Source organism: Cuculus canorus, chromosome 2, assembly GCF_017976375.1.
Source record: "Cuculus canorus isolate bCucCan1 chromosome 2, bCucCan1.pri, whole genome shotgun sequence".
NCBI classification, from domain to species: Eukaryota; Metazoa; Chordata; class Aves; order Cuculiformes; family Cuculidae; genus Cuculus; species Cuculus canorus.
Genome location: NC_071402.1, coordinates 95580997 through 95793737, shown reverse-complemented (window position 1 = coordinate 95793737; position 212741 = coordinate 95580997). Strand labels below are relative to the sequence as shown.

The 212741-nt window shown below is 40.1% G+C and overlaps 4 protein-coding genes across 10 annotated transcripts; 3 read left to right on the top strand and 1 right to left on the bottom strand.

Annotated features, from left to right (window-relative positions):
* Positions 1-12745: 12745 nt before the first annotated feature.
* Positions 12746-129940, top strand: KIF13A (kinesin family member 13A). 4 transcript variants are annotated; one of them, XM_054058092.1, is made up of 40 exons: positions 12746-13237; positions 13978-14068; positions 57598-57610; positions 64645-64705; positions 73042-73134; positions 73665-73845; positions 74826-74913; positions 76181-76315; positions 76844-76956; positions 82267-82378; positions 82789-83001; positions 84480-84590; positions 85689-85823; positions 87010-87140; positions 88872-88958; positions 89063-89229; positions 94318-94528; positions 100618-100780; positions 101445-101585; positions 103299-103448; positions 103951-104115; positions 104760-104933; positions 105467-105618; positions 105729-105861; positions 105986-106132; positions 107055-107093; positions 108380-108479; positions 108571-108697; positions 109651-109706; positions 110971-111095; positions 112115-112291; positions 113573-113665; positions 114501-114653; positions 115077-115154; positions 115697-115744; positions 116160-116271; positions 117204-117355; positions 117896-118000; positions 125270-126377; positions 127180-129940. In XM_054058092.1, exons 1-40 carry the CDS (start codon positions 13183-13185, stop codon positions 127464-127466), a joined length of 5982 nt encoding a protein of 1993 aa, XP_053914067.1. In that variant the 5' UTR covers positions 12746-13182; the 3' UTR covers positions 127467-129940. The 4 variants fall into 4 exon arrangements, with proteins under 4 accessions (XP_053914067.1, XP_053914064.1, XP_053914065.1 ...); XM_054058089.1 differs by lacking the exon at positions 117896-118000 and having other exon boundaries at positions 12748-13237; positions 127180-129938; XM_054058090.1 differs by lacking the exons at positions 107055-107093; positions 117896-118000 and having other exon boundaries at positions 12748-13237; positions 127180-129938.
* Positions 129941-134821: 4881 nt separating this feature from the next.
* Positions 134822-150569, top strand: SIRT5 (sirtuin 5). The gene is made up of 9 exons (XM_054060393.1): positions 134822-134934; positions 136188-136326; positions 140572-140705; positions 142227-142452; positions 143993-144080; positions 145012-145065; positions 146481-146604; positions 148122-148237; positions 150432-150569. Exons 2-9 carry the CDS (start codon positions 136206-136208, stop codon positions 150505-150507), a joined length of 939 nt encoding a protein of 312 aa, XP_053916368.1. The 5' UTR covers positions 134822-134934; positions 136188-136205; the 3' UTR covers positions 150508-150569.
* Positions 150570-151000: 431 nt separating this feature from the next.
* NOL7 (nucleolar protein 7) lies at positions 151001-157304 on the top strand. Its single transcript, XM_054057511.1, has 8 exons — positions 151001-151189; positions 152205-152265; positions 152343-152401; positions 153015-153046; positions 154460-154547; positions 155810-155931; positions 156016-156093; positions 156733-157304. The coding sequence occupies exons 1-8, from the start codon at positions 151047-151049 to the stop codon at positions 156804-156806; spliced, it is 657 nt and encodes a 218-aa protein (XP_053913486.1). The 5' UTR covers positions 151001-151046; the 3' UTR covers positions 156807-157304.
* Positions 157305-157472: 168 nt separating this feature from the next.
* Positions 157473-198367, bottom strand: RANBP9 (RAN binding protein 9). Of its 4 annotated transcripts, none has more exons than XM_054057510.1 (14): positions 197929-198367; positions 189095-189206; positions 177592-177644; positions 175488-175655; positions 172342-172364; positions 170172-170356; positions 169273-169385; positions 167889-167997; positions 166269-166459; positions 164335-164482; positions 162475-162548; positions 159640-159788; positions 158850-158961; positions 157473-158460 (listed from the first exon to the last, which is right to left on the bottom strand). In XM_054057510.1, the coding sequence occupies exons 1-14, from the start codon at positions 198224-198226 to the stop codon at positions 158330-158332; spliced, it is 1866 nt and encodes a 621-aa protein (XP_053913485.1). In that variant the 5' UTR covers positions 198227-198367; the 3' UTR covers positions 157473-158329. The 4 variants fall into 4 exon arrangements, with proteins under 4 accessions (XP_053913485.1, XP_053913483.1, XP_053913484.1 ...); XM_054057508.1 differs by having other exon boundaries at positions 162427-162548; positions 197929-198366; XM_054057509.1 differs by having other exon boundaries at positions 159640-159791; positions 197929-198366.
* Positions 198368-212741: the final 14374 nt, after the last annotated feature.

The window sequence follows — 212741 nt, the reverse complement described above, 5'->3', positions numbered from 1 at the left end:
CTGTATTGAAAGTAAGAAACAAAGAACAAAATAGTCTTTCACTATTGCAGACTAAGGAGAGAGCGTGACAAGAAATATACGGTTATTAAAGACATGCGTTATAAGAAAACTACCAAAGAGTCAGACAGATTAAGTAATAAAAATTCATAAAAATCTTCATATGAAAAAGATGTGCCTGGCTCCCTTAGTTGTCATTGTCCTTAATTAGGTAGGAAATAGCGCTCTTCAGTGAGTTCTGCACCAGCTTCCACTCAACTTACAGCATGATATTATGGAGCCAGAGTTATCTCAGGCATGTGTGTTAGTCTTTTTCTATTCTTATTGTTCCTTAAAGTGACTTGTTTGAGTTGAGTCTTGCTCTGTCATAAACAGTTTATCTGTGCAGTCATGAGTAGTACAAATGGAATTGTCCACATAAATAAATGCTGCAGAACTGGGCTTGAAGTCAGGGAGATTCAAACTGCTGCAGAGGTTTGCCCTGGAGTAGTCTTTACAGCAGCCTTTATTATGACAATTTCTGGGAATGCTGCTTTAGTTTCTTTATGTGCCAAAAGCCCTGTGCATCTTTAGAATATACTATAAATAATTATGACTTTCCACATCAGAAACCTTTTGTGAAACAAATGTAGTGTAGCAGTTTCGCTTGTCTTATTTATTCCTTCATAACGTACTGAACCCCTGCCTGGCTCCTACCAGCCCATCAGGCTAAGTGGATTGGTACCATATCTCCCTTTTCAGACACACAATTGCTGAGTAACTGGTGATCTGGGGCAAGACTCACTCTGGACTGGCATCAGAGCAGACCTTGTACCTGAACTGCTCTTGTAGATCCTGAAAAGGAGGTTATTGGTCATGGCCAACAGATTATTAAGGTTACGGTGTTTTTGCTGTGGTACAGATCACACTGAAGGCTCTAGGTCCCAGAAAGTCTACGTGAAAGGATTTCTAAGGTTGCAGGGTAATGAACCGCTTTTTATTTCATTTCAGCTGGAGAAATGCTGGCTTTTAAAGACCAGGTAAAAAGTGCACTGTTTTTTCCCTCGTACAGCAAAGTGAAACTGAAGTTGCCCCATGCCCAGGATTAGAGCTATGGGTCTGTTTATCATTTATTCTGTGATATTCATAAAGCTGTTCAGTATTTGAGTGGTGATATTACTAAAATGCAGTATTATTATTCTCATATTTCCACTGTGTTGGTGTTACTGAGATAAAAACCAAGCATTAGAAGAACTGTATCTCACAGGCAGAAGTAAATCTTGTCTTTATTGAATCCCTTTCATTGGAGAAATAAAAGCCATACAACTGAATTATTTTCAAACGTCTGTATCGAGTGATGGACTTAACCCTCTAATTTATTTCGAACTTAAATCTCAAGTCAATTTTCTTGATGGAAAACCTAAATTTTTGATTTCTGAAATTCAACCACGTTGTTCCTATTTGTGCCTTTTGCACAGCCCTCACCCATTCTTCTCAGCTGGGTGTTTCATCCATTCCAGAACTGTATTTCTTGTTAGCTCTTGTTCAGTCAAACTGCGTGATCTATACGTGTATTCACACTATATTGATTTCAGAAGAAAGATTCAGTCCCCCCGAGGTTCTGTCTGTGTTTTCATTTTGCTGTTTCTTCTCTAGAACAGCCTTTGATCTTTATTGTCAGATTAAAGGGATGAAACCTCAGTTTGTAATAATATAAATGGTGGGAAAGGACTTAAGTCCTCCAAGGAGACCTCATAGTGACCTTCCATTACCTGAAGGGACTACAAAAGAGCTGTGGAGGGAGTTTTTACAAAGGCATGTAGTGGTAGGACCAGGGGCAATGTGTATAAACTGGTGAGGGGCAGATTTAGACTAGACATAGGGACGAATTTCTTCACTATGAGGGTGGTGAGGCACTGGCCCAGGTTGCTCAGGGAAGCTCTGGGATTTCCCCTCCCTAGAAACATTCAAGGTCAGGTTGGATGGGGCCTTGGGTAGCCTGGTCTGGTGGGAGGTGTCCCGGCCCATGGCAGGGGGATTGGAACTAGGTGATCTTTAAGGTCCATTCCAACTCAAATCATTCTATGATTCTATGACTCTAAGTCATTCAGGGAATGCATTTGGGAGGCAGGTGTGCAAGCTTTACTACAGGAGAGAAAAGGGTGAAGGACTGTACAATTTAAATTGTGCATAGACTAACAGTTCTAGGAACACTTCTGCCCTGGCTCTCCCTGTGCAGCTCCATTTGTAATAGTGACTGTGGGAGAAACTAAATCAGAAGTCACTAGCATGCAAGCTACTGCCTTTTTTGTGGCTCTCTGCAATAGCAGTAGACTGGTCCCAGTGATCCGGAGGTCCTCTTATACTGGATTTTGTGGATGGCTCCTGTAACTAGTCTGACTTGCCCTGTCAGATGCTGGTGCAGACAAACTACAAGAAGCTTGGACGCCTGTATAGGTTGTCTGTTCCTCTAATTTTTCACTTGTAAAGAGCAAGTCTTTTTGCCATGGATCAAAGAGGATGAAATATGAAGTGACACGACAACAAAGAACAACAAAGAACACCCAGTGGTTGCGGTATTTGACAGTCTTCAGTCTAAAAATGAGAGTATAATCTGTTGCTGATAATTTTGTGTTGATGATTATATTTGGTATGTTTTCTTCAGGCTGGGAAGAACTGGGAGGGGGAGTGATTGGGTGTTTTGTTTTCTAAATAAAAGATCACGAGTCTTGTTATGCACCTTAATTAGCACCTTCAGCACTGGTTTCGACCTTATACAGGTGGAATATGATGGAACCTGTTGAATTTAATGTGAATCTTCCTGTTGACTTCAACAGAGAGTAGAACGGATCCAAGATCTGTGCTGAGCTAACTTCTCTATGTTTTGACAAACACAATTCCACCTTGTCTCTCAAGGCTTTGCCTCACTCAGCTTCCTTCCACACTGACCTCCTTACACATACTGTTCTCCTTTCTAACCTATTTCATGCAATAGCTTCTTTTCTTCTCCTCACTTTAGAAAGATAACGCATATTTGGCCAGAGCATGTATTTGCAGGCATCACTAAGAAGTAATTGCGTAAGGAGAAATTTTGGCTTGGCCAGCATGGTAACTAGCTCAGCTTACTTAGTAAGCAAGCTTGGTGGATGCACTCCTCCCTCCCCACCCTCCTCCTCCTAGGGGCAGTGCAGGTTCCAAATCTCACACAGGGGCTTGAACTCAGCAAAGTTCAGTTTCTTTCTCAAAGCAGAAAGTGAACCAAGGGGACACTGACTGAGTGCAAAAGGGTTAATAGGTACACTGCTCTTCTGTTCCAAGAGGCTGCTGCCACTAATCAGGCTGCTTGTATTTACAGCTTTCCCATTCATCCCTAGGTAGCAAAAAGCTGGCCTCTGAACCCCGAGTGTGACTGCATGTTAGGCAGACTCCGTTTAGTATCCAACTGCTAACTGAAGAGACCTACAGAGTGCAGACTCATTTTTTCTGCCTGTGGCAAAGCACACACCAGTGCTTAGCAAATGCATAATAATTAGTGATGCTCCAGTGTTTGTGAGCTGAACAGTGCTCGTGAGCTGTCTCCCTGCTCACAAGTGCCCTTAGTCTCAATTTGGGATTCATAGTCACAAGAGAATTGCAGGGATGTGCTGGAGTGATGCTTGCATACCAGACATTCCTTATTATAAAGATGAAGAGGGGTGAAAGCTTTCTGTGCAAGGGGAATAATGGGAGGGTTGCCCTTTCCTTCAGTTTGCTGGGGCCTGCCTACTGATTTAAATTGTAAATAACATTACAAACCAGCTATGATAGCTTCTTATTTCTTAGGAGAAGCACCTGATTCCTTCTAATATATACCAGAAAAGGTGGGGGGAAATTATAAATCTCTACTAATTTAATATCAATCCCTTTTCATAACTTGGTAGCTGTAGTAACCACAGGTCAGTTCCTTTGGGACCCTGTGATCCTACTTTTTTAATGGTATAAAATTTTTCCTTTTCTTTCCCTTTTCACTACTATAGACTATTATTATTATCATCATCATGTTATTTAAAGACTGTAGAGTGGCATGTGCCTGGTAGGGTCAGCAGGACAAGTTCCCTGCTATCAGGTCATCGCATAACAATTAAGCTCACACTTCAAATTAGATAGTCCTTTAGTTTTCTCTGTAAGAGGCCATACATTACTCTAGAGGTAGAAGTCATCTCATTTCCAGCCTGTGTGTGTGCTTCAAGACAGAATTACAACCACAGAAGTGCTAAGTCTGGCAGGGACATTAGGAGGTCACCTGGTCCAGCCCCCTGCTCAAGCAGGGCAACCTAGAGCAGGTTTTGCAGGACAATGTCCAGATACCTTTTGAGCATCTAGAAGGATAAAGGCTCCACCATCTCCATGGGCAACCTGTGCCAGCACTTGGCCACTCTCACAGTGAAAAAGTACTTTATGATGTTTAGAGGGAACCTCCTGTGTTTCAATTCTTTTCCCCTTTGCCTCTGGTCCTGTCACTGGCCACCACTGAAAAGAGCCAGACTCTGCCTTCTTTACGCCCTACCTGCAGGTATTTATACACATTAGATCCTGACTCTGCCTTCTTTATGCCCTACATGCAGGTATTTATACACATTAATAAGATTCCCCCTTGAGCCTTCTTCAGGCTGGACAGTCCCAGGTCTCTCAGCCTCTCCTCATAGGAGAGATGCTCCAGCCCCTTAATCATCTTTGTGGTCTTGCACTGGTCTCATTCCAGTAAATCCATGCCTTTCATCTACTGTGGAACCCAGAACTGGACACAGTATACCAGGTATGGCTTCACCACTGCTACACAGAGGGGAAGGATCACCTCCCTTGACCTGCTGGCAGCTGTCCTAATGCAGCCCAGAGTAAAAGGGCTGCATGAAAGACAGTTTACGCTAATGTGATTTTGTGCTAGTGTTTTCCGTGAACTTGAGTGGCACCATGCTTTCAACTGGCCTGAAAGGAAGCATAAACAACCATATCCCTTCTCAGTCTTCATTTTGCTAGACTAAACAAACTGAGCTTTTCTAGTCTGCTCTTGTTTGATGATATTCACCACTCTGCAATCCTCCCAGTAAACTTTTTGTGGGTCTGTCTCAGTTTGAATGCCACTTCCCTAAATGTTGTACTGAATTTTCCAGGTGGAGTCTCAGCAATGCTTTTTACAATATCATCCGTACCTTCTCATTCACTGTTGGAAATAACTCAAGCAATAGCAGCCCCAGCTACATCTGCTTTTATTATGATACCACTTGGTTGTGAATCCACACCGAATACACAACCTTGCTTTTCCCAGTATAAACCAATTTAAGAAGGTATTTGAGTCAGTAGTGGAGTGTTTCCTGAGGTGAAAAAGGGACGGCATACAGGTAATTAACATCAATAGGAACAATAACGTAAATAAATACATCAGTGTATCATTTCTTTCCTTGACAGCTAAGGAATGTGAGCTACATAGCACACAACTTGCTGTTGAAGAAGAACAAAACTATTGCCTGTATCTGAGGTTAGGATTGCAGGAATGTTAAATTCCCTGCCAGAAACCAAATCCCTCCCGAGATGACAGAAAAGTTCACTTTGGATTCAGTAAAAACTTCAGACAGATTTATGGAATGCAGGGAAATCTATCTGAGGAATATAAAGAATTATTCATGCTTCTTCCCCTCCACAAGCCTGCTTTGCGTCCTATCAGTTTCCTGGCTATAGCTGCACTAGTCTGCTTCTAAGCTCATTTATTTCTATTAATATGACTTCTCATCTGTAGGTAGCAATGCCATTAAAATTCCCAGTGTAAATTGAAGTTGTTTCTTGCTGCTAAGTGACAGGAAATGGGCAACAAAGGTCATTATCCCCTATTCTTCAGTGAGTGGAGCAAAGGGATTATCCTTTACAGAATGGTCATGTAGTTAAATGTAGTGAAAACTGAGGAGCTCCTCTCGCAGAGGGGTTGTTCTCATCCAGTGTGTGGCTTATCAGGCTGAAATTTCTAATTACTATTGCAATATTGTATCAGAGGCAGGGAGAAAACATGGGATCTGATTAGTGAAATTGCATTTGATACTCTTCCCCTACAGCAAGGAATGTTTCAGTTGGATAGAGATGCAATTGCACCTGCCTCAGGGACATTTGCTGTGATTGTCCACCTCTGATCCCAGAGTGCCATCTACTCTTAGGCACCCAGGGTGGGCGTGGAGGCAGAGATAGGGTCCTGGCAGAGGTGAGGACCCCATCCAGGTAAAGCCAAACAAGTCATTCAAAACATATGTAAATTAGCCCCTAAGAGCAGATTCAGACTATTCAGGGCTGTAAGAGCCTGTGAGCCAGCTCTGTTCACAGCTGAGGTAGTTTTAAACTGCAGTGCCTGTTAAAAGCAATATACTACACAGGAACCATAGCTGTCAACAACCTCCCGTTGCTTTGAGCAGCATCTCTCAGGCAGGATAATGTTTAGGTGTGTATTTTCTGCATTTATTCCTAACACTGGCAATTAAAACTACTTATTTTCTTCCCGAGTGTCAGAAAAGCATCTGTCACCACAGCCCCTTTCTGAGCCCAAAGTGTTGCCATAAACATGCTTGACATAGAGGGCAATTTTTATGCCTCCTGCACAGCTTTAGAGACAGTCAAAACAGATCTCTGATAAGACAGAGGTGGGAAACATCCAGCTTGACTAATGTCCCGCTTGAATTTGGGAAAAATAGGACATGGAAAAGCAGCCTGGAAACCTGGTTTTACCAGTGGGTAAAATCTTACTCTCATGTACTGTGTTGTAAATTCAATGTACATGTCCTGTGGGATTGCTCACAAAGCCTAGTGATGTGTGCAAGGCAGATACTTGGTTCCCAGTGTACAGTTATGGGCAGCTACTTGCTTCCCTAGGTGCTCTCTAAGTGCGTTTTATTCAATGAAGTTTACGTGTTTGTGTGCATAACAGGGCATGCATTTGTGTCCTGTCACAAATATAAAGTTGTATTTTATCCCACCCCTCCGATATGAAAAATTTCTTCCTTCAACAATGTCCAGGCCTCCTTCCTTTATGCTAAATGCTATTTTTTTAAGAAATGCAAATTATTAACCATTCTCGTTTTTCACCATCATCACTGGAATATTTATCAATTATTTTGTTAGAGCTACAATTTCTTTGTATGTTTTTTTCCTAACGTAAGTGTAATCTATTAGATTATTAACCTTAAAAATATCTGTTGATTTCATTATACAGTATTTGTTCATTTTACCTCTTTCTCTCAGACTGAATGGTGATGTAATGTGTTTGGCTTGAAAAGATAGTTTTGTTTTCTCTATTAATTACAAAAAATGCTCAGTAAAAATTTGGAAACCCAAAGAAAACTTTTATATTGGTCAATCTTATAAAATACATACCTTGGGTTAAATTTTGTAGTTAAAAAAACCCTCCATTGTAAGCATCATCAGGACTTTGGGTGCTGTAAAATCAAACACTTTGTCTTTCTTTTCACGCTTTCAACACTGAAAGAAAAACACTGCTTTGCTTCCCATGCTCTCACTGCTGCCAGCTCCTCCTTTTTTCTGGCTCCTGTGACGCGAAATGAAGTTAGATGTGCAGATGACACCATGCACCAATCAGGCACAGCAAGATACGAGCAGGAGACACTGCTGACAAGATGGATATTCTTGGCAAGCACTGTGACATTTCTGCTCGCCCTTTGCCAAAGAAAGGTCAGTGGAACACTCTGCCCTACTGGCAGGGCTTCAGGCATCAACTCTGTGCACAGCATTGCTCCCCTGCTTCCGTGTCATGAAGCAGAGAAATTGGTCCTCCTGCCTCAGAATACATGGGAAGACGTGGGCATGCCTTCATGTCAAATCACATTATCTGTGTTATGCCTTGGGAAGATGAAGAGCAATTGGAACCTCCCACAAGACTAACATAAGGAGTGATCTCTTCTTTATGCTCTTGGCTGAACTATGGGTCAACAGACAAACGTATAGAAATGCTGAAAGGGAAGAAACAAAGATGAAACCGATGGAAAGCAAGAGACAGAAAAAGGTTCAGTCCTGGCCCTAGTGAAACTGCAAAATTCCTGTTAACTGCAGTGGTGCAATACCAGAATGCAACAGGGAGTAGAGAAAGCGCGGACAGGAAAAGGAAATCAGGGAAGGATGGCTTCAGATTATTTTGTTCCCATGTTCACATCACTTTTCCCCTCACCCTCCACCAGCCTCCACTTTCTCTGGCTCTTATCCTTGTGTATTGCCGAAGCAGTAAGCTGTCACTTCTCATCTGGCATCTCCTATCCATCCACCCATCAGCATGTTTGGGATAGCAGACAGCTAATTCTGACTGGTGAACAACCCATCAGTATCCCTTGCCAGTTCCCATGGGCATGTAAACTGATGATGCTAACACATGCTGGCATGTGAGAGATACTCAGGCATGATTGCTACTGGTAGCAAAGACAGAGACATAAAGGTTTCCATATGGCAGCTATGTTCAATGGGGAGATACAATGCCAGAAGAGAAACATCTCATTGTCCAGAATTGCACTCACTTACTGTGAATATTGCTCTTTGGGCTACCTAACGATCTCACGGGTCCCCTATAACATAACTCTCTTCCTATTCTGCCATAATGCCAAAGGTTTAAGGGAGACTAGAATTATATTCAGTTACATGCATGTTGCCTAATAGAGGTTGTCAGGTCATGGTGCAGATGTCACCAAAAGTCCTTCCCCAAGAGGACAGAAAAACTTGGTGCAACCAACATCTCATTCTTGGCAGTTATTTTTCAGGGTATGCTGATGTGAATGAAACAGCAAAAATCCTTTTCCCAGTTACCTGACACTAGGAGAAATCATATTTCACAAGAAAAGGAAAGCTACTGTCTATATTAAACAACTAGGTCACATCTTCCTTTTCAAATGCTCTTGCGTGGCTGGCTTTCTGTACCTGAAAATGGTGGAATATAATTCACAATCCTATTCCAGGCTTTAGTGAAAAATCTCTTCCCAAGACTCATCCCACAGCCAAAACCATAGTCAATCTCATAAAGACTCCCTTTAGTTTCTATTCAGCTAATATTATTTTTTTATTATATTTAATCATTCCATGATGTAGTTTTTCCACGAAGAGTTGGAGAATCGAGATGGAAGGGAATACTTTTCCTTCCATCTGTTGGCTGTCTTGTCTTTCCCAACACTGTCCAAGTTTCACTGAACAACTCCCTTTCTGCACAGCCATTTCAGACTTCATGCCTTATCTTGAGCCAGCACTTACTTTGATCTGAGTTCTTACTGTCTACAGTCATAAGTAGGATGTCCCATTTCAACATAGTTTCTTTTCTTTACTGGTTGAGCCACATGCTTATGATACATTTCATAATGAACCTCATTCCTTAGGCCTACTTCCACAGGCAAGAAATCCACGTGTGCCAGGTTCTGCTGCTGTCATTCTCCAGATGCCCATCTCCATTTGGTAATGTTTCTCTTTTGCCGCGCTAATTACGTCTCTCATTTCCTTTCAATATTCCTGCAAGCCATGGCCATTTGGGGCAGCTCAGTCTCCTACAGAGATGCTCCTCTCAGCCACCTTTCCAGGTGATGTGCTGGCAGATGGGTGGTTGGTCTTCTCAGCACTATCCATTATTTTCACCTCTGTTTGAAAGGTCTGCTCTTCCTCAGAAGAGCTATCAATTCATCATTTGTTGTTTAGTCCATCCTCCCTATGGTGGTTAAGCCCCAGAGTAGACAGAATAATCGCATTTGGGTCTAAGCCTGTCTTTTCTGTAAAGAAAATGTTATAGACATCACTATTTTGGGCCTGCGATTCCTGACAGTTAGATGCATCGATGATAAAGATTGTTTCTTTGGAAGACATTTTACTGAAGCTAAGGAAACATTTCTGGAGAGAAAACAAAGTTTTAACAGGACCCTTCAAAAAGACAGCTATCTTGAAATCATAGAATCATAGAATGGTTTGGGTTGGAAGGAACCTTAAAGATCATCCAGCTCCAATCTCCCTGTCATGAGCAGGGACACCTTCTCCTAGATCAAGATGCTCATAACCAGACTGGCCTTGCTGGGAATGGGACAACCACAATTTCTCTGGGCAACCCTCACAGTAAAAAGTTTCTTCCTAATATCTAATCTAAATCTCTTCTCTTTCAGCTTAAAACTGTTTCCTCTCATCCTGCCACTGCACGCCCTGATAAAGAGCTCCTCCCAGCTTTCCTGGAGGCCCTCTTTCAGTACTGGAAGGGTGCTCTAAGGTCTCCCCAGAGCCTCGCCTCCTCTCCCTCTCTCCCTCTCTCTCCTCTCTCCTCTCCTCTCCTCTCCTCTCCTCTCCTCCCCGCTCCTCTCCTCTCCTCTCCTCTCCTCTCCTCTCCTCTCCTCTCCTCTCCTCCCAACTCTCTCAGCCTGTCCCCACAGGGAAGGTGTCCAGCCCCTTGATCAATTTTATGCCTCCTCTGGACTCACTCTAATAGATCCATGTCCTTCCTGTGCTGAGGACTCCAGAACTGAACGCAGTAGTCCAGGTGAAGTCTCACAAGAGCAGAGTAGAGGGGCAGAATCACATCCCTCAATCTGCTGGTCACATGTCTTTTGATGCGGGATGGCATTCTGGGCTGCAAGCGCACATTGCCAGCTCATGTTGAGCCTCTAATCCACCTGCACTCCTAAGCCCTTCTCTTCAGGGCTGCTCTCAATCCATACACCTCCCAAACAGTATTTGTTCTTGGGATTGCCCCAACATGAGTGCAGGACCTTGCACTTGGCTTTGCTAAACACACACGGATCACTGAGGTCATGCGTGCTAGTACCAGGACTGCACCAGGCAAGTCAATATTTACTAAAGGAGTATTGCACATCATTTGCCAGAAGTAATCCCCTGGAGCCATGATGTTTTATCCAGGACAGTTTGTGAGTTTTTCTCTCTTGAGAGTCTGGAGAGCAGCCCTGTGGAAAGAGATCTGGGGTTTCTGGTCGATGGCAAGTTTGCAACAGCAACAGCTGCTGCTGTTGTCCAAGAGGGACAGCAGTGTCCTGAGGTGCATCAAGCACAGCATCACCAGCTGGCTGAGGGAGGTGATTGTCCTGCTCTATACCACACTGGTGCAGCTTCACTTGAGTACTGTGTGAAGTTTTGGGTACCACAGTATGAAAAGGACATCAAGATGCTTGAAAGCATCCAGAGGAGGTCACAAAGGGTTTAGAGGGGGAGACGAATGAAGAGCAGCTAAAGTCACTTGGTCTGTTCAGCCTGGAGGAGACCTCATCACAGATCACTGCTTCCTCACAAGGGGAGAAGGAGGAGCAGGCGCTGATCTCTTCTCTCTGGTGACCAACGATAAGACTGGATAGGACCCGAGGGAATGGCAGGACGATCATAGAATCATAAGGTTGGAAAAGACCTCTTGTATCATCGAGTGCAACCCATTCCCACCTGCCACTAAACATGTCCTTGAACACTGCGTCTACCTGTCTTTCAAATACCTCCAGGGATGGTGACTCAACCACCTCCCTGGGCAGCCTCTGCCAGGGCCCGATGGTCCTTTCTGCAAAAAACTTTTTCCTGACATCCAGTCTGAACCTCCCCTGGCATAGCTTGAGGCCATTCCCCCTTGTCCTGTCCACTGTCACTTGGGAGAAGAAGCCAACACCCTCCCCTCTACAACCTCCTTTAAGGTAGTTGTAGAGAGCAATGAGGTCTCCCCTCAGTCTCCTCTTCTCAAGGCTAAACAGCCCCAGTAAGACTTGTTCTCGTAAGACTTGTTCTCCAGCCCCTTCACCAGCTTAGTTGCTCTTCTCTGAACACACTCCAGAGCCTCAACATCCTTCTTGTAGCGAGTGGGCCCAGAACTGAACACAGTATTCGAGGTGTGGTCTCACCAGTGCCGAGTACAGGGGCAGAATCACTTCCCTATTCCTGCTGGTCACACCGTTTCTGATACAAGCCAAGATGTCATTGGCCTTCTTGGCCACCTGGGCACACTGCTGGCTCATGTTCAGTCCGCTGTCAACCAACATCTCCAGGTCCTTCTCCTCCAGGCAGCTTTCCAGGCACTCTTCCCCCAGACTGTAGCGCTGCACGGGGTTGTTGTGCCCCAAGTGCAGGACCCGGCATTTGGCCTCGTTAAACCTCTTGTGCCAGGTTGGATATTAAGGAAAGGTTCTTCACCCAGAGGGTAGTGGATCACTGGAACAGATCCCCAGGGAAGCAGTCATAGCACCAAGCCTGACAATATTCCAGAAGCATTTGGATAACGCCCTCGGGCACATTGTGTGAATGTTGGGGTTGTTCTATGCAGGGACAGGAATTGGATACAATGACCCTTGTGGGTCCCTCCCAGCTCAGGACATTCTATGACTCTTTGCCAAAAGGCAAATTGGGTACCTGGTTGGGTGAGCTGGTGGCTCTGTGATGGCAGTGTGCATTGGTGCAAACCATGTCGGTGGCCCTCGAGAGGAGCCCTCGGGCGCTGCTGCAGCCCCAGCCTCCCGCAACACCATTGCACCTCCAGCACGAGGAACCTCGCCCTTTCCGCGCACGCGCGGTCGGGCCGGCGCCACATCCTTGCGCTCCCCCCACCCGCGAGGCCGTGCGCGTGCGCACTCGGAGGAGCGGCGAGGTGGGTGGAGCTCAAGACCCCCCACCCCTCCCCGCCGTGTCGAAGGCGCTCGGGTTTCTCCGTCGCTTTCCGACGGAGGCGCCGCGGCTCTGCCCCGCCCCCTTCGGGCTGGGCTGGGCGCCGCGAATCCCAGCGGGAAGGCGTGGAATATGGTGATGGAGATTGACAGGGTGGTGGCAGTAGCAACAGGAGCAGGAGTAGAAGCAGCAACAGCAGGAGTTGTGGGAGCAACAGCAGGGGAGCAGCTGGAGTTGGAGCAGGAGTAGCAGGAGAAGAAGCAGCAACAGCAGGAGCAGCAGAAGGAGTAGTGGGAGCAAGAGCAGGAGCAACAGCAACAACAGCAGTAGGAGCGACAAGACCACCACCAGCAGCGTTTATGCAAAGGAAGCCACCGCCCTCCAGCGCCGCTGCGAACCGCGGCTGAGCCGGGGCTGCGCCTCCCTCGCCCTCCCCGACCCTCCTCCTTCCCCGCTTCCCCTCCTCCTTCCCCTCCTCCTTCTCCTCCCTCCCTCCCTCCCCGCCCGCCCCGGCATGGACGCCGCCGCGGGGCCGTGTCGCTGAGCGGGGCCGCTCCCGGCGCGGGGCAGGGCAGGATGTCGGGCACCAAGGTGAAAGTCGCCGTCCGGGTGCGGCCGATGAACAGGAGAGGTAAACGCCAGGGAGAGGTTAGGGCGCTTGGGAGCGGGCGGCGTGTCCCCCTTGCGTCTCCCTCCGCGGATGGAGGGAGGAGAAAGCCCCCCTCTCCGCCGCCGCATCCCTGCCATCCGCGGGGAAGGGGAGCCACTGCCTGGGGGGCGAGGAGGAGGGGAGGGAGTGCCTTCACCCCGGGTGCAGCCCCCCCCTCCTGGGTGCAAACCCCCCTTTGCCGCGGGTGCAGACCCCCCCAACTTTTTCCCGGGTGCAGCCTCCCTCTTTGCCCCGGGTGTACGCCCCCCCCCCTTTGAGCCCCCCTTTTGATCTCCCCCTTTTTTCCCTCCCTTTATCCTCCCTCCGCTCTACCTCCCCTTTGCCCCGGGTGCATCCCCCTCTTCCCCCCCTTTGCCCCGGGTGCAGCCCCCCGCTTTCTCCCCCTTTGCCTCATTTGCCGCGGGTACATCCTCCCTCCTTCCTTCCCTTTTGTCCCATTTACCCCGGGTACATTCCCCCCCCCCCCCCTTCCTCCCCCTTTGCTCCATTTACCCCGTGTTCAGCCTCCCCCTTCCTTCTCCTTTCCCCCCCTTTGCTCCAGGTGCAGCCTCCCCCTTCCTCCCCCTTTTGCTCCCTCCTCGCCCCTGCTTTGCCCCTCCTTTGCTCCGTGTGCATCCCGCCCCCTTCCTCCCCCTTTTGCCCCCTTTGCCCCGGGTGCAGCCCCCTCCCCGGGTACAGACCCCTGCCATGTCGCCTTGCAGAGCTGGACCTGAATACCAAGTGCATCGTGGAGATGGAAGGGAACCAGACCGTGCTTCACCCTCCGCCTTCCAACACCAAGCAGGGAGAAAGGTGAAAAAAACCCCCTAGAACCGTAGAATAGCTCGGGTTGGAAAAGACTTGTAAAAATCATCTAGTTCAACCTTTTGCAGTGAGCAGGGACATCTTCAAGAGATCATAAATCCCTAGCAGCTATGCCCCAGGTAAAAATCCAGCCCTGGTTCCCCTGCCTCGCCCACGCAAATGCTTTGTTAGGAGAGCACTGGGGTCCTGAAGTCCTTGTTCAGGGGCAGCGCCAGCCAGGGGTTGCTGCCTTTGGGCTTGCATCCCTGGGAAAGTGAGCACCAGACCTTCCTCTCCTGGAGGTATCCAGATTAGGATGTTGGCCTCCCAGGTTTAAAAGCTGATTCTTCATTAACTGCTCAAAAAAATAAGCTGTTGATTAGGTAAGGACGTAAACTGACTATGTGTGCTGTCCTCGGACATTTCCATTGAGCCAGGTTGCTAAAAATGTGATGTAACCTGCAGGAGAATGAGAATATGATTTGATGGTAGTGATTTTATTTTTTTATAATGTTTGTTTACTAATTTTCTATGTATTTACATTGGAAAAGGCTGTAATTGCTAGATCCTTTATTAATTCAGTGTTGTTCTGTGAAGTAGCCTATGAGAATATGCTAAAATAATGTTGAAATCTGGCGTTTAGTTGTGATGCCCTGGTAAAGAATACCCTTGGATATAATCCAAAATACCAATGCACTAGACTGTAAAAATAGATCAGAACAGGAAAAGATTTCTTTCCTTTGAGGGAGCGTGGGGAAAGACAGGGAGGTGCAAGGGGAGTAGCTATGTTGTGTGCTTATCTGCTCAGTTACCTGTTGACTGCTCAAGTTGATTTGTTGGATGTATTTCATGACAAGGAGTGTGAAATCATTTGCATAGTTACAGAGATATTAATCAACATGTTCCTACTCAAGGTTTTGTTAAGAATATATTTGCTTGAGTTCATAGTTATTATGAAGAAATGTAGTGCGAAAATACGGGATTTTTTCAAAGGCAGTATGTCACACTTTTATAGTTTTCCCCCAGAAGAGGTTGAGACCTTTTATATTTTTACATGTCCAAGATGTGATGGTGCTTCTCATGTTAATTCAAATACTGGAATATAGCTGGAATCACACCAGTTTAATTTAAACCCAGCTTGCATTTTCTTTAGAAACACGGTTGTAAACATGCTAGACTGGATCTTGAAAGATCTGTGCTTGTTTCCTACCCCTTTCATAGATCTTTGTGTGGTCTTCCACAAGTCACGCTGCCTCTGTGGGTCTTAGCATCCCATCTGTAAAATGGAAATCTTGTTTTTCTTGAGACTATTGTATTTTAGAAAGTATTGGGATTTTTTCCTCCAGTTTATTGAAGCGTGTGTATGGTCTCCGTCACAACACTCCTATAGTAAGAATAATGCTAACTCTGCGAAGTGAGTGGATTTGACAAGTGTAAAACATGAAATACAGGGTTTACAGAGCAAGAACAGAATTAACATTTTAAAATAATTATTTCAATAGACTAAAGAGCTTAAGGGTCAGATGGTTTAATAAAGAGCCTGTAATGTGTATTTTGCTTGCTGTGCACATTGGCCTGCAGGTATTCAGTGAGACTGTGCAGTGACTCTGTCTTGCAAGAGCTTGTGTTCATCTGGCTTTAATACCTGAAAAATACATACTTCTTGCATGGTTGGAGTTGGCTTCTGGTTTTGCACCAGGAGCTGTACAGGTGAGCTGTGACACTTGTGTGTGACTTTAAAGTTGGCAGGTGATAGCTGTTGTCCTTGCAGCCCCATGTGAGGCAGTAATCTGGCCAGTTGTTAGATGCATGACTTAAGTGTTTGAAGCAACTGTGAGATGTGAGTGGATTGGAAATACCAGCGAGGAATTTTGATTAGAAGTTACTCACGCTAGTGTAGATAGATTTTGGGTACTTTCTAAATGGCAGATGTTGTGTGTAACCTGTTGAGGTGCCTAATAGACTTTCTGGTGCGTTGTGAAGATCCTTATGCTTTTTTCAGTGCTAAACTGTCAATTTCTATTTTGTTACTCAAAATAAATAGCTTAATTTCTCATGATGAAGAACAGATTCTGTTCTTCTATGGGTACTCGCCATAAAATGTCTGTATAAACTGGCTCTGAATTGCTGAGTAGTTGCTGCTTGTACTTGGATTGATGCCTTGGCAGGGTTGGAGATGTCCAATGGATTTTTGGTTTTCTTTGTGCAGCTTGTTTTTATATAGCTCAACTGGATTTTTCTTTCAGAGCAACCGTGTAATTTCAAAAATTATTTCATTTGTTGGGGTGATTAATTGGTCTTTCTCTATTGTATTGCATTATTGTAATGTTCTGTTTAGTCTTACCTTTCTCTTTTTACATTTTATCTTTTTATATGGAAATTTCTCTTTTCTAGCTGAATGGAAGTACAAGCTTGTACTGCACTTTGGAATAAGAATAAGTAGCCTTCTAAAGCAAACTTGGTTTCTAGGGCTGCTTTTCTTAATTGAGCTAAGGCCAAGAGACTATAGGGTGTTGCGAGGTGGAATTCAGGACCAGGCTTTTTATTTGCTTTATTCTCTCAGTTATAATTTTAAAGGAATTGATAGATTTTTTTAAAGTGAAGTTGGGTAACTCTTCAATAATTATAATACTACAAAATCTGGTCTTGGAAGAACATCCAAGGTTAGGAAAATCTAATTTTACCAACTTTGCCAGTTCTGTATGGAGTTTTCAAATTACATCTAAGTTCAGATGCATGTAGTTAATCAGTCTCTAGGTTTTATTAAGGGTATTTCTGAAGCATTTTAGATGATCTAATAACGATAGTTTTACTAGTGGTAAGGAGGGGAAAAAAAAAAAAAAAGCCTAAAATCTCTGGCAGTGCTCTCATTTGTCCAATTTCCACTATTGTGTTAGAGGAAAAGCAGTTATTTATCACCATAAATTGGAGCAGGGTTCTAATTCTAAGTAATAGACCACACAGCGTATTCGCCTTAACAAATACAGCTACAAAATAGTAATTGTTATTAAATATGAGTGTTCTGTCTTTTTATAAGCAGCAGGCCTGCTGTTCCCCACAGGCACACAAGGTCTAGTGTTATAAACTAATGAAGGAGGAAAACCAGAACGTAGTAAAACTGAACAGTCTGAGCCTGAAAGGCACAGGAATATCTTTATTGACTGAAATAATAGGAGGCAAAGTTCAGAATGGAATGGTTTTCATTAGCTGGTATGGTGTATAATCTCTTGTGCTGGGCGAAGTTTTTGTAACTTCATTGTTGCACTTCATACCTTTAACCCTTGTTTTACTGTTATTAGTAGCAGTAGTTCCCTTTATATCTGCATAACTATGCTTGTGTGTCATTTTAGTTACCTCTCCTCTCTCTCATCCATTACCTCTCAAACCCAATATAAATTTCACTTTTTTTTTTCCCTGAGAAATCTTTCTAGCAATGCTCTGATTTTTCCCTGTCTTCACCTGGGAATCTGAATTTCCTTTCTCAAAGCACACTCTTCCTGAAAAAAAAAGACTTGTAGTCTTTTAGAGATGGGTATTATATTTCAAAGAAATTGATATTATGTATACATCCTGCTGTCTTGCTATAAATGTTTATGTTTAGATGTTGGCAATAAGGTGCAATTTTAAAAGGTAACTATGAGATAATTAGGGTATGGAGCTACAGACAATCTTCCAAAATATTTGAGTAGTGTTTTACAATGGAAGTTTCCTAAACCTAGAGAAAGGTGTGCATTAGGGATGTTATTTTTTTATTAGGACAAATTAGGTTTTGTGGGCTTCCTCCTCTGCTTTTGAGTGTTAAAATATGTTTTCCTCCAGCCTTTCCTTTCAGTTACACTTCTCAGTGCGTAGGATTTGAAAAGTTTTATTTTAATTCCCTGACAACAATTTTTCTTGACACGAGTTTTCCTTTAGTAAGCAAAATATTTGTCTTAACAGAAATAAACAAGGAACTATGGAGACAGCAGCACTGAAATACTATTACAGCTGTAGTTTTGACTGCAACAAAAAATCACTTATTGAGCAATTTGTAGCGTTAAAGCACAGTAGCCTTGTGCAAACTTTGCCTTATTTAAAAATTTTGGAGCAGAAACTAAGCAAGAAATCATCAGTATGTGGAGCTGAACTTAGAATTACCGCTTTACTCTGAAAGTGTCTTTCTTGCCCGGCTTAACTCATTCTGAAAAGCATTTTATGACTTGCTCTGTCCTCTTCCACCCTTGTTTTGATAACATAGAAATGGCACCAAGGCCCAACTCTGTAGTTAAAACACTTCTTATAGCTCTAAGTTACTGAAGATTCCAGAATATATGGGGGCTTATTTGAGTAGGTTTAAGGACTTTAATAAAATAAATATCTAGGAACAGATGTGTGTCTGTCTGGTTTTTGTAGGTCATGATACTTTCAAAGATTAATAAATATCTGAAGCACAGATTTCATCCTTAGACAGCTTGTCCTAAAACTTGTGCTTCTAGAAAACAGCTGTTGTTTCCCCTGCTTTGCAGAAAACATGATTTTGGATGGTCTTTAGTCCTTCCTGTGGTAGTACTTTGATATGTTGCTCTGAATAGCCTCAGAGGTGAGGGAAGAGCACAGTTGTAGGGAGAGGGTGTGGTCACCCTTCTGGTAATGGTCACTTTCAGACTTTTGGAAGCTGAAATAGGATAGCTGCTAATTATTTCCATATCTGAAGGAGTGGTCAATGAGATCGTGTCTTTGATGCTTATACTTCAAATTATCACCTGTCTGAGGTAGATCATAAAATAATAGCAGGCAGCAACTTTCATCTTTGTCTGCAGGAAACTGTAAAAGTAATCCAACTTTGACCTCTTCTGTTAACTTTCCTGTTAGACATCAGTGTTCAGGATATGAACTGTTAGCTTTGAACTGCTGCAGAAGAGGTGTATTCACATTATGGAATATGTGGTTGGGAAATGGCACTTGTGAGCTATTTTTGCACTGCTTTAGTTCATTCATGCACTAAATGTGACACTCGATGCAGTTCCTTGAAATCACTTTTCTTAAATTCCATGTAATTTGAAACAAAATGAAACGTGTAGTATTTTGGATTACAGGTTTGTGGCATGGCTCTCGGTTCTTCCTAAGGTAGTCTGCACTGCGAATGCATGGAACGACCATTATTTTACCATGTTTATAAGATCCAGACAGCCGTTGGGAACTTGTGCTTTGGTCTGTAAATGGCATTGCTAGAGGAAACTACTGTAGGAGGCTGTTGGAGTTGTGGGTAAGCAGCTAGTAGTATAGCGAGGTATATACTTAGCTGGCAGTATTTCAGAACAAAAATAAATAAAGTGTTCGAAGAGAAGGAAAACTGTGCTTGGTATTACCATGTTTAGGCAATCATTGCCTTGTGGCCATTGTCTGCTTTTGGGCTACTGAGTGATATTTTCAAGTATTTCTGAGTAGAACATAGTAAAATGAGGTTCAACTTTGAACTCGTCCATTTTTTCTGCTTTGTGATGTTAGAAATGCCCACACTGTGGAACATGAATAGGTTTGTTAAAAAGATTGGTAGGCCTTTAGACATGCTTAGCTTCTGTGTTTAGAAGAGGCAGGTATGTATGCACTTGCCTGTGACTGCAACCAGAGGTGTTTTTTGAGATCTGGATGACTAGTCTATATACCTTGAATAAATGAATTATGAATTTAAAACATGTATAGCACTTTTTAAATGGATTTTTTTTTTCCTTTTCTTTAAGGCGATCAGGACGAAAGGAAAAGTTTTGTTTGCAGCTCCTTTACCCCCTTAGTTATAGTTAGTAGAGACAATTTTATTGTGTTGAAAACAAGATTATCTTTGCTTTGTTGTCATCTGGTAGGTTCATTAGCTGCAAGTATGGTAAGATTTCAGACGTCTAATTAGATCCACTGTATATTAATAGTTGAAAAATTTAAAGTTAAATGGTACTTGTAAACATTGTAGTGACCCAGGTGTGGGCTAAATTCAAAGTACTTAAGGAAGTGCTGAAGAAAACTGTGTGCTGCACCACCTGAGCTCAGAGAGGCACAGCGCACACCAGCTGCCCCGCTGTGCAGGGCTGTGTATCACCCAGAGCTGGGGTGCAAATCTGGGTACAAAGTTTTGGGGGTAAAGCATATCCCTTCTTGATGTCAGGCCTGTAATACCTGGCATCTGTTGCTCAGGGAATCAGCGCAGTGGTACCTCTAGTAATAAGATTAGAGCTAAATCTTCAGATTGACAAATGTACTTGTAGCTGTTGTGTTTGAGACATTATCAGATTGGAAGTCCTTCCTTCCTCTGCACCCAGGTGCATACTGAGTAGCAGTAGTGGGAGCTGCCTGTGGCTGTGTGGCTGGTGTCTCTTGCATGGACAGACTGCCCTTAGTGGCGGGAAAGCTGTGTCTTTACTTAATTGGTCCACCCTGGACATGATTTTGAATCTATTAATGGAAACAATTACTGCCTACTGTAGCGAAATGCCAGCTGCTGCAGCAGTTCTGTGCAGATGATGTTGCTCAACTGAATAACTCCTCCGATTGCTTGGTTCCTTGTATTTTGTGAGGATGTCTGTTACTGATGGCAGAGTGTGGAGAAGGCTCTTAAAGGAACTATGAAAATATTGGCTGGAGACAGTGAGTTTTATGTCTTCGGTAAGTGCAGCCGGTAAAGAAAAGTCCCCTGCTGTGCAATGATGTGCACCACAGGACTTGGTATCGAGTTAACTTGAGATTCAGAGCACCAAGTTAACTAGAACAGTCATGCTGTTGCCTGGAAGGGATGTTGCTGTTCGTCTCTTTGAGAGGCAGTAGAAGGACTATAAGCTTGTTGAGTCAGTACCTGACTTTGTATGTTGATGTGAAATCTGTCATCGCTTTGAGGTCTGCTGGAGCGTCAGTTGCTTGTGTATGTCTTTTTAAATTCTTCTGTGGCGTGCGATGGGAGCTGAGGGAGGAGCTTGGTAAGTTGTTAACAACAAGCAGATCGAAAATTTGCTGTTTGAGGGTCAAGCAGAAAAACACATTGCTGATGGGAGTTGAAAATCGATGACACGAGCTCAAGATATCCATGTTGGTGATGAGCAGGAGTAACACAAGCTGTTTTCAATTCTGTGGGAGGGTGTCTATGTCATTTCTCCTTTTGGGGAAAATGGAATGAATGGCTTTCTAGTGCTCTTGTGCTTGGTTAGAGTTAATTAACGTCTGTAGCTCTGGCTTTTATTTTTGCAAGTTGACTTTTAATCTAAAAATAATAATTAAAAAAACCGCAGTCATCAAAACATCTAATGAAATTCATAACCATATCTTGAACTAATGCATTCCTTAGTCATCTGCTGCATTTGGCATTTTGTTATATCTCAAATAGACATCCTCAAGCATGTACGTGTTTACCAAATACACCTACATCTTCCTTGGATAATGTGGAGTTCGTGACTTGTATGGTGTGACTTTTCACTAGGAGATAATCTGAATGTTCTGTCTCATTTCACATGCATCATAATTCACGTACCCTAATGAAGTCACTAGTGATTTATTATCTTATAGTGACTTATTTGCTATTTCAGGAGGCCTCCAGGGAAGCTGGGGTGGGGCTCTTTATAAGGGAGTGCTGTAACAGGATGAGGGGGAACAGTTTTAAGCTGAAAGAGGGGAGATCTAGAATAGATATAGGGAAGAAGGTTTTTACTGTGAGAGTGGTGAGGCACTGGCACAGGCTGCCCAGAAAGGTTGTGGATGCCCTGTCCCTGGAGGTGTTCAAGGCCAGGTTGGATGAGGCTTTGAGCAACCTGATCCAGTGGGAGGTGTCCCTGCCCATGGCACAGGGTTGGAACTGGATGATCTTTAAGATCTCTTCCAGCCCAAACCAGTCTATGAATGTGGGACAAAGATTTATACCACAACTACTCTTCTGACAGATTAATAGGCACCAAAATATACTCATGGCTTAATGGTACAGCTCTTATTTTGAGGCATATCAGTCAGCACAGTGGTAGGAAGGTATATCTGTAGGATTGCTACGTACTTGTATTAGTGCATGGTAACTAGCACAGTTGGTGATGGTTAAGATCGTCAGAGGCTCACTGTGTGCTAGCAACAGGGTCTGTACTTACAGCCTATATTCTAGATGCAGGCGTACACCAAGCCAGTGCTGCTGCCTTTTCATGTTGAGTAACAGCAGAGATAGCAAGCTAGTACCATCTTCTTTTTGCAGGGTATGCATATTCCAGGAATTTTAAGAATTTCATACATATGAATCAAAGCAGCTGCTGTGGTTGGAATGACATGCTTATCTCTGCACGTGTTTATGAAGATACTGTTCAATATGTTTAAGAAAGTGACCAGGATGCATTGTTAGCTGTAACTTTCTGTAAAGTAATTTGAAACTTGCTTTTAAAAACATATTGCTAAAACTGTCAACATTTAAATAGTTTTTTTTTCATTAGGTGATATTTTAGACTTGCAAATAAAATGAAAAACTGTATGTGATATCATATTCATTGAGCTTACATTTTCATAGTTTATTCTACAGTCTCTTTTTAAACATAAATGTCAATCCCGTGTAAGTAGTGTTCAGAAGCCTCCAGGCGAGATTGAATTTTCTCTAGTGTAAGGCTTCAAAATTCTAAATCTGTATCTTGAGCTACTGGTATAATTTTTCTAAAATACAAGTATGTGGAGCTGTCTGTTTTGCTTAATGTTTCTTACATGATGACAAGGAACAGCAGATCTTAGATAAGAAACTGAAGTACTTCTTCCCACATGGTTTCCGCTTTTTGTCTGACTTTGATTAAAATCATGTGCAGTGTAGCTGAGAAGGCCTTTCACAAATTTGATTCTTTCAGAGTTGAAGGAAAAAGGATTGAGGGTGAATGGAAGGGGCAGTTTTATCTGCAAAAGGAATGGATTTGTACGGTGACCAGCACTGGCTCCAATGTTGTTTTTAACACTTCGAAATTCTTATTTTGTTGAATTTTTATTTGAAATAAATTTTTACTTTGTGATTCGAAAGCCAAGGGTTATTTTACAGTAGGTGAGCTTTTGCTAAAGCTAAGTCAACAGAGCATTCCAGTAGAGGCACAGAGCTGGTGGAAGTTTTCTACTGGCAAAACTGCTTTATGACCCTGAATGAGCAGCATTCTGGTCTGCTTTGGAAAGTTTCTTTGTCAGCATCTGTTGACATGAGTTTTTTTGTGATGGAAGTCTGCAGTGCTTCAGACTTGTTTTGGCTCAGTAGTGCCACCTCCCTGAGTGATGCAAGTCCAAAGCATTTAGATGCTTTCTGATATTTTTTTTCTTCCTGTCATTAACATGTTGTCGTTGCCTATTTTGAGATGTTTCTAAATTTCCTTTAGACTTAATGTGTTTTGAGATAATTTTATCTAACAAGATAAGGCTGAAAAAGAAATTGGCCACTTGGCAAAAGAAAGAAATGCTTATATATCCTCTGAATGCTCAGCAAGATGTAATTGAGTTTGAGTATGTCTTTCAAAGAGAACTTTACATGTATTTGAACTTTGCAGGGAGTTAAGAGCAGAAAACATACTAAGCCTTCCTGTGCTTTTCTTTTGTACTGTACTGGGGTAAAAAAGACACTTCTGAAGGTCTCGTTAGAAGTGTATCATAGAACACCATCCAGCACTTGGGTTTTTCTGTTTTGGAGCTTTTTACTGTGACCACAGTGAATACGCTATTCTGAAACAAACTTCAGAAAACAAACTGGTATTTTCCATTCTGCTCATTACATTAAAAAAGAAGACAATTTTGAATAGTTCTCCTTCTTTTTCTGGTGTTAACCAAGTCCTTCTACCTGCCTTCTTGATTGGATTGCCCTTGAGAAATGCTGCCTCAGTGCCTGCAGAGAAACTGACACACAATGAAACATGAAGGGTGGCTCATTAATGGATTTGCTGCTGACATGGTAGAATACAGGGAAAGGACACTTGGGGGACCAGGACTGGAAGGATAAGTAAAGTCAGAAGAGGTATGGAAATGGATGCCCAACAGCATGATGAAACTCCTTAAAGTTACTTGTTGGAGGAAGACAAAGAAACAACAAAACTCAACAGCATCCATTAAGCTTTTTTCCATCCTACTGATGTATGAGAAACTGGCATTTTCCGGGGTGGTGCAACAGTTTTCATGTGTGTTCTGGTTGTGATCCAAGTTAAAACAAAAAGAAAAATCACTTCTTGTAAACAGACCATTGAACACTGGACAGCTTGTCTGTAGTTTCCTTGTCAAGAGCTTCCAAGTCTTTACTGTACTTACTACTTGAGGTGTTTATAACATTGCAGCGAAGTTCATGTCATATTCCTAATTTTCATTAGGAAAATAACATGTATTTTTTAACATGGAATATTTACTGTTTATTACATTAAACAGCTGTTGTGATTGAGAATCTGTGTAAATTGGCTGTGAAATAATCCACTTGGAAACATTTCAGTGTCTATCAAAAGGACAGTCAAAGTCTGTATGAAGATGCAACACTTAAGTGTTCTTCTAAGGTTGCTTTCAATGGAATGGTATATTGATTTTTTAAAATAAATTTAGTAAGATGTTCTGTCACTTTTAATATCCCAGTTCCATGGGTGGATTATCTCTTACTGTCAGAAGTAACTGTGTACCAAAGCAGGGAGTGTCTGACTTTCGTACAGTGAAAGCTGGAAGTTGGCTCTTGTCGATTCTGTTTTTCAAGCGCTCAGTGGGCTGTAGTGGATGAGTACTGAACCTAGACAGACATCAGTCTAATCTTTCCTCTGTTGCTTAACTACTCTTTGGGGTAGGCTGTATCCTCTCAAGTAGTTTTTGAAGTTTCGGTTTTGAAGATGTGAATGTAGCAATGGGAAAGTTGTTGGTTTTTTTTATCGGGAATACTACTGGTGTGCAGGCTTTGTGCCCTAGTGTAATCTGTCTTTACTGCAATCTACACTCACAGACAGAGTAGATATCTTTGCATGTGCTTCAAGGAATGTGGTGTACTCCTATTTGAAATTTCAGAATGGCATCTTATAACTTGGTGCTAGTTTAAACTCAGAACTGCCGATCTGCAGCATTGGGATGACTGGGTGCCTTTAATATTTTGCAGTGCTCATGTGTTTTCTGAGTTATGGTTCTTCTGGTACGTGGTCTGGTCATATAATTGGTTACTATCTTAGAATTTCTTAAGGAAGAAATTAATAGCTTGTGTGCGACACAGATCAAATAGACTTTGAAAATACTCTTGTACTTGCATGACTAAGGTATAAAATAAGTTTCGCAAAAATCTCTCTTAAGTCGACTTGATGTTAATGTGTCATCCTCTGTCAAGAAGGGTGTTGTAGAATGACTTTTGGAGGATTTCGCAGTTCAAATGTTTCAGTGGTTAGTTTTTCTCAAGGCATTTTTTGTCATTGTTCAGGAAAAGACAGGTGAGTGACTCACCCAAGTGACCTCTTGCCTGCTTGACTTTGTGGTTAAAAAGGGAAAGTAAATGCTAGGTCTTTTTCTGTGACTTTGGAATGAGATCTTATAAAGTGGAATTGCAGAATTGAATTTTGAGGGCAGAGTTTTTTTATCAGCAGTGTATAGAAATGGGAGAAAATAGAAATATTAATGGTCATATGCAGTTATGTAGGAAAAGAAAAAATGAGTTAGCTCATTTTCAAGAACCATCTAGGAATGATAGAGAGTCTGACAGTCTTTTGACAGGTAGCTGTCATGAGCAATGTGAGAGTTTGATAAGCTCAAAGTCAGTGTTTGATTAGACTAGGAAGCTTGCACATTTTTTCTAAGTAATAGTGGAAAATCTTTGTACATGAACTACTTTTAATGAAATAATTTACATCCAAAATAGAATACAAATTATAGTTTCCCTGTAGAACTTTTGCTGTGAATGGAAGGAACAAAGGGTGCTATGCGGGTTTTGTTGTTTTTCTCTTAAAGTTCTAGATTGGTTAAGTAATGATTCCTTTAAAAATCATGTTACTTTTCTGTTGTTGTTATTTCCTGTAGCTGTTTCTGCGTGTGAGACAGGTTACTTCTTCTCCCTACTGTTAATCTAAGACCAATTGAAATGGGATGCTTGCTTTAGCTGCAGGTTCTCTTGTAGCAGATTCTTCTACTCATGCTCTTTTAAGTTCGCAGATGTAGTAGGTGAAAATAAATTTAACTGGTCTGAAGTTACTAATGAAACAACGTGACTTTTAGCTATTTTTGGAGTAGAATGGCTGTTTAAACAAAAAGGGAACAGTTGACTCTATATTACATTGAAAATTGTTGAGAACTGAGTGCTGCTGCTGACTTTTATTTAAATTTTAGTGATGATGGTCAAAGTGGGAAAGCTACACTGAAAAATTAATGTGATAAACGTTTTGAATTATTTTGAACTTAATTTTGTATTTGTCAAACCTGAGTTTTGTTTGCGGTGTTGCTGCTCACCCACTTTGCTCACTTCACATTCTAATCCTAATATTACTAACCAAAAAATGCTGACCTCAGTGGTATTCGCTTTCTTGGATCACTGATTAACACACTGTTTATCAGAGTTATGAACCTGCATAGCCTTTCATACAAATTTTCATGCTGTTTCAGACTGATCTACTTGCTCTGAGTCTTTCTTCTTCCTTACTATTACTTCTCATTATCTTCAAAGGATTTTTGTCAGCTTTTTGAGAAACCACGTGTAACTCTACTTTATTTCTTCTGGCTTGTTTTGTGTAATTCTATTCGCTATGTAGGCAGATCTCTAGGTAGATCATTTAGGCGGTGGGTTATTTATGGCAGAGATAATTAGCTGAGTTGCAGCTCCTGAAACAGAAGAATTACGTCTCGATGTCGTGGAAGTTGAGCTGATAAGCTTGGCAGGTCCTCACCTTCTCCAGTGCAGTCGGACCAGAAGTCGCAATGCTGGACTCCTACAGCCCGCTGGCACAGTGCGAATACTGGGTGTCCAGCAAGGCTTCTCCATTAGCTTGTGCTGTCCTTGCTGTACCTGTTGTTTGTGGCTGTCCTTGGGAACATAAAAATGGGAGTAGGTGTCAGTGATGGAGTAATGGCAGGGATGAGAGAGGGCAAAACCAGTAGGTGAGTGTGACCATTTCCCTAGCTCAGATGCTGTGCAGGATGAGCACATCTTCAGGTAAAGAGGCCAAGCAGATGGGGTCTCCTAAAACACAGTGTCGGGGCTGGCTCCAAAGAGATAACAAATTGACTCCACAATGTTGATTTGGTGCTTGGGAGTGTCTGCAGCATACTCTTGAGTGTATGCTCTTTTATCTGGGATTTTCCGTTGTCAAGAATGTTTCAGCCTACACTCATGGTGAGTAGTAGTGCTGACTGCAGATCACAACACAGATGGTACTTAATGGGACTATAAGGCTGTGTCATTTTAGCTTGAATGTTAAGTACTTCATTACATATTAGAAGTAGTTGAAATACTTTATTGAAAGCGAGATAGTACTCCCAGTTTGATTTAAATATACCTGTTTACCTTACTGCTGGAGCTGAATATTAAATTTAAAGCCATGGGTATTTGCAGTACGAGGAAAAGCATTCATCAGGAAAGAATACATTTTTCACTATTCTCTCTTTGAAATATTCTCTCTTTGAAAGAGTCCTTTCATTGTGTGACTACAGTACAGAATCACTTGTGCACGCTTACTGTCCCAGTGCAGAAACCTGGATCTCCCTTCTTAACTGCCTCTGAATGGATGCCAGCACGGGTCACAGACTGTACAGCAATCTCTGCGTTAGCTGCAGCCAAGGTTGACTTACCGGGATGCAGGCTTTTTAAACATACACTGCTAATCTTTATACCAAACTCCATGAATTCTGTGCAAGCATATCCATGGATAAAATTTATGCCTTCCTCTCTTCTTCTCCAATTTAACTATCTTTGACCACTGCTAATCTTTATACCAAACTCCCTGAATTCTGTGCAAGCCTATCCATGGATAAAATGTATGCCTTCCTCTGTTCTTTTCCAATTTAACAATCTTTGTCCTTCGTCATTGTCCTGACCTTCTACCTGCATTGTCCTATGCTCTTTAAAGGTAGTGTGTTATCTCCAGAAATGATAAAGAATATTTATTTTAGAATAAAGAGATTGAGTGTTGTTAGCAGCTCCTGGTAACACTTTGGTGCTTATTCTAAATTGGAAGCCTTCATTACATTTAATCATCTGCAGTTGGTGTGGTAGCATGTGTGTTGCTTGTGCCTCAGCTCCTTTGTCTGCTTTCTGTGTCTCACTACCCTGAGTAATTTAACTTGTACTACTCACTGACAGTGGTTGGGATTTTTTTAATCCTGTTATCAACTACTTTGTATTTACGTTTCTGTGTGCTAATTGATAAATATCTCCCCTGCTCTGAAACTTGTCAGGGCTGGCAGCTTGGTTTCATTGTAAGATGACCTATATGTTTTCTAATTCAGAGTTTGGTTGGGGGTGTTTTTTCTGCTGCAATAAGACAAATCGTATAAGGGAATAACTTACCTTTTTTTCACAATGCAACTGTGTAGCCTGCTGCTTTTTGAATGGGTGCTAAAACACTCAGCTTAGACCCTAGTGAATTTCTGCGGGGTGACACAGACTCATGTTCTCAGACTCTCTCTCCCTTAACTTGGATTTCTCCTTTGCTCAATGTGTCCACGCTGGGGCTTTGTGCTCATTTAGTACCTAATCAGATGCTCTCCTCCACCTGAAAGTGTCCATGCACCTTTTCTGTTTTTAGACGTTGACTTGTCACTTCACCACGTTTTGCTTTGTTTTGTGCCTGAGCTAGTAAAAGCCTGGCTGGGGTCAGTGTCTGCCTTTTGTCTACACAATAAACCTGCACATGGATAGAATTGTCACAGGTAGTGGCAGTGGGAAGATGTTTCAAAATATCTTCTACCTTTTGGTATAATACAGAGTGGAACACCACTGTGTTAAGCAAATGTTCGTAAAATGATTTGTGGTTGTAAGCCTGGATCTGCAGTCTGATATCATAGCTCAAAAAACATTTTGAGGGGATATTATTGTTGGCTGCAAGCCAAGGAGGGGAAGAAAATTCAGGGAGGACTTGAGCAATGAAAAAATTTTCAAGATAGGATTACTGTGTCTTGAAAATATTTGATCTGTAGGTAGACTTTGGGGCATTCGAGTAAAATTCCCCTGAGAAATATCGCCTGTTGTTTGAACATGTGTTTTTAAATGTGAAAGTATATCTGGGGAGAAACAAATTGTTTAAGGAAACCACTATTGTCTGACAGCAATGCACTGTGCAGGCTGCTAGTCTGAGTTCAGGATATCTCCACTTGTGTATCTTGTAAAGATTCCTGTGTGATGTCTGCCAACAATAAATGTAAGAGTCACATAGCCTAAGAAGTCAGTTTGGGAAGGCAATTATGATGATTAGCAATCTTTGACTAAACCGTCTCAAGGTTTTGGTAGCAAAGTTGCTTAGTTTGTCAGTATGGCCTTTAAACTATGAGAAGATCTGAAAAGATGTGAAATCAAATTTTTGTTAATAATTATAGCTCTCTGGAACTTCAGGGGCTAGATTTTTAATCTCCTTATTTCCTGTTGTCAGTTAATTGTCCATCGTTGTGTCTCTTGGAGCTTAAAATCAGTTGTTGTGTTGGAAAGGTGTAGACCTGTCAAGCTTTCCTATACTGGCTTTGAGTATGAGAATAGTAGTTTTGCTACCCAAGTCAGCATAAGACTGCCAACTCCCTGGGCAAGTTCTGTGGAGAGAGAAGCTGTTGATCTCAGTTTTCAGAGCAAAATTATCTTAAAGCTGATCTGCTGTGTGTCTGTTTCAAGCGCATTACTGTGCTTTTATGTGGAGCAATACATGGAATAAATTTATGAGTGAAGGTTTGATGAAGCCTGTGAAAGGCGTTATAGAAGTAGTTGGGCTGGGCATGCTTGTGTGAAAATGCTGGGGTTTTGGGGAATGGGACAGGCTTGAGTTGAAAATTAAAATAGATTTTTGATGCTTTTCTTGAAGTCACATTTTGAACTGGTTTTAGTATCAAATGCTTAAATTACTTAAATACTTCTTTTCAGGGTTGTTAAGTTTGCAGGTCAAAATTGAAAAAGAAGAATCCAGATATTTTTAGTAAACGAATGTAATACTATGTTAGAGATCTCTGTAGGTTGTACACAAGTTTTGATGTCAAAAGATTGTGAAAACAAGGCATTCTTTTCTTTTCTTTTTTTTTTTTTAAGTAATACCTCCTATTTTCTGCCACTTTTCTACAACTGCATTTTCTGAGCACTCAAAGGCAGGTGAAGAATAATCAGTTCTGAGCATGTTCTTGCTGTTAGAAGGATATTTTTTGTCATGTTCCCTGTTTCCTTGGACAAAGCATTCCAGCTGTCTTTATCCAGTAAAGATACCATCAATTACAAGTAATTAATGGGGCAAATCAGATTATGATCTGTGGGTTTTCTTTTTGAAAGCTAAGATGATTAAAATGTCTATTATAGTCTAATAATGCTGCATATGGCAGATCAGACCTTAATTTCTGTTTCTGAGGAGGAAAAACATGCTGTGGATGCTTTTTCATGTTGAACATTAGAGCTAAGAAGATCAAGATGTGGATGAGTGCTGAAATTCAACAAAAAATCTGTTCAAAATTTTCGTCATCGTTTATGCCTTATACACTGGAATGTCTTTCACATGACCTTGAAATAAAAAATATGGCATTTTGAAGGGTTTAAAATAATTTGTCTAATTTAGGGGGAATAGATAACAGCTAATTTTAGTTATATAACTGTAGCTTTATAGTTTACACATGACTGGAAGGGAGCCTGGGCCTCCAAGCTATTTTGTGCATCATTTCTAAACCAAAATTCTAAAGCTGCCAGAAGGAAAAAGTAGCAAAAATGTAACAGAAAAAAAGCAATCAAAAGCAACAATTTCACATACGTGATTAGAGGTGTCTTAGGTGTCTGTGGGCCAGACTAACTTCGCTACCGTGTAATTACTGTTTGCAGCTTCTGTGGCTTGGTTTACTGTTGGCAGCTTCATCATGTCTGAGCTTATTAAAAGGATTGAGATACGGACAATTAATAGCTGTTTACAGTCATTACTGTACAATGTATACTACATTATGCGGAGATAATATCTGTGAAGGTAATATTTTTTGAAGGCTGTTTATGCACTGAGCACTAGTTTTGCGCAGCGTTAAATCTTTATATTTGTCTTAAGGGAGTCTTCTTCCTCCTCACTTATTTCTGTTGACCAGTTTTAGATATCCATAGGTAATGTAGCTTCTTATTTTAATAAGATGATTGTGATAGTTCCCCAAATCACGATACAGAGATTTAATATTAGAGTCTATTATATTGGAGTTCTCTGTTGTTAAAATCCCAGCTTTCCTCTTTTATCACATTTTGTGTTGATGTTTTATTGAAATCTGTTGTAGCTGACACAGCGACTTTAGATCAAAGCTTTTTCTTTCTTTCTGGGGTTATTGTGTATCCGTTTTGGGAGTGTGGTCATTTAGGTTGAGCATTGAGAAATCTATTGAGAAAGATGGTAAGCTTGATTAGTCCTCTGGTAGTGGTGTTGCCTTCTTTCAGTTTCCATACCTACAAAGTAAAGTGCACAACTGCTTTTCAGACTGCACTGCACCGATGTTGGTAAGGCATGTAGAAAGACCCATCAATCACATAAGTTTCAACTGACATTTCTTTGTGGTGTTAGCAGGAATATTTTAGCTGGGGGAGGTGCATTTTTACAAGGCATTGCAATGGATTGCCGTGTGAGAGGTCAGTCCTTAATAACTATGCAGATTTGTCAGAGGTTGATGTAGTAGCTTTGAATTAAATGTTTGAGATAACTGAAGTTATAAGATGAAGTGGCTCTCTAGTGTATTTATCAACTTAGGTTCTTAAACCTAACCACAAAATTTCCCTGTATTTAACTTTACTCCGTAATTGTCAGTGTATTAATAACTAGTAAAAACATTCTGATTTCATAATAGAAAAAGGAAAACCTTTGAAAATAGAGAAGAATCAATACTTACTTAACTTTCATTTAATAAAAAGCTCACAATCTGACCCTTGATTTTGGTTTGTGACATATATTCAAAAGTTGAAAGGTATTTATTGGTGGTAAACACATGGTTAGTGTATTTACCACTTTCCTAAAAGTTTTCATGTTCATAATGTATAGTCCAGTTGTCTCTGTGCAGTATTAACCTTACAAGTTGGTTGTAAGTGGGAGCAAGATGCTGACAAATCTATCTTAATGCATGAGATATGGGTAACTAAATAGAAATGCATGCAGAAAAGTAAATGACAACATTAATTTATTAGCAAAACTTTACCTGTTCCCTCTGTATTTTACCTTTCTCCGTATTAGTTAGTCCATGTGAAGGTGCACTGCTATTGGAGTTCATGAGAGGTCGATTCCTTTGTCATGGTAGCTAGATCTCTCTTGGGCAACTTCTCACTTTTAGCTTCCTAAAATGAAACACTGCACAACTTACTGAGGGTTTCAAACTTTTTCTGCAGAGAAGTGATTGAAACTGTAGACAGATAACTTAGGCTGGATGAACCACTGACCTTGAACTCAAGAGTGTGATCAGGTAACAACTGCTCATCAGCTGAAGTGATGATAGACATACCGTACCCTGAGAGTTAATTTCAGTGTTAAGTAGCTCTCCTCTTAAAGAGGTGCTTTGTAGCTTTTAAATTAATTTTCTTTCAACTGTGATACTTACAGAATGTTTTAATTAAAAAAAAGTATTTTAGTTTTGCTAATGGTAAATTAATAACTTCACTGATATAGTATACTGGGAACAGAAGGTTTCTTGATATACCAATGGCTAAAAGTTCAAGGCCAGTGAAGGAGGAGCAGAAGTGCATGGTTACTCAATTACTGGAAGTGCTAAAGAAAAGACAGAATGTTGCTGCAAGCTTGAGGAAACAAGATAGGTCTTTCCTTTTGCCTCTGACCATCTCTCTCTTCTCCTTTTTCTGAATTGTATGATGAGTGAGACAGGTCAGCCTCCTTTCTGAAATGTTGGTGGCTTTGACTTTCTGCTGACTTGGACAAAGCTGGGATGGTGGTTGCCATCTTCTGGATTTCTGCTGTCACAGAAAATGTCTTTTGTCTTCGAAGTGTCTACGGAAAACTACACGTCTAACCTTTTCTTTCTTTAATATTGTGTCTCAGGGTGCTGGTGGGGTGGGTATTGTCAAATCAAGAGGAAGATAGAACGAAAGAATGAACAATTTCATCTGAGTCACAGAATGGGATTTCCTGGGTTTGAGAAGTATGTGGTGACACATTTTGATAATCAAATATAAGATGATTAGTTAACCTTTTTTCTTTGTGTCTATCAGCTAGGACCACCTCTTTTTTTAATACTGGCTTTTTCTTTGGAGTTTGTCTGGCCTGTGTACTTGGACTCAGCAGTTTACTGAATGCTAAGAATCTGAAATTACTTGGAAATATGGAAAATTGAGGTCTTGTGCAGGCAGAAGAATGTTAACTGCCCTGAGACAAGTACTGCTTTGGACAGGAGCTGTAGAAGGACAAAAGAGCATTATGGATTATGAACTGTGTCAAGAGGGTTTGTTACAAAATATGCAGATGAGGAAGAAGAGTTGTTTAGTTTTTGGGTGAGCGTAATAGAGTCAAGAGCTGGTGGCAGTTCACAAGAGAATTTCTACTGCACATGTGCATTTAATAAAAAAGGGAAATTACCAAAAATTTGAACATGGTCAATTAAACGTTTCAAGTTGTTTCCTTGGGTTTGGTGCTTAGTGATGCCTGCGGTAACACGGCTGTGACTTCAAGGAGAACGGAGGATGGAGAGCCCAATAAAGGTGTGGCTAAATTTCATTTTTAGTATCTCCCAGATCATAGCCCCAGAAAATCCTGCAATTTGCAAGCAGGTGAACGTAAAATTCCCTGGTGTGTGTTTAAGATTAAAGATTGATTGAGTGTTCTCCAGTATTTAGTCTCATCTCTTTAAAATACAAAAGGACATGTAAAATCTTCATCAGTATTCAGTTAAATATTGTATGAGAGATACAAAATCCTGTTTCCTGAGCTCTTCCTTCAGAGCTGCTCCTTCTCTGACTGCCTCTAGAAGCATTAGGGATGCCTCCGATTTTAGACATTTAGTTCAGTTTGTATACAAGAAACAGTATATTGTCTTGACAGTAGCAGCTTTTAATTTTGTGAGTAATTTTAGCCCACATGATAGAAATGTGTGTGTGTGTGGGGGGGGAAAGTGATGCTTTTTGAGATTGTTGTTAAAAACAGGGGCCGAGTAAATACAGAGTTGTCTAAATGGTGAAAAGGTTCATGGAGATGCTAAGTCGGCTTTCTGAGGTAAGCAGAAACTTTGCTATGAAAGGCTACTGTTAAAGACCTTGACTTTTGTTATTGCCAGCTGAATAAGCAGCTCAAAGCAGCTAACAGAATTTTATATTAGCCTTATACCAGCTGGAATCAGCACAGATGGCAGTAATAGCTTCCATCACTGGGCAAAGATAGAATGCTGTTCTGTTGTAAACATGAAGGAGAGCTTCACAGAAATCCAAAGTAACATGTTTGCTGCTTTTTATTAAGACACGTTGAGTATCTGTAAAACCAAGTCCAGGAACAAACAATGTTAAATTTCTGTGAACTTCATTATTATGAACAATCTTGATGTTAAGAAAAGCACATTTTTAATGAATAACAAACTTATCTCAAGAAGATAGAGTGAAATGTTTGTAAAGAGATGAGGTGTAATGGATCAGATGGTGTGTATTTAAGTTAGAATCATCCATGTCTTTGATCTGGAGGAAAAAATGGATACCACATTTTTGTAAAACTTCTTTCTTCAGCTCATGGCAGAGATGGAGAATGGAAGCAACATCTCACATAGGGACTGCAGGAGGTGCAAATAGAATTGTCTGTGTTTAGCATTGGAAGAAAAAAATCCTCTAACCCAAACTGAAGCTTAGATGAGGTGATTTAATTGGAATTGGGTCAGAAGGCACTGGTTTCTGTTGGGAAGGGTGAACTTATTCCTTATCACAGTTTTCTGAGATTATGGAAGTAGTTTGCAGTAATGAAGAATAGGTGGCTTTTAAAAGTTTTACATGAATTGGTTTGCAAAAAATAAAAATTAAAAAAAAAATCCTGAGGGTAACTTGTCTGTTTTGGTTGCACTGAATGCAAAACCATTTGAAAAGTGTTCTCTGAATAAATGCATCTGTTTGTTGTTTTTTTGAAGTTTATTCCATTTTGGTTTTTTCTCTTGTCTCTAAGACATGAGAAAGTAGATTATATTAGTCATGCTTTTATGCTTTTTCTAAGTTTTAGGGGTTTGTATTCTAAATTTTGTGTCTTTGTCCTACTTAGCACCTGAGTATTTTTTTAGCATTGTTTTTTGATCCACAGCGATCCCATCAATTCAAATAACTTTCTGTCCATGGTGGTGGGACAGCTAAGCAGAAAAGATCCTTTCCCATTATCTTTGAAAAGTGAGAAATGGAGAGAATGATAAAGGTTTATGAAATTAGACTAGCAGTGTAGTGGGCTAGCATAGCAACAGTAGTAACTCATTAAAAACGAAACTCTCCAGACATAACCGGTTTTCAGGTTTGGCATGGAGAAGAAGAAACCAGTAAATAATTGCTTTAACTGTGAAGCTCTTTGCAGGATGTGGGTAAAGGAAGCAGTTGAGCAAGACTAGGAATGCAAAGATGGGCTTTTTCACTGTTCCAAATGAAAAGAATCACCAAGCTTTTCCTCGCTGTAGAGCAGCATTCAAAAGCTTTAGCACCTCAAACAACCCTACGGGTAAAATGGGGTGAGCATTGAATTCTAGCTCATAGAATCTTAAAATAGTTTGGGTTGGAAGGGACCTTAAAGACCATCCAGTTCCAACCCCCTCAGCCATGGACAGGGACACGTCCCAGTAGACCAGGATGAACACCACCAGGGATGGGACATCCACAACTTCCTTGGGCAACCTGTGCCAGTGCCTCACCACTCACGCTCTAATCACATTCCTCCTTATGTCTAGTCTAAATCTGCCCCTCTTCAGTTTATACCCATTGCCCCTGGTCCTATCACTACAAGCCTTTGTGAACAGCCCCTCCCCAGCGTTCCTGTAGCCCCTTCAGGTACTGGAAGGTCACTTTAAGATCTCCTCGGAGCCTTCTCTTCTCCAGGCTAAACAACCACAACTCTCTCAGCCTGTCCTCATATGGGAGGTTGCTCCAGCCCTCTGATCATCTTTGTAGCCCTCCTCTGGGCCCGTTCCAATTCTTCCATATACTTCTTATGCTGAGGATTCCAGAACTGGTCACAATACTCCAGATGACATCTCACAAGAGAGGAATAGAGAGGCAATAGTAGTTCCCATAAGGTTTGGGTGACATCTTGGAAGAGTATTTCTAAGAATGAGGTGTTTGAGACTTCTTCAGTTCTGCCACTTGTTATTCTAGAGTTGCTGTTGGCAATGAAAGAAAGGCAAAGGTAGGCTGGGTGCAGGTGTGTCTGCTGCTGTTGGGTGGCAGGGACTCGGTCTAATGTTGCCACGTTGTGCCTCACTTCCGGAGGAGATTTAGTGTGAACAGTTTAAATTCTAACTTTGGTTTTATGTTCCACGTTGTGCCAGGTTTAGTACCATGATAAGGTATGTGAGAACAGTAGTCTTTCAGGGAAGTCTGGGGTATATGTTGCTGTGGCTTCCTGGGGGACAACGCAGATCTGACCATGAAAGTGCAGTGGGGACTCACAGATTGCCAAAGCTTGTCAGTGTATAGAGAATGCTTTTTTTTTCCTGTTGATTTTTCTCCTTCATATGTGAGATGTGTTTCTGCAGGAGAGTTGCTGTGGGATGATGGTAAACCTCTAAAAAGCTATTATGAAACAGCTCTTCAAATGGACCATATAATTCATTTTTTTGAAAATGAGCTTAGAGAGATTTTAAGTTTGTAAAAGAAATACTTTTAAGCTGTTCAGTTACTTGGAAACAACTACTTTACCCAGATCTTGCTGTATTCTTTTCCTTGCTACTGTTTCCCCAAATTTAAACATAATTCCATTACGTTTAATGGAGGTTTCCATAACCTCTTTTGCAATGGTTTGCTTATATGCTTCTCTGAAAGCTTAGCTAGAAGCCAGCTACTCATGTTGCAATAGCAATAGGTTTAGTTCAGATGTACTGGGCCGCTCTCTGGCATTGGATGGGTTTTATTCATCCTTTGGAAAATTAGTGACCTAGATACCAAGAGTTCTCTTACTTGTCTGTTGTAGTTATTGATTCCCAAACATGAAATTGATAAAATGAGACTTCAAATTAAAGTTCATGCTGATTTGGGACCTGATATGGCACATGACATTTCGTCCCTTTTTGGCAGCCCTGTGGTTTTGTAGATGTGTGTCTGTCTGCAATGGAAGACTGTATGAAAGGGTAAAAGCAGAAATAATGCTGTGTTTCCATGCTAGTTGCAGTATTCAGAACTTAGATATTTTACTGAAGCTATCTGTTGTTTGTTTCTCTACCTTTTAAACAGAGAAATTAGCAATATTTTTTTCTGGCCTTTAATTAGCATAATAAATAAACTTTAGTTGCATCACTTGTTTATACACTCGGGGCTTTTTTTAACATGGCTTTGCTCCATTTCCACAGAGTTTCCCTTTTAGTGCTCTTCAGCGTTGTTATGTTTGACCTGAAGTATGAAGCTCTCATGGGAGCAAAAGGTCTGGAGGATTGTTCAAGGACTGATTTGCTTTTGAAGCAGGATTCCTAGTTAGCTTTCATGCCAGTAGTTAAACGATGCCAGTAAGGAAACAATTGCTTTACTGATAATGATTCCTTCAAATGCTTGTTTGGGACTGTTCCTTCAGGAGGGAGGGCGCATGTTTGGATGAAGATTATTACAGTTCACCTTACATTGTTTTTCTGAGGAAAATGTTTTGGGAACATACTAATAATCTGGAAGGTTTTACTACAGTATAAGAAAGAAAAGCTCCTCTCCTGTACCTCACTTATTTAGATAATGCTGAGTGTGCAGTTTTCATGTTGTTTGTGCTGTGGGTTTGTCATTAATATGTAGCATATATGCATAACATGCCCCAGGACACCAACACACAAGTCTGTTAACCCATGGCATTTTGAGCTCTCTGTTTTGAAAGATCGCAGACGCCTTGTGAAACCCCCAAAGGTGATTTGTCTATTGATATGGGACTAAGTATATCTGTGGATAAATTCAGACTTGCGTTTCTCCTGTTTAAGTACCTAAGTTTCTCATATTTCTGACAGTGTCTGGTTTGCACATGCACCTGACTTGATCTAAGGTTATTAGGTAGACCTTATCCTTTCTGCTCTGGATTCTTAAAGCATTATGTCTTTAAGTGCTTGGAAAGTCTGGTAGCCAGATATTGAAGGAATCATGAGTCTAGCCAGACAGTAGATTATCATTCATGTTATTGCAACTGTAAGTGCTGTGTTACAGCAGCTTTTTCTGCTTTGTTTTTATGCATTATATATTTTCCCTATGGAGCAGACCAGGTGATTTACACATCCTTTTCAGATACTTTTGGGAAAAACGTTCTCTGACTTTCTATTTCTTTAATGTTGATCTAAAGTCAGATCTCATTATGTAAAACTCTATATTGTTTCATATAGAAGAGGACAGATCCAGTTGCTTCTTTGGCCTAAACCGATTTATGCTGAATTTCCCATCAAGATCACTGGCAGATTACGGAGCTCTCCTGTGCACACCCTTATCTTCTGTTCATCACATCTGACTGGACTGTTGCTCTGGAAACCGTTGTAATGTCACAAGTGACTTCATTATGATTAAATGAGGAGGAAAAAAATAGAACAAAAGAGCACATTCCTGTTTCAACATGCAACTTGGAAACTGAAACTGTCTCATGTACATTCTCTGTACTTCAGAGTGTTCTTTAGTAACAAGACACAGCTCTGTCCTGCTAGTCAGGAATAAAATCTATAATTTGAAACTGCTATTATTTGTTTACTGTAAATAGAATCTGTAATCGACTGATGTAGATACAAGGATAGCTGTTTTATACTCTATTAAAAGCTGTGCCTGGATCTGTCAAAAAATAACCAATTACTGTTTACACTTATCTTTGTCCTCACAGAGACTTAATAAGTTGTCCTAAACACTAAGAATGCTCTAGTTTCCAATTATATCTGGGATTATTTTCTTTTAATGTTAGTAGTAATAATTTAATAGTAATAATTATTTTCTATTTCTGTAGTGTCTGTATAATATTTGAGTTTCTGAAGCGGATAGATAACTGCAACTAAACAGAAGATTATAAAAATGTGCCAGGATGCTGCAAAATTATTTGGCGTTGGCTCAACATTGTTACTGATCTCAAGGGATTTGTCTTTCATGGTTATGTTGGTTTTTTTCTCAGTTCACACTTAGTACCTTGTCTGGTAAATTTCAATCTTTAGTGCTGCATGGTAAACAAATAAAACTTATTAATGACTAAAAAAGTGGAATTCAGGGTTATGGTTTCATAGACCTGCCTCCCTTGTCTTTTTTTCCCCTCCTTAACTCTTCAGAAACTGCTTGCTGAGGGTTACCTTATGTCTAGTTTTCTAAACATCAAACTTTTGCGCCTCTACAGATTGCGTTTAGAAATGTATAATGGTTGCAAGTCAGATCAGTGATTCTTACTTGGAGTTGAGAGGGAGGAGAACACCTTGGAGATAAGTAGCTCTGCAGGGTCACCACCACTCCCTGGCACAACGGTTCATCTGCAGTGCGGATTGGATGTCCAGCTAGCTGACCCTGACAGTTTCTGTGGTCCTCAGCCATGGGTCTGGGTCACTTATGGGTTTCTGTAGTCTTCTGCTGGTCATATGTTGGTGCTTTGCTGGCAATCTCTCCAGAACTAGTTTCTGAGCTATGGCAGTCTACCCTTGCTCTAGGCCTTAACAATAAGTGGGGCTGCCCACTGCTCGCCGAGGGGTGTGCATTCATCTATGTCGTCACTCGGAGCACTCCTAGCTATGCCTGTTTCTGTGTAGAGATGAGATCAGAAATAGATTTGCAGAAGTTTTAAAAAGGCCTGGAAAACATGTTTCCATTAAAATTTTAAAGATAATGACAACAGCTGAGGGACATGCATACAAAGAGAACTGATTGCAGTCATGTTGTTCCCAGGAATAGATTGATAGGTGCCATTCCAAATTAAGATAATGATTTGGGACATGTGTCTAAACCTAAGTTTTTTCCCCTCCTCCTTCACTCATCCAGCTTACTTTCTTATTGTTACTGGTTTGCTTTGGTCAATGATGTAGTTAGCGTGTGGGATAGTGTAACAGAGCAGCTGAAGTATAGAAACTAAGTGGGGTGAGGCATGCTCCAGAGACACAAGTAGTTTTATTTTTTTTTTGGCTATATCCATATAAATTGCTAAAATCAGTAGTTGTAGCCATTGATAAGCTTTGAAGTCATTAAGACTTTCAAGTAAATTGAAATTTTCTGCCCTAACAGTGTCTGATGCCTTCCTATTTTGGCAAAGCAATATGAGTAAGCTTATCCTGAGTAACACATGAATTATCTTTTCCATTATCTCTCAGGAAGTTCTGATTGTTTTTGAGACCTTGCGTGCTACTGATCTGCTACCTGAGGAATGCGTCCACTCCCTCTATTGTATACGTATGCAGTGCAACTCTTAATATGAATCTGTTGCTCAGTTGTTTTTTCTGGAAAAATAATTAACAGTATCAAAACAGAGTCTTTTCTTGTATGAAGCAATAATTTTCTCTGAATGTATGTTTTCATAACCTGTATAGCTAGATGTAGATGAGCATGTTATCTCTAAGAGTCTTTGCATAATAACCTGTGTCCTATTGCTTTTGTTGCTGGAATCCCAAGTTAATTTCTGATTCATAAATTCTGATAACAATATGATGACAGCCACTTATGCTGTTTTTGAAGAAGCTTTGAAGTAGGACTTCGTTATCAAGGAAAGTATCATGAATATATGTATTCCTGGATAAATCAAATACTGACAACACTCGCAAACAAAGTGTACCTTTCAATCAAAACACCACCAGAGTTGTCCTGTGAATTACCGTGAGTATGATAAATCATATATGGTGTGTAAAACAGCTATTTAATTGACAAAATTCAGACAGACCTGTTTTCACCGCATGCTGTTACAGAACGTATTTAAGTTGATATTTTTAGCAGACCCATGCTGTACCAAGGCACTGTAGTTATGAGAGGCCAGTTCTTTCTGGGTTGCTATTTTTAGGCTCGCCTGGAATGCTCACATGATGATATTGTTTGTAATCTCGCGTATTTATATTGCCAGCGATGCTATGGCAAAGAGCTTCTCAGTATTTCCATTATACAATTCTATTTCCAAGCCTTATGCCTAGTGTTTTAACATAAGTGTGGCTTCGAGATCGAGGATGTACCTCCTCTGCAAGTGGAAAACATGCTGTCTTCATATTTTTGAAAGAGCTATGTGATTGTAATGACTTATGTATTTCATTATCACGTTGCTACAACAAATGTTAAAACACATGGAAGTTAAAACAGAATCTGAAAAATATCCGTGGAAAATTGGTCAAAGAATAGACAGAGCACTGAAACTGAAGTGTTGCAGTTTGTATGTGAGGTCACTCCAGTACAGTGGAGTTCAATCCAAAATGTCCAAGGTGCGAATGGTTTTGAGCTGGGTTAGTGAGACCCTGTTGAAAATACAGGCCAAAATTTATGTTGGCAATATGTCAGCTATTTGTTTCAAAGAGTCTTTAGTTTTATTAGCTTAGATTCCCTCCAGTTCATCAGCGCAGTGATTTTAAAAAAAACAACAAACAACTTTGAGGAGGAGCAGAAAATGATCGAGCTGGCAGTAAAAGAGTAACACTCGTGTAGTTGTAATAAAACATGTCAAGGCAAAGAGGTGAAAACTAGATTTTTTTCTATATCAACTGCTTAATAGAATTTTCTGTCTGTCTTCTATGTATCCTGTTATTTTCTTGCTGTCCTTTCTAAATTGCTTGAATTACTTGCTGTTCATTTCAGGATATTGAACTTTGGCTGGTTAAGTGTGATAAGGCTTCCTGGTGTTTGTCTTGTGAAGTATTCAGGGCTGAATTTTCAGTCCTATATACTACTGAACTTGAGTTTTATTCTCTAATATCATTTCACCAGTTTAATTTATAACCCAACAAGGGGGCTAGAAGCACCTATGTATAGCATAGGGTACTTTTGTGCATTTAAACATAGATTTCACAGGCAGATGAACCTGGTTCTTTTCTCAAAATTTAAACTAAACTTAAAATCTTATCAGTCAGCTTTTAGATCTCAAGTACTTACTTTCTGTTTTAAAACATTTGTCTTTATTGCCAAGTTAATCTCGGTAACAAACTATGGAAGGGAGGAGTTGAATGTTTTTGTGGAATCTCCTGTTGTTTCTTTTAGTTGATTTTATAAAAACTCCAAAAGCAGCTTCAGAAGTTTTCCCAAACTAAAAAAAAAATAAAAAATAAAGGCACACTTTTACTAGTAATATTCTTTCTAAGTTCTCAGTTACTCAAGAGATGTCTTTTCTCACTGGTTATGTGTAGAATCTCACCTATGATATTCTTAGAACGGTGTATTGTCACAACACTGAACAAATTGTCTTAGGACAACAGTAGAGGTGATATTTGAAAAAAGGAATTTATTTATAATGATGCCCAGGCTTTTACACTTGCTGTTATGAAGATTTCTCCCAACTATGGATGTTCAGAGCAGCATCTACGTGCTCCATTCCCATTTGCTTAGCATCACTACTACTGTGATGGCATTGCTTGTCAGTGCAGAATTTGAAGTAACTATTTTATTGTTGCTTTTCACATCCCTTCTTTGAACAAAGGGAAAGGTAGTCCTCAGAAGTAGCACATCTGGGGGATGCAGAGAAGGCGGTAGCTATGCTTGTACAGAACACGAGTCCACAGCGCTGTCACTGTGGAGTGTTGTGTCGACACTTAAGTCGAGGGGCTGTTGATGCATCTGTGGCTCTTCATATCTTCAGCTGAAGATGCAGAGGACCTTCCCCCCCACTAGTGCTTGTGCTGCTCCAATGGGTTCCCTTGAGGTAAAAGTTTGATGTGATACTCATGTGGAGATAACAAGCACTATCCATTTCTGCCTTCTACCATTATGATACATGGAGAAATGATCACTCATTGTCATTTTCTTCTTCTAGGGAAAAAAACTGTTCTGTTCTGCTTGCCCTCCTACTCTCCCCTTCCCCTACTCCCACCTGCCTAAAAGGTTGAGGAATTTATTCATTATGCTTGAAATAAAGAATTAATTAATTTTAGAAGGAGATTTGAGTGTGGAAACCCCACTATCAGGACAAAGTCAGGAGAAGATCTGATGAGACGCTTTGGTGTAGAAGGGATTCTTCCCATCCCCCCTGAGGGAAGTAGAATTGTACTGATGATTTTTCAGTTTGACAAACTGGGATTGGATTTAATTTAATGTATGCAATGTTATCTTTCAGAAATTTTTTTGAATAAGAGAGGATTTAGAAAATTTCTAATGCTTCCTGCAGTGCTCTACAAAACCCATCTCTATTCGTAAGAGCCCAAGAATCAAAGGTTACTGTTCTCCTGGTAACTGAAGCACTTACCCTAAATATCTTGACACAGATTAGTCCAAAAAAGTGCCATTTGGAAAAGCTAGGTTGCTGTTAAAAGCTTATCATTTTTATGTATCTGTATTTTGTGCAGTTAATTTATTTTTAGCTTAGCTTGACAGTAATTTTTATACAAGTGATATATAAGTAAAGTAAATGTTATATTGAGCTTCTAGAGTTTTGGTTTTATCTGTTGGGGGCAGGTTCCACTGCCTAAGAAGAGGGAGTTTAGATTAGGAAAGACACATTACATGTGAAATAACTATTTTTCTGTTGAATGGTTAGCTACAAGCGTTGCACAGAGAAGTGGGTGCGTATGTGTTCAGCAAGACACACAGAGAACATGCATTCTTGTGGGACTAGGACAATGTACATTGAGTAGAAACAGACTTGGAATGCCAAAATGTAGCTGCTCACTGCTTAGTATAGTCACGTACATGGAAAGCTGTATCTGTATTTCTAGGAAGCTTTTGTTTTACATTTATCTTGACCCTTGTATTTGGAAAGTGGGGCATAGAAAAGCTAAGATGCCTGTAAAATTTTCCATTGGAACCTATGGAGAAGACAACCAAGAATAAAGCAAGTATTTTTAGTCCTTTAGGTTGTGAAGCAAAAATGTTGTCTGTAGTCTTGATTTTTTTTTTCCTGGAGTATTATTTCTTAGATGCAACTTTTGAATTGGATGATGCCACAAATCTGCAATGCATTTAAAAAAAAAAACAAAAACCAACAACAAAAAACCACAATAAAGCAAAAAGCCCCAAACCTGAATGTTGCTTCATGTCCAGAGTTTAGATTTTACTGGTGAGTGCTAAGGTACAAGGATATTTTTGCTGTATTTTGCGACTCGGTCCTATTATTCTTATTTTGGACTTCTCTATTGACTTTTTTTCAAATTGTTGCATTTTTCAGTCTGCAACTTTTTATTGTGAAGCAATACTAAATAGTGTGTTAGTAATGGCATCATCGTTTCAGATAACTGGAGAAACCTGATTAAGGAGTTCTGCATCAAGGAGTTAACTTCTCGACACTGTTAATTTAGTTTAAAAAAATTAGTGTCTAGCAAAAGTGTTGATAGTATTTTTAAGAGTCAGACTTTATTATTTTCTACAGTGCTCTTCAGCAATTCCTACGTGAGTGGTGTTGGCTCGATAGTTTAGCTAAGATATCACATGTGATTTTGTTCCACTTGGAATTTTTCTGTGAGTTTCCTTGGCCTCTTTGTAAAAAGCCTTCTGAAAGATTCAATAATTTTACAGTTTCCAATGAGTTCTTTTAAGCTGACAAGGCACTGATATTTGTGCTTCAAGTGTTTGAGAGGACAAGAAGCCAGTCATGACCAACAGGCTGTGAATTTTGCTTTCTCTTGGCTATTAAAAATCACAAACTCAGTAGAGATGAGCTGTGTTTCCAACTAAAATCTTCTCCCACTTCTGCACATCTTGTGTAGAATCCTGAAGAGGTCTCTGCTTGGTCTGGTATTTCTTCTTTCATAAATGAACTGGAGAAGGGTAAATACTGATATGACAGAATGTGGTGGCAGCACTATGCTGCTGCTGTTAGAAAGTTGTGGGAGGACCTTCAGATGGGTGACAGTTGAGTAATAAAAGGGTACGTGTAGCTCACCGTGAAACGCAAAGGTCTTCTGAGCTTAGTGGTGGTTTCTAGATTGTTCTCAACAGAATCGTCTTGGAGTTGGGCCCATTCAAGGAAGACATCACCTTAGTGCTTAGCAAATGTGTGAAAACTGGCAAGGGACTGTTAAAACCAACTGGGGAAGCATGTTGGGAATGAGGGAGGAAGCTTTGTGTCTCTGCAGCTGCAAGGTGATCTTGACTGCTGTGTTTTATTCTGGCCCTCTTGTCTCAAAAAGGTGTGGAAGAAGTGGAAAATTGCTATAAGGGTGGTGAGCCTCTTACATGAGGAACCAATAAATAAGTGAGAAGTCTTTGGTCTAGAAGAAGGTAGCCGAGGAGAGGAAAGGGGTGGTTTAGAGATCTGTGCATTCAGGAAGAGCGGGAGGAATGATAATCTTGCAGAAACTGCGGGACTACAAATTGTCAGGAGGTGGGTTCAGAACAAATGCATAAATTTGCCCAAAATTAAACCCTGGATGTTGTCACAGGTTGGTGTGAATTTTAGAAGTCTGTGTGATTAAAAAAATGGTTAGGTGAGTTAATACAGAAGAAAAATCATCATCATCATGTTAAGCTCACTTATACCAGTTAATTCCATCTAAACTTTCTCATTGCCCATGGCTGGTGAGACCATCAGTGCACTGCAGCTGTGCTGGGCTGTTGCTGAGTTTTCTGCTGTGTTTTTCAGGTGGCTTCATTGAAGAGTCTGATGGGTGTCAGAGGCAGGGGCTGCCCTGTTTGTGGTATGGCAGTGACCTAGCAGTGGTGTTCACCTCTCTCTCCCTGGGTTTGTTTTCTTTGTTGCATGTTGATGTTTACTGTGCACATTCCCTGCTGGTACAGCTGGTTTCTGTTTCTGTAAACTAAATCAGTGAAGATAATTTGTAAAATAATGGGAAAGCAAACTAACATTCTCCCTGAGAGACTGACCTGCCTCAACCCATGTTTATCTGTCAGAGGCACAGCTGAACGTGACAGGCTGTGGCATGGAGCTGGGAACAAGAACCTGGAGAAAAGCAGAAACTTCTTAAACTGACTTTGCTTCTTAAATTATAGTGAGTTATTTTCAAGGCAACTATTGCAAGTATTTTAGTCTGAAGATCATTCATTCTGCCTCAGACCTGCAACAGAGCTACACACTTGAAACTCTACTTGTTTTTTCCTCCTCCCCTATCCCCTGCAGAAACAAGTGTTTCACCTGCAGCCTAGTTACAGATACAAATCTCTGATTTCAAAGTTTTCCTTTCTCTGTTTCTAAGATGTTCTCAGAATTTGCTAGCTGAAGTAGTTCTTCAGCTTTCAAAAATTAAGTGATTTCTATGGTTCTTGTCTCCTTCCTTCTGATCTCCAACACAAACTGAAATTTGTCGTAGTTCATCCTTTTGCAATCCACAGAAGACATAGGCAGAGGGTTTTCGATAGTAATGTATAGGAATATAGCAAAGACTAGAGCGAGTTAGCCGTTCTATACAACAACATTTTTGTTTCTACGAATGTACATATTTTCCAAACTGTTTAAATGCAAATATTACTTCATAAGCAATGCAGTATGAGTACAACATAGGAACAATGTGATTCTTAAAGATGCTTCATAGAACATCTTTTGGAATATTCTCTACTTTTCAGATTCGCAATGTTTTAAGAAATGAGTTCAAACTGATAAGAAGGCTAAGGAACTGCAGAATCTACTCAAAAGTGCACTTAGAGCTAGGAAGGAAGCATAACACATGAGAGCATATGTAGAAAGCTGAGTTGAAGTGTTGAGTTACTGGACAATATACTGGTACAAGAATAAATAAATCAGATTAAATTTCTTCAGTACCAGATATTGGGAAAGCTTTCTGGACAGCAGGAGAGTGAATACCCTTCCAGGAGGCTAACCAACATAACTGACTTCGAATTGTTCAGATTCAATCTCGAAAGACTTTGTGGTGGTGTTGCCTGTGACAGTTGCAGACTACATGACCTGGAGATCTGTACTCTGTGTTTGTTTGCCTCATTTAGCCACTTAATGTTTATTGGGAAATATGATCTCACTTTTCAAATGTAAGAATAGACATAACTAACTTTTTGTTTCTGTCTTTTTGGGAAATACTGAAAATCCATTTCAGTTCTTAGGTGATTCTTTGATTGCATTAATGACTCGTGCACCATAATATTGTGATCTCTGTCTAGACATTCTTGAAAGCCATCAACATCTGTGGAGTCTGAGATGACTTCTGTTCTCTTATGTTATCTTGTAGTGCTCCCTAAAACTGCCTTCTTGCCATTCTTGTGATCCCGTGATTCATATGTCCACACTTACTCTTTGAAATCAACATTTCTGATATTGAGAACTGCTTGTAATCCTTTACCTGGAATTTGACTTTTGACTTATACTGTAGCATAGCTGTTTGTTTTCAGACAAACTGCAGTTTTTATGGGATGTAGGCCAAATTTTTTGTGTGTTGTAAAAATCAAGTCTATTGTAAAAAAAATAAAATAAAATTAAGTTTGAATTATATGCTACAATTGCTTGTGTTTAGCTGGGAACTCATTCCCCACTGAGGCACTTCAAAGCCACATATGTCTTCCGCTAACTTTATAGACAGTCTCTATGTAAAGTCATCAGTAAATCAGGTTTGTCTTGTTTAACCATTTATGGTATTTGTGGCTTGCACATGCTAACATTTTTCTTGAAGAATTATTCTAATTCTGGCTCTTATGCAGTTTTCTTTCAGAGTTTCTCTTTAAGTATTCCATGTGTACTGGAGATGTATGGAACTGTTACTTTCTTAGAAATGACTGTGAACATTTGCTTAGAACTATGGAAAACAGATTAAATTAAACCCACTTTATCTGTCAGAGCAAACCAAAAATTGCTACTGTGATGTCAAAATATTGCTGTCCAGGCTCATTGACTGAAAATCAGTAAATGAAACCTGGATGCCAGTCCTTGCCTGATAATGTCACTTGATGGGCACAATGAATAGTATTTTTCACAGCAAACTGACTATGTTTTTGGAGACATGAAGAAATTTCAGGCATGACATCCGGGTGTGGAACCTCACTGAAGATTGCTGGGCTGACACAAATTTTACATTTTGAGTTGAAAATTTCTTTCAATGAAACTGATATATATGGGTTGTTGTGGGGAGCGCATCATCTAAGGAGTTCAGAGATGTTTTTTATTGACTTTTTTTTTTTAAATCAATACAAGTCTGGAATGGTAGTAATGGTTGGAAATTCCTAATCAGAAACTTGCAGATCAGCTCTTACATTAATGTTCGTGCTACTGCTCTGTAGCATGAACACAATATCTTTAAAAAATTAATTTTAATATTTTTCACAGAAGGGTTGAAACTGGCAGAGACCTCTGGAGGTCATCTGATCCAACCTACCTGCTTAAGCATGACCATCTAGAAGTGGATGCCCCTGTGTCCAGACAGCTTCTGAATATCTCCAAGGAAGAGTCCACAGTCTCCCTGAGCAGCCTGTGCTGGTGCTCAGTCACTCTCACAGGGAAAAAAGCACTTCCTGATGTTCAAAGTGAACCTCTTGTGTTTCAGTTTGTGCCCGTTGACTCTGCTCCTGTCACTGGGCATCACAGGAAAGAGCATTGCTCCATCCTTTTTGCAGCCCTCCTTCAGACATTTATACTCCTTGATGAGATTCCCCTTGAGCTTTTTTTTCCCCAGGCTGGGCAGTCCCAGCTCTCTCAGGCTGTCCTCACAGGAGAAGTGTTCTGGTTCCTAATTTTTTACTTTCTAAATTGTTATTTTTTTTTTTCGGGATTCAATTATTCATCAGCATATAAAGCCAGGCTTCCTTAAGAACGTGAATTCAATCATTTAGGATTAAGTTAGATCTAGAAAAAGAATTTGCTTAATATTGCATATATCATTTGGATCTTTTAATCTATGATCTGTTATGGTAGTATATTCCAGTTGTAAGATGATCCTTTTTTTTAGCCCTGTGAAGATGTTAGACTCTTATTGTTGCTACAGATCTAAATATTTCCTATTTTTTTGTACATAAGTGGTGTGTATTTCATTTTTCAATCCGAGAAAATTTAGGGAGCTCTCTTCTTTTTCCACAGTACTAGTTACAGTGATTGCATGGAAGTCTGGAGTGTTTGGTGAGCCTCTCATTTATGTCTTACAATATGGCATGTGCCAAGGAGGTGGTTGTCGTTACTACCAAGTGCATGTTATGTAAATAATGTAATGTCTGCTAGAGAAGTTTTGCCTGTTAGCTTTACTATTAGAAAAGGAGATGTCCATGGCTCAAAGTAATGTAAGATTTATACAAATTGTCAAATTTCATGGCTCACTGAGAAAATTGTTAAACTGTTGGTCTCACTTCTTGTGTTGTATAGGATGTGTTCTCTGACAAGGTATTCAGCCCAGTAACTCGTTCATCCCTCTGGTGTGTACCAGAAAGGCATCTAACCTCTGTGTGAAGACCTTGGATGGAAAACATGAGTGTCCTTACAGTTGCCACCCTTCTGTGCTGGGAATTGCCTATTCTCAGATCTTAGAAATTAGTTCAGGTTGAGCCTTTCCCTACTAAATTCGGTAACTGGATAGATGTTGTCTTTTCTTGGTGAAGACCATTTGCTGCCTTGGCAGTTGCTTTCTTTGTTAACTGATCAAGTTGAAGCACACATGATAACGAACTCTTCTAGCCTTTGGGTAACTTTTGTGGTTCATTTCATAACCTGCTAGGTTACTAGAGCTAACTAGATAACTGCCTACGCTTTGTGGAGGTCAGTTGACAGATCTCTTGGGTATCTCCCTTGAATGAATGCTATACAAGAATAAAGTCTCCTGAGTGGTTTTAGGTGTTGATCCTACAACAACTGAGGAGACCTTATTATTTTTTTCTGTTTATGCAGAGTTGATTTGAATTTACATTCTTGGTGTGTTGTTCCACACAGTAGATTTTCTACCACAGGAATCATCGTAATCTTTCTCTGCGTAGTGTCCACTGTTTGGCAAATGGTAGCAATTGCTAACACTGTCTGTTAAAGAAAATAAGGTCGTCTCAGAGTCACCCAAGCAGCAGGTGCTGCAGCCAGGTCAGATAGAATTTCTTCTGCAAAATCTTTTCAGTGAAATGATGGAAATTGCTGTGCTAATGTGTATCGCCATGAAACCTGGAGAAAGTTTTAATTTTGAATACAAAATAATGGATAGTATTTTCTTTCTGATCAGTTAATTTAACATTCATGTCACTAAAAATGCATGCTAAGATGAAATGAAAATAATAATTTTGCTGAATCTCAGGCCATTTTTTCATACTGCAGTTACGTTTAAGGAATGCTAACACACATTTATAGAGCTGTGTGGAGGGATGAAGTGTTATATACCTGATTATCATCTCACTTGGAATCTCATTAGTAACATAAAGCAGATGAAATTTGAATCATAATTTGAAAGATAATTTTCCCTGTTGTGGTAAAAGAGCGTAAGTAAGACTTGGTGGTTCTTATGTTGTCCAGCCTGAACACGTGGTCAGGACTGTTGCATGCGCATCTTCGGAAATTTCTCAACTATATCTTTGTCTTGACTGAATAAGAAAGAATACTTATCTCCCATCAAAAAGAGTGATTTTTTGGGGGGCGATTTGGTTGTTTTTCCATTTACTGGTGAAAGTAAGATGTAAAAACCAAGGTTCAGATCCAGTTATTCAGTTAACACATACGGTTTAGTTCTTCCAATATGTAGTTTTCACACTGACTAGACATCTTCTGTCTTGATCCTCATCAACAAAGCTGCTAATCTGCATAGTGAATTGTAATGCTCGAGTTTTGAGCGAACTTGCAAAGTAAAATTCAAGAGAAAAGGAGTCCGAGAGGAGACTTTATCACTGTCTACAACTACCTGAATGGAGGTTGTAGGAAGGTGGGTGTTCGTTTCTTCTCCCAAGTAACAAGTAATAGGATGAGAGGAAATTGCCTCAAGTTGTGCCAGGGGGGTTCAGATTAGATATTAGGAAAAATTTCTTCAGTGAAAGAGTTATCAGGCACTGGCAGAGGCTGCCCAGAGAAGTGGTTGAGTCACCATCCTTGGAGGTATTTGAAAGATGGGTGGATGAGGTCCTCAGAGATAGTGTTTAGTAGTGGAGAGGTATGGTTGGAATCGATGATCTCAAAGGTCTTTTCCTGCCAGGATGATTCTGTGATTCAATTTATGAAATGCTACATTTATCACATTTTCTTCACAGCTTTTGCAGGTGATCTGTCTTGTAATAAATGCTGTACGTAGTGAATAAAATACCAGTATCATTTTCAAACAGCTTTGAGCACCACCTGCACGTGTGGTATATCTTCACTGCAGCCTAGTGTTTTCATGGTTCTTATAGGCAGCATTTCAGAAGGAAATTCTATGGAGCAGTAGTGAAGAGGAGTGTTTTCCACTGACAGTTGGAGACTTATGAGGTAGTTAAGAGCTGTGAGTAGCTGATTCAAGTGACTGGTTGAGCGGGTGAGAGAGTTGCAAAAGACTTCGTGCACAGAGTTGAAATGCCAGTTAATGCTTCGGGTGTTTTTTCTCCTGGAGAGTGCTAGTGATAAATATAACAATAAGAACAATGGATGCCTAGTAAATGCGTGGTAATTTTATTAACACTTATAGCATGTGTTTCTACATGCTTTCCAGAAATATGTTTTGTTTTCCCTGACAGTAGTTTCGTTACATTCAGGCTGAGAATCATTCACTTGTGACTAGCCTTCAAAGCGAACACATCTTGGGGTTTGAGATGGTATTCTTTTTCCCTCTCCCTCTTTTCCTCATCCCTCTGAACCTGATTAGTAAAAATCTCCTCGTTTGGATTCTTTCTTGTTCAGTTTTATTGAAAAGGAAAGCAAAAGAATCAGTTTTCAAAGTGTTAGGATTAGTTGGTGAGTATCTACCGCTCATAGGAATCATTAGATAGAATTGCGTTCCTTTGCCGTTTTGTTACACGGCTAGTTGGATGTTAATAAGAACAAGCTTAATATACTTATTTATTGCAGCTATGGTGTTCTTTGGATAGGTGTAGCAGATTTTTACTGCAATAATTAGGGTCTTGGATAAGCTTTGAATGAGTGGTTTAAGACTTTTGGAAGATAGGTTATTTAACATGGTAGATTCTGGACAGTGGTTGTTTAATGTGGTGGATTCTTCTCAGCAGTAAGGATTGAGTTAGAGCTCTCTTATCACAGAGCAGAATTATGATTTTAGTCAGTTGTTGCCTTTTCAGTAAAATTAAACAAATTAACTGAAATGGCTTTCTTTTTTTTTAAGCTTGGTTTGAATGACAGGGTAGACTGATTTTTTTATTATTATTATTTATTTTTTTCCATAGTGAACTTTCTAGCAAAGTGATTAATCTTTTTTCCACATGGATGGTGAGTTCTCCTAAGCCAGTGACTGTTAGTGAAGTGGCGTGTTGTTGCATGCAGGACAGATATCAGCCCTTTTTCAGGGTGTCAGCAGAAGTTGGTTTTATGTGAACACCAAGGCTTCTGTGTAAAGATTAAAAGCACTTGGAACTTCATGTCAACAAGTTGCTGGCATTGGAATAATAATAATGCCTTGGGCAGTAAAAATAGTCAGAACTTGGAGTGAAGGTAAGTTAGAGACTAGTGGTGTTCTAGGGCAGTTTTCACTTTGTTTTCCGTCTTGTAAATGTCAGAATATAATGCCTTTTCACTTATTTTAATGAGCTTGTATTGGTTTGATAACCTGTGATGACTTTTTAATTTTTTTGTTTGGTTCTTTATCATTGCTGTAGTGGATGAACTTAAGTTCTTGAAATAGAATCTTGTTATGGTGAAATATTTAGTCATTTTCTAGAGGTTTTTGTGTCATGGAAGTCACTCTGCTACTGTAATGTCTGTTTTGTTTAACTTGCACTTGCAGTAGTTGTCATTCTGATTTCAGTGTCTGACTCTTCTCTCTTGGCATGTGATAGGTTTGCACTGAGTAGCACAGCTTCTTGATACTATATTCCCATAAAGCATGAGAGAGCAACATATTTTTACAGTATCCATCTGTTTCTGGTGGTGTTCCTGATTATGATCAGCTACTAAGTTATTATGCAGGCACTTGCTCAAATTACTTTGTTGTTAAAATGTTTTTCTTTTGCCATCTTTCAAAGGATTATTTTTTTCTATAGAACATATTCTGCTGGGTAAAAGGATGAAACAAATGCAGGGGGTGTGCTGCCCACCTTATGCAAGACTATAAAGTAACTAATTATCTATATTTGTATACAGATGTGCACTCATACAGTACATAAATGAACTCTTCTAGGAATCCTAGTATTGAATTGTGATGCCAGCTTCATTAGTCAGCCCTACAGGAGGTGCCCCAGCCAAGGACAGTGGTGGGACACCATTCCCTTTCGGGGCATTGCCCCTACCGTTTCTTTTGATCGTCTGCATTTAGAAATGGCCAAATAAATGTCCTTTTCCTGTGTTCTTTCTGGGGAAAATGGTGCACTGCCAGTAGTTTGCAGGACATGATCATCTGAAACTGTCACTGTGGTGGACTGCGATCTTTTTCTGGATAGGTGCTTTTGTTGAGTAGCACAGTGCCCATCAATAATTTATAGGCATGCTATTTAAGATGCTTGGTATCAAGCCTGCAAGTAACAGCCTGCAGTGATAAGCAATGAGACAAAGAAAGGGTCCTAGAGCTGCGTGATCTTACTGTGAAGGATAGGAGTAACATCATCTCTTTGCTTCTACATAATTTACATTGTTTGCAGTTAGGAGTGCTTAACGTCAGCTTTCTTTGTTGTAGCCACTCTGAAAGCCTTATATACATGGATTAAAAAAGCAGTACAGTTATTTCCATGGAGTAAAGCCGGATGCACTCATTATGAAGGTTCTGCCACTGGTTGTTCTCTTGCACTCTGCCTTTTGAGTAGGCAAATACATACTGATGGCAATATCCTCAGCCTGAGTTGTAAGGTAGCCTGATTAAAAAAACCCCACAAAATAATTCCCCCCCCCCCAATTACTACAATATTTGTTTTAAACAGCTGGTTTTTAGATTCCAGAGATGCTGGACCGGTGATGAGAGAAGAGATCATGCTGAAATCAAAAAGGGGAAGAGTGCAAAACTACATCCTTGTATATGCGTAAAAGCATAACAAGTTTGATAACCCATTCTTACTTGGTGTAACTGGGAATAGGTTGTAGAATTGTACAAAGAACTCCTTCATTTTCTAGTACTGCAGAATTCTAAAAAAGAATAAATTGCACATGGAAACCAAATCTTGGAAACTGTGGCTGTCAAATGCTATTAATGAGAGCTCAAAAATAAAAGTAAAAAAATATTTTTATCAGGATTATTTTTTGAATTTGCTTATCTCTTTATGCTTATAGAGGAAAGAAAGAAGACTTTTTTTCAACTCAACATGTAAAAATTGTGAAGACTTCTTTCCCTTTTCTAGTATATTAGTAGTTGCTTATAATAATACGTTTGAACACTGATCCTGATGAGTACCTCAGTGTCTATGTGGCCATTACATGTAAACGCTTAACTGTATATTTGGGAAAACAGCAAGTACCATGAATTTGCTGTGGCTGCATGTGTGATAAGAGCAAAAAGGTGTTTCAGACTCAATGTTTTAAATGATGACTTCTAGCGTAGTCAGCTTAGAAGAACAAGCTGCAAAGCCATATGGTTCATTCATCATCTGCTGTAAATACTGTGTTACTTAATGTTGCTGGTTTCGATTGCCTCGTCTTCAGTAACTAATTGGGAGAAAGGGAAAGAATCCAGGGAATACTTTGCAAAATGTGAAATAATTCTAGTACAATTATGACCTACTTTGCTTTCTTCTTCAGCACAGCTGAAATGGGGATGAATTAGGCTGTGTAAGTGTAATTCCAAAGAATGAGACCTGTTTTTAAAAAATGCCTTTTTCCTCTGTCTCCTTCAATGTGGAATACCTGATTTTACACCTATATTCTATTTTTTAAAGGTACTTGTCACTACTGAACATTCTTGACTAGGGGTGGGTGGAGTGATGAAACCATCTGATGTGAAATAGGGAGAAAAAACAAGTTGCTAGCAGGGTAATGGTTACAGTGAGTTGGTTAGCTGGAATTTCCAAATAGCTTAAGAAAATCTATACTGTGAACCAATATAGCTGACTTATTCCAGAGGCCCTTGATCATGTTGCTGCTGGCGATGGTAGCAGGTGTCTTGTGAAGTTGCTGGTGTGATCTTAAGAGCCAAAGAGTTTGGATCAGTAGATGTGATGTGCCGTAGGAAGCTGCAAGCTCCTTGTGCTTTGAAATCCAGGAGATCGGTGATCAACATCTTGCTTCCACCTGGGAAACTCTGCTGTCCACCAGTGGTTTAAAAAGTCGCTATTATGCTTTCCTTAAAATGGGCACCAGAGGAAAATAAGAGGAAACTTCCTAAAATGTAGTGGCTTGCATTGTTTAAGTAAATATCTTAAGAAATGTTTCAAGCTATTTGTTTACTTCAGTGATGTTCTGTATCTTTTCCAATTGGGGCTTATAAGAATGATGTCAGAAAAGAACAGTTCATAAACTTTCTTTTGGTTTTTACTTCAATTAAACTGTTTAGGGCTTCTGCTGAACCTCTAAAACAGTCTGTCAGGAATTCCCTAGGAAAGCTGCTGTATTCTAGAATTATTTTTCAAGGTATGAGTCTATTAAAAGCTTTCCAAAAAACCTTCAATGACTTCCTTTGATAGGAACTTCTTTCCCAAATAGGAATAGGAAGTTTAGAGCTGCTGCTTGGACCCTGGCTAGACCAGCTAATTAAGTTTGACTTTCATCACATCTGAAAATGGATTAAAGCAAAAAACATTCAAGGTAAAGCTGATTGTGTTTTTCAGTTAGATAAGAGTGCGTTCTGCTCAAGTTCTGAGCCATCTAGACATAAATGAGCTATGAGCTGAGCCTGTGTAACCACGGTTAATGAAAGGGTAAGGCTTGCTATGAGCAGTTTCGCTCACAGGCAAAGTGTGTTTGCATTATACCAGTGCTGTGTAGCAGTGCTGTGGAACTTCTGGTTTAGGCAGGCATGTCATCTAAGGTACGAGCTGAGAGTAGGCAGAAAAGATTGCATAAGACGTGTTTGTGGATTTGCTTCTCTCCAGCTTTTTCTTTTTTTTTTTTTTTTTTTCTTTTTTCTGAGCTGTTGTGGGTTGCTAAGAAAACTGCTTGAAATGTTATTTCCCCCTCCCCGACACTCCTGACTTGGTGGAGTTAATAAATGTAGTTGGGTAGATGAAAACATTGCTGAGTTCCTTGTGTTTCTGCAGTGAGTTTGTGGCCACATGATATCTTTGAACTTCATATAGTGTCTCTTGCTGGGTACATAGAGACCCTGCATCCCTATCCTTATTTTATAAACCTTACTACGTTCTCTATTTGTACTGGTTTTTTCTGCAGACCTTTCTGGTTGTGTGGGTTTTTTCTTCATCCACATTAATGCTTTTTTCCCCTTCGTGTGAAGAGCCAGTGAAATTTTTTTCTGAGTATCACTTCAGCCTTATTTCAGTACATAATTTAAACATAAGGCAGGACCTCCTCTCTTGCCGTGCATTTAATCCTTGCAAGCACAGGGGCTGCACCGTGAGACAGGGCAGCAATCTGACTTGAAACCAATCCCACCAAAAAAAACCCCAAACCGATTTGGTTAACTATGTGGCCATATGGCTGCCAGCATAAGCATCAAAGCATTTAGGGACAAGTTGAAGTACTCTGAGCCGATGTCTTTACTTCGAGAGTTTGTTGCCTCTGCTTTCTTTTTAAAAGCAGTTGTTGGAGTGGTGTGTGAAGGGTAATGGTGGGTTTTTGTTGGCTTCCTTTGCTAGGGAAAACACTGTTTTTTCTTAAGAAAACATTATTTGACTCTTACCTTGGTCTGGCATGCATAGCAGTAAAGGCGGTGGGGCATCACCCTGGCACTTTGGTCTGCCAGGCTCTGTTTGCTTGTCCCAAAAGATGAGCTGTGTTTTGACTCCTATAACAAAGGAAATGGATGCTTGTCTTCCTTCTACAACTCCGCGCTGTTAGAATTTTATGCCTACAATGAAGCTGACATTTTTTTCCTCCTTTTTATTGCAGGGCTGTATTACTAATTAAGTAATTCCTGATTAAAAATTTGCAGTCTGTCATATAAATATCTTCTGATTATTCTTAAATACATTGTGGATTACAAAAATGTTCAGAATGTTGTAATGATGTACACTAACTTTGTTTCTTTTTCTTTGCTCCCTTCTCTTTATGTGAATGGTGTATTCATGCTTCTCGACATCATTGCTGATTTTCCTTTTGCTAATCATCTAGAAAACCACCTAAGGTAAGTGTTTTCTCTCTTTTTGCCTTTGTACCTGCTTGAAAATGTTAAGCAATGCAGAATTGTTGGGCTTTTTCCGGGAGTATGTGATCAATATGGTATTCGATACAGGAAAATACATTAAATAAAAAAAATCTATTCTTCATACTTTGAAGTTAAAGACTTCATAGTTACAGAAGAATACATTTTAATCCAAATGATATGCAGGCAAGGCATGATTTGTTAAAGCTGTGTCCAGGACAGGTCATGATTTTAGTACAGTTATTGGCTCATTTAAAAGAGTGGATTAAGTATTGTGTGTAAAACATTGGCATAATTCTACTTAAAAGTTAAAGTACTATTTTTAAAAGATGGCAAAATACATCTAGTAAGAAACAAACTGTTCTTGTTTGTAATCAGTGATCTTCAGGAATTAATAATTTTTGTAAAAGTGACCAAAGTACAACAGAATTTGACTAGAAAAGATTCTCTGTGTTATTTGTAATGCAGGGAAGGGAGGGAGGATGTGTGTTTTGTATCTATTGGGGTAGAGAAGGAGCTTTACTGGGATGACTAATGACGTGTTGGTATAGGGATGGTAGTAATGATAAGGACTGTGAACTACATCTCATCAGCAAATGCAAAACACTATTAGTATTTTGCTTCAGCAATTTAATGATAATTTTATTCTTTGTCTTTCTGTTGAATGATACCTTTTACAGCAGAAAGCTGTAGTTAGCTCTGAATGGAGTTTTATTTCCTTAGATTTGTAGATCTTCAAGAAAAAGGTCTGATGTGAGTTCTGCAGGTGTAGCAGAGTATTCTGTAGGCCTTCTGGGAATAGAAATTGTGATGACTATTGATTTCTGTATCTGTCTTATATGCGTATCTATTTACTATATTGTTCAGACAGCTCTTTTATATGTACGTTTATGCATAAATACGTAAAATTTAAGTATCTATTGTTTTGATTAATTATGGAATCATAGAATCATTAGGTTGGAAAGGACCTCTTGGATCATTGAGTCCAACCATTCCTAACACTCCCTAAACCATGCCCCTCAGCACCTCATCCACCCATCCCTTAAACACCACCAGGGAAGGTGACTCAACCACCTCCCTGGGCAGCCTGTTCCAGTGCCCAATGACTCTTTCTGTGAAAAATTTTTTTCCTGATGTCCAGCCTGAAGTTCTCCTGGCGGAGCTTGAGGCGATTCCCTCTTGTCCCGTCCCCTGTCACTTGGGAGAAGAGGCCAGCTTCCTCCTCTCCACAACCTCCTTTCAGGTAGCTGTAGAGAGCAATGAGGTCTCCCCTCAGCCTCCTCTTCTCCAGGCTGAACAACCCCAGCTCTCTCAGCCGCTCCTCATAAGACTTGTTCTCCAGCCCCCTCACCGGCTTCGTTGCAAGATGTGATATTGATATTCGGATGTTTCTTGCTTTATTCATTTTTAGAGTACCACACTTAGTTGGTAGTCTTCAAATTGGGACTTTTTTTAAAAAAATAACAAAATTTTGTTGATATTGGAAGCTTCTTTGTCTTCACTTCAGTGACTTCATAATCAGCTGTGGATGAATTGTGATCCCAGCTCAACTTGGTAGCTCAGAAGCCATTGTAGGAGAAGTTACATTAGGATCTTAGGGTGTTTTGCTATTTCTACAAATGTTGTTTTTAAGCCAAATCTTGGGCTTTTAGTGTAATTTTGTGACAAAGGTAGAACGGTGGTTCTAAGCTGAGCTTTGTAAGCTGTGCCCTAAGCTGCCTTCGCATTTTCGCTCCATACTTCTTTAGGCTTGTGATAGGTCTTGTGGTTTTCATGCAGTGACCAACTTCTTTCTTAGTCAGTTCTGCCTTTCTTTTTCCATTCTGACTTCCTTTTACATTATCTTACTAGTATAGGCTTTGTTTGCCATTTCCTAATGTATCTCCTCTATCGCTTGTCTCCTTCAGCATTTGTAATAGGAATGTAGGAACAGTTGCATGGTGAATGAAAATTTCACTTCTTTGGTTCTCCCTTGCTTTTCTTTTTAGCATCCAAGTAGCTGTTTTATTCTTCTTCATGTCAGGCTGACTGCTTCATTGAAGTTCATATGAGAGATATCTGCACCCAGCCAGCATGAATTTTTGTGTAAATAACAAAACATCATTAATTGACCACCTATGCATTATTCCCTATGGTAACGTGCACACTTACCGTGTCTCTGGATACAGTAGTACCAAGATCTGTCACTTCCCGCCTAATTCTTTCTTGCAACTTTCCACTTTTTTATGTTTGTGCTGTAATGTTTGTGAGTTTAAGATCTTATAATGAATATATAATAAGTACATACTCAAGCTTGTATACTTGTTTTTACTGTAGACTTCCAATAGTGCAATGTCTGCCTTGTTGACTTGTGTTCCATTATTGTAGCTTTGTGAGTTACTTGACTATTTCTAGATGTCTAAAATGTGATGTCCAAGCTTTTTTCCAACTCTTATACCATTCAGACTGAAAACACTGTCGTGTCATACACTGGAATAACACAGCTGGGAAAAAAATCCACCCTGCTGGTCCCTTATACCCACCAAAGTTTTTAGTTTAGAAGCTACTACCCTGGTGGGGCAGGTTCTTCTCTTTTATATGCTAGAATGAAGTACGAGGTACAGAATCTTGCAAAAAAAAAAAAAAAAAAAAAGGAAGTTTTAAGACTTGTGTGTTAGATCTCTCTTTAATTTAAAAGCCCAGAATAACTTTGGGTCCAGTTGTGAGAAATGTCCAACGCCAGTGTGAATTTAATGTCTGCTTGTGGTTGAATGGCAACCTGTGCAGATGTCTGAAGTAGACATATACGTGTCATCCGTGGTTTTTCCAATTTTACTTACCTTCTGAACATACGTTGAACTTCCTGGTACAGTGGCTATGGAATTGACATCAGAGCAGCAGGACGCAGAGACTTAGTCAAAATGCTTAGAATAACTGAGAGCTTAGGAGATATTGGTGGAGATACAGATAGCAATTTTAAACTTTGAGTTTCAAACAGAAAATATTTGCCTCTTTTTCTTTTAAAGGTAGAACACCTAAATGGAATATATTTTCCAGAATGAACTTAAAAGCTGCTAAAACAGAGGGTGCTTGAAGTTTTAAATTCTGTTTGTGTGTCACAGATGTTAAAATATGTTTCAATTGTAGTTCTGATATAGTTGGTTAGTATAGTTTTGATGTAAGTCGGTTCATGTTAAGTTTCCATGTTAACCAAGTGCAAGTTGCTTTTCAGTGTTCTTCAAAAAGCTAAAAAAGCATTTTCCGTGCCCAGTAATGCCCAGTTTTGAGTACTGATCAGTATGTCTGTGTTGTGGTTTAACCCCAGGCAGCAACTAAGCACCACACATGCTTTTTCACTTCCCCCAGTGGGATGTGGGACAGAATTGGAAGGGTAAAAGTGAGAAAACTCATGGGTGGAAACTGAAGATGGTTTAATAGATAAAGCAAGAGCTGCTAGCTCAAGTAAAGCAAAACAAGGAATTCATTCATTGTTTCCCATCTGCAGAGATGTCTTAAACCATCTCCCAGAAAGTAGGGTTTCATCCTGGGTAATGGTTAATTGGGAAGATAAACAATCTATCTCCATGTGTCCGCCCCCCCCCCCCTTCCTCTTTGTTTCCTCAGCTTTATATTGCTGAGCATAGCATAATATGGTATGGAATATACCTTTGGTCACTTAGGGTCAGCTGTCCCAGCTTTGTCCTGTCCCAGCTGTATCCTTTCCCAGCTTTTTGTGCTCCCTAAGCTTGCTCGCTGGTGGGGCGGTGTGAAGGACAGAAAAGACCTTGACTCTGTGTAAGTAAGACTTGGCAATAACTAAGACATCCCTGTGTTATCAACACTGGTTTCAGCACAAATCCAAAACTTAGCCTCCTACTAGCTGCTACGAAAAAAATTAACCCTATCCCAGCCAAAACCAGTACAGTCTGGTTTTGGCATTAACAGAATTTCTGATAGCTTTGATATCATATTGACAAGGGGCTTAATACCTTCTTCAGGGCAACAGATCTTGGGGACAAAAAATTGTTAAGAAAAAAACGACCATTCTGCATACTTCTATTGAAAGAAAAGGTAATACCCATCATTTTTGTTTTTAAGGAAGAATAATCAGTGAGGATGGGAAAAGGAAGGGATCATCTTAAATGAGACTTGGAGGGTTTTATTGTCTTCATTATAGTGTAGGTTCTGTATCTTGACCCCAAGAATGCTTTTGTGCTCTTCTTGGGACTGCATATCCTGCAGTTCCTCACTGGAAATCAGGAAAATAAAAACTAGTGAGTCATCTTTGTACAGTAAAGATGATCAAAAGGATCACTTTTCAGGTAGGACACTGTCCTACAGACATTTCCCATAAAATACCTTTGTTGTGTACATGAGGAAGAGCCTCACTGATTTGGGACTAAGCTTCTTGCTCTTATTTGTCTTACTTCTTAGTTGGTTAATTCTTGCAGTTGGAATCTCTTTTCTTACAAGTCTAAGTTGTCCTGAAAATTGCTTTGGTTGGGTGCTTCGCTAAACTGCTGTTGCTGTTGCTGTTCAAGGTTACCATTTTGTCATCAGTGATCAAAGAAATTTTTATGTTTTTGCTCAGATGTTTTAATAGAGAAGGGAGTATTACTGCAGCTGCTCCACATGTTTTGCAGATAGTGCATGCCCCAGGAGTTTCCACCTTTTAGTTTCCACTTTTTTTGCATGCCTTTTTTTTTTTTTTTTTTCCAAAGTAATCTTATTACTTCAGTTAGAAGGATTATGCAGTTTTCCAGAACAGATTTTTGAAATAGTCCATGTCCTGGCTTCTTGCATTTAGTATGAAAAAATACTGAAATGCTATATTTACATTGTCTTATCTTGAGACAGAAATTTTTTCTTCCTATTGCATAATCATGTTGGAACTCATAAAAAACCAGTCTGACCAGTTTTTACCATTTAAAAAAGAAAAAAATCCAAATAAGAACTGCTTTTCTAGGAGAAATGCTTGGCTGCAAGAACGTGTTTTAGTTTGTGAAGTCACTTTGCATGTTCATTGTTCAGATTTGAAGTAATTGAATAATTCTGTCATGATTTTCCGTGTTAACCAAGTGGAAAATGTTTAGGACAATAGATTAAATTGGCCTGCAGTACTGCTTTATTGACATTTAAGTCAGTACACATGAGCATGTGTAGCTGAGTAACCTTTCTGACTAGGCGGTGTGATCCACTGCACATAACAGTTTCAAGGGGAAAGAATGGGCACCTGGTAGGTTTGGATTCTTACAGTTGGATTTTCTTTTGTAATTGAACTGCTTGCTCTTTGATTGTAGAGAGATTAAGTATTGTTACCTACTTGTTACAAAGTTCTGTGAGATAAATTTCTGTAGAAGTGGAATGTGAGAAGAAGGCTGATGCTCTAACCCTTCTTCTTACTGAACACTGAGATCATGATGATGATTTGAAGCACAGTAAACAAATGCATAAAAGTAATTTAAAACACCCCAAACTTCTAGGGAGGTCTGAAGTTGTGGTGAAGTAAGTGCTGCATTTTGCTTGCAGTTCAGTGGCAAATCTACTCCTTTGATTCAGTCACAGCAGGGAACATCCTGACTCATGAAGTTCTCTCTTTCTATTTGTCCTGCAGTAAGTGTCTCAGACCTCCCTGCCAGACTGTTATGATGGGTTTGTTTGCTTGTTTGTCTTCTCTTCAGAAGGGAATTCCAGAACTCATTTCAGTCTTTGTGGTCTAAGTGTTGTCTCAGTACTGAGTCTTCTCTCAGGCTATTTGATGTGTTTTGCCTTAAGTCACAGGAGAGGGAAGGAGGTGAGCTTACTGTGCTGCCAGGTTTTATCCTTCAGAAATACTTGCAGCAGTAGACATGTTGGGAAGAGTTAGATTACAATATACCTGTAGATTGCATAGCAGTTCTGCAATAGCAGGGAATTCAGGAGGTTCAACATCCTTGAAAGCCAAAAGGAAATGATCTGTAGTCTTCCTCACTTCAGGATTTCTCTCACAGGGAATCTGGCATTTCTTCTAGTAGAGCCTGTGGCTCTTGCTCAACATTGACCTGCTTGTTTTGTCTTACTAAGGAGATCAGCTGTTGGAAGACCAAGCAGAGGAAAATAGCAGCCCAGGCAAAGTTTTAATAAAGTTGCTTGTTTTTTTCCCCCACCTCTTGGGATCCCAAAAGAAAAAAATAAATAGAGTCTATATTATTAACTCATCCACCATGCTAAAACATGGAAAATACACTGCATCTTAAGGTGTGTTTGTGGCAATATAAGGCTGCCAAGAGTACAGTGTTACATATATATACTTGTTCTCAGATGTGCAGAAGAAGTAATTGGGATCAAATCCCAATGTTTAAAGTTACAAGACACTGTTCCAGATCAACAAACCCCCTGAGCACAATATTGAATATCATTTGATTTCTACCAAGCTGGAACTCTTTGACTAAAGTGATACTGTCTTTTCATTAGAGCAGGCTCTGATAGCTTGTTTGACTAATAGAGCTACATTTTCTCTTTGTAGTTTTTGAACTTCCTCTACTGAGATCCAGTACTGTGCTCTTAGTTTAGGCAGGTAATCTGGTACTATTTATTTGCTTCTCAAGGCTTGTAAGCAGTAATGCTCTTCATTGAGGAGTCAAATCCATGGTAAAATTCCTGTGTGCCTTGTGTTGATGTCTACTAAACAGTGATCTTGCCAAGTTTTGTATATTTAGTCTCTTCAGTGCTGTTTCATTACTATTGGCATTAGTGCCTGGAGAAGAATGGAACTAGTTATTAGATTTTTGCCTGTGTTTTGAAGTCTGCATTAAGGGATACAGTAAGGAAGATTTTTGTATTGTGTGTACTACAGATAGAAAAGAAGTGTTGCAGTTCTGCAGCTCTCAAGATTTTCCAGAAGTATTCCTGCTCATGAAGCCTTTTTCCAGTTGTGATTTTGGATCGATAGAAGCACTAGAGCTTAACTGCAATGAAACAGTCATAGATTTCTACTGCTTTAAGAGAAATATCTTGTAGCCATAGTTCCTTATTTGTCTTTTTGTGTGCTTCTACAGGTGTTTGCCTTTGATCACTGCTTCTGGTCCATGGATGAATCAAACACCACAAAATATGCAGGTAAACTGTTTTCCATGCTTTTGAGAGTGTAAATAATTTGAGAATGTAAGAGAGCTTGCGATTCTGTTTTGTGGATTTTTTTCTTGCGTTTGTACTGTGATGCTCAGGTTACAGTCTTCACAGAAAGACTTCTCATTTTTGCAGGAGTTGAGTCATATGAATATTAGTGCCTCAGTTTAGAAGGAATACTATCTTTAAGGTGCCTGGTATACTGTTCAAGAGGGATGCTTTTACATTTAAGCTATAGTGTTCTTTTTTATCCACTGGAAGAGTCTTTTGAAAGGATTGTTTTTGTCACTTAATATACAAAAGTTCTGTATCAGAAATTAATTCTGACTAATGCTAGTGACGACGTGTGGTTTCAGTGCTCTGCATTCCTGTGCGTGACAGAAAAAAAGCATGTTCTCCTCAGATAATGTTGTTACTTCAGGTCTTTCAAGTCATTCATAGTCTGGTTGTTCAGATCCCTAGTGTTTTTGATGATCAGCTTTATGACTTCTTCTTCCCCAAAGATGGATAATCCTGGCACTATTGTAATCCCAGGAGTTAGTTTCCTTGTAACAGGATTTGTGTATTAGCATATTCATACTTTATAAAGAGGCCTTTTTTTGATAGAGACAGCTCTGAACACTGGGATTTCAAGGCTGTGGTTCGTGAAAAGGAGGAAAAAAAACCCAACATTCAGTTTAGATATTCACGTTATGGAGTTTTGTGGCCCATATTAAATCTTGGAGGTTAGATAGCTCAAAGTTTGAGATCTGTGGGCAGGAAGATGTAAGGTGGTTTTTTTTACCCATTTCAGATAATGTTCCTGCCTGGGGAAAAAAAAGGCCAAAATTGTTTTTGGTTTTGTATTGTATTTTTTCAGAAATACAATAAGAATGTGAGCTTCAAGACTTGCATATAAAAACCAAAGCATTCACTGATGTATTTTTCTTTTTATGTAATCTTGAAGTTAATTTGTGACATCCAGCCCTCACATTGTAGAACATAATGAATTTGGCAGAATATCAAAATAAAAGTATAAATAAATAAATGCATGTTTCAGGCCTAAGTTACTGAGTTTTTGGCTTGTTCACTTACTTGTGTGTGAACTAATATTATCCTATGCTATGGTAGTGTTTCTTGTTTTAGAGCCAACCTTCCAAATGCTGAAATGGCAAGATTCCAGTTTTTATACTTTTGTACTATTAAGGTGACCTAAGTCTTTTTGACATCTTGGCCTAAATTACTGTACTTAACAAAAAAACATTACTGGTTTTGGTTGAGGTTTTTAATAATTCCTTTGCCTCGTGGAACAAATGCCTGTTGTCCTAGGTACCTTACAAATACACATTGTCTATGTCCAGAGGTTGTACCAGGGACTGTTAGGGAATCAACAAGCTTAAGGCTCCAAACAAGCCACCTGATAGGCTGAGTTTTTGAGCTAAACTATAGTTTCTTGGTTGGCCACTGGCCTAAAGAAGGGGTGTGGATCTATAAGCTAGACAGATGCATTAGATACTACCTACTACCTGCCTGAAGTCACTCTATGTGGATGTGTAAGTGTAACGTCATTGGCAAGGGCAGTGATTGGTTGCAGAATTAAAAGGAAACATGTATAGAGCTTGAAAATCCAGAATGCTTCTAAATTTAAGTCATATACAAGCTTCTTGCTTAAGTAGGATTCTTTTAAAAAGGTATGCGAGAGAAATTTATTTACTTGAAAAACACTTTTATCTGCATCACAGAAATACAGTGGAAGATGTGTCAGTGGAAGGTTTAACAAGATAGTCTCAAGTACAAGGCTACCCTGTCAGTCATCATGCTCTGTGCAAAACCAAAACAGTCCCGTCTTGTACTATGTTGACTAGATCTATTATGTATATCATACTATATTACCATTTTGGTCAATAAACAGATGGGATGTCAGAAAACCCAAAGAATGGTAAGCACCACAGACAACATACGTCTGAATTCTGTGTTGACCTGCATGGATAAATCTTCCATGTTGGTTTTTGGTATTTTTTTGACATAACAAAACCAAACTTTGTGCTCTCTTCAAAGTGTACATTTGTTACAGGATCCTGAAAGCTGTCACGCTTGATTATGGTCTGGGTTTATTTTTCACTTTGCTGATGGATCTACAATACTCATGGCACTTACTGATATTGTTCGTATAAGAGCAAGATTCTTATTTCAATAAACTTAATCACATGGGTAATTGGTGATAGTTCTCAGACTGTGGAGGAGCTAGGCTGACCCTAAAATGGAATTACCCTTCTGTTTGCTTACGCTAAAATTGTGCTGTGAGATACCTTCATCATTTTTTGCCTGAAGCTGAGGCTTATTTTTTTTGTAAGGCTTATTTATTTGTAAGCTAAGGCTTATTTCTTATACTGATTTTCTTTTGGAACTCACGTGTGGGAAGTACGAGAGTTCTTACTCCAGTTTGAAAGCTACCTTCTCTTTCCAGCGGTTGAAAGCATGGGGATTGTTGCTATGAAAGGCTTAAAGCTGTGGTTTTTAGGTTCTGACTTATATTTCAGTAATTCTGTATGCAAACCCCACAAAACTATGCTTGCTTTTTTTTTTTTTTTTTTTTTTTTTAAGTAGGCAGGATTGCTTTTTAACTCTTATTTTTGCACTGAAGTGAAAACTGGGTTCTAAATTCAAGTATGATCCAGCAATATCACTGACATAAACAGTGGAAGTTACCTTCAGGTTAGGAAAATATCTAAAGAGGGCATCTTTGCAGTTGACCTTGCAGGACTCTGTCTCTCATGAAGACAGCAGGGAGTCTGGAGCACAGAAGAGAGGAGTAAGCTCTTTCACAAGACCTTTGTGGAAGTGATGGTTTGGTTTCAGCTACTGCAAGAGGCGGAGACTCTTTAACAACTTGATACCTCAGCTTAGAGATTGCAAGATGCAGAACCCCCTCTGAATTGGATTACTCCGAAAACTGTGTGTTTCAAAGCAATTGGTAGCTGCATGGTTCCAAGCAAGGAATGGTTACAAATCTCCGAGTTTGTGCTGATCATCCCAAGCTAGCTCTTGAGGGTTTTTCTGATTATTAATTTCTTAAAGACATAGTTGATATTTGGCAAGTATGTGAGTCTTTTACACAAAAGGAAGAAAAATAACCAAAAATGAATCAATGAAATAAATTTTTGAGGACAGAGGAGAATTTGATTGTAGGACAGAATGAGTTTGCCTTGATGGATTAAAGGTATAGCTTTGCCTGAGAGATGTTTAGAGAATAAGCAGAATAGCTTCTTATTACCATTTGTTTCTTGACTTGAATAGGTCGAGAGTCAGTTCATGGATAAAGACACCTGTTTGCCTTGGAAAGCTCACAGACACAAGTAGCAGCTCTGCATTTTGGTGAAGGGGAGGATACTGAGAAATTCTCAGAGATGAGAACAAAGAATTCTTTTTATAAGCCTAAACAAAAGTAAGAGCCTATTGAAGTCTGCAGTGAAGTGGATTTCTAAAGGAAGGAAAGAAGCGCTTCAGTTTGGGAAGGATTCAAGAGATTGTATAAGTAACTACAGTAGCACTTAGGTCCGTTCTAAGGGCCTCACACTGTAGTGACTTGACTGTGGATTTTTCTTAAAACTCCCTAAGTTGCGTCACTTTTGGACTGAAATTTCAGATCCGTGTTTCTGCAGGCTTCCTTGTCCTGGGCTAAGCTTTAATTTTTAATGAAATACACACATACATATATAGATATGCTGACTACTGCTCTTCCAGTTAGCAATGTACAGGTCTGGCGCTTAAAATGTAGATATTGCAGCATCTAATTTGAAGCACTTGGACCTTTTAGTGCTTAAAGTTTTGAACTTTAAAGACTCCAGTGCTTTGTCGATACTGTAGTGTTAGGTTGCAGTAGATAGTAGTTTATGCTAGCTGTTGTGCTTCTAGGTTCTTGTTAAGATTAACCGTAGGCATCTTTTTTTTTTTTTTTCCAGTTTTACAGAGATTCTTCGGAAACTGTAGTCTACTAGAGCTTTTAATTATTGTGATCTCTGCAGAGCATTTTTATTAGATCATGGAATGAACTGCAGTTTGTTGCTGTCAAGATTTGTTTATTAAAATGTTCTGGGTTAGAGATGAGTTGACTTTGCAGAGTTGTACATAACAAGTAATTATTTGGTTTTAGCTATTTTTGCCGTGTTAGTGTTTCAGGAAGGGCAGTGTTGTGTCATAATGTTGCAGTCATGACCTGGCTGAATGAATCTATGCTAATATGAGGCAATTATCCCTGTTTCAGATTGACAAGTTTTTGTGAACTAGAAATACCAGACATCTGAAAACCAGACACTGAAACTAATTTTTGTTATAGTACATCTTGAATGTGTTTGTCACTAAATGAGCTGATGTTAGGCAAAACAATAATTAACTGCCTCTCTTTTAAAGGGGAGTTTTGTTGGAAAGGGTGTGGATCTTTTTCCTCCACTTCTTTTTTTTTTTTTTCCTCCACTTTTCTGTCTGCTCACTAGTCTAGTGAACTTGAGAACAATTAAACATTATTTGTAAATAGCTTCATTTCACAGATTGTGAGAACAGATCCTAGGGTTCCTCTGCAATGTGTGGGTTTCCCAAGAAACTTTGTCAATTAAGGGTTCAGAAACTGGAAGGGATTGATTTGGATCCTCCAAAGGATCCAAAGAGGAGAAGAAAGATCATAGATATATCTAAGTGAAAATACTTAAATAACTCATTCTGAAAGTGTTATGTGTTATATTCTTGCATGTCAGGGTATGTATTTGTCTTGTATTTTTAGGGGCTTTTTCCTTATCTTGCATATTTTCCAAATTTAAATGTTCTGATAATTTATGCTGGCTCAGAGATTCCAGCTAAGATTTTCACATGTAGCTCTGTGTGAAGGTTTTATTTCAGCATTGTTAATAATTTAATAGCCACTATTAACTTGTGCACTGCCATACTTTGCTACCTTTACTTTGTTTTATATTTTTGCCATTGAAATACCCAGCCATTTCAGTAGGCAGAGAACATGTGGAAAGACTTTGTAGCTTTAAAGTGCCATACTGAAGAACCTTGACACATTGCAGTAGCACAAGCACAGCATTTGGAAGTCCAGCAGTACATATATGTTAAAAACATAAATCTGAGAGGATGATAGATTTCCTTTAGCTTTCAGGTAAGTCACAGATACTATTTTGAACGCTGACATCTCTAATATCTTTAGTATGGTTATTGCTTAAAAGGAAATGTTTCTTATCTTGGTTTATGTGTTGATGGAAGAGTGTTGGAGTGTGTCAGAGTGCTGAATGTGTAAAAATACTCAGTCATAAAAGATGATGGGGATATTCTTGGGTTAGTCTCCTGCTGGAAGTGGCTTTCTGAGAATTATTGATTTCATCTTTCTTAGATGTTTGTGCTGTTGTCATTAGGCTTGCAGTTGCGCTTATCAAAATGCACAGATAATGTCTTAAAGCTGTGAAGACAGTTACAGCTATCTGGTGAAAGTGGGAAAGTTTTCCATATTGTCTTGACATTGCTTTCCAGTGCATCTTCAGAACAGAGCGGACATCCACCATTGTTTCTCAGGTTTTGATTAGCAGCCCCTCCCTAGCAGTGGGTTAACAAGGGTTTCCCTCTTGCTGCATTTGGGACTCCACCACATGCACCATAACTGGAGTTACAGAGCATCCAGCAACATTGTCTGATACTCTTTCTTGCGGCGTGATTACAGGGTAATGCTCTCGCTTCTTGAAGTAAAGGAAATGCGATTATTTAGAATGTCACCAGACCTTGCTTCCTTTTCCTCGAAGGGGAAGGGCAGGCAGGAGATCTTGGCCTGTGAGAACTAGCAGCTCTTACACTCATCCTGGGCTCCCTGACAGCCTTGGCTGTCCTTTCCCCAGGTTGGCTGCATGTCTATCAGTCGCCCAAGGCCTGACCATGTTCTCAGCAGAAGGTGGGAGGGAGGACGGGAGTTCCAGTGTCTGGCCTTTAGTTGCCTCTCTAAGAGGCTGTATGGTTGTAGCCAGTTAGAATTGAGTTTAACCCCCTGCTTACCTCTTTAAACACTAAGTATCTGGGAGAAAAGTCCTGTAAATAAGCAGAAGTATTAACTGCAGGTGGTATGGGTTTATTTAGCAAAACAAAAATGTAGTAGTGGAGACAACAGAACTGAGTTATTTCTTTTGACAGTAAGTGCACATAGATATAATTCTATATAATGCAGGCTTTGTAGTCAGTGTGCAAACCCACTAATACAATTCATGGGGGAAGTAAGGTTACTTAATGAAAAATTTCAAAGCCTCATGGTTAATATGCTGCTACCATCAACAGTGCATTACATTAGCGAATTAATAAAATACCCATAATTTAAGTTCAATCTTGTGCTCCTTTCTTGAGTGCACTTAAAAATAAATTTTGTGTTCTCCCATGATAATTTGAGTGGTTACTATAAACACCACTCTTTAATGACTCACTTGTCTGTTTGTATTACTGAGCTCTTAAACTGTAAGAAACCCACCGTTTTAGAATTGTGTATCAGTGTCTGATTGACTTCCAGTTTTTAGTGTTGACCCTTTGAAAATTAAATCTCTTCTAAAAAAAAAACCCAAAAATCGAGCTTTGCCTTTGACATTTGAGCTGGGTTCCTTTCCTGGTATTTAGCAGGAGGAGATTCTGTAGGCCATCTTATGATTATCATGACTGTGCATTGTTTTATAGCATTTTGATAGCTGTACTTTCTTAGGAAACTTGGAGGAGGTTACTGTTTTACTGCTGGTCAGGAGTGGGTAATAAAAGTTGGGTTTTTTTCCTGACAAATTGTTTTATTCTCCATTCACAATCACTGTGGTATGTGTCTCCTTTTTTCTCTTAATTACTCTCAGCTTCAGTCCTTGCTTGATTTTGTGTTCTTGCTCAGCAAGATAGTGAGTGGCTTCCTGCCTCTTTGAGACTTGGTAACTTGACAATGAGCCCTCGGGAGCTGGCTGGAAAGCAGTCTTTTTGTACTGTACATTATTGTTTAAATCTTCTGCTGAGATTTTCTTCATTCTTTCTTCAGTAGTTTAACATTCTCTATAGCTGAACAATGCTGTCAACATAGACATTATAAAATGATCAGATGATATTAAGTTGAATGAATGAGAACAAAATGAATGTGCATGGGAAGGAAGTGGAGTTATTCCAGAGTACAGCAGATTCTCCTCTGGAATTAATTCCTGTATTCAGCATCTAAACAGCATTAATAAATCAAGGAACTTTGGAATTTTAGCAGTTCAACTGGAAAGATATAGGAATACTATTTGGTAGGGCATTGATGTGCTGGTTTTCCTTTATAGAAGAAAAATTTGGTTCAAGTTAAAGGAAAATAAAAGTTAGATAGTACTTCTTAGTCCTTTTTACATCCCTGTAAGTCATTCCACAATCCCTCCACAGGTTGTTCTGCAGGAATTTTCTGGGCTACCAATTGATCTCAGATCATAGGGTGTAACTATTCTCATGCAGTGTATAAATGTATAGCTAGGGTTTTTTTATGCCAGTATGTTATATTTTGAGAATTATGGAAGTCACTGTTGCATCCACTGTACAAAATAATCACTTATAACTGACAGCTGGTGAAACTAACTTACCTAAATGAGAGAAGCAAATGTCCAGAATCTCACCAGGCAGTAAATGTAAGTTTAAAACCAAACACCAGAAGGTATGTAAATACCGTCTTTAGCTCAGATCTGCTTGTTTGGGGTGTACACACAGCTGGTATAATTATCTGATCGGGACTCAAAGCAGACAACCCATTGCCTCTTTGTGTGGTGTACAAATTCTAGGCTTTCCTATGAAAAAACCCAACCATTATGACTGTTTATCCTCTACATCTAAAAGATTGAAGAAGTAAATCATAGCAGCTTATGGTGAAACCTGAGGACGGTTTCCAAGAGAACAACTACTATGATTTCTAGCATTATATGTATTGTACCTCTAATATCCTAGTTCACAGACAGATTTCACTGCAATTCTGTTGCAGAACTCTTTTGGTATAGTTTGTTTTTAAGGAATCCTTGCTAGCTGCAAAACTTACCCCTAAATAATGTAAAATTTAGCCATCTATGTCATTTTCTAAGCATTCCACTTGTCTGACATGTTTTGAAGAACTGCTCCCTTCATAGGAAAATCAGCAATATATTTAAACACAGTGGTAGCTGCTATACTACTTTTGGGCAACAGTTCTGAACTTATTATTCAGTTGTACGTTAAATCATTTGTTCATCAATGCACTCAAAAAAATAATGTGCAAACATTTTTTTCTCCTTGTTTTCAGTAAATTTTAGTCTGTTACTGAATTTAAAATTAACTTAAAAATAATTATTTTGTAGGTCAAGAAGTGGTGTTCAAGTGCCTTGGAGAAGGAATTCTTGAAAAGGCCTTTCAGGGATATAATGCTTGTATTTTTGCCTATGGACAGACAGGTGAGTCTCCTGTGCTAAAGGGGAAGAAGACTTCTTGTGCACATGGGAAGTGGGAAGAAGAAAAAATAAATATTGAGCTAGATTATATTTCATTTGTATTCAATTCAAAATTGTATTTTGAAATATCATAATGTTATATATAAAACAATTAGCACAGACAGTGACAATGTAAAGTCCATAAAGCAGCTCTGTTAATGTATATTCCTAGTTACTACCTTTTGGGGCTGCTTTCAAAACCTGGAAGGAGTAGTTCACACCAAAGACTCATTAAGTTTTTTGTGTTTGAATGTGTTCAAAAGGATTCTAAGTAAAGTTCCTGCTGAAAAAAACTTTTAAGATAATTTCTTTTTTTGTTTACCTGTACCCTATTCCGAAGAGCAAGCAAGCTAACTCTCTGGAAGAGCATGTCATGTTGTTCTGATATGCGCTACTGTAGGAATGAAAAGAGAATTAGAACATGTGCTTCATGAATAAATGAGTAGCTCAGCAACTACATTCTAAAGCGTTTTCTTCTCCTTCTTTTCCTTTAGGTTCGGGAAAATCCTTTTCAATGATGGGCAATGCAGAGCAGCTGGGTCTGATCCCACGGCTCTGTTGTGCTTTATTTCAGAGAATCTCTGTGGAAGAAAATGAATCTCATACTTTTAAAGTTGAAGTGTCCTATATGGAAATCTATAATGAGAAAGTCAGAGATCTGCTTGACCCGAAAGGGTGAGTAGCTTCACTCTGCTCCACAGCCTTCCTTATTTATCATTATTAAACTATAAAAGTAGAAATCGCTTTCTGAAGTCCTGGAGAAGTCTTTTTTGAAATGTATGTTTATATGACTTCTTTAGAAAGAATTAGATACAAATACACTGGAAAGAAGAGAATATCCATGTAAAGATTTTATATGAAGTAGTAAGTGGCGTGGTCAATTTAAATATTAGGATACCATCATAATGATGCAAATACTGTATGGAGTGGTTTACCACCAGAAAGAAGACTATGCACAAGTAAATTCAGGGATGTTTTTGCCATATGATCCAGACTGTATTCAGGTAAGAACTTTTATCAAGTAGAAGGAGTTTGAAGCTTATTTACAACTTGTTTCTCCTGGTTTAGATGTTGAACTTCTTGAATATGGAATAGTAAAACCTCAGAATATACTTGTGGCACTCTTTCTTCCCTTTTGTCTACACAAAAATACAGGTTAGGCTTTCTGGCTTGGAGAGGTCTAGACAAGAGGTACTTGGATAGGTTTGTTTCAGCTGAACATTGATGTATGTGGTATATATTTTGATTCTTGAACATAACTGCACTAGGCGAAGGAGTATGCAATTTAATTAAAAAGGTAGATTTGAGATTTGGTATTTGCCAAAGAAGTGTGGAGAATGCAAGAAATTTGGCCTTTAGTAAATTACTGGAGGAGGAGAGGCGTGGATTTTTTTCCTTTTTTGTCAGCATTCTCTCTGCCAAATGACATATTTCAGGTTTTGTTCCAGCCACAAATACTGGGCAAAATTTGAGTTTTTATTGTTAATTTGATTTAAAATGTATTATGGAAGACCTTTTTTTTTTCCTTCTGTTACAATTAAAACATAAATTGACTTTTGCTATATAGAAGATTGGTATGATTTCTTACTATAATTCTTGTTTTTCAATAAAGTCCATACTGGTGGATTGTGCGTAAAGTTTGCTTTATTCCACAGGAGTCGTCAGTCCCTTAAGGTTCGAGAGCACAAAGTATTGGGACCATATGTAGATGGCCTGTCTCAGCTGGCCGTTACAAACTTCGAGGTAAATCTAAACCAATGACGAGTTTACAAATAACACCTATGTACGTAAGCAATAGGAATCTTAATAAGCTAGTGTCTGTCCAAGCATTTTGGATTTTGAGTATTTATCACCTCTGGCAACTGCAAAGATCTGCTCTACTGTTCCAGGAGTGTTTATTTCATATAAAAGCATTGTGTTTGCCTTTGTCTTAGTTAAAGATATAATAGTGGTATCTCTTTATTTTGCAGTTTGCAATGCATGCAGTATTCACCAAGAACACAATGTTTCCTTGGCAGAGGAAATTTGAGGCTTCCCAAATAGGAATGTTCTTGCAACATGAATTCCTTTGATTTTGTTGTTGAATATGACCTCTTATTTTATATAGGTATAAATGCATGAGGAGCTACAGCATGATTTGATGTAGTTCCAAATTTAAGTCATAACAATGCCGGAGCCCACTCAAATAAATTCATTCACATTCAAATAAAGTGGAATTGTAGAAGCCATTGAATTATTATAGCTACAATGGAAATAATGAATGTAATACAGTTGTATATATTTTATAGGCCTTTCTTTTTATGATGAAGCTGGTTGGGAAATGCTGCTTTTAAAAAAAGTTCGTTTTGCTTTTTTATGGGTTTTTTTATCTTTCTGACAGGTGCATATTACAAAGTTACAAAAACTGCTTTTGCAGCTTTTATGGTGAATCGCAGATCTGAAAAGCGAACCTTCTTTGTTAAAATTCTGTGAAATTTTGTTCATACCTAGTTTTTGAATGATCACTTTTATGAAACTGTCTTGGAAGACTGAGCAAGCATGTATATGAGACTTGGCATATTTGTCTTTGTTTTTTATGTATGTGGGAAGGTACGGGCTTCAAGTGAGGTAACCCTTTAAGCCAGTTAAGCAGAGATAGTATTAGTGCAATTCAGTTAAGAGACGCATTGTGTTCACTTGTGTAAGTAGATCTGTGCTGGCATGACAACTAGCATTAAGCAGTATGATTTCTGAGGTGGATGTTGTCAACGTATTTCAGTAGCAGATAAGGAGAAGAAGCATGGAATGTAGTTGCTGGACTTTTAAGTGCAGCACTTAAAGCAGAGATGTGATTTTCACATTGTTCTGTGGAATTACATACCCACTATACCAATACACCTCAAAATGTGTCGAGAATTGTCTCATTACTTCTACCTTCCTGTCTTCCTCTCTCCCACATGTACACACCCTTTTCAGCAAGCACAATACTTGCTTTTATCCTAGCATAATTTTTTTACTCTTTTTGCTCTAGGATATTGAGTCACTGATGTCGGAGGGAAATAAATCACGAACAGTTGCTGCAACCAACATGAATGAGGAAAGCAGCCGCTCTCATGCTGTATTCAATATTATAGTGACTCAGACGCTTTATGACCTGCATTCTGGTGTATGTATTTATGTTGATTTATTTATGAAGTTGTGGTAAAATATTATTCTTCCTTCCTGTTCTATGTACATTATCTGTTCAGCTGTGCTTCTACCTTTAATGCCATGGGGTCCAGTAATGAAAGTAATATTGTCAAGACTATAAGATTGAGAGAATCCCGGAAGAGTGAGGAAGCACACCAGATAAAGCAAACAGTTGGATCACTTTTTAAGATTATATGGCCACTGTGAAACCTGTCTTAGGTCTTAACTGTGGCAGAAGTTGATATTTTTAATGGCTTGCTCTGCCACTGAGGTTTTTGATGCTAGCACATGGCTGATTCTAGTTCATTAGTGCTTTACTGTAAAATATAAGAGTTTCTCTTGAAGAGCTATAAAAATTCTTCACAATTCTTTCTTCTCTCAGATCTTGAATTTGATACTTTAACCCACATCATTAAGAACAGTGTTTCGTGGTGCTAGTGTCAGACTTGTTAGCACTTTGTACCAGTGTTTCTTAGCTGTTCTCGCCTATGTCCCATCTACACAGAATTCTGGAGAGAAGGTCAGCAAGGTCAGCCTGGTGGATTTGGCTGGGAGCGAGCGGGTGTCCAAAACAGGAGCTGCAGGAGAACGTCTAAAGGAAGGCAGCAATATAAACAAGTAAGGCATTGGAGTATGCAGGTTGCAAAGCCTAATCTTGTAAGAATTGTTGTTTCCTTGACCTCTTCGCTTGGTGTGCTTCTTACGAGTCAGTTCAAATGATGGATCATCAGGAGCAGTTTGATACGGCTCTTTCAGCTGCTCTGTGCTAAACTCCGCATATTTTCTTACATTGGCATAGAGACCCTGAATCATACATGACTCAGATGAGGGCTATATGAATTTTATCTGGAAAAAGTGACAGCAGCGCTCTTTAATTAAGTATATACCTTTTGCGATTCATTTATACACCCTGTCCCCAGGCTCATGTATTTGTCTCATCATCAGCTTAAGGAAGAATGCAGAGTTGCAGAGTTGAATGGCTTTGTTCCAACACGTATTAAAATATGTAAGAGTATAACTCACAGTTTAACAAAACCAGACCAGATTAGTTAGTATTGCCTTGGGCATTTTTACTCAAGCAATGACAAGTTTCGAGGCACATTTTTACCATAATTACTGCGTTATTGCCCAAAAGCAAGAATTTAGCACAGTGTTACTCCTGTCTTAAATATACTAATTTTCCTGGGAAAGAAAGAGTTTACCCGTTACATTAAAAGGTACTGCTTTTCCAATATAATTTTAAAATGTTACAAAATATTTTGTTATTTTAAGTTAATGATGACGCCACATATATACTTTAAATGTTTTTAAATTATCTCTTTTTAGAGTTTGAACGTGTTTGCTCTTTCTAGCTTAATTTCTGACCTACTTTGTATTTAATGCATTATACTGGTAGCCATGCAGGTGTAGTCCTTGTGAAACAAAACGATGTGGCTCTTCTGTTCCTAATGGCAGATATTTTACCTTTACCTCAGAGGTTACTAGTTAAAATCAGAAAACTGTATTTGTATTTTGCATAAACGAAGGTGAAATTAAATGTTTCTTTCTAATTCTTCAGGAAGAATTCAAATGCCAGCTCTTGCAGTGGCTAGTCACAAATCACAAGTGTAGCTATAGATAAAGACTGACTTCCTTTTTTTCCCCACTAGGAGGTTTACTCAGTGGTAAACTTGCATAGCGTAGATGCAACAGGGGAGTGTTGTTCTGCCCATTCTGAACCTCTTTGACAACCCAGTACTTCAGATACAGGCACCAAACTTTTCTGTAAAAGATGCTTCGGAAAAAAAACTCTACATGTTCCCATCAGTGAAATGATTATGTGGTATAAATTTGTATTACTTAGTCCACTTATTAAGCATTCTGTATTTGAAATCTCTTTTGGAACTGGTAGGCTAAAGAGAATTCTTAGTTCTGTGCTTGATGTCTTCTGTTTCTAACAGAAGTCACAGTTTTTTTGTTACTTGGAGCTGTAGCGAAGTCTGAATTTTCTTGGAAGCCTCAAAATTGGTATGTGTTTTAGCAGACTAATTCTTTACAGAACATTATGTGCAATCTTCTTTAGGGTGTGATGCAACTTACTTATTAGGGAAAGAGTGATACAGTCTGCTTAGACAATATACCTTGCTATGTCAGCTTATTTTTTAAGTTATTTTGCATTCTTTTATTTAAAAAAAAAGAAAAAATTGTCTGGCAAGTAACCTGGCTGCTTGCACTGTGTTTCATTGTCTTGAAGAAGAATATGGGAATACCATATCTGGTTTGTATTTACAAGGCAAGTGGAATGTACACTCATCTGTGCATACCAAAACTGCACATTGGGACATTCAGCCAATTCCTGCTAATTTCTCTGCTCTTTTCTGCATGAAACCCAACTAGGGCTCTGGTAGCTGCCACTTCATAGAATCATAGAATGATTTGGGCTGGAAGGGACCTTAAAGATGATCCAGTTCCAGCCCCCTCCCCTGCCATGGACAGGGACACCTCCCACTAGATCAGGTTGCTCAAAGCCTCATCCAGCCTGCCCTTGGACGCCTCCAGGGCTGGGGCATCCATGACTTCTCTGGACAGGCTGTTCCAGTGCCTCACCGCCCTCACAGTAGAATATTTCTTTAATCTAATCTAAATCTTCTTTCTTTCAGCTTAAAACCATTCCCCCTTATCTGATCACCGCAATCCCTGATGAAGACCCCCTCCCCAGCTTTCCTGTAGGTCCCTTTCAGGTGCTGGAAGGCTTCTCTAAGGTCTCCCTGGAGCCTTCTCTTCTCTAAGCTGAGCAAGCCCAACTCTCTCAGGCTAGCTTCATAGGAGAGGTGCTTTGTGCCACAACTCACCCTGTTGTAAACATTTCTCTATCTTGGGACAGCATGTTGCAGAAGGGAGGTGATTGCTTTCCCACTTAGTGAAACAAGGGAGACGTGTGTCATATTTGTTACTTCTGTTTTTTTCTCAGAGCTAATGCCAAGTTGCTTTGATGAGAGTGCTGGGTGTCTGCTTTCTTTATTATTGAGATTTTTGGAGGACTTGCCATACCTCATAGGAAAGCTGGACATGCTTGTTCCTCCCCAGGATGTGCTAGTTCCTATACAGAGCATAGAAACGCAGCTGCTTAACAACTCTTTGTGGTGTAGTCAAAGAATTTTTAGAATACAATAGTAGGAGGAAGCAGAATAAACAAGCTGTCAATTAGTGGCTAAGAAAAATGCTTTCTGTGAGCCGTCTGCAGTTTTAACTCTGATGAGTAAAATCACAGCTGTTGTCATTTTAGCTTGAGAGTGCAAAAAGAAGCCTGTAAAATGTAGGCAGGAGAAGGAATGGGTTGGGACAGGTCTGGCTCCAAGCTGATTTGAGGGAGGGTTTTTTTTGTATTTGGACTTAGCTAATAGAAAGGTGGATTCTGCTCATTGAAGAATTTGGTTGTAAATTGTACAGAAGGATCTTGAGCGGGTGTCATTTAGAGACAGAGTTGCTCCTGTGGTGAGGAAGCACGACTCCCCTTCGCAAGCCGCTGACTCAAGCCCGTGGTGGGGAGTATGTGAGCTTCCTGCCGCCTGCACACAAGGGCAGCCTGGTTGTGCCTGAGGAATAAGGACAAGGAGAGCAGAAAGTGTGCAGAAATGGCACTTTCCCATGCTCTTGCACCACCTAAGTTCACTCTGCTGCTTCTGAACTGCGTCAGTCTGCTACAGGCTTAGGCCTTCTGGTCGATTCATTATATAAGTAATGTGTGATGGGATCAAAGTAATGATGGGTCTCTGATGCATCATCTAGTATGAAGCAAAGCAGCTGATGAGACCTGTAATTATTTTGTTGGGCAGCCATTTCTTTTACTGCTTTCCTTAAAGTCTTTAAACAGCTTTGTGTTAAGAAATCTCAAGCAGAATACATTAATAACTCCAGTTTGCTTTTTGTTGCAGATGTTAACATTTAGTCTTAAAATAAAATCGGTATTTATGACGAGCAGAAATAATATTATATCTTTTAATTCTCTGTAAAACTGTAGCTTGTAATTTCCTGTTCATTAAAATACAGTGCCTATAACTCAAATTGTTGTTGCAGCCCTGTAGTGAAATAATTTCCAGTGATAGGCCTTTTCAAATCTCTGTTCTTGCCATCCTCTTTCTGAGTGTCTTTTTCTTTCCTCTCTCATTTTTTTTGTCTTGATTTTCACATTTCCCATTATTTAAAGTGGGAAAGAGGAACTGGAGGAAAATGGGCCAAGGTGATTTTTTTTTTTAACTGAATGTTTCTTGAAGGTGGACGCTGTTAGGAGTATCCTGGTGGTTCTTTTCTGTTGTGCTGTAGGAGGTTGCTACGGAGCAGCACATAGCATCCTGCTGTTTGCTCTCACATGTTTAGCGTGCTATCATCTCTGTCTGTGAAGACTGGAGACAAGAACGAATTCTCCCTCCCCCGACAGGCTTTCAGAGGTTGTTAGGCTTTTGTTTAGGTCACAAGATAAAACTAACTGTCCTTTTTGCTGTGAATTTTTCAGAGGTGAATTAGAAAGTTACCTTATAGACAAATTCACAAAACAGTGCATTCTTGGAAGAACAGATTGCCTGTCCTCTCCTAAAATTTATTTTTCTTTTAATTTTGCTTTCAAGACAGTGCTATCTTCATACCACTTTGTCCTATATTCCATACGGGACATCTTTGTAATGTAATGGTTCTTGTTACTTTACCTTCAGATATCTTCCTTGAAATATTCCTCTAACATTTTTGTTGTTTTCTAAATGTTACTTCTGACCCACTGGTAGTTTCAAGCAAATTAGAGATTTATTTGACTATCTAATTGCAATGCTGCTGAGGTTTTCCGTGATAAAGAGTAGGTGGATAATTGGGCATGAGTATGATGGATCAGTATGCTCTTGGGCTTCAGTGCTCACTGTTTTAAAACCCTTTAGGCATTTGTTTAATGTTCTCAGGCTCCTGAACCAGCTCATTATCTTAAACATGCTCACTCCAAGAGTCCCGATGTGACTTAAAATTGTCACAGGGTTGTATAACGATTGGATAATACAATGTGCAGATGCACAAATTGCTAATACAGTTACCCCTGTTAGTAGAAGCAGTACGTGTACCAAAATGGATAAGTTATCTGTTTTTTCTTCACAGTTCTAGAATGGTGTTTGAGATAAGGCTGTCTGCTAAGTCATTTGGGGGGGGGGGTTCTTTTTCATGCTTGTGCGATGTTTTTGAAACTGGGAGATTGGCCCATTCCCCCCCAAGAAGCTAGTGAGGTTGCACCTCAATTATAAGTCAGCCCATTTGTCAAGGAACCTCCTAATCAGCCTCTTTTGATAGGGAGTCTTCCAGTGTTGTGTGATGGCTGATTAGTTACTGCTACACCAGGCAGACTAGTTCTCCTGGGCCTTAGATGTCTTTATCTTGAGGATGCTTCCTATCGCTAGAGAACTGGTCAGTTTTAGTCTGTTGTTGAGCCAGTGCTTAAAAAATTGATCCTAGAGACAGGAGATTCTCCCTGTGCTGCCAATGCTGACTCGTAACAGTGTTATCAGTGTTGGAGACAGAAAGATTTTTAGTCTCTGAGAAAAGATAGATGCTTAATCAAAGCAGCGATCCTCCGTGTACTGCAGCAGTACTTTTTGAACTATTTTAGATACCCATATATTTCAGCTTAGTCTTCCTGATGCTTCGTCTGAGCACCAGATGAGATGAAGCACTGTAGATACCATTTTTTTCTTGCAAATATGTAACTTCAATAAGTAGATTGCCCTGTTTGGAGCAGGTTAATGGGCTAGCTGATCTCCTGTGGCCATTTACAACTTAAACTATTCTGATAGTTTAAAAATTGCATGTGAAGCTCTGCAGAGAATAGATTAAACTCTTTGGGAAATTCCATTTTCTGTGTTTTATTAGATTTATATTTGGCATATGCACTAAAGTTCTTCTGTGTTGCATTTATAGATCACTTTCAACACTGGGCTTGGTTATATCATCACTCGCTGACCAAGCAGCAGGGAAGGGGAAAAGCAAGTTTGTGCCTTACAGAGACTCTGTACTCACTTGGCTTCTCAAGGTAATCAATATTTTTCATTCATCATCATAAGATGTCAGCTTAATAGTTTGTAGGATCGTCGTGCCATACCTCTGTATACATGGACTTATAATCTAATTTTTAAATAAATGAGCTAAGGAGCTCTCATATTTATGAGTTGTTCCAAATAACATGGACAGCTAAGTATATCTTGTGTTAATTCTCTGTTAATTTACTCTATGTAAAGAGCTATTCGTCTGTTTTCAGTCATAGCGGAATCAAATCTGGTGGATGTGGCTGGAAATGTTTACGGGTCATACCGGTTAGTTTATATCCAGAGTTACCTGTCAGTGTTCAGATAGTAAGCTTTGTATTTTAAGTATATTTGTAAAGACATTGTATAGTCCACAACAATTTTTATCCCTCAAACTTTCTGTTGATGCACTCTACAGGACAACTTGGGAGGAAACAGCCAAACTGCCATGATAGCCACCATTAGTCCAGCAGCAGACAACTATGAAGAAACACTTTCTACTCTGAGATACGCAGACAGAGCCAAAAGAATAGTTAATCATGCTGTAGTGAATGAAGATCCGAATGCCAGGGTCATCAGAGAATTACGTGAAGAAGTTGAAAAACTGAAAGAGCAGCTCTCGCAAGCTGAGGTAACATTATTCACGGTACAATGTAAACAAAGGTTTACAAAGAAATGTCAGACTCTGGCTGGAAGGTTAAACTTTTTTTTTTTTTTTTTTAGGAAAATAAGGAAGACTCGAGTCTTAGACTTTAAAAAAAAAAGACAAAAAATAACCTTGCTTCCTGAAATAAATCCAACATATTGTTTCCTTCTTTTTGTAACTTTTTAATGACAACGTTGTACTGGTGATGACCCTTGTCAGAATAGACTCTTCTTGAGAAACTTCATGTCAAGCAATAATTGATGCAGCACAGATAAGAGCTAAAGTACAACTTCATTCTGTAGGCTTATTAGCAGATATTTTTTTTTTTAATTGATGGACTGCTGAGGTCAAATGGAAAAAGTATGAAAAGACTTTAATTTGGACCACGAAATTTGTGAAAAATCTTAAAAAATTGTCAAAACTACAACACTGAAACCATCAGCAATTTGCTTTACTGTCTTAACACTGTGTGATTGCTGCTTGTCTGGGTAGGATAGGTAGTGATATCCTACTGCACTGTAGGAAAATATATTTTTATCTTTTCAGGCAAAGTACAAAATACCAGAGGCAAAAGAACAGAAGTGTGCCTGAGGGTAAATTTGCATTGTGTTTAAACTTTATGTTCATTTAAGAAATAGTGTGCCTTGTATGAACAGTTCCTTGCAGGCTGAAATGGGAAAATCTGCTTTAAGAAAATGGAGCTATTAATTTTCTTCATAAATATCTATTCTAATCCTGTATTTCAGATCAGAAAATAATATTGTAGCATGTTCTTAATTATGTTGGTGGACTGTGGCTGAACCCAATTAGTAGGAAGGTGTCCACAGGCTTACTAATGTTTTTAAAAAGGTTTTTGCTCTTATACTTTCTGTTAAAAACAGCTATGTAGAATTATAGGCCAGCCTGTGGAATTTTTGCTTGGCACTTTGACATATTCAAGCCCTTTGCTTTTGTCTCCTATTGAGAAATGAGCAGCCCCTGCTAGCTGCAGAGCATGCCTTCCTTCAAAGATAATCAGTGGGGTCAGTCTGAAAGCTGTAATGCAACTCTAGGAACACTTATGAAACCACGATAGAATGGAAGGCTATATATCGAGAGGAATTTGTATATGAAAATACTTTTGGAAGAAAATTTGCAGTTGAACTTCAGAGCTAAAATCTAAAAGTTTTTAAATATTCAGATATTTTTGTACAGACACTGAAGCTTGAGGGGGCAGGCGCAAAGATTTTGTTGGTTCCATTGGCCTCTGGAGCTATATTGATCTTTCACATCTGGCCCTATCACAGGTTGATTCCGTCATCTTCCTTTACAAGTGACCGGTTTCTTCATCTTCTGCCATGAAGAACCTGGGGTATAGGTGAAATCTGTAGTTGCATTTCATATTATGTTGCTGTGTTCAGTTTCCTTGTGCAAGTAGACATTGCAGTGGGAGGAGTAAGTTTTTGCTGATGTCTACCTTTTAGGCCATGAAGGCACCAGAACTGAAGGAAAAACTGGAAGAATCTGAAAAACTAATAAAAGAGTTAACAGTCACCTGGGAAGAAAAATTAAGGAAAACAGAAGAAATTGCACAGGTATTTCAGAAATTTTGAGAAGGAAAGGCCAGATACTTATCTAGAGCAAGTCAGCTGAATTTCATGAGCTTTAGTTGACTCTGGTGTATTCCTCAACAGCTATTCAAAATTTGTCTAGATTTTTGTCATTTACTCTCATTTTGGGGGTGTGAGGTGGGTTTTTTTTGGTGGGGTGTCTACGTTTCATTAGAATAAATGTAGCTGTGTTGTGATATCATTGTTAAAAAACAGTATTTGATTTTAAAATAAAACATCAAAATACATTTGGGTAGCTCACTTGATTTATAAGACCACGGTGGGATCTTGGATGTGTTTCCCTTGAAATGACTAAGAAAACTCAGAATTACGAAATGATCAGAATTTTGGGTGGTCTTTGTTGCTTTTGCTTTTAATGACTTCTTAACCAGACAAGGAAAAGTGTAAATGTGTTCACTAATGTTTGGTTATGATGATGATTATTAAAATAAGACTTCTGGATTCCAGTGTACTTCTCTATCATTTTCACCATCTATAGCTTGGAGAACGAGTCTTGTTGGTTTCCCTTTCTCATCTTAATGATCCAGAAGCCTCCTTTAATGCCACCACTGTTTAAATTAAAAAAACCTAAACCAAACCAAATAAAAAACCCCAACCCCAGACTGTTTTTGCAAAGCAAGAAGACATCTGTGTTCTAGTTGATGCTTTATCTGAATTAATAATAATGCTGCAAAATAATAAACCTACACTGTGGCATGCTGTTTTCTAAATCCTCTATGACTATGATTCTCTTTGAATTAATTGCGTCTGAGCCTAGTTTTTAACTAACACAGATGCTCAAAGCCATTTTGTGGTACTTATGAGTATCTCTAATAAAATCAGTAGAGCTGTTTAGGTAAGGAAGTTCAGCTTTGGGGAAGCAGGTTTAATATATATAAACATATATTAAATGTAAACTATTAAAAATTTCATACTTGACCAATTTCTTAAGCTCTGTTTCTGATAGCATTATACAGAATGCATGTTAAGTGTGTGCATCTTCAGCTTTAGTTGCTTTGCTTTTATTTTACTTGTACATTCCATATTGCAACAGGCAAGTTTAACCTATTTTTGTGCTTGCAGGAGAGGCAAAGACAGCTAGAGAGCATGGGAATTTCCCTTGAGTCTTCAGGGATCAAGGTTGGGGATGACAAGTGTTACCTGGTGAACCTGAATGCAGACCCTGCACTCAATGAGCTTTTGGTTTACTATTTAAAGGTAAGAATGTGAATACAGAAGGATGTTTACACAGCATGAAAGGACACTTGTTTTTTGTTTTTAATTCCTGGCTTAATTTGTTATTAAGAGTGTATTTAGATTCTGAGACCTAGATGCAGCAAAATAGGGTAGATGTCCTCCTACTGTTTAGGCTTTTGTTCTCCCTTTGCAGTTCAGCTTCATTGTTTTCCTAACTGATCTCCTGGTTGTCAGCAGTGCAAGAAGTGCTCAGTGTGCCAGTGTTCAGATAAATTCTAGCTTTTCCAGACAGGCTGTGAATGGACCTGCCTTTTGGGCTGAACCTGAAGCAAGAGCCTGATGTTAGATGCTGCACTGAGGATTGCTTTAAATATTCAGATAAAGATCAATATCATAAAGAGATGATGTTTAGTAGTAATCAGTAAAAGTAAACACAGTCTTCAATGACAGAAAAGCTTAAGAAGAAGAGAAAGGGGGGGAAAAAAGTGCTGTTAAAAATTTTTCAGAAATACATTTTCCTTCTACTTCTAGCTTTCATACCATTCTGTTTAGCATAGTCTCATGCCAAAGTGGAATAACGTCAAATACAAACCTAGTAAGTTTGTAAGGAAATGTGAGCTCCTTGTCAATAAGAAACATTATCCTGGCTTACAGTTACTTTTCTGCTTTAGTGGCTGAGATAGGGCTTCTGTATTTGAACAGTAAATAAAACACGGCTTCTCTAACATCAGGGAAGCAAAGTATTTCAGCAGAATTTACAATATGACTTGAAATTATGTAGAGATTAGTATGTTTAGTTGAGTTGCTAAATAGGCGTTTTCTGCAAAGCAGACAGTTCTATGCACCTTGTTTTACTATCCATGTTGTCCTTTCTTACATGTGCCTATATGACATGCCTAGTTTTCTTCGCTAATTGCATTTATTGCTTGTTTGCAAGGATAGTCTGAGAATATTACTAAATCAGAAACTGTATGTCAACTGTTCTATTTTGCATTATCTAAAACTGTATGAAGGTGAAATGCGGGGCAAAAGAACAGTTCGTGTGACCTTTGCTGTCTTCAAATCTGCTGTGGCACCTTTTCTGCTCTGTAGAAGAGCTTAGCAAAGGAGAACACGTAGATTGTGCAGTCTGTGCTGTAGCTAATGCTTTCTTAGCTATGTAAATAGTGATAGTTTGCTTGTCTCCTAGTAAAAACTTATTTTCTAGGATCACACAAGAGTTGGTGCAGATACCTCTCAGGACATACAGCTCTTTGGTATAGGAATCCAACCAGAACACTGTGAGATTGATATTGCTTTAGATGGAGAAGTTACACTCACACCCAAAGAAAACGCAAGGTAAGGAAGATCAGCAGCACCTTCCAGTGAAGCGTTTGCTTTTCTTTACCAGAAGATAACTTGCAGGCATTTTTATTTATGTAGTCAAGAGCAGTTAAGTTTCTGATTGATAAAGAGCTTCAACGAAGGTGACTTAAAGAGATACTTGGAAGTGAAGTTCAGCAATAAAACTGAGATTTCTCCCCCATGTGTACACATTCACCCACTCACTCCTATAGCATAACATATTCCCAGGGGTATGGCTCAGAATAAAGCATTGCAAGAAGGTATTTGGTAGGAATGAGCAACCATTCCTTATTTTTATCTTGAGTGGTAACAGGATCAGTGAGACGCTACTGGCAATCCCAGCCTATGCAATGGGATTGTAGGCTGTGTCTTGATGGGGGAGGATAAATTGTGCCTCTGAGTAGTTCCTGTTGTAAAGCTCAGTATTTTCTGAGAAAGAGGTGTCTGAAGATCTTTATATTATTTTTTAAATCTTTAATTACTGTTATGTCTAGTAAATACGCAGTGAAGTCATGTTTCTATATGTGTATTTTAATTATATTTCATTTTAGGGGCACTGTGTCTTCTTGGATAGAATTTTAATTGTCTTTGTCACTTCATTGCCAATGGCATGTGATGAGCAGTGCCTTTGTCCTAGTTAATAGTCACACTCCTAGACTGAAATCTGCATATCTAAATAATGTACAGATTAATGTAAGAATGAAGAAGAAAGTTTGAGACACACCTTTTAAAAAATCTGATTTCTTCCATTCTGCCTTCAGTGAAATACCTCTTGGCATTTGCATTTTTCTTCTTCAGCCTACAGTACAAAATTTCAAAGAAGTGGAGTTCAGACTTGTGGTAGTAGAGTTATTGTACTGGAAATCAGTCATGATCAGGCACATGTCAGTGGAAAAAAACCCATTTTCATTTAATGCAGTGCTTAAGTAGTTATTCTTAAGATGCTAGTGTCAGCAGAAATTTAGTTACCAGAATTTCATTGAAAAAAATTAAATAAGTATCTGATTTTAAATCAAATTCTTACATATTTGTGTTTACTTACTTGAGAGAGACAGCTGAAGTGCAGAACACTGCATCTGAAAAGACTTTTTTTTTCCCCTTTCAGATAAAATATTCTGGTTTGTGACTTGCATGTGCAAAAATTCAACAGCTCCATTTTTTTGGTGATTGAAACTTAAAACCAAAGAAAACTAAATGCAAAAATAGCATTGTGCCAGATGTTCACAAAAATAGACCTTTGTTAATAATAAAGACTCCATTTGTTGAAAGAGTGAAACTTGGATCTAAGGGTCTTTTCTTATGTTTGAATGCTGAGTATGTTAACAGTACGTTTTACAACTGGGTGTTGACTAATTTATATCTTGGAGAGCTTTATCAGTAGGATTTGCATGCAACCACATTTGCAGATGCTTTATAAGGAACAGGCAGTGACCCAGTTTGAGAAGTGGACATTTAAAGAAAACTGTACAGCTTAGAGCAACCTTGTCTGTATGTTTACTGAGGAGCTGTTCCAGCCAAAGCTCGAGACGGGAAGGTGCCTTGTGTTTGTTTCTGAAAGCAGAAATTGGACCAATAACCTTCCTGTTGATTCTTTAATGAGAGCCTAGGAAATTTGTGCATCATATGATACAAATCACTGTCAGTAAATGGGAGAAACAGTAGATCTTGTAGTAACTTTTTAACCTTTTATGTTAAAGATTTCACTGAAGTATTTTCTTCTTTCAGATCCTGTGTAAATGGTGCACTGGTATGTTCTGTCACTCAGTTATGGCACGGAGACAGAATATTATGGGGCAACAACCACTTTTTTAGGTAATAGTTGATATTTGCATTCCAGCCTTTTTACATTCAACTTTTTTCTTAGTTCCACTGTTCTGCATGAACTTTTTAGAAACTGAATTTAAACTTTTCCACAGAATCAATTTGCCAAAGAGGAAGCGACGAGATTGGCTTAAGGACCTTGAGAAAGAAACTTCGTTAGGAGAGCACGATTTGGATGCAGCTAGTGAAGCTTCCTCAGAACCGGACTACAACTATGAGTTTGCACAAATGGAAGTTATTATGAAGACACTGAATAGTAATGGTAAGGCAACTGCCAGATTAAAAATGTTCTTTTGGATTGTCTAACCAGTTCAGCGTGGAACTCAATTTATACATAAAACAACACACAGTACGCTTATTCCAGTGGCCTTTGGAGCATTTTCAGAAAAAGATACTTTACACTTAGGTATAAATACATGAATTAGGAGTTGGTTTGTACCCAACTACACAATTTTCTCTCTACATCTGCTGTTCTTTATAGTGCAACTGAGTTATAGTCTTATGGCTGCTGAATAATTATCTAACTCTTACCAACCTCTTGCTTTTGCAAGTTACTACAGACAAAAGGGTGCTCCAGATATCGCTTAGTTAGTTTCATCCTTCCTTTTGTATCAAATATTACTGACATCATTCTAGCCTTAGTAGAAAAACACTAAAATGATAACAAACCAGTAGTCAAATGTCTGCTAGGTTGTTTTTAATGCTTGATCGCTCTCACTTTTTTTTCTTAATCTCTGTTGAATCTTTTGTGATGCCTTTTCAGAACCGTGTAATAATGTATAGTATGTACAAAATAATGGTATGGTATATATAAAACAATATTGTGTTTTAATGGTTTCCGGAAAGCAGGTCATGGTTCATATGATATAATATCGTATGAATGGTACGAAGAAATGCTGAAAAACTTGGTAAACTACTGAAAGGTTTGTGCAGGCTTTTTAATACACAGCATTTGAGAGGCAAATACCTTGGGTTTTGGTCACTACCAAGAAGACACAGCAGATCGTGTTTCATTGCTTTCTGTTCTCCTTTCTTCATGTCTTTGCAGTATTTCCGTATTTGTTTGCTGTGGTTTACTTGTTGAAATGCAGTATTTACTATTTCTTGATTTCTCCTTATTCTCTAACTTTCTCTGTTTTGCTATTGAGTACAGCATGATGATTTTGTATGTGTGAGGCCCTAGCAATAGTTTGCAGGGGTTTTTTATAGCTTAATTTTAGTGGGATGCTTGTGTGAGTTACAGGGTCAGGTCATTTAAGTTGATGTGAAATTACTGTTTGATAACAGAAATATTCTCACTATGGTTCACTCATACCAGGAGATGAATTTCAGATGAATCTACCATCCTGGTGGTCTTCAGTGTTATCATTGCTCATGAAGATTCTGTTGCCTGTCTTAAGGCCTCAAACCATCCCGTATCTGTGCCAAAACTGGGACAAAGGTTTTGAACTCAATTGGCTCATACATGAGACTGCTGGAGAAATGTGAAAGCATTAATTGATGCGTGATCTGCTTGTTGCTAGCCAGGGATCTGACTAAACTGTAGCAGTTTACAATGAGTCAGTGTTCTCTGAATGGGGGGTCACATTTTTTGGTTTTCATGTGCTGTTATCTAGCTGACGGAAATGATTCTTTATAGTATTTCAGGTATCTTTACATTTTAGTTCAGTAGGCTTTTTTGATTGTGGTCTATGCCACTTTGTCTTGGTCAGCTGTTTTCTGTGCTTTGCTCAAGAGCAGTACAGACCTTGCTGTTCCATTAGAACTTTTTCCTCCCTAATGCACAGCAAATGTTAGGAGTCATATATGTCACACAGTTTCAGCCGTGTCATAACCCAGTTATTCTGCTTTTTCTATCTTCTGCTTCCTCCCACATAGGTGTTGCTTAACTAAATTGGAATAATAAGTGATAATAAAACCCCGACAAAACAAGTGACTGAGGATCATAGGCTGGTCTTTTGATTTGAAGCCCAGTAGCACTTGCAAGTTTTGTTTTTCTTAGTGCTATAGCTAAAATATATTTTTTTTCAGACAGGCTTTCAGTTTGGTGAGGAAGAAGTGAATCAGCTTTGTTTCAATACCATTTATTTGTTCTTCCTTAAAATGAAAAACAAATACGAGTGAGGACGAAGGAATAACCAAATAACTGAAAAGAGTTATTTCTATCATCTTTATTCTCAGGAGAGACCCTAGAAGGGGAGTAAAGGAGCATTTAAAAATTTTGATTAGGTGATTATTATATAGGTGTGTTATGGTTTTGGGATTTTTCCTTCACATCATTGGTTTGATATAAACCAATGCGAGAGGTTTTGATTTGTCTTTATTTTGGGTTCCCCCGCCCGCTTGATCTATTTGAGAACAGTAACCCTCTTTGAATAAATAGCATAGCTTCTCTAGGGTTCAAGCACATTTGTTTTTATGGCATGTAACCAGCACAACAGTGTCACATATTGCATCCGGCTGCAGAGAAGCTCTGAGGAAAATGTGTAACTTTGAAAACAGCTGTAAAGAAAACATCCAGATTCTTTCCTACTTTCAGCATGTTCTTTGTGGGATTCTGCCAGATCAGCTTTGTACTGCTAATTCGTTATGCTGGTCAAACACAGAACACAGCAAAGGAGTTTACTTTATTCTTGCATATGGCGCAGTGGTTAAGTAAACGATGCGATTAGGTTATGCAGCTTCTCATTTAAGCTAACAAAACTTTTAGAGCTCAGGGTGGGGATGTTGATAAAACTTAGCAAAGCAGCCTGTGTCATAGCATTTTTCTAGACTGCTTAGAAAAATGAACATATATGAAATTTAAGGAGTTTATTCAGCATTGTTGTTGCTGGATTAACAGATTCCAGATATGAATTAAGTGACATCGCAGCAAGGTAATAAATGCTGCTCATCCTATGGAGAAAGTATGTTCTTTGGTCCAGTGTTAATACCATAACATTTTGCAGAGGATTAGCTGCATACCAATGGTCTTCTCAGGGTGATTTAACTCTTGTTGTGTAAATGGGTAAAGGATTGAGACCTGGGACTTCAAACACTGAATGGAATTTGCGTTACATTTGGTAGACGCTGGGTAGAATCTTCCCTAATATGTTTGACGTTGCATGAGTAATCTGAAATGGTGAAACATGGTGCTTAAAACTAACTTAAACACTAGCTATAGTTCTTTTGAGTTGTGAAAAACACTCTTTTTTCATCTTGAGGTATGAGACGGTTTGTAATTCACACCATATTTTGCTTTTTCACTCTGAAAAGCTGGGGCTTTCTCGATAAACTCTTTCAAAAGCTAAATTGAAGACTTTTCTAAAAACGTAACTTCACCTTTTATATTTCAATCCAAGGGTAACCCAGCTTTTTATTCCCAAACAGTAGTGGATTTCGTTGAAATGGGGAATTTTCAGATTAAGTTCTTGCATCGTGTTTCAAATATTGTCCATAATTTAATTTGATCCTGTGGTGGTTATCATCCTGTAAATCCAGGTGCCTGGAAAGGTCACTTTCATTAGGGAAATCTGCTTGCTGAACTTGGAGTAGGTCATTGAGCAGTTTAAGAAAGTTTTGTCTTAATGAGTCAGCCTTAGATTCATTTCCTGTGTTTGCAAATACAATAGAGGGCTTTCCATGCCACTGCTCTGTCTTCTGAATAATACTTGATTTCTCAACCATTCTTACTCATTAATAAAATGATTTTAGGGATTATCCCATAAAATCCATGCATGTGAAGGTAATTCCGGTATTATCTGGAGAAGGTAGGAAGATGATGATGCAGATCAACACAAATAACTTGGGGTTTAGTTTAGGATATTAGAACTTGGTTCAGTCAGTTGGTTTTGTTGTACTGTCTGTTCAAAAGCTAAAAATAGCTAACCATCTTTCTTAGAATGTCACGGACTAAAAAGTAATATTTCTGGTTATTTTAATACACTTTTATGCATCACTGGTTTGCTATTTGGTCGCTATTTATACTGACTGATTTCCAACTTTGTGCCTATAATTAATGATTGTGGTGGTGTTTTATGTTGCCTTTGCATGAAGCCAGTGATTTCTTCCATGGAAAAGGCCAGGGCCACTGTAGCAACTTGCAGTAGTCTTCAGGAAAACTTCTATGAAATCTTATGAGGACTGGTCTTGGTGGTGAAGACAAGATGGTTCATAACTAAATCAGACTGATGACGTTTTGGTTGTTTTGTGGGTTTGGGTTTTCTTTAAGAAGCACACTTCCACCTCCCAAGTGAGAAAGTGTAATTAAATCTAGGTTTATTTTTCTGCCTCCGTTGTGTCAGCCTGGCATCCTTAAAAGTCACAGCAGCTTTTTTAAAATATAGATATATCACAAACAATTATTTAAAGAGTTTTTTTAATTTGAAAATCCTGCATGTTCTAGAGCTGTAATGACGCTTTCCATAGTAATCTACCACTCCAGCTACTGAACTCCTCTGTCCTCCCTTTCCAATATATGGAATCAGCAGTTTGTTAGGTGATGTGGTATCACTCAAATACTCCTCTAGGTTGGTCCTCTTGCAAACCACTTTTTTTCTGTATTTAAGCTTTCAGATGTATATAAAAAGAGTTTATTCCATTGAATTGCTTTCAGGGGCACAGTCTGGCATTGGACCTAAAACCAGGAACAGAGTAGTTTTTCTTTAATTTCATTGACGCAATCAGTTGCTATTTCAGGATAGAGTATCCAGATGGATACTGTTCTGGGTTGATGCTGAGGTGAAATGTGGTTTGTAAAGCTACATGCAAAAGGCTCCTCCGGGACATACTTTGTTTCAGTGCTGTGAAGCACATTGGTGCAGTGTGATGTGTGACTATTGAGACAATTTATTTGTCTCCGTTTTCATCTGCAGCTCTCCAACATGTTTCATTCTCTGCCAAAATGGACAAAGCAAATTGTTTTTTACTTCCTTAGTTGTTTCCGTCTCTGGTTAACATCATCTTCCCTTGTATTTTGCTTCATTTTCTACTTACTAATTTTTCCCCTTTTCCATCTACTCATTTTTCCTACTGGGATTCTGGAACATACTGTAACTTCATGGTATTGAAGTATGCAGTAGATGAGGGTCTTGACCACTGTTCTAGCCTCTTTGCATGCTGCATCTTTTTCTTATTTGGATTTATTTATTTAATGCAATATATATTATTTTTGCTTTTGTTTTGGGGGAGATTGGCCATCTTGTATTTGAGAAGACTCTGCGATATGTTGATTGCTGTTGCCAAAAGCATATGAGTATTCTGTAGTGCTGAAATGACATTTTCTCACTTTTCTGTTTCATTTTTTGTTGTTGGTTTTTTTTGTTGGTTTTTTTTTTTTTTTAATATCGCCTCCCCTCCTTTTTTTTTTTAGACCCAGTACACAGCGTGGTCCAGATCTTGGAGAAACAGTACTTGGAAGAGAAGCGGAGTGCTCTTGAGGAGCAGCGGCTGATGTATGAACGTGAGTTAGAGCTGTTGCGACAGCAGCTTTCTCCAGAAAGGCAGCATCAGCATGGCAGTGACAGACTTTCCTACACTGCTCAGACTGCACAGCAGAAAGTAAATCTCTGGACAGAAGAGAGGTGAGAATACTGGAGTTAAAACAAATAAGTCGATAAGAACTACTAAAGGTGAAATATGGGGCTTGAACTATCTGTGAGAAACTGATAATACTTTTTGTTAGAGTTGACATGCAGTGCAAGATCTGCCTGCACAAAAGCATTAGTATTTCATTTAGGGCTAAGTTCTGATGTGTAACATGGGCATAAGACCTTCCTGTTTGGTGTAACACACAAATGAAATAAGAATTTAGCTTTTATTTATTGGGATTATAGCATTGTTTGATTGTGTTAGGGTTTTTTAACTAGAGGAGTTCCTGAAATCTTTAGTTTAGTAATTATTGGTTAAGCTACTTCTGAAGAGAAAGGAAAGGATAGGGCAGAGCTAAATTTGTCAACTTGGACTAAGGAATCCACTAAGGATTGTGTGTTGAGGGTATACAATGGGAGCATGGTATTTTGCAATCTAAAACCATTAAAAATAGAGAAATGGGAGGCGTTAAATGTTGTATGTGTTTCTAAAAGTGAGTCCAGCTTTAGAAGAGGATTGCTGTGTATTTCAGTACTATAAAATAGTCAAATACAGTTTTCGAGCTGTTTAGGAAATAAAAGGCTTGCCATGAGGTGAAAAGGCCTCTGTACAAAGGACTAGCATGGCATCTGAATGCAGCCTTGGTGAAAGATCGTCCTGAGATTTGCAGGGGGAGTTTAAAAAGTGGACTAGGAAAATGTGAGCAGCGTGCGTCTATTTACATCTTGACAATGAGAGACATTTGTTCTTAGTATCATTGGGGAGAAAAGGATGTCAGCTTCGTGGAGAGATGTTATAGGGGCAGCGTGTTTTCAGCGTGTAAATGAGTATTCTGGCATTGGGTTAATTCAGTGGGAAGAATGACTAGATGTAGTAACAAGTTTATTTTGAGTTTTTTCATCTATTTTCTTTTAAAACAAGCTTTATTATTCATTCAGCTTTTTTTCTATATGTACTGAGTTTGAGTGCTCTTTCCTATTTTGATCATTTTTGTTTTGTTCTCCACCATTGAAAAAAAAAAATCTGTGTACAAAAGAGGAGTTTAAACAAAAGGTAGCCAAGACTGTTTTGCAGTTTTCAAATTAATAGGGTTAGAAATAGAACAGAATAGATCCTGGTTTATTTTTTGTGCAAGGTTTTGTTTTGTAATTTCTGACCAGTTTGACTCGGCGGGGGAGGGGAAAACCCCAAACAAATAACAAACTGTTGACCAGGAATGACCAGAATATTTTCCATAGTGAGCATAGGAAGAAGTAGTGCTGTTGTTTCAGCTTCAATTAAAATGATTGTTTGTCCCTGTAAGAGCTAAAAACAGAATCATTGGGAACTGAATGTGAAGCATTGCAGAGTCATAGCTGGGATTTGCAGGCTCTTTTAGGGCTACAGAAGGAGTGCAAAATGAGAAACGTGCTAGTTGGAATTGTTGCTATTAAGAACTGCTTTGCGCACAGCAAGGCCATCGAGAAATCATTGATAACCTACTTTGGTAGTAGACAGGAGAGCTGGGCTTACTGGCAAGGGAAGCCGTACCTCTAAGAAGGTGCACAGAAGGGAAAACCGAATGGCAAAAAACTTCTTGGCTGTCCTTGAGAGTTGAGAAGCAAAAATGGTAATTGATGAACTTAGAATTAACCAACCAGCACAAGCATGTAATGACATAGAGGAATGAGAATCAGGAGTGGAAACAAAGCCAAGTGTTCTGCCAGCCTTCTCTTCTCAGAAGCTGTATGATGTTTCTTAGGAGGAGCTGTGCTTTGAACAAGCATTTTTGCCTCTGGATTTCATGGGTGAATGCTTTACTCTCTGCAGCTGTTGAACTACTTGAAAACTGTACTTTGCTGCATTGAAAAAGAAGAGAATGAATGCTGTTTGTAGCGATCAATAAGGAGTAATGTTTTGGTGGCGCTGCCATTGAATAAGCAGTTCTCTGGAAGAAGGAATTATCAGTTTCCTGTCCTCTAGAAGAACCTCTTCATTATAGAATGTTATCTCTTGGGTATACTTTGAATCCATTTATGGCTCTAGGAGAGGTTTGGGCTTCTGAAAAAAAAGGGCAAACATTTTGAGTCTCCTTAAATAAGAAACCAGAAAAATCAATGAGGGATTTCTGGTGTAAAAGCACGGCAACATGGTGCTGAGAGGGTGTTCACCAGCCAACTGGGCAAAGAGCAAGAAATGCAGGAAAAAATGGAAAGACTGGATGGGAAGAATGTGTGAAAAAGCCAAATGTCTGGATTGCACGAGACCTGATGAATGCAGTTTTATGTGTCACTCTGTTGCAAATGAAGCTGAGCTTTACCAGATCAGCCAGCAAAATGAATTTGATAGGTATCAGATGCAGGCACATGGTTGTATCTGTCAGATCAGCTGGAACACATTGTACAGATTTTATTCTGGCTTTGTGCTGACTATAGAAGGACAGATGATGCCTGATCTGGTGTTAAAACCTGCTGGCATAAGGTTATCCCATTGTAACTTTTCACAAATTTAATTTGTCAGGGCAAGAGGTGGTGGAAGTATTTTGGAACAGAGGTTCATTTCAGCTTGTATCTGGCATAAGGAATCCCAAAGGCTTGCAAAGACACCTCCTGAGTGTCAGGTGTAAGTTTCCCTAAGTGTTTGGGTTAAACGGTTGTTTCAGGATTTCCTGTTCAGTGGGTATTTGCTTCAGTTAATATCCTGATGGAGGTTGTCATATGTTTTGTGTAAGAAGAATTGAGAAATCCTATCTGAAACTTTATTTATTTATTTGCTTGAGTTTCTGGAAGCGTGCTGGCATAGCTATATACAGAAAAAAACAACTGTAATGAGAACTACCCATCATAATTGGCTGAGTTACTCATAACTCCTCCTTATAGTCCTTAACCATTACTTTCTCAAGAATCTAGCTAGGACTAGATTGGTGGGAGCCTACCCAAAAAGCTTGCCAGATGCCCCCCATCAAGGAAGGGACTGGCTGTAGCCGAATCCCATGGCTCTTACAGCACTTAAAGATCAAAGCTGCGTTATGTTTCTCAGGCTAGGCAGGTGTCTCACAGTGGCTGCAGGTGTAATGCACTATCAGTATTAAGTCCTATTTAGTTACTAATTCTTGACTCTACTTTGATTTTCTGAGTCAATCGAAGATTGTAGCTGTCTGGGGAATGTGTTACTCTCGTGATCTAGAATTACGTACAGTATCACAGGATGGTAGGGGTTCAAAGGGAGCTCTGGAGATCATCTAGTCCACCTCCCTGCTAAAGCAGGTTCACTTAGAGTAGGTTGCACAGGAATGCATCCAGGCAAGTTTTGAATGTCTCTGGAGAAGGAGACTCCACAGCCTCCCTGGGCAGCCTGTTCTAGTGCTCCATCACCTTAACAGTGAAGTTCTTTTTCATTTTCAGGTGGAACTTTCTGTGTTCCAGTTCATACCTTTTGTCCTGTTGCTGGGCACCATTAAGAAGAGTCTAGCTCCATTCTCTTGACACCTGCCCTTTAAATATTTATAAGCACTGATAAGGTCCCCTCTCAGTTATCTCTTCTCTAGGCTAAACAGACTGAGCTCATTCAGCCTCTCCCCATAAGAGAGGTGCTTCTCATCTTGGTGGTCTGGATAACACAAACAAGAGGCAGAGGGAGAAGAATTTTCCATGTAAATGTCATAGCAGATATGGAGAAAGTGGACTAAAAATCTGTTGGCAGTAGCAGCTATTTTAAAGTCCACCAAAACCCACCACTGTTGCAAACCTAGGCTAGATAGGAGAGAAAGATAGAACTGCATGTTTTGGCATGTTGAAGGCACTAAAATTCAGGGCTACTTCCAATACTGGTCGTTTACCAGTTTGATAAGGTATCAGGGAATTGGCAGAGTGAAATTTGAATTACTCAGGCTGTTATTTGGGACACTTTGAAAAAGGATAGCTGCTCCAGAAGAATTCTGTTGGGGACTGAAAGGCGCATTAACACTTGTTTGAGGTTTGTGCTATGAAGACGTACAAAAGATCTAAGCTTTTCTGAATAAAGGCAAATAGGGAAACTTTTCCTGTATTCACAGCAAAGGGCTTACTTTTGAAAGGCTATGGATGGATGTGATCTATCTAGACTTCTGTAAAGCCCCACACAGTCCCATACAACATCCTTCCCTCCAAATTGATGGGTGGACGGTAAGGTGGATAAGAAACTGGTTGGATGGTCGCATTCAGAGAGTAGTGGTCAGTGGCTCAAAGTCCAGATGGAAAACTGTGACAAGTGGTGTTCCTCAGAGGTCCGTACTGGGACGGTGCAGTTTAATATCTTTATCAATGATATTGACAGCGAGATTGAGCGCACCCTCAGCAAGTTTGTGGATGACAACAAGATGAGTGGTGTAGTTGCCACACTGGAAGAATGAGGTGTCATCCAAAGGGACCTAGACAGGCTGGTGAAAGTGGAGCTGTGAGAACCTCATGAGGTTCAACAAGGCCAAGTGTCCTGGACTGCACCAAAAGAAGCTTGGCCAGCAGGTCGAGGGAAGTGATTCTGCCCCTCTCTTCCTCTCTTGTAAGACCTCATCTGGAAGATCGTGTCCAGTTCTGGAATCCTCAACGTAAGAAGGACATGGAGCTGTTGGATTGGGTCCAGAGGAGGGCTACAAAGATGATCGGAGGGCTGGAGCACCTTCCCTACGAGGATAGGCTGAGAGAGTTGGGGTTGTTCATCCTAGAGAAGAGAAGGCTCAGAGGAGATCTTATAGTGACCTTCCAGTACCTGAAGGGGGCCTACAGGAAAGCTGGAGAGGGGCTATTCAATAAAGGCTTGTGGGGATAGGACCAGGGACAATGAGTATAAACTGGAGAGGGGCAGATTTAGACTGGACATTAGGAAGAATTTCTTAACTATGAGAGTGGTGAGGCACTGGAACAGGTTGCCCAGGGAAGCTGTGGCTGCCCCATCCCTGGAGGTGTTCAAGGCCAGGCTGGATGGGGCCTTGGGCAGCCTAATCCAGTGGGATGTCCTTGCCCATGGCTGAGGGGTTGGAACTAGATGATCTTTAGGGTCCTTTCCAACCCTAACTATACTATGATACTTGTTCTTCCTATGCTTGTCCATAATGTAACGTGTTTTGTAGATGTGAGAAGTGCACAGTCTGTACTGTGTTTCAGTAGAACTTTGCATAGAAAAGCTAAAACAGGGCAGTGCTGGTCCCTGAAATATCTAGAGTTTAATCATTAGTTTTATGAAGATGACAAGACTCAGTAAGCGCTATTGGGATTACAAAGAAAGACAGAAAGGGTGACTTTGTGTTTGCTCAGAGGATAATCATGATACTTTTATAAAGCAAATTAAACATAAGAATCCCAGGTGAGACCATATCTTAGTATCACAGGTGGAGGGGTAGTATGTGTCTTAGCAGGTTTGCCAGGTGTTACGTTAGAACAGATTTGCTCAGACAGGTCTTAGAAACCTTTTTGGGATTTGTCCAAAGACTGTTAACTGTATGGAGTGCACAAGCTTTAACCTGTGCTGATTCATCTCTTATTTCAAAGGTACTTTGAGTACGTAGGACTTAAGTTTTTTATTTAACTTGTACACTTGAGATGGCTAAAGTGTATAGAGGGAGGTCTAGGAGTCTGTAGCACTGCGGAACCCATGCTATGGTGTAGAGCTGTGGCCTGCAGTGAATGCGTCTTCCAACGTCACGATCTGAGGAAAAGTGTGTTTTATCTAGATGAAGTCTCACATGTTGTGACTGGTAGTTTCTGTAGAACAGGACTCCAGATTAAAAACAAAGACAGCAGCAGTTATTTAATTTCATTTCTTGAAAATTAGGTATGTCCCTGGGGCTTTTAACACATCATCACTGCAGCAACTCCCATAGTACCATGCCCTTTTATTTGGGCATTACTGTGCCAAACTTACCTCAACAGTAACGATTGTTTAATATGTGATCACTGCTTTTCCTCAATAAAATTGTCTGACACTGTTTTGTGTTTGCTGACATAGTGCTATACAGCATTTCTTCTTTAACTTGTTTCAGAAAAGTCTTTTTAGCACCTCTGTTTGCAGCTTTCCAATAATAGAAATAGGTTTCTGTGTATTTTTCATGTTACCTACTGCACCACAGGGATGAATTGTTTCGACAGAGCCTGGCTAAACTCCGAGAGCAGATAGTAAAGGCAAATACACTGGTGAGAGAAGCAAATTTCTTAGCAGAAGAAATGAGTAAACTAACAGATTATCAAGTAACACTTCAGATCCCTGCTGAAAACCTCAGTGCCAACAAAAAGGTAACAACAGCAAAGAATGGTGAAAAATTCAGTTTCGTGGCTAATCTAAAATATGTAGAAGCGTATAACATTCATCTGACTTGAGTAACATAAAATGTTACTTTGGTTACATTACCTGTAGACAAAATATAGGTGCTACCTGACTTAAATATATTGGAAGTGAATAATTTTAAGTGAAAATGGGAACATAGCATTAAGTAGGGCTCTTACTGTTCTTTGAAGTATGTGATCACCATATGTGCATGCAGTTTGTGAACAGACATTTGGTCTCTGTTGCTGTAAAACTTATATTTAGTTATGTTTGTAAGAAGTAAGGATTTTTGTTACAAAAGCCTACAATTTTCTTGTCTTCAGGGTTTTCTAGCTGTAGTGCTGCTTTAAATATAATAATAGCAATTAGTATAATATGCGTGTCATAATTGATTTGATTGACAGCATTAATGTCCTTGTGTGAGTTGTAGCTGACTCAGAAGCACCAAGAAGTCTGCATCCTCAGATATGTGTAGGGTCTGCTGTGTTTGAGAACAGAGTTAGTATGGCTGACGTTTAGAGGAAAGCTGTATGTTCTCTTTTTTTATTCCTTTTTAAGAATGAAGTTTTAGTGAGGAGTTAAACTATTTACATGCACCTTTCCTGCAGTGATTATTTTTTTCCTCTGATTTAGAGGGGTGCAATAGTAAGTGAGCCTGCCATTCAAGTGAGAAGAAAAGGAAAAGGTACTCAAGTGTGGACTATTGAGAAACTAGAGAACAAATTGATTGACATGAGGGACCTCTATCAAGAGTGGAAGGAGAAAATTCCTGAGGTATTGTATATGTTTTCTGAAATGGATCAGAGACAGTTTGTTTCCTTTTAACCGCCTTTAATATGTTGTACAGAATTTGCAGTGGCTTCATATATGAAAGTGTACAGTGCTGTGGTTTAAAAATACCAAACCCAAATCAAAACACCAAAAAACCACACCTCCTGACACCCTCCACCCCCCAAAGACCCAATCAACTTTGCCCCTCAAACTCTGAATACTACTAAATCTTCAAAATGTACATGCAGAATAGAACACAACTGTGTCCTGTCGTCACTTTTATTGTCAGATATAAGTGTGCTGAGGTCAGATATAATTGTGCTGAGGTAGTGACTCATGATACCACTGAGAGCATGTATTTAGCTGGCATAATACAGGTGCCGTGCAGATAGGCACCGGCTCTGAATGGAAGTAGCAAACCGTGGTAGAAATAAGATGATTAAATAACGGTCAGTATCAAAGCTAGTAAGGACATTGCTTAGATACACTCAAGGTCTAGAACACATTAGTGGGGTAGAACATGATCTTAAAATGTGAAACATCCTGTGATTTCATTGTATGTCCCCCAATCTTAAAGTGGTGCAGAAATCAATTAAGATACTTGGTCTACATAAGCATCTCCATCAAAACTAAGTGGAATTTCCTGACACTTCAAGTGATATGTTAGCTTTGACAAAAAAAGGATGAGACTCACCAAAAGCTTGCTCATTTACTGGCAAGAGATAGACGTGAAATCTAGTTTCCTAGAAGACACCTTCTGAGTATTGAGGTAGAAGTGCATAGGAGGTGTATCTTGCTGTCTTGTGGCTGATATAGAGCACCTACATTACTTGTATCAAGAATCATTCTCAGTTATGTTTGAACAGCTGTTGTACCTTTGTTACATGCCTTGGACAGGACAATGGGAATCTCTAAAATCATAACACAGGGGAGGTCAAGCATTTCATCTGTGCCCATTGAAGACAACGATGATTTTGCTGCTGACTTTAGTAAGAACTGATAGCACATCCTTTGTCTGCCTGAGCCAGGATTGTCCTTGCCATGACTTATGTCGTCCATAATGCATGTGTTCTATGTGCTACATAGAAACATGTAGGTCAAATGCATGTGTTGAAGACAAAGGAGGAGGAGAAAAGAAGGAGCTAATATGTCCACTGAAGAGTGCATCTCATGCTAGGAATCTGCATGAATTCTTTGTGGCTGTGTTATGGGGTACTTGCATAGAAAATGCTGCAGATGTGATCTCAACTCTATGGGAGGCTTACACTTGTAGGCTTAAGTGGAAGTCATCCTACACCTTCCCTTTTGCCCTCTTGGTGGTACCCAGCAGCCAGCCCACCTGTTTAACCTAGGGATGATTTCTCCTCTCATTTAAGAAGTGTAAACAGGGTAGAAAAGTAAGGTAAAATTTCTTGAAATCAGTGTCCACCATGCTTGCTCAAGGTAAAATCTGCTTTGTCTTGACATCATTGCAGAATGTAGATCATTATAGTTATGATATCCCATAGTAAAGAAAGGATTGCACGATGTCTCAGATATCTCAAAAGATTTCACTTCAGATTTGTGATATGCTTCTAGTCCTTTTCTACTTGTGTAACAGGAGGGGAATAGAAAAGTTTGGTAATTTTTGTGCTATGATCTTATACTATTTGGTTATTTGATTTTGCGTTCCCACGCTTACAATTTGTGACATAACTTTTATGATCTTTAAAACAGATAAGAAAGCTGATTGGCAAAAGAGGTGATCCATTTTATGAAGCGCAAGAGAATCACAACTTAATTGGTGTCGCCAATGTATTTCTGGAGTGCCTTTTCTATGATGTGAAGCTGCAGTACGCTGTGCCCATCATCAGCCAGCAGGGGGAGGTAAAGCTGAACAGGGCTGGCCACTCCTGTGTGCTCACACATTCCTCACAGGTGTCGGGGTACCATTTTTTTTTGCTGTGAGGCTTAACACGCTCATAATTTTTAAGAAGCAAATGATGCTTAGTCGCCTTGTTTCCCAGGGAGTAAGTGTTCTGCAAATTGTTACATGTGTTTTCTGTTTAATTGTTTACAATTGCCTGCCTAATAAAATAGTAGAATGAAATTCCTACTATCATGTAGCAAAACCCAGCACATTAATGTTCTAATGTACAGTCGTGACACTGTACATCATCAGCCTTTTCTGTTGTGTGTGGATTAAAAAGGTCAGTAGCTCTGCATACAAATTTTTTATTCCTTTCTTTTCTATTTTGACGGTATTGTTGCTTTTCATTTGGTGGTTGAGAGCTGTTCAGTTCTGTTTATGCACACCTCCTAGGGTTAGATATCTATGATCTTAATGTAGTCCCTTGTACACAGGTTCTTAGTGCATGTCTTGCCTTAGGTTGCAGGGCGGTTGCACGTTGAAGTAATGCGAGTCACTGGGTCTGTCCCAGAACGTGTAGTAGAAGGAGATGACTCATCTGAGAACTCCAGTGAGAGTGGGAGTCTGGAAGTCGTGGATAACAATGGAGAAATTATTCATAGAGCGAAAAAGCTTTCCTGCAGGGTAAGTGAGAACACGCGATGAAGTGAACTGTTGGAGGCCTTCATAAATATGTAGTCAGTCTGATGTACAGTAATAAGCTATGTAGGTTATTATTGCTTGCTTAAAATTCTCTAGTGAGAAGAGAGAATTCTCTTGTTCTGGTTCAGCCTAGGTCAGTCTGGCTGTGGTTGACAGGGACTGAATGAATTCACATTACTTTCTGCTCCATGCAGGTCTACATCATAAATACTGATGTTAGAAGGACTGTTCTTCTTTGCAGACACATAAGGGAAAACAGGTTTTCTGCATAACCTTGTCCTGTGGTTTGTTTGTTCATCTAATGTAGTATCTGTGGGCGGTGTCTGGATTTCCTTTCTGCTGTGATGAAGTGGTACTTCATTCTTCAGTTAACCACCTTCTTCAAAGAGAATATGTACACGGGTAGGCTAGTTAGGTGCATGTTAATTGTTTTCCTTGCATCTGCATTTCTGTATATGCAAAATATAGATTTCCTGAATACGTGCATCCTTAAAAAGCAATTGGAGATATCCTTTAAAAACTTTTCTTGGCTGTTGGTACTTTCAGATTAAATACTAATGTTATACCAATTTAAAATGGAAGAAGAAATAATCATATTTATAAGAACATCTGTTTTATCTCCTCAGGTAAAAATAAAAGAAGCAACCGGACTGCCACCCAATCTCTCCAACTTTGTTTTTTGTCAATATACGTTTTGGGATCAATGCAAGCCAACAGTAGCAGCACCAGTGGTAGATCCAGATGTGCATTTGCCTCAAAGCAAGGATGCCCATTTTACAGTGACCTTCTCTCACTGTCAGGTAACTGTTAATTGTGAAATAGTGTTACCTGGAGGATGCTGTTGTTGAGATGAGCTAGTTAGAACCTGAGCCCTGTTTCGCTGTGCGAAGAAGAAAGGAATCAAGTCATATAACTAATGATGTTTGACCACATTGTAGGATGGCGTAATATTTCACTTCATCACCTCTTCAAACTGCAGCAAAATGAAAAAATCTTCTAATTAGTGATCTTTTAAATTCAGATGTCATCTTTAATGCATGGGGGGAAATATAGTTTAGGTAATGGCATCTTATTGTTTGGTAAGCGCAGTAGTTTAAAGAAAATTCTTGGAGCTGTGACATCCATTTTAATTTTCAAAGCATGAAATGTGTTATGCAGAAGCAGGAATTGCTGCCATGTTTGACAGCTTTGTTGACAAAAGTTAAGCTTTGTGATCCAAACTGTGTGGTTCTGCCATGCAGGGAATTAGTTTTTTGGTGTGTCCTTACAAACTAGTTGAGGAGATAAAGTTATTTCATTTGATTGGATGTAATTTGTTTTTTCTTGTTGCCAGGACTATGTGGTGAATGTCACAGAGGAATTTTTGGAGTTCATTTCAGAAGGAGCTCTTGCTATTGAGGTGTGGGGTCACAGATGTACTGGCAATGGCAACTCTGCTTGGGAAGTTGATTCTCTTCATGCTAAAACTAGAACACTCAGAGACAGGTACAAATAAATTACACATGCTTGCTTCATTCAGCTTTCTCAAAGGCTTTGTGATGCACAAAATATACTTTGGTGAGGCAACTGTTACTTTTTGTGGGTATGTTTTTTAGGTGGAATGAAGTAACTCGAAGGATAGAAATGTGGATTTCCATACAAGAATTGAATGAGATGGGAGAATATACTGCAGTTGAACTCCATCAGGCAAAAGATGTAAACACAGGGGGGATTTTCCAGCTTAGGCAGGTATGTATTTTTTCCCTGTTGTCTTATTCGTACTTTAATTTATTCTTGATTTTATTCTTAGTTTCTCTCTGTTTTTTCCTCTCCCTCTCTCTTCTTTCGTTTTATCACTCAATTACCTGTTCAGGGTCATTCTCGCAGAGTTCAGGTGACTGTGAAACCCGTACAACATTCGGGAACGTTACCTCTCATGGTAGAAGCAATTCTTTCAGTCTCTATAGGTGGTGTGACTGCCAGATCAACCAAACTGCAAAGGGGCTTGGACAGCTACCAGGTAAGGCAGCTATGTTTTCATGCATCAATTTATTTTTTTTATTGTTGTTTTGTTTTGCTGTTCTAGAGCCCAACATAGTTCCATAGTTTTACATGAGTTTCAGTAATGTTCATGTAATGTGAGCATAGGGTTCTAAATCTGCTTTTGTTTTGGCTTGTAGCTCAGTGTACAACTGATAAACAGTTAAGCAGCATCAATATGGAAATTGTGTTTACCTTTATGTGTAGTGATGCTTAATAATAGATTCCTAGCTCTATTAGTTTCCCTCACTTACAAGAATGGTAAAAGTTGAGGAGGGGAAAAGCAGGAATAAAAAAAAAAGAGAAAATGTCTTCTAGTGAAGATGCTGTTTATCTTTTCAAAAGGGACTGAACTGTTACTTGGTGAGAGTCAGAAATAGCCATCGCTGAATGTGGAAGGGTTATTTCATTTAGCAGAAGTTGTTCTTAAGTAGTATAAATGGCTTCAGGCTGATACTGGAAAACTTATATTGGAAAAAAAGCATGCTTTTAATAGCAATAGCAAAGAACAAGCAGAACGAACCACCCAGGGAAGTGAGGTGCCTTTTGCTGGAATAGTTGCAGTTAGAACCTCAAGTAATTATAACCTTATTACAGATAAAAGTGTAAAACACGAAGATGGGTGATACACTTGCTCAGTCCTTTTTCTGACACTGTGTTCTACGCTAATTTTTTAAATAAATGTATTCACTAATACTCAAATCATGGCTGAGAGGCTGTAGTCTGTAATGAAAAAAGTCTGTTTCTACCTGTCAATAAGACTTTGAATGTTGCGATGTTAACGTTTTACAAATCTGTGGCAGAAATGTTTGCATTCATGTTTTGGGGCTATTTCTGTGAGTTTCTGTTAAGAGAAATGCATGTTCTTTTTGTGTTTTACGACATTTATTTTCTCCTACCAGAAGGAGGATGATGATGGTGGTGATATGGATAGTTACCAGGTATTGCTGCTGTTGCTGTCAATCCTGTGGCATGGGGCACAGCTAATGCTAATAGCCAGCAACTTTCCAATGAACAAGTGAACTGGAGCAAGCAAAAGTGGCTTTGAAATAGATATACGCTGTGCATTTAAGAGGCTACCTGGGCTATAAAACACTGCTCTTTCAGTTTACTTTCATGCTCTTCATTGTGCTGTCCTCTCTAGTACTCGACAGTCAGCGCTCCTAACTGGCTAGATGAATTGCTACAGGAACAAAAGCCTAGAAACTCAGGATGAAAACAGTTTCTAGTGATTATCATAGGGAAAAGAGCAACCACCTGCAGTTGCAGGCATCTTTCCCAAACAAATTATTCTGCTTAGAGGGTTTTGTTTTTCTAAAGAAAGCATTGTAACCTTGCAAGTTGTGCAGTTTTCTGAAGTACTAGTGGGAGAAAGAGGGGAGAGTGTGAGTGAGAGGAGTGCAGAAGCTTCAGTCAAGCAGTTTTTTATCTACATAAAACCAAACCTTGAGCCTGGCTTCTTTGTGTGACGAGTCCGTATGGGACAGTCACCGTTCAGAAAACATAACAAAAGAACCATTTATAAGGCAAAGAAGGGCAAAAGAGGAAATGCCTAGAAAAGTATAGTACATTAGATCTCTACATGCAAGTCTTATTTCTAGTAGGAAGCTTTATAGGAGTAAAACCAGTTAGGTGGAAATGCTGACATCTCTGAAGATGTGTTAGGTTTTACAAGCAATCTCAGATACCAGCTAGGTACTAACTTCTTGCGGGCTGTTTATGCGCTTCCTGACCTATCACAGAGAAGAACGAACTAGATTTTCTGTGATACCACAAAGCATGATTGCATGATGGGTTTTGTTTGCATGAGAAATCTTTTAATTTCATAACAACTGCTGGATATAGAATTTTGTGCAGGTTTGAGGGCATACTGACCTGTCTAATCTTCAGGAGAACTTACAATCGGCCAATGATACCTGTTTTTCTTATCCTATATGCTGTTGAAAAATTTGATTGCCACTTCTGTGAGTAATTAGCCTATGGTGTATAATTCTGTTCAGCAACTGAGGCAGTCACGTTTTCTTTTCTTCCTGTTGTACTTCGAGACCTAGAAGCAAATAAGCTTCCGTTCATGGATGATGAGATACTGAATCGGTGTGCATGTCTTTTGGGGAAGAAAGTTTTCTGCATCATGCAAACTGTTTAATGCCAGTTCTGATTAAATTATCTCAAAATTCACTGCCCATTAATCCTAGACTAACAATTTTGTTTTCTCTTTCCATGTTAGGAAGAAGATTTAAACTGTGTACGAGAAAGGTGGTCTGATGCATTGATAAAACGCAGGGAATACTTGGATGAGCAGATTCAAAAGATCAGCAATAAACAAGGTTAGACGTCTGAAGACCGTATCATCAGTAACTTATAACTTATACCATGAGGAATGTATCTCATCTATAATATTAATCTCTTTCGCTGTAGAAAAATCTGAGGATGATTTGGAACGAGAAGCCCGGCTGGTTGAACAGTGGGTAGGACTAACGGAAGAGAGGAATGCGGTGTTTGTTCCAGCACCAGGCAGTGGAATTCCTGGTGCCCCCGCAAACTGGTATGTCCAGAAAAAAAACCTGGAGTGGTTAGTTTTCCCTATGTGAACATTGTATGCTGCAAGGTAGAAATCTGAGGATGTTTTAGAGCTGTCTATGTTTTCCTGTATGAGCTGAATATGCTCAGCTGGCAGGGAGCTGGAAGGCCAAGTGCTGATTTGTATCTAAGAAAGGTTTGTTTAGCTAACATATTGCACAAAGTAGCTTTGAGACGGCTTTCAAGGTTTGAAAATCACATTTGAATTTAACGTAGTATTTTACATTTTTTCAAGATTCTAAGAGTTCTCCTGCAGTTTGACTCCTTCCAAAAGAAGGAGTGATTGAAAAATGAATGGTAGAACATATTATCATTTCATTGGTAAGAGGTGGGGAGGGAAGAAATTCTGATTTTAAAGGATGTGTTCTATTTTGTCATTTACTTTCATTTAAAGTTGTGGTTTAACTAAGGTCATTGCTACTGACATGCAAAAATGAGGAATGCAACATATTATGTGGGAAAAGGTGGACAAAAATGTCGTTAATAAAGTGTACACTGATGTCAGTGATACCTAGTATCTCTTCTTCATTGGGTGAATGATATGGTCATAATCTTTCCTTGCTGTTTTTATTTCCCTTATCCACCTGAGTTGTGTTTATTGATATAAAGACTATTCCCTTGTCAGTAGTTACATATCCAGTTGTTTGAAAGGTTGCTGACAGTTATGTATGAGATGACTACAACCAGTTAATTTTATAAGAAGCAGAACAGGATGTTTAAAGCTGTCATCCTTGTGGCAACTGAATTGTGCTGTGAGGTTTGGTAAAGCATGACATTTAGCTGCAACATAGGTGTTCAAATTAGCCATCAAAATGTTGTCAGCTTTAATTATTGGTTACAGTTAATATGAATCTTATGTAGAGACCTGTTTGCCCAAATTATCTTACATATAAATTTGCTGTCCTTGTTTTGTTTCAGGATTCCACCTGCAGGAATGGAAACACATATTCCTGTCCTCTTTCTTGATTTGAATGGTATGTTGTAACAGCAGATTAGGAAACTTGGCAGGGGTTAGTTTGGATCAATAAACTGATAAATGAAAGACTTAATCTGAAATGTCTAAGAAATCAAACAAGTTCTGGCAATGACACTGTCTGATATGTCTTATAAAATGTTTTTTTTCTTCTGGTTCTGTATGTTGGAATAATTAAGCACAACTATTTTAAAATAAAATTGGGGTACATCTGAGGACAGGGACAAGCTGTACAACAGAAAATAGCGTAAGATGGCAAGCTTAGTTTAAATCGAACAGCAGATAAGAAAATCCTCTGCTCATTTTTTGATGTACAAATTCACTTGTCATTAAAGCACAGATGGAGAATCTCCCAACACCAGGCCTTTTTCCACTAAGGCATCTGTAGATTTTTAAAAAGCTGGTTTAATGAAGAGCGTTTAATGTAGGACTACAGCGAGCATTTTATTAGAGAATCTCAATGATCTGCCTCTGAAGGTATTTCATTTTTCATGTGAGAAAACTATTGGGATATATTCTTAGCACACAGATGTACCATAAGCAACAAGAGATCAGAGTTAGCACCATTTTTAAGGACTGTTTAGGAAGCAAATCTCTGAGTATAAACTTGTACATAAAACAGAGGAGGATCCACAGGCCTTGCCGCATCCAGCACTTCTGTGGGCTACTAGACATGTTTATATAGGCAACACATTAATACCTGCTTTAGAAGCTGCTTTTGGAAAACAATATACACTCTTTTCTTAACCTATACTCAGAAGAAATGTTTTTGGTTTTTCATTATCAGCAGAGATTAGCACACAGAAGACCAAATAGGATATTTAAACACATTAATGGATGGTTGTGCAACTTTTTTATTGTTTAGCTAGAAGCTTAATGTAGCCAGAGCTGCTATTCTGAATTTAAAGATTCCTGATACATCAAAAGTGATTTAACTAAGAGATGAGCTGGTTAGGCTGACAGGTGGATAAATCAGAAATTTTCTGGCTGGGTAAGTTAATGTCATGAATACATAGAAATAGTTTCGAATTGCGTTTAGGTTATGTGAGAATGTATCCAGACTGATTCTTAGCCTGCTTTTCTTCCCTTCTTTTGTATGCTGAAATCATCTTCAAAATATTGCGTGGTAGTAAGATTAATCAGGATTAAATGTGTTATGAAATATGAGTAGGACCTCATTACAACTTTATGGTACAACTTTGCCTCTATATATTAATATCCTTTGGTATAAAACTATTTCATTCTTTGCACATTTATTCCATTAGCTGATGACCTCAGTGCCAATGAACAACTTATAGGTCCCCATGCATCAGGAGTTAACTCAATACTACCAAAGGAGCATGGGAGTCCGTTCTTTTATCTGCCGATCATAAAACACAGTGATGATGAGGTAAATTATTAGCAAGCCTCCTTCTTGACAACCTCAGTTGATGTTAGCACTTTCTTATGTTTTATTTTCTATTTGGAATGTAATCATTATTATTAGTAATCATTATTATTATTATCTTTTTGTCTTAGAAGTACCATCTGTATCTAGTGCTGCCTTCATTTTCTGCCCTATTTATTTAGAATTTAAAAGGATATGACTTGCTGGCTTTTCTGCCTTAATTCAGAAGTGACAAGCCTTAGCTCTTTGTGGCAAAACAGAATAATTCCGCTGCCTGACTCAAAATCCCTTTTTCTTCTTTTCCTCACCCTTTCATCATTCCTCTTGATTCTTCATAGAAAACTACTTCACTTATTGTGCACAGTAGGCAAAGCTTAATATTTAAATAAAACATTTTTCTTTGTAGTACTTGTTTACTTTTTAAAATATATAGTTTGGGAATTTTTGCAAATTCATGATTCTGAATCCATTTTGGAATCTCTTAAATCATTTCTTCTGCCTTCTGTGACAAGCCATTGCTTAAGAGACCATTTTCAGAATAAATGGGATGCTGAAGTTGGGAATGAAGCAGGGGGAATTAAAAAGATGTTCTGCTGGATGAGAGCATGTTTATCTTGTATAGGCCATTATAATGTAATCCAACACAGGTGGAAAATTTGGCATTGAATTTAATAAACTTTTAATCCAGTTGCAATAGGATTTTTATTCCTTCCTCAAGTCTTGCTTCTGCTTTCCTTTCTGTCTCCAGCTGTGTTAAAACTTTTTGGGGCAGGGTTTGCACAGTTCAGGGATTGTGCTCACAATTTTGTTCCCTAATATCTTAAGACTTCTTTTATGCTTCTTCTGATAAATTCCTTTCCATGAAAAGGTGGTTTGACCCCACTTTTCTTCAGTGATGCTTATTTTTCTTTCATTAAGGAATTGTTTTACTTCATGTTATATCATCGCAAATTATACTTGTTGCTAGAGTAATTGATTTTTTTGCTTTCTCTTTCCTTCTGCCATCTCATTTGTCTGCACAGGTTTCAGCCACTGCTGCTTGGGACTCTTCTGTTCATGATTCAGTGCACCTGAACAGAGTAACTCCTCAAAATGAGAGAATTTACTTAATAGTGAAGACTACTGTGCAGCTTAGCCATCCTGCTGCAATGGAACTGGTATTACGCAAAAGGATTGCAGCCAATATTTATAACAAGCAGGTAATAAGTTTCTATATTATTATTTTATTATTAATTTTGTTTGATATCCTTAATTTTATTAATGTGTTTTCTTAGCTTATTGCCTTATTTTCTGTAAGTTTGGTCTCTCCAAGTCTTATGAAAGACAAATTCAAAATAATGGTAATGATAATAGGTTGCGCTGAAGCTGTGCATCTCTGGTATATTCCTCTGAACTGTCCATTTTTCAACCTGATTTGGTTCAGAGTGTACCGATGCTAAGAAGTTGTTTACTTTCTTGTCTATACATGTGAAATGTTCTTTGATTCAGAGAAGCTTGCAGTAGCTTATCTAATAGAGGGTCGCTGTATCCACTCTATTCATGAAAGCATCTTTGGGGCCTTCAGTTGTTCACTGTAAACACAACAGATCTTTTTTCTTCTCTTTGCTACTTTCTCTGTTAATTAAACTAGACTTGTTTCCCACCACTACCCAAATGTGTGTGTTGTCTCTACCTCCTTTATTATGATGATTTTGGATAAAGTGTTTTCTTTGGCCACAAGAGTGGTAGCTGTTCCCCTTGCTTTGCTGCTTCATGGGTTTAGACAATGCGATGCTCTCTGAAATTGTATTCATTTCTGTTTCCCAGATGATTGAAACCAAAAGCATATTTCAGAATGCCTCAGATTTTGCAGTTCAGTGGGGGGAGGAGGAGCACAAAACAGCTGCTTTATTACTAAACACCTTGCTAAGCCCCTGAAATCCATGCTTTTTGCACTTGGCATATTACCCTTTGCTAGTTTCGTTTATCTAAAATCCCATATTAGATGACAGTTAAGTTTATGGTTAGTATTATAAAGGCTAGCTAAACTGGCAATGAAACATGCTAAGCTTGTGTGTATAGCAGTGAAAACTCCAGTTACTATTTCTGTTATGGCTAGAAAACAGAGTTATGGTTTCCTGCTGGAAAAGGAGTTTTCTGCCTGTTTACCAGGTGGCTGACAAAATGAAAAGTGTTCGTATCTGTACTTTGGAGACTTCTTACAGCCACAGTTTCTCAGTTATGAGTTACGACATGAGTATAGAGCATCAGTGCAAAATAGGAAAACATTACTGATGGTACTTAGTAGCCTTGTGTATTGAGCACAGGGCTGCAAAGAATACTGAAAGAATCATTCATGCTAAAAAAGAACTTTAGTAAATTATGGCCCTAAAAAATGTGCTTATGTGGTAAAATAAATTTTTGCATTGTGAACTTACGTTTCTTAGAGTGTTACAAATAATCATTGTCAAATCAATAATTGAGAATTACTTTGTTTCTAGAGTTTTACCCAGAGCCTGAAAAGGAGAATATCCTTGAAAAATATATATTATGCCTGTGGAGTAACCTATGAAATAGTATCCAATATACCAAAGGTAAATTCTACTATGTATCTCTGGTAAATTGACTGAAAGGAACAGAATGACCTCTGCAGTGGATGATACTGATTGGGAAGTAAATGTGCTTTGCTAATAGAAGGCAGCTTGTCAAAGTGTATATCCTGAAGTTTAGGGCTGAGATCGTGTTTATGTTTAAACAGTTGAAAACTGTGGGGATTTTGTTTTCTTTTCTACTATGTTTAACTGAGTTCCTGTAGTAGAGCTATTTTTGAAGTCATAATAGTGTCTATAGAGAGAATATAGAGGGTACTCAGAAAGATGTTTGGGTCAGTGAAAACAGAATAGCTGAGAAAATGAGTTTGCAGGTATATAAATTGGTTCTTATAGAAAAAGTAAAAATCATATGTGTACTATAAAATTTATTTTAAAGATAAACAAACTGGGTGAACAATAGCATAAATAGTCTTGTCACCATGTAATTGTCACTTTTGTGCAGTAGTACTTAAAAAAAATCACACAGAATATCTTAAGATTTGGGAAGGTAGTTGCATTTACTTGCCTAGGAAGCTGTCACTAGTTAATCCTTACCATGTGCAATTTCAGATTATATTCAGGCATTATTCCTAGAAGTACATTGACCACAATAAATGTGCAAAACTTCTCCTAAGCATAACCTCTTCTTAGTTCAGTATCATTTAGATCTGTGTTCGGAAGTCCTGGATCATTGATTATAATTAGGATTACTGATTAAATTAAGGACTATTGATCCAAATTAATTTTTTAATTAAGATGGGTCTAAATAAGTGAATCAATGTATTAAAACCAATAGGCTTTAACTTCTAAAACTTCAATAATGTAACTTGTAATTTAGGCTACAGAAGAAATTGAGGATCGTGAGACCTTAGCACTTATGGCCGCAAGGAGTGAGAATGAGGGCACGTCTGATGGCGAAACATACATTGAAAAATACACACGTGGTGTGCTGCAAGTGGAGAACATTTTGAGCCTTGAACGACTAAGGCAGGCAAGGAAAAGGCATTTCTTGCACCTTTTTAACTGGATTATGGAAATTAGAGATGATCGATCTTTTTAAAATATTAAATGTTGCTTGGTTTTTAGCTTGGCTTTTTTTAGAGAATGTTGGATGGATAAATATACAACTAAGTTCGGTGAAATACAGAATTCCAACAGTGGTGGGCTAGTAAGTGTATCTGGCAATGATGTAGTACTCAGAACCTGAACAGGCAAAGGCCGAAGAATGAATTTCAGAAACAAGGTTTGGTGCTTGTGTGTGCAACTTAAGATTCGTAAATGTAAGCCCTGTTTGCTGTTGTTAGCTACACTGAAAAAAATCTCTGTCCTGCTTGATCACTTCTCTTGAGGAGACCATGGCATTGTCTGTCTTTGATACAAGCACTTTTTTAGTGTAATTGGTTTTTTTACGCAGGCAGTAACAGTCAAGGAAGCACTCTCCACCAAATCAAGAAATATCCGCAGGAGCATCAGCACTCCAAATGTCCACAATGTAAGCCTCCTTTGCACTCTGCTAAACTAGTACTAATAGGGCAGGGAGGTGGTGTCTGTGTGCTAATGAAATGCTTGTGCAATGTGATATCATAATAATTCTTCTGAGGTAGGACTAACAAACCTGTAGAAAAGTTATCATGAATGAAAATGAATCGGTCATTTAAATAGAAACCCCTCCCCACAACTATCCATCCTAAGAGATGAAAATGTTGACAGGGAAGCGGGAGGGTTGATCTCAACTCTTCGTTTAGAAGTTTTTTTTGCAGGTAGTTTAGAATGATGACTACCCTGATTCAGGTTACTTTTGCTTCAAAGTCTCTTTAACTTTTTTTCTTAATGTAAGGGATATTTTTGTGCATTTTATGCGTTCTCCTATCGTCTACTCAAACAGATCAAATGTAGCTGTGCTAATAAATAGTCTTACCTGAAAAGAGATAATACAGAGTTTTTAGGACTAAATGATCACACTATATCCTCAAAGCATTGTATTTTATAAATACACATAGGCATTTTGTCATTCTACCTGCTGGTGTTTTGTAGGTGTCCTGTAGCCGGCTAGATCTTTCTGCCTGTGATGACGATGATAAGGTATGCAAATGTGAAGTTCAGAAAAACAGATGGTGCACATTCTCGGATTTATTTCCTCTTCAAAGTAAGATGTATTTGAAAATTGAAAAAAAGATAGGAAAACAGTATTTATAACTGTTTAACTGTCTGCTGCACTAATTACATATTTTGAATTAAGCCTTGTCATTCTCTGCACTTCATGTTTGAATTGTCGAAACTAATATTTAAGAGGGGGGAGGTTATAGCAAAACTTAATATACTTAACTGAAAAGCTAATTTGCTTCTGAATAATCCATCTGTGAGAGACAAAACTGTCTTGAAGTCAGTAACCTGATGGGTTTTTTTAAAAAACAAAACCCTGCCTTTGAGTTTACCTGTTAATTTTTCCGTGTTTGCTAGTATAAGCGTGCACATTTATGTGTTTTTTCTTTCGTAGGGTTGGTCTGAAAGTCACCTAGATATATCTGACTGTTCTTCCAGTTATCAAGATGTTTCATGCTATGGTACTTTACCCAGGGAATCACCTCGCAAAGGCAAAGATGGCAGTGGTAAGTCTTTGAAGTATATATGTAATGACAGTGTTTGAGTTTTCTTGATTACTGCATTAAACTGTAAGTTAAATTCTCAGTGCTCTTCTCCTACTAAATGTGTTATCCAGCTTATTTCTTCAGCAGCTGAACGTTATCTGGAAATAGGAAAGAAACGGAGAAATGCACAAAGAAAACTGGGAAAGGATAAGAAATTGGGGTGTCTGAAAAAAATGAGGGGAAGGCAGAAGAGCAAGCTAAATGTGAATCAAAACAGTAGTATTAAAAAAAAAAAGGAAACAAAAAGGAGCTGCTATTAGTTTTTAATTTCAAAATGAAGATTGTTTTGTTAAAGCAAGTCCTTTTGAAGTTCTTTACATTATCTGAATATTTGCTCTCCCGTGTCAGTGTGTCACAGGTACCTTATTTTCTTTACGTTGAATTGTAATGCCCACTTCCTGAACAGGCGGTACAGGTAGAGACACTGCCACAATAAAGTCAGATTTGGAGTTCATTCGTCACTTTCTTGACTACAATTTCCTTTTTGATCATTCTGTTTAGGCAGGATTGCTGGCTTGGTTCCAGGACAGAATTGCAGTGTTGTGGGCAAAGGTCAGGTGAGGCACAAGAAGCAAAACAGCCATCAGTTCCAGTTTCAAGGACACTTCCCATTGTTCTTATGACTGAGATGAAAAGGCAAAATATTGGAGCCTCAGAAAATACTGCTTTTCACTGCTTTCCTTCTGTTTCCTGGCTTCTCAGAGGGACATGGTGCAGAGCACTATGAGGGAATATTCTTATGCTTGGGCCAGTGATTGAATGCTGAAACATTGGCAATGTTTCTGTAGCCATCAACTTGCCAAATGCATGGGTTAACCTTCTGTTATTTTTAATTATGCATTTGTGGTCAAGGTGTGTAGATAAAGAATACAGTATTTTTGCTTTTTTCCTAGGTGCTGTATCAGAGAATTCCCATCCTTTAATTGCCAGCCCTTTTAAAGCATTTCCTCCTCAGACACCAAAGTTTTTCAAACCCTTAATGCCAGTGAAAGAAGAACAAAAAAGGAAGACCCCACTTGAAAGTCGACCTCTGCTTAGTCAAGAGGTAATCTTTTAAACCCACCTGTATTTTTTAAATGGAAATGGAGTGATTTTGTGTACTTGGCAAATTGTTTGCAGCATGTATCTGATGCAATATAATTTTGTGATACTCTGCTGGGTGTTCTTCATCTGTGGTGAGGTATTGGTGTTTGGTTTTTTACCTGAAACACTGAGTTTGGGGGATTTTTTTTTTTTCACTTTCTGGTAAGTATTCTTACTGGGTACTTCTGCTCTATTTTAACATAACAGTAACCTGCATTTTTTTTCTCCAGCAAGATGTTGGTGTGTTTTCACAAAGATAAAAAGTAATTCTGTGAAACAGTGTTCTAGGGCAGTTACAATTCTGACCTTTCTTTCTCAGCCTAAACCTCTGTTTGGGGGAGCATCTGAGTTTCTCTACCTATTAACTTGTATTCATTTGTGTATATGGCCAGGACGGGTGTTCTGCCTTCATTGTGTCTTAAAGCCTTTCTAACTCGCACGCAATTGTACTGTGGTCAGAGTTGTGGTTTGTGTGATGTGTTGTGTGTCTTAACCTTTGCAGAGCATGTCTTCGTCTCAGGTGTGTTGTGCTGGCTGTGTTGTGCCGTCAGGAAGCAATGCCAGCAGCGTGCCTATAGAAAGCAATAGCATACATGAGGAAAAGATTGTAAGTTTTATGCTGCTTTCTCTTACCAGGCCTGGTGATGGGCTTAAGGTGCTTATGCTACCACAGCAGAAAAAAGGTGTAATGTGCATATAATCACTTGTGGTTGGTTGTAACTCATGGTTATAACAAACAGTTGCTTGCCTGGCTTATAAATGCAATCTGTTGTTGGAACTAACCTGATTGGGTGTTTGTGTTTTGGGCTTTTGTTTGATATAGTTTGGTTTGGGTTTTTTTGTTTTTTGTTTGTTTGTTTGCATTTATTTCTTTTTTTTTACTATTTATGTGATTTGTCCTGTGGGTTGGAGGGGAGAGGGGAGGCTACAGGGTACAAATGATCAAGTAAAGGGTGGTTTAGTGAACCATGTTGTTGTCACTCTAATATACCTTGTATGTTACCCAGATTTTGTGACTATACCCCAGAGTAAATGGAATGATCTCATTTGGTGTAAGTAACCATGCATTTAGGTGTGGGTACACTATAAAAGCTTCTCAGTGCCTGATGTGGCAGTAATATGACTAAAATCAGACTGCTGCTCTTAATTAACCTATATCCTGTCTTCATCATAACTCAGCCAGTGAATTGAGGTGGAGGGCTTTTATTTTTCTCTTCACCTGCCAAATCCTTTTCTCACTGCTGCTTCAACAAAAGGTACATCATGATTTTGGCTGTATGATGGACTCGGGTTTGGGGCTGTGGAACATGGCTGTAAATACTTGCTTTAATCAGAGCTTTAGATTTAAAATCCATTACCTTCAGATTGTTTTTGTTAAGTATTACAGGCTTCTTTTACCATAAAGTGCTAGTGATGGATTCTTCCTGTTCAACGGTTATTTTCATTCCTATCATATAGCCAAACCTCTAAAAAATCTGTTCTGAATTTCTAATGCTGTTCTGTATGTTGTTATACCAAAGTATCCTGTGCATTCTGGTGTATACTTGAAGCTTGACTGCTGGCTTTGGGTAGCAGCTGTCTCATTCTCAGTCATCTTTTCCATAAGGTAGCTGACATGCTGACTGACACAGAGTCACTGATACACATAGCATGGAAGTATTTGGAAGACATAATCTTCTAATGGGTTGCAAAACATCTCTTGGAAACTGACTTGTTTGAAGATTTTTTATAATTCATGCCCTGAATTAACCCAGATGTTCACCTGTGCTATTTTCCAAAACTAAGGAGAAGCTTTTAGAGCTGGAAAAGGGCAACATCCTGCACCCAGGCTTTTCCAATTAAAATGGAACTAATTCACTGAACACTGTAAACCTGCTGTGGCCAACGGGGCCCTGGAAAGGGCTGTTCTTTCAATTCTCAGCTGCGTGCTTCTGCTCTTGCATTGACTTCTCCCTTGCATCGACATAGCTTTTTGTTTGGTTGCATGGTAAGTTAGAGCAAGGGAACTGATCCATTGAGCTGGTGGCTACAGTACCATAAAGTTAGGCTTCATTTGGACCTACTCCCCTGTCTGATCACCTTATTGACACTTAAGTGAGTGCCAGAGAGGCAGACAAGAACTAGCAACCACTAGTGGAGAGGAGGCTGAGACAGCTGCTTTGCATAGCCCTGCCAGCTTATGGTGTCAGGTTTACCAAAACGATAGCTTCTGAGGTGTTTCATCACTTTGGGAAGGAAGCCTTTGTAAGGTGTAGGCTTTCCAGGCTACCCTGCATTTTTCAGAGCTGAAATGAGTCTGTTTTAACAAGGCTGGAGTCTTGTGTCACATTTGGATGAATAGTGCTCTCAGAATGAGTTCAGAGATTACACTAGGGCAGCATCATGGCTCCACATGCAACTTCAGCTGTCTGCTTCTCTCTCCTGATTCATAGTGGAATTTTCACATTATTATTTTGTAAATGATTCCTCCAATGTACAGAGCGTCATACTTGTAATTAATCACTATATGATTGATGTTGCTTGTGTGTGATGCTTGCAGCATGTGAAAAATGCCATAGAAATAAAGCAACTAATCATACAGGAAGGCAGTAATTTTAACTAGATTAATATTCTGTGTCTAAGGAGACATGAGAGTGATTTTTAGCTTTTTTCTCATGTTTCTCTGGGATCTGTCCTTAACTTTTCTGAATATTCAAAACACATCTGTTGAAAAACAATGAAAAAAGTCAACAAAAAAATCATAGAATCAGAATAATTTGGGTTGGTAGAGCCCTTAAACATCATCCAGTTCCAATCCCCCTGCGATAGGCATATCCCACTAGATCAGGCTGCCCAAGACCCCATCCAACCTGGCCTTGAACACCTCCAGGGATGGGGCATCCACAACTTCCCTGGGCAACCCATGCCAGTGCCTCACGACTCTCATTATGAAGAAGTTCCTCCTTATGTCTTGTCTAAATCTGCGCCTCTCCAGTTTATACCCATTCCACCTAGTCCTATCACCACAAGCCTTTGTAAAAGGTCCCTCCCCAGCTTTCTTGTAGGCCCCTTCAGGTAGTGGAAGGTCACTATAAGGTCTCCTCTGAGCCTTCTTTTCTCCAGGATGAACAAGCCCAACTCTCAGCCTGTCCTTGTATGGGAGGTGCTCCAGCCCTCTGATCATCCTTGTAGCCCTCCTCTGGACCCGTTTCAGCAGCTCCATATCCTTCTTATGTTGAGGATTCCAGGACTGGACACGATACTCCAGATGGAATCTCACAAGAGAGGAATAGAGGGGCAGGATCCCCTCCCTCGACCTGCTGGTCACGCTTCTTTTGATGCAGCCTAGGATACGGTTGGCCTTCTGGACTGTGAGCGCACATTGCTGGCTCATGTTGAGCTTCTCATCAATCAGCACCCCCAAGTACTTCTCCACGAGGCTGCTCTCAGTCACATCATCCCCCATCCTGTACTGAAACCGCGATTTTTTTATTCCACTGGCCTGAGATTGAGCACTCAAACTACGATTTCAGACAGTGCTTCCACGTGTGTTTAGTATTGCAACTATTTCAAAACAGCATGCCGTAAAGGCATGTTCTATATAATATGTGAGTACAGTGGAATGTGTTACAGTCAGATGAAATGTTTTCATATTAAGTGTATTTGAATACTTCCTGTAATTAACACATCTACAGGGGTTTGGCTAAGAGCAAATCCTCCTAGCGGGAAATGAAAATTGAGGCACCAGTGGTGCAACCACTGAGTAATTATTTGCTGATTTTTAAATTAGTAAAATGGGAAGTAGCATCTTTGAGGTATTATTTATATATACACCTTGAGAGGTGCAACGTAGGGATTTGAAAATTTGGATACTTGAACTTTTAACTACACCGTATATTTGTTACAAAGCAGGTGTAGGGAAGCTGCTCTGCGTTTTTGCTTACTTTGCTTCTGTTATTGCTAAATCTTGGTGCGGTCTTGTCTCCTTAGTTCTTACTGGAATATTCTTACTGTTATCAGTTCTTAAATCTGCTTTTCATTGTAGTCTTCTGTTACTTTCTGGGGAAGTCACTGAAGTTTCTTTACTTCAAGGATTCAAGGATTTTGTCTTTATTTCTACCAACAGCCTGAGCAATACAAGGTGGTTTCTTTCTTTTTTTTCTCCACATCTTACATCCACAGGAATTTAAAGAACCCAGAAATTGTTCTGTTTCTGGAATTTCCCAGTCGGGAAGCTCAAGAGGAGCTTTGAAAGGGAATACTTCTTGTGCTCACAAGGGGTACCTTTTGTCTGTGACATAGCGATGCCTTGTTGCCTATGTGCAGCATTCCTCACAACCCATGTTCTAGTAATAAGACTGCTTCTCTGTACCTGAGCTTTTGTATTTGCGATGACACATAACCATGAAACGACATTCCAACTGGCAGTGTGGTTACCTTGTGTGACTTTTCCTAATCAAGTCACCAGTGTCTGTGTGTCTGTAGAGCTGTTTCTCAGTCACAGCACCTCTTCTCCAGTCTGATTCTGAATGGGGACCCTGTGTGAACTACAACTTTTTTTCAGTTAAGTAAGGAATCTTGCAGGCTTTGAAGGAAAGACAAAGAACTCTGTTTCAAGAACTCTGTTTAGTTTCAAGTGCACGTTTAGCTATTGTCGACTAAAAATATTTCCTTTGTGAAAAGCTTATCAATTTGGAGTTCATGTGATATCTTAAACCCAGTGTATTTGATAAACACGAGAGCCTGTAGTATTTTAAAACAACAAACTACAAGGTTCTGCATAGAGCAAAACTTTCTTTTGCGTAAGTAATAAGGGTTACTTATTACAAGCTGAATAATTGAGAGAAGGTCTCTCAGACACTAGCAACAGGTAGACTCCGATGTGCAAAAAAAGATGCTCTGCATAATGCTGTAATGCTTGGAAGGGTATTCATAGTCTCAAAGCAGATATGAATTTTGCCCTTTATTTTTAAAGGGACTATCTGTAGATTTCGGATGTAAAGAACAAGATTTTCGATAGTGTATGTATATATAAAATTTTCAGTAGTCTTATGTGACATTTCATAACGCTATTAATCCTCTGCAGAGAAATAATTGCAAAATACAGCCTTCATCCAAAATCTCTGTGAGAAACAACTCTGAAGCAGAGCTGTAAAAACTACTAAGCAGAGGATGCCAAGCCTTTACTTGAGCAAATATTAATAACCTGAAATCTGGTTGGATTTGTCAGATACACTTAGACAAGTGGAGGCATCTTCTTTGGATACTGATTGCTCTGCCAACAAAAATTTAATATGGTTTGAAATCTTGTTTCAGCCTAAGATGTCATTCTGCATGCGTAATAAGGCTGAATTATATCTGCTATGAGCTTGAACATGATAGGAATGAAAATGAGGCCTTGTTTATAAACAAGGACCATAGCACGTAGTGATCACTTAAAAAAATGCAGGATAAAAGAAAAGTGAAGTGATTTAGAACGTCCTTATAGTTCTCTTTTTAAAAAATCAAACACAAACTGGGGTGAGGGGGGGAAATCTACAACTGCCTTCAGGTTAGGCAAAAGATCTTGTCACGTAAGCATGTGTTTCCTAGTGTATAGATACTAGGATATTTTAGTTAACTGCATTGCTGAATGGAGCAGGGGAAGTGGTCACAAGGGGTTTGGAGAAGACCGACATACTCGATGCCTTCTTTACTTCTGCCCTTTCCTGTAAAGCTAGCCTTCAGGAATCCCAAGCCCCTGAGACCCAAGAACAAAGAAGACTTACCCTTGCTAGAGGACCATGAGGTTGGGGAGCACTTAAACAAACTGCATGTTTGTTTAAGTAAACACACCCACGAGTGCTGAGGGAGCTGGCTGCTGTTATTGTAAGGTCACTCTCAATTATCTTTCAATGTCATAGCAATTGGGAGAGGTGCCTGAAAACTGGAATAGAGCAAATATTCCTCTTGTCTTCAAAGACAAAGAAGAAAGGTTCAGCAGATTGCAAATTGTTCAGTCTCACTTATGTGTCTGGGAAGGTGATTGAGAAAATCCTTCTAGAAAGCATTTCCAAACCGCTGAAGGACAAGAAGGTGAATGGAGTAGACAGCATGGATTTACATATGGGAAATCGCGCTTCTCCAACCTCACTTGCCTTCTACAATAAGGTCACTAACTTGTTCAGCCTGTAAGAGACCAGGCTCGGGGCACCTTATCAATGCATAAAAATAGCTCGCAGGAGGGAATGAGGAGAAGACAGACTTCTCACTAGTGCCCAGTGAAAGGGCATGAGGCAGTGGACGCAAATTAGACGTGTGAGTTTCCATCTGAACACAAGAAAACACTTTTTTTTTTTTTTACTGTGAGGGTGGTCAGACACTGGAATGGGTTGTGCGGAGAGGTTATAATATAGAGTCTTCATCCTTGGAGATCTCAAAACTGAACCAACTAGTTGTGGTCCTGGCTAATCTGCTCTGGCTGACCCTGCTTGAGCAGAGGGGGTTGGACAAAATGACCCAAGAGGTGCCTTCCAACCTAAGCAATTCTGTGATTATTCTGATGTGTAAACTGAACAGACCTGTTTTGCTGTCTATGTGTTTGAAACTTTGTAGTTATTTGTTGTATGAAGGTATTTGAGCAGTCTTGGTTATTATGAAGTACAGGAAATATTTTCAAGAGGATCTGTTTCTTAAATGTGATATTAGTTCTCAATGCATTGGGTCATTTGGTCAAGTATTATGCTTTTCCTTTTTCATCAGTGATTCATGGCGGATGTCTGAAAGCATCGAAATGCTTTAGGCATCACACAGGATCTGACAGTTACTGGATCTGCCAGTAGTTGTAATTCATGATGCAGATAAAGGAATTGAGAAGTAATAGGTTCTTGTGTTCTTCTAAACATTAAGCACTTCTGCAGTTTTCTTATTGTGAAAATATTATTATTTCTAGTAGGAATTTGCTGTAAACTAATAATTTTTAATATGTGTGTGTACGCATGTATGTATGTGTATATCTATACATGTGTTTATATGTGCATACATATGTATAAATACATATATTTATACAGTATTTTATGTTGAGGGAGGAGTCCAGCTATGTTGCTGGGCTTTTCTCAGATGCATCCTGACAAACCAAAGTCCTCAGCTTCAGATGGTCCCTGTGAGAGCCACATTTGTGGGCTGATCACAGTGCGTCACCACTTGTTATTAAAGGGAAATCATGGAGGTACCTCCAAATTCTGCCAGCTTGTTTAGTGTCACGTATTTCCATCTAAATATGTACATATATGCATACACATGCTTCCTTGAAGGTTCACCGTGATGTATGATCCTTTTGCCTTTATTTTCAAACATCATGAATGTGTTGATGTGTGATAGCTAGGGGTAAGCAAAATTATTTAGCCACGCTGGTATCAGTTTAAGAGAGAATCTCATTGTGCAGGATAGTTTTTATTAATCAGTATTGCAGTGCAGACCCTGTAAGGCCTCTTCCATTCATATTTATGTTTATCTTGTTAGGTGGTCAATTAACTCTGTAGAATACCTTCAGTAGGTTTAATTTATCTGAATCATGGGGAAAAAAAGGTTATGAAGTGTGGCTTTAAAAAACTCAGTATGAGGAAAATGTGTACACGCAACTTTTTGATGTTATGAGCTTTCCTTATGCCAAACTTTCTTGCTTTGTTTTCTGAACCAAGAATTTGTCTTTATTTTTCTAAAAATTGAATAGCTCAGTATACTCAGGGTATGTTCCCAGCAGCTCTTTTCAGAGGTGTTTTCCATTCTTCAGTTAAAGAATATTAAAGGTATTTATTTCTCCACATTCAAAAAGGGGAAAATCAAGGAAGATTAGTTTATTTTGAAAACCTTACAGTGGTAGGTTCCTAATCCTACGCAACACTTTATTCCTTTGCAGGACTCCGAGGAGGAGGACAGTGAGTTGGAGGCCATTAATAAGAAGCTGATAAGTCCACAAAGTTTTCAAAATTTCCGGCCTTATGTACCGGAGGAGTTTGCTGACTTCAGTGTTTACAATGCTAGCCTGGAGAACAGGGAATGGTTTTCTTCTAAGTCAGACTTCATGAGTTCACGTGTTCTTGAGAAAGAGGTATCCCGCAGCCCCACCACTAGCAGTATTACTAGTGGCTACTTTTCCCACAGTGCCTCTAACGCTACTCTGTCTGACATGCTTGTTCCCTGTAGTGATAGCACAGACCAGCTAGCCAGTCACACGAAGGAACTGGACTCTAATGATCCCTCAGGATCATCTCTTGCACATGATTCAAGATCAACTTCGAACAAGGAATGTCGAGAGTCAGAAAAGGAGTTAGCAAAAGAGAAGTTACTGGTGTTACCACTGAAAGAAAGCAGTGCCTTAACGGAACGAATACCACTGTCCCTCAATGCCATGGATAGAGACTCTCAGCAGTTACCCCGAGATGGATCATTTTCAGCTTTTAGTTCCTCGGATGGCAAAAGTAGCTGTCATACAATTGAATTTTCAGCACGCGAAGCAACGGTTGAGCACACAACAGACATTCTGGAAGACCACTCCTTTACAGAGTTCATGGGTGTTGAAGATGGAAAGGACTTTGATCATTCAACAGCTCTGCACTCGTGTTCCCTTGTGTCCTCTAATGGAGTGGGCACCTCAGAGTTAACCCAAGGCACTGACAAGGAGCAGAGCACCTGTGTGGGCCAGCTGGGCTCTGCAGCAGCAGTCGCAGGTGGCCGGCTTGCAGATGTTGTGGAAAGCCCCTTCTGTTCTGTACTGGTAAAAGAGACTTCAGACTGTAAGACTTATCCTGACGCTTCCATAGATGATTTTATTGGGAAGGACCACTTGGATGGTTCTGATTGTGATGAAGGTGCTTCTGCGGATCAAGCCCATGACTTGCCTAGCTGGGTGGCAGTGGGCGAACAAGTCTGTGTTGGAAGTAATAAGATGGGCACGGTGAGATACGTTGGAACAGTGGATTTTTCAGCTGGAATCTGGGTTGGAGTTGAACTACATGTTCAGCTGGGTAAGACTGAATTTAGTCTGGCTTATCTATACAGTTAGTATAATCAAGTTTTAAAGTTAAACTAAAGTCACATGCTCTTCAGTCTTGGGAAGTACCTCAGATTTCACACTGCCTTTGAATCCGATCCACCTACTTGTAGGCTTTCTGTTTATAGGAATACTTTGCTATGGGTTAATTTTTAACTGTCTTAAAGACCTGTTCTCCTTGCTGTGTGCAGAGTAATGTTTTTGCATGTTGTGGTAGTTTCTGTTGGCACCCATCTGTTTTTATAGACCAGAAAAACAAATGAAGCCCAAAATTACTTTTGTTTTTCCTTTCCACTGATGAAAGCTTAATTCTAGAGCACAGATTTTCTTTAACTTCAACTTGATGGGGCCAGAAAAAGTCATGGCAAGTGTCAAGAGATACTTACAGAAATGCTTCAGATCTTTTAAAAAGATGATGTTTTTAGTAGTGTAGCAGATATCAACAATACTGGAAGTTTCTCTGCCAGCTAAGTTTTAAGCTATGTAAGCAGATGGTTTTGAGGATAGTATATTTTGTAAAATTAACAAATGGTTGGATTTTTAAACTATTACTTATCAAAGTAATATTCTAGGAAATCATCTTTTTGGTCATAATTCAAGCCCTCTTTTCTAGGTTTTATTCTCCCTAGTGTATGGTGTGCATCTGGCTTCTTCACTCGGTGTTAAGAACCTTGACTGTTTAACAGAAAGCCCAAGAAAGTTACACTTCAACACCACAACTGTATGTGCTAATGAAAGTACAAACAAATAATTCTGTACATTTATTGTCTTTGAAGGGAAGCATGATGGAACTGTAAGAGGGAAAGAGTACTTCCACTGCAAACCACGACACGGTGTCTTTGTTCGTCCTGGGCGCCTCAGCAAAGCACCACCTTCCACCAGGAGATGGAGTAGCACTTCACGGTCTCAGGCATCTTCCACATCAGAGAAACGGAAAAGTTCTGTGCTTCAAGGCTCATCATCCACTCCTAAAACAGGAGGAGAAGTCCTCTGCCATTCAGGAGATGCAGTGGCTTCTGCTTTTTCTAGGAAGCAGGAAAACAGGAAATCTTGGATTAACTAAACTGCAGTATTTTTGCACTTACTACACCCATCACTGTGTAGAAAACTTTATGGATTTTTGAAGCTATTGTACATTTTAATCTGTCCATATGGAATGTGTATTCTCTAGAGTCCTTGACTTAATGCTCTAATTTTTTATAAATAATATATATATTATATATATATGAATGTGTACCTATAGTTTGTCTGCCAGTGGGCAGATACGGCTGCACACTAAAACACATAAAGCTGATCTGTAGATAACTGAGGTACTGGACTGTTTGTTACACAACAACTTGGGAGATATATTTTAAACAACAAGAAGTATTTTATTGGGAGGGGGGAACAGGATGTAAATCCATATTTGGGAAAAAAAAAAAAGCTACAGTTTGCTGTTCTTAATTACCAAAGAACTAGTTTTAGACTGACACATTTGCTGTTTATATCTTTCTATTGTAAATGTTTTAACTGATAACTTGGTGCCATGTTTCTTTTAGTCACTGGGCACCGTGCAGCCTTATGTTCTGTGTTTAAGCACACTGAAATATCCAACTGTTTCATATTTTTTGTCTTCCTAGAGGCCTGCCACTGTGCTGTTTGGCATTGGATATAAATGACTAACAATGCCTGAAGCCGTAAGTCTGGCATTTCATACGTTAACCTAAGCCAGCTGGGCAGTTTGACTGCAGAACCAGTATTACTGCAAGGGTGTGAGAGAACAACACAAGAGGGGTTTGGGTGGGTTTGGGGTTTCTGGGGGGGGAGGGGGAGGAAATGAGGAATCAAAGGAGCAGTAAATGGATCATGACTGCAAACTTTGCACTTGTTACCTGCTGGTTATTATCAAGATTAAATAGAACTTGCTAAAGTAATTTTAATCTGTAAAGTTTATTTTAATAATGGGAATGATGGAGGGATTTGTGTCTGGTGCTCATGAATTCCTAAGAAGGTTGTTCCACATGTAGATACTGTAGATGCCTGTACAAGCGTTCTGGATATTTGTAAAGTGAGACGGTAAAAATGAGTGAAGTGAATGGCCTGCTGTATCTGTTCTTCTTTGTTTCTTAGCAAGTGAATGATTGAGATACCTGGGACCTTACTGAAAAGCTGCTGTTCTTTCTTTGATTGTTGTGTACAGTAAGCGGACTCTTGTATTTTACTATTTACTGTAAAGAACTGTAATTTATATACTGCCATACTGTATTTAATTGGTACAGACCTATTGTGTGTTAGAATACAGACTGTTTACTTGGGATTTAAAACAATGTTTTGCTTGTGTTTGGTACAACTAGGTTTCGTGGTCAAATAGTGAGCTGTTTCTAGCTGATGGTGCTCAAATGCAAAGTACTTTGTAAAAATGCTGGAGGACAGTATGATTTGAGTGGAAGATTGGATGGGATTAACCTGTTTTAACACTGACCATGCAGTGTTGAGAGGAGGATAGCAACATGGATACACATTCTTCACTTGCTGCTTTTCCCCTTCCTTCACAGGAGGGGGAGAAGAGCTGGGGAGCTTCTGCCAAAGAATGGTGTTACGTGGGTCAAGAGGAGATGGGACAAGATCCTGGAAGACAGACGAGGCAGATACATTTCTAAATATTTACATGCCTAAGCTGAGTACAGCACAGTTGGCAGCTGGGAGGGTAATGTGCTGGCGGGGGTGAAAGCAGGGGGTATGAAGTCTAGTGTACTTGCCTTGACATAGCTTTTGGCTCCTCTGTTAATTGATCTTGGTGAAATGAATATCTTTGCAGATCATTTCATATTCCTGGTGTCCACTTAGAGTTGCTCTCGCTGCATTAATCATGCTGCTGCTGGAGGAAAGGACCATTATATAAAAAAATGCTTTATGCAGAAGACTTTATCAGGCAGAGATGATTCTAGAACATTACCAGGTACCTACACCAAATACCATGGTCTTCAAGTTAATTTTAGATGTCAGTTTACTCTTTTTATAATGCATTTTGGAAAATACACACTCTACATATGTGTTTGTGCACATTTGCATAAACACACTTGTCCAAGACCACTATAAACAATTTTGGAAGCTCATGTGGCCATTTTCTTATGGCAAAGATGCAGTATTTATACCAGGATAGCATCAACCAAACAAGTCTCTTCATGGATTCAGACCTTTGAGAGCACAGAATGCATGATTGCTTAGAAACACTGGAATAAGTTTGCGTCTTGGGGTGTAAAATCTGTACATGGCAGGTAAACCTAAACAAGCCAACCTTGTTTTGTGCTGTACGTATTTTTGCATAACCTGTGCTGTTGTGACTTTGTTATTATTCAACAAGCTATATTTTTGCAAGTCTTGCATGCTCATATATGCCCTGCCCTGAGTTAGGAGAAGCGTATCTAATGAGTAAGATGAGGTAATGTGGAAATGCAAGCTTTTTAGTTGATGTGCTCCTCAAACTTTGGTACAGAAACACAGAAGCAGGTTATTGCATTAGCACTGTAGACTAGTAGTTAGCTGTCTGGAACTTTGTAAGCTGTGGAATGATGTTGTGGTGGTACAGCTGTAGATTGCTCCCTTTTTTTTTTTAACAATTACATTAAATGATTCTGTGATGCCATGCTGGTTGGGTTTGAAAGGACCTTTAAGATTCAGGTTGGATGCGGCCTTGGGCAGCCTGATCTAGTGGGGTGTCCCTGCCCATGGCAGGGGGGTTCGAACTAGATGATCTTTAAGGTCCCTTCCAACCCTAACTATTCTATGATTAGTCATTAGTCGTTCATCGGGTCGAACCCTTGACGCTGCCAAGTCCACCACTAATCCGTGTCCCTAAGCACCACATCTACACCTATTTTAAATACCTCCAGGGATGGTGGCTAAACTACTTCTCTGAGCAGCCTGTACCAATGCTTGACAACCTTTTCAGTGAAGAAGTCTTTCCTCATATCCAGTCTCTGGTGCAACTTGAAGCCATTTGCTCTCATTCTGTCACTTGTTACTGGGGAGAAGAGACCAACAGGTAACTTGCTACAATCTCCTTTCAGGTAGTTGTAGAGAGCATTAAGGTCTCCCCTCAGCCTCCTTTTCTCCAGACTAAACAGCCCCAGTTCCCTCAGCTGCTCCTCCTCATAAGACTTCTTCTCCAGCTTCATTGCTCTTCTTTGGACACATTCCAGTGCCTCAATGTCGTTCTTGTAGTGAGGGGCCCAAAACTGAACACAGCATTTGAAGTATGGCCTCACCAACACCGAGTACAGGGCGGTGATCATTTCCCTGGTCCTGCTGGTCACATATCTCTGATACAAGCCAGGATGCTGTTAGCTGCCTTGGCCACCTGGGCACACTGCTGGCTCACGTTAAGTCAGCTGTCAATCAACACCCCCAGATCCTTCTCTGCCAGGCAGCTTTCCAGACACTCTTCCCTAAGCATGTAATGCTGTTGTTGTGACCCAAGTGCAGGACCTGGCACTCTGCCTTGTTGAACCCCATTCAATTGGCCTCACCCCATCAATCTAGCCTGTTCACATCCTTCCTAGAACCTTCCTGCCCTCAAGCAGATCAGCACTCTCACACAATTTGGTGTTATCTGCAAATTTACTGAGGGTACACTTGATCCCTTTGTCCAGATCACTGGTACTAAACAGAACTGGCCCCTACACTGAGCCCTAGGGAACAACACTTGTGACCAGCCATCGACTGGAATTAACTCCATTCACCACAACTCTTTGGGTTTGGCCATCCAGTCAGGTTTTTTAATCAGCTAAGAGTATGCTCATCCAACCCTGAAGTAGACAGGATCTCCAGAAAAATGGAGTGAGGAAGTGTCAATGGTGTTACTAAAGACCAGGTAAGCAACTTCCACAGCCTTTCATTCATCTGCTTGGTGGGTGACCTTGTCGTAGAAGCAGACCAGTTTAGTCAAACAGGACCTGCCTCTCCTAAGCCCATGCTGACTGCGCCTGATCACCTGGTTGTCCTGTAAATGCTGCATGATGGCACTTAAGATGATCTGCTCCATAACCTTTCCCAGCACTGAGATTGGGCTGGCAAGCCTGTAGTTCCCTGGATACTCCTCATTCTTCTTTTAGATGGGCATCACAGTTGTTCATCTACATTTGATTGGGACCTCCCCAGTTAGCCCAGACTGCTGATAAATGTTAGAAAGCAGCTTGGTGAGCACTTCTGGCAGCTCCCACAATGGGGATCCCTTGGGTGGGTCCCAGCTGGTCCCACAGACTTATGTGTGTAAGTGGTGCAGCAGACCACTAACCATTTTTTCTTGGATTATGAGGGCTCCATTTTTCTTCTCATCCCTGTCTTCCACCTCAGGGGCTGGGTACCCAGAGAACAACTGGTCTTACCGTTAGAGACTGGAGCAAAGAAGGCATTAAGTACCTCAGCCTTTTCCTCATTGTTTGTCACTATGTTTCTCCTGCATCCAGTGAAGGCTGGAGATTCTGGCTAGCCCTCCTGTTGCTGCTGATGTATTTATAGAAACATTTTTTATTGTCTTTTACAGCAGTAGCCAGCTTAAGTTCTAGTTGGGCTTTGGCCCTTCTAATTTTCTCCCTGCACAACCTCATGACATCTTTGTAGTCCTCCTGAGTTGCCTGCCCCTTTTTCCACAGGTCATAAACTCTCCTTTTTTTTTCCCCGAGTTTTAGACAAAGCTCTCAGTTCAGCCAGGCTGGTCATCTTCTCTGCTGGCTTATCTTTCAGCACATGGGGACAGCCTGCTCCTGTGCCTTGAAGATTTCCTTCTTGCAGATTGTCCAGCCTTCCTGGGCTCATTCGATCTTCAGGACTGCCTCCCAGGGGACTCTGTCAATCAGTCTCCTAAACAGGCCAAAGTCTGCCCCTTGGAAGTCTAAGGTGGCACTTCTGCTGACCCTCCTTCTCACTTTTTCAAGAGTCAAAAACTCAGTCATTGCACGATTGCTGTGCCCAAGATGGCCTCCAACCCACACGTCTTCCTCTGTTTGTGAACAACAGGTGCAGTGTGGTGCCTTTCCTGGTTGGCTCCCTCACCAGCTGTGTCAGGAAGTTATCTTCTACGCAATCCAAGAACCTCTCCACTGTATTGTATTTCCAGCAGACTCAAGTCCCCAATGAGAACAAGGGCTAGTAATCATGAGCTTTCTCCCAGCTGCTTACTGAACATTTTTTCTGCCTCCTTATCCCAGCTGGGTGGTCTGTAGCAGAATCCCATCATGATATCTGCCTTGTTAGCCTTCCCCCTGATCCTTACCCATAAACACTACACTCTATCATCACAGTCATTAAGCGCTAGACAATCCAAACACCCTCTAACATACAGAGCTACCCCACTGACTCTCCTTCCTTTCCTGTCCCTTCTGAAGAGTTTATAACCATCCATTGCAGCACCCAAGTTGTGTGGGTCATCCCACCATGTTTCCATGATGGAAACTATATCATAGTATTCCTAGCATCTAAAACACACTGCCTAATAAGCAGGATGTACAATCCATATTAAGACCTCAATTTTAAAAAAAAAAACAAACCAACCTCGGTCAAAATACTGAATAACACAGGGCAGAACCAATCCCCCATTCACCTGAGCCACCAGAACTACCCTGTCATCCTGGTGGTTTCCTCGGTGCAGACAGAATTATCTCATTTTGGCCATCAGGATAGTAACAGTGCTGTATGAGATCATGCCAGCCTTTATCTTGCTTTCTGAATTCATTATGTGTTGTTTTTTCAAGTGTACATGCCTTAATGGAGAGATTCAGCCAGAGCAATCGGAGAATGGCTGTTACAGTCCAGTGAGCAAAAGCACAGTGTTTCATCACTACTGCTTGCTGTCTTAAACGTTCCCCCACAAAAGGCTTTCTTCATGTTCGCAAGTGGCAGCAGAATATTACGTGCTGTTATGATGTAACAAGCATCACCATGAAGCAACATAATGAATGAAACATGGGCTACAAGCTCCTAGGAGCAACCTCTGGGTATTCTCTCCTCTGCCTTGCTGTTGCCTGTCCCCCTTGCTTCCCTCCTGGAAGTCCCTATACCCTGTACCTAGTGACCAGGTCCAGGGCTTATGCTGCTCTCTGGTTGCCTGTGCTGGTTAGCGAGTGGTGGACTTAAAAGAGCACTTCCTGCACTATGGTGGGACTTGCCTTTCAGTCCTTCCCATGTTTGGGCATATGTTTTAGGGCCCTCTTCTTCTGTTTAGCTGATGATTTACAAAATTCAAAGGAAAAAGACACGAGTGAAATCTCAGCTTGACTGAAAAGGACTAAAGAAATTTAAAGTTGTTGGAGAAGGGTGTGGAGAGGAAGAAGGTGGATGAAAGCTGTTGCTGTCTTGTTTCTACGGAAAAACAAGCTAAAAACAGCCTTCCTAATGGAAACTGTGAGTAAGATGCCCAGATGTTTTTTTTTTTTTTTAAAACAAGGAATGTCCAAATCATGTTAGCACAGCAGCATACGTGAGTTTCACAGGATGGTTTGGGTTGGAAGGGAACTTAAAGTCCATCCAGTTCCACCTCCATCCAGCTCCAGGGACACCTCCCACTGGATCAGGTTGTTCAAAGCCTCATCCAAACCTCCAGGAATGGGGCATCCATGGCTTCTCTGGGCGACCTGTCCTAGTGCCTCACCACCCTCAAAGGAAAAAAATTTCTTCCTAATGTCTAGTCTAAACCCCCTGCCGTGGGCAGGGACACCTCCCACTAGAATGTCCAAGTTAGGCGGTGTACAAGAAAGCTGGGGAAGGACATTTTAGGAAGGCATATAGCGACAGGATGAGGGGGAATGGCTTTAAATTGGAGAGGGGCAGATTTAGACTAGACATAAGGAGGAAATTCTTCACAATGAGGGCGGTGAGGCACTGGCACAGGTTGTCCAGGGAAGCTGTGGCTGCCCCATCCCTGGAGGTGTTCAAGGCCAGGCTGGATGGGGCCTTGGGCAGCCTGGTCTAGTGGGATGTCCCTGCCCGTGGCAGGGGGGTTGGAACTGGGTGATCTTTAAGGTCCCTTCAAACATAAATTATTCTATGATTGGTTCACAGTTTGCAGCAAAGAACGTTCGTTATAGAACGTTCATTATAGAACCATAGAATGGTTTCATTATAGAACGTTCATTGTAGAATTATAGAATGGTTTGGGCTGGAAGGGACCTTAAACATCCTCTAATTCTAGCCCCCTGCCATGGGCAGGGACACCTCCCACCGGAATGCCCTAGGGTGAACCTCGGACTGATGAAGCTGGAGGAGCACTCAGCTTTCCAGACCTAATTGGCTGTAACTCAAGCTGTCATTTCACCTGCTCCTTCTGTCACTACGTGAGACCACGGAACAGGGAAAGAGCAATAACCTCCTCCCCCCCGCCCCTCCTCTCCAGCTCTCGCTCCCCCCGTGCCAGGCGGGGGAGCCCTGCGAGCTCTTTCGCAACGGGGCGGAGCGGAGCGAGGTCCAGCCCCGCTGCAACCCCGGGGCGGGACGTGCGGCTCCGCACGGCTCTTCCGACTCAGCGCCCCTTCACAGCCGCGGTCACCGGCGCCGAGGTAAGTGCCCGCGGCGGGACTCGAACCGGTGACCCCGCCGCTTCCACCGCGAAGGCGGATGGAGCCGCGCTGAGGGAAGTCGGGGGGCGACGGCGCTGCCACCCCCTTTCCGTCAGCACGGCTCCGTCCACCCTCGCCTTTCGCCCTTGTGCAGGCGGGCACGTACGCTCGGTGCCCGCTGGGTCCTTTTCCCTTCTTAAAGGGCAGCTGGCGGGCAGGGGGAAAGCAATTCGTGGGGGAAATGAGGTGTTATCCGAGCGGTGTGTTCCTATCTGAGGGGTTTCGGAGCTGAACTGGTTCGTGGCTGGAAGGAGAAGCAGAGAAAAATAGAGGAACGCAGAGATGCCCCATCACTGGGGGTGTTCAGGGCCAGGTTGGAGGGGGCTTTGTACAACCTGATCCAGTGGGAGGTGTCCCTGCCCATTGCCGGGAATTGGAACTGGATGATCTTTAAGGTGCTTTCCAACCCAAACCGTTCTATGATTCTAAAAGCAGTCATCCGTTTCAGGGATCTCTGATCCGAGATGTCCGTGTTTTGCAGTGCTGGGAGGGGAGGAGAATGAAAGGTGCAGGAGAAAACGTGATTTGGGTTGGAAAGAGCTTAAAGATCATCCAGTTCCAACCTAGGAGACATCCCACTAGATCAGGCTGCGCAAATCCTCATCCAGCCTGGCCTGGAACACTTCCAGGGATGGGGCATCTACAGCTTCTCTGGGCAACCTGTGCCAGGGCCTCACCACCCTCACAGGAAAAAGTGTCTTAGAATGATAGGATAAAATCATAGACTGGTTTAAACATCATCCAGTTCCAACCAATAACACCTCCCACTCAATCAGGCTGCCCAGGGCCCCATCCAACCTGGCCTTGAACACCTCCAGGGATGGGGCAGCCACAGCTTCTCTGGGCAACCTGTGCCAGTGCCTCGCCAATCTCATGCTGAGGAAATTCTTCCTTATGTTTAGTTGAAATCTGCCCCTTTCCAGTTTCTACTCATTGCACCTAGTCCTATCACTACAAGCCTTTGTGAACAGTCCCTCTCCAGCTTCCTGTAGCCTTCTTCAGGTTTTGGAAGGTCTCTGTAAGGTCTCCTGTGAGCCTTCTCTTCTCAAAGTCTTCCCGATATCTAACCTAGATCTTCCCTCTTTCAGCTTAAAACCATTTGTACCTGGTTCTTTATGGAGAATTCTGTTCAGAGAGCTTGCAGAAATGCATGCCCCAAATAGACTCCTTGTGTTTCATTTATTTCCTCACAGGTAACGTACTTCTGAGTGATGCTGATGAGTCTCTTTCAATTTACCACTAGAAGGCTGGTTTCCCAAGCATTTTGTGGACTTAAAGCTTCTTCTTCAAAAAACCAGAAGTTTTCCTTGGAAATGGCTCGTCCTAGTTCAAGTAAGATACCTCTTTGTTTCCTGTAGTACCCTGGGCAGGTATTTAAGCTAGATCTGAATTTTGAGAGGGTTTAATGTAATAGTTAAAGTCTATAATGGAATTCAAAATGTTTAGGGGAGCATCAAGTTGATTTTTTTTTCAGCTGCTATAATTTATCTTCTCTGTATAGTTCCAAAAAATACCTCACATAGTTGCTGTTAGTGTGGAGATTTGTTTTATTTGTTTTAGTTTGGGGTTTTTTTTTTTCCTGGACATTTGTTTTAGTACTGTCATGCCTTGCCTAACATCCCACTTTTACTACAGAACTTCCTTAGAGATGTAAACAACATAGAGTATGCAAACAAATACAGTCTGCTTCTAGGAGTACTCCTAAGAAGCAAAGGAAAGTAATAGATCTGGAAACCAAGGTAAAAGTGATGAAGCAGCACGAGGAAAGAAAAGGCATTAATTAAGATTGCCTGTGAGCTATGTTTGGTGCATTTGATGAGAAAAGAAATTGTGTGGTGTAATGCAATGCCATGTGCAGTGCTGTATTATATTTATATAAATGGTTTCAAAAACTTCCTCTATTGTGATGGCACTGAGTTGTTTTAAACAACTGCTCTGCCTTGCTTCACAAGAGAAGGTAGAAAACTTCAGCTCCATGATGCAGTTGGTAAGTACAGTGCATTACAATATAATTATCATTACAATATTAGTATTTTTATTCATGTATTACTGTAACTATATTTCAATGATTATTAATTTATGTCATGTCTGTATTATGCTAATGTTAGCTTAGGTTAATTGAGGTTAGGTTAGCTTAGGGTAGGTCACATCAACTGTAGAGGTGACCTCGCTTAATGATGAAATCAGTTAATGACACTCTGGTCAGAACCATATACTGTCATTAGGCAAGGCATGACAGTATTTATAATTTATGAACATAAACTTGTGCTAATTAATTGCATTCTCTTTCATAATCCTAATGGGTAATAAAGCTCACTCTTCATTTTTTTGTGCAAGAATTATGGAGGGCCTTCAGAATTTGTAACAACACAGGAGCAGGGTACTGGGTAACCCCAGGAGTCTTGTTCAGTCTGGTAGTAGCAAATACCCTCTTTTTGTTTGTTTTGGGTTTATTTCTTTTGTATTTTTTTTTAATTTGAAGTTGAAAACCATGCACAGAACTTCACAGATACAATAGCAAAACTCCTAACAACTGGGTAGCCACAGTGCTTTTGGTTTTTCTGCCATCTTGAGCGTCAGTGTTTGGCTGTTGTGAGAGTCTGGAGACTGGGCTAGGAGGACTTTTGACATTAAAGGGCTTGTGTGGTTTGGTTTACAACAGCAGATGGGGTGTCACAATCGTGTTCTCTCTCTGGTTCTACAGCTCTTGTGCTGTGAGTCTTGGGACTCTCCCTCCTTACAAAAACATATCTGCCTTTGTCTGTTTTGTTCTTTCTTTTTTAAAAGAACCATTTAATAAACTGTGAAGACTGGGGTTATGATCAGCAGCTCAAATTTTATCAGGAGACCAGTGGCATACTATGTTTAACACCTTCATTAGTGGTGTGGATGATGTGACAGAGCATACCCTCGGCAAGTTGCTAGATCACAGAATCACAGAATCACAAGGTTGGAAAGGACCCACTGGATCCTCGAGTCCAACCATTCCTAACACTCCCTAAACCATGTCCCTCAGCACTTCATTCACCCGTTCCTTAAACACCTCCAGGGAAGGCGACTTGACCACCTCCCTGGGCAGCCTGTTCCAGTACCCAATGACTCTTACTGTGAAGAATTTTTTTCTGATATCCAACCTGAACCTCCCCTGGCGGAGCTTCAGGCCATTCCCTCTTGTCCTGTCCCCTGTCACTTGGGAGAAGAGGCCAGCTCCCTCCTCTCCACAACCTCTTTTTAGGTAGTTGTAGAGAGTAATAAGGTCTCCCCTCAGCCTCCTCTTCTCCAGGCTAAACAACCCCAGATCTCTCAGCCGCTCCTCGTACGACTTGTTCTCCAGCCCCTTCACCAGCTTCGTTGCTCTTCTCTGGACACGCTCCAGAGCCTCAACATCCTTCTTGTGGTGAGGGGTCCAGAACTGAACACAGTATTTGAGGTGCGGTCTCACCAGTGCCGAGTACAGAGGGAGAATAACCTCCCTGGACCTGCTGGTGACCCCATTTCTGATACAAGCCAAGATGCCGCTGGCCTTCTTGGCCACCTGGGCACACTGCTGGCTCATGTTCAGTTGGCTGTCAACCAGCACCCGCAGGTCCTTCTCTTCCATACAGCTCTCCAGCCATTCTTCCCCCACTCTGTAGCGCTGCATAGGGTTGTTGTACCCCAAGTGCAGGACCCAGCATTTGGCCTTGTTAAACCTCATGCCATTGGTCTCGGCCCAGCGGTCCAGCCTGTTCAGATCCCTTTGCAGAGCCTCCCTACCCTCCAGCAGATCCACACTTCCTCCCAGCTTAGTGTCATCTGCAAACTTGCTGAGGGTGCACTCAATGCCTTCATCCAGGTCATTGATAAAGACATTGAACAGAGCTGGACCCAGTACTGATCCCTGAGGAACTCCACTTGTAACTGGCCTCCAGCTGGAGTTAACTCCATTGACCACCACTCTCTGGGCCCGGCCATCCAACCAGTTTTCAACCCAGGAGAGTGTGCGCCTGTCCAGGCCAGAGGCTGACAGTTTCTGAAGCAGAATGCTGTGAGAAACTGTGTCAAAGGCTTTACCGAAGTCCAAGAAGACTACATCCACAGCCTTTCCCCCATCCAGTAGTCGAGTGATTTTGTCATAGAAGGTGATCAGGTTAGTTTGGCAAGATCTGCCCTCTATAAACCCATGTTGGCTGGGCCTGATCACCCGGTTCTCCTGCATGTGCTTCATGATAGCACTCAAGATTACCTGTTCCATGACTTTCCCCGGCACTGAGGTCAGACTGACAGGCCTGTAGTTCCCCGGATCCTCTCTGCAACCCTTCTTGTATATGGGCACAACATCAGCCAGCCTCCAGTCTAGTGGAACTTCCCCAGTCAGCCAGGACCGCTGGAAGATGATGGATAGATGACACAAAGTTGGGAGGAGTGGCTGATAAGCCAGAGGGTCGTGCTGTCATCTAGAGGAACCTCGAAAGGCTGGGGTCGTAGTCTGACAAGAACCTCATGAAGTTCAACAAATGGATAGTGGAAAGTCCAGCCCATAGGGAGGAATAATCCACTGCACCAGGACTGGTTGGGCTGACCTGCTGGAAAGCAGCTTTCCAGAAAAGGCCCTGAGGGTCCTGGTGGACTCCTAGTTGACCAGGAGCCAGCAGTGAGCCCTCTATTCTCATTAGAGCCCAGTGAATAGGACATGAGGCAGTGGACACAAACTAAAATACATGAGATCTGAACAGAAGAAAACACTTTTTGACTGTGTGGATGGTCAGCCACTGGAATGGGTTGTGCAGAGAGAAGTGGTGGAGTTTCCATCCTTGGAGATGTTCCAAAGCCACCTGACTGGATGTGGTCCAGGACAATCTGCTCTGGCTAACCCTGCTTGAGCAGGGTGGTTTGGACTGGACAGTCTCTAGGTATCCCTCCCTACCTCAGCCATACTGTGGTTCTAAAATGTGTTGCTTTAAAACTGGTATCTGAGGTAAACTGGGAGTGATTTGTTTAGTCTCCCTCTTCAGCTAAACTGTTCCTTTTTAATCTTGTTTTGACTCTTAGAAAACTGTAAAGGAAATTTCCCAAGCTACTTCACCATGAAGGGAAAAATGGAGGGAATATTCATTCAAAAATAAAAAATACAATTGCAAGCCTAGAAAATGGGCAAGATGCCTCAGAAGGAAATGAATTTTCCTAAATTACGTTAATTTTCAAAGATGATACTTTATAACTAAATGTAAGGTTTTTTTCATCTCACCATCTTACTTGTGATTAGGAAACAACCTCTTCCTGGGCTGTGGTGGCAGCAGTTGTTATCATGATAGCATCTAGTGTGGGGTTTCAGTTTAAGGCTCTGCCTTTCAAATATTCATTGTTTAATGCATGTTGCCCCACTGGGCTTGCTCATAGTCATTTTTGAGGATCTCCAGGAATTTCCCTTATAATTCCAATGCAGAATCTCAGGATCAAATTAGTATTCTGAAATTAAAGTCATGGGAGGTGTATGTGGGAGCTGTTTCTGGATGCGCAAGTTTGTCAGCACTGTATGTATGTCCTTGTATTTTTTAACTGTTTGAATAGCTGTTCATTTTTTCTCCTCACCCATAGATATGGCTGAGTTTCGAGAAGTATTTGCCAAAGCGAAGCATATTGCCATTATCACAGGAGCCGGCGTTAGTGCGGAGAGTGGAGTTCCTACCTTCAGAGGGGCTGGAGGTTTCTGGAGAAAGTGGCAAGCCCAGGTACATACTCTTGGCACTTTCCTGCGGAGCTGTGCTCCTCAGTCTGTCAGGTGGGTGAGCGTGAAGGGTCAGAAGAAGCTGAGTCCCTTAGAGGAAGCATTCCCAAGGTGGTAAGATGGGGACAGAGCTCTCCCTACAGCCATGTCTGCAGCTCTTCCCAATGCCCTGGAGGGCTGTTTTGTGCAGCTGCAGCTTCTTTTCTGTTTGGGTTATCGGCTGTTTGGGAAGGAATAATGTTTTCACAGATATCTCTGCGTCTTTCTGCCATCCTTGTTTTCTTACAGTCTTGCAGCTTAGCTGTTTGCTCAGCTTTTGCCCTCCTCACTATTTTCCTACCTTGTGGAGCCTTTCCTGTTTTAAACTTCTAAGAACCTTTTAATAAGGCAGCAAAAGACAGAACTGATGATACCTACTACTTGTTTTCTTTTAGTCTGGATTTCTCATCATACTCTTTAAATATGTTTTAGGATTTCTTTTTGTTTGGGAACAGAGTTCCTCACAGTCTCTGACTCTCCACAAGCTCTGTCTCTTGCTGGTGTGATCTTGCCAGCATTGGAAGCCACTGGAGAGGGAGAGAAGGTGGAAGCAGGCCCTGTGGGATGGAGTGACACAATGGAGAGCACCAAAATACATGAGTTGCATAGGTGCCTAATGAGTCTGATCCTGTGCAGTGCTGCAGATGTTTCAAGTAATTGTTACACTGTCAGTGACTGCTACCACAAACACTGACCACATTTGCTTTCTTTATATTTTTTAATGATTGCATTCATGGAAGATTTGTTGACGTTATAGAGGGGTCAAAGAGATGAGGTTTTAGATGTTTTTTTTTTCTTTCAGTGACATTTAATTCAAATAAAGCATGCCTCTGTATAAATGGCTGGTCCTTCTGCATCAGAAAGTCTGTATCCAGCTTTTTTATACCAGTAGAATTGGGCATTGAAGTGTTATACTGAGCTAATCCTTGTTTTAAAAAAGAAAAAGCAAAATTAAAGTTAGTGTGAAAGTACAGCTTAGATTTTACAGGCACACAAAGACAAGACATTAAACTTGGGTTTGACAGTGGCTGAAATTTGGCTTGTGTTACACTTAAATCAAGGCAAAAAGGAAACCATTAGCAAAGGGAATATATCCACGTGGTGATGAGTTTTGTGGTTGCTGCTGTGGAAAAGAGTTTTGAATGCCAAAAATCATGCGCATTGAAATATATAATCTTCCTTTGTGCTGCACTAAACTCCTGATAGTTTGGTAGGGCAGCACAGAATAAGGTCTGAGTGCGCTATGTAAAACCATGTACCACGCTACTGATACCAGTTATTTCCTCATGTAATGAGATATTGTGACTCATCCTCATAAGGGCTATTTAGCTGTACCTTGTCAGCTGCATCTGGTTATCAGTTATCTGCTTTTGTTGATCTTGTTATGCTGATAGCAGCGTAAATGGCAGTATCCTAGCAGGCTTCATCTGGGGAGGGGATTTTCTTGCCCTTTCACTAGTAGAATGAATTGTTATTTCTTTTCCAGGAGCTGGCTACGCCAGAGGCTTTTGCACGAAACCCTTCTCGTGTATGGGAATTTTACCATTATCGCCGGGAAGTGATGTTGAGTAAACATCCAAATCCTGCACATATGGCCATTGCAGAGTGTGAAAGGCGACTGAGCAAGCAAGGAAGGAGCGTTGTAGTCATTACTCAGAATATTGATGAACTGCACAGAAAGGCAGGCACAAAGCACCTCTTAGAAATTCACGGTGAGAATCGGCTTACCTGTTGGCTGCTGACAAGCAAACTTGTTGAGGAGAAGAGAGGGCACGATAAGTGCTAGGAGAAAAGGAATTTATCTTTAAATTGATAATAACTTGCATGAATTTATTCACAGTGTCATCCTGTTCTCTTTTGGAAGTTGTTTTGCATACTTCATAGCCTCCCTTTATTTCTCATCTTCCTTTTCTAATGGATTCTGACAGTACACAGGAACTGGTTTTTCCTTCCCACATGCTCAGTTTCGCCTCACATCTGCATGAATACCATCTTAATAGAGGCACTTGGCTGATTTTGCTTAGAAAAAGGGGAAAATAATCCATTGAGGACTTCTGCTGTGCGGTAGTGGTGGTGCTATACCAGTGTTGCTGTCAGTAAAAAGTGTGTTGGCAAGATTGGTCTCACCAGCCCTGCTGCTTTCCCACTGTCCTGTCCTTCAAAGACCCACTTGTGTGGTCCTTGGCTACAGGAAGAAGAAGGGGCTGGGAACAGATGAGATTCCCTTACCTTTATCTCCTACACGGAGCAGCACTGCCTGTCTCTTCCCTACTGTTAGTGACATTCCTCGCTCCCACCCTCTCCCCAGCAAAGGCCAGAGGAACACAACACAGGTGCAGCACGAGGGGGCCCGTGGGGCTTTTGGGTCTTATGAAATACATTTCGGAGGTGGAGAAAACAGAAGGTGAGGAGGCTCTACTCCATCCTGTGAGGTACCTTCACACCGCAGACCCTGCTACAGGGTGAAAGTCTCCCAGGACAAAATCCCACTCTGGTCTCCAGCACTGTAATGCTGCTTAACCCTAAGTATCACAAAAGGTTTAAATGGGATTTCCCAACACTACTATGTGATCTGAACACGAGAAACCTCCACAAAGTGTTTTGCAGTTGTGGATTTAAGGATGAAGCCTTGAGTATAGTTTAATCTTAGTCTTTGAAAAATACGAGCAATTTAAACTCTTGGTAATATTGCACATCTCTACGGGACATTGCTGATGCTGCAGAAGTCTTGGGACTGGGAAGTTTTGCATAAAACAAAACAATGTTAACTAGCATTTTTTTTTAAGAAAATGTTTCTGATTTAAGGGGGAAAACAGTAAGCAGAAATCATCTCCCTCTGTGGTATTTTAATGATTTTTCCTCTGAAATCCTGTTACGAGGCTGTGTATTACTCATCTGGTGAGGCAGAGCAAGGTGATAAATCATAGCTTGGAGGGACTGTTGCTGTTGTTCACTGCGGCCATTCAGTTGAAAGGCCTGTGTCTGTCTTTGCTGGGCCTGGTCTGTGCTTAAAGGTGATGCTGGTCACCATGAGTTGCTGAATAAAAGCGTAAGCACTGTGTGAATAGCATCTTGTTCATAATGCTGCCGTGTTTCAATGCTTGGCTGTTATGCACAGGTAGTAAGTTACCCATGAGTTATATTCTTCGAAGTTAAATAACAGCTTTCTGGGATAAACTCAATCATTTGTTTGTGCAGCCATGCCCCAGAACAGTTGCTTGATCTCTGGTGTTTTCTCTTTGTGTGTTTTAGGTAGTTTATTTAAAACTCGATGCACCAGCTGTGGAAACGTGGCTGCGAATTACAAGAGTCCAATATGCCCCGCGTTGGCTGGCAAAGGGTAATACCTCTGTCTTGTAAACTCTTCTGCATTTTCTACTTTGTCTGCTGTTCAGAAAAGGAGCCATTTTAGGAGTGTACAGGAGTTTCGGCCATCCACCTCATTTTCCTTTAGTGGTATTAATGCTTAAATTTCACACAGCTGTTTTGAAACACGCCATTTACTGTTTGGTTACTTCAGTGAGAGCCCATGGTGCCCTAAGTCCTGTGAATGAGTAACTGTTAACCTATAAGGCAGCACAACATTATATATGTTCTAAATAGAACAATTTCAGATGGTCTGAAACTCTCATATTGGACATCAACCAATTGTACTCTTTGGAAATATGTGTTTACTCCCATCCCCTTCACCTTCCAGGTTTTTTTATTAAATTGGATGTTTATTCCTTAAGTCGGTCATCACTTGATACATGGATTGTCCTCTTTTGCATCCCTTGAGCACCTAGTAGCTTTTGTCCTTCATCAATAAGATTCTCATGGCTATAGGTCTCAAAATACAGACGTGTGAAACAATCGGGATGGAAGGATCAGTTCCCAGGATTTCTGCAACTTTTTAAGAATCCTTCAGTTTCTCCTTTTCTAGCCATCCTCTTCCTTTCACCATTAAAAAAGGGGGTCAGGGGAACGGCATAGGCCTACATTCATATATTTTTAGGGTTTTTACCCTTGGCATTTCACCAGATTTTAGATAGCTATGTAAATATTTGTTATGCCTTTGGCCAGCTTATTACAGCTGCTTGGTTATGGGATAATTCTGGACAAATACCTGCCTGCCCTGCGTGAGGTATATTTAAGTTGTAGCAGAGTCTGAAGTTGGCTGAAGTTGCAAAGATTCCTTGATTGGAGAGTGTGCTTCACAGAATACTAAGGTTTTATTATATATAAAGTGCATTTTGTATCATTGAATATGTATTTCAATTTTATAACTTTAGGGCTCCAGATCCTGAAACAGAAGACGCCACGATTCCTGTTGAAGACCTTCCTCAGTACGTATGGACTGCTTTGGTTTTTGCTGTTACTTCTTCATGCTTTGAGCATCTCAAAGGCCTATAGTACCATTCACGTAGTTTTGGAAGGACATGGAAACATTCTGCAGGAGAAAAAGATGTGAGACTTTGCCCCAGAGAACTGAGTCTAAATCTAAACCTGACATTATGGGGAACAGCAGGGAACAGGAGTGTGTACTAGACGTTTACCATGATGCTACAGGGATCATGTGTTTGCGTACTTGATCATCAAGCTGAAACATGCCTAAACTCATAGGGTTCGTAATAAGTTGAGTAGCAGGAGAACTGCAGTAAGGAACTAAGTGCTACACAGTAAATGTTTCATTACTTTAGAGGTGCTACCTTCTCTTAGTGGATCTGGAATACTGTGCTGGGGTACAGCCACGGCATAGTCCCTTGCAGGCATTAAATGTGCCATGGTGCTTTTTTGTAATGGCTGAAGCTTTGCCTTAGCTAAGTTGCAGATGCAAGAAACCCCGCTGTATGTGGTTCCTAAGGAAAAGAGGCTAGTGCAATGCTTCTGCCTTTCAGTTCACTTTCTTAAAAGCCTGTTGGCCAGTTTGTTAAAGCTGATAGAGGCAGAGGTCTCTCTATAGCACGTACTACGTTTTTAAGTTTGATGCATTTCAGGAGATGAGTAAAGGAAAGATGTAGAATGTCCTGAGTTGGAAGGGGCCCACAAGGACCCATCAAATCCAACTCATGTCCCTGCATAGAACAACTCCAGCATTCAAGCTGTGTGTCTGAGGGCGTTGTCCAAATGCCTCTTGAATATTGTCAGGCTTGGTGCTGTGACTGCTTCCCTGGGGAGCTGTTTCAGGGCTCCACCACACTCTGGGTGAAGAGCCTTTTCTAACACCCAACTTAAATCTTCCCTGGCACATCTTCCTGCCATTCCCTTGGATCCTATGGTCCTATCCTTGGTTGTGACAGAGATCAGCACCTGCTCCTCCTCCTCCTCTTGTGAGGAAGCAGTGAACTGTGATGAGGTATTGCCTCGGTCTCCTCTTCTCCAGGCTGAATTGACCAGGTGATTTAGCTGCTCCTTATACAGCTTCCCCCCTAAACCCTTCACGAACTTTGTGTCCTCCTCCAGATACTCTCCAGTAGCTTGATATCCTTTTTTATACATGATTAAGTATCTGAATTAAACAACTGTTTAGCAATCCGTTCTGTGTGACCAGGCAGCACATGCGTACTTCCAACTTTGCCTGTAGCAGGGCATCGGCTGCCTTTCGACCAGCACATGGTAGGGGAGGGCTCTAAAAGAGAAGGGAGAGAGAACAAGGGCAGATAAGACATATCCAAATGAGAATGAAAACTGCTTTGCCATTTTTCAGGTTGCAATGTCTACGTCAGAAGCATAATGCTGTCCCTCTCTGACTTTCAAATAGGTGTGAGGAGGACGGCTGCAATGGGCTCCTCCGTCCCCACGTCGTGTGGTTTGGTGAAACCTTGGATCCGAATATTCTCACAGAGGTTGAGAAGGAGCTTGAGATATGCGACCTCTGCTTAGTAGTGAGTGCTGCTTTGGTTACCTAGCCTCTTAGCTGGCAGGGAAACTATGGTCCAAGGGACTGCACCTCCCCGGTACAGGAGGTGGACCTGCACTTCCCCGAGGGAGCTAAAAGCCCCTGAGTGTCAAAACATTAAAAGACCATTAACTTTGAAAATTAGAGTGTATTACTCAGAAGTTAACAGGTTCAGCATGTGTGCATCTTGCTCAGCTGGCACATGCAGTCTGCATTGAGTGTACACAGGTCTTAGCTCACCTCTAACACTTGAATATCTGAGATTTTAATTTCTCAAAACAGTGAAAAAGAGGATTATTTTGATGCTCAGTTTAAAATAAAGTTACAAAGTGTTGTAAGAACATAGCTAGCTGCTGTCACGTGCTGCTTGTTTTGTGAGGTGGTTTACATGCCATGGAGGTTTTACATAGCTGACCAAAACATTTGCTTAGAATATTGTGTACCCTTCAGAAAATAATCTCAAATAACAGAAGGGATGCCTTGAGGTGGTTTGTTTTTTCCTGAATGCAAAGTCTGCCATTTTGTTTCTGGGATTTTTTTGTTCATCTACAGTTACAGTCCCCAAACAGGCATCTTTGGGTTCCATCAGAGAAATGATTCCCCATTCTTAGGCTATGTTAAATAGCTACGATTGTCGTGGTTTAATCCTGGGCTGGCCTCTTTCAGCAGCTGAAGCCAGGCAGTTGGACTCCCGTTTCCCTTCCCCTCAATCCCTTAGGGCAAGGGAAATGAGGTGAAAAGATATGTGGGTTGGAAACTAAAACTACAGCTTTAATGAAATAATAATAATATATAAAAATATATGAGATTGTGCCCCCACCCCTTGATGACTATATGTCACCACAAATGCTGCAGAGAAGACACGAGGGAAAGGGTCAGAGGCTAGGAGGGAGCTGGACTCAGGAACCGGATTCAGGAATGCACAGATCCAGGATCAGGGGCAAACAGACAGATGGGGTACTCACTGGATGTCGGCTATTGAAAAAGACAAGGGGAAACCCGTGTGTTCTCTCAAGTTTATACCAAGTACGACGTATATGGGATGGAATACTCTGTTGGTCAGTTTGGCGTCACCTCTCCTGTCTGCCCCTCCCTGCAGGTGTGGACTGTTTCACCTCTTCAACGTACAGTACCTACCCGCTTGAGGATGGCCTTGGTTACTACAGGAATAAGCATAAGCAGTGGCCTTTCTGCATAATAGTGCCCCATGTTATCACTTGTAGGGAGACACTGTCTGAAAAACATGCAGTTAACATTCAGAAAATGAAGTTACTTGGATGAGACCGAGCTGAAGTCAGAAAACTGGTTCTACTTTAGCTCAAACCACATCACATATGCAGTGACACTAAACAGATACCAAATTGGTTTCATTTCTGTAGGCAATTTCCATGCTTCAGTGGTTTTGCAGATCCAGTGTACTGACAAGGGCCCTTGGGTTGGTTTGTTTTTGTCTGTTTAACTACTGGCCTGCTACACTCAGGACTTTTTGCCCTATCCCTGCAGGTCGGGACCTCGTCCGTGGTGTATCCTGCTGCTATGTTCGCCCCTCAGGTATCCGCCAGAGGAGTGCCAGTTGCAGAATTTAACATGGAAGCCACTCCTGCTACAAACAGATTCAGGTAAAGCTGTTCAGCCTTTCACTAGGAGGCTTTTGTCCCCTCCATCTTCACTGCCCTTTCTCTTAGAACAATTTTTAACAAACATGATCTAGTTTCTTCCCCAAAGCCGAAGGAATATTATAGAATCATAGAATGGTTTGGGCTGGAAGGGACCTTAAAGATCATCCAGTTCCAGCCCCCCTACCATGGGCAGGGACAACTCCCACTGGATCAGGTTGTTCAAAGCCTCATCCAACCTGGCCTTAAACACTTCCAAGGAGGGGGCATCCGTGACTACCCTGGGCAACCTGTGCCAGTGCCTCAGTAGAGAATTTCTTCACAATATCTCATCTAAATTTCCCCTCTTTCAGCTAAAAAACATTACCCCACGTCCTGTCTCTGCACTCCCTGATAAAGAGCCCCTCCCCAGCTTCCCTGTAGCGCCCCTTTAAGTACTGAATTAATTCATTTTAATTAAAACTCCAGGCCATATAATATTTTAGTTAAAAATCCAGGCCATATAATATTAATTTCTTCTAATATGTAAGAAGACATGGTTGTTCTTTCTTGGTGGCACTAAACCGCGCTGCAGCCACTGCTCTGTTTCCCTTGGTGTGAAACTGAAGCCTGTCCTGATCCCATCCCCTGGCAGCCCCAAGCCCCCTCCTCCCCCAGCAGCTGTCCCTCTCATTCAGGTTGGGTCTGGTTCGTGCCCAGCAGCGCCGCCAGAACTTGCACATTTTTCTCCCAACACAATTTTAAGACAGAGGCCCTTTCCTGAAATATATGCATAAACTCAAATTAAGGGCTGATGAGAGATTGCGGGTGAGATCACGGCCTACATTGCACTTCTGGCTAGGATCACTGTTTCTAACATATTTTCTGAGGTCATGATAAACAAAAATACTTCTGCACAGGGTCAGAACCTCATTTATTACAGTAAGGGACCAAATTTTTTTTCCAACTTGGTGGAATACCCCTCATCAAAGTTCTTTCAAAGCCCCACCAAATCCCTCTCAGAGACACTGAGCCTCCCCAGAGCCCCCCAAAACCCCAGAGTTCCCCCACCCCCTGCCTAAACCCTTTCCATAGCCCCCAAATACCCTTAGAGCCCCCCAAAAGCCCTCCAAGCCCTCTCAGAGTACCACAAATGCCCCCAAATTCCCTCAGAGCCCCCCCACATTCCCCTCAGCCTCCCAGCCTCCCCAGAGCTTCCCACCCCTTCTCTAAACCCCTTCCAGAGCCTCCACAACCCCTCCAAACTCTCAGAACCCCCTACAAATTCCCTGAAAGCCCACCAAGCTCCCCTCAGAGCCCCCCAAATTCCCTCAAAGACCCCCCAACTCCCCTCAGAGACCTCCCTCGCTAAACCCCTTCTAGAGCCCCCCTGAAACCCCTCCAAACCCTCTCAGAGCCCCTGCAAATGCCCTTAAAGCCCCTCCAAATCCCTCTAAAGCCCCCCAAAACACCCTTCAGAGACCCCAACTGACCTAAAACCCCTAAACCCCCCCAAACTTCTGAGAGCTCCTGCAAATGCCCCTAAAGCCCCTCAGAGACCCCCAAAATTCCCTCAGAGACCCCCAACCTCCCCAGAACTCCCCCATACCCCTCCCTAATCTCCTCTAAAACCCCTCCAGAGACCCCCAAAACTCTGAGCCCCTGTAAATGCCCTTAAAGACCCTTAGGGTCCCCCCAAATCCCCTCAGAGCCTCCCAAAATCTGTAGAACCCCCAAGTCTCACAGAGATTCCCTAAACCCCTTCCAGAGCTCACAAAATCCCTCTGAGGCCCCAACAAACCCCTCTCAGAGCCCCACAACCTCCCCAGAACCTCCCAAACCCCTTCCAGCTCCCCCAACACCCTCCATAAACCCCTTCCAGAGCCACTAAAAATCCCCCATAGGCTCCACCAACCCCTCCCAGAGCCCCCAAAGCCCTCCCTAAACTTCATCCAGAGCCCCCTCAAACCCTCTCGGAGCCCGTGCAAATGCCCCTAAGGCCCCTCAGAGACTCCAACTCTTCCATAAACCCCTTCCAGAGCCTCACAAAACCCTTTCCAGAGCCCCTGCAAATGCCTCTAAAGCCCCTCAGAGCTCCACCAAACCCCACTCAGAGCACCCAAATCCCTCTCTCAACCCCTTCCAGAGCCCTCCCCCCCGAGCTCTCTCGGCCCCCGGGTCGCTGCGCTCTCCCTTTACCCCGGCTCTTTCCTTGCAGGTTCCACTTCCCGGGGCCGTGCGGGACCACGCTGCCGCCGGCGCTGGCCCGGCACCAGTCCGAGATCATCTCCTGAGCGCCCGGACAGGGCCGGGGCGTCGGGCTCCTGCTCCCCGGAGAATAAACCTCCGCCCGCCGCGCTCCCACGCCTCGTCCCGCTGATCCTGGGGGTGGGATCAGAGGGGGGATCTAGAGGAGGGAGAGGGGCGGATCCAGAGGGAGGAGAGGAGAGGACCCAGAGGGGAAGGGGTGGATCCAAAGGGGAGGGATGAATCAGAGGGGAGGGGGGATCCAGAGGGAGGGGAGGAGAGGAGGGGAGGAGAGAGGATCCAGAGGGGAAGGGGTGGATCCAAACGGGAGGGATGAATGAGGGGAGGCGGGATCCAGAGGGAAAGGGAATGATCCAGAGGGGAGGGATGGCTCCAGATGGAAGGGGGAATATAGAGGGGAGAGGTGGGGCGACCGCGCAGGGGGCGCGGAGCCAGCGCTGGGGGCGTGGTGACTGCCGAGGGGGCGCGGCCTCAAGAGCGTGATCGTGTCGGGGGCGGGGCCTCCGTGCTGGGGTCGTGGGGGAAGTCTGGCGGCGTTTCCGGTTCCGGTTCGTGGCCCGGGCTCATGGCGCGGCGGCGGAAGGCGGTGGCCGCGCTCGTCGGGCCGGCCTCCTCCTCGGAGGACGAGGCCCCGGAGGAGGTGTCCTTCGGTGCGGCTAGGGAGGCGGCCGAGGCCGAGCGGAAGCTCGTGGGGGAGGCAGCGCGCAGGTACGGGCACCGCAATCCACGCGCGATCGCCCCGTTGCCGCGCCAGCGGCTCCCTCCCTCCAGCCTGGGACAAGAAGTGGTTACTGGTAGAAGAAGGGGGATGTTTCTTATTTGAGCTAAAGTAAAGTTTCATCTAAGTAACTGTTCTTTGAAAGTTAGAACGTTTTTCTGATAGCATGGGGGGGAGTTTTCAAACACTGTTTTTCCAGATACTGTTCATTCTTTGGAGATTATAACGTCTTATGTTCAGTGTGATCTGTGCCGAACAGATGTGTCTTCGTATATAATCACTTCTATTTGTAGCCTTTCCTTGTGTCACATGCAAGGTCAGGTAAAACTGGCTCCAAAGCTCCAAATTAGCAAGAGATTTGGCTGCTCTGAAGTTCATAATAACATTATCTGGAACATAGTAGAATATATGATGCAAAACCAAAAGTAGTTACTGTTACAGAAAATGGAATGTTTAGGCTTAAGCTAAAGTAGAGTTCAGTTCATCCAGGTAACTGTATTTTTTGAAAGTTAGACACAGTGTCCTTCTGTTAGTATGGTTTTTTTTTTTCTTAATAGCTTTTTTTTTAATGTATAGCATGGGGGTTTTTTCCCATTTTTTTTGTAGTCACCGTTATATCCTGTATTCAGTGTTGTTCGTGCTGAACAGATGTGTCGTCTTCTGCAGTCGCCTCTGTTTGCAGCCTTTCCCATCTCAAATGTCAGAGCTGGCTCTAAAGCTCCAAATTAGCAAGAGATTTGACTGTTGTGAAGTTCATAATAGCATTAGAATGAGTCTTTGGAAAGTGATAGAATATGCATAAGGTTTCTGGGAAAATGTATACGTCTGCGTGTGAGTGGGAAATACACTCTGTCCCCAGCTCTTATCTCATTGCACGTAATTGATGGAGATCACTCCCTGATGTTGCCCAGCCCTGATAAAGGCTGCTTCCTTTCTAAAACTCCAAAACAAGTCTTGGAGAGTTTTTTTCCGGCATTTTCGGTATCACCTGCTTCCTGCCTGCAGGCACCGGGAGCTCCTGAAGGAGAAGCGGCGGCGGCGACAGGAGCTCTTTGCTGAGCAGAAGGTAACGTCGGGATCCCCTGGCAGCACCCCTGCCCCACTGACTCCTCTGTCCCCCACTGATTCCCCTTTCCCCCACAGAGACAGAAGCTGCTCCCCGAGGCTGTGCTGCAGGAGCTCACCGCCACCTCACCTGCACGGTGAGGGGACAGGGGAGGGATGGTCTCTCCGGGTCCTGGAGTGGGTGGAAACGGGACCCTGGGTTCTAGCATCATAGAATTGTTTGGCTGGAAATGACCTTTGAGATCCTCAGGTCCAGCCATACCTGTGCACCACTAAACTGTATCTCTGAGCACCTCATCTCCCCACCTTTCAAATACCTCCAGGGATGGTGACTTCAACCATCTCCCTGGGCAGCCTCTTCCAGTGCCCAATAACCCTTTTTCTATTGCCTAATCCAAACCTCCCCTGGCACAACTTGAGGCTGTTTCCTCAGCCTCCTCTTCTCCAGGATAAACAACTCCAGTCCCCTTAGTCTCATAAGACTTGTTCTCCAGCCTCTTCATCAGCTTTGTTGCCCTTCTCTGGACATGCTCCAGGACCTTAATGTAATTCTTGTAGTGAAGGGCCCAAAACTGAGCTCAGTATACGAGGTGCGGCCTTGCCTCTGCTGAGCACAGGGGGAGGATGATTTCTGTGTGGTGCCTCCCTCGCTGGTGCTTAGGAGGCCACTGTCCTGCAAGCTTCAGTGGCTGTGAGTAAAGGAAGGGATCAAGGATTGGAAGAGTCACCTGTTACCTTCTTACCCCACAGAGCTGATGCGGAGACTGCAGCAGCAACCCAAGGTAGGTAATGCTACAGGTCTCTTCCCTAGTACCAGATGCTTTCCTCTGCCCAGGGGGGCCTTTCCCTGCCAGAGCTGCAGTGGGAGAGTACTCTTGGAACAGAGATCTTTGCGGAAATTTGAAATGTGAACAGGCTTGGTCTGTTGCGAAGGAAAAACAGCTGAAGGAAAAATCTAAAGTTGTGTTTAATGGGATTCCTGTGCTTTCTACAAAAGTTGGTTGCTGTACAATCATAGAATCATTATGGTTGGAAAAGACCTCTAAGACTGTCAAATCCAACCATCAGCCCAACACCACCAGGCCTACTAAGCCACGTGCTGAAGTGCCACATCTACATGTTTTTTTAACACCTCCAGGGATGGTGACTCCACCACGTCCTTGGGCAGCCTGTGCCAATGCTTCACCACTCTTGCAGTAAAGAAGTCTTTCCTAGCATCCAATCTAAACGTCCCCTGGCGCAACTTGAGGCTGTTTCCTCTCATCCTATCACTTGTTATTTGGGAGAAGAGACCAACACCTGCTTCACTACAACCTCCTTTCAGGTAGTTGTAGAGAGTGATCAAGGTCTCCCCTCAGCCTCCTCCAGGCTAAACAATGATTTCAGTTAAAGTAGCTGGAGGTGTTTAAGTAAGTGGGCAGGTGTCACAGTAGAAAAAGGATTACCAAAGGGAGATGAATATTTAGCTTTTGTCTAAGTTACAAAGGGTATTCCTGGGTGGGGTTGATATTTAGCTTGATAACTTCACATATCACATTATGACTTAATAGCATCTGTTAAAAAAATAACTTTTTTTGAATTGTGAATGAGGAAGTCAAGAATCTAGAGTATTCATGGCTGCTGTTTTCTAGCTGCCTTCACCTTTATTTCAAAGTACTTTTTTTAAAAAAAAAGTTTGTGTTTTTTTTTTAAACAATTCTCTCTTCCATATGTCACATGATTACGTAGCTGGGCAGAGTAATGACTACTTTTTCTTCCTTTTATTATTGCTTTGAAAAAATCCTGTTGGCCTAGATCAGAGATGAGATCAGGATGATGCTTTGCGTGCTCCATGGTGCTCACTTGGTGGCAAGAATGAAGCCAAGGCTGAGCCCTCCTTTGTGTGCAACTTGCAGCTGTTGCATTGCATTGAGTTGTTGTCTTGTGTTGAATCCCATTTTGTGTTGTAGATGTGCAGGCAAGGGAACGTGGGTTGGTACTTTGGATGGCTTGCAGCTTCCCCTCCCGCTAACAGGCCTTCTGTAGGGGCAATGCTTTCTCGCTCTCACTAGCCAGAGCTTCTGAAAAATGCCTCTTGGAGTTAACTAAAGACATCTTATTTTTCATGGCCTAATTGTTTTACTCCTGTCCCTCTTTCACTTACAGCTCTTTAATGTTTGGGAAAATGTTTCTGTTTTCTGTTAAATCTACTTTAGTTAAAAAGCGTGGAGATGGGGCTGCAAAGCTGAGACAAGGCCAAGTCCAAAGACGGGTGAAGACAGACAAGCAAAAAAAGGGTCCCAGGTATGCTGGGAGACAGCTCCAGGGTATCCCACTGCAGTGGTGCTGCTTCCGCCTGCTTGGGGAGGGAGGGGGCGTCACCGCAGCTGCTGAGTGGCAGAGTGGCTGTGCACTCTTTCTCACTTCATGTTACCCCTGCTCATCCTCTGCATGACAGCAAGCTGGGTACTAAAAGCACCTTTAATATACTTTGGATATGGCCTACTTGTAGAATATAGTTCCATAGAGACACCCACGTTTAGAGCAAAAGAACCATAATAGGAGCAATTTATGTATTAAATGTGTATGAGGTCCAACACAAAAACCCCCAAGACTGCCTGTAACTGTTTTTTTAACAAATTAAGAAAATCAATTGCAATCACCTTCACATGAGTTCCCCTCTGAGTTGACTGACAGCTGCCTACGATGCTGCCAACATTCAGTCAATTCCACAGATTCTGAAAGATTTTCTCCACAGATATGTGCAAGAATTCTTCCAGGGATCATTTTGTGAAAGCCTGTTGAGAATCTCCGTCATTTGTGTTTTCACATCTTCTCCCAACAAAAAATACGAGGTGCTTTGAGCACGGACTTGATCTTTGGGAATATGAGTCAGGTCTGGTGACTTAGAGAGGGTGCTCAAGCATGGCGATGATGTTAGCTAAAAATTGCTTCACGGAGTGTTGTGGGCTGGCACACACCAGCATTTTCTGACTGAGGGTAAGCAAATGTCTGTGTTTGAGCACACATACACTTGTACTGAGTGTAGTGATTTAGTTGAGCCATGTCTCACTGTGACGGGTCAGGACATGTTCTGTAACCGTCTTTTTGTCTCTCCCCTCCCTCTTTTGGTTCCTGAGCTTAGGGTTAGTCTTGTATTTTTGTGTCAGGCCTCATGTAACTAGTATGAGGTAACAGGGCTGTTCCACAGCAGTAGATGTTCCGGTAGGTGCTGCTACACGTCTGGTTGTTGACTTAATTCCTGCATATCATTCTTTTTCTCCCCAGCTTGTTTCTTTGTCACTCCTGCTTCTATATAGCTCCCGGTAGGAGTACTTGGGAGACTCCGAAGGAACTAGCTATCTGGGGCATGTAAAGGCAGATGGTGACAGGTTGAGAGCTTTGGTCCAATTTGTTTTTTTCTAATAATGCTACAAAGCTTGGCTGAGCATCAGAAACCAGCACGGGCAGCTGTTGTGCTCACGTAACAAAGCCTTGACTGGTGTCTCTGTTGTTCTGGGTTCTCTAACTACGCTACAGGGATTTAAATCTCTTTATTTAACTAGGTCAAAAGGAAAGTATATGGCTGTGCGCTTAAAAGATCAGTGTTTAACAGGCCTCCACCAACAGCTCGCCAAAGACTTTTTAAATGCTCAGCTCTATGGACCAGATGTCAAGCGGGCACAGGGTAAGCAGTTTTTTTTTCCCTAGGTGGGCCTGCACCTGAATTTGTCTGTTAAGCTCAGTAATTAACACATCATCTCTGTTTCAGCAAATGAATTTTTCTCCCTTGAAAATAAGAAAAACCCAGTTAAAAAAGCAGCCGTTCAGTTTGTGGACAAATCTTGGGGTGAGTATGAAAAGTCCAACTAGGCCTAAAGTACACTTTGATGAAGGAAAAAAGCTTTCCCCTTAGAAGGTAGCACATTGCAACTGCCAACTTGGAGAAGGGCAGCATTAGGGCCTGGGAGGGTGAACAAGACAGACCTTGGAAAAGCTACCTCATTTTTGGTACTTTAAGATAAACAGCAGCTGGGCCTAGTGCCACGTTTACTTGTTGAAGTAAGTACTTTAAATATTGTTAACTCTGGGCTGTTTGAAGTCATTTCAGGTATGTATAAAACCTAAAGCAGGGAAGGCCAAGATCCCGAACTTGTGTGTGAACACACCCTGCCCTGCAGTCGTACACGCACAGGCTGTGAGGCTCATGGACACGAGACAAGAGTTACTGATCCGAAGCAGGGAGTGGCTGCTTTTCAATTATGCTTCAGAAGTGCAGGCGCTGCTGTAGTGCCACCCTCCTCCTGGAGGAGCCTGGCACAAGGCAGAACCCCTGGACAGGGGAAGGTGCCTGTTGAAACACGATAGGAAGTTTATCAGCTTTTCAATCAGTTCTGAAATGCTGCAGTAATCCATGGAGTGCTGCTTCTCCCTGGGATGGGCTGAGAAAATGGGAACTAACAGGCTCTTGGTTTTTTTTTTTTCCCAGGGCAAGAAAAAAAGGAAAAAGCAGCGAGATTTAAAAAACGTTGGCTTGCAACACAAATTAAAAATAGAGTATGAAGACATTTTTTTCAGAAGATGCAATTAAGGACTTTTGGTGGGTCTTCTCCCCTCGTTTCTCCATAATCACTCCTCTTCCAGCTCCAGCTAGCAGGCACTAACAGTCAGAAAGCTGTGCCTGAGCAGACCAGGAAGCTGGGCCAAGGCTGTGAGGGTGGAGCCTGGATCCTGATGTAGAACACCTGGTGTTAGAACCAGGCTCGGAGACCTGGGCACTGCTACACAAGGCAGCTCCTTTGAGAGAGAATAAAGCTGAATGATTTTGTACTTGCTGCCTGGATGCTGCATTTCTTACAGCAATGAGTCATTCCTGCTTTTTCTGTTGTTTCATCTCTAAAGAAAGGCTGCAATCAAGTGTCAGAATCACAAAGTTGGCTCACACAGCAGGGATACTTCTTGTCCAGCCTGATTTCAAGGAATGAGGAGTTTCCCCTGTCCTCAGGGAACACTGAAGTTCCATGCAGTGCCTTGTCTGAGCCTTGCTTCACAGCAAGAACACAGGAAACCTGTAGCTTTTGACAACAGCCCAGCCACTCCTGTGCTTGGCTGACTAATTCAGCTCAAACCACAGGGCTAGTGCAGGGAGTGGCATCCCTGGTTTGACAGGGAGCCATAGGACTCTGGAACCAAGAAAACGTAGCATACAAGTCCATGCTACCACGTATGTCGAATTAAGTTTTTAATGGCTGGTTAATTATGATATCACTACATTTTATTGCAATATAGTACTATTTAAGCACTTTTAAAAATGCAAGGTGTACAAAGATTAAATTAAGACTGTAAATTGACTAAATATTTGGTTTTTATATAAATAGGTCATAACCACACTGTGTTGACATGTAATACTGTTATAATACAACAGTTAAACTGGTGAGTCTACACAACAGAAGCTGTCTGTAGTTAAACAAGGAAACAAAGTTGAAAAGACCATGTTAAAACAAAAAAAAAAATCTACTAAGATCAACAGGTTGGGATTGTAAGTAGCAACAAACATATTCACTCAGCTCCTGAGTAATTCAAGTTTTACAGTACACATTAAAAAATATCGTTTCTTCCCATCAACACTATATATCCAAACCATCAGGTGTTTATGCATTTTGCAAATTACACTGATTGAACTATGTAACAATGGGGGTGGAGGTTGGCAAGTCATCCTGCTCGACGGTTAACATCACCCATATGCTAATACATCCATGTTTTCTGTTCTTCTGTCCCACCACAAGGTAGCAGGATTTTTGGTTTGTTTTGGACAATCGTTTTAAAGGATTGGTACTCGTCAGTTTGGATGTCTGACGTTATCAGTGATATTTCCAACTCTTAGTTGTCTAAGAGGTTTAAAGATGGACATTTTCTCCTAACGCTAAGTTAGAAATCATTTGCATCATGCTGTAAACTAGGAAGCAACATAAAGCGACAGACTTGTCCTTAGTACATAATTAAAATTCCAAATTCCAGTCAGCAGAGCTGGTCTACTTTCCATGCTGGATTATGCCGCACCACCTTTCAGACCTTCAAATGCATAGCTAGTGTAGGTAGTCTTCCACTGTGGCGAACGCGCAGGAGCCGATTCCTGATCGAGCCATCAAGCCCAGACACTGTGACGCTTGTCCCATTGCTAGGGCAAGTGGTGGTTGCTTTGGCAGATTGTGAGTCTCTGAAAAAAACCAAAGAGGACAGTTAAAATACTTAATTTCATAGTAACTTAAAATTTTAAGCTTGCTTAAATAATCAATTTCAAAATTCCCATGTTGACTTGCAAAGTTTGCTGTTGCAGCAAGACGGAGAAGCAACAAACCGACATTTTCAAATTCCTGCAGGTAGCATTATTGAACAAGCCCCTTTCTGCTCTGAACAAGAACAAGGATGAAGATGATTACATCCGTTACATTTCCTACATCTCCCGAAATACCCCTCTCTCACCAGGAGTGTCCCATACCACTGCTATGCCATGTTAGCCACTCAGGCACCAGGCAGGTGATGCATGGAGAGCAGTTCTACCGGCCTGGAATGAACCTCGCCATGAACTGTCCCAGCCTTACTCACCTAGTATTGCACTATTAAGTACAGAGCACACAGGTTCTCTTTGTATTGGGTCCAGCTGATTTCCAACAGGGCTGCTCCAGGGATCGGAATAGGCAAGTAAACTGAATGCATCCTGAGGAAAGATGATTTTCATTACATCTTATAGCTATATTCCACTAGCGAAAATTAGAGCAGTTTTCTTATTTTGACTTGGAATTACACAGATGATTGTTAGTGGCTGTCATCAATAAAAAGATTTTAACAGGACTTCTTCCATTTTGAGCAAGTGGTGTTTTTCTCAACTGGAAATTATACAGGAGGGAAGTTAGCACTGTTTTAGTAAGTGGTAGGGAAAGAGGAAACAGACTGGAAACGGCATACAGTCAGTCTCTGGCAGGGGAATTCTTTTCCAGAGCAGCCTCAAATCAAGGTAAACTAGTTAGTGCACAAAGTGCTAAAGAGAACACGTTAGGCATCTGTACTAATTCTCTTTCTTGCAGTTTGCTTCTCATTAGAGCTGAAAATGGCACTTTGATTCGAGAGGCCAAGCTACGTGGTAAGAAACGACAGAGAGAATGCTAAATTCATTTCTGGTTTCAACCGTATCACAGTATGAAATTATGTTCCCTGTGAATGTACTGCTCAGACGAGACAGGAGACAGTGCTGCACCACAGCTGACCAGAACACTGCTCTCAGACAACAGAACAAATCACAAAGTAGAACAGTAGTGCAGCGCAGCACCCTGTGCAAAGTTTCTGCTGGTCAGCCCAATTTTTCACCTTAATGCCACAGTTTCAAGATGAAACATACCTTGAGCATTTTCTTATTTGCTGTGTTTTTGCCACATTCTCTTCTTAGCTGCTCACTCATGGCTTGCAATTCTCTTCCAAAATGGATCATTCTTTCAATAGCTGCCTGGCTGCCACCGCACAGCTGACGTCTTAACTGGCTTGAATCTACTTCTGCAAAAATTATATCGTCATCACCATTGCTAACAGAACTGACAGCAACAACTTATGGATCTAGAGAATCCACTGATTTCACTTAAAAGAGATCTACCTTCTCAGAGAGAAAGCATGTAGGGCCTGAGACCTTGGCTATGGTGAGCACTGTTGGATCCCTCCTTTATAAACTCTTAACTAATGGCAAAGACTGCCCACACACGCTGTTTATTTGCAATGGTTAAACTAAATAGACTATAAGCCAAGTCTTACCCTGAAATTTTATGGGAGTTTAAGATTAATAGTGACAACGATAAAAGTCCACACAGTTCTACCTTTTAAATTCTGTGCCAATGCACTTCAGCATGGAGAACAGAAGGCTCTGGGGAGACCTTATAGCAACTTTCCAGTACCTGAAGGGGCTACAGGAAAGCTGGGGAGGAACTTTTTACAAGGACCTGTAGTGACAGGACAAGGAGGAATGGCTTCAAATTGTAAGGGGGAAGGTACGGACTAGACATTAGGAAGAAATTCTTTATGATGAGGGTGGTGAGGCACTGGCACAGGTTGCCCAGGGAAGTTATGGATGCCCCCTCCCTCGAGGTGTTCAAGACCAAGTTGGATGGGGCCTCGAGCAGCCTGATCCAGTGGGAGGTGTCCCTGCCTATTGCAGGGGGGGTTGGAAATAGATGATCTTTAAGGTCCCTTCCAACCCAAATCATTCTACGATTCCAAAAATATGCCAAATCTGGAGCTGCTTAATAGAGGGTAAAACACCCTGAGCATCCCTAACAGCCACCATGGGTGTTGCCACAAGACAATCTTTCAGTCTGCTCATACTCCTTGTAGAGTATATTAGCTTTATGATTTGGACATTCCAGGCTTCTGCAATCAAGCAGAACACTACAACAGATTTCTTTACTGTTTGCTACAGTATTCCCCAATAGTAGTGATATTAAATGCTATTAATACAGTTTATGAGTAGTAAATCAACCCTTAGCTTTTCTGAAAGTTCTGCCTTTTTTCAAGTTGCAATTAAAGCAACCTTTAAAAAAATGCCTCTCTCCATTCCTTGCCTCTTCTTTTTTATCCGTGGAATCAACTTTTGGATCAGCATTTTGATGTGCACTTTAATTACAAAACCATTCTTTCCAATTTTAACCTTCTATCCAGTGATATATTATAATCAATATTTCAAAGATTTGTAAATGACCACTTTCCTTTTTTTTTTTCCCCATAGTTGTGAGCTCTGGAAAAATCTGCCTATACAATACATACACAGCACAAAGGAGAATATATAAATATTTCAAAAAGCAAAATACCAAAAATACCACCGAACTCAAACTGTGGTGTGTAAACAATGTAGGTTGAGGAGCCACATTTCCTTTTTAGAGAGCCAAGGCACCCACAAGTCTTCAAGCAGTGGTGCTTGTTGCTAGCTGCAGCCCAATTTAGGACATCGCTTTCCAAAGGCGGAAAACAAACTACATTAAAAACACACGAACAACTCTGCACTCTGTGCAGCTGCTTCATGTCTGTCACAGCTAGCCTCTCTGGAAAAGGCTGCAAGAGAGTAAAGAAGTGTTTTGTCTTTTGTTACAGAAATGAGGCCTTGTTATTATCCAGATTCAACCCATAACGCAGGGAAACAGCCTGGAAATTTGAATCTCCCTCCCCTCCAGGGCTGTAACAATTACATCTGCTTTTCAACACTTGGGTAGTATTTAAGGAGCAAAGCTGCCTGATCATTATTGGTGCACACTCTCACAACTGTAAGTGTTCACAGGTACCTGTAAGTACTGCTGCATTATGAGAGTTTACCAGCAACGTCCTGAATTCTACATTTCATTTAAACTCCCTATTAACTGGTGTCTGGTTAAATCAACTGTTGAGATAGTTCTACAGCTGCAGAAGTGACTGGGCTGGATTCCTCCATTTCTTCAGACACAACCAGTAGTAACAGCCACTGTAAAGTCAGGCCTGCGTGACTTAAGTTGATCCGACTGCCTGGACTGGACTGGGACAGGTAGCACCCTAACTGACCAAGTAAATGTATCTTTTCATGGTGTGCTGTTAATTTGAGGGTATTTAAATACTCATTTATCACTAACATCGGCAAGCATGGCTGAGTATAAAGCAGATTAAGTAAAGCAAAGTTATTTTTTAGAACAGATGTAAAATGGTCTTTTTTTTCAGTGGAAAATATTTTTTAGGTCTCAGATCCCAAGTACAGCTCTTATCTCTAGCATTTAATATTAACACTTTGCACTTTTCAATATAAAGTGATCTGGACTTTGTTCTCTTACTGTCGAGTGCCCTGAGAACCATGACTGGTAAGAGGACTAGGGGAAGGAGGAGAAGCAATCCATCAACCCTGACTCAGGCATGCTACACAATAGGATGTTTCTTCTCAAAGGCACTTTAGAAATTGATGATCATTTCAATATCCATGAGTTACCAATTTCCCCTATTCTCACGCTGACACTGGACCACCTAAGCCAGTGGTTTTAAGATTGACATCTAATAACAGCAAAACAAACAAACAAATTTAAGATTTGAGCTAATATCCCTAATTTTCAAGTTGGGAAGCATTGCAAGTAAAAACATAACCTTGTTGCCATCACTTAATAAAAATGTAAGAAATATCACTGCAGACCCATTTCTGTGTCACATTCTTCCATTTCGTGATCATGTTTAGAACTACCATTTAGGAAGCCATTGGATGAAGTCTCAGCAACCCCATTGGAGTAGTGATCTGTTTCCATGTCTACGTCATTGCTGAAAAGATAGTAACAGATAAAAGTTTTATGCATATTTCAGTACCTAGGGTTACCATCTTCACTACTTCAGCACAGTGCTTCCTCATCTGAGCTACTGAAAAGCTGCTTTTCAATACTGCCAAGTTAGACCACAGGTTTTTCCATAGACACTGGCAAGACCAGAGAACCAGGGAAATTTTAAGGGTCTCTCAACCAACTCAGTAAAATAACATCTGCAGATGTTGAAAAATTAAACATGTTCACCATTATTCACGAGAAAGCAGTTTAACACTTTCTAAACACACACCTAAAAGTAATTAAGTTCTTACCTTCTTTATATACCTGTATGTGCACAGAGCTGGAGAAAATGCATTGAGAAAATCAACTATTCTCACTTTTTTTTTTTTTTTTTTAGAAAAGAACAAACCACAGTTAGCTGAATATACAGCCTACTTTGAGAACATCATATTTAGGTAAACAACTATTTCAAAAGAGCCTTGATCTCTCATTTACTCTCTGTGGAATGATAATGGAAAAGAAGAAAAGCTCAAAGCAAATACTAAGTAAACCAAGACACCAAAGAGATACTCAGATGCAAGTTCAGAGCACACAACTCCTCACCACACTTGGATCACAGCAGGTCACTTTTAGAAAGCGCTAGCACAGCTTTGGGGACTACGCTTTGCTGACAGCAATATCCTAGCTTGTTCTACTTCATCATTGAGAATGACAACCTAAAACCTCTCTCATGACCAAAACAATTCAATTTAGAAGTTTGATATCTTGCTTCTAGGCAACCATAAATACTTAGCTTCCTTTAAGGAAGGAAATCAAAAGGCCATTCTGACTAGGCAACTCTGCAGCCATTGAATTGCTTTCCTCCTGTGAAAAATCTCAAAGTTGCCTGGACACTACCAGGCTTTTTGGCAGAGGTGATTGCTGATGCAAACACAAATCCTGAAGTTAAAAAGTAAATTGGTTAAAAAGTAAATTATTACTTTTACTCTCCCCTCCTCCCTCTAGTCATCGCTATCCAAGTGAAATATTTTTTGTTACCATCACCACATTCTGATATCCTAGCTGATACTTCTAGTAACCCAGCTTGAACAATGCAGCCAAGTACTGTTGTATTTCACAGCAAATTAGGTTCTGCTACATCGTGCAACCCAGAGCTTAGTATTTACTCATTATGAATAACCATATTAACCCTGGTTAATACATCTATTTTCATTCTCTAAACTGAATATGTTTGCACAAGTGACAGTGATTGAGTAGGCAAACAGTTCTTATGTGTGCAGAGGAAGGCAGCCCACATTTCTTATGCATCTCAATTGTATTTACTTTGCAGATACTACCACAAATGGAAAGTGGTAGTGATACTTTGTAGATACTACCACAAATGGAAAGTTGCATATAGGTAATGAAAAACTTTTCATTACCTATATGCCATGTAACTGAAATCAATTACAGTGGTTTAAACTAAAATCCCAAGCACCAGAGAGCTAGTTAGTCTTCACTATACACCTTCAAAACTGACCACAAATAACTATAATCAAGGTAATTTGTTTTTGTCCATTGGATTTCTTTAACTGAACAGGAGAAAATCCTCTATTGAGCTTGAGAACTTAAAACAAAACCAAAGCACGCCAGAGTGTCCACAAGCTGCTGGCCCCTTACACTATGGTGGGTTTTTTTAAGGGCAGTTAAAATATCACATCAAATTCCACTGAAAACTCTTCTCTGCAATAAAAGCACATGGAAACACAAGCTTTAATGTAAGCTAGAAACATCGGAAGTTTATTCACCTGGAATAGCTGTTAACTTGCTGTGATCTCGATACATTTATGTTGTTGAGCTCTGGTACATTCAAGCTGGTGGTTGTGTGTTTACTGTGACAGTAAGACTGATGCGCTTTATTTGATATTACTCCATTACTGCAACTACTTTCAAACCCTGAAAGAAAGTTTTAATAATTGTAATCATCTACGAACTTATTTGTAAGTACCTATTTAAAGAAGTGAAATAAGCACAGTTTAATTGTTCCTGGTCAGTAAAAACTAGATTTGCCAAACAAATAAACCCAAATGCTTCGCCCCTTCCTGTTTCAGATATTTGAACCTTTAAGGCTTCTACACTGCAGAAACTAAGCATTACTTAACAAGTACTAACACATGCACAGAACATGTTTCAGCTGTATTTATACACCAGTAAAACAGAAACCCGTGTGAACACAGAATTGTTTTTTAGAACTGATACATTGTTTCTGAAAGATCTGAAAATCTGTTCTAGGCCATGTAATCACAATGAATGGAAGCAGACATGCATCTTACTAACTCCTAATCACATAATTCTCTCATTAAATATGCAGTACAATTCAGTGCTGAAAATAATCTACATGCTGCTACATTTACATAAAACCTCCCTCCTTCCCGATAAAAGCATTTTTGTTGTTAATATTGTGCTTCGCTAAATAAAATTACACTATGCTGTGGAATTAAGATGACTGGCTAAAATCTCTTCTGACTCTTCTAAAATATAATCAAGAAACTACTGTTTGAAGCAAACATCTAATTGACAGTTCCATGAAGTGCAAAAGCAGGACTTCCCTTGTAACTTCTAATCTAGAAACAAGTCACAGGAAGGGCTTATAATGAATAAAACACTACCTGACCTTCAGGAAAACCCAAACCCCAGTTCTAATAATACATTCATGAAATTGATTATTAAGTGGTGTTTCTATTTTCAAAATTAGGAAGTTAGATGTACTTTCTTCAATACATCCTGATAACCACCTGAAGGAACAAACAGACAATCTGAGCCGGCCTCACTCACATGTGACAGCACAGTCTTGACATAGAGGGAAGAAGAGCAAAGCTGCTGCCTTTCCAAGGTCAGCAGGTATTCTGGGGCCAGGCTATGCTGGCTTCCTACTCAACCCACTGAGAGAAAAATAAAATAAACAAGACCCCCGTCATTTCCAGTTTGGATTTAAGAGTGAAACAAAGGTTAAAGCCTACAGCCTCTGTCTGCTGCCTTAAAAGTCTTGGGTTCGAAGAGGATACATTCATTTAACTTTTTTTATACAACCAGCCTCTTCTTCAAAGGGGTGCTTTGGAAGTCATGAGGAATCTCCCCATAGGCATGGGGCAGCTCTGAACATTCATGACTTCCCACTGAAGCTTTATGACCACCTAGACACCCTCAGAACTCTTTCAGCTGTGCAGACTGAAATTTGACTGCCAGCAGAAGTCTTTTACCTAACTCCACCACCCAGCTTCTGGTCTTTCCTACACAAGAGGAGCCATTCCTACTGTTCCATAAACAAACACTATAGGAAATGGATCACATACAGCACTTACCGGACTTCAACCACATTGCCCAAGCCATAAATTATCACCAAAAGGACAACAGAAATTTGTGTCAGAACATTCCAACTCCCAGAAGCAAACATTTCTTAGAAACCAGTGGTAACATACTTAGTAAACCCTTAGTAAAACGAAGAGCACAAGCTAAAAAGATTTAGTTCTATTTATATACTTCCCATTTTCCCAGTGACCGAGAATCCTATGTTTTAATTGTTAAAACTATACTTTCAGACAACCACCTAGTACCAACTCTTAAGTAAAACAATTTGCCAGTCTGCAAATATCTGTAACTTCTCCCCACACTTAATTGTAAAAAAAATCTACATGGTGTGGTCTATCCCAATCTATGTGGTATATCCTTCACATCAACTTACCAGAAAAGTGCGTGCTGCTCCCTTTGCCTGTTGCCAAATTGTGAATATTCATTCCATGGCTGGGACTCATGCTAGGACTACTGAATGACCGTGGGCTAACAGGGTAACTATCTTGAGATTTTGGACTGTGGCCTCCCAAACACCGCACTTCACTGTCTGTACCATTCACCATCTCTATAAACTGTCGCACCCTAAACAAAAGGCAAAAAAGTTAAGCTAATAAAACAATTTACACATTTCAATTTACCAACCATAGCAATCAATTAATTTTAGTTGTTAAAACCGCAAAAAGTCTGACTCAACAAAATGCTGGATGTCAGTAACCCAATCATCAATAAGCTTTGAACTATTCAGTCGAAAATACACAATTACAAAACTTGTGAGGGAGAAGAACAGGAATATTATCCTTCGAGGACAGACTTTGTCAGTAAGTCCTCAAAGTTTAAAGAACTAAACTATATTTTCTTGTTTTGTTATATTGGCAGGGGCAAGGTTGTTTCTTGAGAAGAAACCATTCTATGATTCTATGATTTTAAGGATATGTCATTATGTTGCCATGTCTGTCATTTCTTTCAAAGTAAATGAGAACACAGTTTGTCTGCCTGGAACACTAAGCTTTTAAACAGTAACTTTTAACATTAAACATGTGCACTAGAAAACAGTTTGAAAAGCAAGCTCATATACAAACCTTCCCTTTAGAGGCTGTTGCTCTCTGTCAATTTAATTTTAGGTAAGGAGGCTTTGCTATGGACTTTAAGGAAGCTCAGAAGTACTGCTTTATGATTTAGGCTTGGACGGCCTCAATAGAACAGGAAAAATTTAGAGAGACTGGGAAAAAGATAACATGTAGTTGATGTTACTTAGTGATGTCTTTCATGAAAACGTTCACATTTTGTGAATTCTGTGATAAGTCTCCAGTGCTATCACATGAATTCTCTTCAGCATTTGAGCATGACAGACTTCAAACACATACCAAGTTATTTTTTATGTTCAGTTAAGTGATTTGTTCTTATAGAAGATAACAAGTTTCTTTCCACATTTAAACACTACAATGGGATACAAAATTCTGGAGGATTAGCGCAGCTGGCAAGTAAAATAGCCAAAATGAAGGTGACTATTGTGTGCTTGGGAAGCCAAGAGAACTCTGGGATTATGGAAATTCCACAGTAGCCAGAGGTTTCTAGTAAAGTGACAAGGAATGAAACAGCTCATTTAAAGTGGTCTTTCAAGTCAGCTGCCCATTTGAAGAACAGACCAACTTAGGACAACAGGACTCTAAACTTTCTTGAATATGACACTAAGTTTCACTGAATAGGATTTTAAGTTTTACTTGACACCCAAACTGATTAAAGTTGATTTAAAAATTTAGAAAAACTTAGTTCTAGAGAGCAAGTCTACAGTGAGATGTGAATTATGCTGCAAAGCAGGATCTTGATGACAAAACCTCGTTAAACATGTAGCAAATAATACAGCTTTAAAAAAATCAAACTACATACATTTTCTAAAAAACGCTGCTTAACTTTGTTTAAATTGCCGTGTAAGCTTTAAATGAGTAACTGTCTCAGCTCAGAAGGTACTGTGTCATCTATAAACACACATCTGTATAATTTGAAGACTCACTTTAATGCAAATAAGAGATTAGGATTTCTTTCTAGTAAACTTGGATACAACTGTTGTGTTGTTTCAATGGCTTCTCCCATTCTTCCTGCTAAAACCAATTTCTGAATTCCTGTTCACCAAAAAACAAATAAGAGATTAGGATTTTTTTTCTAATAATGGATACAGCTGTTATGTTGTTTCAATGGGTTCTCCATTCATCCTGCCAAAACCAGTTTCTGAATTTCTGTTCACCAAAACCAACATCAGTCAAATGGACAGCTAATGGATTAATACATGTAAATTAATGAAGACACAAAAATAACTGTCAATCAACAATGTTTCTTCCCCTTAGAAACAAATAGTGTAAAGACAGATCATGGTTCCTTAAAATGTTCAATAGGAAAGTTTAAGAACTGCACTCCACCTACATATATCTAAATGAACACTCAATATTTTTATTTATTGCCAGCATACAACTGCTTTGTACTCAGATTGCATATATAGAACTAGATTAAGACTGCAGACACTCTTCTGCAACTTATTTCTCATTTTCACACCTTTATAAATAGGCACATACCAACCTATTGTTACCCAAGAACACAAATTGTATCCCACTCCCACAGGTTCAATTTTCACCAACAAATTTTAGTCCCTCCACCTACAATGCATAGTTCCAATCAGGTTACATTTGACTAAACTGTTCTGCAACAGTCCCTCCTTAGTTGATGCTTCTGTTGCTGTAACCTGACACAAGTTGCAAACAGCCTCAGAGCTCTACCCACCAATAGAGAAATTGATCCAAATGAAAACCAGCCCAACAAATGAGTTATTTTTCAGCCAGAGCATTTTCCCCACATGGTACGTGTCATGCAGTCACACAAATACTTGTGTAATACAAGCACTGTTTAATCAGGCTGCCAAACAGCACTGTCACAGCAAGTTAGAACTGAACTGCTGTCAGTTCTCCTTGTCCTCTTTTCCCTCATGTGTAAGCAGAAAACCTCAAATTTGATTTAACTTACAAAGCTTTCTCTAAACTCACAGTTAAGATAAAAGTCGAAATGTTTATCAAGACTGTTATACTGCTGTTTGTGACTGACTATTAACTCTCACAAACAGTCATTTAGAGACACTACACATATTTAAGACAGATCACAATTTGCCATTCAAGAGAAAAGACAACAGGTATCTACCACATTCTGCTACATCAAACAGGTTCCTAATCCTTAGTGTGGAAGTTCATCTTAACCAGCTGTTCACATGTACGTAACTCCACGCGACAGCAAAGAACTGTACTACAGAATAGTGTGGAAAGGGAATTCTACAACGATGCTTAAGAGAAAGTTTTATGTAATATTTAAAGGAGGCAAAAAACCAAAGGATGTAACATGCTTTCCAGCCTTACTTTGTCTATTTTTAATGGAAGCTAATTCTTCTATCACAGTCTCTTCTGTGGATCTGGCGAATGCCTCTGCTGTTGCACAGTATCCATGGTGAACTAAGTAAGATGACACCATTCTAAAAATAAACACAGACAAAACCCAGAAAGACTTATTAAGTACAGGTAAGAAACCAAGAAATTCTTGAATGTAAAAACTCTTTTCTGAAAGAAGTGACTGAATAAGAATTCTACTTGAAATGCAGACATTTCTATACAAGTCACACCAGAGTAATTCAGTTAAGAGCCAGGATCTTCTTCAAAACACTGCACAGAAACATAACTTAAAAAAAAGATATCATTTTATTAGTATGAATTTTAATAAAAAAATATTAATCACACAATTAAAATATTACCTGCTAATTAAGTTTCTTTTTGGTTTTTGGTCACTACATACACTGAAGGGAAATTTCTGCACAAATTTTTTTGTTTTCTTTGAAGAAAAAAAAAAAAATGCAAAGCCACAACCACCGCTTTTCCAAGTGAGACACTACTGAGCCACAACTTAACCTAGCATGCCAAAGACTGGGAATGCAAAGGGAAATATCCAGAGCTCAAAGTATTCAAACTGCCCATTACAGCCATGGCATTTTTTCCAAATTCCCCAATCTCCAACAGATAGGTCAAATCAGAATGGAAGGTTTACACTCATCAATATAAACTGTTAATTATTAATGATGTAGATAACTCTTCCCCAAGCATCCTCTCATGCAGTGTTATACATATTTATCAAACCTGTAAACAAAACTATCTGTACTCATTTTTGACACTAAGTTTTTGCACAAGACAACACGTATAACGTTTTAAAGATCTCTGAAATCACGCAATTAACTTTTATTTAGAATGAACAATATGCAAAGTCTTACTTCTGTATCATTGTTTGCCACTCTCCTTCCCGATCTCCTATCGGAAATCTGTCAATCTGTGCTTGAATTTTGGTTCTCCATTCTCGCATATAGTCTTCAATATCAAATACAAATGGGTGTTGTCCAAAATTAGCATCCACAACCTCTCCTGGTGTTTGAAGCCCTACTGTAGGGTACAAGTTTGGCTGCAAGAAATTTTTTTATTAGTTCTTTCCTCTTATTATAGATTGCCCACTTTCACTTTTTTTTAATCTCTAATAATATTCTCACTGCTACTAGCAGTGTGAAGCAGCAAATACCTCTGGATCATCTTTTCAACAGTTAAAGCAAACTCTACCAATTCAGCAATACAATCATTGACTAGTTTTATTTCCAATTTTCAAATAAGAAACCCTTACTAATCATTCTCTTCCTAGTCAGAAAGTGCACTTCTAAAACTGTATTAAAGTTTACAACTTTTGGTTTCAATTTTACAAAATATTAAATACCAATTTTAAAATTATTTTTAAAGACCAGGATTAAAGTTTCTTTTAAAAAGAGAACAAAAATTAAACTTACAAAGTGGGCCATTTTCCTTTTGGGGTGAAATACTTAAAACATCGCTGAATATTAGTGGTTAGAATTGACAGGATAGAGAACTCATTAGCCTCAAAGTCCAAGTGTAGCGCCTAAAAAGAACTGTAACAGTGCATTGAAGTCCTCATGAATTCCTGGACTTGTATCTAGAAAAAGACTTTAAAGCATTTATTGTTGTCTCAGCTTTATTTTCTGCTTAGAGATTAGGTCTCCATGCAAATTTGAACTATGCCAAATATGAGAAATGTAAAATCTGCCAGTTGGGATTACAGTAACTTTCTTAAATGCAATGAGCACCTCAGCAATGTCAATGCTACCAGCTGGAGGCTTGGATAGGTGGGGCTTTGTTGCTGTTTTATTCTTTTTTTATTTAGAAGTATACCTACATTATATTTACACCGCAATCAATGCTGGTATGGTATAATGGTATGCTGATCTACAGAACTATATGCTAAATAAATTAAGGCTATCAATAAGAAGTTATCAACACGCAGGTCAACTGAAGCTCAGTGTACCCAGTGAAATTAAAGAAAAATACTCTGGTAGTTAAAACTATGCCCAGGCTGATCTTGGCCCCAATTCCACCACTCCTGCCCCCATTTATTTTTAAATAAACCTCGCTTGTAGTGTTACTTAGTCTAGACTAATCAATAAAGCACAAGTCTCAAATCTTTTCATGAGATGAAAGCAATCAATTCCAATGAGGAAGAGTCCGGCCTTAAACTTCCAATTACAGTGTCAGTTTTTCTGTGTGCTAGCAGCAAGTAGCCCTGCTGACATCCCATGGATCCAATACAGTGGCACTGGATTCACAAACCACCCAACCCCATGGTGGGGCTCAGAGGTGCCCAGGGCTACTGACTTTATTTTTTTCCTAAATATCTGTCCTTGCCTCCTAAGGCCATACCAAATGGTGTAGCTGGTCAGATGGAGGTGCATCACACATTGCACCCTAACCAGATTAAAGCAGAAATTAAATGGATGATAACAAAACCAAAATAAGTGCAGAATCTTGCCTGTACCAGTAGCATAGGGAACACACTTAACATTTTAAGGAAAGTACAATTTAATTGACTTAAAAAGCTAGAAGACTTTTGATATCTGGAGCTTTCCTAAAAAAAAAATTATTTTGATATGTTTGCTCTTACGGAGTGTACAGTACAGAGAAAATTAGGCATCGAGCATGAGCTACAGTGACCATCCCTTAAGTAGCCAGTCCTTCTGCATATAAGATACACAGGGATACAGACATGGACCACGCTGGGGTTTAACACAGCTTTGACTTTGTATGAAGGGCCTGCATGTATCAAACAAAGTACACAGTAACTACTTGTATGTATTATTTTCTGCTAAACTTCCATTAGAACTGCCTGTTAACAACCTGAAAAGGAAGACCCTTGTATGGATCGGTGTAAAAACCAAACTTTTTTCTTCAATTAACAAAGCAGTACTGAAATGCTGAGAAGTATCTGATATTCAATTGCTTGAGAAGATTATAATTGTGTTTCCAGGAAGCATAAAGGAAATGCAAGTTACATTTGAAATATCTGTTTATAATACACAGGAAAGCTATTTGAAAATGCACTTATCTTACCGGTAAATCTGTGAAAGCGATGCCTGTAATGAAGAGAAAATTAAGATTAATTTCCATATTTCTGGATTCTAGACTCATTTTCTTAACTGTATTGTTATATGTTCAAAAAACTCACCCAAACCATCTCACAAGTAAGTAGTTAACTATGGTGACATGATGCTTAGGCAAAAGTGATGCGCCTGAGTAATAAAAGGTGGCATTTGGCAAAAAGTAATTTGTCAATTTGCCCTCAGTTTTTCAAAATAGGGCCTAAGATTTAGCAAACATCATACCAATTAGAAAGCATGAAAATTCTGGCTACAGATTAAAATTAAGAGAAAAAATAAAAATGCCTGAAGATATTTTTCACTTGCATGTCTTGATACTGCGACACTAATATTTAACAATATCTTTTCTTGTTTGCTATTACTTTTCTTCATAAGTATTTATTGTCTTTACATGAGCAACACATGCCTATAATACTCCAAGTCAGTCTGGTAAGCGTTTCACTCTAATCCACACCAGTGTCTTTTGATTTATACACAGAATAGCTGAATATCTTGTTATGTAACTACAGGCATACATCTACCCGCAAGATCAAGGCGGTGATTTTGATGTCTCAGGATTAGCCAAAAATCTGGCCTCTCTGCAATTCAGGAGCTTCACACAATTTAGGCAGGCAGTGGAGCTTTCAGTTAAAAAATAAGTACCAGGAAATCTGCTTCTGACAGTCAAATGGTGACAGTATTTCATAATTTTCATTATTGTTGCAAGTATTTCTTCCATTTTTTTTTTTACAAGTGAATCATGATTCAAATCTACTTATCCCTTCAAACTCTTATTTATTTTGTATCAGACTTATGATTAAAGTTTAAGATCTATGCAGGGATAGGAGTAAAACTAGATGATCCTTGTTGGGTCCCTTTCAACTTAGGACATTCTGATCCTAAAACAAAGCTTTTAACCTTTTGTCCTCAATTCCACTCCTGTTTTCCATCTCTATTCTTCAAGACTTCAAAGCATAAGAGCATCTGGATTCCTTTCTTCCATCTTTGATACAACAGAATGACGTATAGAGTGAATCTGCTTCTTACCGTCACATCTCAAAGCTATCATTTTATTTATTACCTGTTTACACTAACTTTTTCTAAGCTATGATTACTTCCTCTGTTTGGCACATTTTGACATACAGCTCGCCCTTTTCCAAAATAACAATGGCAAGATAGATAAATGATAGCTGATGACCGAGTGATAACAGATACTGCGGGTTTTGTTCTCTTTTTTAAACCAGGATTTCACACTTACATAAATAGTTGCTTAGCCCTTCTTGTAGTATCAAATCCCAGGCTAAGCCAGAGATTTCCAATATTCTAGACTGCATCCGTGGCCCAGAGAAGAAACATAAATGTCCTCCAAGTCACAATCGTATAAAAATTCCAGACAAGTAGGAGCAAGACTCAGCAAGACAGCCAAGAATTCAAATTTCTTTGTCCCCTGAACACAGAATCAGTCTTCCTCTGCCAGAAATGCAAGCTAGCAAAGCCCACAACAGCAGAACAGCTGTCAGGTTTCCTTCTGAAATATATAAAGTGTTTATCAAACTCTGTCTATTGACAGATGACGTTTTACTAGCCTCTCCTCACCTATGCCATTCTGTTATCCTCTTTAAACAGATTTTAATCACTTGGAGTACTGTTCCCACTCTTGGACTAATTCAGTCTGCTCTAAGAAAAAGAAGGTTCTGCTCCTCCCTTCCTAGCTCTTCCATACACGTGACTATAAGTGCAGTCAGGAAACCAGTGTCTCTTTAGTTGATCAACAACCTGATCCAACTTACCTGCAGGCACAGTTACAAGTCCCCAAAAGAGAATGAGGTAAGACCACCTTTGTCAGCTTTAACCCAGTTAAAGATCAGGGTAAACACAACATGAGCTTGTTATCTTCCATTTTGACAGATATCCTGAAACAGCCCCCAACGAAACAACTACACTATGCGTGGTTCAAGTGTCTCACTGCCACAGGTGCCAAGGTATTAAGTCCAAGTATATAGACTCATTCAATTTACAAGAAACATTAAATCATGATAGAATAAAACCACAGAAGTGATTACTTGGAATTGACCTCTGGAGGAATCCAAGCCCTGCTCTGAGTATGGGCAGGAAAATTCCAAAGTTAGCACTGTTTGCTCAGGGCCTAAGCAAACAAATGGGCAGCCTTGTTCTGAGAGACAAAGAATTTAAACCATGTCCTTCCCGTTACTACTTTCCAAACCTTCCTCATATTTGGCAATGTAAGAATATAAAACAGTGACTTCAGAAGTCCTTATCTCAATAACCTCTTACTTTGTGTCAAGCAAGCCTCTCTTTATCACATTTCTAGTCATGACAAAAGCCTTATTTCTTCTTTCAGAGATTTATCCCTTGAAACTTCTTACTTCCCTCAGCACAATTCCAGGATGTCTTCCCCAGCTCTTGCTCTCTCCTTAAAGCAGGAAGTAAATTTTTTTTTTTCCTTTCACTCTGTATCTTTACTCATTAAATTGCACAAAGTAACTGAATTAAATATATTACATCAAAAAAATAAAGTCATCAGCTCCTACCACTTTCAAACTCAAAAATCATCTTACAGTGTTGCAGAGAACTAAAATTTACCACAAGAATTTAATGGGCTTAATTTTAGCACAACTTGTATAATTCATGGCTCTAGTCCAACTATACATGACTCCAGACTGGGAATCCAAAAGACAGTGTTCTAGAACATATGTTCAAAATAACACCCATCCAACGTAAGGTTTTAGTGAAGGCTAGGTGTCCCCCATACAGCAGCAATGAATTTTAGCTATACACATCCGCCATTTTTCCAATTCTTTTATCGTTTATTACCTTATAATATAAGGTATAAGAATCAAGTATTATTTGTGGATTTAGGAGTAGAGTTCATAAATGTAGGTCCTGTGGAATGAGATGCTACAACATATCCTTCCAATTTCACGTGGAAAGTTAATGCAAATGGCATAAGAAATTATTCCTCCCAAAGGTTTAAATAATTCATAGATTATGCGAGTACTGAAAGTATTCAAACACTTTGCTCCTGACATGAAGAGAGTTTCAGATTTACAACAGACTTACAGACGTAATGTTATCATTAAAGATAACATTTCTCCATACCCAAGCTGTGTCCGTTCTTTGTGTAGAAACAGGTATTATTGATAAGGTTAACACAACAACCAATGACATCGCCTGTAGTAAATGTTGGGCCATAGGGTTGTCCAGTTCCAGAGGAACAGAATGAATGTCCATCATCTCCATGGTAACCATACGAATGTTTATCCCAACCTAGAGAACAAAAGCATTTGGAATTTGTTTCCTTTATCGTGAAATAATGGCAAGACTATACAAAGTTAGTAAATTCTAACCAAGTTAATATGATTAATTACTACGCTCAGTTTTGTGATTTCTAAGATTTCTTATCTAATAAACAAATCTGTTTCATTTAAAAAACCAACTACTTCTTTTATGAAAATGGGTGAACAGGTAGTTCAATTTGTAGTGCATAACAGGTAATATAAATTCAGATAAAACATTCTTCTCTTTAAATGAACACGCTATCAACACCAAAAATATTTTCAGCAACAATGTTTAAATTTGAAAAGCTATATGCAGATTTGACATGTCCCAATAAAGCAGTAAAGATTCTCCTGTTGTCTGTTTCATTTTACAAAACTATTGCTACCATATGTCATAATCAAATACTTCCTGGCTAAAACCCAAACATGCATCTCTTGGGAAACACATTTCTACTCCTGATTATTCTCAATGACTATCCAGCAGCAAGCAGTCTGCATAATAGCAGAATCTCCAGACTATAATGTCACTATCTTTGCTGCCCCTAAAAATTAAAAAAAAAAAAAAAAGGAAAAAAATTAACAATACAGGCGAAAGTCACAGTCAACAGCCAAATCATTACGTATGCAAATATGGTGCTAATTTTGCAGGTCAAGAAGCTGCAGAACCAGTTAAGAAGCTTCATATTGTTACACTAGTCAATGAAATTCACAGCAAGCAATTTTAGTCTGAGCTCATTTAAAAATACCTGTCCATCCTTTCAACAATTCAATACTCAATAAAAACACACAGAAAAGGAGCAAACTTTCAGGCACCATAAAATCTTCCTAACAGATCTATTAAATGCCTATTCAAAATAATACAGAGCATGATCTTTAAAACAAATTCCCGAATTGCATATATATATATATATATACATACATATATACACACATACGTCCACATTCTCACTAGAATAATTTACACTGACAACTCAAATTATTTTTAGAGTGTAAAACTTTGTGGATTTACTCTTCCACCAGGCTGCTGCCTAACATTTTTATTTGAAAGTATTTTCCACGCTTAGACCCCTAATCTGTAGGACTGGTATCTTCAGCTGGCACCAGGTTAAGCATCTCTCAGTACATTAAATACGCCCAATTACTGCAGTTACATTACTGCAGTTACATTGATTAGTACTATCTTCGATAATTATTTGCAATGCAACTTAATTCATACTCAAAATACACTTAATGTCACCCACTAATAATTCATCTACCAGACATCTACCTCTACCAGAACAAAGTTAACAACAAGAGAAGGAGTACAGATACTTTAAGGTCAATTCAACATGATTTTATACCTGGCTTATAGTAACAATTTAAAAAAATTAAGAGTTTTTTGTTTTTTTATTTTTATTTTACAATTAAAGAATTTCTTTAAATATTATACAGAGATACTGAAGACAACAAGACAGTGCCCTTGACTATGCAAGTAGATGCAACAGTCAAGACTTAAAACTATGCTACACATCCTTACTGTTAAGGATGGAAAGGTAATGGTACAGAAGTAACAGCAGGAGATCTCACTCTATAACTGACAAAGTTTTTATCATAGCAGCTCATGCTTACTGCTAGAAATTCTGTTTAGAGAACAAGGAAATCTATAGCTTCATTTTTATCAGGAAACACGATGAGAATTTTAAGATTTATCTGTATTCTAAAAAAGTATAAATAACCCTAAGAGTTGGGGGAATTAGTACAGGAGCAAATGTACAATAAAAGCTAAAATTTAGCTGCAAGCTTTACATAATTCATATAACAGATACAACACAGAGACGTCATGCTATGCTGTTGCTTACCAGTACCTTCCCAACAAGGTCAAATATATCTAAAAAAACACAATTAGCTAATGTAACTTACGAAACATTATAAATACTGAAACATACCTGGTAGCCTGTTCATGTTCACACCCTGTGCTGACAGCCCGATTCCCATGTAACTGCAGAAGCGAAAGAAAGAAGAAATTAATCTGTCTTTCACAAGAATACATACACATGTGCGATATTGCCAAGAAACATTGTGCTGATTTAATCATACATGAATCAAGCTGCCAAGAATTCATTCAACGGTGGCACAACAGTAAGGGAGTTGAAAACTAATTCATAGCTTATATGGTTTACTGGAAACAGATTCTGTCCCTTCAAATGGTAAAGGCAACCTTCTTCTCTTTTAAGCATTCTTGGTTATCGATGGAGAACACCGGTATTAGCCATAAATTTAAAATATCAATGAAGAAAGCCAAAGGCCATGTCTTATTTTGAAAGCAGGGGCAAAGCTAAACACATACTAACTTAATCACCTTCAACATACCTAATCATGTTTCGCAGAAAATCTGGAATGAGTAGTTTTATAAAATACATGAAAAACTGTTTATTATTTCAACAGCAAAAATGCGTCCTTGTACAGCACTTATGGAAAGATCACACTGAAACACTGAAGGCCTGGATCATTGAGCAGAATGCCATCTTGAGATATTTACCAGCAAAGTTACTTAGCTCTTGGCAAACTAAAGAGGGAAAATATCTTAACTGTGCTAATCAGTAATCTTAAGTCTAAACAAGTTATTACTAAGTCAATAAAGTCCAAAAGTCAGCTTTACAAAAAGCAGTTTTAATCAAGTCTGTGTCCAGTACAATTGTTAACAACTAAATAGCAAATACTGGAAATTTTAAATGAATAATCACCCTATGCCCAAATGACAGTATTTGAAATCTGTAAAAACAATTTTGCTTCTGTTTCTTAAGCAGAAGTCATTTCATGACCAACACAATGGAAATCAAAAATCAGCATATCAAAAAGCTAGGCTTTCACCATTTCCCCCCCTGCCCAAAATAAACCAACTCCCCCATCGACTAAAGAAAGTATCAAAAAAATGACCCAAATCTAACATTTCCTAGTTTAGCAAAATATTCAAATATTTTTGGTCCTGGTTCAAATTAGAACCTCCTCTGATAATTTCTAACGTTTGATACCATCTTCCTCTCCTGCCAACATACTAGCATGAAATGGAACCTCAGAACCATGCATAGCAGATATTAGGTTTCGAGCTGAAGTGAAGGGCAACAATCAAAAGGATTAGTCTTTGCTGCACTGCTAATTATATTACTGAGGCACCACTGTAACAGCAGAGTCAATGAAACAATTACAGATGAAAGCAACAAGTGGAAACCCCTTGATTTTGTCTTAAATAATAAAGGCAGAATTGTTATTAGCATAGTCTGGAGTTTGATGCATGAAAGATTCTCACGTAACGACTGAAAATCTGTTACTGTAGAGTCTCCTGTTAAGGAGAATTTATTTAAGAAATCTACATTTAAAAATACTTTTAAAGAACAAATAACTCCACTGACTGCAAACACCCTTTCAAAGTGAGTCATAATAAAAACCTCTTTATCCCAACCAAAGTTTCTTTTCAGTGTTCTTACAGAATCAAGACATAAGTTACACAAAAATGTTAAATACTAGACAGAGAATAATCACTTGGGTAACATTTTGGTACCTCCTGTTTTTTCTCCCTTAGGTATCACATCTTCTAAGCCTTCTCTTTTAACTCAGTAACATTCATAAACATGCACCCACTGTACTTAATATAGCTGGGAACAAGGACTCTTTACCCACTGGCAACGTCTAGAAAGCACTAGGCACTGACATCTGAGTAAGACGGCAGATGTTCAACAGTACATATTTTTCCCTGAGATTCACTTTTAACTATTTGGACTGTTAACACTGTTTTATCAGGAAGAAGGTGGTATTAACAGAAACCCAGATAAAATTAGATTAAACATTTCAAACAATTAACATATTCACTATAGACATCTTTCACAATGAAAAAGCAATGGCTACATTTTGCGGACTAGAAGTGAGCAAAATTAAGGCTCATCAAATAAACTAATCTGCCTTTTGTTACAGTTGATGGATAGCTAATCCCACGTTAAACTAGATACAGCACACTATCAACTGAGGCAGAAAACAGTACCATGCCATTTAGGTTTTAGATGCTCTAAAATTCACCAGCAGGAGATGTATTTATGCCAAACCAGTATGTGTAATAATTTTTTTGCCTGGCACCTGTAAGCTTCATAGGCTTAAAAACTTTTTTGTTTAGTTTTTAATGAAGCTTAGCCCATATTTAGATCCAGAGTCACTGTCTGCAAAAAGACTTGCTTCAGTGCTAGGAATTACATAAACTGTCCTCCTGCATGCATCCTGAAGGTTCACATATCACGCGTCTCGGAATCAGGAGGAAAAACAACAGCAGACCTACGTATTTAAGTTTTTGTCCCTTATTCTACAATAAAAATGCAGGTCAGCACAACAAACAGATATGCTAGCACCCAGGTGAAATGCAAGTCCAGACTGTTCTCAGTCAGTTCATGATGCATTTCCTGCTGAGGTGTCACATGAATGGGTTTGGTCAAGGAGAGCGCCACAGACAGGAAGAACAGGTCCCCTTATAGTACGTCATGCTGTAACAGCAGCCCTGGGCAAACAGAAGTGTCAGCACCAGGAAGCAGCACACTTGCTCCAACACGTAGCACCTTCCAAAAATGAACATGACACAGCATGATTTGAGAGACCAGAGAGGTGAATAATGGTGTGGTTCTTACGCCGCCTCCCCTCATCACTTGCATCTGCACTTGCAGATGGTGCCTCCACCTCAGCTCTTCACCCTGTAAACATCCCTGGCTGCTGCAGTGGGAAGACCACTTGCCTAGGTAGACAGTAACCTGGGTTCCTATCTATTAATAAGCCCCTCTCTCTAAGCACTTTGGTCCCACTGGTTGCTACTCATCACCTTATTAAAGTGCTCAGGTATAAAAGGAGGCCACAAAGTTACAAACATCATGTAAAACTGCTCCTGGAATAGATGAAATCCACCCATGAGAGACTGAACTAAGAGACTACAGCTGAAAACCAATTTGAAGTGCAGCCAATTAGTATTAAGGACCAAGACAGCAATCACATCTTACATACTCTTTAATTTTTCATTTCAAATTGTATTTATTCTTGTTCCAGGTAACTAAAGATATAGATTACCATTTTACCATCTCATCACATCTTCTAGTTCATATTCCAACTGCAAGTCATGTAGAAATTTTTAGGAATACTACAGAGCTGTGAAGTTTAAAATTTGCTGAGGATTCAGCTTTTTGCCACAAACCAGAAGAAAAGTAAATGTCAAAAACCCAGGTACTGTAACACCTATTTTTTTCCCCACTAACAGAATGAAAAGCCTGGGCTTCTCTTCACTGAAATGTATAACAAACAAGCAGCAAGCTCACAATAACTATTTTCTCCTCAAATATCTTTTCAGTCAAAGAGCTAAATTCACATTTCTGCTGGAGCCTTATCGTTTCTACTTGGATGCCTGAATAGAATAAGTGTGAGAAATAAAAAAACCAGAACCAAATTGCAGGAAAAAATAGCGATAAGAGATGGTACAGAACTGAAGACTGCTAAAACGTAAGGAAAAAGAAAAACCCCAGCAGTTCACATAGAAGATATACTATTCTTATTTTTGTTAGAAAGTGTTCTGTTAGATTTTTTTAGCCAGTGTATTGAAGGTGTATGGAAGATCTTTCAATATATGCAAGCTGATAATAATCAGAATTCAGGTTAATTATATACTATCCCACCATTCCATCAAGAGGAATGCAAGATCTCAAAAACTATGCCAAATCACAGGTACATCAGAAAGCTTACTAGCGGCTGAAGATAAATTTTAATACTAAACAACCACTTTTCTAGTTAAAAACAAACTAATAAACATTCCATACTGTATTTGTAAAGACAAGTAAAATAATTTAGCATACCTTAAGTTACAAAAAAACAATAGCCTTCCTACTATACAGATTTCATTAGCAACCCGTAACCTGCAAGAGTCAAATTCCTCCTGACTTTCACTGTGTCCACATGTCCTGTTAAAGACAGCATAACCTGGAGAACTGCTACATTATGCTTCAAAATCTAAGTCGTTTTAGTGATGTGAAAGTAAATAATCAAGCTGGTATCTAACATGCTATAAAGAAAGCACCTTCAACAATATGGTGTTAAAACCTAAGTTACCATAGTATCTGTTAGGGACCTAAGCCCAAGCACTAGCAGATGTTTACACCCACAAATAAGGCAACTGAAAACACCTTATGCCTTATCCATCAAATGCACTGACTACTATGAAAAGCACAGTTAACACTCTGAAAAAAGGACAAATGTAGGCTATGACAGGTGCAGTTTGTTTTACTATTAAGTTTGTATCTTAGAAAAGGGTACAAGTAGAAAAAACCTCCAACATCTGTAAAGATCTTAAGACCAAACAATCTTCTAAGAGGCCTTTGCAACTGACTGACTTGCACGGACATAAGAAGTTGGAATAATGCTCTCCTATAGTTTTCTACACTGTCTTCGCTGACACCATAAGGTCAGAAATACAGCACTCTAAAAATGTGTTGAATTTTCACCTTTAACATAGTTATAGTTACTCTTCATTAATTTTTTGTAGGAATACGCTAATTCGAGATTCTTATTGTCTGCACAATCACAATAAGAAATGAGCTGTTAAATTTTTTCTCCATTTAAATGTTTCAAAATATGCCACAGAGAGTTTGAGTCTTTCATTTCAAATTGAAAACAAGTTTAATTTTATGGAACGTTTCCAAGGAAACGGTATTTGGAACATGATAAACCCAGGTTTCAGATTAATCCAGTTCTACATTGGGAGGGGTGGGGAAGTCAGATACGCATCTTGCATAGTGCTTGAAACTGTTATTCCTGTAACATTTTGCGTCTGAATCCCATAATGTTCCTAGGAAGACTCTCATTTACTGACATCCCTCTCATTTTCTGAGGCTACTGTCTTCTGACATTTTTCTGTAAGGACTAAAGCCTTTTTTGGGATCATACTGTCAGAAAAGAACAGTCGCACAGACAATAACATAATGCAAGTTCAGGCTGCAGTAAGTTTATAATCTATACACTATATTTATGTGAATAAACCTCATAAGAAAGAAAACTTAAAAGATTTTGCAAGGAGCTGGGAATAAGAAATTAAATATATTCTTTCGATTTTCTTTTAAACTAGAACCTTCATTTCTAGAAAACATCAACAAAGATATAAAACTCTCTTGTTCCAGTTCCATATATTTCTGACCATTAAAACTCAAACTTCAAATAATCTGCTTACACATTTAGATGCTGTTCATTTCTCTCTAATGGCTAGTCTCCTACATTCAAGTAAAAACTGCTACAATTTAAGGAAAGATACACTTGCTGATTCATTATGCAATTTCTTCTTGCAGCTGCTACAATTCAAATGAAGGCTCTAAGGCAAGAAAGCTACTTCAGATGTTATCAGATTCTACTCTATACACAAGTGCTCTGCTAATAATGCTGCAAGCCATACTCACACACAAGTAAAGAGTGAGTGAAGTTTGCATAGTGTTGTAACAAACAACTGCTGAGGTCATAGCAGAGCTATAAAAATAGGTCTTAAGACTGCACAAAGTTTTTACATTAGATTAGTAGGTATACAAAGCAAATGCGAACAGAACAGCAACTGACAATGTTCTCTGTTTTGTTTACCAGTTTACACTTCTGTTGTGAACAAGAAAATAGGTATGCTAGATGCTAAAGGAAAGGACAACTTACTGCAACAGAAAAAAAATTGCAATAAAAAATGCAGGGCTTCTCTTTCAAGAGTTACACAAATATGCTCTAGAAGACAACAAAGCATTTGTATTTCACAAGCACCACTCAAATGCGTTAAACTAGCTCAGGCCAAACCATAAGCATGGGAGTCATGAAAACTCAAACTGAAGTCTCATGGTATTTGTACGTTTTGGATAGTTTTTCCTTTTTTATTTCTTCACCCACTTCATCATATACACATATACTACAAGACACTGCCAAAACAACAAATGACTGACTGTATAGGCAGTGTTATAAAAAAACCATAATCCAACAGGCATCTAAAACCTTATTAACACTGCCTTACCAAAAGGCATACCGATTACTTGCAGGAGTTGCTGTAGTAACATTTTATTCTAGTGCAGAATGTTTAGCAGAACTTAAATGTGCAACATAAAGCACGCCCATGAAGATCTGCATCAGTACAACCACACCAAAGACTAAACAACCATGCTCACAGAAGTGTAAGCTAAAGGCTGCCACCTAAAAGACTAAAGCTCTTTCTAAACTTGGCTATCATTTTTTTTTCTCCTAAATGGATCACCACTTCCAATGCTTGTTGCTATTCCTTTTTTTATTTTTTTTTCCCCTCTCCCCCCCAACAAAGCACATCTACTTAAAGGATTTTGCACTTCAAGCATATATCTTCTTCAGCTGGTCTAAAGCACTACAGACTGTGCATATGTAAATGCCATTACTATCACTTGACCATTGCTAGTAATTGCATTTACAAATTAATGAATAAGATAGACTGGACAGAAACTCAAGACACCAAAGACAAAGGCATTTTCCCCCAAAGTTCATTATCCCCAAGAAAGAAACACACAATAAGTCTCTCCTCACGAAAGAATCAAAAAGTTGTATTTAAACTAAAACTAAGTGGGCATAAGCTGACACTATGACCAAAAGTAGCATCCTGACCTTCCTGGGCCCAGGTGTTTGTTTCTGCCCCGAGTTCCCCTCTCCTTTGCTGTCATAGCTACTCATGAAGCAATACAAACAGCCACACTGGGGAACAGACCTGCCTGGTAACTAACTCACTCTTGAGTTCACCTTTAGGAGAATGAGCTACCCAGTCAGGTTTACTGTGAAGCTGACATAAACAGTCACGAGCTGTGACAAGAGAAGCAAAATCAGTGAGTGTTCAGAGACTGCTTTTCCTCTTGGACATACTACAGTATGAAATGAGAATTGGAAACATTAAAAAACTATTGCCCTGACTGGAAATGAAGAGATACATTACAAGAACCAACAAGCCCAAGACTGAAATTCACACAGAAAAGGACAATCACTCAGTAAATCACACACACATAAGGTGTTTATAACATAAAATAATGGAACAGTATTATATTTTGCTTCTGAAGGCCAGGTACCCAGTGGGTACCATTGATAGCCTCTTGGAAAACAGAGCTGGACTATGCTTATGCCCAGTACAAGCTGCCAGAGTACAACCTATGGTTACAGCGAAGTTCCCAGTCTCTCAACTAAAAGAGATTATAGATGACTCTTCACCATTAAAGGATGCCTGAAACAACAGCACAAAGCTATCAGGCTTCTACCTGACAAATTATAACAGTGTCATGCAAGTGTCTTTAGTTGTGTAAAAGACGGAAAGGTTAACTGGTATCTATAATAAAATATTAACCATGGGGCTGCAAGGCAGATGCATTACCGCTTTACACAAAGCCAGCGGACCTAAATATGTAAAAGACTAGAGCAACTGAACTCAGTAAAAAGCAGCAAAAGAAAACTGAAATAAAGATTTGAGAGAGACTGAGAAATATCTCACTTGGATACACCTAAGAGAATGGCCACCATGGTGATAATTTAGAGACTAAGGCTTACATTTCCAATCCACAAGAACAGGTCCACAGGACTTAGCATGCTCTTGTTCACTCCCCTTCCTTAACAGCCAATCTGGTTTGCCTTAATTAAGCTCCTATTCTATAAACTAAGATGAAACTAAAACAAGAGAGTTGTATGCAAAAGGCAACACAATGCCCATCTCATTTCTTCGAGTGCTGTATTAAGGAATTACAGAATAAAAGTTTCTGGTTCTCTGATAGATCAATTACCAATGAAAAGTGTTTATAGCTTATAAAGGTTTAATTTACAGCTACAACTGTATAGCTTCCCTAATCACATCAGAATTTTTCACGGTACACGCTGCAATACTCTTTTTAACTGACACATATGTATTTATTTATTTTTAAATTAACTGAGATAATAGAGATTCAGACATAATTTATTGCAGTTAATACTCTTTTTCCTACCATGCTTTCTAATCATCACCTCTGTACGCTTCCCCATATTTACAACCATTACCCATCTGGTGTTATCATCTCCAAATCACTCACATCACTGTCCACAATGTTCTACATGAAGCCAAACAAAATAAACCAAAAGAGTATAAAAGGAGAATGTAAATAAACAGAAGTCCTCAGGCTGCAAAAGGAGATGTGAAATTAAGGAAGAAAACCAAAGAAATAATGAAAATTGGAAAAATTTAATATTTACAGAGAAACATGACAGTCGGGTAGCACTTTTAACAAGAATTTAAAAATATTTAAGATAATTATTTCACATTTGTACTGTAGCAGCACATTAAAAAAAAACTTAGGATTCATCCTGCCAAACAAATACCAAGACATGATATTTCAACTTTATAAACCTTAACTCTCACTTCCCTTTTCCTCATCTGTTGCCATCAGTTGCTGCATGCCACTATCGCCTCTCATTCAGGTATCAAAAAGCAAGTTCACTCTTCATCTGCTCTGCAACACCAACCTCCATATCAATTTCTTACTTCCTAGTTAGCTGGCTTTCATGCTTTCTTTAATGTCTCCATAATGCCTACAAATTGATCATGATGAACATCTCCAAAATTAAATTATTACGCACCTTCAAATTTCTACTCAAGACTGTTACCCCACAAATACATAAAGAATTTGATGACCTAGGTCACCAACGTGACAAAACCAATGCTGTTCTCACAGACAGTTATGACAAGCCATACTGGGAGCCATGCCACATCTACATCCTATATTAAAACGGGCTGTGCTCCTTTAGAGAAGAATAATCATGGTGACTGCCCAGCAATTTTGAGATACTCAAGATAATATTCCAGCAGCAGTGCCACCAAGTGCTATACTATCACAAAAAATAAACCTCCTAGAATAGGTTTAAGCAAAAAGGTTTTGATGATTTGAGGGAAGTCAGGCTAAGTAAAGTGTACAAGCAAGAATGCTGTTAGACTTGCCCATATAACACATTACATGGACTAAATACTTTTAGATTAGTTTATTAATAGTAAAACTCACAACCAAAAGGAACCTCAAATATACACCATTAAATTATTTATTGACACTTACGAAATTTGAAAGCTGTACTTCAGCTAGCAGATAGATATCTGCATTGCCTCGGGTAGTCTAGGATTTATTTTGAACAGTACTATAAAAAACAGCTATAGTGCTCACCTCAGGCCTTGGGAATAGATGATTTTGCAACAGTAAGGTGTTTTAACCAATTGACCTTATTAGTTACATGCTGGTCCTCTACAGATACGGTCTTTCTAAACTCTGTTCCCATTACCAGACACCAAGTAAAGAAGAAAAAAACAAGTAAAAATGTACCTGGAGCAAGCCAGCTGCAAGAAAGAACTAATAACACTATCTGACATGAGCTGGATTCTATAGACCTACTTATATATCCCTGCATTTAATTCCCCAGTTTACTTATTACAGAAGAATGTATTACTTTGAGAACAGCACAACATTGAACCATAAGAAATTCACCCTGCATCAAGTCAAAGGCCTCTTGGGCCTGAAAACAGAGATACATCGCAGCCAGTGAGGCTCCACATATTGACTACTGCTCTTTACCAGCTAAGCTACATTTGACTCTGGTTCTGTGCACAGTATTCCCCCAGCACCTATGCTACCTCATACAATTAAAAAAAATAACGTTTCATCTCTATGCAGCTAACGTTTCATAAAGTGACACTAAAAGAAAGTCACAAGTCTGAAGCAAGGACAAGGCAGTATGTATAATCACTAACTAAAAAGTACCCCTCCAATTTTTTAAGAAATCTTAGGAGGCAGCCTACAAGTCTTAGCTATGTCAACCTCACAAATAACCATTTAAACTAGAAAACCTTGAAATGCTTTACTCAGGGCTGTTTTCTACTTCTGTAGTGGCCTACTAAATTAGAAATTACTACAAAGGGAAACAAAGAAGTCTAAGGTAAAGTGTTAGAGGAAATATGTAAAATGACATCCACACACATGGACACCTTTTGAAATCCATCGTTTCAAAAAAGCTAACTTCCAAACCAAGCAGGCTGAAATACATTTCAAGAATAGACATGTGCATCACTAGCAAATCACAATAAGAACCTCTTAATCAACAGCAGCAGAACAATTTTTAAAAATGTTTTAGAATAAAAATAACACAAAGTGTGTTCCTAAAATCGATAGCAAAACATTACTTGAAATACTAATTGATATCAGCTCACTATAAAAATAATTAGACCTTCATAGTGTGACAAAAGCAACTACACACATACATTTTTCACAGCAAAGAAACCTCCCAGACATAATTTTTGGCAACAGAACTGGTGACAAACTTATAAATGCTCCTACAAGGAAGCAGCAGTACCGAGAGGCTATTCTTTCAATATCTCTATACGATACTGTAAGAAACACAAAAAAGTTTGAATACTGTTTTATTTACAGAACACTGGGAACATGACAGAAACAGCAGCAAGACAAAGACAGAGGAACTGAATTTAATCTAAAGAGCTACAACACAAGTTCTTTTTTCTCAAGATTTGTTTTCACAGCAGGGCATAAGCATCCACAACCTGCTTGTGCAGTACCGAGGACAAACGACACTCAGTCTTCACTGGAACCTTGAAGCAGAACCACAGTCTATATTGCAGTATACTGGAAAGAAGTATTGCTTACGTACTCTTAAACTAGCAACACAATCAATACATCAGGATTAAAACACACCCTTTTCAAGGAAAGATGAAAAGGGATTAAAGTGGTCTGGCAAAGATTTCATTAGCACTTCAAGACTTTCCTGGGCAAGATTCCATCTGCTCCAGTAGACTTAAAAACATGGTATAACCTGTGCTTCAAGATATACACAATTCAGATGGATTCTGGGAAGCAGCAGTTGCCCTCACTCATCAACTCGTGTTCTTTCCACAGCGTGACAAATTCCCAGGCACCTATTCAGAATATTCCCCTTTAGTCTTATTACTGTTCAACAACAAGTAGCCTTAAGAATAGCTTTCCATTTTAGAATTGATATGACATCCATTAAAAGATTGAACTGAGAAGGCAAGTTGGCCTGCTGTACACCCTAAAAACTTTCTAAAAATTACATGATGTCTGTAAAGCCGTAAGTCAAAACCCAGCACCTTTAAAGGTAAGAGCAGGGTTAAACTATGGACATTCAAACCCTAACTTCTCTGTCAAGAAAAAGAGAAGATGCTATTACAGTATTTTTCATGTACAATGAATTGTGGAAAATAAATACAATAACAATTAAAACAAGCAAATATCAGAGTGCAACTTCTCATGAATATGGAAGTGGTAAAATACTAAAATAAGTTTTGAAACCAAAAATATCAGTTGACTGAAAGATGATATGAGACTGTATTTCAAGTAATAATTAATTAATAATGCACTCAATGCTTACCCATCTCTTCCCTTACTGACGATTTTAACTTCGAAATAGTATATGCCACAGGCTGCAGGTATAGGATGTGTAGCTCGTACAGAAGCAGCATCTTTTGGAGTTTTTCCGTGACCTGAAAAACAATTGCATTCAAAACAACAAAAATGTGTTTTAGATAATTACAGAAGATGTCTCAAAAGTATACATATCAACCACTCAAAACCGAAGACTTATATAACGACCAAACACCATATGATATTCTAACCTGCCTCATTTTTATACTGGTGTATTTTCTTCCAACAAAGTTTTCATTGCAGGCACTTGCATTGCAGTTAAGAATGTAATAAGATTTTTTGGGTATGCTATTCTAAAAGGTTCTACAATTATTTGAAGGGAAACTAGAACTAAGTTTCACCACAGTACATATTGATATAAGCCCACCTGTGTCCGAAAGAACTGTATGATTTCACAAATGTGTATGGCTTAATAATTTTTATAGACTGAAGCATGGTAGAGTTTAATCTAACGCCTAGTGCTTCTGAATCTTCGTTATTTAGGGTATTTTAATCCTAACGTCCTTCAGAATAAATATCTGTCATTATACAGAATGTACAAATTAGCATTCAGAAGATGGAAAAGAATTCTATTTTAGGTCAGTGCTAAACATTACAGCCTGCAACTGAGATAATACAACTCCTATCCCTTTTTCTTACAAGGGTCACTACATATCAGCTCTGCCACAAGAACGCTCAATGCTAGCTCTTGCCTACTCTAGGGATTTTCAACCTAAACTCAGGAGCCTCTTGGACTTCACTAAGACTAACTCTTCTAAATGGGTCACCCTCTTCACAGACCGTTTGTTTCAAAGACAACTTGGAAGCAGGCCTTTGGCGAGGTGACTTGTTTTGGCAGCATCCTGTTCAAGCAAGCTCAGTCTCTCCCAGACACATCAAAATCCCTCAATTATTGTGTGAAAGTTACACATGGGGTCACAGGGCACAGTTTAAAAATATAAAAACTAAAAACAAGAAAAAAAAAAAGAGAGCAAGGTGTATATTGGATCCTGGCAAGAGGTACTTCAATAAGATAGCTACCAAGAACAGATTGTCACAGTTCACACGGATCTCATGCCCACTCTCTGTGTGGATCTGAGGCATGATGAAAAGAGATGACTGTTTTGAGTGTGCTGTATGAATCGCTTGGGCTGCAGCACTCCAGCTGTCATCTCCAGCCTAGACAGGGAGGCCTACTGTACCTGCACAGCATTCAATCTGTGCATGCAAAAAAGAAAATTATAATACACTCCTTCCAGCGGGATTAACATTGGAATCATTGCTCAGGCACAGATTAATCACATCTCACGTGCAGCAAGTCAGGTCATAAAGCAAGGAAGAAACTGCAGGAAAATGACAGCATAGCATAAGCACCCAGAAAGATTGGGCACGGCTGACCTACACCACTGAACCTCTATCCACAGAGCCCTCTAGTGTAAACGTTGATAAAACAGTAAACACTTAGCCTGTAGAGCTAGCGCCAGCCATCTCCTACCAAACGGCACACACTCGGCCAAGGAGATTTCTCCCTTACACCACGGCTGCATTTGCATTCAAAACTTTGCTAACACAGCAGGAATTCTTTACTCACTGAGATTAGGTTTAATCCACAAAGTTTTTCTGATGTAACTAGTTCACCTCTGCATCTTACTACCTTAAGGCAACTATCTTAACATTCTGGGTGCAAATTCATTGCTGACTTCAATATGTCCTTTTATAAAGGACATTTTTTTTTTTTTTTACAAAGTACATTTACATTTTATAAAGATCCTTCAATCACCTCACATATTTTACAATATGAGGCTTATTACCCACCTTCTGCATCTTAATTTCACAAGTCTCATGTGAGGAAAACACAGTAATTTACTCTTCCATATAAGAGTATGACATAAGACAGCATGCATGTTTTATTGTTCATCACTTTTAAGTTATTTCCTCAGGCAGTGTCAACAAAGGTAATAACCAAGTACATATCCTTAGAACTTCCACAGATTTGGCTTGGTTCTCAAGTGCTGGTATCTCACTATCTAGCTGCTATGAATTAGATTATCGCTCCTAAGTATGCAGAAATCCTTCAGCTAAAAGGCACCCAAACTTTATGGGTAGAACATTAAATCCTGAGAGATCTCTTAAATTCAAATAACTCTGATTAAATGATGGAGGGGAGAGTGGAAGGAAAGATACTTTCTTTTCAAATATCCTGAAGTTTTTACTTTAAAATAGACTGCAAACAAGTTCCCTTGGTTACTCCATGCACTTGACAATCTGTGTAGTTTCAGTCTGAGTCAGTCTCCTTATTTGGGCATGTCTTCCACACAGAAGTAGTAGGAACCAGCCAAATATTATTGAAAATGTACATCTATTACCCAGCAGACTTTGTTTTGTGAAATCACAGCCTAAGTGTTTGGAAACAACACCAGTTTAAGGTATTCTTGGCACTTCTTCCTGAAACCAGTCCCCTTCTCCCAGCCCCTCCCAAATCCAGGCAGCTATCTGTAAGGACATACCATGAACCAGATTGATTAACTGATTGAGCTTTAAGAAATCTACCAGATTTTTTTAAGCAGCAGATCAGTTCCCTGATCCAGTTCACAACACAGTCACAAACAGCTGTCACCCTGCAAATAAGAGGTCGACAAAGGGGCAGAAGTAACAGGATACCTTATCAGTATTGCCAAACACTTCATGTGGTAAAGCAATATGCCTGGGGAAGTCTGTGCCCAAAACTACTTTAATCCCATTAAAACAGAAGACATACTAAAATTCAGAACTGCTGTCCTTACAGAATAATCTCCTATGAATCCCATTTTACTACTTGAGTACGCTGCTTTTATTTGCAGTTATATACAGTTATTATTTCTAACAGCAAATTCAACAGCATCAAGCAGTTAACGTACTTTCAAATATTCCAAATACCTCTACACTGTCTCAACACGCTAGCTGAGACTGCCAGTACTACCAAGCTACATTGGATTGCATTAGGAGTCAAGAGTTAGTAGTTATCAGACAGCTTTCAAACAGGAAAGAGGGTCTTTACAGCGCAGGTAGCTGAACTGCAAAATTTCTTACCAGAGGATATTAGAGATGCCAGTGTTTAAGTGGCTGCTGGGCAAGCTTCTAGAACACAAATTAATTGAGAAACTGTCTTCAACCCTGGATGTCCTTCAGCTAAAATGGCTGGAAACTGAGATGGGAAAATGCAGATATGCTACATATGCACAACATATTTTTAGATTTTTCTGTAGACGCTCACGGCCACTGTCATGGATGGGACACCGAGCTGGGTGGCCCATTAGCTTGACATTATATACTGCTGCCACGTTTTCTGGTAACCTGAATCCCCACTTCCTTGCTTGTGAATAAAAAGGAACTTTGACACCCAACTCTAAACTTCTGAATCAGAGGTTCCAAATGCCTGAAGTAGTTCATATGAACACAGCCCTACATTCCCTGAAACAGAACTCCTTTCATAGCTGCAAGTTACAGGTAAAGTATTTAAAAGAATACTTTTAATTTACGCATTATTTAACAGTAAAACTTATTCATTTGCAACATTAAAAAGAATTCTACAAACAGATACACTGGGCAGAGATGGGAAAACAGGTGTACAAAGCTTGAACTTTGCACTGTAAACCAGCTCATAGGTAAGTTCAAGTGTCAGAACTGTTTTTAATCGGGTTTTCACTAAAAGTGTTTAACTGTGAGTCAACTATGCTTAAGGAGTAAAGCTGTGTTCTTCTCTTTTAAGCAATCATTCACGCTACTCATTTTTCCTAAAAGTAGTCTTCAGTCCTTTAGCAAAATTAAATTGACATCAATCTAAATTTAAATTCCATCTACTTGAGAAAAGTAAATTCAGATAAAACCATCTTTGAAGAAACCATTTCAGCTTTCAAAAATACAATCTTTTAACTTTAAATCTAAAGCACATAATGCATATACACCAAATCCTCCAAACAAAGTCTATGGGAGTGTCTACCTAGACAAAAGTAAGCATGTTTATACCATTTAAATCCTTAAATGAAGTTTACATAAGCTGAAATGCAGTTATTTCCAACAGGTGTTCAATGACTTGCTCACCCTGCCAAAAATAAAATAATCAAGGCCTAATCTTCCCTTGAATTCATTAGGAAAGAGAATTTCACCAACACAAAAAACTAAAAAAAACACAGATTTTACTACAACTTTTTCTATAGTTTAAAAAAAGCAAGACAACTCAGCTACAAAGGTGTCCAAAGCAGGCACCCTGTACTGTACTTCAAGTGTTTTCTGCCAGAAAAATTGATACCATCCCTCTACCACTGAATGACAGCAGAAAACTATTACTACAGAATCCTCTTCGGCTTGTTATAGGAATTGGGATGCACAGATTGCACTGAAGAATAAAATATATTTTTTTTCATTTTGGCACTAGAGACAGTTCAAAGGCAACTGCATTGTAAATAGTGTCTGGCTAAGATTTCCTGGCCTGTGACACATTAGAGAAAGTTCACGCAATGGCAGCTTACTCAAAATTGCACAACTTTCCTCAGCTTTTTTTTGACAATTGTCACAAGACTAATTTAAGTGAAGTTACTACAGGACTTCCATGATTTTATCACTAATTAGTCTGTTTACCTAATTTGGTATATAGTTTTTCATAGTTACAATACGCCTTGAGTCTGTATTTTTATCCCCTTATACTACATGGTATAGGTTCTCATCTGCTGGAAACTGAACTTGTGTGTCTAGGGGAATGTTCATATCACAACCAGCATTTATGAAATCCGTTTTTCAACAGGATCCATGTGTTAATTCTGAATATTTTAGAAATATGTAGGAATACTTTTAAAGATGTCTTACCTTAATAGCTAGATATTTTGTGCAGTTACTACTGCTTTACACGTATCATACACTTGTCTGAACCCTTACTCCATCTTTGCCTACAGCCCACAGCTGTTAATCCTACAATTAAGTGAAATGACAATTTTTATTCTGATACTGTTTTTCATGTCTCCTTTACATAGAAATACCACGAAAAACAGTCACTAGGGCTTTCTATCAGCTTACACAGCTAACTGGCAGCAACACAGAAATGTTTGTCCATATTACAGTATCACTGATGCAACGCATGTGCATTTCATATACAGATTTTGACAAAGCTTGCTAATCAAGAGTCATAATTTTTAAAAGTATAAAAGAATAGCTCACTGCATAAAGAAATTAGCCTGTTCTGGTAAACAATACACCAGTCAATGCATCTTCCCTTCAACCCCCTTCCCACATGTGTTTTCTAAGTGACACTATGATTCAGAGAGATAAAACAAACCAACACTAACCCTCAGGTTTTGCTGACCCTCAACAAAATTTAAAGAGCTGTTATTCTGATGCTATGCTGTACTGTTTTCTTTAAGCCTCCACGCCGATCAATGCCTAGTTTTGTGGCAGTTTTGGTTTTTTAACCTATCTGTAGGATGCTTTCAGGTCCAGAAAGGCAGGACACAAAGCATCACAGCTGCAGTGGGTAAAAAGAGACATCCACCACAGCTCACATTTCCATACAAGTTCTCTACTGGTATGCATGGAAATTAAAGGAATATTCAAAATTACATGGAGGGGAACATCATTCCAATGAAACAAAAACATCACTGCATACAATATATCAGCACACAAACTATAAAGCTAGTTATATTAAAAAAGTACTTTGAAAGCTTTTACTCTGATTGTTCTCCCCATCCATTTTTTTTTTTTTCAGAGGCAAGTATCCCCAGCACATCCAGGGTGGAAGGAAAGCACTGATGTTTACCAGCTTCAGCCGCCAATCAGTCACAGACAGGAAGAAAGCATTCCAGAAAAACAGCTCTATAGCCAGAAATCTACAGAGATAGCAGAGAAAGCTTAATTAAGCATATAAGGTATCTGTACTAGAAAATTGTAATAACTGCTTTGATTACTGGCTTCTTTGCACAGACCTGTCTTCTCTCCCTTCCCTGAGCATTTTGGTCAAGAATACACCACTTATTTACCGATGCTCAATGTGTGATTCAAGTTTCATTTGAACAGAACCATGTACTATTTTTCCATGACCACTTAGATAACTTCAGAAGAATGGAAAGTGCCAGTATTCCACAAGAAAATACTTTAAATGCTTTGAGAATTCTATTTGCAATTGATTCATAGAAACAACATTTTACAGTGCTAAGCGGATTCTTTTTTGCTATCTTCCCTTTTTCTCCTCATTGAATCTCCTCATTTTTTTCACCTTTTATCATACTCTGAGGACTGAAGGATTGTGAAAAGCCAGCAGATGTTTTAGTTTGGTTTTTTTCCCACATCTCGGATAGGAATGCCCTGATACCATTCCCTCTTTAGGCCAGTTAGCAACTTGAGGTGCCAGGCTGATAACATATATGTGGGGCTGTCCTAATGGCCACCTTCATTAAATTACCAGGAAGAAAAGATGGGCCACTTAAGAGGCCATTCATTCCCATTTGCAGTTAAGAGAAAGAAAAGTGTGCCCATACTACATTGGCACTACTCCTCTTCACAATCTTAGAGCTAATACAGGAACTCTTCAATCTTCATCATTTACTACTATTTAAGAGCTACAGTAAAGGTATTTTATGATTATAACCTGCTAACCGTGCTTTATGGATTCAATTCTCATAAAGCATCCACAGTATTTCTTATGTTACCTTCAGAAACATGCAGAGACTCCTGCGATTTCTTTGAGATAATGTATTTCTTTTATTAACACTAATGCAAAGGAAAGAAGTGAGGAAAAGCCAGGATAGCACAAAGAAATCTTGAAAATACACTTCTGCAAGTTCCAGAAGTTCCATCTTTAAATCCTAGTCTGTGAGCCAAGAGTTGGTCAAAACAAAACAAATAAGCAGAAGGACTCCATGACCATAATGCTATGATCTTGTCAAGAAAAAAACACAAAACCTACACAAAACCCTCCACTACTAAACATCAGAAAATACAAAATGCTTCTAAAAATACAAGGTCATAAAAGACTGAACGAAAGCCAGGAAATTTAAAGTTGAGTATTAAATAACATGCCCTTAAATCACTCGGTGCCTCCCAAAAACCTGCTCTATAGTCATCAACTTCCTTTATTATTTTTCATGGCGCATTAAACTTTGCATTTTTAAAAGAGTGTTTTGTTTGTTATAATAAAGCTTCTCTATTAAGAAAAAGTCTTGAGAGTACATTTAATCCTTTCATGGCAGCCAAATCCTGCCATGTGTTTGTGTTGCCGTTTTCCTCCTCGGTTTAAACAGTAACACGTTTATCAAGATTTCACTTGAATTTCTCCACTGTAAACTTTGAGAAAGGGTAATTGCAAGGCTGTTTCCCCCCCCCCCCCAACGTTCATTTGACTACAGACTGACAAAAGATCCAGTTCTTCACAGCCAACTCAGAGGCGTTGTGCGTTCAAAATCACTTCGACTTTAGGACTTGGGCCTAGAACACCAGATGTGTCTGTGTTTTTTCAGGTCAGAGCACAGGCTTAGGTTTCCAGGTTTTACGACATTTCGTAACAATCAACATAAGTTTTTTCTTCTGTTGCCTTTGACCAATTTATACAAATGCATCCTTTGATTTTTACATTTTCTTTGAAAATCGGTAACTTTAACCATGAAACATCTAGGCACAAACTTATAAAACCACCTTTATTGATGTAAGCCCTATTGTCATTCCTTCCCTCAAACCACTCCGTGGTCAGTACAACAGACTATTACCAGTGACTTTAATTCCATTTTTCACAGTTTAAAAATAAACCGTGTTTTTCTCTGTGCTTTCCCCTCCCGTCATTTCCGTGTTTAATAGCTTAACGCTCGCTGCTCTTAACCCCGTTTAACCCTTGCTCTTCTCGAGAGAAAAAGCAGCCACTTCTTCTCTCGCTCATTTCCATAAACAGGACACGTCATACCCATTCTCCTTTATTCTCCTGCCTCAGACCCAAACATCTGGTGATACCTGGATCCACGGAGGAAGTCTGAGTTTACATAATGTCCACTCCAGAAGCACAAGGAGGCGGCTCCTTGTCCCCCCTCCCCCGCACCGCGACAGAAAGGGAGAAGAAGGAAGAAGGAAAAACAAAGCTCAAATAGGGCAAAACAAGACCCTTCTCTCCACGCTGAGGGCAGTGTAAAACCAAGAGCCCCTCCCTAGCTTTCCTGTAGCCCCCTTTAAGTACCGAAGGCTGCTCTAAGGTCTCCCTGGAGCCTTCTCCTCCCTAGGATGAACGACCCCAACTCCTTCAGCCTGTCCTCATAGCAGAGGTGCTCCAGCCCTCGGATCATCTTTGTGGCATCCTCTGGACACCTTCCAACACTTCCATATCCTTCCTAGATTAGACATATGGAAAAAATTGGTTTAGGGAGTGTTAGGAATGGTTGGACTCGATGATCCAATGGGTCCTTTCCAATCTTGTGATTCTGTGAAATTCTTCACTTTGAGGGTGGGGAGGCACTGGCCCAGGTTTCCCAGGGAAGCTCTGGATGCCCCATCCCTGGAGGTGCTCAAGGCCAAGTTGGATGCAGCTCTGAGCAACCTAGTCCGGTGTGAGGTGTCCCTGGTTGGAACCGGATGCTCTCTTTAAGGTCCCTCCCAACCCAAACCATTCTGTAATTCTGATGCTGGGGATTCCAGAGCCGGACACAGTGCTCCAGGTCCTCCACCACCCGTCCTCACTCGATGGTGGCCCCGGGGTGGGAAAACAAGAGTGGGGAAGATCGCGGGGAGGGGAGCGTGTTTTATTTCCTGTTATTGTCGCCGCCGAGCCCGCTGCCCGGCAGCGGGGCCGCCCCTCACCTTTGTAGTGCACCCGCAGGTTGTTCTGGGAGAGGCCGATGTAGCTGAATTTGTCCTTCGGACTCCAGGAGCGGGGCAGCGGCGTCTCCTGCTCGTCCACGGCCGGGTAGAGCCTCTTGAGGCGTCGCTTCAGCTCCTTCTCCTGCTCGTTGAGGGCCGGGTCCCCGTGCGGGAAAGGCGCGGGGGCGCTGCCGGCCGGGCCGGGCCCCGCGGCGGGGCCGGGCGGGGGCAGCAGGAGCGCGGCCGCGGGGCCGGCGGGGGGCGGCAGCGACGGCGGCTGCGGCTGCTGCCCGGACATCCCGGCTGAGGCCTCCTCTTCCTCGGCGCCTGTCGCCGCGACTGTCACCGGGGTCACCCACAACCGGAGCTTAGAAGGACGCGGGGGAGGGGGTTGACGAGGTGCAGCACCTCCGAAGTGCAGCGAGGAGAGCGGAGGAGCCGAGCGGAGCTGCGGGAGGGAGGGAGGGAGGGAGGGAGGGAGGAGGAGCGGCGGCGGCAGCGCCGCGCGCCAGGCGGAAGCGACGCGGGGGGAGGAGGGGGGGGGAGGAGGGGAAGGAGGAGGGAAAGGGGGAGGGGGGAGCGGCGCGCGCCAGGCGCCGCGGCTTTGCGAGCGAGAGCTCGGTCCTGGGCGCGCTCCCCCCACCTCGCGCTCGCGCCCGCGCTTCGCGGCTGTACTGTCCAACTAACCACCACGCGCCGTCGCGCGCCCCCGAGTCAGCTGAGCAACTCCGGCCCCGCCCACGCGCGGGGGGGGAAAGGGGGCGGAGCCTCTGGGGGCTGGGAGGCTGGAGGGACGGGAGGGTTGGACAGACAGATGGACGGACGGATGGATGGATGGATGGGTGGGTGGGTGGATGGATGGATGGATAGATAGATAGATGCATGGATGGATGGATGGATGGATGGATGGATGGATGCATTGGTAGGTGCCACACACCAGGGTGTGAGGTTGGTGACACAAGGCAGGTGGGGGACGGGAAGCTGTTGTGGGTGGTGGCTTAGGATAACCATCAAGTGAGGACCAGTGGAGAACCTGGCACTGTGTCCAGTTCTGGAATCGTCAACATAAGAATTATAGAATGATTTGGGTTGGAAGAGACCTTAAAGGTCCTTCAGTTCCAACTCCCTGCCATGAGCAAGGACACCTTCCACCAGACCAGGCTGTTCAAAGCCCCATCCAACCTGACTGTGAACATTTCCAGGGATGGGCATCCACAATTTCCCTGGGCAACCTGGGAAATTACCACCTTCATCATGAAGAATCTCTTCCTAATATGTAGTCTAAGAAGGATATGGAACTGTTGGAATGGGTCCAGAGGAGGCCAGAAAGATGATCAGGGAGCTCCCATATGAGGACAGGCTGAGAGAGCTGGGGTTGTTCAGCCTGGAGAAGAGAAGGCTCCAGAGAGACCTTATAGCGACCTCCCAGTATTTAAAGGGGGCTAAAGGAAAGCTGGGAAGGGGCTCTTTATCAGGGCATGGAGTGACAGGACAGAAGGAATGGCTTTAAGTTGGAGAGGGGAAGATTTAAATTAGACTTTAGGAAGAAACAGGTTGCCTAGGGGAGTTATGGATGTCTCCTCCCTGGAGGTGTTCAATGTCAGGCTGTATGAGGCCTTGGGCGGGCTGGTCTAGTAGGAGGTGTCCCTGCCCATGGCAGAGGGATGGAATGGGTGGTATTTAAGGTCCCTTCCAACCCAACTCATTCTATGATTCTATGGCGACGGGCCGGTCTGGTGCCTGGGGTGGCCAGGAGGCTGCCTCCTGTCAGGCCCATATCATCTCTGCTGCCCACCCTTATGTCCTTCTGTGCAGGCCACGCTAAGGGATGTGAGCAAGGCAATGTGACACCCAGAGCAGAGCAGGGTGGCCCGTGGGAGGTGGGAAGGCTCAGGAGTGCCTCGTCTGAGGAGGGCAGAAGGGGCAGAACTGGTTTCCTGGGGGGGGGGGGGGGGGGGGAGTTATTGTGTTTGTTTGGGGTTTTTTTTTCCTTCTTTTTTTTGTGTTTTGAGAGATATTTTTGCCTATTCTTAATGTCATTGATTAATAAGCGGTTGCCTGCACTGGTATTTCCACGTGGCAGCAATGGAAGAGAAAAATCTACAGACAAGCAACATTAGAAGAATTTCACTAGCAGGTCTAGAACCTGAAATGCTGGGCACGTTACAAACCATTTCCAGCTGCCAGTGTCTTGGAGAACATGTACAGAAGCAGGAAATAGAGGAGGGTAATTACACTTTGCCTGTGTGAAATGGCTGGTGATGTAATGCAGGTGTGACACTGACAAAGGCCTGTAGGAAGGTGTTTCTTGCCTATAGTCACCAAAATACGCTGTCACACGAGGCTGCTCCATGATGTCTAGTAGCATCTGTGGCTGGACAAAATGCAATTATCTAAAAATACCCTATCAAAAGGAGCTGTAAACTATACAAGAGTAGAAATGTTTTGGCATGGATGTCAAAACACATGCTGAATCATGCCTGAGGGTCAGTTACCGTGGGACAAAATAGGATGTCTCCCACTGGATGTAAGTTTGCTTTCTGGTGTCTAGAGGTTGCAGTAAATTTAAAAAGAATACAGTAGCTAGCATAAACTTTGAGGGATATATTTGTTGTCTTAATCAGTGCAGATGTGCCTTAACTCTTTTTTGAATTTCAATAAATTTTTTTGCCATAGCTGCTACTGAGTCTTGGCTCACTTAGCATTCATGCAGAAATCATCTACTGAAACTAAGGCAGTAGTTTAAACTCACAGCAGTTCACTGCTTCCTCACAAGGGAAAGAGAATGAGCAGGCACTGATCTCTACTCTCTGGTGACCAAGAGAATGGCAGGAAGATGTGCCAGGGGAGGGTTAGGTTGGATATCAGGAAAAGGCTCTTCACCCAGAGGGTGGTGAAATCCTAGAATAGGCTCCCAGGAAGTCAGTAACAGCACCGAGCCTAACAATATTCAAGAAGCATTTGACGATGCCCTCAGACACATGGTGTGAATGTTGGGGTTGTCCTGTGCAGGGACAGAAACTGGACTTGATGATCCATGTGGGTCCCTTCCAACTCTGGACATTCTATAAAAGAAATCCATGCTACCCATTTTGAGATCATAGAGTTATAGAATCATAGAATAGTTTGTGTTCAAAGGGACCTTAAAGATCACCTAGTTCCAAACCCCCTGCCATGGGCAGGGACATCCCTGCTACCATCAAGTTCCTGTTTCTTGTACAATATGACAGAAGAGCAGGTATTTCCGCGTTTAATTCCTGTTGTTATCTGCTACTCTGATTCCTTTTATCCCATCATTTACCATCTTCCTAGGATAAATAATCCAAATCTATCAAAACATAATTTTTTTATAAAAACCTTTCCCCCAAAAAACATGCCCCCAGACAGACTTATCCACATTGCTTTTTCTGAGGTAGGATATAATATAGACTGTGCCAGAGGAGAAAATAAATTCCTTTATGTGGAGGTAGTCTAACACTCAGTATTAACCAGTGTGTTATTTATTCCTCCTATGTTCTATTAGCTTATTTGTTTTCTGACTAAAGATTTATGAGGATTAGAGATAGCACATAGATATTTACATAAGTGCCCAGTTTCTGCTTTTCGGTTGATGTAATTGAATTGGAACTTGTCAGATTTAGAAGCAGTGCTCATGTTCCTCTCAAAGATGTGTTATTTTGCATTTTTAATATTGAACTTAATTCACACCGTTACATGATCCATTCTATTTTGTTAGGACTTCCTCATCATCACAGTCCCCTCTTGTCTTGCTTAAATGAAATAATTATGACAGCTGCAAATGTTACTATCTCACAAAACAGGCCTTTTTCTAGATCAGTGGCAAATACAGCAACAATATGCGGATTGCTACAGAGCCCTGAAGCAGGCTGGCGTTAACCTTCCACCATTGCAGAAAATCGCTGTTGAATTCTGCTCTTTGTTTTCCATGTCCAGTTTTCAAGCCGTGATAAGACTTCTCTTCTTGCCCAGTGATTACTTAGCTGCTTGAGATGTCTCCAGCTTAGGGATTTAATCAAAGGCCTTTTTGATGCACAGTGAAATGTTAACTAGTTCACCAAAATCTCTTTGGGTTTTGGGTGTTTTTTTTCTGACACTTGCAAAGAACTTCAGCTAGAAATTATTTTGCTCTGCAGAAAAGCCTAGTTCGGTCTAATTTCATATGCAGATATTTTCTTCTGTATGCTTGTTTTTTATTTATGTTTACTTTTAGTGACCATTTCAACCGAGGAAAATGCAATCCAAGCATTCTAGCAAATCAGCATATTTATTTGGCTTCCTGTTGGACATATCAACAGGGTCAGGGTGTCAACATGTGGGACTCGGGTTTTAATGTGAGTGCAGCAATGGTTCCCTGAAGGACCCAGGTCCTTCAGGCAGATGTGCTGCAGGGGCATCAGCTCATTGTCAGTGCTACCGTCATACTCCTCAGGGAACCCAGAGCCAGAGGAGAAGGGCAAGCAGCCACTGACTGACACCCTCCAGGCGGCACTGGTAAGGATAAAGCTCTCCTGATTGCACAAGCACAGCCTCTTCTCACAACAGAGCTTTCTACATGGCCTTGACGTTGCTGAGATTAATTTAACTCCTGGATTCTGTGTTGGCTGCTCTCTGTGTTTTCTTTAAGAGCGAGTAAGTGGGCTATGGCCATCTGTGCCAGTGATGCTGATAGCATTCTGGCTGTCGTCAAGAAACAGAGGCAGGATTCTCCTTGGCAGTCTATTTCTGTGCGTGTCCTTTGTCATCCCCCGCCATAGGTCCGAGCCTCCTAGTTGCACATGAATTCAGTACGTGTGCTACAGCTGCCAGCCTGACAAATTTCCATCCACTTTCTCTCTGAAAGCTAATATCTCCCATTTGTAGTGATGGTAACTGTTTGCTGTTCTTTGTTTAGTATTCCTCCTGGGTAAGTTTTTCCAATGCATAGTTTGTAACTGTTTTGGAACTAATGTTCCCTGCTTCAAGAAGCTGCTTGGAAGTGGGCAGTGTATTTATTATACCTACTGTTCTGAATCGCTGGTCCTAATAAGAAAAGAAAACCACTAAGAAGTAGGCTATGGTATTTCATTACTGTTATTGACGGATCTCTTCAAACCATCTGGAGGATTTTTTTTGCTGAGCTCTTTGCTATTTGCACTATTTTTTTTACCTGCTAATTTAATTGCTCATATATAGGATAAGCTTGATGAACTGACAAATGAAAGACTTGCCAAAATGAATCACATACAAATTATAGGTCATCATCAGCTATTAACTAACTTGGTTGAATCAAATGGTAATCAAGTTGCAATTTACAATATTATTATATTGCTGCTCATACATAACACGGTGCTTCTCCTTTTATAAAACTGAGCAATCCACTCATAGAAATAATTTTGTTCTATGAGTCAACTATACCTATGCCTAGCTTAGACCAAGAGTGATTAGATATCTCCCTTGTTTGCCAATGCTTTGCTTGTGGTATTTATATATATATATATATATGGAGAGAGAGACAGACAGACAGACAGATACAGATATACATCTCTTTCATTTTGAGACTTGAATACTGACGTATACACACAGCAGGAACAAGCTTGTTCTCTGTATTCTGTTCTTACCTTTCTGGTATGCATGTACATAGGCACTGTGATCTATGGGGACCCCAAATTTTATGGAAGTATGACCCACTCTTTTTACAGAAGCTCACTGAATTTAGTCTTTGTAGTCCAATTTCTTTGAATTTCTTTGCATTTTGTTAATTAGTTTAAAGCTTATCCATAGTTAACTTCATGCTTTTCTTCCAAAGTTATTATTCATAGCACTTTACATTACCCTCTTTCCACTCTGAAGAACTAATGTGTTTTTTTTTTCCTGGTGCATAATGTGTGGGTTTTTTGCCCAGTATTAAAAGGGAGCTTAAGGAGAACTGAAAATCTGTTCATTGGGATATATCATAAATAGGAGATTTTATAGTCTCCACTGTCTGGTACAAGCATTATGTTCTAACTAAAATGTCAAAATGACCACAGAAATAAAATACCCTCCAAGCTCAATAGAATGTGTTTTATTCAGAAGACAAATTCATGTGGGGGCAGGTTAGAAAATATGATGGGACACATTGTTTTATTCCTTTTGTGTAAACAGATATCAAACCATAACAATAATAGAGAAGTGACTCTCAACTAGCAGGTCTAGATCCATTTCTGAGTCATTGTGAATTTCTGCCGAGGGTGGAAGCAAGTTGGTGTGATGTAAATGTTAAAATGTAAGAAAAACCATTGCAGACTGATTGAACAAAAAAAGAGATAACAGCATCCAGCGTTTTTTACAGTAAAAATGTTTGGACAGATCAGCCTGGTATAAAAAGTCCCTGTGTGGCATGTAACCAAGTGAAGTGAGGTTGAAGGACAGGAAAAGATGAAATGAAATAAAAAAGTAAAATAAAAAAGCCAATCATCTAGTCTCCTTGGACTGACAAACTGAAGCACTCTGCGCTCCTTTTGCCCTTGCCCTAGCGGGGTGTGTTTGCAGCCTGCCTCCTGAGAGAGGCTGGATGAGTTCCAGCACCCTTTTAACTAATGAGGGTAGGTGGGTCACAAAACTGCCGAGTTTGGAAGCTGCTGTGTGGCCGGGCACCATAGGACATCCTCTATGTGATGCTTAGGATGGAAATTTACAAGTTAGGCGCTTTCGGTGAACATTTTCAAGTTCCCCTGGCAAACCAGGCAGTGTTTTGTTTCCAGTCTGTGCATTGGTAGGGTGCCCATTACCATAGATGAGCAAGCTCAAAGACTGCAGGCTTTCAGAAACACATGGGATGTGTCAAGCTGACCCAGTTCTTGGAAGCCAGGCTGGGCCTTTGTAAAATGTCCTGTACTTGTTAGATGTTAGGATGTCAAGAATGTTTAAGTCTCCGCTGATGGGATAATTATTGTTATGGTGTTTGTAGAGGTGGGAGGGCCCTAAGGGAAAGGAGGCCAAAAAGGAGAATCAGGAAGTGAGATGAGTAAAGCTCCAGGAATTGCATGCAGATGGAGTTTTGTCGTGCTTTTTTCTTTGGCTCACTTGGCTCTCCAGTAACATAGATGTTTACCTACAAGAAACTATTTTTCCCCTCTCTGCATCTCTCACACCTATAAATTCAAATGTTCCGTGTGCTAATCTTAGTGGCAGAAGTAGATTTTAAATGGAACTTAGGAACGCAAACTGTAAGGTGAAAACACTGAGTTTTAATAATTTGTAGTTACTGCAGCTTTTCCTGGTCCTACTGCCGGTTTGTAGTTTGCCTCTTTCAAATCTGTTCCAGGGAAACACGTTAGCATGAAATCCTGACTGTCTGCTGAAATCTGAAATCCTGAAATCCTGCTGCCCTTGTTAGATAGTAGTATTTTACTGTATAGGACTGATCATTATGTTGTCATTTATGGAATATGTTAAATATGCTAGAAGCCTGTAGGATGTACAGACAGTTGCCTCCTTTCATTTTAAGAGTGCGAAACCATGCATCTACAAAGCACGTCACCTGGCAAAAAGCAAATTATTTTTCTGACTTTGTTCAGTTATAGTAACCTTGGAGAATACTTGCATGACAGAGTGGATCAAGTATGTCAAACCAGGTCATGATTTTGCACTTAATTGTTTATAAGATCAACTCACCATTATATATACTGTCATGATTGCAATGTATATACTCAGAAGCTTGGAAGAAGAGCAGCTTCCTGTTTCAGTACATATTATTATGATGATGATGATCAGCAATTATTGCTGTTTGCCAAGCCACGCCTATGCTAACCTCAGTCATCAACAATGCTGTTTAATCAGCTTAAAAGTGGCTGAATCTTGCCCACTTGGCAACTTCTTTTACCTTATGAATTTACCCTGTGTGACGATGTACAGAGTATGGTATGAAAATCTTTGTTATAAAAAAGCTGCAGTTTTGTCATTGATTTGTTACAGCTGCATGGTACTTCATGGTATTAAAAGTAGAGTCCGGTTTTCTTTCTAGGAACCAATACGCAGAGAAAGACTAAGAGGTTGTCTGACCTCCATGGCTGGACCAGCTATCCCATGAGCATTCCCAGAGCTCTTCTTTAAAACCTCCTGCGACTGATAGGCTAACAGGTTCCGCTGGTGTTTTGACTGGTAACAATGTAAGGGAATGCTTGAGTGGTTTGAAAATACATATTTAATTTGGATGGTCTGAAAACTAAATGGCATACAAACATTTCTGTCACATAAAAAAAAATTCAGCAATGCTTTTTGAAATATAAAATTTTTGATCCAGATTTGCAATGCCACAGTAAATGTTCGACTCATGAGTCAATGCCCACCCACAAATGAAATTTCCTTAAAAGCCCATTTTCTTAAAAATAAGACATTTAGAGAGGATGGGTAGGCAGCTGGTTATTTGCCATCTGTTTTCTGAGCTCTTGGGAGACCTTCCTTTCATATTTTCAAGCTTTTGCTATACAGAAGAATTAAGAAATCTTTTAAAAAATAGAAAAGCCGGGATTCTTACTGTAGGCCCTTGACTTTGGCAGGTGGAAAGAAGTACTGAAGGATTTGCAATGAAATAATGAAAATCAGCACCACCTAATTTGACCTGACAGCATTCTAACATCTCAGCTTTACAGCTTTGCAGAGGAACAAACAGTAACTTGTGTGTGTGTGTCCCCTTATATTTAATAGTCTTGGTGTTTTTTTGGGAAAAGCTGAGGAAAAGTGTGGAGAGCAAATCTTTTCCATCTCAAAAAGGTCTAACTTCAGTTCACTTTTCTGTTTCTTCATGTATTATGTATATAAAGTGTCTTAAAGGTAATTAATGTATAATAATGCTTGTTAATAGGCAAATGGAGTCTGGGCTCATAGGCCCCAGTAGGTTAAGTCTTGTGGTGGGGAGGAGTTTATTTTTAAATGTAAGGATTCAGGAAACCGACAATTCAGTGTTGTCATGGACTTGTCACACTTGGCTAGTTCCTTGTAATTAAAGAAAGGTTTTGATAAACAAGTAGTTTGCTTAATTTTAATGCTCTTTGTTTAGGAGTTCTAGGATAAACTTGCTTGTTAGAGACTCCTTATTTCTTCTAGTGATTATGTTATGTTGTTGATATGCTGAGCAACTTAGCTAAACTCTGTGAATGCAAAGACCTTATATAGTATCTTGGAGTTAGCTGCCAGACTTGTTGCGAGTGCAGTTCTAGCAAATTGTAAGTTTATGCAAAAGCCATATTAAATTCATATGGCAGGTAGCATTTATCCCCAGCTCCAAACTAACCCTTACAAAAGCATAGTCTGTAGGAGGCCATACATCATGGAGAAGGTCATTGCTTCTCTCTAACAATAACTCATAGCATGAAGTTGCATTGGAGAACCAGCTCATTAGTGAGAGCAATACAAATCACATCTGAAAATCCTATCCTTAGTTTAATTAAGTCAGATTTTTCTTGTTTGCTGCACCAACCTGCCTGGATTTTTAGATGAGGGTTCATGCTAAAAAAAGTTCATTTGAGACTCCAAAGAACCTGAAAATGCAGTTCTAAAAGTTCTTGCTGGACTGCAGAAAGGTATGAACTGGTGCAGAGAGACGTGTTTCAGTTCTGATTGACGTAAGGTTCCTGGGCTACACAGGCCTCTTAGCCAGTAAGCGACACACTGTGGAAGCACACCAGAAGCTGTCAAGCACTAGGATTTCTCTCCATCAAAGGCTTGCACTGGTCATGGATCAGCTGGTGATGAACTTCACTGGGAACAGATCTGGCATGCCCCATGAGAGTGATCTGTGGCACTCGTAGAAGCAGGAATCACTTCACCGACCAGTGCATTAGGTATCTCACTTAAGTGCTCACACCAGTCTTGTCAGGGGTTAATGGAGAAATACAGATACCTGGAGGACATCTCTGCCATTCTAGCATATTTCACAAAAACAGATGAACTGGTTACTGCTTAAACATTCTGCATTCTGGAAAAAATTACATGTGATCATACAAACAAAGACTATCAGGATGCAAGTGCAGTCAGAGGGAAAGAATTAAAGTTGCAAAGCTTAATCCAAATTAAGGTTTTTCTTATTATTATGGGTGCTTGACTTTGAAACCTTTATAATGTTCTGACAATATTATTACAGGCATGAGATATTTACTTTAAACCCACTGTATGGGAAATGTAAACCTATGCCATTTTAGACAGTATATTTGGGGGGAGCTGGGGATTTGTTTGGTTTTAGTGATTTCTTTTAGTACATATTTGGCTTCTAGAGGCAGCATATTGCTCAAAGCATGCTTTTGTTCTCCAGAGCCTCTGCCTGTAGCATGAATTCCTTTATTTGATGCAGTCCAGCACAAGGGCTTTACTTGGCCCTGTGGGCTCGATGTGAGCTGTTAGGTACTGCCGAGCAGCCTCCTGACTGTCCTGGTGCCACCAGGGTACACCTGTTCAGGACAAAGCCAAGCTGTGTGTGCAGCCCAGCCTGGCACAGAGGTGGCCCAGCAGGAAAAGCAGCAATAGGCATTGGCTGGCTCACTGTCCAACTTCCTGGCCTGAGCTTTGTGTCTGAGCAAGGAGAATGGGAGGTAGCACTGGATGAGTGCTTAAGACAGACCAAAAAGCCGCTAGAGACATGGTGCAGCTGAAGTGAGATGGGACTCCGTGACATATCATTCCTGACTCATAGGAAGAGGTGAGACAGAGCTCAGGCAAGAGGAGATGGACTTGCAAAATTAAACATTTAATAGCAAAAATAGCCTCTCCACCTCAGTTACTGATATCTTGATTTTCACCACTAATCCAGGAACTGCCATACGTAGTGTAAAACATTAATGCTGGCCCTAATTCTGTTGACTGCACCTCATCTCTAGGATAAGATCTGATCTTTTGCAGACTTGCTATTTCTTTGCAGCATTTTCCTTCTACCCGCCAAACCTCTGTGTGTACTCTGCATTGAACTTTCTTGCTCTGTATCCTCTAATCTCTCTTTATGCAGAAGTAAAAGTTCCTTGTGGGCAAAGATGCTTATTTGTCTGTTATAATTTATCCACTGTATGGGAATCACGTAGTTATATAAAGCAGTAATACTATTAATAGCAGAGAAGGCAGCAACTTGTCTTTCAAACTTCTAATACAAATTCTCTATCAATTTAAATGGAAGCAAGATCCATAATTAAAGTGGCACAATCTTATGTACAGAAGGAATATTGAATCACAGTGAAAAATGCAGGAAAAGGAAGTATTATAGCCACGTCTACCCACACAGAATATAAATGCAGTCACACAAATCTTTTAAATGTTTCTTGGTCAGGTGTGCACCTACAGCTTATTATTGGCTCAGGCAGGATTGATCTGAACTAGAAGACAAAACCAGCAAGCAGTGCTAGGGCAACAGTGCTGGAGAGGTTTAGGATACACTTCTCCCCCCAACACACACTGTAACAAAGAACTAGTCATTCCTCATTAACAAAGGGCTGGTGACTAATGTATGTGAAAGCAGTAGTTAAAAATTGGCCAGCAAGAAGCGTCAAGTGATGGTTATCTGAGCTTATGTTTTCTGGCTCTGGTAACCAAGGGTTCTCTATGTTTCTGAAGAAATGAATGCTCATGATGATATATCCAACATCTTTTGAAGAGGTGTTACTGAAGATGGACACCAACTCTGACTGAAAGACAACTCTTCGTCCTTTTAACATGACTCATAAAAGCAGGGGAAAGTAAGAAGAGGAGGAAGGGTTGTATACAACTAGAATTAGCATTGTATTTTATCAAAGCCCCATATAGTTTCTGAGCATGTTCAAGAATGACATTTTACTTTAATTTTTAACTGAGAGGAAAGGACATACTGTACAGTTATAATATTTAGCCTCTGATGCTTAGTGCAAAATTTAAAAAGCACAGTAGGAAGGGACCAGGTATCTAATACTGTATTGAATTTAAAGACATTGTCAAATTAACCAGGCCTGAATTGTGATTCTATTTATTTACTTATCATTAAGTGATATAACATTCTTTTCCACATCCTGAAGTGGATGTGGAAACATCCACAGTATATTTATTTTGGCTTCTCAATGAAGTTGAACATCCAGTACTGTGCCTTTTACAAACACATACACACACAAAAATCCTCTAATACATGCTCCTTCGGTGCTGCCAAGAACGTAACAAAGTGTAACCAAGCTGCATATGGTTTGACTGTGGTGAAGTGTCTGCACCCTGCCTACACTACAGGTGTAGTTCTCCTGGAAGAAATATCCCAACTAGGTTTCAAGGGTTGGATAAAACCCTCCTAGGGGCACTTGAGTGCCTGGTAGAAGAGCTGTCTTTAGATGGCTCCGGTTTGATTCCTCTATCTCATATCCTGTGCCTTAAATGAGAGTCACATTCATTGTTGCAGTGCACAATTCCATTCCACTTACATGTTTTCCTCACACAATTATGAAACAGTGAGGAAAACAATTTGACCAACAGTGCTTTAGTTACAAATTCAACAGACACGTGAGACAAATTCTTGAATTTGTCATTGCAAGATGATACCCTTAAAATAAACATTAAAATGTTAGGCACCGCACAGTTTTGCCTTTGTTTACTGGGGCTCAGGAGGTGGACAAAGCATAGACTCTAATGCTGCAAAAATTTCTGACTAGCAGCAGCTCCAAAACAAAAGTCCTAATCCTGATCCTCCGGTCTCACTTTTGCTAGCAGAATTTTGAACTCCTTTGGAGTCAAGCTTCACATTGGTGTATAGTTTATCAGGAATTAAAGTCAGGGCCCCACATGAACAGGAATGGAGATGTTTGCTACTATAAGGGGCAGGAAATGTTTAAACTATGCAGTGCGTAACTGAGGAAATAAACATAAGGTAATAAATAAAAGGCAGACCAGTAGTAATCTGACTAATCCTCTCTTTCAGGGGATATTTTTTTGTATAGTTGAACTTCAGATGTGAACTTCAGAGATAAGATACACTGAATACTGTACAGTATTGTAAGATACACTGAATACTGTACAGTACTGAAGATTACTACAGTATCATGATTATATATGTTATGGAGTTGAAAGAACCTTTTCCATAGTTGATGTTATTTAAGAAATATATTTAGTACTAATTTGAATTTACCTTTTTAAGAGAAAACCATGCATAAGGGTGAAACAGGAAACATCTTTTTAAAATGAAGTCATGCATTTCTAGCACAATTACTTGGCTGTTGCACTTGCGTCCCTTTAGAGACTCCTTTATCTGGTGACATGAAAGTCACTGTGAGGCAGATCTACTCTGGCTGTTGGGTATTTTTGAAAAGGCAGACACTACAGGAAACTCCTAACTCAACAGACCTTCCGTGTGGAGTTCAGTGAAATCTCGGGGAGGACCAAAAAGCCCATCAGTGTCACAGCAAGGCTTTCCTCTCAAACTCAGGCAGTTCTTCCCTCTGAAGTCCTGGGGCTGCTGCCATTCAAGCAGCAATCCTGCCTGGCTGGACCAAGGGTGCACATAGTCACAGGCATAAGAAATGTTGCACTTATTCCCTCAGAGGCCACCTTAAGAAAACAAAAAGTCAGAACCAATGAGCAAAGTCTGCACTGATTGTACATGTTCCAAATAGGTCAAAACCATCCAATTTAAAAGTTTGTTACTGTTGTGCCTCTCTTAAGCTGAGGAAAAGAACCATTCAGAGCCTTCAGTTCTGTTAGAGATTAATAAGCACTTTGACAGGGGCGGTCTTCAGGATTTCATCTGTAAGAATAAAAAAAGAAAAAGGAACATCGAGTATGGAAGTCTACTACATCAGTGAAATCATTGCTGTAAACAAAGACTATGGACTATATAGCACTTCATCTGCAGAACTCCATGTGCTTTCAAAAAGGGTTATTACCCCACTGTTACTGCTGGGAAAACAGTTGAGGAGAGGTGCAGTGGCTTGGCCAGAAGTCACCCAGCTGGCCAGCATCAAAACTGTGGATAAATCCCAGGACTAATTCTTTATCCTAGAAGCTGCCTCAAAATAAATAATACAGATAATTGTGCAATGGAGTGTACTCTCAGAAACAGTGGCAGAACGTGAGATGAGAATAGATATAACAAACTCAAATACTGGGAAGTAATTTAAGACAGGAAAATAACTATGGAAATATATGCGAGATTAAACATCATGTAGTAAAGAAACTGCTTTAACAAGACAATATTTTAATTATCAAAACATGCTATATTTTCTAGATTATGTCTCTATGTCATGTCTTTATGTGTATAAGTACATATATGTGTTTGAGGATAGTGACAATGACTACAGCTCTGAAAAGATAATTTCCTGAAACACAGCTTCTGGAAGTAGAATAGATACACATTTGTAGACTATGAATGTATCTGATGATTTTGACCTGTGTGTGCTAGCTAATGAGTTCTGAATCTTGTCAAGTTACTCCATGCTGTCACCAACAGAGAGTACAGGTGGAAGTCATACACTGTGGGAAGTATGCAGCCCTCTTGATCTACATGTGTCTTGGGCCATCTGCAATCCAGCTGGACATCCTTAGGCCCTTGTGTTTGGGCACTACCGTTTACACGTGCTCTTCAGCCCTTTGTTCTGCCTGGGCTGCATGGCTGACCACATGGTCCCACAACTAACAGCTGATAGATTTGCCGCAAGCTTTCTTTGTAGCTCGGGTACTTTGAGTACTCTGAACTCCATTCATGCCTTCAGAATATCAGTGGAAGCAGTCAGCCCTGAAGGAGTCAGATCCTTCAGCCCTAGGCAGTATAAGAAATGCATGGATGAAGATAAAGTAATTAACATTTTTCATTTGTCTACGTAATATTTTTCCTTGCTACTTGT

Coding starts and splice junctions, on each gene's coding strand:
- KIF13A (XM_054058092.1), top strand. CDS start 13,183: ATGTCGGGCACCAAGGTGAAAGTCGCCGTCCGGGTGCGGCCGATGAAC. Junction 89,230..94,317: donor GAAGACACTGAATAGTAATG/GTAAGGCAACTG, acceptor TTTTTTTTTTAG/ACCCAGTACACAGCGTGGTC. Junction 94,529..100,617: donor AATCTCTGGACAGAAGAGAG/GTGAGAATACTG, acceptor ACTGCACCACAG/GGATGAATTGTTTCGACAGA.
- SIRT5 (XM_054060393.1), top strand. CDS start 136,206: ATGCTGATGAGTCTCTTTCAATTTACCACTAGAAGGCTGGTTTCCCAA. Junction 144,081..145,011: donor CCCGCGTTGGCTGGCAAAGG/GTAATACCTCTG, acceptor TTATAACTTTAG/GGCTCCAGATCCTGAAACAG. Junction 148,238..150,431: donor CCTGCTACAAACAGATTCAG/GTAAAGCTGTTC, acceptor CTTTCCTTGCAG/GTTCCACTTCCCGGGGCCGT.
- NOL7 (XM_054057511.1), top strand. CDS start 151,047: ATGGCGCGGCGGCGGAAGGCGGTGGCCGCGCTCGTCGGGCCGGCCTCC. Junction 152,266..152,342: donor AGCTCTTTGCTGAGCAGAAG/GTAACGTCGGGA, acceptor TTTCCCCCACAG/AGACAGAAGCTGCTCCCCGA. Junction 155,932..156,015: donor AGATGTCAAGCGGGCACAGG/GTAAGCAGTTTT, acceptor TCTCTGTTTCAG/CAAATGAATTTTTCTCCCTT.
- RANBP9 (XM_009564195.2), bottom strand. CDS start 198,226: ATGTCCGGGCAGCAGCCGCAGCCGCCGTCGCTGCCGCCCCCCGCCGGC. Junction 167,998..169,272: donor TTCCATTAAAAATAGACAAA/GTAAGGCTGGAA, acceptor TTTGGTGAACAG/GAATTCAGAAATTGGTTTTA. Junction 162,549..164,334: donor CAAGTTAACAGCTATTCCAG/GTGAATAAACTT, acceptor CTATCTTTTCAG/CAATGACGTAGACATGGAAA.